This window comes from Rana temporaria, chromosome 1, assembly GCF_905171775.1.
Source record: "Rana temporaria chromosome 1, aRanTem1.1, whole genome shotgun sequence".
Lineage (NCBI taxonomy): Eukaryota > Metazoa > Chordata > Amphibia > Anura > Ranidae > Rana > Rana temporaria.
The window spans coordinates 18,406,874-18,695,231 of NC_053489.1; the positions used below are offsets into that span (position 1 = coordinate 18,406,874).

Consider the following 288,358-nt stretch of genomic DNA (forward strand, 5'->3'; position numbering starts at 1 on the left):
GCCATGCAGGCGATCCCCATCAAGCTCCCCCCGGCGTTCTTCTCATCCTTTAGGTCGGCTTGCACGTCCTTTGTGTGGCAAGGCACCCACCCCCACCTGAGCTATGCCCGGCTCACGGTCCCCAAACTACTAGGTGGCCTAGGCCTCCCAGACCTTCACAAATACCACCTAGCCTGCAACCTCACGAGAATAGTGGACTGGGCCACCAATGGGGCACACAAACAGTGGGTGGGACTGGAACAATCATTCTCGTCCCTCCCACTGACCCACCTGCCATGGGTCTCACGGGGCAACACCCCCCCGGCCTGCAGAGACCATCCCCTCATACTTCCATCGCTGCTTGCACCAAATTCAAACTGTCGGACCAAAGCGGTCCACTGACCCCCCTCAGACTGAACCCTGACTTCCCCCCAGGTATGCATCCTGCCTTTCTGGCAGACGGCTGGCCTCATGCGTCGGTGCGGGCGGGCCAATTCTTTACCTCAGGTAGACTCATGCTCCAAGCAGAACTGGCAGCTAAGACCGACAAAGACGAGTTCCCCTTCTGGATATACCTACAAATCAGACACTTCCTGGACAGAACGGCTGGACAGAACGGCCCCAAGCCCCCAATGGTCTAGACCCTGCTCCCCCTTCGAGAACCTTTGTGCTAGTAAGGGTCCACAAAGACACCTTATCTCTACAATCTACGGCTTATTGTTTTCCACGCACTTGTCCAAAATACACTGGGCCAACCAACAGTGGGAGAGGGATATCGACCTTGATCTCACGGAGGCGGAATGGGAAGCGGTATACAGACGGGCCCACAAGGGCTCGGCTAACGTCCAAACTCAGGGGAGATGCCACCGGGAGACGGGCTCTTTCCTCCACATATGGTGGACATGCCCAACACTCACCTCATACTGGACAGAGGTCCACAACCACATTACACGCATAACAACAGATACACTAGAGTTTACACCTGCGCAATACCTCCTCCACCACGCCCAGAAGCTCCCGAGGGGATACAACCGATCACTGGCTATGCACATGGTGAACGCGGCGAGGATGTGCATCACAACCAGGTGGCTATCCCCGCAACCACCCTCGATAGTCGACTGGTTTCAACGAATCCAAAGAACAATGGAGATGGAAGATCTTATCCATCAAGCCACTGACAACCCTACGAGGTTCAACGAGACATGGGCTTGTTGGAAACACTTCACGACGACAGCAGACTACAGGACAGCCTGACCCTGACGACTCTGACCTTGAAATCTACCCTCCTCCTCCCCCGCTGAGCTGTGGCGGGCTGTACTTCACCTCTAGTCCACACCCCCCCACCGTCTGCTCCCTCCCCCACTGACCCAATCCCCTCCCTCCTTACCCGGTTATCTTTTTATCTTTCTGGTTAAATATACTTACGCCATCTCCGGTTCACGGGGACGTCTCTACGCGGTAAGACCCTGCCACCAGAACTGAGAGAAGGTTAAGGCGATATGCCTAGACACGCACCATACATGCAGGTGTTCGCTTGTGGTTGGCTCTCCACCACTGCCATCGATAAGCCCTAAGGCTAGTTATAGGGATTATTACACGTTCTTTCCCTGGAAGCCCTGTCCAAGGCTTAGGTTACCCCACATGGTTTCCACATGTGGCGCATCACCGCCGCCAGCTGTAGCACACACTCACAAGCATATGGAACTGATGGTTGAGGCTCCACGTGATGGTTGCCATATCCGACTAATGGACTGCCGCTATGTGATGTGTACCTATGTTCCATAAGTGTAAGGGTTAGCGGCTGCGCCTGCAGGTACCCACCCTACGCATTTATGAATACTACTGTGCCATCTGTCTTGTAAATTGTTACTGCTGAAGACTTAATAAACAAATTTTGGAAAAAAAAAAAAAATAAGCTCATATAATGGTCTAAATGATCATTGGTGAATGATATCAAGTATAGAGCTCATTAAAAAAAACAACCAAAAAAATGTATATGTAAATCACAAATATGTAAAAATATAGGGCCAGATTCACGAACAATTACGGCGGCGTAACGTATCCCCTTTACGTTACTCCGCCGCAGGTTTTCGTCGTAAGTGCTTGATTCACAAAGCACTTGCGTGTAAACTTGCGGCAGCATAGCGTAAAGCTGCCCGGCGCAAGCCCGCCTAATTAAAACGGAGCATGTACCATTTAAATTAGGCGCGTTCCCGTGCGTAACGTCCTTTCGTATTCCCGGACGTCTTACGCCAAGAAAAAAAATTGAAATTCGAGGCGGGAACGACGGCCATACTTTAACATGAATTTGGTTGTGAGTGTCACCGGCGCAAAAGAAAATAAAATGAATATGAATATAAACCGTGATCTGCTGCAGTACTGTGTGCCCTTGGTAGGGGTTAATAGTGCATAGGAAAAAAAATGTTACTGCGCTGATCTAAATATCCAGAGGGTTTAATCTCTGGAAATGTGAGCTGTGACTTGATAGAATACACCCTCAACCATAAGTGGAATATGTATATCAGGGCCACAATGTGCCCAATCTTAAATGTGAGTAACCTAAATACAAACAATCTGTGAAAATATATAAATTTAATTTAAATCATGCATATGTGACACAGTTTTTGAATCACAAATATAAATTGGTGTATCAGCATACACATCAATCAATATGCCACAGTGCTCCTGTGAAAGAGTGGCTATCGTTGCTGCTACTAGCCGGCTAAATAATGAAAACAATACAGAAAAAAGTATACTATATAAAACACACAATGTGCAATGTGCATAGCTAAGATGGCGGCCGGAAGACTTCCTGTTTCCAGTGACAACTTTGCAGCTTTACAGGTAAAACACAGGGGTATAAATTCAGTTGAAACAGTAGTGTCCACAGCTCTCCTGACGACGCAAATAGCGAAACGCGTAGAGGCTGCCTGGACACACACATAGAGGGTGAAGCACATTAGCACGCAAGGACCCCTTGTAGCAACACATGCGGAGAAAAGCGGGGCATGCACACCTCCTAGGACGCCATTTAAATGCTGGTCAGCGGCTTTTAATGGTTGACACTGCCAAAGACAGTCAGTGCCGGTCAGAGGCACTTTATATTGTAAGTGTTATTTTTTACCTTTTTTAAATAAATATATTTTTAACATACTACACCATGATGAGCCCCTTGTCTTTGATAATTTAAGGATACCTTGTAAAAGGAAAAAGGAGGTAACACCCACTGACGGATAAAGGAAAGACACCACCTTGGAGCCTATTAATATCTGGGGTCTGGTGAGTGTTGATTTTAACCATTGGTGATGGTGGCACATTTTTATCGGGTGGAAGAGATAGCGGCACTTGTCTGTATACAGCACCACCAACATTGAACCTTTTGTTTGCTGGAACCTACTGTATAGGAGCAAGATTGCTTGTCATTGGACTATTTTCAGTGCAGCTAGCACATTGCACTTTTTATTGGTTGTTTGATAACTATATATATATATTTTTTTGCTATATATAATTTTTTGGGGATTACCTGTTTCCAATACCAGTTATTGGACAATTCACGGTGCAGTTGGCACATTGCATATTGTGTGTTTTATATAGTATACTTTTTTCTGTATTGTTTTCATTATTTAGCCGGCTAGTAGCAGCAACGATAGCCACTCTTTCACAGGAGCACTGTGGCATATTGATTGATGTGTATGCCGATACACCAATTTATATTTGTGATTCAAAAACTGTGTCACATATGCATGATTTAAATTTAATTTATATATTTTCACAGATTGTTTGTATTTAGGTTACTCACATTTAAGATTGGGCACATTGTGTCCCTGATATATACATATTCCACTTATGGTTGAGGGTGTATTCTATCAAGTCACAGCTCACATTTCCAGAGATTAAACCCTCTGGATAATTAGATCAGCGCAGTAACATTTTTGTCCTATACTTTAACATGGGCTGTCTATTGTTACACCACCTAAATAGCAGCCATAACTTTGCGACGTGAAAAGCCGACTAGCTTTTTTTTTTCTCTCCTCTTTTAGGGGAGTTTTGTTTTGTTGGTTATACGGATAGGGGGGGAGTAGGCAGGGTCTATAAAAGGACAAGGGATCAGAGTGGGACAAGAGGTCGGTGGAGAATATAGGAGCCCTAGGGAAGTGCCATAAGAGGTAAATGATAAGAAGTGGGAATAAACAAGACTAGGGTAAAATGATTATGGTGGCAATTCTTTATTTTAGGCTCTCTACTTGGATTTACTTAGATTTTAGATTCCCAGGGCTGACTTTTCTTTCATTGGGAATCTGAAGTGATAATATCCATGTAACCTTTTGCCCAATATATATACATGTTAAATGTGAAAAAAAAATTTGCATATGGTATATGTTTATGAAGATAGCTACTGCTTGTTAATTTTATCTGAACGATTCCAGATCACTCGCTATTAATATTGTGTGGGTCACTGGCACATTTGTCTTTTTTATCATCATTTATCCACTCTTACTACTCTCCACATTACTCAGTTAATGTTGGGTGGGTATATGATTTTATTCAGAGTGGAACACATTTTACACAGGAACCAGTGGAGCACATTTTTCTGACAACTTATTCACATTATGGAAATCGTTATTGATATTTAGTTTTAATTAGATCCTGTTGCAAGTGCCATTACACCCCCCTTGTCATTAATTGCTTTAAGTGTGTGAACACTATTAGTCGTGGCAGCTGCATTATTAGTTTGATTTTCTTATTTTAGCTTTGTTGTGCCCTTGTTGAGGTTGGTTTTGCGCATTAGTTCCCCCCCGTTTTTATTATATGCTATATCATGTTGTTCTGTTTTGGATGCCATTTTGAAGCATCGATATATCCTCATAATATTATGCAAAAACGTTCACTACGTTTTGATTGCATCACTTTGGTTGTTTTTTGGATTTTATTTGTACAATAAAGACATTGTTTTAAGGAGTGCGGCAGTCCAGGATCTTCTTCTATCCAATTCACCTGTGCATAGCCAGCACCCTTTTGGTTTATTGGGACGGAAACAAAGCAGCAGTTTTTAGAGCGGTATCATCTCTCACTTCTCCATTAACGCCCATAATTGGTCACCCAGACTTCATTCCAAGTATTTCTGAAAATTCCTGCCGGCTACAACCTGACCAGAACTTGGTTAGAGCCTCTTCTTTTCCTGGCCCCTCTGAATGGACCGACCCCTCAAGCCTTTATCTTATCCTTTACTCCTCCATCTTGGGTAGGTGGAAGATCTCTCAACTCTCACACTTCCTCCGATCCCTTCCTGACAACGTTTGTTTCCGCAGACAGCTTACGTCCTTTGAAGATTTGTGCCTGGGAGAGGAACCTATATGGAATTGTTTTTCTTACTCTTATAACATGCTACTTGCCCACTCATCTCAACATGGCACCCCGTATCTGAGGAAATGAGAGGGAGATCTTAACACCATGTTTACTGAGGATCAAAAGAATTGTATTCTCTTCTTTGCACAAACGTCATCCCTGTGCAGCAAATACCAGGAGATCACATACAAGATTCTGACACGCTGGTACAGGACCCCATCAGTATTGACATCCATTTTCCCAGGTCATAGTCCCCTGTGTTGGAGATGTGGCACCCAGACTGGCACATTACTTCATATTTTCTGGGAATGCTCAGAGCTGTCCCTTTTCTGGAGACAAGTCCTGCAGATCATCTACAAGATTACTGATGTCTCCCTCCAGGATAACCCTGCAGCAATACTCCTAAATCAGACTCCCATGTCCTGTAAGCGATATTGTAAATCCTTATTGAAACACCTCTTGAATGCAGCTAGGACGTGTGTTCCCAGTATGTGGAAGCAGCAATCCCCACCAGTGGTGTTACAGTGGTTTGTGAGGGTGTGCGATATATACAGCGGATGGAACATCTAAAGCCCTGTACACACGATCGGATAGACCGTTTTCATCGGACAAACCGATAGTGTATGGGCCCCACCGGTTTGCTTTCCATCGGTGAAAAAAATAAAACATGTTTTAGATTTTTCCTATGGATAGAAAAACAATAGAAAAAAAAACGATCGTCTGTGTGGAAGTCCATCGGTCAAAAATCCATGCATGCTCAGAATCAATTTGACGCATGCTCGGAAACATTGAACTTCATTTTTCTCAGCACGTCGTAGTGTTTTACGTCACCGCGTTTTGGCACGGTTGGATTTTTGACTGATGGTGTGTAGGCAAGACTGATGAAAGTCAGCTTCATCGGATATCCGACGAAAAATTAAATCGGATTAGATTCCATCAGATATCCGATTGTGTGTACGAGGCTTTACTGCTGCCTTAGGGGAAACGGAGGCGGAACACAACTCTCGTTGGCACATTGGGATCTTTTCTGATTCTTGAATGATTATATGTCCTACATCTGAGTAACTTGTCTCGGAAAATTTGATACCTAGGGCTGTCGACCTCGCCAGAGCTTCTCATCCCCCTCCCCTCTTATTTCCCCTCTACTGGTCCCCCTTTACCTCTTACTTTTCTATTCCCCACTGACACCTTTGTTGTCGCCCACCCTTTCCTTTTCCGCTTTATAGAAAAAAATTCTTTCAGTTTGCATAATACTGCATAATCCTTTGTTACCGCTCCTGGGAGACCAGGACCAAGAGCCACACCCTACAAGGGTGCCTATGCCTATGCCTATGCCTATGTTTAGGCATAGTCCACTGAATTACAATGGCTAGATACCTGCCGATAGGGATTGAGTTTTATTTCCCCATAAGGTGGTCTTACTTTTTCACTATCAAAAAAAAAAAGTATCGGTGTTCTCTACCTGTAAATGCAAAAAATTGCAAAAGAGCCCGACGTCTCAACACATCCCTAAATAAGCCAATTTCTATACCCCCAAAGGGGTGTGTTTCCTCGGTGGGACTTTAAGTGTGTGAGGCGGGCTGGAGTATAAGACTAAATTAGTCAACACGTAGGTATCAAAAGTATTCAAAATGTATTAAATTTAAATAATGTTGCTCATTAGAACAACGTATCAGAAAAAGTTTGTTAACAGCATAGGATACAAAAAAGGTTTTCCAAAATGACCATTTGAGAACAAGAGAGCACGGCCTGGGGAGGACAATTAACAACAGTACCCCACATTAAATATGGTAAGACAAGACAATCAAAATTGTATATACGTGTACACGCGACAAAGGAGCAGCAGAAGAAGCCCTCAGGACTGTCACATGGGTATAGACAGGGATGCCAACGTTTCGAGGCTTTTTTTTAAATAAAGTATCGCCTCTTCATCAGGGCGAGGGCGGTGCGTAAGATGTCGCTGTACCGTCTAAAAAATAAAAATAAAGATAAATATAAAAAAAAAAAAAACGCATGGATACAAAATTCAAAATGCATGTGTAGTTGAAACATTCATTTGCAAAGTTTTCCTACATACAGAGAGAGGTACATATAAATAACCACCATTTTGATCCTCATCATGACTCACGCCGTGTCTGGAATGGTACCGAGGCAGATCCTATATGTGAGGGATTGGGTTCAAAAGTAAAAAGTATATATATACATATGCTTGAATACTGATTGCCACAACATCCTTAGGCCCCTTTCACATTGAGGAGTTACAAAAACGCGGTAAAAACGATGTGCGTTATTAATGCGTTTTTACCGTGATTTTACCGCGTTTGCGGTAAAAATAGCGCTAACGCCCATGCATTATTACAGCGTTTTGAACACGTTTTTCAAGCGTCAGCTTTATAAAAGAAACACCACCCCCTGACATCATATCCTGTCTACTTCCTGTATTTTCGTAAAGGAAAGAGTACAAGGAGAAGATGGAGTATTATGAGCTGCTTTTGTTGTTTGTGTTACATGTTTGGCAACGTATTCTCCAACAGAGACCGCAACGTCGTTTTTGGGTTCATCCCATCCACCAAATGCATTCTGAGAGAGGACAATTTGTACTACTTTATCGTGAACTGAGAGAGCACCCTGATAAATTCCGAAATTATACTCGGATGAGCATCTCAACGTAAGTAAAAATATCCTACTTGTCAAAGCCAGACCCTGTAGTCCATCATCCCAGTTCTTGCCTTAAAAAACCCTAATCCCACCCCTCCTACTCCAAAACAAAACTCATGAAACATAATCCTACTGCCACTTGTTTCAAATCCTTATGCCTAAACCTTAAACTCTAATTAGCGGGATTAGGGTTAGGGTTATTGATTAGTCTATTTAATTAGCTGGATTAGGGTTAGGGTTATTGATTAGTCTATTTAATTAGCGGGATTAGGGTTAGGGTTATTGATTAGTCTATTTAATTAGCGGGATTAGGGTTAGGGTTATTGATTTGTCTATTTAATTAGCGGGATTAGGGTTAGGGTTATTGATTAGGATCATTAATTAGCGGGATTAGGGTTAGGGTTATTGATTAGGATCATAAATTAGCGGGATTAGGGTTAGGGTTATTGATTAGTCTATTTAATTAGCGGGATTAGGGTTAGGGTTATTGATTAGTCTATTTAATTAGCGGAATTAGGGTTAGGGTTATTGATTAGGATCATTAATTAGCGGGATTAGGGTTAGGGTTATTGATTAGGATCATAAATTAGCGGGATTAGGGTTAGGGTTATTGATTTGTCTATTTAATTAGCGGGATTAGGGTTAGGGTTATTGATTTGTCTATTTAATTAGCGGGATTAGGGTTAGGGTTATTGATTTGTCTATTTAATTAGCGGGATTAGGGTTAGGGTTATTGATTAGGATCATAAATTAGCGGGATTAGGGTTAGGGTTATTGATTATGATCGATAGCAAACATAATTCCGTTTCTAATACTCCTAATCTCATTTTTTTTAACAAAACACACTTTGAATACTCGTAAATCCCCTTCCTATAGTCCCAAACTCTGAAGCTTACCCTAATCACACTTCTCACACTCTCCAATTTTAACCACACTTTTTTTTTTTTAAGATTTGACTTTCTTCTTGATCTTCTGACACCATTCTTGTCAAGACAGGATACTAATTGCAGGGATGCAATCTCACCATGCGAACGCTTACTTATAACGTTACGGTAATTGGATATTTGCTTTTATTTTTTTTAGTAACATTGCAGAATACTATAACAAAATCAGTTTTTTGGAACACAAAGATTTATTTACGGTAATTGAACATTTGTCAATATTTTTATTCTTCAAAATACAAAATGTCAACATTTAGAAAAGAAATGCATCTATATCAAAACATTTGCGGGTTTAAATTCACCCAAATTAAATACCTTGTTGGCTATTTGTAACAACTTACAAATGTACCCAGATTTTTGGTACATAGTTATTCTCTTTTTTTGTCAAAAAGAAACATATGTAAAACACATTAATATATCTGTATTTTTTCAAAGAAAATATTGAAGGTAATCATTACATTACACCTCATTTTTACGAAAAGTGTCAAATGTCTAGAATGTAGACAAAAAAACATAAAAAATATCACTTTACGACAATTATCAACCCAATTTACGGCTCTTGGTAATAGAGTTGCTGCAGGAGGGATTCCTCTTGCGAAATAGATGGACGAGGAGGAGGAGGAGGAGGAGGAGGATGGTGCATCTGAGAATATTGTTGGGGGAATTCATAGTGTCCGGTTTGTGGCCTTAAATTATATTGTGGGGTGTTTTGCATAAAGTTGGGATTAAAGTGTGGCTGGTATGATATTGGCATACTATACGAAGTTTCTGGATTCTGGTGCCCATATCCTCCATGGTATGGTGGTTGACTTCCAAGGGTCGGGGGGCGAGCAGCTGTGGACAGGTCCGCGGTTTTATGTTGATAATTTTGCACAAGTCTAATTATGTCCACTCGTAGATCACAGAGTAGGGAAGGATCCACTTTGTCCACCTGTGGCATGAGGCTTTTAAAAAAGGTGAGCATTTCACTGCTTTCGCTCTTTTGGGCGGAAATTAGATGTTTTACTACTTCTATGAATTCTACATTTTGTTCTTTATTCGTTTTTTTTCTGTACGTTCCCCTCTTTTTGGGTGGCTGTACAGTGTCCTGTAGATCTTCATTCTCCAAATCCTGCGGTTCATTGGTCTCACTAGTCCCGGGTTCATGGTCTTGCTCCTCGTCCTCAGTGTTGTCTGAGCTAAAATTGCTTTCAGTTCTGCCCAAATGGAAAATAAAGAAGGTTATACTATGCTACATGGTAATTTAATTACTTTAGTTAATAATAACATTTTTGAGAAAGGTTTAAGTATACTTACGGTCTCTGCTGCATGACTGGCTTCAAGAATTGTAGCTCAGCATAATGGCAGTATGTCCGGGAAACTTTTGCTCCCGATCCACTACGCACATTTTCTTGACGGAGATGTTCACGTCTATAATTATCGCGTAATGTTTTCCATCGCGATTTGATGGTTTTCACTGTAAATAAATTTTATAATTTTATTTTTACAGATATCTTGCCACAGGGAATAGTTATTCATCACTGCAATATGAATTTCGAATTGGAATCTCAACTATAAGTGAAATTGTGAAGCAAACATGTGATGCAATATGGACCCTGAAATGTAGATTCATGCCAATTCCAAACAAAGAAAAATGGGAAGATATTGCCCAGCGTTTTTGGATGAAAACGAACTTTCCAAACTGTTTAGGAGCTATTGACGGAAAACATATTAGGTTAATAAAACCATGCCATAGTGGAAGTAAATTTTTTAATTATAAAAAGTTTTTTTCCATAGTTCTATTGGCTGTGGTCGATGCAGACTATAAATTTCTTTAAGTTGATATTGGAGCTTTCGGAAGCAGTGCAGACTCTGGTGTTTTCAAGCATAGTAAATTTGGAAAAAAACTGGCATCTAATGAACTAGATTTGCCTGACAACCAACCCCTGCCCGGAACAGAAGGACCAGATATGCCATTTGTTTTTGTAGCCGATGATGCATTTGCTATTCACGAACATCTAATGAAGCCCTTCTCAATGAGAAATCTTGATACACGAAAAAGGATATTTAATTATAGGCTGTGTCGGGCACGTAGAGTGGTAGAATGTGCTTTTGGTATACTATCGAACAAATGGCAAATCTTTCTAAAACCAATGAATCTCAAAATAGAGAATGCAGCAAAGGTAGTAAAGGCTGCATGTGTGCTACATAATTTAGTACGAGAGAGAGATGGAGTAAATTTTGAGGATACATTGGCAAACAATATGGAACCTGCAGATTTTATTCATGTTCGTGGTCCAAGAGTGGGTTTCTCAATTAGGGATGAATTTGCGGACTACTTTATGAGTCCTGCCGGGGCAGTGAGTTGGCAGGAAGATATGATTTAAAGTTTAAATTGACCAGCTTCACTATAGTTGACATTAATACTTTAATTAAAAGCTTAAGATATATGTGATATTCTAGTGTGTTATTAAATTTATCAATGCAATACTGGCGTCTTTATAAATTCACTCTCGAACATTTTGGTATATTATTTTTTATAATTAGTCCATTATATATGTATAAACATTAAACACTAGGTTTAGAAGTATGGGACTAATAGGGATGTGACTTGGACTATTATAAGTGGGATTAGGACTTCTAGAACTTCGTTTAAGAATACTATTAGTAAATATGACTATTCTTCATATAATTAGGAGTATTATATAGAGGATTTTGACTATTATAGTAGTCATAATCCCACCACCATAGTCATAATCCCACTTGAAATAGTCATAATCCCACCCCCAGAGTCATAATCCCACTTGAAATAGTCATAATCTCACTTGAAATAGTCATAATCCCACTTGAAATAGTCATAATCCCACTTGAAATAGTCATAATCCCACCCCCAGAGTCATAATCCCACTTGAAATAGTCATAATCTCACTTGAAATAGTCATAATCCCACTTGAAATAGTCATAATCCCACCCCAGAGTCATAATCCCACTTGAAATAGTCATAATCCCACTTGAAATAGTCATAATCCCACCCCCAGAGTCATAATCCCACTTGAAATAGTCATAATCTCACTTGAAATAGTCATAATCCCACTTGAAATAGTCATAATCCCACCCCCAGAGTCATAATCCCACTTGAAATAGTCATAATCCCACCCCCAGAGTCATAATCCCACTTGAAATAGTCATAATCCCACCCCCAGAGTCATAATCCCACTTGAAATAGTCATAATCCCACCCCCAGAGTCATAATCCCACTTGAAATAGTCATAATCTCACTTGAAATAGTCATAATCCCACTTGAAATAGTCATAATCTCACTTAGAATCGTCAGAGATCCACTTCTACGAGTAGTAAAATGACTAGAAAAAGTGGGATTAGGACTAGAAAAAGTGGGATTATGAAGAGAAAAAGTGGGATTAGGACTAGAAAAAGTGGGATTATGAAGAGAAAAAGTGGGATTAGGACTAGAAAAAGTGGGATTATGAAGAGAAAAAGTGGGATTAGGACTAGAAAAAGGGGGATTAGGACTAGAAAAAGTGGGATTAGGACTAGAAAAAGTGGGATTAGGAAGAGAAAAAGTGGGATTATGAAGAGAAAAAGTGGGATTAGGACTAGAAAAAGTGGGATTATGAAGAGAAAAAGTGGGATTAGGACTAGAAAAAGTGGGATTAGGACTAGAAAAAGTGGGATTATGATTACACTAGAGATTACATGAGGGTGTGTACTTACTTTTTGCCTGTTTATCTTTTTTGCCCAAGTTAGCCCAATTATGAATGTGGACTAGGGCCACAGCATTCCAAGCTGCCCTTTTTTTTAAACGGTTGGAATACCATTCATGCTTCTTATCCCATAGTTCAGGGTGATTTCTCATGGATTCTATAAATTCCTCTGGTTCAGAGCCTCTTTCTTCTCTCACTTCTGCAGATGTTGGCTGCATTTGTCTACTGCTGCTTTCCTGCATGATGACACTTTCTGTTTCTCCTCTCCTCTTCTCAATCGGATTTCCTGGTATCCCAGCATACTTCACTCTAGTGCGATCATGTGACCTCCACACAGGTTATGAGCGGTATTACAGCGATATTACTGTGGTTTTAAAGCGGTACCCATTCATTTCTATGGGGATAGGTGTTTTTACAGTGCTATCTTCTGCGCCCAAAAGAAGCTTCAAAAATGCTGTTTGTCAGACTTTTTTCAACGCCCAGCCAGCAAAACTCCTCAGTGTGAAAGGTTACACTGAGATACATGGGAGGCGTTTTTTTAGCGTTTTTATAGCGGGAAAATTAGCGCAAAAACGCCTCAATAACTCCTCAATGTGAAAGGGGCCTTATAGATCAGGCCCCAGAAAAATATATTAGTAGCTACTAACCGATGGATTCGAAGGTAGGTAGATCAGTCTCAGATGGAGACCATGAAGATTACTTGGTCGATTGTGCAAGAAGTATGTCCTTGGTCATTGACAGTACAGGTTATACACACAGTATTACCATACTATGTGACCTATAGTGTGAAGGATAAGAAGGGCAAAAAGAAAAGGAGCACAATGTATCAAAAATTATAATAACAAAAGAATGCCAGACAAGAAAACACATCTAATGCACTTTTGTCAAAGACAGCAAGAAAAAACAAAACAGACTTTTACTGGTTTGAAATAGACCAGATGATGTACATAAAATATAAAATATTAAGCAAAAATGCCTGGCTGGTCCGCATGGGAAAAAGTAATGGCAGCAGGGGATCCATAGGGTAAACGTCAAAAATGAATAAAGTAACTGAAAAAGTTGTTATAACATGCCCTCCGGTCATGTCCAAATAGTATTGAAGCCTGGATTTAGCAAAGCACCAATAGAGTGCAATGAGATGGCTGTCAGTTGTTTAAATAGGTGATGGTACTGCTCTATATAAACATAGGTGAATTAATCTAATAGGGTAGTTAGATCAAAGAAGCAGTATATATGAAGCCATCCATTACGTATAACACATGATGACTAAATAAAGGACTTACCAGAGTTACAAGAGACGTGTATAAAACAAAAAAAAAAAAGAAGGAAAGTAAGAAGACAAAAATCTCCTTCTTTCTGTGAGGTTCTCCCTGTCAGGGAGCAGTGTGGACAGCTGAGGATTTTGAAGATGCCAGGAGCAGCAGATTGCTCATTAGAAACAGGTTCTAAAAAAGAGAAATAAATAAATAGAAAAGTAACATGGCAGAGAAGGCAAAAGGTCGTAGGGAGATCCTGATTATCACAGGATAAAAAGTAAAAACAGCCAACCAAAAGTAGATGGTAATAGGCATAAAAGACTGCCAGGTCTGCTAGTAAAAAATAGGATGCACAATCCCAGCGGATAGATCCGGTCGTCTGTACGAGGCCTAAGTCTAAATATGAGATGTGAGGTCTTTTTGACCCCAGATATCATATTTAAGAGGTCATGCTTTTTTCTATTACAATGGGTGTTTACATTCCTTGTAATAGGAATAAAAGTGATATTTTTTTTTATTTCAGTGTAAAAAATTATATAAAAAAATAAAAATAAGAAAACAAAAAAAATAGTTTTTTAAAGCACCCCGTCCCGACGAGCTTGCGCGCAGAAGCGAATGCATACGCGAGTAGCGCCTGCATATGAAAACGGTGTTCAAACCACACAAGTGAGGTATCGCCGCGATTGTTAGAGTGAGAGCAATAATTCTAGACCTCCTCTGTATCTCAAAAAATGCAACATATAGAATTTTTTAAACGTCGCCTATCAAGATTTTTAAGGGTAAACGTTTGACGCCATGCCATGCGCAATTCTTAAGCGTGACATGTTGGGTATCATTTTACTCGGCTTAACATTGTCTTTCACAATATATAAAAAAATTGGGCCAAATTTATTGTTGTCTTATTTTTTCCAAAAAAAGTGCACTTGTAAGACCGCCATTTTATTCTCTAGGGTGTTAGAAAAAAAATATATAATGTTTGGGGGTTTTAAGTAATTTTCTAGCAAAAAAAACAGTTTTAGACTTGTAAACACCAAATCTGAAAAACACCTTCTGTCATTAAGTGGTTATATATATATATATATATAAAACAAAAAGGAATAGAATAAAATCTATAGCCAAATTCCAAAATTTGAATTTCAAATTCTGAATAGAATAGAATAAAATAGAAAGAATATAGCTGTCATCCAAAATCCAATTTCAAATATCAACATTTCAAGTTTGATTTTTCTTTACTAAAATAGAAAAGTTGAATAGATTAAAATAGAATGAAGTTGAATAAAGTAGAAAGAATATAGCCATCTTCCCAAATTTGAAATTTGAAAGGAATAGAATAAAATAGAAATAATATAGACATTTTCCAAAATGTGCATTTCAAATATAATAAAATAAAAAAATATATATGTGTGTTTGGAAATTCCAATTTTTAAATATGAATTGTGAATAGAAACAAATAGAATAGAGTAAAACAAAAGGAAAATGAACAACATCTTAATTTCAAATTTCAAACAAAATAAAATAGAAAAAATACATAGCTAACTTTTAAAATTTGAATTTTGAAGTTCAAATTTTAAATAGAAAATAATAAAGTAGAAACAATGTAGCCGGTTTCTAAAATTAGTATTTCAAATAGGATAATAAAAAAAAAATTGATCTGTCTTTCAACATTCAAATTTTACATTTCAGAATTAGAATTTTGGATAAAAAAGAATGGAATAGAATAAAATAGAAAGAATATCGTTTGAAATGTAATCTTCAAATTTTGAATATAATAAAACAAAATAAAATAGAATATAGCTGCCTTCTGAAATAAACAATTTGAAATTTGAATTTTGAAAGAATGCAGCCATCTTTCAAAATTCTAAATTTGAATAGAAAAAATTAATTTAATATAATCAAATAGAAAGAATATGGGGCTAGATTCACAAAGCACTTGCGCCGGCGTATCTAGAGATGCGCGGCGTAATTGAAAAATGCGCCGTGCGTATCTATGCGCCGTATCCTCAAAACGAGATACGCCTGAAAACCATTTTTTTCCGACCGACGTAAAACGATTACACCGGCGCATCTTGGTTTGCAAAAATACGCTAGACGCACCATTGTTTTGCTAGTCAAATATGCAAATGAGGTAGATACGGCGATCCACAAAAGTACGTTTGTGCGGCGCAAGCTACGCCATGTGCACATCAGCTGAATGTCCGGTGTAAAGTTACACCTTATAAAAGCAGCCTTAACTTTGCACCAGACGTGTGCAGGTCAGCTAAAGCAACACCATTAGGGACGAGCTGAGCACACACACTTGCAGGACAACAATCTGTATGCCAACATGCCAGGGGCATCAATGCTCATAGCTATACTAGTGACTTTAGAGGCGCGCAAAAGGCATCTTCGCACGTTAAACACACACATTAATCATGGCACAATGGGAATGCATGCATGCACACCACTGTGGTCCCTAGCACACACACCCCACATCCTCATCGAATTGGATTAGACCAAAGTACACCACACGGTACTAGGGAGCAGCAACGCCCCGCCAAGGCTCCAATTATGTCACTGTACATTCAAACACATTTCACACGGACCTGGGATCACTTCTCCCTGGTCCTGGGGAACCCTTCTCCACCACAAATGAGGGTGACACCCCTTTTCAGACAGGAATGTCACCCCCACATTCATACATCATTCACAAACATAAAACAAATCATAATCACAGTAAAAAAAAAAATTTAAAACAAAAGAACATCACCAATTAACGTTGGTGTGACCCACGCCTGGGCCGGCCACGGGCCCGGCCCCTCAGGGGAGACTCATGGGGGGGAATCAGGGGAAGGAGGAGCCTCCCCTGGTCTCTGCCCACCTGCTGGCCTGCCCTCCAAGGCCACGGCAATCCTGGTGAGGCCAACATTGAGGGCTGCTGTATTGGCCTGGACAGCCTGGGTCAGGGCACACACCTCCCGACCCACGCCTGCTGTGGCAGTCTGCAGGTCATTAAAACAGTTTATGACTTCCAGGGTGTTGCAGCTCACGTCGTTCACCGACTCCTTAATGGCGGACAGTCTCTCCTCCATCTGGGCCAAAGTCTGGGTGACCTGACCCAGATGGCGGGTCTGAAGGGCCTGGTCCCTCCTAAGATTTGCCGGCAGAAAGTCTGCCAACCCTCTGGTCTTCTTGGTGGCCTTCCTGCCTCCAGATGAGGCTTGTGGCCTGGGAGGATGGGAGGGGCGCCCTGTTGGGGGAGGAGTGGGAGGGGCTACCCCTGATGGAGGCCTGACTGCTGCCAGCCAGAGGGGGAGACTCCTCCAAAAGGAAAAGTATCTCACTGGCTATGTCAACCTCATCCCTCTCAACCTCCTCCCCCTCAACCTCCTCATGAGGTGAGTTGTGAGTTGTGTCTCCCCTGAGGACTCCGGCCTTGCCTGGGGAACTTCAGCAGCCTGGTGTCCGGGGGTTGGTGCAGACTGGCCTGATGGCCCTGCACCCTCCTTGCCATCTGTGGATGACACAAAACATACACAGGTTGGAGGATCCACACACTTGTCACATACTCCCTTCCTCCCCCCACACATGCTACTTGGATATGGATTGTAAGGGGTGTAAAGTTGGCCGAGAACAATGAATCAATAGTGGGAGTCAGTTTAATTCCTAAATATTTAAGAGTGTCGTGTTCCCATTTAAATGTATGGTTTACTTTAAGTACCGTATTTATCGGGGTATTGCGCACTCCGGCGTATATCGCTCACCCCTAATGTGGACCTGCATTCCTGTTAAAAAAAACATTTTAGTACTTACAGTTTTGGTGTCTTGCGCGGCGTCCATCGGCGGCCTCGTCGGGTCCGGCGTCCGTCTGCGGCTTTGGTGGTGTCCTCCTCGTCGGATCCGGCGTCTGTCTGCGGCTTCGGTGGTGTCCTCCCAGCTTCTCCCGCGCTGTCTCCCCGTCGAATCGCCGCTTCCTGCGCTCAGTTTGAATGCCTGCGCCGACATATACCGAGTGCAGTACACTCGGTTAAATTCGGCCAGGCTCGGCTTCGCTCGTGCTCACGCTCTGTGATGTTTATGCGTGAGCACGAGCGAAGCCGAGCCTGGCCGAATGTAGCCGAGTGTACTGCACTCGGTATATGTCGGCGCAGGCATTCAAACTGAGCGCGGGAAGCGGGTATCAGCGTACATCGCGCACCCACAATTTTCTCCTTATTTTAAGGTGAAAAAAGTGCGCGGTATACGCCGATAAATACGGTAGGTTGCATTTATCTGTGGGTAAATTAGGATTAAGGGCTTCTGATTTAGAGTTGGAAACAAAGCCAAATGTTCTAAATATCTTAGTGAGGTTGGGTATAGAAACATGGGGTTGGGTGATAAAAAAGAGAAGATCATCCGCATAAGCGGCTATTTTGTATTCCCTGTTGTGGATTTTGAAGCCTTTTATGTCTGGTGATAGGTTGATGGTCCTGATAAGGGGTTCCAAAGAGAGAATAAAGAGTAAGGGGAAAAGGGGGCAGCCTTGTCTTGTACCATTCTTTATCATGATGGGATCTTATAGGATGGAGTTGATTTTAATTTGCGCTTGTGGATTTTGGTAAAGAGCCCCGATCCAGTTCAACATATTGCTACCCATGCCTATGTGGGAGCAAATGGCTAACATGCAGTCCCAGGAGACCCTATCAAAGGCCTTCTCTGCGTCTTTGGACAGGATAAGGCCCTCAAGGTTCAAGCTCTGGGCATAGTGGATGAGGTTCAGTGATTTAGTTATGTTGTCTCTGGCTTCTCAGCCTGGCATGAAGCCTACCTGTTCTGGGCCAATGATTTTATTGAGGAGAGGCTTAATTTTATTGGACAAGATTTTCGCTAACAGTTTGATGTCTACATTCAAGAGAGAAATGGGCCTGAAATTCGCACATTCCGTATGGTCCTTGTCCGGTTTGGGGACTACTGCTATGTGTGCTGCTAGAAGGGAATTGGAATCATGTTTGTTTTCCGCTAAGTAAATAAAGGCTTTTAATAGGGGAGTGGAGAGTAATTGTGTGAAAGTTTTATAATATTGGGATGTGTAGCCATCTGGACCCAGGCTCTTCCCTGTTTTAATTCTGCAATCGCCAATTGTAATTCTGAGATAGTTATAAGACCTTCTAGATTGAGGGTCTCTTCCCTGTTGAAAGAGGGGATTTTGCTGTTTCCTCATCTCTGGAGGTTGTTATTGTAGTGAAGTCATGTCCAATACATGTAGTGATATAAATGTATAGTGTCCAGTAGATAATTGATATTTAGGTGTTAGTATGATGACTATAAATGATGTTGTTCCGCAGCAACACACCAGGCTCTCCAGAGAGTGCATTTATTTGGCTTCCAATACAGAATAAAGTCCAAATTCCACAGATGATACAAATCCGACAGAGTAATTCAAAGTCCATCTGACTAGATCAGCTCTAGACCTGTGCCATACCCAGAGAATACACTGAGAATATTCTGAGTAACAAGATTGATCTCCAGAATTATATTCCCTATCCACTGAATAGCTGAGCAATTTGATTGGCCGTCTTTGATCTACATCCTGTCATTCAGAGTGACATATAATGAACTTAACCAAATGTTTCTCATGAATGAATACCCCCTCAAGTCTAATTACCATCAATAAATACTTCCTAACGTATGTAAACAATATAACCTTTGAGTTAACGGGTCATACCTCACACACACCTAGGTAGTCTTGCATAAGATTAACACATCTAAGTGTCTTCTGTACCTTTGATATGTTAGAATTCAGCTGGCTTGGACAGTTCAACTGAATTCCTGGTCAATATGGTAATGTAATACAATATATTGTGCCATACATACCTACACATAAATATTAATATTACAACAGTTATGTGTTGGGGTTTGTGTTTGTCGGGTAGGTTATATAGTTTAGAATAAAAGGTATGGAAAATTTCTGCTATCTGTTCGGTTTTATGTTGAAGCACTCCCTTGTTGCCTCGGATGGAGTGAACATGGTTTGCTAGCATAACATCTTTCAGGGCCCTAGCAAGCTGTTTCCCACTCTTATCACCATGTTCATAGAAAATGCTTCTCTTAAAAAAAAATAGATTTTTGAGTTTGCAGGTTTAGAATTTGTCTCGGAGAGTTCCTGGTGCGAGTGAGTTCTTCCTCAACTTTGACCGCAAGGGAGCGCCTGTGTTGTATTTCTAATTTGGCTATAGTGTCAGTTAATGAGGCAATTTCTTTCTCCCTTTATTTCTTCCATATTGCACCCCATTTCATAGGCTCGCCTCTGATCACACTCTTATGAACCTCCCAGTTGTTCAAGGGATTCGTATCTGAGTCCACATTGTTACAAAAGTATGTTTTAATGGAATCATGTATGTCGTCATGAATAGGGTTGAGCGAACCCGAACTGTAAAGTTCGGGTTCGGTACGGACTTTGGGTTTTTCCCGAACCTGGACCCGAACCCGAATAGTTGGAAAAAGTCCGGGTTCGGGTTCGGAGTTCGGGTATGTTTTGGCGCGCTGCACGGCAGCCAATCGCCATTCGTTTTACTACTGTGACTGGGAACTGATCACAGCCATGCCTACTTATGGCATGGCTGTGATTGGCCAGTGCAGCATGTGACCGATCATGTCACCAGCCTCTATATTAGATCGAGGCACACAGCACAGATCGTCACTCTGCTTCAATTAGGATAGTGAGTGGCTGCTGTATCTGCTGCATAGGGACAGTATTAGGTGTATCCTGCTCACGAAATCTCTAGAAGCATACTTTATTTCTTTGATATCTGCATCATCTTATGGGATCTGGCTCGTTGTCACTGTGCTTTAATTAGGATAGGGAGAGGCTGCTGAATCTGCTGCATAGGGACAGTATTAGGTGTATCCTGCTCCAGAAATCTCAACAAGCACTCTTTGGGCCAAATCCTCAAAAGGGATACGCAGGCGGAACTGCTGTTCAGCCTGCGTATCCCTGTGCCTATCTTTGGAACTGATCCTCAGAAGCAGTTTTCCAAAGATAGGCAGAAGATCCGACATCTGTAAGAGACTTACACTGTCGGATCTTAGGATGCAGTACCGCATCCGCCGCTGGGGGGTTTTCTGCGTAAGTTTACGTTTGCATACGTAAAATTAGTTCTGCTTTTACAAAGTGTAAACTAGTAACACCTTGTAAAAACAGATCTTTTTTTCGATCGCCGCAATTTTTTTTAAATTTTGAATTTTTTTTCCCGGCGCGTAACTTTTTTTTTACCCGACGCAACTTTATTGTCCCGTCGCAATCCACAAAGCCCGACGTAACGTAATTTCGCGCGCTGCCCGTCGGGAAAATTACGTCACGAGCATGCGCAGTACGGCCGGCGCGGGAGCGCGCCTCATTTAAATTGTCATCGCCCCCTGCAGAAGAGGACCGCCTTGCGCCGGAGACATTTAAGTTACACGGCCTGAAATTTCTAGGTAAGTGCTTTGTGGATCGGGCACTTAGGTAGAAATTTTAAGTCAGTGTAACTTAAATGGGAAAAGTTAAGTTAGGCAGGATTTTTGAGGATTTGGCACTTTATTTCTTTGATATCTGCATGATCTTATGGGATCTGGCTCGTTGTCACTGTGCTTGACTTATGATAGGGACAGGCTGCTGTTGCTGCTTAGGGCCAGTGTTAGGTGTATCTTGCTCCAGAATTCTCAACAAGCACTCTTTATTCCTGTGACATCTGCTGTGCTTCATATAGTTTAGGAATTTTGTTCAGCTATAGGGGCAGTCAGCAATCTATAGGTGACTCAGAATATTTCAACAGCACTGCACCTGCCACCACCAGTTCACCTGTGATATACTGTGTTTTTCTGTCAAGTACATAGTTCAGGGACAGGTGCCAGATATTTTCCTATAGGGGCAGTCAGCATTCTATAGGTGACTCTGAATATTTCAACAGCACTGCACCTGTTCACCTGTGATATACTGTGTTTTTCTGTCAAGTACATAGTTCAGGGACAGGTGCCAGATATTTTCCTATAGGGGCAGTCAGCATTCTATAGGTGACTCTGAATATTTCAACAGCACTGCACCTGTTCACCTGTGATATACTGTGTTTTTCTGTCAAGTACATAGTTCAGGGACAGGTACCAGATATTTTTCTATAGGTGCAGTCAGCATTCTATAGGTGACTCTGAATATTTCAACAGCACTGTTTACCTGTGATATACTGTGTTTTTCTGTCAAGTACATAGTTCAGGGACAGGTTCCAGATATTTTTCTATAGGGGCAGTCAGCATTCTATAGGTGACTCTGAATATTTCAACAGCACTGCATCTACCACCACATGTTCACCTGTGATATACTGTGTTTTTCTGTCAATTACATAGTTCAGGGACAGGTACCAGATATTTTCCTATAGGGGCAGTCAGCATTCTATGGGTGACTCTGAATATTTCAACAGCACTGCACCTGTTCACCTGTGATATACTGTGTTTTTCTGTAAAGTACATAGTTCAGGGACAGGTACCATATATTTTTCTATAGGGGCAGTCAGCATTCTATAGGTGACTCTGAATATTTCAACAGCACTGCATCTACCACCACCTGTTCACCTGTGATATACTGTGTTTTTCTGTCAAGTACATAGTTCAGGGACAGGTACCAGATAGTTTCCTATAGGGGCAGTCAGCATTCTATAGGTGACTCAGAATATTTCAACACCACTGCACCTGCCACCACCTGTTCACCTGTGATATACTGTGTTTTTCTGTCAAGTATATAGTTCAGGGACAGGTTCCAGATATTTTCCTATAGGGGCAGTCAGCATTCTATAGGTGACTCTGAATATTTCAACAGCACTGCACCTGTGATATACTGTGTTTTTCTGTCGAATACATAGTTCAGGGACAGGTTCCAGAAATCTCTAGAAGCACACTTTATTTCTTTGATATCTGCATCATCTTATGGGATCTGGCTCGTTGTCACTGTGCTTTAATTAGGATAGGAAGAGGCTGCTGAATCTGCTGCATAGGGACAGTATTAGGTGTATCCTGCTCCAGAAATCTCTAGAAGCACACTTTATTTCTTTGATATCTGCATGATCTTATTGGATCTGGCTCGTTGTCACTGTGCTCTGTAGGTGACTCTGTATATTTCAACAGCACTCCACCTGACCCCTGTGATATACTGTATGTGCAGTAAATTGTTTAGGGCTGGCTTCCTGCTTATTGCTTATTGCTATAGGTACAGAAATATATAGGTGAATCTCTGCCTATTTCACCATATTACACTATTTTTCAAAATTAGGGCAAGACCCTAAATTTGAGAAATACATAGGTGAATCTCTGCCCATTTTACCAGCACTCCGCCAGTACGTTGTTTAGGGCTGGGTTCCTGCTTCTTGCTATCGGTAGAGAAATATATAGGTGAATCTCTGCCTTTTTCACCATATTACACTATTTTTGTATTTAAAATTTCTCAGAATTAGGGCAAGACCCTAAATTTGAGAAATATGAGGAAAACGTCAAATAAGTGGCCGCAGTCGTGGTGCTGCTGGTGGAGCTCCTGTTACAGGGAGAGGACGTGGTCGATCTGTGCCAGCTACAAGCACAAGTGAAACACCTTTCTCAGGTGCGAGTAGCCGACAGAGCCTGCAGCGGTATTTGGTTGGGCCTAATCCAGCTCTACGAATGTTAAGGCCAGGAGCAGAACAGGCGGTAGTAGATTGGGTTGCTGACAGTGCCTCCAGTTCCTTCACATTGTTTTCCAACCAGTCTTGTGCTGAAAGTTCAGAGTTGGCGCTTGCAGCCGATGTCCACCATCAGTCTTTCACCTCACCCCCTTGCAAATCAGCAAAGCAGTCTGAGCCCCAAAGCATGCAGCAGTCTCTTCTTCTTTTTGATGAGTCTGTTAGCATGTGTTCCCAGGGCCATCCACCTAGCCCAGCCCCAGAAGGGGAAGAGATTGAGTGCACCGATGCCCAACCACTTATATTTCAAGATGAGTACATGGGGGGACCATCACATCACGTATTGGATGATGATGAGACACAGTTGCCAACTGCTGGTGCTTTAGCAATTGTGCAGACCGACAAGGAGGGCAGTGGTGAAGACTGGGTGGAAGATGATGTGGAGGACGATGAGGTCCTATACCCGACATGGAATCAACCTCATGCAGGTGACCCATGTAGTTCGGAGGAAGAGGCGGTGGTCGCACAGAGCCACCAGCACAGCAGAAGAGGGAGCAGGGTGCCAAAGCAGAGAGTTCGTCCCTTAGACAGTATGCCTGCTACTGCCCAATGCAGCAAGGGACCTAGCACACCAAAGCCAGGTCCAAGGAGTTCCCTAGCGTGGCAGTTCTTCACACAATGTGCTGATACAGTGGAGTAGACACCTCAAAACCAAGAAAGGTCTCTGGCTCCTCCTGCTTCCTCTTCTGTATCAGTCTTGGGCCTCTCTGCCTCTTCATCCACCTCCGTAGTGACAGTGCCACCTGCCACCCCTCAATTAGAGGACCGGCAAGCAACACTACCACCAGGGTCACCAAACATCTCCACAATGTCCCATGGAAGCATTCAGCTCTCCATCTCCCAAACACTGGAGCGTAAGAGGAAGTACCCCTCTACCCACCCACGATCCCTGGCCCTGAATACCAGCATTTCAAAATTACTGGCCTTTAAAATGCTGTCATTCCGTCTGGTGGAGACTCAGAGTTTTAAAAGCCTGATGGCATTGGCTGTCCCACAGTACGTCGTGCCCAGCCGCCACTACTTTTCCAGACAAACCATCCCTTCCTTGCACAACCAAGTGGCGGACAAAATCAGGTGTGCACTGCGCAACGCCATCTGTGCCAAGGTCCACCTAACTATGGATACGTGGACCAGTAAGCACGGTCAGGGACGTTATATCTCCCTAACAGCGCACTGGGTAAATGCAGTGGCGGCTGGGCCTGAGGAGGATAGCAGTTTGGCGCATGTCCTTCCACCACCGAGGATTGCAGGGTGCTTCAGTTTGCCTCCTGTTCCTAACTCCTTCTACTCTGTTTCCTCATCCTCTACTGCCTCCTCATCCAGTCAGCGTAACAAATTCACCACCAACTTCAGCACAGCCATGGGTAAACGCCAGCAGGCAGTTTTAAAACTTTCCTGTTTGGGGGAAAAAACACACACTGCGCAGGAGTTGTGGAGGGACATGGAACAACAGACCGATGAGTGGTTGGCATCAGTGAGCCTCAAGTCGGGCCTGGTGGTGTGCGATAACGGGCGAAATCTCGTAGCAGCTCTGGGCCTAGCCGGTTTGACGCACATCCCTTGCCTGGCGCATGTGCTGAATTTGGTGGTGCAGAGTTTCCTAAAAACTTACCCCGATACGCCACAGCTGCTGCAGAAAGTGCGGGCCATCTGTGCACACTTTCGGCGTTCTCACCCTGCTGCTGCTCGCCTGGCAGCGCTGCAGCATAACTTCGGACTTCCTGCTCACCGCCTCATATGTGATGTGCCCACAAGGTGGAACTCCACCTTGCACATGCTGGCCAGACTGTGCGAGCAGCAGCAGGCGATAGTGGAGTTCCAGCTGCAGCACGCACGCGTGAGTCGCTCTGCGGAACAGAACCACTTTACCACCAATAACTGGGCCTCCATGCGAGACCTGTGTGCCTTGTTGCGCTGTTTTAAATACTCCACCAACATGGCCAGTGCCAATGATGTCGCTATCAGCGTGACTATCCCAGTTCTATGCCTCCTTGAAAAAACACTACGGGCGATGATGGAAGAGGATGTGGCACAGGAGAAGGAGGAGGAGGAGGAATCGGGATCATTTGCAAGGCTTTCAGGGCAGTCATTCACAAGTGGCTCCGAGGGTGGGTTCGTGCACCAACAAAGGCCAGGTACACAATTGTCCAGCAAGGGCACAGTTCTGGAGGATGACGCAGTGGAGGATGAGGAGCAGGAAGACATGGAGGAGGAGGAGGAGGAACCATGTTCACAGCAGGATGGCATCCAGATCAGCTCATGGCCATTACTGGTGCGTGGCTGGGGGGATACAGAGGACACAGATGATACACCTCCCACAGAGGACAGCTTTTCGTTGCCTCTGGGCAGCCTGGCACACATGAGCAACGACCAGCGTGTTTCGCACATTATGACAGGTGCTGATTACTGGGTGGCCACGCTGCTGGATCCCCGTTACAAGGACAATGTACCGTCCTTAATCCCCTCACTGGAGCGTGAACGCAAGATGCGCGAGTACAAGCGCACACTGGTAGACGCGCTGCTGGTGCAATTCCCACCTGGCAGCGGGGGCACAGTGGAAGCAGAAGGCGAAGGCAGAGGAGGAGGAAGAGGTCGCCAACGCAGCAGGGGCATCGCCATCACCTCAGAAGGCATGGTTAGCATGGCCGAAATGTGGAAAAGCTTTGTCAGCACGCCACAACAAACAGCACCACCAGCTGATATGGAACGTTTTAGCAGGAGGCAGCATTTCAGCAACATGGTGGAGCAGTATGTGTGCACACGCCTACACATACTCAATGACGGCTATGCCCCCTTAAACTTCTGGGTCTCCAAATTGGGCACATGGCCTGAGCTTGCCCTTTACGCCTTGGAGGTGCTGGCCTGCCCTGCGGCCAGTGTATTGTCTGAACGTGTATTTAGCACGGCAGGGGGCGTTATCAAGCGCAGCCGCCTGTCCAGAGCCAATGTGGACAAGCTCACGTTCATTAAAATTAACCAGGCATGGATCCCACAGGACTTGTCCGTACCTTGTGCAGAATAGACACCGGGCCGGCCTTACCCAGCCATTGTTTTTTTCGGAGCTTTCTAGGGCTGCCATCTCATCCCTTTCAAAGCAAAAACATATTAATTACACAGGTTCTCTGGCTGATTAAGGTGCTGCTAATTAAACTCACTTGGTGCCTTATCGACATTAAATTAGCCCCAGAACCTGTGTAACTCTGTGTTCAGGTTTAAAGGGATGAGGTAGCAACCCTAGATCTGTCTCACTATTTTGGGGTTTACCCTAATTTGAAAAAGAAATCAATTAAAAACCAAAACCTGCTGTGTTGGCTACCTCCTCCTCGACCTCCTCCACCACCGCTTCCACCTTCAGTCACATTCTTAGGCTTGCGCACTGTAACTGCTTTCTTTAAGTCCCACCAGAGGTTCTTAATCGGATTTAAGTCTGGTGACTGCGAAGGCCACTCCAAAATGTTCCAGCCTTTAATCTGCAACCATGCTCTAGTGGACTTGGAGGTATGCTTGGGATCATTGTCCTGTTGAAAGGTCCAACGTCTCCCAAGCCTCAGGTTTGTGACAGACTGCATCACATTGTCATCCACTATCTCCTGGTACTGAAGAGAATTCATGGTACATTGCACACGCTGAAGCTTCCCTGTACCTGCAGAAGCAAAACAGCCCCAAAGCATGATTGACCCCCCGCCATGCTTCACAGTAGGCAAGGTGTTCTTTTCATCATAGGCCTTGTTCTTCCTCCTCCAAACATAGCGTTGATCCATGGGCCCAAACAGTTCTAATTTTGTTTCATCAGTCCACAGAACACAATCCCAAAACTTGTGTGGTTTGCCCACATGACTTTTGGCATACTGCAGTCGACTCTTATTCTTTGGAGACAGCAAGGGGGTGCGCCTGGGAGTTCTGGCATGGAGGCCTTCATTACGCAGTGTGCGCCATATTGTCTGAGCAGAAACTTCAGTACCCACATCTGACAAATCTTTTCTCAGTTCCTCAGCAGTCACACAGGGACTTTTCTCCACTCTACGCTTCTGGTAGCGCACAGCAGTCAAAATCAGCATCTTCTTTCTGCCACGACCAGGTAGCGTTTCAACAGTGCCCTTTGCCTTGAATTTTGCATTTACTACATTATTACAAAACCAATTGATGTCATATTAGTTGCATATGGTTCTTTATGAAGTCCTTGTAGGATTTCATTCTGAATACAATTACAAATGTACACTAAATTCCCTAAAACCCTTTACAGCATTGGGGGGTTGAATAATTTTGAACAAAACTGTATGGACCTCGTCCTCCAGGGTCAAAATCATTATATTTTTTATTTTTATTTTTTTATGTTATTTTAAGTTATTTCCCTATCCACATTTATTTCCAGAGTACTTGCCATGCTCTTCCCGACATGTTGCTGCCATTTGCAGCCCTCCAGCCATTTCCCTTCGTTTTTTAGAGACATTTTTGTAGTCAAAAGTCTGGGTCCCCATTGACTTCAATGGGGTTTGGGTTTGGGTCAAAGTCCGGGTTCGGTCCTGAACCCAAACTTTTTTTTCAAAGTCCGGGTTCGGGTCCGAACCCGGACATCCAGGTGTCCGCTCAACTCTAGTCATGAATTAGTTGATCTGTTAAGAGTGCCGCTTTAAGTCCCTAGTTAAATGTTTTTTTTTGGGGGGCTCTAGAATTCAAGGTGATAGCCGTGGGGGCGTGGTCTGATAGGGCGATAATCCCAATTTCTGCCCTAGCAAGGTCGGCTAGAACATTTTAAGTCTTTTTTTATTTGTTTAACAACAAAAAAACATTGGTGATTAAATACCACCAAAAGAAAGCTCTGTCTGTCTCAAAAAATGCAAAAAATATATATTTGGGTACTCTACAGAAATTGTTTGAAGAGCACAAAGGAGCTCCTTCCATGTCACTAATGAGGGATTTATTGCACTTAATATTGTGGGGAATTGATCTTCACATGTTATACATAATTTAAGGGAATTTCATTATTGTGTACATTCTTTGTCACTGTTATTGAGGTTGAGTTTATGTATGTTAAATAATTGGAGATTTATGTATTCATCTTATGCTGTTTGGCACTTTGTTATTTGTACATTTTTTATATATGTTTTTAGCTTTGGAATTCTTCATTTTAGGATCTGGAAAGGTGTGGGGTAGGAGTGTTGTCTCGGCAGCATTGTATGGAGAAGGAGAATACTCCCTTGTGGCAGCAGCTTACAAAGAAACATATACAATGAGGAGGATTGTTTTTATTAGGTCCTATAAAGAAAATATAATTTAAAATGTACTCAACTTATCTCTTAAAATGTGAACTTACTGAAGACGTGTTCTCATCAACTTTAACCAATATTAAATATTAAATGATTTTTGAACACACCAACAAAATGAATTTATTCATATAGCAGGATATATCTACAAACAATATATTTACAATAACGTGACCCTGAAACTAAAAAATACATTATAATCAGTTTATTAAAGAATGTGTTTAACATTTATCTTCCGGAAAGTGGTGAGTGAAATCTTCCCTCTCTGGAAGAGTGATGGGTGTCTCTGGTATCTGACACTTTAGGAGGATTTGGATACTTTGTTCTCCTTTGGTCACTGTGGTTCCTCCTCACTAATTGACTACATTGTTCTATAGTGATGTAACGACTAGTGGGAGGAACCACTACACCCAAAAGGGGACAATGTTTTCAACCAACCCAAAGTCCGTGATCCCAGAGGTGTCCAGAGCAGAAATTAAACTCACCATCAAAAGGAGAGGTAGGTATTAAATGTTTACATTTAAGAGTGTTTATTCTCAATAACAGAATTCTAAAAATAACAGTGATAGAGATTATTCTATACCTACTGGTAACCCAGTGTTGCTCCATACATATTAATGGATACATGTTTTTGTATTCAGGTCGGATCTGAGCAGAATTATGTAACATTTTGGGAAAAATATACAGCCAAGAAGTCCAATACTTGATGCTATTATAGCAAAAACCTCCACAGCCACCATGTATTTCCCTCTGGTGCTCAGATAGGCCGGGATCATGGAAATCCAGACACTGCAGAACACCAGCATGCTGAAGGTGATGTACTTGGCCTCATTAAAACTGTCCGGTAATGTCCTGGCTAAAAAAGCGATAATGAAGCTCACAGCTGCCAGAAGCCCCATATATCCCAGGACAGAGTAGAAGCCGATAACTGAACCCTCATTACACTGAATGATGATCTTCTCCTGATAAGAGTGAGTGTCTCGCTCCTGGAAGGGGGGAGAACTAGACAACCAAGTAACACAGATTATGACTTGAACCAGTGAGAAGACACAAATGATAAAATTGGACAGTTTGGCTCCCATCCATTTCCTCCAGGGACTCCCAGGTTTGGTGGCTTTAAAAGCAATACACACCATGATACTTTTGGCAAGTAGAGAAGAGACGGCAACTGAGAAAATGACACCAAAAGAGGTGACACGCAGCATGCAGGTCACATCTACTGGATGGCCGAGGAACAAGAAGACACAGAGGAAGCTCAGCATGATGGAGACCAGGAGAAGATAGCTCAGGTTCCGGTTATTGGCTTTAACAATGGGGGTGTGCTGGTAATGTATAAATATCCCCAATATTAAACCAGTCAGAAGACAACAGATGATGGAGACAGCTGAAAATACTCCAACAATGGGATCATCAGTGTAGGAAAGAAATTCCGTCAATTTTGGCACACAACGATCCTTCTTCTCATTTGGCCATTCTTCATCAGGACATTTCATGCAGTTTTCACTGTCTGCAGGAAGAACAATACAAACATAATGAGTTGTCTCACAGATAGCACTCAGATTTCCATCAGTGCATTGTGGGAGAGGTAAATAAAATATACCAAATGGGGGAAGTGACTGGCAGCTGAGCATGATTGCCACTGATTGACTTGTCTCTGCACAGCAGTAACAGGGATTGTGTATCACTAGCGATCCTGATTTACTCATGTCACAGTAAGACATGGAGATGTCAAGGAAGAGAAAAGAGCGGTGGAAGCCTAGGAAAATTACACTGTTCTTCCTCCCTTATCACCACTTCTGCAGCCAAGATGGTGCCACTCTTTTTATAGAATTTATTTTCCTCTATCAGTTCAGCCAAGTGTAGAACAAGAATGGAACCTCCAGAGCCTGCACCTACAGAGGTGAGTCCATCTACTTGTATTTCTGGGTATTCTAGTGCCACTCATACTTCCATAACTGAATTTTCCACCCTTTATCAGCCCATTATGGATACCACATTTAAGGAAATGCTTATGTCTTTAGGCAGCTCTTCTTAAGCAAATCTCACTTCTTTGGTCCACCAATCTAAAGGCATCAGGGTTAGCCACATTACAAAAATGTACGGGGGACTTTCCTACCATGGTCAATGAGCTGGTTGATGCTCACAATAAAAGAGAGGAAGATGTCAAGGCTAAAATGAGGGATCTGGAGGACTGTTCCAAGTGTAACAGTGTTAAAATCCATGGCATTTCAGAAACCGACCAGCCAGCAGAATTGGGAAATTATTTTACTGAGCCACTTTTCTTCCCAATGCCTCTCCAGATACACAGTTTGTTGAAATTTGCACACCTGCCAGACAAGCTACTTAAAGATATGGTGGTGAGAATATATTTGTATTATATTAAAGACATTTGAGCCAGTAGAAATACAGAAACAGTTCCTCGGCAATATTCCCAACTGGCGTTTTTCCTGACCTAACTCAGTATACTCTGCTGCAGAGGAAAAAATCTAGGAATGATCACTAAATCCTGTGCAATCACAGGATAACCTGTACATGGGGTTATCCAATGAAATTGGTTATCACTAAAGATGGGAAGATGTTTACAGTGAAATCCCTGGAAGAGGGCCTAGCTCTGTTAAGGAAGTAGAAACTTATATAACTCATGGGGCACCCTTATGACCAGACCACATCTGCACCAGCACCTGAATCCCGAGTGATGAGTCATAAGGGGCACTGACAAAACCTGATATTGTGATACCCAGGGCTTCTGCAATGGCTTTGCCATATTGCCTTTGTTGACAGTTTTTGGTGGCCTGTTTTGCCCTTATATCTGTTCAGGTAACTGAATATACACTTGAGTGCCTAGATGTACCTATCTTGATCCCAGTGAGGACCTCTACAGTGCAACTCAGCATTAACAACCTCACACTGTCTAGTCTCCTGTCCCACTGACGGAGGAGAAATTGTAAATTATCTATCCTCAGGGTAAGAATATCCTTTGGGTGATATGCAATGTTTTTTTTTTTTGGAGTAGGCTTTGCAATCTCAACATGAACTCACAATTACAGCATGTCTTTTAATTTTTTTTCACACAATGGGGTCTGCCTGTTCATTTTTCAGGCTGACCCAAACAGATGTTCTATTGCTCTGTATGGAGCTGTGGGTGTAAACGGACATGTGTCTGTTTACACATGCCTCCATTTGATCCGATATTGCCTGCTAAAAACAGATGGATGGAAGTTCCATTTCCTATCATCTGACGCATGGGATCAGATGACAGTCAGATGGAAACAGTTGGTAATTTTTTCATCAAAACGCCCCATAGAGAGCAGTGGGCTGTGTCCATGTCTTCTCTGTTCAGTGGATATCAGTGGAAGGATAATCTGCTGAGTATTTGGATCCGCTCATTACTATGTTGCAAAGCCATCAAGAAAGAGCACCTGGTACCTGGAGCAACTATTTACCTGGTATTTGGTATTGCTCCAGTATACTCCAAAGGGATGGTAATAGGTGCATAAACTTTTATGCAGAGTCAGTATAATTGCAGTTTGATAATCCTCAAGGTCAGTATGTCCTACCCCCACTGACACCTCAAGATTTACAGTATTCATACCTCTTGAAATTGTCCACATGTTATCATATTACAACCAAAAATGTAAATGTATTTTATTGGGATTTTATGTGATAGACCAACACAAAGTGGCACATAACTGTGAAGTGGAAGGAAAATGATAAATGGTTTTCAATTTTTTTTACAAATAAATATGTGAAAAGTGTGGGGTGCATTTGTATTCAGCCCCCTTTACTCTGACACCCCTAACTAAAATCGAGTGGAACCAATTGCCTTCAGAAATCACCTAATTAGTAAATAGAGTCCACCTGTGTGTAATTTAATCTCAGTATAAATACAGCTGTTCTGTGAAGCCCTCAGAGGTGTGTTAGAGAACCTTAGTGAACAAACAGCATCATTAAGGTAAAGAAACACACCAGACAGGTTAGGGATAAAGTTGTGGAGAAGTTTAATGCAGGGTTAGCTTATAAAAAAAATATGTCCAAAGCTTTGAACATTTTACTGAGCACTGTTCAATCTATCATCCAAACATGGAAAGAGTATGGCACAACTGCAAACCTACCAAGACATGTCCGTCCACCTAAACTGACAGGCCGGGCAAGGAGAGCATTAATCAGAGAATCAGCCAAGAGGCCCATGGTAATTATGGAGGAGCTGCAGAGATCCGCAGCTCAGGTGGGAGAATCTGGCCTTTATGGAAGAGTGACAAGAAGAAAGACATTGTTGAAGGAAACCATGAGAAGTCCCATTTGCTGTTTGTGAGAAGCCATGTGGGGGACATAGCAAACATGTGGAAGAAGGTGCTCTGATCAGATGAGACCAAAATAGAATTTGTTGGCCTAAAAGCAAAATGCTATGTGTGGGGGAAACCTAACACTGCACATCGCCCTGAACACACCACCCCCACCGTGAAACATGGTGGTGGCAGCATCATGTTGTGGGGATGCTTTTCTTCAGCAGGGACAGGGAAGCTATTCAGAGTTGATGGGAAGATGGATGGAGCCAAATACAGGGCAATCCTAGAAGAAAACCTGCTAGAGTCTGCAAAAGACCTAGGTGGAGGTTCACCTTCCAGCAGGACAACAACCCTAAACATACAGCCTAAACATACAGCCAGAGCTACAATAAAATGGTTTAGATCAAAGCATAATCATGTGTTAGAATGGCCCAGTCACAGTCCAGACCTAAATCACATTGAGAATCTGTGGCAAGACTTGAAAATTGCTGATCACATACACTCTCCATCCAATCTGACAGAGCTTGAGCTATTTTGCTAAAAATAATGAGCAAAAATGTCCCTCTCTACATGTGCAAAGCTGTTAGAGACATTCCCAAAAAGACTTGCAGCTGTAATTGCAGTGAAAGGAGGTTCTACAAAGTATTGACTCCGGGGGGGGGGGGGCGCTATACAAATGCCCCCCACACTTTTCACATGTTTTTTTTTGTAAAAAATGTATGAAACCATTTATCATTTTCCTTCCACTTCACAATTATGTGCCCCTTTGTGTTGGTCTATCACATAAAATCCCAGGTTAAATACATTAAAAATTTTGGATGTAACATGACAACATTTTATATTTAAGGTTATACACCTGAATTTTTTCATGCCTAGCTTCAATTTTATACATCATGAGTTTTAGATAGTTATGAATGAAAGTGAAGTTTTAGGTCATAGTGGGTTTGGTGAGTGGGTATAGTGCACCCCTGTTATTGTTTCTCCAAAAACTGCTGTGTGTCAGCTCACAAGAGGAATTGTGAGCTGAGTACATTTCTGGCAGGATCAACAGGTATACTTCGGTACTTGCAGAGTCTTTAAAAGGATAAAACATGTGCACACATTGCAGAGATGTACTTCATGGCCCAGATTCATGTAGATCGGCGCAAAATTGTGCGGGCGTAACGTATCTCATTTACGTTACGCCGCCGCAAGTTTTTCAGGCAAGTGCTTTATTCACAAAGCACTTGCCTGTAAAGTTGCGGCGGCGTATCGTAAATCACCCGGCGGAATTCAAATTCCGCGGGTAGGGGGCATGTATCATTTAAATGAAGTGCGTCCCGCGCCAAACGAACTGCGCATGTGCCGTCCGTAAAATATCCCAGTGTGCATTGCTCTAAATGACGTTGCAAGTACGTCATTGGTTTCGACGTTAACGTAAATGACGTCCAGCCCCATTCACGGACGACTTACGCAAACAACATTTTTTTTTAAATTTTGACGCGGGAACGACGGCCATACTTAACATTGGCTGCGCCTCATAGACCCAGGGGCAACTTTTTTACGCCGGGAAAAGCCTAACGCAAACATCGTAACTTTACTGCGTCGGCCGCGCGTACATTTGGGAATTCGCGTATCTAGGTAATTTGCATACTCGACGTGGATTTCGACGGAAGCGCCACCTAGCGAGCCAAAAAAAAATTGCACTTAAGATCTGACGGCATAAGAGACTTACGCCTGTCAGATCTAATGGATATCTATGCGTAACTGATTCTAAGAATCAGTCGCATAGATACGACGGCTCAACGCAGAGATATGACGGCGTATATGGAGATACGCCGTCGTATCTCGGTTGAGAATCTGGGCCCATATGTCTTATTCCCTGACATACACTTTAACCACAGGGGTACCTTCTGTCCGGTCCAACAATAACTTACTAACAAATACAAACTCTACCAGAAATGTTGGCGATCTCTCCCTCTGGACACGAGACGCACTCATAGCAACATTTATGAATTGAAGATCCAAACTTTTTTCTGCTGCCAGGTAAACAGGGATCTGAACATCGAGATACTGGAATCTGAAATCACATATTATTTTTATTATGATGATTACTATTATTATTATTATTATTCTTTTTTCCACTATATCTCTTGAGGCTATATAAACTAGGTGCTATAAATACAAATGAGGTTCATATTTGCCTCTACTTAGGGCCAGGGCAAGAAGTGGATGGGGGGGTGGCTGACCTGGGCACAATGGTTTACAGTAGGGATGAGGTCACCTTTCTTCTGTCACAAGGCCAACAGAAGTAGAGACCATGGGCCAAATCCACAAAGACACGGCGTAACGGCGAATTTCTAATTTAAGTTACACTGCCTTAAAATTTCTACCTAAGTGCCCGATCCACAAAGCACTTACCTAGAAATTTCTGGCCGTGTAACTTAAATTCCGCCGGCGCAAGGCGTTCCTCATTTCATGGGGGCGATTCCCATTTAAATGAGGCGCGCTCCCGCGCCGGCCGTACTGCGCATGCTCGTGACGTCATTTTCCTGACGTGCATAGCGCGAAATTACGTTACGTCAGGCTTTGTGGATTGTGACGGGTCAATAAAGTTGCGTCGGGAAAAAAAAAAGATAGGGCGCGGAAAAAAAATTCAAATTCGAAAAAAAAACGCGTCGCTAGACAGAAGGGTCTGCTTTTACATGGTGTACTAACTTTACACCATGTAAAAGCAGCCCTAATTTTGCGTATGCAACTTAATACTTACGGAGAAAAAACGAAGCAGAAAAGCTTTGTGGATCTCCGTAAGTGCTAATTTGCATACCCGAGGCGGCATTTCGACACGAAATGCCCCCAGCGGCGGATGTGGTACTGCATCCTAAGATCCGGCAGTGTAATTCAATTACACATGCCGGATCTACTCCCTAACTATGGAAAACTGATTCTGTGGATCAGTTCCATAGTTAGGACCAGGGATACGACGGAGTAACAGCAGTTACTCCGTTGTATCTCTTTTGAGGATTTGGCCCAATGATATCACTACACCTGTCAGTCCAGTGCTGGGAGGGGGGAGAAGAGAGGAGGAAAATGTTGGGAGGTGGTGTGGGCTGTGTTCTCTCTCCCCTGCCCAGAACAGTCCTACTTCATCTGGTGTGCATCTACCCTCACAAATTGTTATTAATAGCAACCTTTTAAAATCTACAGCGACAACACATGAGCAATGCAGGAGCTCAGTATTAAAACTAAGCACTTTCAGGTCAATGAAAGACCTGACTGCCAGATCAGGAGCTGCACAGTGTTTCTGACAAACATGCTACTGCTAGGCATAGGATCATGTAAACTTGCACATTATGAATGAGGTGGGGTGCATTTTGGCATCTTTTTCCTGGGTGCCAACCTTGTCTCAGCATTGCCTCTACCATTAATTCACAGTGAATTTTTCAGGTTTGAGATCCATTTTGGGGGGCAGAATTTGGGGCTTTCATTCATTTGGGGTGTTTGTTGCTTTCTATTGCATGTTGATAGGGCCTCTATTTTAGGCCAATTTTCAGCGCTGTCACACTTTGAATGACAACTGTGGAGGTCACGCAATGCTGTACCCAGATGACATTTTTATCGTTTTTTCTAGATATGTGCATTCCCGTTCGTACAAATGTTATTTTCGTACGAAAATGTTCATTTTCGTACCCGCAGAATAATGTGTACATACGAAAAAATTTAAGCACCAAAATACGAAAACGACGGGATTACGAATGAGTCGCATAACGAACAATCGCAAATACGAACGATCTGACGAAAATACGACAAAACGAAAACGGCAAAAGAACGAATATGACATCTATAACAAAAGACTTGCATTCTGTATTTTGTTTGAATCCTTGTTCTGTTCGTATTTTGATTTTCAGTCGTATGTTCATATGACATCTATAACAAAAGATTTTCATTCTGTATTCTGAATTCCTTTTTTCTGTTCGTAATTTGGTTTCAAAATACAGAATGCAAATCTTTTGTTATAAGATGTAATTTTCGTTTTTTTGAATGGGCAGTGAGTGTAGTTAGTGAAGCAGCTTCTCTTTTGTGCTGAGTACAGTAGTACAGTAAAGCCAAATAAACTTTTCTGTGGATTTTCGTCTGAAGGGAGAGATCAGTTGGCCAGACTTTTGAACCTGGAACCCAAAAATGGTTTTCTGATGGAGTTTAAAAACGAACGAACGTTCGGTAAAACAATCGTTTTTATGTTTGTTGTTAAAAAAGTCTGACCAAGTGTATGGGGCTTAACAATAGTTAATATGGATGAGCCGTGTGTTAAAAGTGCCGCGAATCCTGCGATATATTTACAAAAGTACAAAATGACGAAAATTCACGAGAATTATTGTCTAACAAGTAACGAACATGAATTAAACAGAATAACGAACCATCCCGCATGTACGAAAATAAAACGGTAACCAAAATACGAAACGATCGGAATACGAAAAAATCGTGTCGTACGAAAAACGGACGGGAACGAACAGGAAAACGGGTGTCTTACGAAAAACGAACGGGAACGAACCTACGGAATGATACGAAACGGAACAAAAAAAACTAAAAAATTTTCTGTGCACATGTCTAGTTTTTTCACATAAATAGAGTTTTCTTTTGGTGATATTTAATCACTGCAATTTTTTTTAATTGTTTGCTAAATAATAATAAAACTATTTTTTTGTTGTTTTTCTTGTGAAAAAAGTCTTTCTTCAGAAATATAGGCCAAATTTCTTAAGAAAAAATAAGCCAAAAATTCCTTTAATGGACCGCCCTATAGTTATAACCAAGGCCAACCCAATTATCAATATGACAGAGAACAATCTGATTTTAATAGAAAGGATTTTCCCAGGGAACCAAAGGGATCCCGAGCAAAGAGAGGGACTAGAGGGGAAAGAAGTTATAAGGGAAAGAGAAGAAGGTCTTAGGAGGGACAGGCATCTTTAACCACTTAAGACCCGGACCAATATGCAGGTAAAAGACTAGGCCCCTTTTTGCGATTCGGCACTGCGTTGCTTTAAATAACAATTGCGCGGTCATGCGACGTGGCTCCCAAACAAAATTGGCATCCTTTTTTTCCCACAAATAGAGCTTTCTTTTGGTGGTATTTGATCACCTCTGCAGTTTTTATTTTTTGCGCTATAAACAAAAATAGAGCGACAATTTTGAATAAAATTCTATGGGCCAGATCCACAAAGGAATTTCAAAGTTCCTGCGTCGTATCTTTGTTTTGTATACACAAAACAAGATACGACTGAATGAGGGATCGATCCGACAGGCGTACGTCTTAGTACGCCGTCGGATCGTAGGTGCATATTTACGCTGGCCGCTAGGTGGCGTTTCCGCCGAATTCCGCATCGAGTATGCAAATTAGCTAGATACTGTGATCTACGAACGTACGTCCGGCCGGCGCATTTTTTTTACGTCGTTTGCATTCGGCTTTTTCCGGCGTATAGTTACCCCTGCTATATGAGGCGTATCCTATGTTAAGTATGGCCGTCGTTCCCGCGTTGAATTTTGAAAATGTTACGTCGTTTGCGTAAGTCGTTCGCGAATAGGGCTTTGCGTAGAATGACGTGACCGTCGTAAACATTGGCTTGTTCCGGTTTAATTTCGAGCATGCGCACTGGGATACCCCCACGGACGGCGCATGCGCAGTTGAAAAAAAAACATAATTTACGTCGGTTTAAAACGTATTTACATAAAACACGCCCCATCACATCCATTTTTGCTATAATAAATATCCCCCAAAAATATATAAAAAAACGTTTTTTTCCTCAGTTTAGGCCAATATGTATTCTTCTACCTATTTATGGTAAAATAAATCGCAATAAGCGTTTATCGATTGGTTTGCGCAAAATAGGGGATAGTTGGCGGACACATCGGACAATTTTGACACATTTTTGGGACCATTGTCATTTTCACAGCAAAAAGTGTTATAAAAATGCATTGTTTACTGTGAAAATGACAATTGCAGTTTAGGAGTTAACCACTAGGGGGCGCTGTAGGAGTTAAGTGTGACCTCATATGTGTTTCTAACTGTAGGAGGGCGGGGATGGACGTGTGACGTCATTGATCGTCTTTTCCTATATCAGGGAACAGACGATCGATGACATTGCCACAGCGAAGAACAGGGAAGGTGTGTTTACACACACCTCTCTCCATTTTTCAGCTCACAGAGCTTCTGACTGGGTCACAAGCATGCCGCCGCCGGCGCGCTCGCGACCCCACGGCTGGGCTTAAGGAATCACGTACGGGTATGTGATTGTGCCCAGCCGTGCCATTCTGCCGACGTATATCGGCGTGAAGTGGTCCTTAAGTGGTTAATCTGATTAAGTTAACACTCTCTAAAGAAGAAACCAGGATATTAGATAAGGGCCTCAATTTTGCACCACCAAAAAAGCTTGACAAGTTTCATACATTCATTGATTGCATAAATATATCTGTTAAATAAATTTACAGCAATATTTGTTATCAAATTCTAGAACCTGGAACAATGAAAAGGAATAATCTGGAAATAGTATGTTCTGGCCTATTAAATGCGTCTACTGTTCATTCCCAGGCCCAGTAGCACCCTCCATCAGTGTTTTCAAGGACTTAGTTCTAAGAGATTTAGATTAACTTAAAAAAAAAAAGTCTTTCCAAGATCCATAGTCAAGAGACTATGGGCCAGATCCTCAAAAGGGATACGCCAGAGTATCTACTGATACGCCGTCGTATACCTGTTTCTATCTTTGGAACTGATCCACAGAATCAGTTTCCAAGAGATAGACAGAAGATCCGGCAGGTGTAATAGTTTTACACTGCCGGATCTTAAGATGCAGTCGGGTATGCTAATGAGGAGTTACGTCGATCCTTAAAGCTTTTTCGCGTTCGCTACGTCGCCGCTACGTTAGTTTCCCGTCGCTTAGTTACGCTTTTGTAAACCAGCCCTACTTTTACACAGCAGGCGTACTGCTGTGCAAAGTATGGCCGTCTTTCCCGCGTCAAATTTTTAAATTTTACGCCGATTGCGTAAGCCGTACGGGAATACGGAAATATGCTACGCGCCGCGCTGATCAAAAAATGACGTCACATCGCGCAAAGCATGTCGGGAAATTTGCGTCACAAGCATGCGCAGTACGTCCGGCGCGGGAGCGCGCCTAATTTAAATGGGACTCGCCCCATTAGATTAGGAACGCCTTGCGCCGGACGGATTTGAGTTACACCGCCGCAAATTTCCAGGTAAGTGTGTTGTGGATCGATACCTAACTTAGGAAATTTGCGGCAGTGTAACTTAAATCTGTTAAGTTACGTTGCGCTGCGGGGCTGTGGATCTGGCCCTATGTGAACGGAAAGATTTAGTTGTCCGCTCTGCGGATAAAGGGAGGAGGGCATAGTGGTCCTCGGCAAACAGGACTACCTACAAGAAATGTATACGATTCTCAATGATCAGGATACTTATGAACCACTTACTAGGGACCCCACCTCTTCCTATAAAAAGGAGTTATTGAAATAAAACAATTATTGAGGGGTATTGTAAAAATATGATTGATAAGAAAGAAAAGTCGTATCTAGTGCCTTTAGCCAAATAATCTCCACTATTTGCTATTTACCTAAGGTCCACAATGACCCTGTTAACCCCCTAAGTCATCCCATTATTAGTAGGATAGACTCAGTGACAGCTAGAATTGGCAGGCACTATTTTCTGTTCTCCTACACACTTAACCCTCTACCTTCTACTCAACTCTACTTTTCTCCTTTTTCCTTGTCTGGCCTAACAGGCATCAAAGTTTGATATTCAAATTGTATAACTGTTGCCATTTGCCTTTGTGAAGAATAAACTCCATATAGGGCAGTGGTTCTCAACCTGGGGGTCGGGACCCCCTTGGGGGTCAAATGATGATTTGCCAGGGGTCACCAAATCATTTGCTGTTCCTGAAGCCGTGGCCACCCAGCTGGGCTGTTCCTGGACCCTGTGGCCACCCACTCAGCCTCTTTGCAGCCACTCATTCAGTTCACAGCATGGCTGGGAGGCAGAGACTAGGGGTCAGCTGACTGGTGAGGAATGTGAAGTGGAGGAGACCCTATCTCCTGATTTCGGAAAAGCTTTTACTGCTACGAGACACCACAAAGTCGGAGATACAGTGAGTAACGCCTACCTGTGATTATATAGTTGCCATTAAAAGTCACACTACAGTTCTCAGATCAGCAGATGACCTTGATCAAGAGCATCTAAGTTGGCTGATCAGAACTCCCCCCTAGCACTGCCACTGTTCCCACCCCCACCTCCCCACCAAGGAGTAAGAAAAGGAATAAAAATAGAGAATACAGTACATGCAATGGAGAGGAAAAGGGTGAGAGGAACAAAGAGAAAGGAGAGAAATAATAAGAAAGATGGCTAGAGAGAGGGTAGGTAGAAAAAAAAAATTAGGATAGAGAGAGATAAAAGGCAAAGAAAGAGAACAAAGAGAGAGTGCTACATCCTAAAATGTACCATAACAGGTTTTAATACCGTACGACTGGAAGTAACTTGTTGAGCGCTAAATGTCAATGGGTTAGGGGCACAAATGAATTGTCTTGTCTTGCCTTGGGTGCTGACAACCCACGCTACGAACATAATTTTAATGTTGGGGGTCCCCACAACTTGGGAAATGTTATCAAGGGGTCACGGCACTAGTAAGGTTGAGAACCACTGATATAGGGCTTATGGGCTCCCTCCCAGTAGGTCTAGGTTCTTGGACCACTTGGGACAGGACCCCTAAGATGGATTTCCAGTAATGAGAACTTTTGGACAGCTACCAGCCAACCCTGAACTCTATATAAATACTATTCTGTGGGTTTTTAAACACTTTGCTTATCCCCCAGGGGCGTTCCTCACACTTCATGTAGATGCTTGATTAGTGAAAAATCGCAATTCTGACGACCCTACATGCCTGTGTGAGAGCCACCCAATAGGGATACTCTATCATTGTTGATCACTTCCAGTCTGTTTGGGTTTTCAGTGACACAACTTTTAAGCATTTTTGTCTCTCTAAAACCTGAATGTCATAAAGCTATGTCTGCTATATCTCTATCCCACCGCTTTCTACAGAAGAGAATACACATGTTGGATTCTAGTATCACACTGTAGAAACTGCTATGTTCTTTGTTTTACATCTCTGCTGGAATAAAGTATCTATATTTTAGACATTGTTTTATCTATGCATTTTTGTATCTGAAATTTTCAATAAAAAACATTGACAGTAGAATTGACAGGTATGTGGACGTTTATCTACAACCAATGGTTAAGACTATGCCTTCACATTTAAAGGACACCAAGGATGTAATTAAACTCATCCTAGGAATCACTATCAACCAGGGTGTCCTATTAGCCACAGCCAATATAGCATCATTATATACATGTATTTACCATTAGTTGGGGGCAGTGGCGTTGCTAGGGGGGTGCGGGGGGTGCGGGCCGCACCGGGTGACACCCACTAGAGGGGTGACACCATCCTGATTTAAAAAAAAAAAAACATTTTTTTTTTTTTTTTTTTTTTTTTTTAGCTGACATGACCAGAGGTGCAGGTGGCTGTGTAATGTAAAAGGGGTGCAGTGATGCAGGGTGTTGTGTAACATAAAAGGGTCCAGAGGTGCAGGGGGCTATGAGATGTAAAGGGGGCCAGTGATGCAGGGTGCTGTGTAATGTAAAGGGGTCCAGAGGTGCAGGGTTCTGTGTAATGTAAAGGGGTGCAGAGGGCTGTGTAGTGTAAAAGGGTCCAGAGGTGCAGGGGGCTATGTGATGTAAAGGGCTGCAGAGGTGCAGGCGGCTGTGTAATGTAAAAGGGGTGCAGTGATGCAGGGTGCTGTGTAATGTAAAGGGTCCAGTGATGCAGGGTGCTGTGTAATGTAAAAGGGGTGCAGTGATGCAGGGTGCTGTGTAATGTAAAGGGGTCCAGAGGTGCAGGCGGCTGTGTAATGTAAAAGGGGTGCAGTGATGCAGGGTGCTGTGTAATGTAAAGGGGTCCAGTGATGCAGGGTGCTGTGTAATGTAAAAGGGGTGCAGTGATGCAGGGTGCTGTGTAATGTAAAAGGGTCCAGAGGTGCAGGTGGCTGTGTAATGTAAAAGGGTCCAGAGGTGCAGGGTGCTGTGTAATGTAAAGGGGTGCAGAGGGCTGTGTAGTGTAAAAGGGTCCAGAGGTGCAGAGGGCTATGTGATGTAAAGGGCTGCAGAGGTGCAGGCGGCTGTGTAATGTAAAAGGGGTGCAGTGATGCAGGGTGCGGTGTAATGTAAAGGGGTCCAGTGATGCAGGGTGCTGTGTAATGTAAAAGGGGTGCAGTGATGCAGGGTGCTGTGTAATGTAAAGGGGTCCACAGGTGCAGGTGGCTTTGTAATGTAAAAGGGTCCAGAGGTGCAGGGTGCTGTGTAATGTAAAGGGGTACAGAGGGCTGTGTAGTGTAAAAGGGTCCAGAGGTGCAGGGGGCTATGTGATGTAAAGGGGTGCAGAGGTGCAGGCGGCTGTGTAATGTAAAAGGGTCCAGAGGTGAAGGGGGCTGTGAGATGTAAAGGGGTCCAGTGATACAGGGTGCTGTGTAATTTTAAAGGGGTCCAGTGATGCAGGGTACTGTGTAATTTTAAAGGGATCCAGTGATGCAGGGGGCTGTGTAATGTAAAGGGGTCCAGTGATACAGGGGGCTGTGTAATATAAAGGGGTCCAGTGATGCAGGGGGCTGTGTAATGTAAAGGGGTCCAGTGATGCAGGGGGCTGTGTAATGTAAAGGGGTGCAGGGTACTGTGCAATGTAAAGTGGTCCAGAGGTGCAGTTGTGGAGAGGGGTACACAGTAGTAACAAAAAGATATTGAAGGATGCAGAGGTATGCAGGGGGCACAGTGGGGTGTTTTTGCCTTTTTAACGTGGGGGGGGGGGTGCCAGATATTGGATCCGCCCTGGGTGCCAAATGCTCTAGGTACGCCCCTGGCCTATAGGCTCCTGAGATGTGAATTCCGGTTCTGGAGAAAGAGAGGTGGGGGGAGGGGACAAAGAAAAATGGAGAGAAAGAAGAAGGGATAGAACGCACAAGAAAGATGGATAGGGAGAGAGAGAAAAGGGGAAGAAAGGAGAACAGAGAGCAAACAGTAGGGTAAAAAATATTTGAAATTTTTTATTGGGGGGGGGGGGGGGGACACCAAATTTTACCGCACCAGGTGACACCAACCCTAGTGACGCCACTGGTTGGGGGTCTGAGACTGTTGAGTATTAATTATCTAGAGAAGGGGGAATTCCACATATCCAGAAGGACTTAATCATGTGTTTGCTGCATTTTCTACCATTCACAATTTTTTTTTTTGGGGGGGGGGGGGCTGGCTGCCAAGCTTCTGCATGGACGTCTAGGCAGAGTGCTCCGTGCCAACTGTAGGGGAAACGACACATCGAGGCACCAACAACGACTCTAACCTACCTGGATCGCTCCGCCGGACCGCCTAGCCTCCTGGGATGGCCCGCAAACAGAAAACTTTGCCGCAGGTACAGAAGCTCTCCCACTTCTTCCCTCTGACTCCTCGTGGCCTAGTCCAAGATGGCGCCGACGGCGCCTCGCCATCCTCCTCCAGCGGCTCTAGCTCTGCCCCAGCAAGCCCTAATCCCCAGCCAGGAGAGGCGCACAGGTCTCCGGAGGCCTCCACACCGCTGGTGCGCAGCCCAGCCAAGTCCAAACTGCGGCTTTCCCCCGAGTGCTCCGGCGGGAAGGTAGTCATCACACAGGACTCCCTGAATGACACCAGGGAGCTCGCGGAGGCCATTAACTCCTTCCCCACCGCTGACAAGCCCTTATCAGACACCATGCTGAAGGACATGTTGGTGTCTCTCCGCAGCTCCCTCCACGCTGACATGATGGAGTGCATGAGAGGATTCAAAGCTGATGTCCAGGAGCTAGGAGGCAGGGTGGATCATGTGGAGCAGAAGATGGGGGAGTTTGCCTCCTCCTATAACTCACTGGTGGATGCCCACAATGACCAAGCTGATGAACTGACATGGCTCAAGGCAAAGGTTTCTGACCTGGAGGACAGATCCAGGAGAAATAACGTTAAGATCCATGGTGTCCCTGAGTCTGTCGTCCCTCACCAATTGCAGCAATATGCACAAGACCTCATGAGGTCGCTTGTCCCTGAACTCTCGGACGCAGATCTGGCTATTGACAGGATACACCGCCTGCCTAAGCCGTCGCATCTCCCTGATAGTATCCCCAGGGATGTCCTGATGCGGGTACATTTTTTTCAAATTAAGGAGCGCTTCATGATGTCCTTCAGGAAGAACAAGGGCCCACTTGCTCAGTACGCTTCTATTCAGCTATTCGCAGATCTCTCCCAATTTACGATGCAGAGACGTAGGTCCCTTCTGCCAGTTAGTAAGGCCTTATGCAACCATGACATTGTGTACAGATGGGGCTATCCAGCCAAACTTACTGTCACGAGAGACAACCACTCATCAGTGGTCAACAACCTCACAGAGGGCCTTGCTCTCCTTCGGTCCTGGAATATTCCATTATCGGAAGTCGTTAAGATTACTGCAATGCCTTGTACCTGGGTCTTCTTAATAACATCTTGCACAAACTACAGCTTATTCAGAATGCCGCTGCAAGACTACTTACGGGTGTGGGTCATCGTGACCACATCACCCCATCGTTGAGAGCCTTGCATTGGCTACCCGTGAAGGAACGGGTTCTGTTTAAGACTGGATGTATGGTGCACAAGGCCATTCATGGCAAGGGGCCAGTGTACCTGCAGGAAAAATTCACCAAGTATGTGCCTAACCGTACCTTAAGGTTGGCTAATTTGGAAACATTGGTGATTCCTAAATTTCTAAAGAAAAAATGTGGAGGGAGGACAAGTGCGGTTCAGGGAGCCCAGTTTTGGAACTCCCTGCCTTTAAAATTAAGGCTTGAGAATTATCTTTTTAAGTTCCGGAAGTTATTAAAAACTAAGCTTTTTATTCAAGACTATGGAATTACATAGGCTTTTATAGTTTTCTAGTCTGTTAACTTCTTTTAATTTTGAACTGTTCCACTGGCTGATGTGTTTTTTTTTGGTTGTGGCTGTATTGTTGTTCGCGGCGCATCGAGGCTTACGGGTAACTGACTGTGTTTTCTGTACTTTGTACTTTTAAGAATTTTAATAAATAAATAAATAAATAAATTGTCCCAGAGCGGGTGGAGGGCGACCCGCCCTCGACCTCCAAAGTCGCCACCCAGGACTTGTGGCACCTGGCGTCCCACAAGAAGAAGTGCAAAAAGCGGTCCTCCTAAGTGCCTTGGATATGAATACACCGTCATGCTACCTAATCCCTACTTACTTTGATGTTTCCTCCTCCGTGTTAAATGAGCAGTACTCCTGCTCTCAGATTCAACATTGAATCTCCCTTTTTACTACTCTTGTGTGCTCTGACCGAACTGTTGCCTGAATGCCACTGTTCCCTGTGGCTTTGTTTTTTGCTTCTCTCTTATTATTCTTTTTGCTTTTCTTTTCCCCTTGTCGAGAGATGGAGTTCACCCCACTGACCAGGATGTGGCGGGACCTCCGCCCCCGGAAACGACGCCTTGGATTTAATCTACGCTAAGTCAATTTCTTCAACCTGAGGTACTGTTTCTTCATTACCCCCCCTCACCATGGTGTTAACGTTCACGGGTTAAATCACCCTGTGAAGAGGTTGTCCTTGTGGAAGGAGGCCCAGAAGCTACAGGCGGACATCTTGTGTGTACAGGAATCCCATTTTCTTTCCTCCAAACCCCCTTGCTTCAAGCATAAGAACTACCCCCATATGTTTTTTGCCTCTGCACCTAATAGGAAGCATTGAGGGATCATCACGATCATTAGAGACTCAGTGACGTTCAAGCTGGGCGAAGTAATATCTGACCCGGCTGGTAGATTTGTGATCCTGGTGGGGGAATTTAATAATCGCACTTACACGATTGTGAATCTTTATGCCCCGAATGTCAATCAGGTCAGGTTTGTAAATAAGGTCTTTAAAAAACTTCTAGCGGTTAAAAAAGGTAATGTCATTATATGTGGTGATTACAACATGACAGTTGACTATAGTATTGACACAACATCCAGGTCCAAACGCCCTCTCCCTTCATTGCATCCTGCTCTAATTAGGGAGGATTACTATGATGTTTGGAGGTGTCAACACTCTAATGAACGGGATTACTCTTTTCACTCCTCCAGGCACAATTCTTACTCCCGTATTGACATGGTACTTGTTGATAGAACTCTGCTTCGGGCGGTCACCTCCTCCACCATTCACGACATCTCGTGGTCAGACCATGCACCTGTCTCTATCTCACTGGTGGAGGAGATGGCCCCCAGCCCTGCTTTCATATGGAGGGCCAATGCTGGAGTGTTTCAGACGCAGGCCCAGGTAAACAGTATTACCAAGCATCTGAAAGAATTTTTTGAGTTGAATGAAGGATCGGTATTTGATCCGTCGGTCATGTGGTGTGCCCATAAGGCCTTTATTAGGGGCATTTTACTCCAAATTAGCTCAAAATTAAAACGCCAGATAAATCTGAAGGTAGACCTTCTCCTGAAAGAGATCAGATCTCTGGAATTGCAGAATAAGGCCTCGCCTAGTCTGGATCTGTCAAACAAATTGGTTGCTCTCAGATGTGACCTAAGACGCCTACTTTTAGAATCCCATAGTAAATACGTTAATGCCCTGAAGCTGACGTACTACTCCTCTGGAAACAGGGCTGGCAAATTCTTGGCGCATCGCCTGACGGACCAGAGGACGCGTATGAAAATTCCTTTCATACGCAGCCCAACTAATAACAGCAAGTTGTACGATCCGAAAGACATTGCCAATTCTTTTGCTGACTACTACTCGTCCCTATACAATATAAAAGAAGATAGCAACACCCTGCAGCCCTCAGATCATGACATACAGAAATTTCTGACTGATCTGTCTCTCCCTACCCTGTCACCTACACAACTACAAGCTTTAAACGCACCCATTACTGAAGCGGAAATGGTCCCGATGGCCTACCGAACGATTATTACAGAACGTTTGGTGGGATCCGTGCCCCGCCTATATCATTACCATCCCCAAACCTGGTAAACCTCCTGATGCTCCCTCCAACTTTCGCCCCATTTCACTTTTAAATACTGATGTTAAGCTGTATGCCAAAATTCTCGCTCATAGGCTTCTAGCTGTTATACCATCTTTAATTAATCCGGACCAATCCGGCTTCCCTGCAGGTAGACAGGCGTCAGATGCCACTCACAGGATTATTGGGGTGGTTCAGCACGCATGGGCCTCTCGGAAGCCTTCTCTGCTCCTCTCTTTGGATGCGGAGAAGGCGTTTGACAGGGTCCACTGGACCTACATGTCCCACACCCTAGCTAAATTTGGGTTCCAGGGCCCTATTATGTCATCTATCCTAGCCCTCTACTCCCACCCCTCAGCCCAGGTCTATACTTCTAATTGCCTCTCCCGACCTTTCCATAACTCAAATGGGACGCGTCAGGGGTGCCCCCTGTCCCCTTCAATATTCAACCATTTGATTGAACCACTGGCCGAAAAAATTAGAGCCCATCCTCACATCACAGGTTTCTCTATTCACGGTACACCCCACAAAATCAATCTGTTTGCCGATGATATCATTCTGTCCATTACATCCCCAACTAAATCGCTTCCCCACGTCCAAGAAGTCCTACAGTCATTTAGCAATATCTCCTATGGGTGTTATGGGTTTCATGGACATACATGACTATTACCGCGCATCCCTCCTGAATCAACTTAAGTCATGGTTCACTGACCCCCCGGTAGTCCCCTGGTGCAGCATCGAACGGGCATTAAGCCCCTCTATGGACTTGGTCTCCCTGCTGTATCTGGACAGGATGCGACCTCTTCCCTTGCACCGGCTTCCCTTATGAATTCGGGCCTCCATGGAGGCCTGGAGGGATCTTGGTGACATCTCTGATCCCCGGGATGTAATGGTGGAGGTGCCAGTTCCCATTGAAACCCCGACGAGTGCCATTCCCAATATTAGCCTCACTAGCTGGAGGAACAAGGGTATTACCCATATCTCAAATTTATTCAGTGGTAGCAGCCTAGCCTCTTTCCAGTCTCTTCAATCTACATACAACCTCTCTCCGACAGAAGTATACAAATTCCGCCAAGTATCCCATTTCCTTAAGTCTGTCAATAACCACAGAGTACAACCTTCCGGAACCCGTTTGGAAGTTCGTTTCGTCCTCTACCCCTCCCACCAAAGGGATTCCCCTTTTTTATAACTTACTCCAGCACAGGCGTACCTTTGTCAAATCCCCTCCGTTCCTGAAATGGGAGGAGGACTTGGGCAGTACCTTTACAGATTTGCAGTGGCAATTGGCTCTTAATTCTGTATATAAGGCCTCTAAATGTACCAACCACTGGGAACTTGCCCAGAAGATTTCCCTAAGATGGTACCTTACGCCATATAGGATGTCCAAGTTCTCTCAAGATAATTCTCCTTCGTGCTGGAGAGGTTGCGGAGAGGTGGGAAACATTATGCATGTTTTCTGGAAGTGCAAACACTTAACAAGCTTCTGGAATAGTGTGTTCAGATGTGTCTCCTCAATTACAAGTGTCCTTACTCGACCAGGGCCTGCGTTGGCCCTGCTGAGTTTGAACATTGACTCTTTCCCCCCACAATTCCGAACTGTGGTGACACATCTGTTGCTAGCAGCAAGATCGCTTATCACTCGGAATTGGAAGTCCAATGTAGTCCCTAACCTCTCAGATGTAATCACTTCTACGCGCAACAATTACGTGTATGAATCCCTAATAGCTTCCAAAGCTGGTCAGAGGAGAAGCTTTGATAGAAGATGGCAGATTTGGAGTGAGTGGGACAAGGAGTGAGCTTACCTTTGGTTGACTGAATCCTTAATTATAACTTAGAGCTAGTAGAGGTTTCCAACACGCCCTGGTGCAACTATCACTACTATTATGCCTTATTTTGTTTAATACTTGAGGTCCATCTCGTCCTAGTTCCCTTCCCCTTCCCCTTTTACTTTAGTCCCTCCTACTTATTATTGTATTTCTAACTTCTCCTTGTTGTAAGTCAACATCTGCTTTACTATACCCCCAGCTATGACTGTCCGTGATGGAGACTGCAGGACGGGCTGTGAGAGGTGGTTACAGTACACCAGCCAGTACACTATGATTTATTATGCAATCTGTTTTTTTCCCTATAAGCTGAGGTGTATATGTTGACCTGTACCTTTATCATACATTCATGCAAAGTTTCTGTTTTCTTTGTGGATTTATGACTTCTATTTGTATGTTAATGAAAAATTTTCAATAAAAATGTTATTAACAAACAATTATTTTTGGTTTGACCCAAATATTTTTATTCAAAAGAAGGGGGTAGCCATGGGGGGCAAGTTTGCCCCCAGTCTGGCAAACCTCTTTATGGTCAAGTGGGAGAAGGATGTTGTCTATGCCTATGGCAGACCTGAGTTGCTACTGTGGGCAAGATATATAGACAACATCCTCCTCCTATGGAATGGCAGCTTTCAGTCACTAAAGTCCTTTATGGACGATCTTATTGAAAACCACAGAAGGATCTCTTTGTCTTTTGCAGCTCCTTATCACCCTATTCATTATTTTGATTTGGAAATTGAAGTGGTGGGTCAGAAATTATTGACCCATACACATTTTAAATCCAGAAATAGAAATGCATACATTCCCATGGACATTTGTCACCATTAAGCTTGGCTCTGTGCAGTTCCCTGTGGTCAATTTATGAGACAGCGTGGCAACTGCATGGATGTTAGGGACTTTGACAGCCAGTCTTTCATTCTAAATTATTGCTTTCTTCAAAAGGGTTATCCCTCATTGGATCAGTAAGGGATACCAATAGAGAGGATTTGTTGCAAAATATAGAGGGTGGAGTGAGCAAGTCTGACCAACATAGATGGTCGATGATCACATCATATTCTATGCAACACAATAAAATTGAGAACATAATAACTAAGCATCGGGCAGTCCTTAAAAATGTAAAAATCCACTTTTGCCCAAAAAAATAATGTTATTTGTAGAGGGGACCTATATTTACAACTCAGAGTTGCCCCAAATGTACTTGACCCCTCCAAGAAGCCATCCTTTTTCCATGTCCTTGAAGTGGTTGTATAGCCTTTTGTTTACCTGCTGTCTGATGTCCTTGTTCATCTGCTGTCCTTTTGGTAAGCAATATGTAGGGAGGACTATACGCTCTTTCTCAGTAAGGATTAATGAGCACATTAAAAATATAAGGAAGGTCATGAAGGAACATAGGGGTTGATTTACTAAAGGAAAATCCATTGTGCACTGCAAGATCCCCAAAGCATCCTCCCCATGTTGAGGGCATGTGGCCTGGTACAGTTCAGGGGGGGGGGGTGCTATCTCATTCCCCCTCTTTTCCTGTGGCCTGCCAGGTTGTGTGCTCGGATAAGGGTCTGGTATGGATTTTTTCGGGAACCCCGCGCCTTTTTTTCTTATTCTGGCACAGAGTTCCCCTTAAAATAGATTTTTTGGGGGAACCCCATACCATTTGTTGTTAATTACACAGGGTTCCCCTTAATATCCATACCAGACCTGAATGGCCTGATATGGAATTTGGGGGGACCCCCACCTTTTTTTTTTTAAATGTTGGTTCCCTGCACAAAATGTCATTTTTAAGGGGAAACAAGTAATTTAAAACTACTTGCACTATTAATGAATTGACGGGTCCTGGCAATAAGATAAAAAGTAATTGAAAAAAATGGCAGGGGTTCAGAACCCCTTAATATATATACCAGACCCAAAGGGCCTGGTAATGGATTGGGAGGGGACCCATGTCATTGTTTTCAATGACCTTTCTCTGTATTGCCGGGACCGGCAATTCATGAATAGCCGTGAGTAGTTTTAAATTACTTTATTTCCTTCAGAAATTACATTTTGTGCAGAGACAGTTCTAAACACGGGAAAATGTGCTACTTTACATGCATACTTTAGACACCGCACAGGTTTGAAATTTAAAGGAATATTTCACTTTTATTGTTTCACTTTAAGCATTATTAAAATCACTGCTTCTGATAAAACTTCAGTTTTTAAAACTTTATTTTGCATTGATAAATGTCCCCTGGGGCAGGACCCGGGCCCTCAAACATTTTTTAGGACAATAACTTGCATATTAACCTTTAAAATTAACACTTTTGATTTCTCCCAGAGACTTTTTAAAGGGTGTTCCGTGGCTTTTCGAATTTGCCGCAAACACCCAAAATTGTTCGCTGTTCGGCGAACGGGCGAACAGGCAATGCTCGAGTCGAACTCATGTTCGAGTCGAACATAAAGCTCATCCCTAAAAGATCCTAGAGGCACATTGGAGGGGTTTCTCGATGAGAAACCTGTTGGGCCTCGTACAGACGGACGGACTGTCCGCCCGGAGATTTTTGTCTGATGGTTGTACACACCATCAGACAGAAATCCAAAGTGATTTGACGCATGCGAGGAATGGCGGCCGATCGGACATGTACGGTGAGTCTGTACAGACGACCGAACATGTCCGACGGACAGGCTTCCAGCGGACATGTTTCTTAGCATGCTAAGAAACATTTGTCCACTGCAAAACGGTCGGCTGGACAAATGTCCGCTGGAAACCTGTCCGGTCGGCCATACACACGGCCGAACATGTCTGCTGAAACTGGTCCGCGGACCAGTTTCAGCAGACATGTTCGGTCATGTGTACGGGGCCTTAGATTTATGAACTGAAGTCCTATAGCCCATTTAATTTAAACATTGATAATAATGCATTCATTTCAAACGCATGAACCCACACATGCTCATTACCAGGTTTTTCTGTGACTTCTGACCATATTTAGGTTAATTACGTCTCTTCTCATATGAATATAAATTTGATGTCCTTGTTCTATGTATCATTATTCAGCAAGATGTTTTCCCTTCCTCATATATATATATATATATATATATATATATATATATATATATATATATATACACATACAATTTTTTACTTTTTTCATATATACTCATTATTGATTCCCTTTGTTTTTTAATCATTTTATAAGATATAATGGATCTTGTGGCCATATATGTAAATTTTTCTAAATTACAAAGACATAATTGATGGTTTCTTTTATTTAGCCCCATACACCTGTATGGTTGGCCGCTCATTCTGCAGGATAACTATGGTTCTTCTATGGGCCAGGCAGCGGCTCTCGGCCGAGAGCGAGGCTTGACTAGTGGTGGTTTAGCCTCCCTTTCTTGTGAAAAAGGTGGCCAATAGTAAGGCTTGATTAATGTTAAACTTGCCATCATGTGTTCAGAATGAGGCTATTTTTGGAGCAGGGCGCCGACCATATTGACTTGAAAGTGAAGCTTCCGATCGAGTGTCCATTTTTACATTAGAACGAGGCTTGGCCTGCAGTGTTGGCCATTTTTAAACATAGGAGTCTGACAAAATCACAGAGTTAAGTCCTACAAGGTTTGTCCATTTTCTAGTGGGGGAACTGTCCACTGATTAATATACCACAAATACTCCAACAACAGGGTGGATATGGGCTCAGCCACATGGTTCGGCACAAAGCCTTGACCACAGCATATCTTTACAAATGAAAGACATATGTAGACACTATACACCTCATTTGAGGGTGGGTACTACACTAAAAACAAATATTCAATTAAATAGAGTCAAGTCTATTCAGTGGACAGAGAAAAAAGCAGCACTTGATAGTAATCACATGGTATGTGACCCATTCTGGGGAAAAAAAGTATCAAAATATGTGAAATGTTGTCACCCATCTAGAAAACATTATATTATAGTATTATCTATCTAAACAACATTCCTCAGCGATTAAAAAGACGCCTTAAACTAAAACATATTCAGAAAACTATGGCCCAGATTCACAAAGCACTTACGCCAACGTATAACAAGTTATGCCGACGTAAGTGCAAATGTGCGCCGTTGTATCTGTGCGCCAGACCCACCAACAGATATGTGCCTAAAACCAGGCTACACCCCGCCGACGTAGCTTGCTTACGCCGGCGTAGGGTGGGTGCACATTTAGGCTGGGTGCATGTTGCCGCTCCCAATGATTAGCCATTCAAACATGCAAATGAGGGAAATACGACGATTCATGAACCTGCGTGTGCCCGACGCAGGCTACGCGAGGTGCGCATAAGTTGAACGTCCAGCATAAAGTTATTCCTCATAAAGGAGGTGCAACCCAGCAGAAGACATGCAAAGGTCTGCACCAAGGAACACAAACCGGCGTATTTTACATTGGACGTGTGTCTGGCAGGGCGTAGTTTACGTGCGTATCTGTCTGGCGCTCGGCCCATCATTTGCATGGGGTCACGCCTCATTTGCATGGTTCACGCCCACTTCCACCTACGCCGGCGTACGCCTTCGAATCCCACGCCACGATGGCGCAGCGTTGGGAGCACTGGCTTGCTGAATGCATTGCTTGCCTCTCTGTGTTGCGTTGGCGTAGCGTACATTGGTTACTCTACGGCGGCGTAATGTGCGCCTTGCTCTCTGTGAATCTGGGCCTATAGCTATAGAAGATTACTTCAAGAATAGATCTATATCCCATCTGGAAATCTAGTATTCAAGGAAAAAATCCACAAGACGTTAGGAACCATTAGTGTTGAGCAGAATATGCCATATTCGATTTCGCGATATATCTCGAATATATATTCGAATATTCGAGATATATTCGCTAAATTCGAATATTCGTGATATTTTATCGAAATGAAATGATTGCGATTTTTCGCTATTGCGAATGCGAAAATAATTGCGATTTTTTGATAACTGCGGTAGGAGCACTCTGATTGGCTCAGAATATTCGTGATATTTTATCGAAATATCGCAACATGCGAATGCGATATTTATTGCGCAATTTCGAGAAATGCTGGAGGAGCGCTCTGATTGGCTCAGAATATTTGTGATATTTTATCGAAATATCGCAACATGCGAATGCGATATTTATTGCGCAATTTCGAGAAATGCTGGAGGAGCGCTCTGATTGGCTCAGAATATTCGTGATATTTTATCGAAATATCGCAACATGCGAATGCGATATTTATTGCGCAATTTTGACAAATGCTGTAAGAGCACTCTGATTGGCTCAGAATATTCGTGATATTTTACAATACAAAATAATTGCGAATATTCGGCAAATGCGGAAGGAGCACTCTGATTGGCTCAGAATATTCGTGATATTTTACAATACAAAATAATTGTGAATATTCGGCAAATGCGGAAGGAGCACTCTGATTGGCTCAGAATATTCTTGATATTTTACAATAGAAAATAAAAAGTGTTTTGCATTGGTGGTGATTCTTTACTCTATCCATCTGTCACAGCCATTTGTCAAACACACACCTTGAAGATTGAACACGTTCATGCTGCATGCTTTGGACTTTTTTTCACTTCACATATCAAAGACATTTTTATGAAAGATTATTTTTCTATTATTGGGACTATATTTCTTTATATATTTGTTTCACTGTGTATTTCACAAGTTATTTGCGCTTGCTTATTTTATAATTTGCCCACATGTCTTGTCACTAGACATATTTTTTATTCTTATAGAGCGACTCCATTTTCTGTCTTGTATTAATTTATGTTGTATAACATTTTTGAGTTGCTGCTGTATTCTCCCCTTTTTTAAGGTATGCGCAATTTTTTCCTTCTTACAAAAAATAATAATATCAAACATACAAATATTCATAACAGAAACATACACAAAGCCCCCCCCTTTTGCATCAGAGACAATCAGAGTTCTCCTACCACAGTTATCGAAAATTCGCAATCATTTTCGAATTCGCAATAGCGAAAAATCGCAATTTTTTTTTTTTCAATTTGGCAACATAAAAGGATCGCCTCAGCTTAGCTACTCGGCCCAGGGTCTCTAATCATACCAGCAATGCTTTTAGACGTCGATAGGATGTGATCTGTTTTAAAAATCAAATTGAAAAAATGCGAATATTCGGAATTGCGAATATTCACCGCGAAATTCGAAATATAGCGCGATTTCTCGAATATGCTATATTCGAGTCGAATATTCGCAATGCGAATATTCGTGAGCAACACTAGGAACCATTAGACTTATGCTGATGTTTATTAGCAGCTGTTTTATTGCGGAGTGTATGTATGCTTCTTTTATAGGCTATAGAAATACTTCATTAATATGCCAATCCTGGTATCCTCTTTCTTTAGGTCTGTAAGCGATAATGTCTTATTCAATATTCCCTTATTGAAGCTGTCTGCAGTGGAGCAATTGTGCCGTGCTCTAATGAATTCACCCCACCGGAATCGATCGTATCATGTGTGTAGGGTGACAACCTGTAGCTGAATGAAGAGAGTTACCAGCACGCTCTTTCTAAAAAGTTGCAAGTTTGTGCGCTGCCCGTGATGTACCGTAATTACCCACCATTGTGACATTTAGATAGTTGATAGTGTTAACATGGCTTTCGTGGCTAAACTCCAGACTAAGATGGTTATACCGTATTTTTCGGACTATAAGATGCACCTGACCATAAGACGCACCTAGGTTTTAGAGGAGGAAAATTAGAAGAAAAATATCCTGACCCAAATGGTGCACTGAATGGTGCACACTTTGTATATATCATAAGCGTCTGATAAAATATGTGCATTGTATAGCATCTAATAAAACATGTGGATTGGTTTGTTTAATGTGCATTACTTGGTGTACCGAGCATTGCTTTGTATGCTTTGTTTTGATTTTTTTAGGTGACAGGAGCAGTGCAGCGGCGAGTGTTGTTAATGTACCTCTATTTACCAGTATTTACGGTAATGTATTCAGGGTATAGCGTGTTAAAGAAAGGCCATGCAGGCGCAGTGTGAAGTAAGACGACAATCTGAAAGAAGACGTGATTCAGATTGACGTTCTCGTGGACGCGCATGCGCAGTTGACAATGTGGGAAAATATGACAGAACACAGGCCGAGTGCTCGGAGCAACATGTAGTAACGTGTGTGGGTGTGCCTCTGCGCACTGGAGCTGCTGCAAAGCTTCCTGGGCTAATTCTACAAGGACCGCCCCTGTCCCTGCTGTGTGATATGTGCAGGAGTTCTGCTGGGAAAAAGATGGACCAGTCTGACCCCCCATGAGCTCCAGCTGATGGTGCCGGCTGCCTGCCCTCTGCGGACGTTCTCTTTGACCACCGGCCCGGTATGTTAAATGGCGGAGACGGGGGGTGGCCATTCAGTATTCGGACTATAAGATGCAGAGAGATTTCCCCCCATATTTTTGGGGGGGAAAAGTGTGTCTTATGGTCTGAAAAATATGGTAATTAACAAAAGATACAACAAATTATAAGTCCACAATGCTACCGTCCCATACGAAAATAGGATCTTCTATAAAACTTGATGGCTTCTGTATAAGTATTGTAATGGGAAAACAATAACAGTTCCTTCCACCAACCCATGTCTAATTGGCCAGGGAAGGCGGAAACTTGTCTCCCATAGAGGCTCCCCATCACTGCAAATATCACATTTGGTCAAACATAAAGTCATTATGTTGTAACAAAACCCAAACAGACAGAACCAACAATTCCTTTAGCTCTGCACTCTATGTGCTATAGCTGTGCAGATTAAAATGGAGAGCCCTTAAGTGCCAAGTCATGTGGAATATATGAGCACAAGGACTTGATATCCAAAGTAGCCCAGACAAAGGTCTCCTACCACTGGATGTCATTTGTATGTAATATAACAGTAGAAATATCCCTAATATACAGTAGCTTGGAAGCCTTTCAACTAAGAGATGCAGGTACCGATCCAGAATTGTATAAAGTCGGCAGAGTGGGTTAACAACCACTTTAAGGCACGGTATGTAGACGTGTCACTCAATTGTCGTTTGGTATCCATCCTGTATTCCACAGAAGAGAGGATTACCACCGCTCCACCCTTATCGGCTTCCTGTATTACTGTTGTCGTTGTTAACCACTTCCCTACCGGCCCATAGTAAAATGACGTCCACAAAGAACTTCTGCCGTTCAGAGTGGACGTCATGTGACGTCCTGGGCTTTCCGGGTGGATATCTGAATGATGCCTGCAGCTAGAGGCATCATTCAGATATCCTTCTAAACTGCCGGCGATTCTGCACAACGTAACAACGATCATAGCGGCGGTTCCGCCGCTAGATCGTTCTTACAGGCGGCGGGAGGGGACACCCCCCCCCTCCCGCCGCCATCCGGTGCTTCTCCGGGCTCTCCCGTGCCATCGGGGGCCCGGAGAACGAATCGTCCGGCGCTCGCAGGAAGCATAGAGATGACTGGTGACCACATGGTCACCAGTCATCTCTATGACCGTCGGAGGACCCGGGCGCGATGTGATGACGTCACGCCCGGGTCCCCGTAAGTAAACAAAGCCGCTATTGCGGCTGCTAAGCAACCACAAGCATGAGATCGGTGAATTTTTTTTCACCGATTTCATGCTTTCCAGCCTGGAGGAGAGATGTGGGGTCTTATTGACCCCGCATCTCTCCATAAAGAGTACCTGTCACACACATTCCTATTACAAGGGATGTTTACATTCCTTGTAATAGGAATAAAAGTGATAAAAAAAAAAAAAAAATTAAAAAAAAAAGTGTAAAAAAAGAAATAAATATATATAAAAAAAAAAGAAATAAAAATTAATTTTTTTAACGCCCCTGTCCCCGGTAGCTTGCGCGCAGAAGCGAACGCACACGCAAGTCCCGCCGACATATGTAAACACCGTTTAAACCACATATGTGAGGTATCGCCGCGTGCGTTAGAGTGCCAGCAACAATTCTAGCACTAGATCTCCTCTGTAAATCTAAACTGGTAACCTGTAAAAAATTTCAAATCGTTGCCTATGGAGATTTTTAAGTACCGAAGTTTGGCGCCATTCCATGAGTGTGCGCAATTTTAAAGCGTGACATGTTAGGTATCTATTTACTCGGTGTAACATCATATTTCATATTTTACAAAAAAATTGGGCTAACTTTACTGTTTTTAAATTTTTTTAATTCATGAAACAATTTTTTTCCCAAAAAAAGGCGTTTGAAAAATTATTGCGCAAATACCGTGCAAGATAAAAGGTTTCAATGACCGTCGTTTTATTCCCTAGGGTGTCTGCTAAAAAAACATATATAATGTTTGGGGGTTCTGCGTAATTTTCTAGCAAAAAAATTATGATTTGTACATGTAGGAGAGAAGTGCCAGAATAGGCCTGGTATGGAAGTGTGTATAACTGCCCGGTATGGAAGAGGTTAAGATAGATAATAACATAAAATAATGTTTTCTAGATGGGTGACAATGTCACATTTCCTGTGACTTAAGAGATGATCCTATGGCTCCTCACTGTGCGAGAATCATCCAGGATTTCTTAAGGCTCCTTCTAAGCCTTATGCCGCGTACACACGATCGGTTAAACCGATGAGAATTAAAATTGGGAAGAGGTGGGCGTGTTTTATGTTAATAAAGCATGACCCCACGTAATTGACGTTTTGAACGTACAGTGCATGCGCTGTCCGTGGACGTATCCCAGTGCGCATGCGTCGGATAGAATGCCTAAGATACGTCGAACACTGCCTACAACGTGAACGTAACTTACGCACAGCCCTATTCGTGTACGACTTACGCAAACGACATAAAAAGATACGCTTGTTCCGACGTCCATACTTGGCATGGGCTGAGCAGCTTTATCTTTACGCCGGCGCATGTCTTACGTAAATGGCATAACTAATTGCGACGGGCGTACGTACGTTCGTGAATCGGCGTATCTTGCTCATTTGCATAATCGACATGGAAAACTACGAAAGCGCCACCTATCGGCCAGCGTAAATATGCACCCTAAGATATGACGGCGTAGGAGACTAGCGCCGCTCTTAACTTATCCTAATTTAAGCGTATCTGGTTCCAAGAATACGCTTAAATTTACGACGGCGCAGATTCAGAGTTACGACGGCGTATCTACTGATACGCCAACGTAACTCTCTCTGAATCTGGCTATAAGTTTCCACTTCTAACAGCAGAGCCAAAAGCAGTGCCTCTCTTCTAAGCACCTGACATAGGAGGGTGCTACACACGAATATCAATTTTCTCAATCAAAAACCTTCAATGGCTCCAAAAATTACCCCATTTATGGAGCGAAACATTGGCTAGTATATCTTAATTATGAACGTCCTCAGCAAACAATATAAGCAGAAAATTAAGTGATTTCTTACTTTGCCTCTTTTCCAGTAGGATGGATCACTCATATTGGGAAATGGTCCCGACACATAATCTGGGCTTCGAATAGTGGAAATTGTTCTGTATGAACGATATGTATCGTTAAAATAAGACCAGCTTTGTAAAAGAAGATCGGTTGGAACTTCTCTTCTCTCATTAAAGTAGATCTCACCACCATCGGGTTCGGTGTAATGAACATTTCTCACATGTTTGTGCAGCTTTTCATAGAAGACAGAAGAACACACGTTACTATATACAGATATAAGTGTGCTGCAATTATAGTATGCTAAAAGAAAAATGTGATGGAGTTATTGATATTCCAGTTACTTGGCAATCTTCCTATAAATGTGAATTGGAATCAGACGAATCCCATCAATCCCAGAGAAACAGAAATGTCTGGTAACTGCACATCAAATACATCATTACCTATAGGTGATTGCATTGTCATATATTTCACATAATGAGCCTGTGGCAATTAATACTTGAATATTCTCACAGCTGTGTGCCTGTGGGTTGCCTTAACCACTTATACCCAGAAGATTTACCCCCTTCATGACCAGGCCATTTTTTGCGATACAGCACTGCGTTACTTAACTGACAATTTTGCGGCCATGCAACGCTGTACCCAGATAAAATGCACAGTGTATCATTTTTTTCCCCACAAATAGAACTTTCTTTTCCTGTTATTTAATCACCACTGTAATATATAAATATATAACTTCCTGCTATAAAACAAATAAAAAAAAAAAGTAAAAATAAATAAATTTCTTCAAAAATGTAGGCCAAAAAGTATTCTGCTACATGCTTTTGGTAAAAATCCCAATAAGTGCATATTTATTGTTTTTTTCGAAGATTATTGCGTCTACAAACTATGGTATATATTTGTGTTTTTTTTTTAAACTAGCAATGGTAAGCGATATTGTGGCGGTCAATCGGATACTAAATTACACGTTTGACACTTTTCGGGAACCAGTGACACTAATACAGTAAGCAGTTCTAAAAATATGCACTGTTACTGTGCTAATCACACTCGTTGAGAAGGGATTATTTCTTTCTTTATTTATTAAAATGCTTGTAAAACAACAGCGCAGTCTTACACACGTGCCTCGATGCGCTGGCGAGATAAAAACAGAACAGAAAGGGGCAGAAACGACATAGATCAAACAAGTAACAATAAAACAATAACAATCAGCGTACAAGAAGATATATAAAACATACAAAGTTAAAAATATAAAATTTAGAGCTATTAGAATGTTTAAACTTTAGGAGATCATTCTCAAGTCTTATGTGAAGGGGCAAGGAGTTCCAGAACTGAGCTTCTTGAACTTTCAGAACTTTCCTTTCACCGCATTTGTTTTTGTCAAATTTGGGGATGTTCAACAAAGCCAAATTCTCAGACCGCAGCGATCTGGTAGGCACATGTCTGATGAATTTTTCTCTGAGATAGCCCGGTCCAAAACCATGGATGGCCTTATGCACAAGACACACTGTCTTGAACTGAGCCCGTTGTGCCACGGGCAGCCAGTGCAAGGCCTGTAGGGATCAAGTGATGTGGTCGTACCGGCCCACGCCCGTGAGTAGCCTGGCAGCCGCATTCTGAACAAGCTTGTGCAAGATGTGCAAGATGTTCTTAGACACACTTGTGCAAGATGTTCTTAGACACACCCATGTACAGGGCATTGTAGTATTCGAGTCGACTACCAACCATTGCATTGACCATAGAGATTTTATCAGAGTCCTCGATAAAGCGAAACGTAGATCTCAGGAGTCTCAAGTGGAAGTGACATACACTTACCACTTGATTCACCTGGCTACGCAATGCCAACTTAGAATCAAGGATAACCCCCAGGTCCCTGACCTTAGAGACTGGTACCCGACTCGGTTTAAAAGAGTCAGGCCAGTCGAGCATCTTACTAGGGCAATTAAACATCTAGGGTGCTCAAAGGGTTAAATGTGTGCCTAGCCAGTGTTTTTGTGACATGCGTGTGCTGCTTTTGTTAAGGGAAGACATGGATCCTAGTCCCTGCTTTACAGGAACACAAAATCCATCCCCTCCCCCTCTGAGAACAAAGATCTGCCTTGTTTACATAGACAGGTCTCCATTCTGTGTGTTTTACGATGATTGGTGGGAGCCTTTTTCAGTTTATTTGTTTATCACTTTCTTGCTGTACAGACTATAAGGTGGGAGGGGGGGTGGGGTAAACAATGTCCCCATCCCTACACCTATAGGACCATGGTAGACTAGAGAAAAAAAGAGTAGGTCAACCTAACTGTCATATCTAAATGTTTTTGGTCAGTTTCAAAAGTCACATGTCTGTTAGTGTTTTTTGATTAAAGGTTGTTACATTTATACCATGGGATGTAATATTAGCTATCAGTCAGCAGCAGAAGACAGAAGAGGAAGGTGCTGTAAAGTTCTGCTACTGACAGAGATTTTCCTGGTGTCCCTGCTCTACAGAAGGAGCCTGTGAGGCCCATGGGGAGGAATGGATGTCGGGCTGACTATCCACACTGCTGCCATTCTCATACATATCTGCCACTATGCCTAAGCTTCCTGCAGCGTCCTGCCTAGCAGCCCAATAACTTGGCAGAGACCTGCTGGCTGAATCTCCAGTGGGGGATTTCTCACAGGATGTTGGTGCGGCTTCCTCAGCATGTCTGGTTCCTCCCCTTCCTCTTTGGGCTGTCAATCAAAGCACAGGTCCAGTGATTCCCTCTGTGTTCCCAGCTCCAGTGAATACAGTGGGCATATGTGCAATGTTGGCATAGACACAGCAAGTTAGATGAAAGAAGAGGCCTTGTAGGTTCGAATCACCACCACAACAAAAGGTTGCCTAGGTTACCAAAAATGGAAACACATCATCCAGAGGCTCACATAATCATAGAGCTAGTTCTACCGGAGAAGACACAGGCATTGTCGTATAGCAGTAGGTGAGCGGCGGCCACGGCCTGTGTTAGCCCTGTCCAGGCCGCGGTCACAGCTTACCTCCCGCTGTGTGGCCTGATCATCAACAGTCGCCCACGCACCTCTGGCCAAAAGTGAAACTGCAATCCTGCTTGTTTTGCGAAACAACACTCGCAAACCGAGACAGGATTTAAAAAAAATGCTTGTATTGCAAAATGCTCGTTAACCGTGTTACTCGCAATCAGAGGTTCCACTGTACTGTACACTGACTGCAATGTATTATACAGTATATTGTACACCGCCTCACTGTATTATCTACTGCACACTGCCTACACTGTATTATATACTGTACACTGACTGCAATGTATTATATATTGTACACAGCCTGCATTGTATTATATACTACACCCTGCCTGCACTGATATATATATATATATATATATATATATATATATATATATATATATATATATATATATATATATATATATATATATATATATATATATATTAACGGTCAGGGGTTAACACAGTTTACAATATTCCATTCCACCAACCCACGACAGCTCCTCGACACTCCACAATCCAGCAGACATGACCCATTCCATTCCCCAGAAGGACGAGACACACGCTCTGTTCTCTCTGGTTCAAACGAATAAATACTTTAATGGTACACTCAGCTTGTTATATACAGTTGAAACTAAGAGTGGACAATGACTCAACTCCACCCACCACTTTACACATTCTTTTAGATAATGACATTCAGGTGAGTTAATTACTACTCAATACCCAGACGGTCAGGCTCTGCGACAAGTTATCCTCAACTGTTACACAAAACACATTCCTTTACTAAACATAATTGACATGCTAATTCCCTACCCCTGAAAGGTCAGACTTTCTGGCACCAAATCTAGAGGAGTTAATTACTACAGATGACAAGTCACATTCCACATCTATTATCAATAGTATCTTTACACAAAACAGTGTCATTAGCATACACAATGAAAGATCTTAGGAGCAGACGTAATTAGCACAATGGACAATAGAATGCAGTCACAGCAAGCCCCATCACCACAGCCAGGTGGGCTTGATTAACATCTCAACAGTCTATGTTACACTTGAATGAAACAATCCTTTTGACCTGTTGGGGTCAGAATAAACCACCTGTAATATGTCAAGATATCCTGTAATACATGAATTATCATTTCTCAGTCATCCTATGCCCAAAAGGGACATAGGATGACCCTAGACCCAAGAGTCATTAGTGAAGCTGGCACAGGAGTCCCCCACATCCTTCAAAGGTCTCTGGGTATCACGGGCCATTCCGTTACATATATACACACTACACTGACTACACGCTCTATCAACTCACTATGGCCCCTTTCACACTGGGGCGGGATGACTCTGTGACCATGAACCGTTTTGTGCAGTCCCTGTCTCATCAGACAAAATAGGTGAGCAATAAAATTGCAATTAGATTCCCAGCAAATAAATCTATGATCGGAAAATGTTGTTATACCCTGTAATACAAACCTACACTAGTAATATGCTTTGTGCTTTACTTTGTATAGAACTAGATGAAGAAATAGATGGATGTGGCGCCCTGATGACGCTAAAACTGTGAAACATGTCGGCGACCAGCATTATCTCTATCTGAATCATCTTGTAATTTGTATCATATCAGGGAAAAACTGATTTTATTATCATTTTAATTATTTAATTAAATTTATACTTTTGTATTATAACGTTGTTGTTATCCTTGCTCACCTCTCATAAACACACCCCCCTCCGCAAAGTCCTAATTATTCTGAGCAGGCTCACACCTGCTCAGTCTAATTTCTTATCTCCAATTCTTTTATCACTCTACAAGACTCTGGTCCGGCCGCACCTGGAGTATGCTGTCCATTTCTGGGCACCAGTCCTCAGGAAGGATGTGCTGGAACTGGAGAAAGTCCAGAGGAGGGCAACAAATCTAATAAATGGACTGGGGGATCTCAGCTACGTAGAAAGACTGCAAGCACTGAACGTATTCTTTCTGGAGGAGAGATGCTTGATAGGGTATATGATTTCAATGTACAAATACCGTACCGGTGACCCCACAATGGGGATAAAACTTTTCCGCAAAAGGGAATTTAATAAGACATGCAGCCATTCACTAAAATTAGAAGAGAAGCAGTTTAACCTTAAACTGTGTAGATGGTTCTTTACTGTAAGAGCGGCAAGGATGTGGAATTCTCTTCCACAGGCAGTGGTTTCAACGGGGAACATTGATAGTTTCAAAAAACTATTAGATAGACACCTGAGCAACCATAGCATACAGGGATATACAATATAATACTGACATAAAAACACACACACAGGTTGGACTTGATGGTCTTTTTTCAACCTCACCAACTATATAACTTATAGGCGTGCGCAACCTGTTGCATTAGGGTGTACACCCCAGAGCTCAAACACATACTATCGATCACTCACGATGAAAGGGAAGAGGCCCCTTCCCCCCACTCATCCTACAACATCCCCGCCGCAACAGCCAGAGGGAGAGGAGAGTAGGGAAGTCAGAGGTACTTTAGGGGGAAGAGCCAGAGCAGTAGGGGGAATCTGTGCTGCACAGGGTGATTAGGGTGTGCCTGGGGACACCTGACACACCCTGTGTGCACGCCTATGATGTAACTATTATGGGGCGCTCAAATTTGCCACAAACGCCCCATGTATTTGTTTTTTCAGCAAACAAACGAACACCCGATGTTCGAGTTGAACATTGGGACCATCCCTACTGTAGGCTATGATTTATGGCCTAACACATGAGACATGTTACATTTTACATATCAAAAGGGCCAAAGGGGATTGCAAAATGTACATTTTTCTGATCAGACTTGTCAGGAATGGTGTTCATGGGAAATGGTGGGAAATGGTGGCTTGTTTACTTGGTAAACACTAATGTGACTTTAAAAGATTGTTGCCAACAATTACAAGTATAATATTTTCACTGATTCACTTGATTAACAATAGGATCAAAAAGTATTTTGGGTTCACCAAGGCCAAGCAGAATTTCAGAGGAATTGTTTATTTTTTTACATTCTTTCTTCATCAAGATAAGAGCACAGTTCTAGATTATAATACACAGTATTACATACATGGAAGCTATATACGTGTATATTATAGATGGGACATATGCTAGATTGTAGCATCCCTGTGCTTGATAATATATGCTAGGACCAATGGGACTCTGAAATACTAGTCTGCCCCTTGGGGGGGGGGGTTCTGCTTTGTCAACTCAACATACTTGTTGATCTTATTGTTAATGAAGGTGAAAATACTCTACTTGTAATTACTGGCAATAACCTTTTAAAGTCACATTAGTGTTTACCAAGTAAACAGGCCATTCCCCCTTTGTAGTAAAAAAAACTGATGTAGTCTTCAATAAAATGACATCTGTGTCCACTATTTTATTGACAACCACAGCTATGTTATCACTGAAGAACAGGGTGATGGGTGGAGCTATGATGATGTCACACATTTCTGAAGCTTTAGGCATAATGCTGGTATAATTTATTTCAGCCGGCGGTTGGCTTTCATTTAAAAGCAATTCTAGCACCTTATTAGCTACTAAATTGCTTTTTCAAGTAGCCGGAGGGGATGCCTCCCCAACACCTTTCACGGTTTTCTCAGGCTATCTCGTCCCACCAGAAACCAGAGAATGCAGCCATTGGTTCTGCCAACTGACCATAGAAGTAGGGCATCACCTGGTGCAATATTGTGGAACCGATGGTCGGCTCCCTTGTAGTAGCAATCGCACCGGCTCACCAGCCGCTCGATTGCTATTACAAGCAGCCAAGGGACATTCCCCCTTCTGCCGACTTCCACAGCTCTCTCAGGCTCTCCAGTCCCCCACCAGGAGGCCCAAGAGACCAGCCAGCGCATCCGGGATTGGCTTTGATTGGATGTTTGTAATAGTAACCCAGAAGCGATGACATGACATGACTTCTGGTTTACCTAGAAACCATTGGTTCCATTTTTTGGAAATTAAAAGCATTAAGAAACATGTATTTTTGAATGCTTTTAGGTGCAAAGGAGGGATTTGGGGTCTTACCCAGTGTACAGAACACCGGGAATGTGTCCTGGATGCCAGGTACATTCCCCCAATATTTGAGTTGTGGTCCCTTTAAGGGGGGCAGTTGCAGAGTCTTCAAACACCAATTACTAGGACTTTGGTACCGAAAGGGTTAACTCCCAGGGAAGGGGGGCTTGAAGGGCAGCAGAGGGAAATCAACACCTGCGTCAAGGAAGTAAGTGGGAGAGAGAGAGAAAGAGAGAGATAGAGAGTTCACAAGCTGTGCAGCAAGTGAGAGCTCTTTGACCTACAGAGACACAGACGGCTGACCCCCTCTGTCTGGCCTGCCTGACAGCCTTGCTCTGGAGAAGCCTAACCCCTGACATGTTTGGTATCTCTTTACTCAGCATAACTTCATATTTTAGATTTCACACATTTTTTTTATATTTTCGCAAAAAATTTAGCTTGAAAAAAATGCTGCGCAAATACCATGTGACAAAAAAAAAGTGCAAAACCCACCAATTTATTCTCTTTGGCCTCTGGTTTGGAAATATATCTCATGCTGGATATCTATAATGAAAGTTCTCTGCGGCTTCTCCAGACCCTTTCACATCTGTCACATATGCTCAGGGCAAACCAGCTTTCATCTTTAAAAAGCAAAGGGCACCAGTGGCGGACCTGCCAATTCTGGTGTTCAATGGAAAATGCCAATCGAGCTCCACAGTGCCCGGCAGTGATCACAGAGCACACTAGAGGACATTGGGCCATCAGGCCACCCCCATGAAGTCTGTTTCTGATTGTTTGGTCAGAGACATTCACACCAGTGGCCTGCTGGAGGTCATTTTGTATGGCTCTGGCAGTGCTCATCCTGTTCCTCCTTGCACAAAGGTGCAGATACCGGTCCTGCTGATTGGTTAAAGACCTTCTACGGCTCTGTCCAGCTCTCCTAGAGTAACTGCCTGTCTCCTGGAATCTCCTCCATGTTCTTGAGACTGCTGGGAGACACAGCAAACCTTCTGGCAATGACACGTATTGATGTGCCATCCTGGAGGAGTTGGACTGCCTGTGCAACCTTTATAGGGTCCAAGTATCGCCTCGTGCTACCAGTAGTGACACTGACCCTAGCCAAATGCAAAACTAGTGAAAAACATTCAGAAAAGATGAGTAGGGAAAAAAAATGTCAGACACCTCCACCTGAAAAAAACATTCCTGTTTTGGAGGTCGTCTCATTGTTGCCCATCTAGTACACCTGTTGTTAATTTTAATTAACAGCAAAGCAGCTGAAACTGATTAACAGCCCCCTCTGTATACACCCCTCCCCCTCTGTATACACCCCTCCCCCTCCGCTACTAAACTGACCAGATCAATATCCCAGGAGTTCTGACTCAAAATGGTTCCTTTAATATTTTTGAGCAGTGTATATAAATATATATATATATATATATATATATATATATATATATATATATATATATATATATATATATATATATATATATATATATATATATAGTCCTGATCAAAAGTTTAAGACCACTTGAAAAATGGCAAAAAATCACATTTTGCATTGTTGGATCTTAACAAGGTTCCAAGTAGAGCTTCAACATGCAACAAGAATAAATGAGAGTGAGACAAAACATTTATTTGAGCATTCAATTAATTGAAAATAATGAATAAACTGAAACGGCTGTTTTTCAGCTGATCAAAAGTTTAGGACCACACCTCCAAAAAAAACTAAACCCCCCAAAACAGAAATCCAACTTCCAAACATGAACTCAGTAATGAGTAGCTCCGCCGTTATTGCTGATCACTTCAAAAATTTGTTTCGGCATGCTTGATGCCTCGCGTTTCCATGAGGTGAGTGGGAACATTTCTCCAAGTGGTGAAGACAGCCGCACGAAGGCCATCTACTGTCTGGAACTGTTGTCCATTTTTGTAAACTTCCCTTGCCATCCATCCCCAAAGGTTCTCAATTGGATTTAGATCAGGAGAACACGCAGGATGGGCCAAAATAGTGATGCTATTCTCCTGGAAGAAGTCCCTTGTCCTGTGGGCATTGTGAACTGTAGCGTTGTCCTGTTGAAAAACCCAGTCGTTACCACACAGACGAGGGCCCTCAGTCATGGGGAATGCTCTCTGCAACATCTGGACATAGCCAGCGGCCGTTTGACGCCCCTGCACTTCCTGAAACTCCATTGTTCCACTGAAAGAAAAAGCACCCCAAACCATTATGGCGCCCCCTCCACTGTGGTGCGTAGAAAACATCTCAGGTGGGATCTGCTTGTCATGCCAGTAACGTTGGAAACAATCAGGACCATCAAGGTTAAATTTTTTCTCATCAGAGAATAAAACTTTCTTCCACCTTTGAATGTCCCATGTTTGGTGCTCTCTTGCAAAGTCCAAACAAGCAGTTCTGTGGCATTTAACCTCCCTGGCGGTATGATTCTGTCTGGAATTACGTACCAAAAGCGGTACCATTATTTGGCAAGGAAATTTGGCGTTTTATACGGTAGTCCTGCAATTCTTAGGCATCCCGGGTATGATTTAAAAAATATATATATATATATATAAATTATAATATAATAAATAACTATAAATAATTATAAAAAATAATAATATAATTATAATAAAAATTATTCAATAATGTAATCAACTCAAAATCACAGAAATTTGCTCAGTTGCAGAATTGTCGCTGTCATTATTTTTATTTTTTTATGACAAATTTCCCCACAAATCACTATCGCACAATTCTGCAAGTGATTATAATTTATTATCGCTGTTTTCTAGCTGCTCTAAAACCATATTTGACATAAAGGGACACTTTTGGTTACTATGGACAATCTACAGTTTGCAGGGAGAAAGAAAAGTTTTTATTATATAAAAGAACATGTAGGGCACTGGGCAGACCACTAGGGACAAGGGGGGTTGTGTATTTTACATACAGTACTGTAATCTATAAGATTACAGTATACTGTATGTAATGTGTTTGTTTACTTTTTTGAATTTGGCGCCATTCTCCGCCCCCGTGCGTCGTAACGTCGCAGGGAACGGAGATCGTCAGGACACGGGGACACTGTGAATCGAGCGAGGTCCCGCTCGCTCACACAGCGGGGATGCATCGCAGGATCCAGGGACAAGGTAAGTAACTTGTCTGTGGATGCTGCTAAAGGTAAGCCGCGCCGCTGGACGCTCTGCACAGCTACCCCGAGCGTGACTCGGGGATACCGATAATAGCATAGAAAAACAACCCCGAGTCACGCTCGGGGATACCGCTAAGGGGGGTTAAGGAGACAATGTTTTTGAAGACATTTTTTGTTTTTGAAGCCCTTCAGTCTCAGATGCCGTCTGATGGTTATGGGGCTGCAGTCAGCACCAGTAAGGGCCTTAATTTGGGTCAAGAATCGTCCAGTGTCTTGATGAGAGACCCTGCTTATGCAGTTCAGCAACCCGACCACGTTCAAAAAGGGAGAGTTTTTTTACCTTTGCCATCACAACATGTGATTACCTGACAGAAAATGACAATGAATCCACATCTTTGCACAGATTTCGCCTTTTAAAGGCATGTGGTCCTAAACTTTTGATCAGCTGAAAAACAGCCTGTTTCAGTTTATTCGTTATTTTCATTAAATTGAATGCTCAAAAAATGTTTTGTCTCACTCTCATTTCTTCTTGTTGCATGTTGAAGCTCTACTTGGAACCTTGTTAAGATCCAACAATGTAAAATATGATTTTTTGCCATTTTTCAAGTGGTCTTAAACTTTTGATCAGGACTGTATTTATATGAATTTAGCATATAGAAAGCAATTAATAAATGAATAAAAGACAAAAATAACATCATCCTTCCCCTAACCTATAACAAAATAACCATTTATGTAAGTATATTTAAACTTGTACAGAGAAACCAAAAATGTGAGGGATTGTGATTTTTCTGATTGGCCAGAGAGTGAGAGGGAGGAGATAGCTGTCTATTCACATAGTTATTATATAATAAAGGATGGGATCTTAGTAATATAAACAATTATTATACAACTTACTCTGTGTTGGAATCCGTGTTGTTCAGATGTATTTTTCTTCATGTGCATTCCATGTAGGGCGTTGGCCAGAATATTTACAGCCTTGTATACATAGGATGGCAGAGTTGTATAAAAAGACAAGAAGAATGAAATATCTATTACCTCTGTACAAGGTTTTTCAGTAATACCACAGAGTTCTATATGACAGCTATTTTTGAATGTGGTTGGGGGAATGCAGCCATAATAAGAAATCCAAATATCTTCCAGTATGGGGTCATTTAGGCAGCTGTTGAAGGTGAAACCATTTGTAAAAACATCAATGTTTGATTTTTTTTCCTGTGGCCACACAAATATGAAGCTGTTGTTAATTGATATATCTTGTATATTCAGTTCTTTAGTTAACATAATCCACGATGGTGGAAAAATAAATGTAATGTTTTCTATAGCAGAAGATAATTCTAAAGCAATAATAAAAAAGTTACTTTTTGAAGTTCCACACACTATGGCAACCTTAGCTGCTGATTCACTAATAATTCTCCATTTCTGAAAATCATAAGGGTTCTCTACAGTGAGTTTAATGATATAATCTGTACAGATCCCGTGTTCTCTCATCATATTACTCAGCTCTTGGGCCTCCTCATCTCCGCTGTCATCCAATGATGTTATTATTCCAACCCAATTCCATCCACAATGCTGCAAAAATGTAATAATAGCTGCAAAACGGACCCGATCTTCTGGCGTCACACGGAATAAAGTTGGATACATTTTTCCGTCACTGAGAGGGGTGTTTGTGACATGATAATTAATCTAGATGATATGTTGGGAAATATTTTATTTCAATATTCTTTATTAGAAGTTTTCACATACATCATTAATAATACATGTAGTAATTCGGCAGATGTTCCAACCGGAACATAAAGTTCAATTCAAATTGTGTAACATATTCATAACAAGTAGAAAATTAGTCAAGTTCAAACTAGGTTGTAGGGCTATAATTACACCTGGAGGTATTAACCACTTAACCCCCGGACCATATTGCTGGTCAAAGACCAGAGCACTTTTTGCGATTCGGCACTGCATCGCTTTAACTGACAATTGCGCAGTCGTGCGACGTGGCTCCCAAACAAAATTGACATCCCTTTTTCCCCACAAATAGAGCTTTCTTTTTAATGGTATTTGATCACCTCTGCGGTTTTTAGTTTTTGCGCTATAGACGAAAATAGAGCGACAATTTATGGCATTTTTATTAATATTTTTTTTTTACTAGTAATGGCGGCAATCAGCGTTTTTTTTTTTGGTACTGCGACATTATGGCGGACACTTCGGACACTTTTGACACATTGTTGGGACCATTGGCATTTTTATAGCGATCAGTGCTATAAAAATGCATTTGATTACTATAAAAATGCCACTGGCAGTGAAGGGGTTAACACTAGGGGGCGGGGAAGGGGTTAAGTATGTTCCCTGGGTGTGTTCTAACTGTAGGGGGGGAGGACTCACTAGGGGAAATGACCCATCTTCTGTTCATACATTGTATGAACAGAAGATCAGCATTTCTCTCTCTGACAGGACCGGGAGCTGTGTGTTTACACACACAGCTCCCGTTCCCGCTCTGTAATGAGCGATCGCGTGTGCCCGGCGGCGATCCCGGCCGCCGGGCACGGGATTCGGGGGCGCCACTAGCGGCCTGCGCGAGAGCCGACGTATAGCTACGGGCTCTCGCGCAGGTGAGCCGACCTGCCCGTCGTAAAACGACGGCGACTGGTCGGCAAGTTGTTAATGGTATTGGCTCCAGATGGGGGGATATAGGCAAGGCCGATCCTCCCTATAGGCTCACTATGCAAGCCGCTTAGGGCCCACGCAAAGCTACGGAGGGCCCCCCAAATTTCTAGAGGCCCCGCCTGGTGAGTCATTTTCGGCCCCTCGCCCCGCTTCTCAACTCGCTGTAGCTGCATGGGAGTAGAGGTAAGAAGTCAGCACCCTCCGCTTCTCACTTTTTCCGACAGCAGAACACCCCCTCCCCCTGCTTCTCAACTTTAATCTTTAATGTGATATGTCATTGTCGGCAGTGTGCCCCTCCCGCTTCTCAACATTAACGTGACATATCATTTTCGGCAGACCCCCCCCTTCTCAACTTTAATGTGACATGTCAATTTGCTTAGGGCCCCAGGGAGGTCAGGATCGGCACTGGGTATAGGACAAGTTTGAAGAGGAGGGGGGGGTACCAGCTTATCAATCAAAACACAAAAAAAACATTATACTTTAACCTGGCTAGCGGTATTCCAGAGTCTGGCTCGGGGTGGAATTCCAGTACCATTAGTGGTATCCCCGAGCAAGACTCGGGATCGCATTGCAGGATCCAGGCAAAGTTACTTACCTTGTCCCCTGGATCCTGCAATGTCTCCCTGCTGTGTGAGTGAGCTGTCTCCTCGCTCGATTCACACAGTGTCCGAGTGCCGCCGAGCTCCATTCTCTGCAACGTTACGACGCACGGGGCGGAGTTCGGCGCCAAATTCAAAAAAGTAAAAACACAGTGCACTGTAATCTTACAGATTACAGTACTGTATAAAATAATTACACATCCCCTTTGTCCCTAGTGGTCTGTCCAGTGACCTGCATGCACTTTTATATAATAAAGACAGTTTTTTCTGCCTGGAAACTAGAGATTGTCCATAGCAACCAAAAAGTGTCCATTTACGTCAAAAGTGCTTTTAGACCAGCTAGAAAACAGCAAAAATAAATTAGAATCACTTGCAGAATTGAGCGTCTTCAGACACTGAAAGTAATGACAATGACAATTCTGCAACTGAGCAAATTTCAGTGTTTTTATTATTATTATTATTATTATTATTATTATTATTATTATTATTATTATTATTATATTATTGTTTGTTATAATTATTTATTATATTATAATTTATGATTTTGTGTTTCAAACTTTATCATACCAGGGATGTCTACTAGACGTTTGGACAGATTTAAGTGAGTTATTCTTAAGAATTACAGGCCTGCAATATAAAACGCCAAATTTCCATGCAAAATAATGGTACCACTTTCAGGACCTAAAATCTGACATAATCATACCGCCAGGGAGGTTAACAGTGCATCCAGAATATGATAACCAAGAGGACCATTTGAAAAGAAACTTTTCTGTGGTCAAGTTATTTCTGACTTCTATTCTCTCCATCTCACATTGGAGATTGAGGTCTACAAGAGTGGCCCCCTGGGAATGGGGGTTTGCAGTTTTCTACTGTCTGGTGATATTTAGCTTTGCTGCAGTTGGGAAATATTTTAATGGGATGTTTTTATTCAAACAATGAATTATGAGAAATTAAATATATAAAAGGCACCCAAAGATCTCTTTATTATATGTATTGTTTCTGTTCTAATAAAAATAAGTTGTCTGAATTTATATTATGGAGATCTAAGTATATGACAGCACACAACACCTACTTACCTTCTCCACCATGACATCCAGACAATAGAGTGGTTGTAACCCCTTCCATATATCCAGTAAAAGTGATACACAGAGATGAAACAAATCCTCCTACCTGAATGGCTCCCTCATTCAAGCAATTAAAACTGTTCTGTAAAGTGGTGGGACTGAGTGGCCTGTGAGGATAGTAATCACTGAATAATTTCCCCACGTTACAATGTTATGTTTAAAGAACAACACACCCCTGCTGATTGTGTAGTGTCACAGTTGCCTGGTCAAATCGTGGATAATCTCATAGATGCCTTGCTGCCCTCTAGGACTGGGGTTGTCCTGACAGTGCCATGAGAATAGAAAAAGGCTCTGAAGAAGAAGGCCAGTCCTTCAAAACACATCAGCATGAGAGGTCTCATTCAGGACCCCCCAATCCCAGGTTACATAGTTACATAGTTAGTCAGGTTGAAAAAAGTCCATCCAGTTCAACCACAAAAAAATAAACAAACAAAATAAAAAACATAGTACAATCCCATACACCCAACTCCATACCCATAGTTGATCCAGAGGAAGGAAAAAAAAAACAGCAGAGCATGAGATCCAATTTGCTACAGCAGGGGAAAAAAATTCCTTCCTGATCCCCCGAGAGGCAATCGGATTTTCCCCGGATCAACTTTACCTATAAATCTTAGTACTCAGTTATATTCTGTACATTTAGGAAAGTATCCAGGCCTTTCTTAAAGCAATCTATTGAGCTGGCCAGAACCACCTCTGGAGGGAGTCTGTTCCACATTTTCACAGCTCTTACTGTGAAGAAACCTTTCCGTATTTGGAGAAGAAATCTCTTTTCCTCTAGACGTAAAGAGTGCCTCCCTTGTCCTCAGTGTTGACAATAAAATGAAAAACTCAACACCAAGTTCACTATATGGACCCCTTATATATTTGTACATGTTGATCATATCCCCCCTTATTCTCCTCTTCTCAAGAGAGAATAAATTCAGTTCCTCTAATCTTTCCTCATAGCTGAGCTCCTCCATGCCTCTTATCAGTTTGGTTGCCCTTCTCTGCACTTTCTCCAGTTCTCGGATATCCTTTTTGAGAACTGGGGCCCAAAACTGAACTGCATATTCCAGATGAGGTCTTACTAATGATTTGTACAGGGAGGCAACATGATATCTCTCTCTCTCTGGAGTCCATACCTCTCTTATACAAGAAAGGACTTTGCTCGCTTTGGAAACCGCAGCTTGGCATTGCATGTTTTTATTGAGCTTATGATCTACCGAATCCCCCAGATCTTTCTCCACTACAGATCCCCCCAGTTGTACTCCCCCTAGTATGTATGATGCATGCATATTATTAGCTCCCAAGTGCATAACTTTACATTTATCAACATTAAACCTCATCTGCCACATAGTCGCCCAATTAGACAGAGCATTGAGGTCGGCTTGTAAATTGGAGACATCCTGCAAGGACGTTATTCCACTGCATAGCTTGGTGTCATCTGCAAAGACAGAAATGTTACTTTTGATCTCAGACCCAATATCATTTATAAATATATTGAAAAGTAAGGGTCCCAGCACTGAACCTTGGGGTACACCACTGATAACCTTGGACCATTCAGAGTAAGAATCATTAACCACGACTCTCTGAATTCTGTCTTTCAGCCAGTTTTCTATCCATTTACAAACTGATTTATCCAATCCTGTAGACCTTTCCTTACACATGAGCCGTGTGTGCGGAACTGTATCGAACGCTTTTGCAAAATCCAAGTATACCACGTCCACCGCCACCCCTCTGTCTAGGGTTTTACTTACCTCTTCATAAAAATAAATCAGGTTTGTCTGACAACTTATGTCTTTCATGAATCCATGCTGTCTGCTGCTTAAATAGTTATTTTTTCCAACAAGAACTCATCTATGTGGTCTTTTGTTAATCTATCCAGTATCTTCCCAGCTATAGAAGTTAAACTAACAGGTCTATAGTTACTTGGTAAAGACTTTGTTCCCTTTTTAAATATGGGCACCACATTGGCCCTGTGCCAATCCAGTGGTACTATTCCTGTCATTAATGAGTCCCTAAAAAATAGATACAATGGATTTGAAATGACAGAGCTCAATTCTTTTAGGATCCGTGGGTGGATGCCATCTGGTCCAGGTGCTTTATCCACCTTTATTCTGTCTAAATATTTCTGGACCATATCACTTTTGAGCCATTGTGGATTTGAGGCTGTGTCACTCCCACCCCCATTATGGACATGAGCTCCCCCATGCTCCATTGTATACACAGAGCTGAAGAAAGCATTAAATACATTAGCCTTCTCTTTAGGTTAGGTGATTTGAGCAAACATGTGGCCGTACAAGTATGTTTTTAACTTATGTTTGCAAGTAGATATCTTTATGATTTTATTCCTATCTTTTAATAAATGTGTTGGTTAATGCACTAGACCTGTGCAATCTCTTTTCTTTTTCTATTTTTACAACAATGTTACGAGTACCTGAATTAATCAAAGTTCTGTAAATCCTGATCTGCACTCATTCTAGAAAAGTAAGGCTAAAAAAATCCACCTAGACTGTACTGAGCCATCTATTGTACACACCATATTACATATACAATATAATATATTGCAGTGATCACTTACCTGTGTATACCGATACAGACTAAGTAACTGAGCCAGCACATGATTTGAACGGTAATCACTGTCACCAATAAAACCGGCCACTTCTCCACGTCCCTTACAGTAATAGTTATAAGCTTCCTTTTCTCCAGACAATATCTTTGTGGCATATCCCAAAGTATTCTTTGGATCAGAACAAGTACTAAATATACGATAGCCAAGGGTAACGTTGGGCAGAAGATTGGGGTCCTTGTTAATCCTATTGACAGCTAAGATCATCACCAAGATGCTTTTGTACTCTTCAAAGTCCGCCCTGTAGGATATTGAGAGGGTTTAACTTTAAGTAAAATGGTTATTAATGAGATTACAGTTTGGCCACATCCCACAAAACTAACACAACAATGTTTCACAGAAAACAATAATTATAAACATTTTGAGTTAAATATATTTTTATTGTCAGTTTTTAGGACAGAATACAAAGTTTATGTGACATAATACAAGGTTCCAGGGCCATTGCAGTATTAGTGGCACAATAAGGTAAGTACATAGTAATGCAGTAAATAGGTAAGATAACACAAAACCTGGAAATTTGTTTGTTACAGGAATCAAGTGTTGTAAAGAAATATGCCTCTGAAGTAGAGACCTATACTCACTTATAATGTCAAACAAAAATGCGTAAGCAGGGGGGCGTGGTTAACCCCCGAGCTGAATGGCAGCCTGAATCCTCAGCTCCTGCACTGACCGGAGGATCGATCGTCAGCATCGCTAACCCACGCAGCAAACATGCACCACTCCGACCCTCACACACTGGGGAATAAGTCCGGGACCTCCCAGAAAAGAAAGGATTACCGGCCACCGAGAAAACTAACTGATTTCTTCACTCAGCCCTCGGGAGGAGATATCCAAAATGGCACCCGCGATCGCTCGCCGCGAGGAGACAGGGCCTATACTGACCTGTCAGATGCAGATATCCCATCCATCCTGCCTCAGGACATCACCTCAGACCCCTCTACACGATCTGGACCTTCTTCTTCCCCAAACAGCCTGGCGAAAGCACGGATGCGCTTGGATACAGGAGACAAGGCCTCAGAGGTAAGGCCTGTACTGGATGATCTCCTCACTCAGGCTCCTTCACCATCCTCTATTGCGGCTTCCCCTACTACCAATCAGCCAGTCATAGACACAGGGCTCAAGTCCTGCGGGAACGCGTGGGAACGGAGTTCCTGCACTTTTTTTACAGCAGGAACGCAGTTCCCTTTGCAGGACTAGAGCACCCGAGAGCAGCTGAGCCACCCGAGCCAATCCTTCACTAAGCGGCGATGCCCAGCTCGAGTCACTTACTTAAAGTTCTTTCTAAATCCCGCGATAACTCGCGGCAGGCCTCCGCAATGTCTCCTAAGAACATTTACAAAAGCTCCCAGGAGACATTGCGGCATCGAGGAAGTGACGGAATACCCGCACACTACCCGATGAATCCATATACAGGAAGCGGCCAGTAACATAAAGGATTACTAAGGTATAGTGGATTGAAAAAAAAAAAAAAAAACTTGCGGTTTAGTAATGCATATGAGCGTATCATTTTTTATTTTTTTTTGGTGGGGGAGTGGATCTTGGGTGGGAGTTCCCACACTTTTTTCCACAGGACTTGACCCCTGCATAGACACTATGCTAAAAGAAATGCTGATCTCCCTGCATAGCTTGCTACACAATTATATATCATCCATGTTCTCTGCATTCAGATCGGAGATGATAAATATGGGGACCAAATTAGGCCACGTTGAAAAGCAAATGGGTGCCATGACGGTTACAGTGAACGACCTGGTTGATGCCCACGAACAAACGAGAGATGAACAACAGTGGGTGCGGGCCAAGATGGTGGACCTCGAGGACCGCTCGAGACGCAATAATGTTAAAAATACGCGGTATACCGGAAACGGTCTTACTGATATCCGCGCTCCTACCTGACCTCTCTCCGATGGAGACTATCATTGACCGCATCCATTGCTTACCGAAACCTCTGCATCTCCCAGCTGAGGTCCCCCCATGATACGCTCATGAGGGTCCATTTCTTTCATGCCAAGGACATGCTCCTAGCACAAATAAGACGTCTTAACCAACTGCCGCTTCCGTATGCAAAGCTACAACTTTTTGCTGATATCTCCCAATACACCCGCCAACAGCGGCGACAACGCCAAACGCCATTACTAAACCATTACTAAACCATTGAATAACCACAAGATCTTGTACCAATGGGGATTCCCGACCAAGCTTCTGGTTACTAGAAATGGCGTAAAGCACAGTATTCATACTGTTGAGGAAGGCTTGCACCTACTCAGAAAGTGGAAAATCCTCTCGGAGAGTACCACCTCAAATTAGATGTCTCATGCTGCTGAGGGTCAAGCACCCAAAGCTGGACCCCAATCCAGCACCACCAGGTGATTGTGCGGTTAGTGACCTTTTTGTGCTAAGTTCAAGTATGCACTCCGGTCAGTGCCTGCTCGTTGCAGATAACCCACAAACTAATACCCTGAAACGCGATCAGTAGTTCGTTTATCACACTACTTCCCAGTTACCCCTGTTCTTGTTTTGCACTAACTGTTACCCTCTATTCTGTTCCCCTCCTGTCCATATCACAAAGATCATGAGACAACTAAGATACGACCTCCCCAGCACTTGAAAATCCAGAGGTACCACAAATTTGCCTACTGAGCTACAACCTACCACCCACGAACTGTAAGTACTACTGTTCTTTTATTCTACTACACCACAGGAACAACGATGCTGAAATTCTTATCTCTGAACATAAAGGGACTTAACCACCCTGCAAAAAGATCCTCTTTGTGGAAAACAGCGCAAAACTCCCTTTGCAACATTCTATGTGTACAAGAGACACACTTCAAAATTACTGCAGAGCCCTCTTGCACTAACAGGAACTTTCCCAATATCTTCAGAGCATCAGGTCCTGATAAGAAAAATGGGGTTCTGATAGCCGTCAAAAACACAACATTCTTCAAGCTTCACAATAGCCTGGTAGATGTTGATGGCCGATACCTGCCATTGGATTGTTCCCTAAACAATACCAGATACACCATTGTAACGATATACGCTCCCAACAAAAAACAAATTGGTTTCCTGTCCAAACGAATGAAAAAGATCAACCGCTTCAAACAAGGCCACCTTGTCATCTGCGGTCACTTCATTATAGTCCCTGACAATTCCATCAATACTTCTTCCAGATACAGTAGGACTCGATCGCCTATGAGCTCTTTTATACAGTCAAATGACCTATACGATGTGTGACGATGTCACCACCGAAAGGCACTACTCTTACTTCTCACCATTCCATAAGTCCTACGCCTGGATTGACTATTTCTTGGTCGAAAAATGGACCCTGTCCAGAGTGTCAGCTTCCGAGATCTCCACCATTACGTGGTCAGACCACGCCCCAGTCACATTGACTGTCAATGACTCGTTGTCTACTTCCAGTACACGGATTTTGCGGGCTAATGCCACAATCATCCACTCCCCAACCTACTCGGGATACATCAAAGATCACTTGGAAGGCGTTCATACGAGGGATTTTTGTTCAATTAGGAGCTAGAGAGAGGGGGAGGAAGTCACAGTGTCTAGACGCCCTTACGTCCGAGATCAAAACCCTTAAAGGGCAAAACCAATCTAACCCTGACCCTGATACCAAACACAAACTAGGCCTCCTTAGGCAGGAACTGAGAACCCATCTATTGGACTCTTTTGAAAAAGCCCATACTCACTTCAAAGCCAAACTGTACTCTACTGGTAACAAAGCAGGGAAAGCCATGGTCACTAGACTTAAAGCGGTAGTTCACCCACAATCCCATGATGTTACCATCGAGACAGGCATTGTAGCGCGAGCTACAGTATGCCTGTCCCGATTTTTTTAACCCCGTACTCACCTCGTAGTCGTCCATCGTAGATTCCGGCTCCCGCGGGGAATGGGCGTGCCTATGGAGAGGGAGGATGATTGACGGCCGGCCCTGGCACGTCACTCTCCCCGAAGACAGCCGGAGTAGGTCTCGGCTCTTCACGGCGCGTGCGCACAGGCTATGCGCACGCGTCGTGAAGACCAAGCCTATTTCGGCTATTTCCGGAGAAGCGTGACGCGCCAGAGCCGGCCGTCAATCATCCTCCGTCTCCAGAGGCACGCCCATTCCCCGGTATCTTCGATGGACGACTACAAGGTGAGTATGGGGGGAAAAAATTCGGGACAGGCATACTGTAGCTCGCGCTACAGTGCCTGATTTAAAGGTAAAAGAAAAATTTTTTTTTTTTTTTACTGTCGATAGGGTGAACCCCCGCTTTAAGGGACATCACTCTAACACTAAAATCTCCCACCTCTACCACCCCGCTTTAAATCAAAAACGTATTGATCCCTCAGCCATTGCAGATGCCTTTCGCCCTTACTATAATACACTCTACAACTTGAAAGAAGACACTTCGGTACCGCAGCCCTCCCTACATGATATAACATCGTTCCTTGAGGAGATTAATCTCCCCAAACTGTCTGCGGACCAACTTAAAACGTTGGATGCCCCATTAACCGCCCAAGAAATTATGCTTACTATCTCTAAACTGCCCTCCAATAAATCCCCGGGACCCGACAGGCTGAAATATACAATTTGGAACAATTCTTTCACCCTTCTTGTCTAGGGTATGCAATGATGCCGCCTCGTCCTCCTCTCTCCCTCCAGAGATTCTGTCTGCCCTGATTGTTATGTTGCCGAAGCCAGGCAAGGAACCCACATGTGCGCAAAACTTCCGACCCATCTCTCTCCTCAACCTAGATACCAAGATATATGCCAAACTTATAGCCAATCGGTTGATAGACTTGATACCCCTTCTCATACACAGGGACCAGTCTGGGTTCACAAAAGGGAGACAAACATTTGATGCTACTCGTAGGATTCTTAATATTATTCATAACAAATTTGACACAAACGCCTTCTCTGTTTCTTTCCTTGGATGCAGAGAAGGCGTTCGATAGAGTCCACTGGGATTACATGAGAGCAACCCTCATTAAATTTGGCTTCCAATGCAATATCCTGTCTGCCATACTGGCACTGTACTCCTCCCCGTCAGCGCAGGTATACACATCAGAGATGCTCTCTAGACCATTCTCTATCTCTAATGGCAGCCGACAAGGCTGCCCATTGTCTCCGCTCATATTCGATCTAGTAATGGAACCACTAGCAGAACATGTCAGGTCCAATATCAAAATTAAAGGCTTCAAAATAGGCACCGCAGAGCACAAAATTAATCTATTCGCGGATGATGTGATATTAATGATTACAGACCCCCTTTCCTCCCTGGCTTCGGTACAACTACTATTGCAAAGATTTAGTAACATATCTTATTACAAGGTGAATGAGCACAAGTCCCACATTCTGGACTTAGGCTTAGATGCAATCACGAGTACCCTCCTCAGAACTGCATACCCATATTCCTGGGCAGATACTGGGATACCTTACCTGGGTATCACACTTACCAAATCAATGAAAGGTCTCTTTACACATAACTACTCAAGCCTTAGGCAAATGCTGATCCAAGAAACTGCAAAAATCTCTGAACGCAAATTCTCTTGGGCGGGCCGTTTGGCGGCCTTTTAAATTATGATACTGCCCAGACTATTGTATTTCTTCCGAACACTGCCCATACCCCTCTCTCACTCCTACCTTAACTCATTGCAATCCATTATCACACGATTTGTATGGCAAGGCAAAAAATCCAGATGCAACCATGCTAGACTTGTCAAACACAGATTTGCAGGAGGGGTGGGTAAAGTTGATGTTAGAGACTACTATCTAGTGACTGTACTGTCACAGATGAAAGACTGGTTCAACACAAAACCTGTTACCCTATAAAGCGATATAGAAAATACTATGAAACCGGGACCAAACCTATCTAATTGGCTATTTAACATGACCACTAAGATTGCACTACTACACCTTTACTCCCCTACCATCCAAGCCACCGTCAAAGCATGGAAAACGATTCACCACTCCAAATGGTCTGATCTCCCAACCAAACCCATACCTGTCCCCCTTGGGACATTGCAACTGATGTCACTGGACTTACACATCCCGACCTGGATAACAGACCATATGTCCTTTACCTCTGACCTCCGCACCGTGGCGGCAAACAAATCATTCCTACACATCCAAGAGGAATTTCAAGCCCCAAGCCACTGATTTCTTTACTTACTATAGAATACAACAGTGCCTAGTAGCTAACCCTTCTCTGGAAGGCTCTTTACCCCTACGTCCCTGGAACTACTTTTTCTCTGACAAACATACCACTCAGGGTACTTCAGTAATATAATCTACTTTGCAGGACAAAAATCGAAACCCCTCACTGACTGGGAAACTGATATACAGAACACATTTTCTGACCTGCAATGGCAAACAGCCAACAGACAACAGTACAAGTACACATCCTGCACCTCCTTATGGGAGCTTGCTCAGAAGATATTGATGAGATGTTATTTGATGCCGCACAGGATAGCTAAATTCTATAGCCGCACATCGAGCGAATGCTGGAGACACTGCAGCCTGCCGGGTACCCTCATTCATATCTTTTGGTCCTGCACGCACATACGACGACTCTGGACTGATATTGAGTCACTGCTGCGGGAGGTTCTTCACCTCCCTGTGGCACTGACTCCCCAACTGGCAATCCTCAATCTGACTATTGATGACATACCGCCCAATCTCCAACTGGTGACTACTCACATCCTCTTGGCAACGAAATTGTTGATCCTATGCCTATGAAACTGTTCTATCTCGAGGGAAACCCACATACACTAACCTGTTGAACCTCTGGAATCCCTGGAACCTTTGGTACACAAATAAACACAACCATTGATAACTTCCTGTTACACACTACTGCCCTCTTACTGGTGCTCTCGCCCCCCCTCGTTTCTTTCTTTCTTTCTTTCTTTCTTTCTTTCTTTCTTTCTTTCTTTCTTTCTTTCTTTCTTTCTTTCTTTCTTTCTTTCTTTCATCTCCTCTATCCCACCCCATCCCCTTCTCCCATCCTACCCCCCCACCTCCTCTCCTTGTGTTGTATATGCATTTTGTTACAAACATGACTTACTGCCAGTATATTACCAGTATAGTCTATGTTCCAATGTTTATATTACTTTCATTGGGAACACGCATACGTGTCTCCTCCATGTTCGATTACAATGCCTTGTTATTTATGTATAGTTCACTACATTGCATTGCTTTACCTGCATAACTGTACGTTGAAAATTTCAATAAAACTATTTGAAAAAAAAAAAGCGTAAGCAAAAGAGGTCAGTTTAAAGCCTTCTTCTCAAAGCATCCGAAGAGTAAATAATCCACACCATCCATTGGGTGAAAAATGTGTCACATGTATCTGTGTCAGAAGCTAAAAGCTCCTCTATTCTCATAATATCATTTACCAAATGTACCCAGCTTGTCAGGAGGTTTTCCAGATAGATGTTATCAGTTGTCTACCTTTGGTCTCAGTTGTCTTCTTATCTTCTTGTCTATCTATAGTATCAGTTGTTTTCTTTTGTCTGGGTTGTTCTGAGAGAGATCGTAATTTTTGAAATTCAGAGAGCGTGTTGAGTTAGGCCAGCAGAATGAAGTTTTTGGCAGAAGACAATCAGTTGATGATGTGTAAACCTGTCTGGCAGGCTACGGGTAGGGAACACTTAAAGATAAAGTAAACCTGCATGACGGTGAATAAAATTACTTGCAATCAATGGAAGAGGATTGCCAGTCCCCAAATAGTTTGGGATTATTGAACAGAGGCATTAATGGGCTAGGTTTAGACAATAACCAGTGAAGAAGCTTATATTTATACCGCACATATAAAGTTGGTAAGGTAAGAAGAGAGAAGTCTTGAAGGGTATGGAAGGAGCAGGCAAATTCCCATTGTAGGACATGTAAATATATCAGAGACAGATCCTATTATAGTGAGATCAGAGACGTGGGACACAGACATGGAAACCATTCTACAAGGTGTGTGAGTAGTGCCAGGACATGAAACAACTGAAAATCGGGACGTCCAGCCCCACCTGATGCTTTAGATTTGCACAATATACTGAGTCTAAGTCTAGAGAATTTCTTTTGACAAATGAACTGAGTTCAATGATAGTTAATTATAGATTTATAGTTAATGAATGCAATGAATGGAAAAGGGTAGATAGAAGAATAATGGTGTAACGGCAATGAAGGATGAAAAGGGTTAACGCCATTTAGGATATTCCATTCCCGAACACAAGGCAGCTACCGACACTCCAGTCAGGCGAACGAGACCCATAAGAATAATTCTCCCTCAATAACGAGACAACACTGTCTTGAGGTTTAAGCAGGAATGGCAATCTTTATTGGAAAAACTACAAGTTTTATACACCAAAAGAGGAGGTTCTTACATTCTCCTCATTTTACTCTGAAAATACACCTTTGATCAGACCTAATTTACATGGGCTAATTAACTAATCCCCCTTACAGCAGCTGATGACTCAGAGACCTGACCATGGCGTCTGTGTCAGAAGACAAACTCAACATTATCACATTATCACAAATACACCTTCACACAATTGCAGGGTTAATTACCACAGGCCACAATGAAAAGATCTTTAGAAGTTAGTCTGGGTTCATTAACATTACACAGACAGGTGGTTGGAGTTGAACACATCAGCCTCTTTCCATTAACCTATTGAGTTCAGAATCAACAAACAGTAAATAGTTCTTTACAGATATCCTGGAATATATTGTGGATAAATATCACTGTCTCATTTTAAGGAGTCCAAGATATAATTTATCAGTCACCCTATGCCCCTATTAGAGACACAGGGTGATTTAAATATAAGAGGTGCATGGGGAGCTGAAGCAAGGGTATCTTCTACTTTCTAAGGGATTATGGGTTCCACGGGCCCTCCTGTTACAAAAGGGTATAGTTTAAAAGAGGTATAGAAGTTTGGAATATCAATTAACAAAAAAAAAATTGCCCAACCATGGGATATTCAAGAGGGGCCAAGTATCTAGTTCCCTATGTATGTTGGGTAATAATGGTCCATAGTTGAGAGGGTAAAGATTGAGAGGCAGGCTGGGACAGCAGTCCCTAAATACCTACTGTATGTTTCCATTGAAAAGATAAATACGATTGAAGGGGTAAAAGGGAAGCAGGTGGACGAGAAATGTTTAAAGCTTCTGTTTTAGCTAAATGTTAATTTAGAAATTGCTTAAAAAGCTAAAACATTTAAACTCAGAAATAATAGAACTAGTGTGTTTTTGTATTATATATTTGGCACAAGTGAACAATTCTTCAGTTGTCCCTAAAGTTGATGTGTTGAATATAGAAATAATGGTCAAGCGGAAGGATTTGAGTGATTTTGACATGGGCCAAATTGTAATAGTTAGACAACTGGGTCAGTGAAACTACAAAACTGCAGCTCTTGTGGGATATTCCCAGTCTGCAGTGGTCAGGACCTACCAAAAGTAGTCCAAGGAAGGAAAACCAGTGAACCAGCAACAGGGTCAAGGACGACCAAGGATCATTGGTGCACATGGGGGTGAAAAGCCTGACCCATGTAGTCTGGTTCATAGCTGAAATTGCTGCAAAAGTTAATGCTCATTCCAACAGAAAGGTGTCAGAACACACATTGCATCCCACTTTGTTGTGTATGGGGCTGTGTAGCTGCAGACCTGTCAGCCCATGCTGATCCGTGTCCACAGCCTGGTCTGATGAATTACACTTTCTTTTAAACAAAAATAGAGAGTATCTCCCCCTGGGTGGGACTTTAAAGGCCAAACAGAGTGTTGAAGTATAAAATAGTTTAATAGAAATGGGTACACATAATGGCACTTAATAATAGTACACTCAGCAAGCACCCAATGTGCATATAAAAAAAACAAATATACAGATACAAAACAGTAAAACAGCACATATGCCACAACAAATGGCAGATAGACAAAAACTCTCCTAGTTGATGATCCATAGATTCCCGACGCATTTCTGGAAATAGACCATCATAAGGGGCCACGGATGAAGAGTAGTACAATCGTGGTTCTTTTTTACACGTCATTTCATGGATATAGACCCTTCCTGGCTGCATGAATATATAGAGATAGGGTTACGTCTGAGCGTTCCTCAAGCCCAGAGGGATAGGGAATGAGTGGGCCCAGGGCCTTTCCGGTGTGTTAATGTCAGGTCGCGTCCTGCCCAAATCCAAATCCAAAATGCCCTAAATCCCTGTTGGAGTCTTAATAGACCCACTGGCTCTCTGGATCCAAAATCAGAGGATCAAAGAATGGCGTTTCGCCCAGTGTCCAGGCACCTGGACACTGGGGAAAACGCCATTCTTTGATCCTCTGATTTTGGATTCAGAGAGCCAGTGGGTCCAAAATCAGAGGATCAAAGAATGGCGTTTCGCCCAGTGTCCAGGCACCTGGACACTGGGGGAAACACCATTCGTTGATCCTCTGATTTTGGATTCAGAGAGCCAGTGGGTCTATTAAGACTCCAACAGGGATTTAGGGCATTTTGGATTTTCTTTTACATCATGTGGCTGGCCGGGTGCTTGTGCATCACTTACCTGGGGAAGAGATGGTACCAAGATGGACTATGGGAAGTCTGATCCATGGAGGCCCCACCTCACAACTTACAGGACATAAAGAATCTGCTACTCATAGATACCACAGCATACAGTACCTCCAGAGGTTGTCCTTGGCCACCTGGGGAGAGGCAGAGTTCTTTGTTATTTAGTATGTAAAAGGAAAAAACTGCACTTAGAAAACAGCTGCACTCAGAACACCAAATACAAATGTTGCAATAACTACCAGTCAAAACTGTTAAACCAGCACCGCTGAGACACAAGTGTATACATGCATAGTCTCTAGATATATCTGCATGCCGTGTCTGCAAATCTCTCAAGAGATATCCCAAGTGTCGACAATGACTCCCTTCACCTGCACACACAGCCTCTTACCATAAAGCCCTGTACACACGATCGGCCCATCCGATGAAAACGGTCTAATGGACCGTTTTCATCGGTTAACCGATGAAGCTGACTGATGGTCAGTCGTGCCTACACACCATCAGTTAAGAAACCGATCGTATCAGAACGCGGTGTCGTAAAACACAACGACGTACTGAAAAAAACAAAGTTCAATGCTTCCAAGCATGCGTCGACTTGATTCTGAGCATGTGTGGATTTTTAACCGATGGACGTGCCTACAAACGATCGTTTTTTTTTTCTATCGGTTAGGTATCCTTCAGTTAAATTTAAAACAAGATTGCTTTTTTTTTAACCTATGGATAAATAACCGATGGGGCCTACACACGATCAGTTTGGTCCGATGAAAAAGGTCCATCAGACCATTCTCATCGGTTTAACCGATCGTGTGTACGCGGCCTTAGGGATGAACCCTATTTTGAGTGGGTCTGTAATGACTGGATCATCAGTTACAGGGATGAGATAAAACACTGTGGCTACGGATTCCAGTGCTCTGTTCTCTTACTCGCTGAGGATAATGAACAGCAAAAGAACAAATTAAGCCTCCAATAGAGTAAATCCGCTCAGCTTATTGAAGGCTAAAATAAAAGATCTACTTACAAAATATCAAGTGGCAAAGTGCATGTCAGATCAAACATTCACTTTGCCACTTGATACTTTGTACCGTATTTTCCGGCGTATAAGATGACCTTTTGGGCTTAAAAACTTGCCTCAAAACCCGGGGGTCGTCTTATACGCCGATACCTGTCTAGGGGATCCATTATTCAAAAGCCCTGCCTCCTCCTTTTGCTGTTCCGTGATAGGCGGAACACTTGGTTTCACAGCAGAGCCTCTGTTCGGTGGTCCGCCTATCACGGATGTCTTCTCATCCTCGGCTTCGGACAAGAGGACCTCTGTGATAGGCGGAACACAGGCGCCTATCACGGAACAGCACAAGGAGGAGGCGCGGCTTTTAAATAACGGATGCCCGCAGTACAGGAATAAGGTATGGCACAGTGAGGCATGTTGATGGCACAGTGAAGCATGTTGATGACACAGTGAGGCATGGGATGGCACAGTAAGGCATGGGATGGCACAGTAAGGCATGGGATGGCACAGTAAGGCATGTTGATGGCACAGTGAGGCATGTAATGGCACAGTGAGGCATGTAATGGCACAGTGAGATTTGAAAAAAAGCTGAATAAAGCCTGTTCCTGTCAGCAGTTGTTCCTGTCAGCGGTTGTTCCGGCTACCCCTCAGCTTCCAGACAGACTAGTAGGAAGGGGGTCGTCTTATACGGCGAGTATATCCCAAAATCAAAATTTTAGCTGGAAATTTAGGAGGTTGTCTTATACGCCCAGTCGCCTTATACACCGGCAAATACGGTAAATAGTTTTACACAGTACTTCTCTGACCACCTATAATTTGTGACCATCCCTTATGGTAAGAGGCTGTGTGTGTAGGTAGATGGAGATATTGTTAGCACTTCACGGGCTATCTCTTGAGAGCTTTGCAGATACGTCTTGCAGATATATCTAGAGACTATACATTCATGCACTTGTGTCATAGCAGAGCTTGTTTATTTATTATGTTCACTCTATTAGTGAACTTTGCACAGCACTGTGTTTTTATATATTTCATTTTGGATATGTCAGTATGACAATGCAACAGTTTTGCTTTGTAGAGTTCTTTGTTAATTGGAACTAATACTGACCTAGTTTGAAGATTACTGTGACCTAGTTGCAGGATACTGTGACCAATACAGTACCCCCAAGTACACTAAGCTTTTCAGTGAGTTGTCAAAGAGCAGAAGGCTCCAGAAGAGGAAGTAGGGAGACTCTGGAATAGTGGACCTGAAGAGAAGGCACTTCAGCCTGGAGAAAATGTTTGTATGACAGCTAGAGTTAGGCTGACCTATTTTTTGCCCTTGTGTCAGATCCTTTCAAGGGCGAGAATGGGGTCGATATAGTAGCAGAAGTGATTCCTACCAAAGCCTTACAGTGCAACAATGGCACAGTACTGGTCAGAGTTTGCAACAATACAGATGCACCCATTAGGTTGGATGCTCCTATGGCAAGTGAATATGGATACCCTGTAAACACCGTCGACCTAATGAAGGAAGCATCCAATAGGGGTTTCCACCTCCAGGTTTCCCCTCTACCAAAAGGGTGGAAGCTGAGGGCTTGTGAACAACTGTTGAACCGACAAAAGATCTTCTCCAAGAATGATTATGATGTTGGATGGGCCAAAAGTGCACAGCGTCAGATCTGGTGAAGATAAACCCTTCAGAGGGCAGGCCCAGTGGATCCCTTTAGGAGATCTCTAGGAGGACTCAAAGTAGTTGACAGAGCTGAAGAAGTCAGGTACCATTAGAGAGTCCAGAATACCTTACGCATCCCCCATTGTTGCGGTGAGGAAGAAGAATGGGACCCTGTGGATGTGTATTGACTCTCAACAAAAGATCGAGGACGCACTGCAGTGTCTGTCAGGGGCCAAGTGGTTCAGTGTTTTGTATCTGAAAAGTGGATACTACCATATCCCAATGCATTCCAATGACAGGGAGAAGACTTCTCTCATTAGTCCACTCACTCCACTTAGTTAAGTTTGGCCGAAGGACTATCAGGAGCACCAGAAAATTTCCAAAATGAATGGAATATCACCATGGGGGGTATGAACCTGATCAAGGTATTGGTGTACCTAGATGACATAATTGTGTTTCTGGAAAACTCCAGAAGAACATGAAGAGCATTTGGAGACAAGGCTAAAGAGACTTTACAACATGGGTGCTCAATCTGTGGCCTTCCAGCTATTGCAGAACTACAAGTCCCATCATGCCTATGCCTTTGGGAGTCATGCTTGCAACTGACAGTGGCTTGCAATGCATCATGGGGCATGTATTTCTGCAACAGCTGAAGAGCCACAGGTTGAGCACCCATGCTTTACAACAAAGGTCTTAAAGCGGAGGTTCACCCTAAAAAAAATATCTACCATCCCATCCAGCATACTTGCGTCAGCTACAGTATGCTTTTTTTTTTTCTCTCGCTGTACTTACCGTTTAATCGTTGATTTTCTTTTCTTCTCCCCGCGGGGAATAGGCATTCCTATGAAGGGGCGTAGATGATTGACATGCGGCTACAGCGCGTCACGCTTTCCGAAAATAGCCGACCTAGGACTCGGCTATATACGGCGCCTGTGCAGTCAGCTCCTAGTCGTGAAGAGCCGAGTCCTAGTCCGGCTATTTTTGGAAAGCGTGATGCGCTGTAGCCGCACGTCAATCATCTACGCCCCTTCATAGGAACGCCAATTCCCCGCGGGGAGAAGAAAAAAAAGTCAACGATTAAACGGTAAGTACAGCGAGAGAAAAAAAAAAAAAGCATACTGTAGCTGACGCAAGTATGCTGGATGGGATGGTAGATATTTTTTTTAGGGTGAACCTCCGCTTTAAACTGTCTTTAGAAAAATGTCAGTTTTATCAGACTTTTGTCACCTACTTGGGGCATATCTTTTCAGCCGAGGGAGTCACCACCAATCCTAGCAACATAGAGGCTGTAATCATATGGCCCAGACCCAGACCCAAGAATGTCACAAAAATTTGAGCCCAAAAAAAAGTGGGCTATAAAACCACCCAAAGACTAGCCTATGATAACCTGGGTGAAATACAAGGGGGCATGTCAGACCGCTGGCTGAGGTTACTGCAGGGATAGCAGCCAGCGGTCTTACAAACAGGAAATCACCAGGCAATAACGTTTTTCAGCAAGTTCAGCAGGTTATTGCAGAGGAACTACAGAGCTCAGAAGAACATGGCTGACATAGTTGGTGAAGGTAAGAGATCAGCAACGAGAACATGGAAAAAAGTTTTTGCCTGGAGTTCTGCTTTAATGACCAGGCCATTTTTTGCGATATGGCACTGCGAAACTTTAGCTGACAAATCCACGGTCGTGCGACACTGTACCCAAACAAAATGGATGTCCTTTTTCCCACAAATAGAGCTTTATTTTGGTGGTAGTGGTTTCACTACGTTTTTTTTTTTTTTTGCGCTATAAACAAACAGAGACCGTCAATGTTGAAAAAAAAATACATATAAAAAAAATATATAAAAAAACACATTTATTCATTAGTTTAGGCTGATATATATTCTTCTACATATTTTTGGTAAAAAAATATCACAATAGGTGTATATATTGGTTGGTTTTCGCAAAAGTTATCGCATCTACAAACCATGGGATAGATTTAGGGACTTTTATTTTATTTTTTATTGTTTTTACTAGTAATGATGGCGGTGTAAAAGGAAAAAAAATCTGCGCTAAACCATTTAAAAAAATTAACAAGTGAACAAATGTGTTGAAAATTAATGATGATCAAGATGGTATAAAAAAAACATAAGTGAAGTGGTGCAGCAACTTAAAAACCTTTAAAATTCAGTCCATAAAAGTGTAAAACAAAAATAGTGCGCTACCACATAAATGAGGTGAAAATGTGTTAACTGGTTAACGCCCGCCACATGTACATATACGTCCACAGAATGGCACGTACAGGCATATGTGCGTACATGTACGTCCCCGCCTTTCCGCGGGTCGGGGGTCCGATCGGGACCCCCCCCCGGGACATGCGGCGGTCGGTAACCGGCGGGGAGCGATCCGGGACGACGGCGCGGCTATTCGTTTCTAGCCGCCCCCTCGCGATCGTTCCCCGGAGCTGAAGAACGGGGAGAGCCGTATGTAAACACGGCTTCCCCGTGCTTCACTGTGGCGGCGCATCAATCGAGTGATCCCTTTTATAGGGAGACTCGATCGATGACGTCGGTCCTACAGCCACACCCCCCTACAGTTGTAAACACACACTAGGTGAAGCCTAACTCCTACAGCGCCCCCCTGTGGTTAACTCCCAAACTGCAACTGTCATTTTCACAATAAACAATGCAATTTAAATGCATTTTTTGCTGTGAAAATGACAATGGTCCCAAAAATGTGTCAAAATTGTCCGAAGTGTCCGCCATAATGTCGCAGTCATGAAAAAAATCGCTGATCGCCGCCAATAGTAGTAAAAAAAAAAAACTATCCCCTATTTTGTAAACGCTATAAAGTTTGCGCAAACCAATCGATAAACGCCTATTGCGATTTTTTTTACCAAAAATATGTAGAAGAATACGTATCGGCCTAAACTGAGGACATTTTTTATTATAGCAAAAAGTTAAAAATATTGCATTTTTTTAAAATTGACGCTCTATTTTTGTTTATAGCGCAATAAATAAAAACCGTAGAGGTGATCAAATACCACCAAAAGAAAGCTCTATTTGCATGACCGCGCAATTGTCTGTTAAAGCAACACAGTGCCGAATCGCAAAACCTGGCCTGGGCATTTAGCTGCCTAAAGGTCCGGGGCTTAAGTGGTTAATGAGTGAAAAACCTTAAATGAGAGAATATCTAGAAAAATATCTAGTAATGATGGTGATCTGTGATTTTTTTTTTAAATCAAGAAAAAGGTTTATTGATGCAAAAAATAGTAAAACAATACTTTAGGATACATACACAGACAGTATCATTACATTCAGGGTGAACATATGCCAAATTAAGAGAGAGGCAGGTAAACTTCGTGCAAACATAATTACATGAGCTAAATCAAACATGAGAGGAGCTTACCCCCCCTAGACAGCGGCCAAGAAAAGCCAGATTCCATCTGTACTTTGGATATAACCTTATTCAATTTGCGTTCAGGCCGTCTATCCTATGTTACCCTACCCTCTAATTGCAATAATTATTTAACCTACCCCGCCATAATGCAAGCAATAACATTTACATTTGTAACAAACACATTGATTCTTAAACCACCTCCTGGTTCTGAATCCCTCGCCCCACACTCTGCTCCAAGGATCAAAAAAACTATTTGAACATTATTCATCCCACATTTTGCCAGCCCATCTCGACTCATATCCTATCTATTTATCCCTGCAATAGCCTTTCCATAATCAATTGCGTGGGTCCCAGGCCTGGTACATCCAGCCAGGGTTGCCATAATGAGTAGAATTTCTTAAGAGCATTTCTGTGTTGGTATGTGACTTTTTCCCTTATCAGTAGATTATTTACCAGCTTTACCCATTGACCCTCTGTAGGCACTCGGGGAGTGATCCAATATCTGGCGATGGCCTTGCGAGCCACATACAGTAGTCTAAGTACGGCTGTATGGCCACCGGGAGACAGCGAAGGTACCTCGAGGCCACCCAGCAGACACACCACCGGGTCATGAGGCAACGGAAAGCCATACGCCTGGGATATAGTATCAATAACATAGTTCCAGTATCGGAAGAGTTTTGGACACTTCCACATCATGTGTAATAAATCTCCCTCCTGCACATTACATTTTGGGCATATTGGGGAATCCCGTATACCCCATTTATGTAGTCGAGTGGGTGTTCTATATACTCTATGGAGGAGAAATAGATGAGAAAGTCTGTGTTGCGCCGATACCGAGACCAGAGGGGCGGAGGTCAAACACAGCTCCCATGTATCCCCATCAATGGGACCTAGGTCCGATACCCACCCTTTCCTACATGGTAATGCCGATGCATCATGTGTTACATTAAGCAGTCTGGAGTATACAAGGGAAATCATGCCCTTCTTGTCCACATTAAAAAGCACATCATTATGAAGGGGGTGCCTTATTAGCAAGATTGGAGAGAGCCTGACTTCCCTCTGGGCTGCATGTCTCAGCTGTAAGTATTTATAGAACTGAGTTCTGTGCAGACCATACTCTTCCTGCAGATTAACAAACGATTTGAGGGTTGGGCCACTAAACAATTGAGTGATATAGTGTATACCTGCATTTACCCAGGTCCTGAAGCCTTCTAATTTAAAAAGTTCCCTGTAGTAGGAATTTTTCCAAATGGGAGTAAAGGGGCATACCCCCCTGACATTGAGACTGGAACGAACGTATTTCCACAACGTATTAAGCAGCACCACCGTAGGTAAGGTCTGGTCCAGGTGTGTGAGTCCTGCTTCCAAGTAAGAAACCGCTGGTAGCATTGGCCCCGACGGGAGTAATATGGCTCGTATTGGGTCTCCGAGGTCTACCTCCCCCCAGTTTCCTAGATGCTGTATTTGCGATGCTATAAAGTAGTAGCGGGCATGAGGGACAGCTAAACCACCCTGATCCTTGGCTAGTTGTAATGTGGCAAGTTTTATACGTGCCACCTTACCACCCCAAACTAAATCTCTGAACTGGGCATCAATCTGAGCAAACCACCTGTGGGGAATCCAAATCGGGGTATTGTGGAAAACATACAGAAGCTGGGGGGCCCACACCATTTTAATGAGGTTCGCTCTGCCTGTAACTGATAGTGGAAGTTTTTTCCAGGACGCACATTTCTGTCTGAATTTTTGTAGCAATGGTGCCAGATTCAGAGAGAGATATTGGGAGGGGTCTGGCGTGACCAGAATTCCCAAGTACTTAAACTCATTCACTACCACAATATCCCTAGCGCAGTCAGGCAGGCTGTCTGCTAGGGGGTCTAGAGGCATAAGTACTGATTTATTCCAGTTAATGCTGAATCCTGATAGTTCGCCAAAGCCTGCGATCAAGGACATCGCATTCCCCAGCGACTTTTGAGTATCACCCAAATACAGCAGTGTATCGTCTGCAAATAAAGAAATGACATCCCGCCCTGCACCTCGGATGAAACCTGTAATGTCGGGTGAAGCTCTCATATGTATTGCCAAGGGCTCTAGGGCTAGGGCAAACAGCAGGGGTGACAGGGGGCACCCCTGCCGCGTGCCCCGGAAGAGCCTGAAAGAGTCAGAGACCTCCCCATTAATTCTCATTCTTGCAGTCGGGGCGCTATACAGTAGTTGAACCCATTTTAGGAAGGATGGTCCCACCCCAAATCTATGCAGAGTCTCCCAAAGATAAGGCCATTCAACACTATCAAATGCCTTGGCCGCATCTAGAGAGAATATAGCTCTATTACCTGGGTTGTCCACCGGCACCTGTATATTTAGGAATAGCCTACGCAGGTTTTGTGCTGTGGACCTCGTAGGGATGAAGCCCGACTGATCCCTATGTATTACTTGATGAATACATTTGGAGAGTCTGGTGGCCAGAACTCTAGCCAGCAACTTAATGTCAAATGTCAAGAGAGAGATCGGTCTATAGGAGTCTGGTGAGAGAGGATCCTTACCAGGCTTCAACAGAACCACAACCAGGGCCTCATTCATAGACGGGGGTAGAATTCCAGTTTCAAAAGCTGTATTATAAACTTTTAGTAAAATGGGGATGAGTTGCTCAGAGTATCTGCAATAAATCTCAGAGGGAAGACCGTCAGCCCCTGGCGCCCGCCCATTATGTGCCTGCGCCAGTGCCTCCAGAAGTTCCTCACTAGTAAGGGGAGCATTAAGCATGGCTACATCCGACCCAGGAAATTTTGGTAGCTGATATTTATCCAAGAAAGAGTGCAACTGTTCACTGGTGGGGCTGACCTTAGATGAGTATACGTTTTGGAAAAATTCTTGGAAGCAGGTTATAATGGTACGTGTGGAGTGGCATAGTGTCCCCCCCGCATCCGCTACCACTGCAATATGAGAAGGGGGTTGCTGTGATCTAGCCAGGATCGCCAGCATATGACCTGTATTTTCACCCTCCTCAAAATGTCTCTGTTGTAAGAAGAACCTTTTGTTTTCTGCAAGTTGAAACGATAGGTCTTTAAGCATGGTATGGGAGGCCATCCACTGTCTTTTTAAGCCATCATTAGATGGATCTGCTACGTAGGCTGCCTCTGAGCTGCGAGCTTCCTCTAACACACGTGTCTCCCATTCCTTTGTGCCCGATTTAATTTGGTTGATAGTTCTAATAAATTGGCCTCTCATAAAGGCTTTAGCCGCATCCCACACCACCTGAATGTCCGCCGTGCCTAAGTTATCCCTAAAGAACTCACTAAGTAATGCCGGGATTGGGTCTGGATCCGGAATAAGAGACAACCAGAACGGGTTGAGTTTCCACAGTGTTTTACCTCGTCTTTCACCCAGGCCCAGATCTACCGTAAACGGGGAATGATCGGAAGTGTGTCTCGGGTGGTATGCCGAGTTCCGTACCAATGGTAGTAATAGACCATTACCGAAACCCATGTCTATCCTTGACAATCCCCCTACAGAAGCTGACCTGCAGGAATAAATTCTAGAATCAGGGTTATGCAGTCTCCAGACATCAAACAGGCCTAATTCCTCAATTAAACGGGCAAAAGGTGTGGGACCCTTCCTATCATGTCCCCCCTGTCCCGCACCAGTCTTAAGTTTGTCCTTTTCGTGATCCATTAGGTTATTAAAGTCCCCTATTACTAGGACTGGAATACCAGGAAGACAGGACACAAATTCAGCCAGTATTTTCAAGACATTAGATGAGAATGGTGGGGGGATATACACTCCCGCTAATACACATTTGACCCCATAAAGGGAACAATATAAAAAGACATATCTGCCCTCGGGATCTATCTTAACATTTATAAGTGTGTACTGTGTACCACTACGGATCAGGACACTCACTCCCCTCGAGTAAACCGTATGGGTAGAATGATATTGGTGGCAAAATTGCCTAGTTGCCAGTTTTGGGGTAGAACCCGGGGGGAGGTGAGTCTCCTGTAGACAGATTACCTCCGCGCCCAATCTTTTAATAGTGCGCAGTACCTCAAGGCGCTTCACCGGACTATTCAGGCCTCGGACATTCCACGACAGACACCTAGTTATATTAGACATGCTACCGGAATCTTAATAGCAGTAGGAGAATACAATCTTATACCGTATAAGTAAAAATTATCTAAAGCATCATCTATGACCATCTTGGAGGTTAGAGGCATAACACAAGCAATAAGCATACTACCATTCTGGGACCCTTGTCTACTGCAGTAAGGGAACCCTATTTCAAGATCATGTGGGCTACAGGCTAGGGAGAGCATAGAAAAAAATAGTAAAAAAAACAGAAAAAACAACAAAGAAGTATATAGAGCAGTTTCCTGAGAGCAGAGCATGGCGGGATCATCGCTCTTTAGTATCATATGTAATGTAGCCAACATGGCTAACGAAAGTTTACCCAGGGGGCAAGTTAGGGCCTGAAACAACCCTATTGGGGGCAACAGTGGAAGCGCACCACAGTGTCTTAGAGCTTCTCAACAGCAAAACTCTGGGCCTTAGTGACCAAAGTGAACAAAAACCGCCTTACAAAGGCAACTAGGAAAGTGAGCACATAATATGCTGTGTCATCAGATTAGACTTTCTTTTCAGTCTGCCGGTCGTCTACCCCTCGCCTCTTTGATGGATTGCTCTTCCCGATCCAGCCAGTGTGCTGCAGTGGCCGGGGAATCAAAAAATTGGACAGCACCAAAAACCTCTACCCGAAGGCGGGCCGGGTACAACATGGCGTATTTCAAGTCGAGGTCCCTCAAACGGCGTTTCACATCCAGGAACTTGCTTCTCTTCTTCTGTAGCTCAGCAGAAAAGTCCGGGAATAGGGAGACTTTAGTATTGTCAACCTTCAGTGCTGCTGGATTAATTCTGGCATTGTATAAAGTGGCGTCCCTGTCCCGGTAATGTAGGAATTTAAACAGGAATGGTCTAGGCGGTGCTCCAGGCTGTGGGGGTCTAGATGGCACCCTGTGTGCCCGTTCAACAGAAAACATAGGGGAGAATGCTTCTCTTCCAAAAGCTGCAATCAGCCACTTCTCAATGAACTCCACAGGATTTTTTCCTTCCATTTTCTCAGGTAGGCCTATAGCCCTTACGTTATTTCTTCTCATCCTGTTCTCTAATTCCTCCAAACGAGAAGAGTGTTGGTCTATTAAATGGTTATTGTAGGTCAGGTCCCTCTGCATAGGCCCCATGTCATCTTCAATGGTGCTCACCCTTTCCTCTAATGCTGAGGTTCTTTCTCTCATTTTTTGGGCATCCTGTCTGAGAAATGAGATTTCTGACTTCATCCCTTTTACTTCCGTTGTCAGTACTGCCAGAGATACATTACATGAAGTGACTGCAGTGAATATATCTCTCAGCGTGGGTTCTCCCTCTATGGTAGGACTCCCCGGGCCCTGTGTCTTATCTGAGGCCTGCTCTGGAGTACTCACTGTGTCCCATAGTAGTCCGGCCTGTACCGAGTCCTCCAGGGGCACTGTGTCATCCGCCTCGGATCCTCCGCTCGGTGAGTCCTCCGGAGTGCTGGAGGAGGCCGTGGGTTCTTTCAGCAGTGGCTTGGAGAACAGTTTTTCAGCTGCCTCGCGGTGTTTCTCCCTCGCTGTGCGGCCTGCATACGCGCCATTTTGGACCATGAGCTCTGCTGGCTTGTTCACCAGCTGCCGTTTGCCGGACGACATCGCGGGACCAGGACACCGGGAAAGGTATGTACGTGCTCCCCGAGCAACAAGGAATCCTCCGGTATGACTGTGGGTGAGTATAAATTTCTTCCGCAGGATGAATAGAAGGATTTTCGGCGGAGCTCACTTCAGACACGTCCGGCTACATCCGCTGCCTGGCCACGCCCCCGTGATCTGTGATTTTTAGCAGGACTGCGACATTGCAATGGACAAATGTAGACCCAAATTACACTTTTTTGGGGCCAGTGACATTACTACATTGATCAGTGCTAGAAAAATGCATTGATTAATGTAAAAATGACAATGGCAGGGAAGGGGTTAACACTAGGGAGTGATAAAGTGGTTAAGTGTGTTCCCTGGGTGTGTTCTAACTGTAGAGGGGGTGGGCTTACTGGGACATGGCAGAGATCACTATTCCTGATCACTTGGAACAGTATATCTCTGTTATGTCATCTGGCAGAACAGGGAATCGCCGTGTTTACATAGGCAGTTCCCCGTTCTTCTCCTCACTGATCGCGGGTCGCCGGTGGACATCGAGCCTGCGGGACCTGTGGGCATTCTCCTATGGCGCGCACGTGTCCCCCACTTTACTTCTTGTAAGGACCGATGTACAGGTATGTCGATTTGCACAGGAGAGCCGACCTGCCGCAGTATATCTGATTGAGTGGTTGTGAAATCCTGATTGGACATCTATTGACGTCCTGCAGGATTTCATGCCGGCGTGTGCCCGTGGGGGCGCGTAGCGCGGCGATCGGTGATGCGGGCTGTCAGTCTGACACCCTGCATCTCCGATCTTGGTAAAGAGCCTCCGGCGGAGGCTCTTTACCATGTGATCAGCCATGTCCAATCACAGCTGATCACGATGTAATCAGGAAGAGCCGTTGATGGCTCTTCCTCACTCGCATCTGACAGACGCGAGAGAGCCAATCGGCGGCTCTCCTGACAGGGGGGGTTCGCGCTGATTGTTTATCGGCACAGCCCCCTCTCGGTTGCCCACACTTGACCACCAGGGAAGCCCACACTGGACCACCAGGGAGGGGGGCAGTAAAAAATAAAAATAAATGAGAAAGATGCCAATCAGTGCCCACAAATGGGCACTGACTGGCAACATGGGCACAAGTGATGCCCAGCAATGCCATCAGTGCCACCCCTCAGTGTCCATCAGTGCCACCCCTCAGTGTCCATCAGTGCCACCTCTTAGTGCCCATCCATGCCCAGTGCCCACCCATGCCCAGTGCCCACCTATCAGTGCCCATCTGTGCCACCCATAAGTACCCATCAGTGCCACCCTTTAGTGCCCATCAGTGTCGCCTATGAGTGCCCAGTGCCGCCTATGAGTGCCCATCAGTGCCGCCTGAGTGCCTATCAGTCTCGCCTATGAGTGTCCAGCAGTGCCGCCTATGAGTGCTCATCAGTGCCGCATACCAACGCTGCCTATCAGTGCCGCCAATCAGTGCCCATCAGTGCCGCCTCACCAGTGCCGCCATATCAGTGCCCGTAATCAAAGAAGAAAACTTACTTATTCACCAAAAAAATAACAGAAAAAAATTAAAACTTTATTTTTTTCAAAATTTTCGGTCTTTTTTTAGTTGTTGCGCAAAAAATAAAAATCGCAGAGGTGATCAAATACCACCAAAAGAAAGCTCTATTTGTGGGAACAAAATGATAAAAAAAAACATTTTGGGTACAGTGTAGCATGACCGCGCAATTGTCATTCAAATTGCGACAGCGCTGAAAGCTGAAAATTGGCTTGGGTAGGAAGGTGCGTACTGCCTTGTATGGAAGTGGTTAAACATCACTGATCCACTGTGACTGACTAATCAGCAAAGTAGGTACAGATACAAAGTACAGGTCCATCTCTGATTCAGCATGATCAGCCATTGCACTACTTTTAATAATTTTTATGGTCTTTGAAATAAAATTTGTAAACACAATGGGCTAGATTCAGGTACGAGATACGACGGCGTATCTCCAGATATGCCGCCGTATCTCTAAGTTGCGGCGTCGTATCTATGCGCCTGATTCTTAGAATCAGTTACGCATAGATTTGACTAAGATCCACTAGGTTCGCTTCCGTCGATTTACGTGAGGAATATGCTAATTAGGTAGATACGCCAATTCACAAACGTACGTACGCCCGGCGCATTTTTTTACGTCATTTACGTTAGGCTTTTTCCAGCGTAAGGTTACTCCTGCTATATGAGGCGTACGCAATGTTAAGTATGGACGTCGTTCCCGCGTCAAATTTTGAAATTTTTACGTTGTTTGCGTAAGTCGTTCGCGAATAGGGCTGTACGTAAGTTACGTTCACGTCTAAAGCATTGACGATTTGCGGCAGAATTTCGAGCATGCGCACTGGGATTCTTTCACGAACGGCGCATGCGCTGTTCGAAAAAAACGTCAAATACGTGGGGTCACACTAAATTTAAATAAAACACGCCCACATCATCCAAATTTGAATTAGGCGGGCTTACGCCGGAGCACATACATTACGCCGCCGTAACTTAGGGCGCAAGTTCTTTCTAAATACGGAACTTGCGCCCTAATTTACGGCGGCGTAACGTATCGGAGATACGTTACACCCGCACACAACATTACGCAGGGCTATCTGAATCTAGCCCAATATATTTTGTGATTATTTTTCTTATGTCCTCTATATTTACTCTAGAAAAAGTTACTGGGCCAGATTCAGAAAGAATTTACGTTGGCGTATCTATTGATATGCTGCGTAAATTCTAAGCTGCGCCGGCGTATCTTCTTTCTGTATTCAGAAAGCAAGATACGCCGAAATTTGGCTAAGATCCGACTGACGTAAGTCTCTTACGCTGTCGTATCTTAGTTGCATATTTACGCTGGCCGCTTGGTGGCGCTAACGTAGATTTACGCGTAGAATATGTAAATTAGGTAGATTTCCGGCGTAAAGTTACCCCTGCCATATGAGGCGTATCCTATGTTAAGTATGGACGTCGGGCCAGCGTCGAATTTCCCGTCGATTACGTCATTTGCGTAAGTCGTTCGCGAATAGGGCTGTACGTAAGTTATGTTCACGTCGAAAGCATTGACTATTTGCGGCGTAATTTCGAGCATGCACACTGGGATACGTTCACGGATGGTGCATGTGCCGTTAGTCAAAAACGCCATTTACGTGGGGTCAGCCTTCATTACCATACAACACGCCCACTGCATGGATAATTTGTATTCCGCGGGCTTACGCCGGACCACATACACTTCTTCAGCTGACCCCTCAGATGCTTGGACTAGTTATGTTTGTAGCGCCCTGCTCCCAAATGACTGGGTGCTATGTTAAATTTAGTGGGTGTCTGTGCTGATAATGTGGCTCAAACTGTAGGATTTATACTAAATTAGCCTGAGCCTGGCTGTGCCTGATAGCATTTTCCCACTGTTGCTTGTAGGTGGTGAAACCCCCACAGGCCAGTGTTGGAACACGGGCAAGCCATAGATCATTGAGTATCTTTCCTTGGGAACAGCCCAGTGGGAGTGGTTCCCCGCTGTGCATGCCGGGAAGGGATACTTAAGGGGCAGACACCATTTTTTTGGGTCCTTTGCCTCGTGGCCCTCCTGGAACGAGGTATGTGTTGCTTGATTTCCAGCCCGGGACCACGTTGGCCCGAGGCTGCATCTCTATCACTAGGCCCAGTTATGCTGACTGGGGCCTACAAGTCAAGAGGGATCCCAAGCTGTCCATCTAAGAGAAGGAAGCTACACTTAATGAAGGAAACCATGGGAGGACCTGCCCTGGAGGAGACCAAGCTGGAAGGCTTATGTCTCGGGATAGGCCTGGTGACCTTATTAAGGAGGAATCCACAACTCAAGTTGTCCTACAGTTCGCCGGGTCGGCTTAGGCTATGTACACACGATAAGTTAACCAGAGGACAACGGTCTGATGGACCGTTTTCATCAGTCAAAACCGATTGTGTGTGGGCCCCATAGGTTATTTAACCATTGGTTAAAAAAAAGGCAACTTGCTTTAAATTTAACCAATGGATTCCTAACCGATAGGTCAAAACCGATCGTTAGCAGGCACGACCATCGGTTAAAAATCCACGCATGCTCAGAATCAAGTCGACGCATGCTTGGAAGCATTGAACTTCATTTTTTTCAGCACGTCGTTGTGTTTTACGTCACCGCGTTCTGACACGATCGGTTATGAATACAGATAGCCAGATTCAGGTAGAGTTACGCCGGCGTATCAGTAGATATGCCGTCGTAACTCCGAATCTGCACCCTCGTATATTTAAGTGTATTCTCAAATTGAGATACACTTAAATGTAGCTAAGATACGACCGCCGGCGTATCTTAGCTGTCTATTTACGCCGGGCGCTAGGGGCCGTGTACGCTGATTTACGCCTACAATGCGTAAATCAGCGAGATACGCCTATTCACGAACGTACGCTTGCCCGTCGCAGTAAAGATACCCTGTTTACGCAAGGCGTTTTCAGGCGTAAAGATATTCCACCAAAAAGATGGCGCAGCCAATGTTAAGTATGGACGATGGTCCCGCGTCAAATTTTTTAATTTTTACATCGTTTGCGTAAGTCGTCCGTGAATGGGGATGGGCGTAATTTACGTTCATGTCGAAACCAATGAGTCTTTGCGGCGTAATTTGGAGCATGCGCACTGGGATACGTCCACGGACGACGCATGCGCCGTTCGTTAAAAACGTCATTTACGTGGGGTCATGCTTTATTTACATAAAACACGCCCACCTCTTCACAATTTGAATTAGGCGCGCTTACGCCGGCACATTTACGCTACACCGCCGTAACTTAGGACGCAAGTGCTTTGTGAATACAGCACTTGCCTCTCTAACTTACGGCGGCGTAGCGTATATGAGATATGCTACGCCTGCGTAACGTTAGGCACGGCTACCTGAATCCAGCTAAGAATGCTAAGAGTAATTGATAGGAGCCAGTGACTCTCATCCATCAGATTGGAATGACTCTGCTAATGAATTACACTCTACACAAAACCAAAGACCAGTTGAACTTTGTAAAGTAGTTTTTTTCACATTTAATCCCAAGGCTTCCTTGGGAGTGCAACCACCCCCCTCCCCTAGGCTAGCATGATTTATCAGGGTCATATTAATGTATATAGGCTCTGGGGTATTCAGTGTAATTGCCCTTTTAAATCTTTAAATTGGGGATCAGTATTGTGCCAGTCAGATCCCGCTTAATATTCAGGAAGGCCGCTGAGAAGCTATAAAAGGGCTCCCTCCCACCCGTTGCAAGCACTTTATGTGGTGCTGACACCCTGGAGTCAGGCAGGTATTTGATAAATGTTATAATGTGGGTTATGCCTCGAGTTCTGACAACTGGGCCAAAATCTTAAAGAAACCTGTGTATTGTATCCTGTTTAATGCATCAATGGTTAATAGTGATTTCTGTTTATATTATCACCAGTAAAGTCCCGCGGGCATTTCTTGCCACTTTTGCCTAATGGTTTTCTTTTTTTGCCAGTTGGTTGTATTTGCGGATTATTGTTGGGAGGGTTGAGGTGTGTCCTGCAATCTCATTTATTATTGTAGATAATTGTCCGGTTGAAAATATGACAATATAAAAAATTGTTAAGCTGAATCTCTGAATGTTCTTATGAGATATGTGTTGCAGAGTATGATGGATAAGTGGATCGGAGTCTAATTCAGATCAGACATATTGTAGTAGTAACAGGAACTGGCTTCTTTATTGGAACATCGTCACACAGACAAAGATGTCTCTCTGCATCATGGTAAGAAGAACATTGCTCTTGAAGATCCCTAAGAAAGTGAAACTTCACATCAATGTGCTTGGTTCTTGAATTAACTCCTTCCGTATGTGCAAGTCCAATGCATCCTTGATTGTCCTCATAGATTTCTGTTGGTCCCAACTGTGGTTGACCTAAATCTGTTAATAGCTGTCTCAGCCATATAACTTATTTGCTTGCTTCCGCTGCAGCAATGTATTCTGCTTCAGTAGATGACAGTGAAACAGTGAGTTGCTTCTTACTAGTCCAACTGATGGCGCCTCCTGACAGGAAAAATAAGTAACCACTGGTAGATTTTCTGTCATTGGTGTCTCCTGCCCAGTCAGCATCCACATATCCTGTTAAGGTGCTTTCATCGCTTGCTGGTAACTTGAGCTTGTAGTGCAAAGTCCCTTTAAGATAGCGAATGATTCGCTTTACAGCATTCCAGTCCTTTTGATTTGGCATTGAAACCTTTCTGCATATGATTCCAACTGTTGCTGCAATGTCAGGCCTTGTAGCTGTGGTAAGGTACAGCAATTTCCCTATTGCTTTCCTGTATTGAGTATTAGTAGGTAATGGGTTATCTTGACATTTCATCTCCTTTAGGTAGTTGGTTTCCATGGGAGATTTCACTGGTTTGGCGTCTTCCATTCCAAAAGTTTCAATTATTTCTTGTATTTTGTGTCTTTGATTCAGAAGGAAGCTGCCATCTTCCTCTCTCTCGATCTGGATGCCGAGGTAATTCTTTATGTTGCCGAGGTCTTTGGTGTCAAAGTGCTGGTTTAGCTTTTCAAGTATTTCTGCTTCATCCCCTTCTTGCTCAAAACAAATCAGAATATCATCCACATAAATAAGCAAATAGATCCATCTGTTTGCCAATTTCTTTGTGTATAAGCAGGGGTCTGCTTTGCTCCTTTGAAAGTTTTAATGTGTAAGCACTTCATTTATTTTTATATTCCACGCTCTGGCGGCTTGCTTTAGGCCATATATACTCCTGCGAAGTTTGCATACTAGGTCTGACCTTTGTTCTTCTTTGAATCCTGGCGGCTGTTCCATGTAGATTTCTTCTGTTAAATCGCCATGTAGAAACGCGGTTTTCACATCAAAATGTTTCACTTGCATTTTCCTTGTGACGGCTACTGTCAGTAAAGTCCGTATTGTAGTGTGCTTGACTACTGGTGCAAATGTCTCATCGTAGTCCTCTCCATATTTTTGAGAATAGCCTTTGGCTACTAGTCTTGCTTTGTACCGTTCTATTTATTGTGCCATCTGCATTGTATTTCACTTTAAAAGTCCATTTACAGCCTATGGCTTTCCTTCCGGGTGGTAGTTCTGTAAGTGTCCATGTTTTAGTGTCATGCATGGATTTTATCTCTTCCTCAGCAGCCTTTATCCATTTAGTTGCTTCTTGTTCTGAAAGTTGAGATATGTCTTCCCAGTTTACAGGTTCGTTGATACTGGCAGTACTTGCTTTGTATGAGAGACGTATAGGTGGTTTACCTTTGTTTTCTCTTGTTGACCGTCTCATTTTTTTGTCTGAGCCTTCTTGTGTCTGCTCTTCAGTACTGGTTGAGTCTACACTCACTTCAACTGTTTTTTCAGAAGTTACAGAGATGGGCTGGTCAATGTCAGTTTTCTCTTGTATTCTTGCTTCTACTGTTGTCATTACATTGTCTCTTAAATCTTCAACACAAGTTACGCTGTTGCTAATGGTAACCTTGGCTGTTTTGGGATCTAGGATTCTGTAACCTTTGACATTGTCACTGTATCCAACGTAGATACCTTCAAATGCTCTGTTTTGGAGCTTGGTGCGTTTTTCTTCAGGTATGTAGACAAATGCTTTGCATCCAAAAACTCTTAGATGTTTTACACTTGGTTTCTCATTGTGCCATAGTTCATATGGGGTTTTCTCCACTGTTCTGGAAATAAGTCTGTTCTGCAAATATGTAGCTGTCATGGCTGCCTCACCCCAGTATTTTTGTGGTAGTCCAGAATCTGTCAGCATACATCTGATCATTTCGGTCAGAGTTCTATTCTTTCTTTCAGCTACTCCATTTTGTTCTGGTGTATACGGAACTGTCTTTTGATGTTCTATTCCATGCCTTTTTAAGTACTCTTGTATCTTACCTTCTGTGAATTCACCTCCATTATCGCTCCGGAGTATGAGAGGCTTCCTCTGAAACTTGTTACTTGTCTTTGTTATATAGTCTTGTAATTTGTCGAAAACTTCACTCTTGTGTTGCATTAGGTAGGTGACTGTATATCTTGAATAGTCGTCTATGAAAGTCACTATGTACCTGTTGCCTCCAGATGTTGGTGGGTTTAGGGGACCACACACGTCACTGTGAACTAAGTCAAGTGGTCTTGAAGCTCTCTTTTGACTGACTTTGGGAAGTGTTGCTCTTGTAGCTTTGGATTTGATGCAACACTCAGGCCCCGTACACACGACCGAGTTTCTCGGCAGAATTCAGCCAGAAACTCGGTTCAGTGCTGAATTCTGCCGAGAAACCCGGCCGTGTGTACACTTTCGGCCGAGGAAGCCGACGAGGACCTTGGCGAGGAAATAGAGAACATGTTCTCTATTTCCTCGTTCTTCAATGGCAAAAGTCGGCCCGCCGAGTTCCTCGGCGGCTTCCACACTGAACTCGACGAGGAACTCGATGTGTTTGGCACGTCGAGTTCCTCGGTCGTGTGTACGGGGCCTCACATTTGATAGTGACTGGACAAGGGGATATTATCAGATCCCTTGTCAGATTCCTCCTCTGTAGTTCCTGTATGCATTCTGGGTGTCTGTGACCTAGACGTCTGTGCCATATATGTATACAGTCATTGTGCTTGTGTGTACATAGTCTCACCTTTTCCTTCACTGTGTCGAGGTGATATAGATGATCATCCAGCTTGGCACTTGCTATTGTCTGTTTGCCGTTTAGAATGGAACACTTGTCACCTTGGAATTTCAGAGTGAGTCCTCTGGCTGTTAGACGTTTCACAGATAAGAGTCCTCCTTCTAGATTAGGAACATAAAGCACATCTTTCACTGGTATAGTTAAATTGTGTCCCGCATCATCAGGGCATACAAGGATTCCGTGCCCACATCCTTCTGCATGTATTTTGCTTCCATCTGCAAGGTAAATAGTTTCTTTGTTGTTTAGATCAAGTTCTGTGAAGAAACTTCTATCACTCGTCATGTGACTGGTTGCTCCTGAATCGATGCACCAGTCTTGGCATTTATTGTTGCCTGTCGCTTTAAATGTGGCATTCCAGTTGCCTTCTCTTGGGTCATGGATTGTGGTTTTGACCTTTTTTTTTAGCATAAGAGGGACGTTGTCTCATTTGCTCTGCTCTCCATATAGTACAGTCTTTCTTTATGTGTCCCTGTTTGTGGCATCTGAAACACACTCTGGTTTCTTTTCTGTGTAATCTTGCGTCTGTAGCTTTAAGAGCGGTACTGGTGTCGGTTTCTGTGGAGTCATGCATTAATTCCTTTCTTCTCTGATACTCATCTATGAGCCTGGTTTTTACAAATGCTACCCGTCAAATCTGTTTTGTCTCGTGTCTCCAGTGCATTTATTAGTGCAGTATATGTATCAGGTAAACTGCATAACAACATGGCTGCAATGTGACTGTCTGTTATGTTCTCCCCGATTGATCTGAGTTTCGCAATCACTTCCAGCATTGTGTTTATATGCTCCTGCATGTCCTGTTCTTTGCCAAGTCTCATTTTGTAAAGTTTCCGCAGCATAAACAGCTTGTTGTTTAAACTGGATCTTTCATGCAGTCTTTTCAGTACATCCCACATGCCTTTCGCTGTGTCCTCATTGCGTATATGAATGAGCTGATCATCTTCTACTAGTAAACTTATTGTGGCACGTGCTTGTCTGTTTTTCTTGTCCCAGTCCTGATTATTATCCTGTGGCCTCTCTGTAGTGGTAACCTCCCACAAGTCATCTCTGGATAACAGCATTTCCACTTTAAACTTCCATAGCTGGTAATTGTCATTATTCAGCTTTGCTGAGGGCGTAGCTTACGTCACATCGTAGGCAGTGATTCGACGTATCTTATGGAGTATTTTAGAAGTGATTCTGAGCATGCGCCGTTCATTCGGACCATTATTTGCATGGGGTCACGGTTCATTTAAATGGATCACGCCCACCTACTTTGAATTTGGCGGGCTTACACCGATTAATTTACGTTGCGTTGGCGCAACGTACGGAGCGAGTGCTTTGTGAATACTGTTCTTGCCTCTCTATGTTACGTCGGCGTAGCGCATATGAGATGCGCTACGCCGGCAGTAAGATGCGCGGCTCTACGAGGATCCGGCCCATAGTGTGTCGGTTACTTGCATTACACTCCTTTTAATAAGTTTACATTCACAATAAACAGTTCTTTCCCTACATCCCTAATCCCTAAAATAGGCTATTTGCCACCCCAACATACCTGCAAAGTTAGAGTCCATGCTGGTGTCCTCAAGAGGACTTCAAGTCTCAGAAATCCCCCTAGATATGCCAGGTTCCAGGACACAGGATTGTAGTAGCTTTGCTGGGATCAGGACAGAAACTCTCTCCCACACTTTGCTGGCTGTCTGTATCTTTCTTTCCCATGCAGTTGGCTGTGTGTTGTTGGACTACAGGTCTCAACAGCTCCATAGATGTTGGCAGGCTCCTCGCAGTAGACATCTCCAGTAATGACAAATAGTAGACATGGTAGCTGAAGCCGAGCAGAGCCCCTCCGGACAGATAGGTCCGGATTCACAAAGCACTTACGCCGACGTATCTCGAGATACGCAGAGTGAGGCCCCGTACTCACGACCAAACATGTCTGCTGAAACTGGTCCGCAGGCCAGTTTCAGCAGACATGTTTGGTCGTGTGTGGGCGCGAGCGGGCCGAATTCCAGCAAACATTTGCCCGCCAGGCCTTTTCCCAGCGGACAAATATTCCTGGACTTGTTTTAAAACAGTCCGCTGGAATCCTGCCCGCTCGGACATGTACGGTCGTCAGTACAGACCTACCGTACATGTCCAGGCGCCCGCCGTCCCTCGCATGCGTCGAATGACTTCGACGCATGCGTGGAAGCATTTTAAAGGCGGCCCGCCCACGTCGCTGCGTCATTGTCGCGGCGACACCGCGGACACGCCCCGCGTATTGTTTACGCGCGGTCTTCTGTACGATGGTGTGTACAACCATCGTACAGAAGCCCTCTGGCAGACATGTATGGTGAAAACGGTCCGACGGACCGCTTTCACCATACATGTTTGGTCGTGAGTACCCGGCCTCAGTGTAAATATGCGCCGTCGTATCTCTGCGCCGTGCCCACAAAACTAGATACGCCTGAAAATAGGCTTCCTACGACCGACCTAACTTGCCTACGCCGTCGTATCGTGGGCGCATATTTACGCCGGGCGCATTTGCCGCTCCCATAGATTTTCTATGCACATATGCAAATGAGGGAGCTACGCCGATTCACAAACGTAGTTGCGCCCGGCGCATAATATACGCGTTTTGCATAAGTCGTACGTCTGGCGTAAAGTTAGGCGCAGGTTACATTCACGTCGTAGGCAGTGATTCAACGTATCTTAGGCAGTTGTTTCGACGTGATTCTGAGCATGCGCACTGGGATGCGGACACGGGACGGCGCATGCGCCATTCATTTTAGGTACTTCTATGGCGCTTAGCCCATCATTTGCATTGGGTCATGCCTCATTAGCATGGCTCACGCCCACTTCCACCTACACTGGCTTACCAGGGAGCCTGCAATGTCGGCACCCAAAGCCGATCTTCGGATCAACTCATGGGTGCTTCCGCTACCATTCCTGGTAAGGGAACCAGGCAGTGAAGACTTTCGGCTTCACTCCTGGTTCCCTACTGTGCATGCATGAGTCGCGCTGCACATTATGAATAGTCCCTGCTGCCTTCTGGGACCTGTGTGTCTCCCAGAAGACAGCAGGGGGAAGGAGGAGGGGCCATACATGGTGTAGTTCGACGCACACACAGTGTGCTGCCTTTTTTTTCAGAAGAGGAAGCAAATACCTTGATTTGACAGGTATCTGCCCCCCCCCCCCCTGAAAGGTGCCAAATGTGACACCGGAGAGGGGAGAGGAATCCAATCAGCAGAAGTTACATTTCTGTGTAGAACACTGCTTTAATTTAGGTTTTTAAACTAGGTGATGGGGGAGGTAGAGATAGTCAGAATGGAACATATTCCAGAGGGTAGTATTGGGGGCATTAGTGGTAAGTTGACTAAATCACATAAACCAGAGGTAAGTATAGTAACAAGTCCTAGTTGCAATCTTGGAACACCCAATAAGAGGACAGTATGTGACCGGTAAAAACTGTGGCATTTTCACCAATGCCAGGAGCCTAGCGGACAAGATGGGTGAACTAGAGATACTGTTGTACGAGAAGGATTTGAATTTTGTGCCCTTCTTTGTACTCTCTCGATTTCCAGTACATCCTTCCTGAGGACTGGTGCCCAGAACTGGACAGCATACTCCAGGTGCGGCCGGACCAGAGTCTTGTAGAGCGGGAGAATTACTGTTTTATCTCTGGAGTTGATCCCCTTTTTAATGCATGCCAATATTATGTTTTCTTTGTTAGCAGCGGCTTGGTGTTGCATGGCATTGCTGAGCCTATCATCTACTAGGACCCCCAGGTCCTTTTCCATACTAGATTCCCCCAGAAGTTCTCCCCCAGTGAGTAGTTTTAATTCATATTTTTGCTACCTAAATGCATCATTTTAAATTTGTCTACATTAAATCTCATTTGCCATGTAGTTGCCCACCCCATTAATTTGTTCAGATCTTCTTGCAAGGTTTCTACATCCTGAAGAGAGGTTATTGCCCTGCTTAAGCAGTGTTCCAGCTGATTTTTTTTTTTAAGTCAGCATCTTCAAACACTGTAGCTGCTGTCTTTTAATAAGCACACTTACCTGTCCAGGGTGCCCATGATGTCAACCCCCCCCCCCCCCGAGGCCGATCCGTCCATCGGATCAGGTGCTGGTGCCGCCATTCGAACTAAGAGAAACAAGCAGTGGAGCCTTGCGGCTTCACTGCCTGTTTCCTTCTGTGCATGTGCGAGTCACGCGGCGCTGTGCGAATGACCGGATGTCTTCTGGGACACACATAGGTCCCAGAAGACAGCTCACCCCATTCCCCAGAAGACAACACAAGGAGGATGAGAAAGAAGCTAGCCGCGGTATAGGAAGTGGCAGATTAGGAAGACAGCCTAGCAGCTTCTGAAGGCTTACAGACGCCCTCCAGCCCCCTTGCACTGGCTAGTTGCCTCAGCTCTCTCAGTCCTGCAGACTCACTCAGTTGTCACAGCTGAACGGACATGTGTGTAAGGAGCTCCTGCCACTCAGGACACATCCACGATTACACTCGTTCTCTCCCCCAGCAGGCCTGATGGGCTAGGGCTCCCCTAGACCCAGTTCTTTTCCAGCCCAGCTCCCCCAGCTTCCCCCATCTCACCAGCGTGCCGCCCACAGCCACCACCTTCCACCATCCGGGCATCTTCTCTAGAATTTTAGATCTGCAGGACAGACCGCAGCTGCAGCCTAGCTCCAGTCATCCGAGAATCTTCTCTCCTCCAATCCTCTCTCTAGCCTCATGAAGCCGCATCAGTAGCGGCCTGGTCCTTCAGGACAGACCGCTGCTCTGGCCTAGCTCTGGCAGCATCTTAGTCCACCCAGTCTCGGCCTAGTACCTTCTCCTGACCCCCCCAGTCACTCTGGTCAGTAAAAAAAACAAAGGACTCACCTGGTACTGGCAACTGCTCGTAACACCCACCGGGCCACTCACAATCGGCAGCCTGGAGGATGAATCAGGGATCCGGCCTGGTAAGAAGCGACCATCTTGGTACACCCGGGTGCCCTTACCACTAGTACCCGACATCCTTTTTCCACCTCCCCCCTCATCATCCTCACCGTCATCGTCGTCATCTCAGCATCATCATCGGCTGTGCATTTTGGACTTGCTGTCTTTTTTAACCTGACAAACTAGGTAAGTACACCGGGCACAACCAACCATAGCAAGTTGATCCAGGGTAAAGCCGATTGCCTCTCAGGGGATCAGAAAGGAATTTTTTCCCCTGCTGTAGCAAATTGGCACATGCTCGGCTGGGATTTTTCACCTTCCTCTGGATCAACTGGGGGGGGGTGTAGATTGGGTATCATCATCTTCATTATCATCATCATCATCATCATCATCATCATCATCATCATCATCACCATCACATCATCATCACCATCTTCCTATCCTTGGCATCATCTTCATCATCATCACCATCACATCATCATCACCATCTTCCTATCCTTGGCATCATCTTCATCATCATCATCATCATCATCTCATCATCTCCATCATCTTCATGGAGACACTTCAGCTTCATCAACATCAATACCAACTTCAATCAGCATCATCAGCACACATCTGCATCATCTTATCTCATTTCTCATCGTCATCATCATTGTCAGCGACATCACCATCTCATCTCATCTCATCATCATCTGCATAATCCCATCACCATCAGCATCCTAACCGAGCATAGAATCAGTCAAAGAGGAGGAGGCCTAGCAGTGATCTACAAATTCCACCTCTCTCTCATCAAACCAACTCTACAGAACTCATTGCCTTTCATGGAAACACTCACTCTGCTGCTCGGGGACTTCAACCTCTGGGCTAACTCCACCCAGGACCCAATCACCACAGCCTGCATCGACCAACTGGAAGACCTAGGGCTGCAACAACTGACAAATACTCCCACGCATATTTCGGGTCACACTCTCGACCTCATCTTCAAACAAAAAATGGACATCAACACACTGGACAACACGCCTTTACCATGGACGGACCACCACGCTATCAAATTTAAAATATCCACCAAAACCATCTTCCAAAAACCAACACACTCAATAACAACACACTTGACAAGATCTCAGAAGAAACTACACTCGGAACTCTTCAAAACTACACTATCAAACAAAATAGCAATGCTAAATCAAAACCACTCAACGAAAGAAACACTCAACTCCCTTAACAAAGCGTTACTACAGACAGCAGACACAGTCGCTCCGAGACGCAGAGCACTCATCCGCAAAAATAATTTGGGCTGGTTCAATGACGCTCTTATATTACTGAAGCAAGAATGCAGATGAGCTGAAGGAGCCTGGAGAAGAAACTCAACAAAGGAAAACCACACAAACTACAAATTACTAACCAGGAAATTCCACAAAGCAATCTTCAGAGAAAAAAAAGAACACTTCTCTAACACCATCTCAAAAGCCCTAAACCGGCCCCCGCAAACTTTTTAAACTAGTCACTCAGACTTTGAACCCCACCTGCCTAGAGCCTCCAGCAAGCGAAACACAAGAATTCTGCAACAAACTATCTGACTTTTTTATTGACAAAATCGAAAAACATTTGTGAAATAATTCAGCAGAAAAAAAACAACCAACCTCACTCAGACAAAGCAAGAAGAAAAAATCAATATAAATATCCTACAATCAATGAAATTTACTCTGGTCCCAATCATCATCGACAACACCAAAAGCACCATCAGAAGCCTCCGAGACAGCACATCACCAAATTACATTTTTTCTACAAAACTTCTGAAAGAATGTACTGACATCTTGGCTCCCACCATAACACACCTCATAAATCAATCGTTCAAAGAAGGTATTGTTCCGACTTCCCTCAAGCAAGGCATAATCAAACCCCTCTTAAAGAAACCCAACCTCGACCCCAAAGACCCAAACTACCACAGATCGGTAACAAGCCTTAACACCATCTCCAAGATTATTGAGAAAGCAGTAGTACAACAGCTACAGCTCCATTTGGAAACCCACAAACTCCTGGACCACTACAATTGGGTTTCTGCCCAGGCCACGGGACAGAAATGGCACTTCTCAAAATATGGGATGATGCCCCCGAATCGGCAGATGATGGAGAATCGTGTCTCCTGGTGCTTCTGAACCTCAGTGCAGCTTTCAACACAGTAGACCACAAAACTCTCACCCATCTCAAAGAAGTAGCTGGAGTCTCAGACTCTGATCTACCCTGGTTCGCATCCTTCCTAGAAAATCTATCCCAGACAGTAAAACTAGGAGCCTTCACTTCGGAAATGCGCACCATTAAATGCAGAGTCCCTCAAGGATTAACCCTGTCGCCCATGCTCTTCAACATCAACCTTCACCCACTCCTCAAAATCATCAGCAAACAGGACCTGCTCTATCACTCCTATGCTGATGACACTCAACTTTACTTCTGCATACCAACAAAAAAGACCAATATCACGGACTAGAAAAATGCCTCACATTGATCGATAATTGGATTACGGAGAGCTCCCTCAAACTTAATGGATCCAAAACATAACTTCTATTTCTCCACGCAAACCGAAAGACTAACTCTAGGACTACATGGACACCACCCACCATCCATGGACAAACCATCATCTAAAGTACCAAAGTCAAAATCTTCAGAGTCATCTTTGACTTAGACATGACTATGGACGTAGTAGTCAGCGGATCTCACTATCTTCTCCACCTGCTGCGTAGACTCATCCCCTTCATCCCGGAAGAGGACACAGCAGTAGTAGTTCCTGACTCCACTATGCAAACTCTGTCTACCTAGGACTACCCAAATACCAAAATTCTCGTCTACAAGTCGTCCAGAACACAACAGCCAGACTGGTAAAAAAACTGGCAATCAATCACGCCGTCCCTAAGGACCCTCCAATGGCTGACCGTAAAGGATCGGGTCACATTCAAGACCCTCTGCCTCACCCACAAATGCAAAAAACATGCCTTAATACTTATGCAGGAAAATAAAACACTACAATCCAAATGTCCGCCATAATGTCGCAGTACCGAAAAAAAATCGCTGATCACCGCCATTACTAGTAAAAAAAAAATATTAATAAAAAGGCCATAAAACTACCCCCTATTTTGTAAATGCTATAACTTTTGCGCAAACCAATCAATAAACGCTTACTGCGATTTTTTTTTTACAAAAAATATGTAGAAGAATACGTATCGGTCTAAACTGAGGAATTTTTTTTTCATATATATATTTTGGGGGGATATTTATTATAGCAAAAAGTAAAAAATATAATTTTTTTCAAAATTGTCGCTCTATTTTTGTTTATAGCGCAAAAACTAAAAACCGCAGAGGTGATTAAATACCACCAAAAGGAAAGCTCTATTTGTGGGGAAAAAAGGGCGCCAATTTTGTTTTGGAGCCACGTCGCACGACCGCGCAATTGTCAGTTAAAGCGACGCAGTGCCGAATCGCAAAAAAAGTGCTCTGGTCTTTGACCAGCAATATGGTCCGGGGGTTAAGTGGTTAATCAATATATGTCATTTAAAACACATTTAGCCACAGTGAATTGTCAGATTCACTGCTTTATATGAATCCCAAAGTTTTCCCCAGGCTGGCTTATTGCTATGCTGTGAATAGTCTTTACTGTGAGCTGCCCTGATAAGTAGAAGATCATACACACAATCTATTACATGACAGCCCCCCTCCCTCCCGTCTTCTCTCCTGACAATGATATAACAATCTAGATTTTAGAACTACATACATGACATGATTATTTATCAGACATCCCAGCATGACCTGAAGACAAAATATGATGGAAGAAAAATGTAATCATTGTATATTGGTGCAGCACAGACTGTAACCAAATCATGAGAAAATACATAAAACATCAGTAGAATCAGAAGTAAATGATCATAATATATTACAGTGACAATGAAGAATTCTATTTTCTCTTTGTTGAGTTCTACAGAGAGAGGAAAGATGAGAGAAAAGAGAGACTTACCTCGAACACCTGGAAAGGTGTGGTGAACTAGTAAAATGAAAATGGATTTTATTCAAATTTACGCCATATAGTCTCTCCATGTGAGCCGAGAACAATCCTCCGATAATGACGTCTCCCTCCTGGTAATATTCAAACTCGCACAATGGCATTGCCATATCAAGTCTACAACCGGGTGCTGAGCTCCGGGTCAATACGACTCCATAGTAGGTGATGAAAAGGACGAGTATCAGCAGGTAACAGACACAGAAGAGAGGAGAACATTTCATGGCACACAGCAGGTCCTCTCAGTCACCGGCAGATCTGCTCAGGAGGAGACACAATCACCAGAGCTTTATACACATCACCTGACACCAATTTACACTACAGAACAAAGAACAGAAGAATAGTAACACCAGTCTGAAAATATAACATCTATAACAGGCAGTGCAACTGATCTAATAAAGTTGGTTTATTCTTATATTTCTTCTTCTTCTTCTTATATTTCTTATTCAGTACACTTCCAGTAATTCATGTTCAAGATAGACTTCCCTTTACCACACAGTATTAGCCAGATTCAGGTATAGTTACGCCGGCGTATCAGTAGATACGCCGTCGTAACTCTGAATCCTCGCTGTCCTACATTTAAGCGTATGCTCAAACTGAGATACACTTAAATGTTGCTAAGATACGAGCGGCGTAAGTCTTCCTACGCCGTCGTATCTTAGCTGTCTATTTACGCTGGCAGCTAGGGGCATGTACGCTGATTTACGCCTAGAATATGTAAATCAGCGAGATACGCCTATACACGAACATAGGCTCGCCCGTCGCAGTAAAGATACACCGTTTACGTAAGGCATTTTCAGGCGTAAAGATAAACCACCAAAAAGATGGCGCAGCCAATGTTAAGTATGGACGTCAGAACCGCCGTCGAATTTCACGTCGTTTGCGTCATTTGCGTACGTCGATTCCGAATAGGGCTGGGCGTAGGTTACGTTCACGTCGAAAGCATTTACTATTTGCGACGTGATTTGGAGCATGCGCATTGGGATACGACCACGGACGGCGCATGTGCCGTTCGTTCAAAGCGTCATTTACGTGGGGTCATGCTTTATTTACATAAAACACGCCCACCTCTTCACAATTTGAATTAGGCGCGCTTACGCCTGCACATTTATGCTACGCCGCCGTAACTTAGGACGCAAGTGCTTTGTGAATACAGCACTTGCCTCTCTAACTTGCGGCGGCATAACGTAAATTACATACGCTACGCCCGCACAACTTTAAGACGCCGTACGTGAATCTGGCCATATATGTTTATTTCTGGTAAAACAATATTTTTACATTACAGAATAGAAAGTGAATGTTGAAAATGGATGAATAATGCCGTGTTCACACGACCGTTTTTCATGTCATGCAAAAAACAACAACGTTTTTCTTGACACGATTTGTCGTGATTCCTCTCAAGCCTGCCTTGCATACAGACGTTCGTGAAAAAAATTCTCTAGCAAAGCGCGGTGACGTACAAAACGTATGACAACACGTGCGACGGCACTATAAAGGGGAAGTTCCATTAGAATGGCGCCACCCTTTGGGCTGCTTTTGCTAATTTCGTGTTACCGCGTGTTAGTAAAAGTTTGGTGAGAGACGATTCGCGCTTTTCAGTTTTCATGCTTTTCAGTCTGTTACAGCGTGACAAATGTGCTATCTTCATTACGAACGCTAGTTTTACCAGAACAAGCGCTCTCGTCTCATAACTTGCTTCTGAGCATCCGCATTTTTTCCCCCTCGTAAAAGCGTACACACAACAGTTTTTCACGACGAAAAAAAAAAAGACGTGAAAAACGAGGAGAAAAAATAGAGCAGGTTGTAAAAAAAAAAAGGCAATTTTTCGAGAAAAATGCTCTGGAGCATACACACGAACGTTTTTCACGACCAATTTTGGAAGGGCATGCTGATGAAGCATCTGTATTTATTCAGAATTACTGAATCCCATAGCACTCTGTTGTACTGGATTGGTAGATCATTTCTGCAGTCTTTGAGCTGTTTAAAAATATCACAGCCTGTCAAAGCACCCAGCTTCCCCCTCCACTCCCTGCATGTCCCCCACCGACCACACTACATCTATGTGGGGAGACATGCAACCAACAGCTGGCACCTCACACACAGTTCTTGCTTTTCCACACCTATTCTGTATGAGGCACCAGCCTATCAGAACCACCACTGTGGCCGGTGTGTGAGTTCCCTAATACCAGCCACAGGCTTCCTTTCCCCAAATGCCAGGGTCTGGCAATACAGGAAGGTTCAAGTACTCACACTGAAGAAGCCTGACATTCCCTGGCAGCTGGTGAGATGGTCTGGGTGATGGAAGACTGGTCCAGGGTGATTAATGGAGGCTGGTTCCTGGGCAGGCATACACTGAGTCCAAAATAAGAGAGAGGAGCAGAAGGTGCAGGCATGGCTGTACAAGGAGAGACAAAGGGTGGCTCCTGGGAGCCCAACCTTAGTCTTGGTTTTTTTCAGGCACAGGTGGCCTTCAGGGAGAGTGGCAACAACAGTCTAACTACTGGCCCCCAACTAAGGTACATATGACCGTGCTCCTGCTTGGGAAGGAGGAAGAACCTGTTGAACAGTCAATGTGATGCTAAGCCCCTGAAGGCTACCTTTGTCTATAAGGGCTGAAGACTAAGGTCGGGCCTCCAGGAGCCACAACATGTCTTTCCTTATACAGCTGCCCCTCTGCCTGCACCTTCTGCTCCTCTCTCTTTATGGTCCCAGCATGCCTAGGACTGACTATGCCTGCTCAGGGACCTGCCTCTACAGACCATCATGGACCAGTCTTCCATTGCCATGACCACCTCATCAACTGCCCAGGACAGTCAGGCTTCCTCAACATGAGTACTTCAACCTTCCTGTATTGCCCTTTGCTGTGCCATAAAATGTGGAAGAGTTCTTTCAGAACTTTGGACACCAGTAAAAGCCACTGGAAATCCCAGCCACAGACTAAACTTGACAAATTGTAGAGTTATAGGCAAGGGCAATAGTGTTGGAGCTGATGCTGGGGTCGAGTATTGGCTGTTCAGCCCGATTGTCCAACATCCAAATTTACAGGTTGTTTGGCAGGTGTTCGCCCAATGCCCTGCACACTTCACAGGGCATTTTGTGCCCTGATTGGGCAAAGCTATGCCCAATCAGGGCCCAGTATAAGCTGGTTGTTAAGAAGCAGGGACGGGAATCCTTAACAACAGATGAGTCATCAGCTGACAATGGGTTAGCCTGTTGACAGCTGAAAAAAAATGCTGGCAAAAAAAAAGAAAAACATGTAATGGGGTCCCCCCAGGCCACATACCATCAACATGCACCCCAAAACTCCCTGTCCCTACATTGATGGGGACAAGGGCTTCATCCCTACAACCCCGACCAATGGTTGTGTGGGTATGTGTGCAAGGGGATTATCAGAATCCCCTTTAACAAGGGGGCCCCCAGATCCTGCCCCCCATGTTAATGAGTATGCGGTACATAGTACCCCTACCCATTCTCCTACCCGTTGAGCTACAAATGGGGCTTCCCAACAAAGCTGATAGTCACAAAAGACTAGTCCTGGCTAGGTAGATTGGTGGCTTTTAAGATGCTAATATTGCCTCAACTGCTGTACATCTTCAGGACCCTTCCAATCCCTCTACGCAATGTCTATGTTAATTCTTTACAGTCCACTCTCAACAGTTTCCTGTGACAGGGGAAAAAATCTAGCTGTGCTTTCAGCAAAATAATCAAAAGTAGGGCAGCGGGAGGGATAGGCCATTTGCATTTACAGGACTATTACTTTACATCTATCCTGACTCAGCTCAGTCATTGGGTAAGTCCCGATTCTAAAGCACTGTGGAAGGAACTAGAACAAACTCAAATACCGAAGGGGAGTCTCTAGGACATTTTAATGACAACACACCTCAACAAGTCACTAGACAAAAGATTGGCACCACCTATCCTGGCTTTACTGAGGGCTTGGGCTCATCTCTATACAGCACACAAGTGGAAGGGTCAGACAGCGCCATTTAATCTTCCTATAACAGCGGTCCAAGATATAATCCCAGATATAAATCGTATTCTTCCAACAAACACCCATTAAGTCCAAAGGTATATCAATTATATACAGGGGGCTTCAGGAAAAGGACAACTTGGTCAAAACTCAAAACATCTTGGCATGGGAACAAGATCTTGGGATAGAGTACACAGTTCAACACTGGGAGAAATCACTTAGACTGCAGCTCACTTCCACCAAAAGTACCAACTTGTGGGAAGTGCACCAGAAGAAACTCCTTCGCTGGTACCTCACCCCGCATTGTCTATCAAAGATATTTCCGACTGCCTCCTCAAGGTGTTGGAGACTTTGCAGGGGGAGGGGTACATTGATCCACATACTATGGGAATGCCAAAAAATTAAACCTCTGTGGTCTCTGGTGGAGAGTCTTTTGGCTGATGTCTCACCTATTAAAGGGGTGGTTCACCCTAAAAACTACTTTTTCTTATTACACTGGCCCCCCACATTACAATACGATTAAGCCTATTATCTTTTTTTTGATGCTGTACATACCTTCGTACAGCTATTCACCCGTGGCTTCCGGGTTGCGAGTCCCGCGGGAGTGGGCGTTCCGAACATGTCTGTGATTGACGTTTTGACCAAAAACGAGCTCCCCCCGTCGCGTAAGCCGCGTCACGGTTGGCGAAAAGAGGCCGAACGGCGATGCGCAGTATAGCGCTGACTCGCCGTTCGGCTCCTTTCACCAACTTACGTGACGGGGGGAGCTCGTTTTTGGTCAAAACGTCAATCACAGACATGTTAGGAACGCCCACTCCCGCGGGACTCGCAACCCGGAAGCCACGGGTGAATAGCTGTACGAAGGTATGTACAGCATAAAAAAAAAGATAATAGGCTTAATCGTATTGTAATGTGGGGGGCCAGTGTAATAAGAAAAAGTAGTTTTTAGGGTGAACCACCCCTTTAAGCAACCACTGCAACCTAGTATGGCTCTACTCTCCCTGAATCTCAGCTCAACTCCTGCACCATACATAACCATAGTCTCACATATTCTGATGGCCACCCGCCTCATCATACTTAGACACTGGAAAAACATTGTCCCTCCATCATTGTCAAAAGTTATAAACACGGTGCCAAACACATAGGGCCGGATTCATACAAGAGATACGACGGCGTATCTCCTGATACGCCGTCGTATCTCTGAGATACGATTGTCGTATCTATGCGCCTGATTCATAGAATCAGGTTACGCATAGATAGCCCTAAGATCCGACAGGTGTAAGGGACTTACACCGTCGGATCTTAGGCTGCAATTCTAGGCTGGCCGCTAGGTGGCGATTCCATTGCGGTCGGCGTAGAATATGCAAATGACTAGTTATGCCAAAACACGTACGTACGCTTTGCCCGTCGCTGTAAATTTACGTAGTTTCCGTAGAGATACGTGGTGTAAAACTAAACCTGCCCTCTAGGTGGTCTAGCCAATGTTTAGTATGGCCGTCGTTCCCGCGTCGAAATCTGAAATTTCACGTCGTTTGCGTAAGTCGTCTGTGAATGGCACTGGACGCCATTTACGTTAACGTTAAAAACAATGACGTCCTTGCGACGTCATTAAGCGCAATGCACGTCAGGAAATTTTAGGGACGGAGCATGCGCAGTACGTTCGGCGCGGGAACGCACCTAATTTAAATGGTCCCCGCCCCATTTGAATTAGGCGGGCTTGTGCCGGGCGGATTTACGCTACGCCGCCGCAAGTTTACAGGCAAGTGCTTTGTGAATCAAGCACTTACACTGAAAACTTGCGGCGGTGTAACGTAAATGTAATACGTTACGCCGCCGCAGCGTAGGGCGATTCTACCTGAATCTGGCCCAAGGTACATACGAGATACTTCATGCATCTGAGATGGGGAGATTTGAGAAGGTATCCAAACTATGGACGCCTTGGAAAAACTGGAGGTTAGGTAGAAGGGGTGTATGATCATTGATAACCAAGAGCAGATGTGCTGACTGATTAGGGCAAAGCTAATGCTAATCTACTGTTACTTCATTTTTTTTTATTTTATTTTACGTTATTTTCTATGTTTGTTCCTTGTCGCGCAATTAGGATTCTTCAGATATCTAAGATTATCTTATATAATGATAGCTGACTACAGGGATTCACATTTATTAATCTGGAGCTGATCACTGCGACCAATTAGAGAGATCATAGGTGGTTGGCTATAGCCAGTACCCTGGCTGGGGAGCTATCGGTATCCCGACTAATGTCTCGGTATGTGGTACTAGATATCCACAACAATGCTACTGGACAATCTTCTGTATTAAAGAAACATGTTCTTTTTTCTATTCTATTACATTTAAATATTTTTTTCTCTTCTCTGTGTTGTTTGTATAACGAAAAAACTCAATACAAAACAATTGAAATTAAAATCACTACTAAAATCACTACCGTAAAAAAGATATTGTTTCTAAAACAAATTTTGCATTGATACATATCCCCCAGGGCAGTTTACAGACCCCCATAGCCCTTTTATGGCCAATTACTTAAATATAAGACTTCAAAATGGGCACTTTGGGCCAGATCCACAAAAGGGATACGCCGGCGTATCTACTGATACGCCATCGTATCCCTGTTTCTATCTATGCGACTGATTCACAGAATCAGTTACGCATAGATATTCCTAAGATCCGGCAGGTGTAAGAGTTTTACACTGTCGGATCTTAGGATGCAGTACCGCGGCCGCCGCTGGGGGCATTTCTCGTTGAAATTCCGCTTCGGGTATGCAAATTAGCACTTACGGAGATCCACGAAGCGGTTTCCCTTCGTGAAGTCTCCGTAAATTGTTAGTTTGCAAACGCAAAGATAGGGTACCTTTTACAAAGTGTAAAGTTAGTACACCTTGTAAAAGTATACCCTTCTTTCCCGCGACGCTGTCAAATTTTTTTTTACATTTTTTTTTCCTGCCGCATCTCTTTTTTTTTCCGACGCAACTTTTTTTACCCGCACGATTCACATAACTTGGCGCAACGTAACTTCGCCAAAGCACATCGGGAAAATCGTGCCGGGAGCATGCGCAGTACGTCCGGCGCGTGAGCGCACCTAATTTAAATGGAACTCGCCCCATTAGATTGGGCACGCCTTGCGCCGGGCGGATTTAAGTTACACCGCTGAAAATTTCTAGGTAAGTGCTTTGTGGATCGGGCACTTAGGTAGAAATTTTGCGGTGGTAAAACTTAAATCCCAAAAATTAAGTTGCGCCCGCTGTACGTGAATCTGGCCCTTTGATCTTTCCTGCATGGCTCCCAAAGACTTCAATGGGGTTCGCCTTTTGGTTAGAACTTTCCCCCGTTTGGAAGTTCTGCTGCAAATCGAACAGTGTCACCAGAAACCTATTGCACCAAATTCTTTCAAAAGGTTTGCACACAAGCTATCCGTAGTGTGTCATTGACAGCTTGAAGGGGGAAAAAAAGCAACCTCCCCTGAGGAAATTATCCTTGCAGTATTACAGGAGCAGTTTTGTTTTCAAATTTCCCTCTTAACTATGTCAGTGGGTGCGAGATTGGAAACCAGCTACCCTGGAGGAGGCAGCCTTAGCAGATGAGGCACCCTGGGTTGCCAGCAGGGCTGCCATCAGAGGGGAATAGCCCATACACATGTAGGAGACCTGTGTAACCCAAGAGGCCTGGGTATCCCAAGCAGTGTTGCAGTGTAAATCTATGGAAGGTTTTTAGACATATGGCTGTCCTTGTTCTATTGACTCAGCTTGGAATTTTACCAGCAGCACATACACAGCCTTCTACAGTCCAACCCTCTCCCCCTCTATGCTCCTCACCTACTGCATTCCCTAAGATGCCTAGATCCCATGCACGGATGGCGATTGGCCAACACAGATAACAGTCATGAGAGAATGGCTGGAGCATGTGCAAAGGGAGGATGGGAGAGAGTCCCAGGTATTCACTATCAGGTTGGGGCAGAAGTTTCTGGGCATTCTGTCTGGAGTACAGCAAGGCTGCCCTAAGATATTGAACAAGGCAAACATATTTGTGGTGGATGATTAGTTGAGGTGACAGAAAATTATACATGTAAATGGAAGGAATGCAATGACAGGAAACTTCCTATCCTGATTTTCTGCCCTCTACCCTTAAAAGCAGATGCCACGCTGGACCTCCTGGAAGCAACGCACCTTCTGACCAATGTGAACCAAGTCCAGCTGAGGCTCCAGACTCCACATCATGCGGAGTCCCTCAGGGATCTCCCTTATCGCCCGTATTGCTTAATATCTATCTTCGCCCTCTCTTTGAAATCATCAGTAACCAGAAGTTACTTTATCACTCCTATGCAGACGACACACAACTGTATTTCCGCATCTGCAACGAAAAGGATCATTCTCTTGGACTAGAGAAATGCCTCACTCTAATAGATAACTGGATGACAAACAGCTATCTTAAACTCAATGGTTCGAAAACAGAACTTCTCCTGTTTCACGCTTACCGGAAAAATCACCCCGCGTCAACATGGACTCCCCCACCCATTCTGGGTAAAACTATCACCCCTAGCACCAAAGTCAAAAGTCTCGGAGTCATTTTCGATACCTACATGACAATGGATGCACAAATAGGGTCAGTAGTCAGCGGATCCCACCATCTGCTGCGCCTACTACGCAGACTCACGCCCTTTATCCCGAAAGAGGACATTGCAGTCGTGGTGGGAAAAATCATCAATTCCAGACTCGACTACGCAAATGCCCTCTATCTAGGACTCCCCAAATACCAAATCACTCGTCTGCAAGTCGTTCAAAATACGGCCGCTCGACTAGTGACTGGGAAAAAAACATGGGAATCAATCTCACCTTCACTGAGATCCCTTCATTGGTTGCCAGTAAAAGACAGAATCACTTTCAAGGCACTCTGCCTAATACATAAGTGTATTCAAGGCAACGCCCCCCAATATCTATGCGGAAAAATAAAAGCCCATAATGCGAGTTTCACAACTCGCATTTGGCGCTCTATAAGTATTTATTCCAATCCAACCCCATTCGCATTCTGCGATCCACCAATCAAAACCTCCTCCAGATACCCAAAGCCAGATACAAGTCCAAAGGAGATTGAAGATTTGCAGTCCAAGGACCCCGCCTGTGGAATGCACTACCAACCACCATCCGACTGGAGTCGGATCACTTGGCCTTCAGGAGAAAGATTAAAACCCATCTCTTCTGAGGTCAAGGGGTTCCTTACCCATGAAATGGATACAGAGCCCAGAGGCGATTCAGTTCGCATGTGTTGCGCTTTACAAGTCTCTCTCTCTCTCTCTCTCTCTCTCCACATGGGACCTCAGAGAGTCATGCAAACTGTCATCAGCAATGTTGCTTCATTTGTATCTCCTTGCCAGTGAGCACTATACTAACCATTCACCATCTGGGAAACTTTTTTTTTTACCAGGCCCATCCAACAGGCCCCCTATCGAGTATCCATCTGGAATATAATGAGTCAGGAGCTAAACTAAACTAAACTATATTCTGGAATTCAGCCCTCTCAGAGCCCATAGGCCTCACTTGTTGTAATAATTCATAAAAAAGATGGCAGTATTTGATTTAGTGTAGACTGACACCTCAATGATCACACTGTTGGCAATGCATACCCAATGACTGTATCAATGACCTGGGGAATTGTCTGGCTGGGCTCCATTATGTCACAACACTGGATCTAAGAAAAGGCTAATGGGAAATCTTCTTAATCACAGTTAGTAGGTAGCACTCAGCCTTCATCACTCCCTTCAGACTGTTTAAATTCCTCAACATGCCCTTCTGTGTACAGCTTGTATAACAGTGTAAATTTGCTGTCCCCTCATAATAACTCAACGCACAGCCATTAATGTCTAAACCGCTGGCAAAAAAAAGAGTACATTCCTAAGTGAAAATGTCCAAATTGGGAAATTGTCTGTGACTTGTTAGTGTTACAAGGGCTCAGGTGTGAATGGGGAGCAGGTGTGTTATATTTGGTGTTATCTCTCTTACTCTCTCATACTGGTCACTGGAAGTTCAACATGGCACCTCATGGCAAAGAACTAATAAATAATTGTTTCTCTACATAAAGATGGCCTAGGCCAGGGATGTCAAACTCAATTTCATCGTGGGCCGCATCAGCATTATGATTGCCCTTAAAAGGGCCAGTTGTATCTGTAAGATTAGATGTCCATCACATCCCCTCCCCTTACATTAGATGTCAAGAGCCACCCCACCATCAGAAGTTGAGTCCCCCCACTCTCCCTTACATCACAGTGCACCCCTTTCCTTATGCTGCTGCTGGGAAGAAGCTGGATGCATTGCTTGAAAGCAATAAGTAAGGGTATGGAGCAGGACCAGAGGAGAGGAGGAGAGGTGCGAGGGCCACATGAACTGACCTGGAGGGCCGGATTCGGCCGCGGACTTGTGTTTGACACCTGTGGCCTAGGCTATAAGAAGATTGTCAAGACCCTGAAACTGAGCTACACTAACCAGTGTATGATAAACATACATTTGCTGCTCTTATTCTATGACATCATAGTGTACAGGAATTTGTCTGACAGGTCATTTAGCTTAGTATACTGTACGTACAATTCACTGCACAGAGCACCACTCATATTCTTTTATTCATTTTAATGTTTTCTTTGAATTCATATGAAGTAATGTGTGGTGATCTGTAGTATGTATTGCACCTTATGGGGGTAAAAGGCATAAAATCAGCAAAACTGGATGTTCAACACCAATAGCAAACTAGGGCTGTAATGTACACATTGACCATCACTGTACAATCCTATCAGTTATTTGTATAATGCTAGTTATAAAAAATACTATGAATAACTAAATATTATTATTAGTAACAGGCTTTACTAGTCTTCTGCAATGTGTGAGATATTGTCATCATCTGGTAACCATCCTCCAGAATATCACCTATCAGGGGAATCCAACACAACACCGAGATAAAAGATGTTTTTCTGAATAAGACACAAGAAATACAACATTCTATATGTGACTTCAGTGATCAGGGGAAGAATAGTAAATTCAGATTCCATCTCCTGAGAGATTCTACAGAAACTTTCATCCAATAGAAGAAACTCTGGCTGTTCCCTGAAGAAGATGTCTAATAACACTTTACTAAAGAAACTGCTTTCCAGTATCAGCAATGCCGAGAAATAAAACATATATTGTTTAGTAATTTATTTTTTTGGATATTAAGGATATATAAAATTTAACATTCAGATGTAAATATATAAAATAATGTAATTGGTATTATCATGTCAAATATTAAGAAATGTATATGATAATTAAAGATAAAATATACAGTTCAATAAAAATACCAATACTACTACTACTAATAATTATAATATCTATAATCCTATAAATAATGGACTTAAGATTTGTGAAGAACGGTTATGTAATATATATGGAGGTTTTGTTCATGAAATACATCTACAGGGATAATAATTTTAACTCCTTCCTCTCTCTCACCTGTACCCAACCTATGGACCAGAGCAATGTTTACTCTCCTCTATGAACCTATTGATTCAGCAATAACTTTGTAATAACAAAGTAATACATATATTGTTTCTTTAGAGCCGGTTCACACTGGGGCGACTTGCGATCCGACTTCATGTCGCCTCAAGTCGTCCCAAGTCGTGCTGTAGAGAAAAACAATGGAAGTGAATGGGAGCGGTGTTAATACACACGACTCAAGGCGATCCGACTTCAGAAAAGGTTCCTGTACTACTTCAATCCGACTTGTAGGCGATTTGTACGCATTGATTTCAATGGAAGTCGCCTCAGAAGTCGGATCACTGTCTTATCTGAAGCTACTTTCTAGGAAGATAACATACATTTCTCAGGGAAACCTCTCCTGCCCCCCTCCCTCCCCCTCCCTCTCCCAGAGCTGATTGTTGTTTTATTGGCCACTGGAATGTCTCCTGTCCTGGAGACGACTTCAAGTCGTGTTGTAAATCTCCCCAGATCGCCCTGTGGTTCACATTCAAGTCGTGTTGGAATCGCCTCTGGAAGTCGCGCTGGAAGTCGGATCGCCCCAGTGTGAACCGGCTCTTAAAGTGGAGGTTCACCCAAAAAATAAATTTTTAACATTACACCCAGCCGAGTTGTCCTAATGACAATCGGCTGTTTTTTTTCCCGTACATACCGTATTTCACCGCCGCTTCCGGGTATGTCTTCTGCGGGACTGGGCATTCCTATCTGATTGACAGGCTTCCGACCGTTGCATACTACGCGTCACGAGTTGCCGAAAGAAGCCGAACGTCGGTGCGCAGGCGCCGTATAGAGCCACACCGACGTTCGGCTTCTTTCGGCAACTCGTGATGCGCTGTATGCGACGGTCGGAAGCCTGTCAATCAGATAGGAACGCCCAGTCCCGCAGAAGACATACCCGGAAGCGGCGGTGAAATACGGGAATGTACGGGAAAAAAAAAAAAAACAGCCGATTGTCATTAGGACAACTCGGCTGAATGTAATGTTAAAAAAATATTTTTGGGTGAACCCCCGCTTTAAGGACAAGGAAATACTTTTACTGCTGATATTGCCTTAAAAAATATTTTTATTTTTTATGCAATACATAGATAAAAAATAGTCAACCATAAAGCCCAACTCCAGGATAAGTGTGTAGAAGCAGTAGAAATACCAATTCTATCTATGCTGCTCGGATTCCACTGAACACAGGGCTTAATGGGCAAACATTTGGGCATTTGGATGATTACCAGAGCAACCAACGTTTTGTCCTAACCTTTGTTTGGACTGGAACATTGGCTCATTCTAATTCTTCAGCCATAAGCCCACCCAGTATGTGGAATGTAAGTCGCTTCACCATGTGGTCAGCAGGATGGTCAACTTGATCACAGACACATGGTTCAACAAGTAATGGCAGAAATGTTATATATTGTTCATCAACCACTGGCCTGGGTAACTAGGCTGGAGCCAGAAAAAATGCAGAATGGGCTCAGATGGCTACAAAATCTTCTATTCTTTTTCATAATATGTGTGTGTGTGTGTGTGTGTGAACCTTCCCTTGTAAACAGGTTGGTACTATTGTCATACATGACCTTTCCTTGCACAATATGGAGTGCCACCTCTGGGCCTCACCCTTCAGAGCTTAGAGAATCTCTGCCCCGGTGTGGATCCTGTCTCCCAAGACATACCAGTTACTACACTGCATGGCTTCATTGTACCTAAATCCATTGTAAAGTCTCTTCAACACGTTTGGGAGTGCTGCTTCAGAGGACAACTAACCTGATGCAATCTGTTTGTCCTATGGCCGGTATGTAGTATCCTGCCTAAACAGGCTTAAAAGCTATGGTGAAAATCTATTAACATTTACCATCTTGATTCATTCTTGTAAACAATAAATTATTTCTTATTTCCAAGTGCAGTATACATGCTCTCTATCTCCGAAAAAGTGGTCTGGCCAAAAATAATTACACACTTTGCAGCAAATCTGTCATATTTATCTTTATTTGCAGAAGCAATCTGTTTACTCTGTCCTCATACATTGTGGTATATCCAATGAAGGCTTGTAAAGTGCGGTGCAATTCTGTTCAATGTTAATGCTTTCAATTTAAAATAATAAGGACCATTTTTTTTTAGTTCCGGATGCAAGATGACCACTTAATCACTCAGAAATTGAAGCCTCCCCATACACTTTTAATATCGGTTGTGCAAATCTCAAACCTTTTCCCCATCTTCAGTCTCCAAAGAAAGACAGTGGCCCAAATTCACAAAGCACTTACGCCGGCGTATAACAAGTTACACCGACGTAAGTGCAAATGTGCGCCGTCGTATCTGTGCGCCACACCCAAGAACAGATATGCGCCTAAAAACAGGCTACACCCTGCCGACGTATCTTGCTTACGCCGACGTAGGGAGGGCACACATTTAGGCTGGGCGCATAGTGCAGCTCCCATTGATTAGCTATTCCAACATGCAAATGAGGGAAATACGACGATTCACGAACCTGCGTGTTCCCGGCGCATGCTACGTGAGATGCGCTTAAGTTGTACGTCCGGCGTAAAAGTTATTTCCCATAAAGGAGGTGCAACCCAGCAACAGACATGCTCAGGCCTGCAACAGGGAACACAAGCCGGCGTATTGTGTGTTGGACGTGTGTCTGGCTGGGCGTACGTTATGTTCACGGCGTACGCAGTGATCTGGCGTAGCTTAGGCAGTTGTGCCAGCGTGGTTGTGAGCAGGCACGGGGGGCAGGCGCGGGGGTATGTGCGCATGCGCAGTTCGTGATACGTACCTGTCTGACACTCGGCCCATCATTTGCATGGGGTCACACCTCATTTGCATGGGTCACGCCCACTTCCACCTACGCCGGCGTACGCCTTCGAAACCCACGCCACGCTGGCGCAGCGTTGGGAGCACTGGCTTGCTGAATTCAATGCTTGCCTCTCTGTGCTGCATTGGCGTAGCTACGGCGGTTACTCTACGGTGGCGTGATGTGCGCCTTGCTCTCTGTGAATCTGGGCCATTATTATTTTTTTTTCATGCTGCATATAATTTACTTATTCTCTCCTTCAGGAATTGTGGCCTATCCAATAAGCTTCAAAGCTGTGCTGCAAATCTTTTACAATGTTTTTCTTTAAAATTTGAAACAAATAAGTACTATTTATTTTCTTTCAAGATGCAATATGCCTGTTCAATCCCCAAAGAAATTGCAGCATGTCAAAAAAATGCTAAACAGCTGTGGTTAAAAATTGCACTTTATTAGCTAGATTCAGATACAGTTACGCCGGCGTATCAGTAGATACGCCTTTGTAACTCTGAATCTATGGCGTTGAAATTTAAGCGTATTCTGGAAACTAGATACGCTTAAATTAGGCTAAGATACGAGCGGCGTAAGTCTCCTACGCTGTCGTATCTTAGGGTGCATATTTACTCTGGCCGCTAGGTGGCACTTCCGTTGAGTTTGGCGTAGAATATGCAAATGAGCTAGATACGCTGATTCAGAAACGTACGTGTGCCCAGCGCATTTTTTTACGTCGTTTACGTAAGGCTTTTTCCAGGCGTAAATTAGTCGAACAAATAGCTGGCCTAGCCAATATTAAGTATGGCCGTCGTTCCCGCGTCGAAATTTGTAATTTTTACGTCATTTTCGTAATTCGTCCGTGAATGGGGCAGGACGTAATTTACGTCCACGTCGAAACCAATACGTCCTTGCGGCGTACTTTGGAGCAATGCACACTGGGATATGTACACGGATGGCGCATGCGGCATTCCTTAAAAATGTCAATCACATCCGGTCACCAGTTATTAACATAAAACACGCCCCCTGTTCCACATTTGAATTAGGCACGCTTAGGCCGGCCCATTTACGCTACACCGCCGTAACTTAGGAGGCAAGTGCTTTGTGAATACAGCACTTGCCTCTCTGACTTACGGCGGCGTAGCGTAAATACGATACGCTCTACGCCGACTCACTAATACGCCGCCGTACCTGAATCCAGCTATTTGTCTTTTCATTCTCTGAATTAAGACATTTATTTCCTTTTATTTTCAAATGTAATTTGCCCAATCAGTCATTCAAATATGTAATCTGTTCATTTGGACTTCATATCTTTTCTGTAAAACTGTAAAATTCATTGGCAGTGGTGTCACGTAAAACACAAGAATTTCGCTCAGATTTGGTCTGTTCTATTCCAACGTCGCCTCAATTTTACTCTGACCTATCCGACCATTCTCCACTTCACTATGACAGACAGAGAGCATTTAATGCTCCACACACCACTAGAAGCAGAGCAATACTTGAATTCCTCAGGTTCACAGCCAATGGTGGATGTCTCACCAACCAGAAAGGCGACTCTCTCTCACAAAGCATAATGCAGCCTCATAAAAGAAGCCTCTAAGAAAGTTACATTTGGCTCCTCATATGGCCAGGGGAGGATCTCTTACATTGGTCAGGGGACTGACCCTTGCCCTCTTTGTTCTTATCTTCGCCCACTTTGCCGGACACTGTAATATCTTTATCTCCTTGCAATTGTGTGTGGACAATTCCTATGTTCAGTATTCTGAGTGTTATGTTGATACGAATGGACGTATGTCATCAGTTTAAGGTTTTGTGTTTGACTAATGTGCCCAGTCTCCCTTGTCCAGAAAACTGGAGAAGCTGCCATCCTCGAGTGCATGGCCTTTGACGTTACCGCTCCTGAGGTGCAACTACTCCAGCTAACAAAGGATACAAGCTCTAGGTTCCTTTTTCCTAATGACTCTGTGTAGAAATATGTGAAGCCTATTGTTATTACGGTTTTACTGTTATATTGAGCTTTTATTCCCTAACTGGATAAGTTTCCTACTTTTTCCTTGATAGTTCCCTACCTCCCCACTTAGGAACTTGGTCCTTCTAACATTTTCACTGCCCAGTGTTTAACTCATTGCCATTTACAATAACCATTGTAAATGTAATTTCCTGGAATGTTAAGGGTCTCCGCTCCCCTATAAAGGTACTGCGCCACTGCAAAAACCTCAGAGCTGATATAGCTCTCCTTCAGGAGACCCACTTGCCTGAGGCTGACTTCCACCATTTGGAAAAGCTCTGGGGGGTGAGGTTTTGTGGTCCCCGGTGATAGTCAGTAAGATGGGTTTTCTTATCCTGCTACACAAAAATGTGTCTTGTACTGTGTAGTCGACAGCCAACAATGGGTTTGGCTGCAAAGTTTCTGTATCTGCAATTCCCTTCCCGATTTATACGCCCCTAATTCTCCTGACATGGCCTTTTTTTTCAGACACTCTTGATGGACTATGCATCATCCTTTGCCCTTTCATATAGTGGGTAGAGATTATATTACAGTACTGCACCCTGAAGAAGACTATAAATCCGCTCACTACACAAAATGAAGCCAGGCACTACACCTTCTCAGGCAGCTTCTTCCCTCTCCCATATGTTATCAGCAATGAACATGATTGACCCATGGTGTATCAACCATCCTACAGAGAGAGAATTCATCTTTTATACCCCCATGACTCATTAGCCAGACTTGACTACTTGTTTTGCTCCCTCCCCTTCTTCCCATGATTCGTGATTTTCATATCCATGACATGGCTAGCTCTGAACACTCCTCTATCTCCCTCTCAGTTGACACTCTTCTTTCTGGTACTTTTCCTAGACTGTGGAAATTCCCAGACAATTTAGCCTGCAATGAAGACTTTGTCCATACCCTACATACATCCTGGTCTGAATACACATTCTTTAAGAGTGAGCATGTAACGGACCCTGTCCTATTTAGGGAAGAAGGCAAGGCCTGTCTCCAAGGCAAAATCATTGCTTATACTTCATCCTTTAAAAAAGTCTTCCCTGCAACAGTACAGACAGGTAGTGAAGCTTTGTAAGGCTCAAAGGAATCTGACTCACTCTGTTTCCTCAGCCCACAAGAAAGTCTGGCATGAGGTCAAATGGCACTTTGTCCACTGGGCTGAACAGTAGGAACTGATCAACCGATCGTATCTTGATGTGCAGCTTCACAAATTTGGCAACAAATTTAGAAAACTACTTGCCAGACTCATGAAAGGCCCTTATAAACCAATATCATGGTCCTTGGGGACAGAACAAACCAACTTACTCATTCTCCACAGGAAAACACAAGCATCCTAGAGGCCTATTAGACTGCTTTGTACTCTAAGGCCCCGTACACACGGACGGACAATCCACTGAAAACGGTCCGCCGGACCGTTTTCAGCGGACATGTCCGCCCGGAGATTTCTGTCTGATGGTTGTACACACCATCAGACAGAAATCCGCGCGTAAACAATACGCGGGGCATGGCCGCGCCATCACCGCGACGATGACACGGCGACGTGGGCGGCCTTGAAGTTCAAAGCTTCCACGCATGCGTCAAATCAGTATGACGCATGCATGGGATGGCGGTCGGTCGGACGTGTCTGGTGAGTCTGTACAGACAACCGAACACGTCCGACGGACAGGTTTCCAGCGGATAGATTTCTTAGCATGCTAAGAAATTTTGATCCGCTGGAAACTGTCCGATCCGCCGGACGATTGTCCGGTCGGGCCTACACACGACCGGATCTATCCGCTGAAACTGGTCCGTCGGACCAGTTTCAGCGGATCGATCCGGTCGTGTGTACGGGGCCTAAGGATCCATTGGATCAGGCCACTGCTTAATGGGGTTGTAAAGGTACAATTGTTTTTCCTAAATAGCTTCCTTTACCTTAGTGCAGTCCTCCTTCACTTCCCTCATCCTTCCATTTTGCTTTTAAATGTCCTTATTTCTTCTGAGAAATCCTCACTTGTTGTTCTTCTGTCTGTAACTCCACACAGAAATGCAAGTCTTTCTCCCTGGTGTGGAGTGTCATGCTGGCCCCCTCCCTTGGACTACAGGAGAGTCAGAACGCCCACTAACACACAGCTCCTTTCTCTATCTGCAATGTAGAGAGCGTCCTGACTCTCCAGTAGTTCAAGGGAGGGGGAGAGCATGACACTCCACACCAGGGAGAAAGCCTTGCATTTCTGTGTTGAGTTACAGACAGAAGAACAGGAAGTGAGGATTTCTCAGAAGAAATAAAGACATTTAAAAGCAAAATGGAAGGATGAGGTAAGTGAAGGAGGACTGCACTGAGGTAAAGGAAGCTATTTAGGGAAAAAATGTTTTACAACCCCTTTAATCTTTTCTAGATGGACTAACACTTCAGAATCTCCCATCGTTCCAAATTGACAATATCAATGCCCCTATATCAAGTGAGGAAATATTATTCACAAACAAAATCTAGCAAGAAATAAAGCCCTGGGTCCCGACAGCTAGGATTTAATCCCCCTGGGAGGTATCTCAGGTATTACATGAGAAAAAAGAGGGGGGGGGAAACTTGGTGGGCTTTTATAGGAGATGTATGTGAATATGTCTTCATCCCTGATTCAGTAAAAACAAAAGAGAACAAAAATGGGACTTTATATGAGGTATGTGTGGCAGCAGAAATGCAGTCAATGTAAAAAACACAGGGGCAGATCCACAAAAGAATTACGCCGGCATATCTATTGATACGTCGCCGTAATTTTAAAATTCCCACGTCGTATCTTTGTTTTGTATCTACAAAACAAGATACAACGCCATCTGGGATCGATCCGACAGGCGTACGTCTTAGTAAGCCGTCGGATCTTAGATGCAATTTTTCGGCCGCCGATCGGTGGCATTTCCGTCGAATTCCACGTCGAGTTTGTAAATTAGCTAGTTACGGCGATCCATGAACGTACGTCCGGCCGCCGCATTTTTTTACGTCGTTTGCGTTCGGCTTTTCCGGACTATAGTTAAAGCTACTCTTATGAGGCGTACTCAATGTTAAGTATGGCCGTCGTTCCCGCCTTGCATTTTGCATTTTTTACGTCGTTTGTGTAAGTCGTTCGCGAATAGGGAATTGCGTAGAATGACGTCACCGTTGTGAGCATTGGCTTGTTCCGGGTTAATTTTGAGCATGCGCACTGGGATACCCCCACGGACGGCGCATGCGCAGTTAAAAAAAACGTTGTTTGCGTTGGGTCACGACATATTTCCATAAAACACGCCCCCATCACAGAGATTTGAATGCCGCGCCATTACGCCGCCAAAGATACACTACGCCGCCGTAAGTTACGGCGCGGATTCTTTGTGGATTTGAAAAAAAAAGTAAGTTACGGCGGCGTAGTGTATCTTGGATACGCTACGCCCGGCGGATTAATACACCCAAAATCTGTATATATAAAACAGGTTAAACCAGCCAATGTAGAGGAGATGCATCCAATAAGCCAACATAAAAGAAAGAATATTCTGGGGCATTCACCGCGACCCACCTCCATCCCTAAATATGGACATAAAAACAGGATAATGGTCATGGGACTTTGAGTGAGATAGGCCACAAAATAACATGAAAGAAATAATTTATAATTACCAAAAAATGCAAAAATATATTACAAACATTGATTCACAAAATTCAAATAGTCATCTGTAAAAATATTCTAAAGAAGTCCATATACAGTAAATCATGACATAATATAAGTATAAGATGGAACAAATAATGTAGCTTCCACAGAACTCAACGCGTTTCATGAATTGTGTTAATGTCCACTCATCAGGAGTTTGATACAATGAAGTATTAATGTATAAAATATTAATCTCATGTAGGTCTGTATAAAAAAAGGGTGGAAGGTTTTTTTTTGTAAGTAATTCTACACAATGAATGGGAGAAAATTATAATGAATGACTTTGCTACTCACAAGTCACCTCAGGTGGATCCAATAATCCCTACACATTTTGTGGATTTGATCCACTCTTCAGGGGAAATGCATTAAATATCTCTGAAAAAACACAAATATATAAAATTACTGTGTCTATGAAGTTTCAGGTGATTTGCATTGTCTGGGCTGCTTCTGTTGTCTGTTGTCCGGGAGCTGTGGTGCACATGGCTTGCCCTTCCCCCTCTCATCTGCCTTTGTTGTGGGGGATTGGGCTGGTGAGCCTTGATTTACCGTATTTATCGGCGTATACAGCGCACTTTTTTCCCCTTAAAATAAGGGGGAAATCGTGGGTGTGCGATCTATGCCGATACCCGCTTCCCGCACTGAGTTTGAACTGTGCCGCCGACATATACCGAGCGCAGTACACTCGGGTACATTCGGCCAGGCTCGGCTTTGCTCGCGGTCACGCTCTGTGACGCCTCCTAGCTTTTATGCATACGAAGCCGAGCGTGCCCGAGTGTACTGCACTCGGCATATGTCGGCGGCGGCGTTCAAACACAGCGTGGAAAGCGGGGATTTGACTCAGAGACAGCGCGGGAGGACACCACCGAGGCAGCAGATGGATGCCGGACCAGACAAGGCCGCGATGGACGCCGGACAAGACACCGACGAGGGGCATTCAAACTGTAAGTATTTTTTTTGTTTTCTGAAATTTCCCTTCTAGGTTGGGGGTGCGCGCTATACGCGGGTGCGCAAAATACCCCGATAAATACGGTACATCAGGGCGACACCCACATGCCGTGCACATCCACCTGAGAGGATTGTGGGCTTCCACTATCTATCAGGTAATCACATTTGGGTCACACTCTTCCATGTTTTATTTACCCATATATACTCGAGTATAAGCCGACCCAAATATAAGCCAAGGCATCTAATTTTACCACAACAAAATGGGAAAACTTATTGACTTGAGTATAAGCCTAGGACGTCCATCTGCATGCCTCGTTGTGCCTCACTTTGCCTCACTGTGTCCATGACTCACTGTGCCCATGCCTCACTGTGCCCATGCCTCACTGTGCCCATGCCTCATTGTGCCCATGCCTCACTGTGCCTATGCCTCACTGTGTCTATGCCTCACTGTGCCCATGCCTCACAGGGGAAGGGGTGCCTGCATTTGATAAATTGGTGCTCCCTGACGGTAGGTCCCCCGGACAACAAACTTTGCACAATTGTAGAGGAAGAGTTGAGCTATATGTGTGCCAAGATTGGGGTCCAGGGGACCTGCGGCCGGCCTGTACCGGGTCCCCAAATTCCGGGAGATCAGGCACAAAATGGTGACTCGAGTATAAGCCGAGGGGGGCATTTTCAGCACAAAAAAAATGTGCTGAAAAACTCGGCTTATACTCGAGTATATACGGTAGTTTTATTCACTGACTTGTTGTTTTGTTGCACGTGCTGCACAATGGTGCACAAAATACTATATAGTACACTTTAAGGTTTGTTTTTCATTTGGTCATGGTTTTTCACTTGTGTTATATATATATATATATATATATATATATATATATATATATATATATATATATATATATATATATATATATATATATATAATAATATTCCCTCTTTCTTTCTCCATACATATATATAGCATTTATCATTTTTTATGGGGTATTGTATATACTTACCCTTATGAGTGTAATAAACAACCTCTATATTTACATATTTTTATAGGTGTTCCTATGAAGAGGCGTAGATGATTGACGCGTTCCCGAAAATAGACGAACTAGGACTCGGTTCTATACGGCGCTATGCGGTGCCTGCCGTGTAGAGCTGACTGTGCAGGCGCCGTATAAAGCCGAGTCCTAGTTTGTCTATTTTCGGAACGCGTGACGCGCCTTACCCGCACGTCAATCATCTACGCATATTCATATGAACGCCTACTCCCGGGGCAGTGAGAACCCGTGTGAAAAGAACTATAAGACAGTAAGTACAGCAAAAAAAAAAATACCAGCATATTGTAGATGTCAGCAGTATGCTGGATGTAACGGTATATAATTGTTATAGGGTGAACCCCCGCTTTAAACCGATGAGAACGGTCTGATGGACCGGTTTCATCGGTCCAAACCGATCGTGTGTGGGCTCCATCGGTTATTTATCCACCGGTTAAAAAAAAGACATGGGGGCAGATTCTCGTAGAATGGCGTAACGTAGGGCGGGCGTAGCGTATCTCATTTACATTACGCCGCCGCAAGTTTTTCAGGCAAGTGCTTTATTCACAAAGAACTTGCCTGTAAAGTTGCGGCGGCGTAGCGTAAATCACCCGGCGCAAGCCCGCCTAATTCAAATTAGGCGGGTAGGGGGCATGTAGCATTTAAATTAAGCGCATGCACTGCGCATGCGTGGTCCGTAAAATATCCCAGGGTGCAAGGACGTCATTGGTTTCGACGTGAACGTAAATGGCGTCCAGCCCCATTCACGGACGACTCACGCAAACAACGTAAATGTATAAATTTTGACGCGGGAACGACGGCCATACTTAACATTGCTTGCGCCTCATATACCCAGGAACAACTTTACGCCGGGAAAAGCATAACGTAAACGTTGTAACTTTACTGCATTGGCCGCGCGTACGTTCAGGAATTCGCGTATCTAGCTAATTTGCATACTCGACGGGGAAAACGACAGAGGCGACACCTAGCGGACAAAAAAAAATTGCATTTAAGATACGACGGTGTAAGACACTTACGCCTGTTGGAGCTAATGGATATCTATGCGTAACTGATTCTAAGAATCAGTCGCATAGATACGACGGCCCAGATTAGGACTTACGACGGTGTACATGGCGTTGCGCCGTCGTAAGCCCTTTGAGAATCTGGGCAATCTTGTTTTAAATTTAACCGATGGATTCCTAACCGATAGAAACCAACCGATCGTTAGTAGGCACGTCCATCGGTTAAAAATCCACGCATGCTCAGAATCAAGTCTACGCATGCTTGGAAGCTTTGAACTTCGTTTTTTTCAGCACATCGTTGTGTTTTACGTCACCGCGTTCTGACAAGATCGTTTTTTTAACCGATGGTGTGTAGGCACAAATGACCATCAGTCAGCTTCACCGGTTAACCGATGAAAACGGTCCATCGGTCCATTTTCATCGGATGGACCGATCGTGTGTACAGGGCTTTAGTTCTTTTTGGGGACCTTGTACACTTATCTGACAGACACATGGTCCCACATACCTCAGCTCCGGGGACCATACATTTCCAGCGGCCTCCATCCTGCAGCACCACAGGCTCCTATATCCTAGTCCCAAGTAAGTATTTAGGACTGGGAACAAGATTTCCCCTTATGTATACCTGTTTGATAATACAGCTAGAGCATATTGTTATTATATTTTCTTACAGACCTTTGGACTCATCTGCCCCTGATGAAGTGGTTTTATCCATCAAACGTGTTGGGCACCAGGATGCTGCCATTCTATAGGCTAAGATAAATGTACTATTCTTTAGAACATATTATCAACTGTTTTAGTAATTTTATCAATCATTTTATGGAGCATTATTACCCTATCGATCATCCTCTTCAATGTGCTATTTATGTATTCATGTATATATGAATATACTATTATCATGTGCTGTAATCATCAATTTACTCAATATACTGTGGGGCAGATCCACAAAGAATTGCATGGGCGCAGCGTATGTGAGATACGCTACGCCGCTGTAACTTACTTTTTTTAGCTTTGAATCCACAAAGAATTTGCGCCGTAAGTTACGGTGGCGTAGTGTATCTCTTGCGGCGTAACGGTGCCTAATTCAAATCGGCGAGTAGGGGGGCGTGTTTCATTTAAATGAAGCGCGTCCCCGCGCCGAACGAACTGCGCATGCGCCGCCCCTGAATTTCCCGCCGTGCATTGCGCTAAATGACGTCGCAAGGACGTCATTGTTTTGACGTGGACGTAAATTACGTCCATCCCGATTCACGGACGACTTACGCAAATGAATTCAAATTAAACGTGGAAACGGCGGCCATACTTAACATAGCAGGTTTGACTATACGCCACGAAACAGCAGCTTTAACTATACGCCGGAAAAAGTCGACTAGAGACGACGTAAAAGAATGCGACGGCCGCTCGTACGTTCAGAAATAGCTAATTTGCATACTCGACGCGGATTACGACGGGAACGCCACCCAGCGGACGCCGAAGAATTGCATCTTAGATCCGAAGGCGTACGAAGATGTACGCCTGTCGGATCTAACCCAGAAGCCGTCGTATCTTGTTTTGAAGATTCAAAACAAAGATACGACGCGGGAAATTTGAAAGTACGCTGGCGTATCAGTAGATACGCCGGCGTACTCGCTTTGTGGATCTGCCCCTGTATGTATTAGAACATTTTATGTATTTATGTGATATATGTTGTTCACATATGCTCAACAACGCATTGTCACTATGAATAAAAGCGTTAACTTTATTTCAATTTTAGCTTTCAATATATGCCTCATATAAAGTCCCAAACTTATATTCTTTAACCACTTGCTTACTGGGTACTTAAACCCCCCTCCTGCCCAGACCAATTTTCAGCTATCAGTGCTGTCGCACTTTGAATGACAATTGCGCGGTCATACAACACTGTACCCAAATGAACCCAAATTAAATTTCTATCATTGTTTCCCACAAATAGAGCTTTTCTTTCGGTGGTGTTTGATCACCTCTGCGGTTTTTCTCTTTTGTTAAAAAAAACATTAAAAAGACAGATTTAAAAAAAAATAGGGCTGTTACTGATCAAAATTTTGGTCTTTGATTAATCGTTTTTTTTTTAATATAATTAATCGACTAATTTCGATTAATTATAACGCACATACAGATCCAACTACTTTTAGCTGATCTCCTTGCAGGCTGATTCCCAGTGCAGCTACCAACCACTGGAAAAATCGTCAGCAGGATACAAAAAACACACAAAGGCAGCGCTCGCTGGGAATAGCATTAAAACTTTTATAGGCTTCAAGTAGGTAACAAAATAAATATTGCACTGGAGATAAAATCGATGTAGCTACATAAACTGTAAAAATGGTGCGAGCAATACCGAATGGTACCAAAAACAGTCATAAAAACAGGTAGCCAAGTATGATACTGGTATAAAAATGTGTACAACGATACCACTGCTGAATCCAGGTGAGGTTAACATCACTCTGTCGGCATGTAGATGTCCGGTGAAGGAAACTATCACAACTCCCAGTGGATGGCTGTAGAATCCCAGGTTGATAGAGGGAAGTGATAGAGGGAAGTGTAACAGCCCTTGAGTGTGGCAGATAGTAAGGTCCCGCCGGCATGCAGATATGAAGGCACAGCAAAGGAGCCCTTCAGATGGACACGGCAAGCCCCGCCGGTGTCCGTGACGTTACCGAATCTCAGACGGAACTCCCTGAAGGCCCGGAAGCCGGCGGAGAGGTGAGTACCAATCAAAAAAATGTTGATCAATTAAAAAAATTAAAGATTAATCGATGAATTAATAGTTAATTTCCACAGCCCTAAAAATAAATTGTATATTTTTATATTTTGCATAATTTTTCTCCTTCATTGATGTACGCTGATGAGGCTGCACTGATGGACATCGATGGGCTGCATTGATGGGCACCGAAAGGCTGCCTTGATGGGCACCGATAAGGCGGCACTGGTGGGCATCAATAAAACGGCACTGGTGGGCACCGATAAGATGGCACTGGTGAGCACTTCTAGGCGGCACTGAGAGGTGGCACGGATGGGTGGAACTGAAGGGCATTGATGGGTGACACTGGTGGGCACTGAAAAGTGGCACTAATAGGTGGCATTGATAGATGGCACTGATAGCTGGCAAGGTTAGGCACTGATAGGTGGCAGTGATGGGCACTGGTGAGTGGCAGTGATGGGCACTGATGAGTGGCAATAATAGGCACTGATCGGTTAAGCCCTGTACATACGATCGGATATCCGATGAAGCTGACTTTCATCAGTCTTGCCTACACACCATCGTTAAAAATCCGATCGTGTCCAACGCGGTGACGTAAAACACAATGACGTGCAGAGAACAATGAAGTTCAATGCTTCTGAGAATGCGTCGACTTGATTCTGAGCATGCGTAGATTTTTGACCGATGGATTTCCCCACAGACAATCGTTTTTTTTTTTTCTATCATTTTTTTAACCATAAAAAAAAATTAAAACAGGTTCTATTTTTTTTCACCGATGGATAAAAAACCTATGGGGCCCACACACGATCGGTTTGTTCGATGAAAACGGTCCGTTTCCATCAGACGAACCGATCGTGTGTACAGGGCTTTACACTGATAGGCATCATTACTAGGTGGCACTGATTGGCATAACAGGTGGGCATTGATAGGTGGCACTGTGGGCATTGATAGGGGGCACTGTGGGCATTGATAGATGGCACTGTGGGCATTGATAGGTGGCACTGTGGGCACTGGCAGGTGGCAATGGCAGGTAACACTGGCAGGCGGTATTTTTGGGCACAGAGGAGGCAGATGAGCCTCCTTCCTCTTCGGACCGATGTCCCTTGTAAACAAGCCGGTGATCGGCTTTTTGTTCTCACGCTGTCAGCGCTGACATGTGATCAGCTGTCATTGGCTGACATGGTAAGAGGCCAGGACCGGCCCCTTACACGGATCTGTGATCCACCGAGTCCCAGTGACTCGGTGATCACAGCGTGCGCTGGATTTTCAGGCCCGCACTGTAGCCATCATTTGACTATAGCGCGGCCTCTAGTGGTTAATACAGATGTAAGGATGGAGATGCATGATTGTATATATCTCATATAAAGTCCCAATTGAATAACTAATGCCCCGTATACACACGATTGGACGTTTGTCTGACCAAATTCACATCGGAATTCCGACAGAATTCCATCGGAGTAAAAGAGAACGGGCCAGATCCACAGTGAGAGTATGCCGGCGTATCTACTGATACGCCAGCGTACTTTCAAATTTCCTGCGTCGTATCTTTAGTTTGAATCCTCAAACCAAGATACGACGGCATCTGGGTTTGATCCGACAGGCGTACGGCTTCGTACGCCTTCGGATCGTAGATGCAATACTCAGGCGTCCGCTGGGTGGAGTTTGCATCGTTTTCTGCGTCGGGTATGCAAATTAGCTATTTCCGACGATACACGAACGTACGCGCGGCCGTCGCATTCTCTTACGTCGTCTCTAGTCGGCTTTTTCCGGCGTATAGTTAAAGCTGGTATTTTGTGGCGTATAGTTAGATTTGCCATGTTAAGTATAGCCGTCGTTCCCGCGTCGAAATTAGATTTTTTTTTTTTTTGCGTAAGTCGTCCGTGAATCGGGATGGACGTAAGTCATGTCTAAGTTTAAAAAATGACGTTGTTGCAACGTCATTTCGCGCAATGCACGGCGGGAAATTTAGAAACGGAGCATGCGCAGTTCATTCGGCGCGGGGACGCGGTTCATTTAAATAAATTACTCCCCCTAATCGCCGATTTGAATTCCGCCGCCAGAGATACACTACGCCGCCGTAACTTACGGCGCAAATTTGTTGTGGAGTTGAAATAAAGCCAAGTAAGTTACGGAGGCGTAGCGTATCTTAGATACGCTGCGCCGATGCCGATCTATGTGGATCTGGCCCAACATCTTCTCTATGTAAACTCCAATGGAATTCATCAGAATTCTGTCTGACTTTTTCCATTGGAAATTCCGATCGTGTGTATGGGGCATAAAGAGAATAATCCTGCGCTACATAGATAATAATAAATAATGGAACACTAATTGCACCAGACACCGGATTGGTCAATCTATACCAACAATAAATATATATATATATAAAAATCAATATGTGGTGTTGTGCTCTAGTGAAAGATGGTTCATTACCATAAATTAAGTGCTAAATAAAATGTACATCGCATGTGCAAAATTTCATTAAAAATTGCATACTAAATGCTACAATCACATAGAATTCAACTTCCAAAGAAAATTGAAAAAAAAATGGCATAAAAAATAATGAGTTTAAAGTGCTAATGCTGACACAGTATAGAAATAGGCCCAGATTCTCAAAGGAGATACGACGGCGTATATCTCCAGAGCTGTCGTATCTATGCGCCTGATTCTTAGAATCAGTTACGCATAGATTTCTATTAGATCCGACCGGCGTAAGTCTCTTACGCCGTCGGATCTTAACTGCATATTTACGCTGGCCGATAGGGGCGTATACGCTGATTTACGCCTAGAAATATGTAAATCATCTAGATACGCGAATTAATGAACGTACGTCTGGCCGACGCAGTACAGATACGCCATTTACGTTAGGCTTTTCCCAGCGTAAAGTTACCCCTGCTATATGGTGGCGTACATGCAGCATACCAATGTTAAGTATGGCCGTCGTTCCCGCGTCGAATTTTGAAAAATTTACGTTGTTTGCGTAAGTCGTCCGTGAATGGGGCTGGACGTCATTTACGTTCACGTCGAAACCAATACGTCCTTGCGGCGTACTTTGGAGTAATGCACACTGGGATATTCCACGGACACCGTTCGTTAAAAACGTCAATCACGTTGGGTCATGGTTAATTTACATAACACACTCCCACCTCTTCACAATTTGAATTAGGCGGGCTTACGCCGGCCTAATAACGCTACGCCGCCGCAACACTGTAAGGTAAGAGCGTGATGTAAATAGTGATGATGAGGGAATCCGGGATCTTGCGGTGGCTATCGTCTAGTATTCTTCATGTACAGTGGTGTCCAGGGAAGCATGGATGGGGTCGGTGTCCTAATGTGCCTTGGTAACCTGATATATACGATCCTCATATACAGTGCTATATTGCCTCTGTGTACCTCGGTAGCAGTGGACATCGGCCACCTACCATGGAGGTGAAACTGTTGTGTTTCTTTTCTTTTTTTTTCTCGATATTGTCTCATCGTTCAGAGAATGGATTACATTGCTGGAATTTATTTTTATTTTTTTAAATAAAGGACTTGTCCCAAGCTGGCTCTTGTCTTTTTTTAACAGTTTTGACACTTGTTTTGGGTGAAATGGTAGGGGTACAGTGTACCCAATTACCAATTCATATAGGGGGTCCGGGATCTGGGGGGTTCCAGATTCCGATAAGCCCCCAGCCCACAGACCCCCACAACTACCGGGCAAGGGTTGTGGGGATGAGGCCCTTGTCCCCATCAACAAGGGGACAAGGTGCTTTAGGGGTGACTCCGAAGCACCCCCCGTGTTGAGAGCATGTGGCCTGGTACAGTTCAGGCCCTTTGGGTCTGGTATGCATTTTGAGGGGACCCCTATGCAATTTTAAAAAAAAATGGCGCATGGTTCCCCTTAATAACCATATTAGACCTGACAGGCCTGGTAAGGATTTTTATTTTATTTTTGGTTTGGGGTTCTCCTTAATATTCATTCCAGACCCAAAGGGCCTGGTAGAGGACTGAGGGTGGAACCCATGCCATTTTTTTCAATGACTTTTATCTGTATTGCTGGGACCCGACAATTCATTATAGCCTGGAGCAGTTTTAAATGACTTTCTTAATTTATAAATGTCATTTTATTGCAGGGACTGTTCTAAACACGGGAAAATGTGCCACTTTATAAGCATACTATAGACACCCCCCCCCAGTTATGAAATTTAAAGGAATATTTAATTTTTATTGTTTCACTTTAAGCATTATTAAAATCATTGCTTACGAAAAAACTGCAGTTTTTAAAACTTTTTTTTTGTATTGATACATGTCCCCTGCGGCAGGACACGGGTCCCCAAACACTTTTTATGACAATAACTTGCAAATAAGGCCTTGTACACACGACCGAACATGTCCGCTGAAACTGGTCCATCGGACCAGTTTCCGCGGACATGTCCGACCGTGTGTAGAGCCTACCGGACAGTTTTCCACCCTAGCGGACAGGTTTCCAGCGGACAAAAGTTTCTTAGCATGCTAAGAAACTTGTCCGCTGGAAGCCTGTCCGTCGGACATGTCCGATGGTTAGTGCGACTCATTGGACATGTCCGCTGGCCCAAAATCCCGCGCATGCGTCAAATTGATTTGACGCATGCGTGGAAGCATTGAACTCCCGTGTCAGAGAACATCGGTGTCTTCTACGTCACCGCTTTCTCTGTTCGCATGGATTTTGGTCTGATGGTGTGTACACACATCAGACCAAAAGATCCCAGCAGACATGTCCGATGAAAACGGTCCACGGACGGTTTTCATCGGACATGTCTGCTCGTGTGTACAAGGCCTAAGACTTAGCGTGTCCCATAGACTTTATGGGTGTTTGCGTGTTCAAATTCTTTTTTTTCCTGTTCGCAAGTTCTAGTGTGAACCGAATTGGGGGGGCCCTGTGTTCAGCTCATCCTTACTGGCTGGTGATCTTGAAGCTTTTTTTCCTCTAACACACTGATCAGTGTGTGAGAGAAAAGTGATAGCAAGCTGCTAACTGCAGGTGTTGGTTACATTGTGTGATGCTTTGATTGGTCACAGCATATTTTTGTGATTGGCACCGTCCAATGGACAGTGTAGTCACAATAGGGGGCATGTAAGAGCAAGAAAAAAAAATGAAGCTATAATATAGTTTCCCACCGTGTAACATCCACCTTCATTCCACTTATGTACAATATGCAGACAGGAGGTAGTTAATATACATAAAAAATACACAAAAGTCATTCATAATTATGAAGATGATTTAACAATATGGCTGAATTTGTTTAATCTGGTCTACAGCATTATACATTGAATCAATGTGTTACATTTAGGTATAAGTATCATAATAGACATTATCATAAAACCCAATAGCAAAGAACAAATTGAGGACATTGATTTATGCAGCAGTACCAATTCACAATGTGACATAGCAAGAAAAATAACAGAAATCAATATTATTGACACACAGATGGGCTTCTCGGGCGAGAGGCAGAGCCACAATGAGCAATATATATTATTAAAGAAGCAATATCACAATTAAGTGATATATTGGGGACAGCATACATGTTAATTAATACAATGGAGGGAGTAGGGCCCGGATTCACAAAGCACTTACGCCGCGTAAGTGCAAATATGCGCCGTCGTATCTGTGCGCCAGACCCACAAACTAAGATACGCCTAAAAATAGGCTTCATCCCACCGACATAACTTGCCTTACGCTGGACGCATTTGGAGCTCCCATTGATTTCCTATTCAAATATGAAAATGAGGGAGATATGCCGATTCACGAACATACGTGCGCCCGACGCAGTGCGTGTAAAGTCATACGTCCAGCGTAAAGTTATGCCCTATAAAGGAGATGTAAGTCAGCAGCAGACATGCAAAGGTCTGCACCAGGGAACCCAAACCGGCGTATTTTACGTAGTTTACGTTGGACGTGAATATGACTAGGCGTAGGTTACCTTCACGCCGTAGACAGTGATCCGGCGTATCTTAGGCAGTTGTTCCGACGTGATTGTGAGCATGCGCACTGGGATGCGTCAACGGGACAGCACATGCGCCGTTCATTTGCATGGGGTCACGCCTCATTTTCATGGCTCACACCCACTACCACTTACGCCGACTTACGCCTTGGAAACCCAGCGCATATTTGGGAGAATTGGCTTTGTGAATTCAATGCTTGCCTCTCTGCGCTGCGTCGGCGTAGCGTAAAGGAGATACGTTACGACGGCATAAATGTGCGCCGCTCTCTGTGAATCCGGGCCTAGGAGTCTAAGTTTCCACTATGAGGTACAAGTCAGTGGAGACTGTAGCCATCTGTCCAAGATTTTGTTATATTTGCCCGGACAGCCTCTCTAAATTGTTGTTTATTACATTAATCCAGGCTGTGAGAGTGGGGGGGGGTGTAGCCTGTATCTATCCCTGAGCCCCCACCTTTTTGCCACCAAAGTTTTATGCACAAACTTAAGAGTTTGTTTATCCATATCGGAGTCCAGGAATAGACCCAACAGGCATTGTCTCAGATCCATTGTTACCAGTGAACCCATCTGACCAAGAAGGAATTGAGCAGCTTACGTCCAAAATCCCTGAATACAAGAACGATGCCAAAATAAATACCCAAAGGTATCAGTGGAGATTAGACATTTGGGGCACATGGGGCTCGGGGAGGGACAAAATTCAGCCATACGTTCTGGAGCAAGAGATGATCTATGAATAATGTATATTTGAGCAAGTCTATCTGACATTTTAGGAGACACTAATTTACCAACCTCCAACACCTCACTCCAATCTTCATCATCCAGTTCACCTGCCTATACATAAAAGCCCTTCATAATGATAATGATGATTTAACAATATGGCTGAATGTGTTTAATCTGGTCTACAGCATTATACATTGAATCTTTGGCCTTGTACTCACGGCAGGACATGTCCGATGAAAACGGTCCGCAGACCGTTTCCATCGGACATGTCTGGCCGGGGACTGCCCGGGGACTTCTGTTCGATGGCTATACACACCATCGAACAGAAGTCCGCGCGTAAACAATACGCGGGGCGTGTCCGCGGTGTCGCCACGTCGATGACGCGGTGTCGCCGCGACAATGACGCGGCGACGTGGGCGGCCCGCCTTTAAAATGCTTCCACGCATGCGTCGAAGTCATTCAACGCATGCGAGGGATGGCGGGCAGCAGGACATGTACGGTAGGTCTGTACAGACGACCGTACATGTCTGGGCGGACAGGTTTCCAGCGGACTGTTTTAAAGCAATGCCAGGAAACAGTTGTCCGCTGGAAACCTGTCCGATCCGCCCGAAAATGGTCCGCTCGGGCCAACACACGGCCAAACATGTCTGCTGAAACTGGTCTGCGGACCAGTTTCAGCAGACATGTTTGGTCGTGAGTACGGGGCCTGAGTGTTACATTTACATCAGTCTCATCTCCAGAATTGTTTTCTTTGTATTCAGTTCAGGTTTGAAAAGTAAAATGTAGAGTTTTGGAGAAAACATACACAATAATATTCCAGCACTGGAGGTCAGTATGGCGAATATCTCCACAGCCACCATGTATTTCCCTCTGGTGCTCAGATAGGCTGGGATCATGGCAATCCAGACACTGCAGAACACCAGCATGCTGAAGGTGATGTACTTGGCCTCATTAAAACTGTCCGGTAATGTCCTCACCATGAAAGCCAGAAGAAAACTCACAGCTGCCAGAAACCCCATATAACCCAACATAGAGTAGAAGCCGATAACTGACCCTTCATTACACTGAATGATGATCTTCCCAGGATAGGAGTCCATGTCATACTCCTGAAATGGTGGCGAGATGGACAACCAGAGAATGCAATTCATAACCTGAATGGATGAGCAGAATAACATGACTGTATTGGGAAGTTTGACTCCCACCCATTTTCTACAAGAGCTTCCAGGTCTGGTGGCTTTAAAAGCAATGAAGACCATGATGGTTTTGGCGAGGATAGAAGATGCTGAGATGGTGAAGGGAATTCCAAAAGTGACTTGTTGCAGCATACAGGTAATATCCACAGGACGGCCAAGGAACAGGAATACAGAAAGGAAGCTCAGTATGAGGGAGAGGAGCAGAATGAAGCTGAGGTTCCGGTTATTGGCTCTGACTATGGGAGTGCTCCGAAACCAAACAAATAGTCCAAGTATAAGGAGAGATGTTGTAGCAAATATGACTGAAGTTATAGAAAAAAATAAAACTAGAATGTCCTCCTTGTATGATAAATACTCTATGACTTTGTCAATACAAATAGTTTTAGCTTTGTTAGGCCATTCATTTTCAGGACACTTCTTGCAGAGTTCACTGTCTGTAGAGTAAAAATAAGTGAAATAACATTAGGCACGGTATACTAAGAATGCAACTATTTGACAGTTTTGGCCTCTTCCGTGTAATCATTTTCCAGACCATTACTGTTTGATAAATACAAAACTGTTCTAAGGCAGACAGGAGGAGAAAGCTGATTTCCATTGCTTGCTTGAGAAAACCTCCAACACTCTCAGAAGGGTCAGAGGTAGAAGAAAAGTGCAGAAAGGCAAAATCAGTAATCATTAAATTTATACAATTTAGGGAGATGTTCAGCCTGCAAAGTGTAAAGTGGTTACAGAATCATTTTAAAGGACTTTGAAAGTTTTAATTTCATCAACATCATCAATATGAGATTCTTCTTAACCCCTTCCCGACCAGCCGCTGCAGTTTTACTGCGGAAGGTTGGCTGTCCTGGGCGAAACGACGCTACTTTGTGTCAGTTCGCCTTTTGACCACATAAATCGTGTGTTTACACTAAGCAAAAAATAAAAACCGCTGAGGCGATCAACTACAACCAAAAGAAAGCTCTATTTGTGGGGAAAAGGACGTAAATTTTGTTTGGGTACAACGTCACACGGCCGCACAATTGTCAGTTAAAGCGACGCAAGTCTGTATCGCAAAAAATGGCCTGGTCATTTAGCAGCCAAATCTTCTGGTGCTGAAGTGGTTAAAGAAACATAAAGCTTACCAGATTGGTTTGATATGTCACCTTCTGAACACGGAGCACAATTATAACAACATGGGTGATATCCCTCTCTTACAGATTTTCTGAACCCTGGTAGACATTCCTCGGAGCATCGACCTCTTGGGACCTGAGATAATATAGAAGGATATGGACTATTCAAGAACAAAACTACAGATATAATAGTGTAAGTAAGACAAGCTTCTGGTGTGTACAATGATGTAAAATGCAAACCTTGGTGGAAACATGTGAACTATTCCAGAAGGTGGCCCTCCATTAGTCTGGATACCACAGAATATGTTCTGAACCAGAAAACATAAATAGACATCTAGAAGTACTAGCAGAATCCTTTCATTAAAAAGGTTACAGAAACAAAACGATCAGTACAAACATAAACACTGCCTTAGAAACCCAAAGAGAAAATCTCCTACAATACAAAGAGAAGAAAACAAATATCCGTGTACCTCTAATAATCACATACAATCCGGCACTAGAAGGGATGAGAGAGATAATGAAATAGATGTAACTCATCAAAACAGAGGACAGAACTCTGAAAGGAATATTCCAACCACCCCCAGTGATGACCTTCAGGCAACCACCCAACCTCATACATCAATTAATCAGCGGGAAGCTTCATTCTGAGGACGGGGATTTAGAAAAGGAACACAACCTAAGAACAATACGTACTGCAAATGTTGCAAACTGTGTAGCAACGTAAAGTAAATGTATTGAACATTGTCACACAAATAAAAGGAACCTTCAGTCTTACAGGATCATACAGCTTGGCCTCCAGTAATGGGATGCACTTTATTCAGTGCAGCAAGTGCAAGCATGGGTCATACATTGGTGACACAGGACAGTGGTTACAAAAAAGACCATTCTATGGAAGACATTGAAGTTTTGGTTACTAAAAGTTTTTTTTTTGTTTTGTTTTTTAAATACCTTTAACTGTGAATAATAATTCTGTATGACAAAACAGGGAATGATCTGAATGTGGACCACAATATTTTGAATCACTACTGCTACTATTTTTTTTTTTTTTTTTTTACAAACTAAGCTTTATTGAGTTTTGTGCAAAATACAACATATAGGTGTAAGTAGTATACTAGACATTAACATAAAACCCAGTAGCAAAGAACAAATTGTGGACATTGATTTATACAGCTGCACCAACTCACAAATTGACACAGCAAGAAAAATAACAGAAATAAACAACATTGGCACGCAGGTGGGCCTCTCAGGCGAGAGGCAGAGCCACAACAAGCCGCATATATTATTAGCGTACATATTATTATTAAGAAGCAATATCACAATTAGCCTAAGTGATATATTGGCGACAACCTAAGTGTTATTTTATACAATGGGGGGAGAAGAAGTCTAAGTTACCACTATGAGGTACAAGTCAATGGAGACTGTAGCCATCTGTCCAAGATTGTGTTATATTTGCCCGGACAGCCCCTGTTGGTATAAATAACCTTTTTGTAGGGTAAAGTTTATTACATTAATCCAGGCTGTGAGAGTGGGAGGTGTAGCCTGTATCCATCCCTGAGCCACCACTTTTCTGCTACCAAAGTTTCATGCAAGTTTCATGTGCCCGACCAGTTTCATCTGCTAAGACTTCTGCTGGGGCATACGCGTATGCCCCAGCAGACGAAACTGGTTGGGCACATACACTGGCCCCAGCCATTCCTATACTGTGCTACCTTTTTTCTCATACAGGGATTTTTTAAGGCTTTCACGTTTTTTTCCTTTTGATGTGGATATGCATTTTTTATCGAGTGTGTTCATGTTTGATTGATCTCCTTTTGAACAATACATTTTGTATCATTTTTGTACACTATGGGGAGGCGTCCTCTTTTGCTTTTTTTCTTTTTTATGTGGTGAGTCCATCCCATGATACAGAGGAAACAGTGATTCATTATACCACGACCAGGGTTTGAGTCAGTTTGGATCTTACTACCGTGGAGAATCGTATTCCAGGGTCATCGAGAGGAGCTGCACCCCAGAGAATCGTGTTGATTATGTGCTTTTGACCCACCACCGTGTGGTGTTCCTGGGTCCATCACAGTCGGTAAGGGTATTCAACCTCTTCTTACTTTGATGATTGGTAATATCTCTGAATGGGATTCCAGACACGGTGACATTGGGAAGAAGCAGGCTCCATCTCTTGTACAGGCCCTGACAGCTTTACTGTATTTGGATGGACATTATTTATGCACATTGACTTGTGTTTTCACGGTCACTAGCACTAGTTATTACTGTGGACTTTACACCAATACTAGTTTTACAATCACACATGTTGGTTGTATGATCGGACAATCTGTATTTTGACTTTTATAGCATTTCCCAGTATATGGAAGGTGCTTCTTATTTCTGGCCGCTGCACTTTATTTTCATATGTAACATAGAACAGTTAATTTTAGACATGGCCAGGTACCAGATCCGTCTGTGCTGGAAAAGAAGGCCAGAGCATCTCAAAGAAACAAGGGAGCCACCCAGGCACCTCAGCAAATCACAGAAAGGATGCAGGAGATGTGACTCGGGGACTTGACAGACCAGAAAGAGGTATCTATGTTTATCATATTTATCAAAATGGTAAAAGTGGGAGAGTTGGGCCGCCAGGTAATATAAACCAAAGTCAGCGACTGCCAATCCACCTAGAGACATTGTTTTTTTGAGGACCAGGGTGGGACCTAAGTGACATAGTCTGGGGTTCAACTAGCATACAGTAATTAAAGCCATTATACTAAATCAAACGCTTTGGCAGCATCAAGTTTGACTACCACCATGGAGCCGATTTGATTGTGAGAGACCTGAAGATTCGTAAATAGGTGCTGGTGTTAAAGGCTGTGTTCTTGGCCTGCACAAAACCTGTCTGATATGGATGAATTAAAGACAAAACTACCTTGTTTAGACAAAGGGCTAGGATCTTGGCTAGTATTTTGATATCAGTTTGCAATAGGGAGATAGGCCTATATGACGGGGGTCCTTTCTGGACTTGGGTATTAGCACTATAAGAGTTTTACGTATGGAATCAGAAAGGGTAGAAGCCTCAAATATAGCATGATAAAGAGCCAATGATTTAGGAACTAATGTGTCAGAGAAGAGGGTATAGAACTCAACAGGTAAGCCATCTGATCCCAGAGCTTTTTAATGGCAAAGTGAGCCATAGTAAACTATATATCATCTACTGAAATAGGAGCCTCCAATAAAACTTCCTGTGCCTCTGTCAATTTAGAGAAGGTAAGAGCAACCAAAAAGTCATGTAGAGTTTGGGCAGGGTAATCGACCTTAGATGTACAAACATCTCGAAAAACATATGGCAAACTCTCTTGTAATCATTTCTGGGTTCCTAATGAAACCATGTGGAGGTGATCTTAATACAATAACCACTGGGGGTCTGAAATTCATATGAGCCAGATAAGCTGATGATTTCCCTGGGTGAGCTCCATGTTTAAAAATGCTGGGCCATATTCTCAGAGAAGTTACGATGGAGTATCTCAGGATACTCCATCGTAACTCCCTTTTTTGGCCAGTGTATCTATGCTCCTGATTCTCAGAATCATTTTTGCATAGATACACTTAAGATCCGCCATCTGTAAGTCACTTACACTGGCGGATCTTAAATGCAATGACGCCGGCCGCCGCTAGATGGCATTTACATGAAGGAGTCATTTGCATATGCAAATGATCCTTCTACGCCGATTCACGAACGAGTTCGCGTCGCGTAACCGTCGCTAACGTCGTTTGCGTAAGCGGAAACTTACCCCTGCTATATGAGGGGTAAGTTTCCGCAAGTCTTGCGTAGGCCATGTTACGGATGGCGTCGGGTCCCCGTCGTGTTTTTTCGTCGGATACGTCGTTTACGTAAGTCGTTCTTGAATACGACTTTACGTCAATGACGCACACGTCGGCGTCATTGACGTTTTCCGCCGAGAACTGGAGCATGCGCACTGGGCTTTTTGCAGCCCGGCGCATGCCCAGTTCATTTGCATCGGGGGCGCGCTTCATTTGAATAGAAGCCGCCCCCTTGGAGATCCGCCAGGCTACGCCGGGACACTTACACTCCGCTGTCCCAACTTATGGAGCAAGTGGTTGGGGAATACAACACCTGCTCCAGTAAGTTGGGACAGCGGAGTGTAAGTGCCCTAAGCGCAGCAGGCGGATATTTAGAGAGAATATGGCCCGCTTTGTTGATTGAAAAAAAGTTCATGCCTAGCCCTCTCCTAACACATCTGGTATAGAGCTCTAGTTAGGAGTTTTAGTAAGAGATTCTGCAGAGGGTGCAGTTACATATTGCTCCTCCAAGGAGGTTAACTGAGCTACTGCCTGAACATAGGAAAATTCAGAAGGCCACTTAAATCTAGAGATATGCTTAGTTAGTAGTAGACGGGCATGTTTTTTTAAATGCTTCCCATACCTCCAGCAGGGTTGCTGTTCCAGAATTAAAATTAAAGAAAAACTTCCATTCTGTATTTAATATATCTGTATCTTGTAATATAGATAACCAGAATGGATTCAGCCTCCAGCTTGGTGTAGAGGAACTAGTAAACAGTGTTAGGGTGACCCAATAAGGGGCATGATCTGATAAAAAAAAAACAGGAGCAGAATCCAGCCTTCTGTAGTCTTGAGATTAGCTGCTGGGAGAACAGTATAAAGTCAATTTGAAACAAAGTGGAATGAGGGGTAGAAAAACAGGGGTAAGCCTTTTCGACTGGGATAAATATGTTTCATGTATCTATAAGGACAAAGTCCACCAATAGGTGGAATCTGGTTTCATGATATACAGTAGCTGTGGTGCTTGTGGCTCTAAGCCCATTCTATCCAGGCCATTTTAAAATCACTCAATCACAAAGACGTGACAGATGGGTGTTGGGACAAAAAAAAAACCCTCACTTAAGATGGTTGATTATGCTGCATGGAGAGGATCTAGGAGACACGGCCCCCTCCACTACCTCCTTAATCCCTGGGGAACACCTCTTGGAGTGATCCGCGGCCTCGAGCGCCCCCTGCTCCCTGCATGGACATAGGGCACACAGCCCATGCCGCAACCAACATGGCACCCGCTCCTTGTCCTGAGCCCTCTGCTGCAGAAACTTCTGTGCTGCATCCAGCACCTTTTAAGCTCCATCAAATGGACCCTACCTCTTCAGCAAGCATTGCACAGGCAGTCATGTCTTTATTGACCCCCATGGTAGTTGAGGCCATAAATCGGTTCTTAAAGGGCTAGAGCACCTTCATATTGAGCTCTAGCTTCAGGCACAGAGAATCAACTAAACAGAGGAGCGGATCTCCTCTATAGAAGATGATACTGCTGCAGTGTCTGTGGCTCTTGCCAGGTTCTTCACAGTGCAAAAGGAGCTCCAGGATAAAGTGGACAACTTGGAAAATTGTTCCAGGCACAACAACCTGCGCATAACAGGACTCCCAGAGTTCTACTCTTCTTCCATGTTCACCACCATCTGCTCCATCAATAACAGCTAGGGCTATGCACCCCCTGCCTTGTGGAACAGGCCTATCATATTGGTCATCCATTTGAATCGCGATCCAAGCCCCAGCCTGTTATTGTCAGATATCTTAGTTACGCGGACAAGCATGCCATACTTCAAAAGTTCCACCAAGCCTGCACTTTGACCATTAATGATCACCCACTGCTCCTCTTCGCAGATAACTCCTTAAATGCCCCAGTGCAAGGCCTTCTCTGTGGTCTGCTCCTCACTCTACAACTACCACATCAAATTTACACTGGCGTACCCAGCTATTCTGCATATACCACCTGCCACGGGTGAGCGGGTCACATTCACTTCTGCATCTAAAGCAGAGCAACACCTTAACATCGCACAACCTTCAGCCATCGATTCTTCCTCCCCTAGAAGATCTGCTCCGTCAACAAGAAACCAGCAAAGTCCTAAGAAACCTTCCTACAAGAGAGTGCGCTTGGAATCCCAGATGCTCGTTTTGCGCAACGCTGATCACCCGTTCCTGATAATCTATGCGGTTTGCACCTGTTGTCTCTTCTTTATAGCTGCCTATTCTGTGCTATCTCATATTTCGTGAGAACTGATCATCTGAAACATAATTTCCAGGGGAGACCCTCTCTCTATGTTATGTCCTCGCCACCTGCTCTTAATTTACCTCATCTAGCAGACCTTATTAGCTTCCGCCCACAGCCTACTCTGATTTACTTAATGCACAAGCCTGTTATCCCCACTTGCTTATTGGCTTCCCCCTCTCCTTCCCTCACCAGCCCATCCCTTCCCTTAACCCCCTATCTCTGTCCCTTATCCCTAATCCTCCCACATCCTTTAGACCCCCCTCCTCAGAGATGTTTCATGTCTATGATTACAGAGGATGCACTCTTTGACAGGGGTATCTTGCGAGTGTGCACCATAGGTAAAAGAGTGAAGTCCCTGGTCTTTTTCTGGAGGCCTTTTTTGTTGTTCACAATTTGTGTTTTATTGTGCTATATTTTCTTGTTTTTTCTCTAGGATTCTACCAAAGCTCTAGTGATCCCGGATCCGATGGGACAATGTCTGTTCACCTAAAGGTAATATCATGGAATGTCAAGGGGTTACGCTTCCCTCATAGGCATATGCAAATTGTGAGACACCTCAAGCACTTGCGGGCAGATATGGCTCTCTTACAGGAGACTCATCTGACAGCAGATGATCTCTCTTGCTTCTGTAGTGGGTAGCGGGTAGTGTTGCTTCTGTGGGAAGGCAAGGTTTTTGGCTACCAAGCTGTGCGATGAAAAGCTGGGGTTGCTATTCTTCTTCATAAGAACCTCCACTAAACAATCCGCTCCATTGAAACAGACTCGGTCGCTCATGGACTTACCCTTCATCTAACTATTCCCTCTCGTGACATTGGTATTTCTAATGTCCATGCCCCTAACTCCCTGGCACAGTCCTTTTTTCAATACTTAACCTCTTGGGTCCTACATGTTACTGAACACCCCCTCTTTGTATATACTTCCTGTTGTGAACTCTGTACTCCTGGTCTGTGGAAATGCCATTTGCTGTCAAGGAGGAGGGGCTTGGGCATTCAGGTATACAGGAAAGCCTAAGGAGATGAGGGCATTACCCAAAGAAGAAGGCCGCGCCTCTGAAACATATAGTCATAGCAACCATTTTTGTATGTGTGTTAGAGGAGAAAGCAGACACACCTTGATTCCCCCTTTCGGCCACAAGTGACGTCATGCAACGCCAGCTGGTCCGTGCATGCGTTGAGCAGCAGACACAGCCTGAGATGAGGAAGTAGGTTCTTAGAATCAACATCCCATAAACAACATCATACATCCTTGGGAGCCAATGAATTAACACAGACCAGGAAAGGAGGATAACATCCAGCTGTACATGTGAACTTATGTTCCATGTTTGTGAGTGCAATCCTAGATTTTTTTTAATTTACATTTTATTTTTAAAAACGGCATTATGCAAGAGTAGTCGTGCGCTCTCTCTTCCATTGTACATTATCTAATCACCATGGAATGAGTCAGGACAGATGTTGGCCATCTATTAACAGGAAGGGGGGGGGGGTTAAGTTTTGTCTGGAGATGGCTTTAGGGTCAAAACTAGTATGTTTCTTGTTCTGGATCAGCTTCCCCAGTGTAACTCACCTTGTCTCCTTTCCATGATATTAGTTCTGGATCTAGTGTAAGTTGCTGACCCTCTGAAAGGGACCCATCAAAGTGACCCACAATCATCCAATCAGTGAAATTTCTACCTTTAATTCTTGTAATCCAATTTACAATGTACAATGGGCTGGGCAGTTCTCCTTTATCATTAAAAATCATGACCTTGCCACTCTGATCCTTGTACTGGACTTCTTTTATATAGCGGGACAGCTTAAAAAAAGACAGAAATTATTATAGGTAACAAGCATATAGAATGTTTAGTAATTTTTTGACTATAGGTTGTTTATCTTGTTATATCTCAATCAGGAAATGTCATCGGATCAGATGACCTGTTTTCTGAGCATTTATAATCAGATACATTTTAATGGGACTATTTAGACACAATTTGCTTTGGGAATGCAAACTTTCCAGAGATAAATCAATAATTCTTCCCCTTCACAATACACTGGCTCAGCCTCATCTTGGATATACAGTTCAGTTTTGGTCCCCAATCCTCAGGAAAGATGTAGATGAATTATAAAGAGTTGAAAATGAACAAGGAGGACAGAGGATCTCATGTATCATTGGAATTTGCATTTATTAATTGGTAAATAATTGAAATTAGTCCTCTGACATGTGGGTTGCTGATGCAAATCCGCTCAAATTAAGACAGTTCAGTAAGTGATGAGCCTGTATTGAGTAGTGGTTCATAAAAGTTTTTAATTTGTAGATATCTGAAAATGTCAGACTTAGGGAGCCCAAAGGATTCACATAGTACAGGAAATGAGTGAATGTTAGTATTAGATACTAGGTTGTGTAGGCGAGTCAAGTTAGTGGAGAACCATGCCGAAAAAGATTTTGGGTATTTCCAAGCAGGATAGAAGGCAGGGTTCCTAAGGAAGGAAAGCAGGGGATTATGTGAGGATTGGAGCATATGAGAACTTTTAAATGTATCCCAAATAGCTAGAGAATATTTTGTTATGGGATTGGATAAATGAGACCTATCAGCGAGTCTGAGCCATAGCAGGTTGGCTACCGACAACAGATCACTATCTACCGACTCTATAACAACCCATAAAGGTATTTCATCTGTAGCATGGTATTTGTATAGTGATGCTATTTGTGCAGCATTGAAATAAGAGGAGAAGTGGGGTAGTCCCATCCCTCCTCTCAATTTATGGAGGTATAACGTAGAATTAGGAATACAGGGTTTAGTTGTGCCCCAAATAAAGGACATAACTCTACGTTGAGTAAATCTTAGAAAGTAGGATGGTAATGGGATAGGAAAGTACTCTAAATAAATATAGAAATGTTGGTAATATTGACATCTTTACCGTGTTTATCTTACTGATCCATGACAATGGAAGTCCATAATTTCATTAAACCAGTTGTTTGCTTTAGTATAGGTAGATAATTAGCAGCAAACATATCGTTAAGGGAGATTGTGAGTTGAATTCCTAAATAAGGGAGTTGTTTCAAAACCCAATTAAAGGGTAAAGAATTTTGAGCAAGATGAAGATTAGATTGGGACAATGAGATATTTAGTGCATTTGATTTAGAGGGATTAAGATGAAGTCCTGAAATTTGAGCAAAATTATCTAAAGTTTTGAGCAAGTTTGGGGCTGTTACATGTGGATATGACATAAAAATAAGGATATTTTCCGCGAAAAGACATATCTTATGCTCATATCCACCGAACTCTATGCCTTTAATGTCAACGTTTGATCTAATTAATTGTGCTAGTGGTTCTACTAATAGGGCAAAGAGTAATGGGGAAAGGGGATATCCCTGTCTAGTTCCTCTTTCAATGTCGAATATTGGCGGCTTATAGCCAGCGTATTTTATATATGCTTTTGGACTATTGTATAGGGAGGAGACCCAGGTTAGGAAATGATTGCCAAAGCCCCATTTTTGGAGTGTGTATTGCATATAAGGCCAAGTGACAGAGTCAAATGCCTTTTTTATATCTAAAGATACAAGGCAGGACAGGATGTTCCTAGATTTGGCTGCATGGATAAGTAGAAGCGCACGTCTAATATTATCGCCTGCTTGGCGTTTAGGTATAAAGCCTGTTTGGTCTCTATAACAATCATGTTAACCCATTATATGAACAATGCATTACAAAGTTAAGGTAAAACCACAAGGTGTGGGGGCGTCTCAGAGGAGTGTACAGTGCTCCCTGAGAGGATCCAGATCCACCGACAGAGTCCCACACAAAAGCAAGACTGTGGGTGGAAAAAAGGGGCAACATGAAATTCCTATGGAGTGAACAGCAGACAACAGGAACCTTCTATAAACTGTCAATAAATCATGGTTCCGAAAAAAAAAAATGTATAGAGAGCTAGAAAGGTTATTGCTCTATATTTTGAGCTTTAAAATTACTAACATCAATTGATAATGAATATGATTAATGCTAGTAAACAACTAGAACAGTTTGAGAGGTCAAAACCTGTAAAGAAAAAAAAATATTAGGTCAGATGAATTAGTCAATCCATTCAGTCCTCTTGAGTGGGTGATGGGTTTTCAAAGCGACCACGCTTATGGAGGTTTCGATGCGCAGGGGAGTGTGAGGCATAGCTTGAATTAGATGATTGCTGATCAAGCCGAGAGGTTAAATTTCTGCAAAACTGACCAGTGGATATGGCTGTATCTGTAATACCCATTTCAGTTAAGGCTGCCTTTAAATCTTCTGAGGAACAACAGACATATTTGGTCTCCAGATGAGTGAATCTGAGACAGAAAGGGAATCCCCAGTGATAAATGATTTGATTCTTTTGGAGCACTTGTAATAATGGTTTGAGCGCATGTCTCTTCGCCATTGTAAGTGGGGACAGGTCAGTGAAAAGCTGATAGGTATAGCTCTGAAAGCTGAGGAGATCTTTACCTCTAGCAGCTGTTAGTAGCTGTTCTTTGGTTTTGTAGTAGAGTAGTCTCTGATCCGTATGTTAGATCTGCGGTCTCTGTTTTCTTGATCTTCTAAACCTGCCTGTAATGCTGCATTTTCCGATTTAAAGCGGTGGTTCCCCTAAAAATAAACTTTTAACATTGCTTTTCCCACATTAATTACGATTAGAATCGGCTGGTTTTATTAAAAAAAAAAACGTCCGTACATACCGTTTGCTATATTCGTTCCCACCGCCACTTCCGGGTACGATGCTGGCGGTGGGCGTTCCTAATTGATGGACAGGCATCCGACCGACGCATACATCGCGTCACGAGATGCCGAAAGAAGCCGAACGTCGGTGCGGCTCTATACGGAGCATGGTATCAATATTGTCCCAAAAAATCAGCAGCCTTCGATCGAACCAGCAAAGTTGAGAGAGGCACAGGGAGAAAGAAAGGGGGGAGGAGAAAAAAGGAAGAGGGGAAGTGAGTAGAGGTAGCAAGAAAAAGAGGGGCAAAAGAGAGCAGTAAAGATCAAAAGAACCCATAACACAGGAAGGTGAATTACTACATCTCGACCACCATACACCAAACCACAAATAGGAGGTAAAAACAATAAGCAGAGAGAATCTTGGTTCAGAGGATGAGGTGATCGACAAGCTATTCTTAGAAAAAAAAAGGTTCGAAAAAACAAAAACAAAAAAGGCCACTAGGTGGCACCAAAGAACCATAGGTAAGGAAAAAAAAAACCCTTACCACTTGACATACGACAGTATATCACTCAGTGTCCAATATGGCACCGAGAAAAATAAAAACCCTTAAGGGGGGGTGCGAGGGAAGACCCACAAAGCAGAGTAATCCCTAGGTCCCCCAGCTCCACGGAGTGTGAGAAAAAAAAAAAAACAATAATAATAATTATAGAATAGGTTAAAACTAGCAAGCATGCAGTACAACATGTAATGATGGCAAATAACAATGACACGTAACAAATTGCAGGGAACAATCAATCGCATGAATAATGCCACACATCTCGGGGTGAACAAAACACAACAGGCCCCCAACATCAAGCAGTCCAGCAGATCAAAAACTTGTCCCAAAAATATAGCGATGGTGATAAAAAAGAGAGGAAAGAGAGAAAAAAAAAAGGGGGGGGGAGTAAGAAATCAGGAATCCAGCTTATGCTTAGTCATCAGCAGTGCAGGGGGGTTCCCTGTAAGAGTGGGAAATCAGTGCGGAAAAGCAGGACATCTCAGTCATTGGGGCCCTGCCGGGGCATGGATCCGGAGCGTTGAGGCGTATGCTTGGGGTTGCGTTTGCGGCCCTGTTTCTGCCATTGAGGTGCAAAGGGTAGGCCCGGCGTAGTAGGAAGCTCCAGTGTGCTGAGGAAGGAAGGCAGATCTCCTAAGGTGCGGAATATGGCGGTTTTGCCCTTGTGGTGTACTCGGAGATGGAAGGGGAATCGCCATTGGTACTTTATCTGTTTAGCTTGCAGCAACTGTGTAAGCGGCTTCAGAGATTTCCTCATCGTCAGAGTCTGGCGAGATAGATCCGGAAGAAGCATCACAGGGGCATCGTTGAAGAGGATAGTGGTCTGTGAGCTTGCCGCTCTCATGATTTCCTCCTTGATCTTGTAGAAGTGAACTCGGCATAATGTGTCCCGTATAAAAGAGGGGTCAGGGGTCCGGGGCCCCGAGGTTCTGTGCACACGGTCTAGTTCAATGGGGTCATCTTTGGGGCGCTGCAGCAATTGGTTGAAAATCGCCGTCACAGCCGTGGGCAGATTTTTGGGGTCAACCGCTTCGGGGATCCCGCGAATGCGTATATTATTGCGACAATTTCTATTTTCGATGTCGTCTTGTTGGTAAGCGAGTTGCTGCAGCATGATAGTGTGGGTATTGAGTATTTGATCATGAGCCTGTACAGTGTTGCTGAGGCTATCAGTGGTGTTATCTATGTCCTCAAAGCGGGCACCCATATCTTTCTTAAGGTCAGAGATCTCCTTTTTGTGCGCTTTTTCTATTCTGTGGACACAATTTTCAAAGTCAGATTTAGTGGGCAGGGTTCTGATATAACTGTGAAGGGACCTCATCTGGGCCTCCATGTCCCAGCAATCACCTGAGCCCAGGGATACATTAGACCTGCTCCTGGTGAGCATGGAGGGAAACATATTGTCCTCAGGGAGCGGGAGATGGCTATGGGAGCTCACCTACGTGTGGATTGAGGACTCAGAGCGGGCTGGAGACGGCGGGGCCGGCGCCATCTTGGATTCCGGGCGGCGGAGTGCAGCGGCCCGAGATCTGGCGAATAACTCCTCGAGATCGCCGCTTTGCGTGTTTCCACGGGTGCCCCTCGGTGCCCGCTGCTTATCTTTCCCCATATGCGGCGGTGAAGGCGGGTTCCTGCGATGCTTGCGGTCCGTGGAGCCGAGGGACCGGGGAGCTGCGAGCAGACACGTCCTACAGCTCCATGCGTCAGGCCACGCCCCCTCAGAAGTCTGTTTTAAAGCTTTCTGCAGCATTTGCTTACATTTTAGAAATATGTCAGGCTGGATTCCAGTTGTTGTTTCAATGTCATCCACTATAGACTAACCAGCGCTGGGCTGTGTTTTTTTACTGGAGAGTTTCACAATAGGTGTAGAGCGGTGCTGTGAGGAGGAGGGAGAAGCCGCCATTTCACCTGCCAGCCTGTTCACTGCTCCCTTTAGGGCACTCGTTTTGAACTTGGATTTAGAGCCTCTCATCGCCATAGTAGGTGGTATTTAATACTCCGCTACAATTCCGCTGCTGTTCTGTTAACTTTCCGGTTCTGCTGGGACCCGTAGTCCGCCGGTATTTACATTCGAGGAGCGGAGCACTAAGGAGACATTGCCTTTTCCTCAGGCAGCCGCGCATGTGCCGTTTTTTGTTTTTTTTGAATAGCAAACACCCCCCAGCAGTACAGCATTACTATGGTGGCACTGCACTGCTCTGGTGACATGTTAAAAAAAAATAAAGAAAAATGTGTAGCGCCAAAAGTAAATGGACAGCAATGATATGTGAATACTGTGTTAAAAAATGAACAGCACATTGAAAAAAAAAAGTGAAAAAAAATCAAACAAATAAGAAGGCCAGTATGGTGGCCTGAGTTTATGGGAGGAACCCGGAGGGTATTTAAGCAGCCCACTCACACATGCTCTTTGTCGGTTCAGTGTGCGGTACTACACGTCACTGGGCCGACTCTTCCCAGCTCACCTCATGTCCGTGAGTTCAATCGCATTCGGCATCGCAAGCGTTTTGCGGCTTCTCCCTTCATGGTCTTCGCCGGCGGTTCCCGCTTACTGTCGCAGGTAGGATTCAAACCTTTTCGTATCTTGTGCAATCTTGCAATTCGTTATGCTTCCTATCCTGCATCCCTTTTGGGAAAAAAAACTGCCTCTGAGTTACTTTTGCTCATGTTCCAACATCATTCGGCTCAGGCCTAGTACATTTGTAACTTCCTTCTGCCAAACATACGATTCATTTGTAAGTCCATTTGGAGATTGACATGTGTTTGTATGGGTTCTTTGGCAGATTGAGGTGGTAATCGGACTTACATGGTGCCTTGTCTGCACTTGATTAGCCTGGGGGGATGGGTGGTTGGTAGGTGTTCGGTTTCAAAGCAAGGGGTAGCATACACTCTACAACCAATTCGTATCAGATTCGTTCAATACTCCTTACTATCAATTCGTATCGGATTCATTTCATGCATTTTACAACCGTTTTGTATCAGATACATTGCATACTTTCTACCGTTGCCATTCATTGTTTCCCCCATGTCATGTGTTTTAGTTCCCGCAGCGGAACTTACAAATTGCTTGTACACGGCTCTTCTCTCTCATTTATTTACCAAAGTTATTGCCTTTGTGTCATGCATGGCGCCACACCACACTCTTGTGATGTGTTGCACATCCACTCCAGTCCAAAGCAAACCCAGTCGCACGTTCACTGTCCCAGGTAGGATTTGTTAGCTTGTTTGTCATTTTTTTTTCTGTACTTTTATATTTCTTTTTTTTTCTTTTTTTGCTTTTTTTTTTTCTTTTTTTCACGTTTTTTTTTCATTTTGTAAGGGTCATGTGTTGCAAGGGTCTTAACAAGGGTGTCAGGCTGCTGAGACAATTTTGTGTGGTTGCAAGAGTCTCGATGAGTGTGGGGCTGCTGAGACGGTATTGCGTTTGCAAGGGTCTCAATAAGGGTGTCAGGCTGTGGAGACAAATTTTACGTCGTTGAAACGGTCTCAACAGGTGTCAGGTTGCTGGGCTGAGATTACGTGGTGGCAATTGTTATACACATGCGCCGTCCGGAGCATGTCAAATTCGTGGCCACTCATGGTTTCACCTGTACCATATGTTTGGTTCCCGCAGTGGAGCTTACAAAGCATTGATACGAACTTCTCGTGTTCTATTTTCTATGCACGGCATCACGCTACACGTTCCCGACATGTTTCACTCCAGCCACAGTCCGCCACAAACTCACTCGCATGGCCCACTGACACAAGTAAGATTTGTTATTACATTCTTTATGTCTTATCAATTTGCTACCATTCGTTGTCTCCCATATCGTTCATTAGTGGCCCCTGCGGAACCTACGATTCAAACAGGCGTTGTCCTTCTACATTATACTGCTTGCTTAAGGTACAAACAAACCAGGTGTTGATATCCTTTCTCAGTAACCCAATTCTAATTGATTGAGACCTTGCAACCATGCAAATCATCCCAGCAGTCTGATACCCTTGCTGAGACCCTTGCAACACATGACCCTTACAAAATGCAAAAAAAAAAAACGCAAAAAGGAAAAAAATATATAAAACGCAAAAAATAAAATAAAAATAACAATTGCCACCACGTAATCTCAGCCCAGCAACCTGACACCTGTTGAGACCGTTTCAACGACGTAAAATTCGTCTCCACAGCCTGACACCCTTATTGAGACCCTTGCAAACGCAATACCGTCTCAGCAGCCCCACACTCATCGAGACTCTTGCAACCACACAAAATCGTCTCAGCAGCCTGACACCCTTGTTTAGACCCTTGCAACACATGACCCTTACAAAACGAAAAAAAAAAAACGTAAAAAAAAGAAAAAAGAAAAAAAGAAAAAAAAACGCAAAAAAAGAAAAAAAAAAGAAATATAAAAGTACAGAAAAAAAACAAAATTGCCACCACAAAATCTCAGCCCCACAACCTGACACCTGTTGAGACCGTTGCAACGATGCAAAATTTGTCTCCGCGGCCTGACACCCTTGTTGAGACCCTTGCAAACGCAATACCGTCTCAGCAGCCCCACACTCATGGAGACTCTTGCAAGCACGCAAAATTGTCTCATCAGCCTGACACCCTTGTTAAGAACCTTGCAAACGCAATACCGTCTCAGCAGCCCCACACTCATGGAGACTCTTGCAAGCACGCAAAATTGTCTCAGCAGCCTAACACCCTTGTTAAGACCCTTGCAAACGCAATACCTTCTCAGCAGCCCCACACTCATGGAGACTCTTGCAAGCACACAAAATTGTCTCAGTAGCCTGACACCCTTGTTAAGACCCTTGCAACACATGACCCTTACAAAACGCAAAAAAAAAAAAAAAAATATGCAGAAAAAAAAACGCAAACATAAATATAAAAAGTGCAGAAAAAAAAAATTGTCAACACACAATCTCCGCCCAGCAACCTGACACCTGTTGAGACCATTGCAACCATGCAAAATCGTCTCAACAGCCTCACACCATTGTTGAGACCAATGCAAACGCAATACCATCTCAGCAGCCCTACACTCATCAAGACCCTTGCAACCACGCAATACCGTCTCAGCAGCCTCACACCATTGTTGAGACCCTCGCAAACGCAATACCGTCTCAGCAGCCCCACACTCATCGAGACCCTTGCAACCACGCAATACCATCTCGAGCAACCTCCCACTTGTCAAAGACCTTTTGTGACCATGCAGTCTTGCCCCAGCAGTCTGGCATTCATTGAGACCCTTGCAGCCAGACAAATCGTCTTAGGCCTCAGGTACACTGCTGTTGGTAAACGGACGTTTAGGAACAGTTGGGTGTTTTTCAGCCGCCCCTGATCTCTCCTCTATGTTATCTTATCAGTACATCTACACAGGATCCCTGATCTCTCCTCTATGTTATCTTATCAGTACATGTACACAGGATCATTTATAGTCGTTTCTAGGCAGTTGAGTTATAAACCTTCCCGGAAAAAAAAAATGGGTGCAGACAGATGTTCTGAGGCATTCGAAACACCAATGCCTGTAACAGCTTGTAAACACTGCCAGATGCAGTAACTCATGTTCACCAGCATTTCATTCAGTAGTTTTAATAAAATAAAAAAAGGGAATATTGTCTCAGCAACTTGGCACTTATTTGAGTCCCTTGCAAAATGTAATATTGTCTCAGCTACCTCACACTCGTCTAGACCTTTGCAACCACACAATCTCGTCTCCGCAACCTGACACCCGTTCAGACCTTTGCAGCCATACAAAGTCATCTTAGCAACCTGACACTCATTTGAGACCATTGCAAACGCAATGTCATCTCAGCAACCTGACACCCGTTCAGACCCTTGAAGTCATACAAAGTCGTCTCAGCGGCCTGACACTCATTTGAGACCATTGCAAAATGCAACATCGTCTCAGCAACCCCTCACTTGTTGAGACCCGTGCAACCACACAATGCCATCTCAACAATGCCATCTCAAAACAAACCTCATAATCATCGAGACCTTTGCAACCACGTAATATCGTCTCAGCAAACCAGACTGAGACCCTTGCAACCACGCAATGCCTTCTCAAAACAAACCTTCATACTCAAGGCCCCTACAACCACACAATATCGTCCCAGCAACCTGACACCCTTGCAACCACACAATATTGTCTGCAGTAGTATAAAACACTTTGCAGCACGCACCTACGTGCAAACCCGAATACAAACTAAACTTGCAAACACACCTCAGTGACAAACAATCAGCCAAACAAACACACAGTGGCACCCAGTTGGCCATTCATCCTCAGTGGCACGCGGGCCACATATCTTTTCTCTGTCTTTTTCCCTGCGGTTAGTTCAGGTTTTCATCCAGCGAGTGCACGTTGGCCTGCGAGTGCATGTATATCGTCTTGTTGAGCACCTGTGTATTGTCTTGATTTTCTCACACCAACGCAAGATCCAGTCCAAGTTCTCAAACTAGACCAGGCATCAGTAGCAGACTTGGCTATGTGGGACAACTTCCCCACCTGATAGAACAGCATTTCAATCTTCATCCCAGCAGTGTCACCCGAGCCACCAAAGGCTTTTGCGGCCATTTTTAGGCCGCCACTGGTTCTCCAAACCTTGGTCCCCAGAAATTCTCTTAAATTTTTGCTTCACCCAGTCTTCATCACGCCTTGTGCTGTACCCCATCGTGGCAGCTGCCCAGGTCTGGGACCACACTTGAACAGGACAAATGCTGTTCTTCACCACAGACAATCAGGCCACAGCCGACATCATCAATTAAGGTAGATCTAAGTCACTTCCCATCACTTCCTGCGCAGGTTCACGCAGCTGTCACTCCATCACCAGTTAATATCTTATGCAGACATATTCCAGGCAAATGCAAAAAGCAGCTGATGCGCTTTCCTATTCCAACCTTGGAATGGTTGTTTTTTCCAGCAAGAGCCTGGAGCCGACCCAACAACTGTCCTTGTCCCACCGTGGACATTGCTGACAATGGACTGAAGTCGCACCTCACCAACGCAACCCAGCTTATTAACCACTTCTTTGCACGCAACACACTGAAGGCCTATCGCTCTGCTTGGAACACTAACCGCTAATTTTTGGCCCCTTGCCCCGGAGCAGCAATAGGCAACGTTAGACATGTCCTAGCCTTCATATCGTATTGTCACACGCAGCTGACCCTTTCTCACAATACTATCACACCATATCTAGATGGCGTCCAGCATTTCCTGTCCCTGCAGGACCCCAGTAAACCCTCAGTATTCTCCAGCCCATGCAGTCAAGTCCCTCCTACAGGGCATACAGAAGCACCAACCTGTAGTCAGTGGCAAGCGCCTACCTTTCAAGAGTGCCCTCTTTAGGGACATGTCTAAAATCCTTACTGGTTCCCCGTTTAGGGCTTTGCCCAGACTAGTCATGCAATGAACCAGCCCCGGTGGTTGACATCAACCTGTTTCAGACTAACACCGCCTGACGCCCAGTAACGGTGCACAACCCACTACTGCTCCATCTACCCAGCCAATCTGATGGTAGCTCGTTGCTACCCTTTCTAAACCAGCTCTGAGTGGCAGCCAGTGTGTCAAGCATGTCAGAATCCTCCTAAGTAACTTGGGCTTCAAACCCCAGTCAGTTCTCTGGACATTCTTTCCGAATTAGAGCAGCCTCAGCTGCCTCCCAACAGGGAGTCCCAGACCACATAATCAAGATATCAGGCTGATGGAAGTTTTCTTGTTTTGTCACATACATCCCAAATCCTCAGGAAGAAATGGCACAAGCCTTTACCAAGCTGGCTCAATAAATACAAGAAATCAATAAAAACTATTTCCCTATCTGAGTCTTTCTTGGCATACTGACCAGACCACCAAGGCACACTTCAGGTCTATTTATGTTGTAAGTCTTGTCGCGTGTTTATGTGATCCACATCACTCTCAGTCAGAGGGTAACGACCATAAATAAGAAGGCCAGTATGGTGGCCTGAGTTTATGGGAGGAGCCCGGAGGGTATTTAAGCAGCCCACTCACACATGCTCTTTGTCAGTTCAGTGTGCGGTACTACACGTCACTGGGCCGACTCTTCCCAGCTCACCTCATGTCCGTGAGTCTGCTCATTCAATCACATTCGACACCCTCCCACCCTTCCCTTTTTCAGGGCACTTCTCAGCATAACCTTCTTCAATTAACTACCCATTACTTACCTTGGGTATGCCCCCTTTTCTTGGCATACTGACCAGACCACCAAGGCACACTTCAGGTCTATTTATGTTGTAAGTCTTGTCGCGTGTTTATGTGATCCACATCACTCTCGGTCAGAGGGTAACGACCATAAATATAATTAAGTGGTGGTATCCTGAAAAGTGAAGAGGTGATCCAGTACGGTGCTCCAGAATGATTCACTGCACCCCTCTGAAATGGACACTCACCGGAAAAGATGGCTGCCATTGCAGCAGCAAACACACACTCAGTGTAGATCTGCTATCTGTTGTGGGGAAGGCTGTTCAGCAACTCGCACCATCTAGATGTATTTATGGTAAATAAAGCTTCACTGGGAGCCAGATGAAGTCTCCTTAGTGCAGTATTTTTTGGATAAAAGCCAAAATAAAATAAATAATAAAAACATATGACAATGGGTGCCACTGCCGATCCGGTATCGGACAGTGACCTGACATCAGCACTAGTGTCTCCTCCCCAACACGTTTCATCTAATAGGACCAAGAGGACCCCTTGATAGCGTCAAACTGGATGAAACACATCAGAGAGTAGTTTCTGTTAATTTACTTTTGGCGCTACACATTTTTACTTAAGATTATGTATACGTTTGGTATATTACTTATCTGTGTCAGCTGCCATCTCACCACAGCGCAGAGATACACCTTTTTTATTTCTGATTTTTTTTCACATGCTGTCACCATAGCAAGCACAGGCTCATTATGGAAAATTACATTTTCAAAACACTCTCCATGCCTCTTAGAAAATACCCTGTAGTGGTGATTTTGTTGGTGTTCCTGTCCTGGCACTTCAGGGTCTCAAGAAATTGATAGGTAGTCAGGAAATTAGATGTGTAATTTATGCTCCCTGAAATGTAACAATAAATACAGCTGTCGTCTCCCAACTTCCAGGCTTGTGCCCCTGGAAGAAGTAATATCTGACGAAACGGACGTAGGGCGAGCAGCACGCTGTCGTCACCCAAGAAGTTCCTATCGTTCCCCCAGTAGACAGGTGCCTGAGAGTTTTGTGTACCAGCCGGCACATTAAATTCAAGGCGCATTTTAAACTGCATAACTGTAATGCAATTTTAACCTTTTAAAATAAATTTCTGCACATTTATTGCACTATGTGGAGCTGTCACTGTTTTTTACATGGTGGGCATTGATATTGCTGAAATTTCTTGGAAAACGAGATCCATCAGGACTGCATATCTGAAACTGCGAGATTGGGACCTATTATATGCTGGTTTTGATCCCCTGTCATAAGGGATAGTGGAAATTCCGTAAGAGGCCAATCTTTAAGTCTGGTGGAGGAGATGTCACTCTTTTTTTTGGACACGTTTACAACCAACCTTTAATGTGGCACAGATGCACGAGTGTTTGACATCTTATCTGCTGTTTATGGACTCTTTACTGTCAACATTTTGGACTGTTTATTAACCCATTCATAGCCACATTTACATTTAGTTGATGGTTTTTGATCCAAATGTCATTTGTTTCTGTTTTTGTTTGTGTTTTTTTCTTTTGGAATCACTATCGACCCTGGCACTGTTGGACGACTCTTCTGGCTGTTTCGATCATCTGCGTGGACTTTGACCTTGCTGTTTGGTTTCCAATAAAATCTTCTTATTCATTTATCTGTTTTGTACGTCTGATTCATGCTTCCATGACATTAGGCCCAAGCCATGAATCCTGACGGTACAGGGCCATCCTCACTACCCATGCTGGTCGCCAGACTTGATCAGCAGGATCACCTGCTGGGTCAGTTCGCTCAGGTGTTGCAAACCCTGCTTGCACGCACTGCTCATCTTGCTTCTGCTGCTGATAGGCCGGTTGTCGCTCCTGTTACCGCTCCTCCTGCCGCTCTGGTTGTTGTGCCTGAGTCTACCCCGGCACCCGTTGTTGCGCCTGCGGTGTCTCGGCGTATGACCGGTTCTGCCCCCCTCCCGCAGCGCTTTGGGGGCGAGCCAACTCAGTGCCGAGGCTTCCTTAACCAAGTGGGCATTTATTTCGAGTTGCTGCCGCATGCTTTTCCTACTGAGAGATCGAAGGTGGGCTTCCTGATCTCGCTGCTCTCGGACAAGGCCTTGGCCTGGGCGAGTCCTTTATGGGAGAACAACAATCCGGTGGTTGCCGAGTTTTCCGGTTTTGTTGCTTCTCTTCGGAGGGCTTTTGATGTGCCGGCTCGCTCTGCCTCTGCTGCGAAGCTCCTCATGTCCATCAGACAGGGTTCACGATCGGTAGCCGAATACGCCATTGAGTTTCGTACCCTGGCAGCAGAGGTGGGCTGGAATAATGAGGCCCTGGTGGCTGCCTTCTCCCATGGTCTCTCTGACACCTTGAAGGATGAGACTGTGACTAAAGACCTACCCGTGGAGCTCGAGGCTCTCATTTCTTTCCTGATATTGATTGACACCAGACTCAGGGAGAGACCTTCCTTTAAGGAAAGCCTGCGGAGGCCTTCCAACAGATTGGCGCCTATGTTTGCTGTCCCACCCGTGCCTCCCTCTCCTCCCACACCTCCTGGGGTTGACGTGCCTGGGGGTGAGCCCATGCAGCTGGGGTTTGCTCACCTGTCTGAGGGGGAGAGGGCACTTCGGAGACGTGAGGGTCGTTGCATGTACTGCGGCCTCAGTGGGCATTTTCGGTTGTCATGTCCGAACCGTCCGGGAAACGCTCGCACCTGAGATCCTGTCGGGGACAGATCTTGGGTGGAGTTTCTTCGTCCCCGGTTTTCCGTGCTGATAAACCACTGCTCACCGTTGTCCTCTCCTGGGCCGGGGGCTCGGTGGCAGCCCAGACGTTGGTGGATTCTGGTGCTGGTGGTCTTTTCATCGACAGTAAATTTGCTGCCGCAAACTCCATTCCTCTGCAGGCTCGAGTTTCTCCGCTGGTTCTTGAGGCGATTGTCGGCCGCCGCAGGTGACTCATGAGACCCTTCCAGTGGAGATAGCCATTGGGGCCGTTCACAGGCGCATAATCCGATTTTCGATTGGAGATCGGCTGAGATCTTCTCGTGGTCCCCACAGTGTGGGGCTAGTTGCATCCATGGGCCTGTCAAGGTGTTGTGTGCCTCCTCGGACTCCGTGTTGCCCTCTGAATACAGGGAGTACCTGGATGTATTTGATAAGGTGCGCGCTGGTGCCCTGCCTCCGCACCGCCCATATGATTGTGCCATAGATTTACAACCTGGTGCCATTCCTCCTCGTGGCAGGGTATATCCACTGTCGGTTGCTGAGAATGAAGCCATGGAGGAGTCTGTGAGGGAGGCGCTTTCCCGGGGGCACATTCGCAAATCCTCTTCCCCAGCGGGGGCTGGATTTTTTTTTGTAAAGAAGAAGGGCGGAGAATTGAGGCCTTGCATCGACTATAGGGGCCTAAATCGCATCACGATTAAGAAATGCATACCCGATTCCGTTGATTTCCGAGTTGTTCGACCGTCTCAAGGGGGCAACAGTCTTTACCAAACTCGACTTGAGGGCTGCGTATAACCTTGTAAGGATCAGGGAGGGTGATGAGTGGATGACCGCGTTCAACACCAGGACCGGTCATTACGAATCCCTGGTTATGCCCTTTGGGTTGTGCAATGCGCCCGCAGTCTTTCAGGAATTTATCAATGATGTTTTTCGTGACCTGTTGCAGCAGTGTGTAGTGGTCTACTTGGATGACATCTTGGTATACTCTGAATCCGTGGAGGTCCACATTCTGGACGTCAAGCGAGTGTTGCAACGGTTACGAGAGAACAAGCTTTTCTGCAAGCTTGAGAAGTGCAAATTCCACCGGTCCCAGGTAACCTTCTTAGGTTACATCTTTTCGGCGGAGGGGTTCTCCATGGACCCTGAGAAGGTTTCGGCAGTCCTACAGTGGCCACAGCCCACTGGTCTTCGTTCCCTGCAGCGCTTTTTGGGCTTCGCCAATTATTATCGGAAGTTCATCAGGGACTTCTCCATGCTGGCCAAGCCTCTCACGGATCTGACCAGGAAGGGCAGTAATTCCCATGATTGGCCGGCCGAGGCCATCCTGGCTTTTGAGGCTCTAAAATCAGCCTTTGATTCGGCTCCCATACTGTCTCATCCCAATACTGGGTTGCCCTTCGTCCTTGAGGTGGATGCGTCTGAGACGGGAGTAGGCACCCTTCTGTCTCAGCGTCGGACACCAGAGGCATCTCTGCTTCCCTGTGGGTTCTACTCCAGGAAACTGTCTCCCGTGGAATGCAACTACCAGATTGGTGACAGAGAGCTGTTAGCTATCATACAGGCTCTCAAGGAATGGAGGCACTTGCTTGAGGGTTCTGTGGTCCCGGTTGTTATCCTGACGGACCACAAGAATCTGACGTACCTTTCGGAGGCCAAGAGATTGACACCCCGTCAGGCCAGATAGGCTCTGTTCCTGTCACGCTTTAATTAAGTGGTCTCCCACTTACCCGGTTCCAAGAACTTCAGGGCGGATGCCTTATCACGTCAATACTCCGAGCTGTCCAAAGTGGATTATATACCGACTTCGGTCATACCTCCAAATCAGATCTTGGCCGCCATCCGTACCAGCTTGACCTCTCCCCTTGGAGAGCAGATTCTGGCAGCCCAATCTGGTGCTCCCTCTGGGAGACCCAATGGTAGGTGCTTCGTGCCTGAAGAGTTGCGTACCCGGCTGTTGCGAACCTACCATAACTCCAAGACCGTGGGGCATCCTGGAAAGAATCAGCTGTCCTGGGCTGTCTCACGCTTATTCTGGTGGCCTTCTCTACAGTCCGATATTGCCGCATATGTAGCGGCGTGCTCTGTTTGTGCCCAGAATAAATCCCCTCGGCATCTTCCGTTGGGACTTCTACAACCCATTCCCAATGGGGAGCACCCATGGTCACACCTGGGGATGGACTTCATTGTGGACCTTCCTGTGTCCAGAGGCCATACAGTCATTCTCATGATTGTGGATCGGTTCTCCAAAATGTGCCACTGTGTTCCATTCAAGAAGTTACCCACTGCACAGGAGTTGGCCACGGTTTTCGCCAAGGAGGTCTTCTGGTTGCACGGTTTGCCTAAAGAGATAGTTTCGGATCGAGGGAGTCAGTTTGTGTCCAGGTTCTGGTGTACTTTTTGCTCTCAATTGGGTATTCGACTCTCCTTCTCTTCGGCTTACCACCCTAAGTCCAATGGGGCCGCAGAGCGATCGAATCAAGCCCTGGAGCAATTTCTTCGTTGCCATGTCTCCGATCATCAGGACAATTGGGTTGACCTTCTGCCATGGGCTGAGTTTGCCAGGGACACGGCGGTTAACTCTTCCTCTGGGATGTCTCCCTTCATGGCCAATTATGGGTTCCAACATGCCGTATTAACGGAGTCATTCTCTCCCCAAGATGTTCCGGCTGTGGAGAACCACCTTTCTGCCCTACGTGCTTCATGGGTACAGATTCAGAGGTCCCTTAGGGTCTCTGCGCAGTGCCAGAAGCTCCAGGCTGATCGCAGACGGTTGCCTGCTCCTTCCTACCAGGTCGGAGATCGTGTATGGTTGTCCAATCGCAATCTCAACCTCCGAGTGCCCACACAACCTTTCGAGTGCCCACTCCCAAGCTGGCTCCTCGCTTTGTTGGTCCCTTCCGTGTGCTCCGCAGGGTGAACCCGGTTGCCTATGCTCTCGCGCTTCCACCTGGTATGCAGGTTTCCAATGTGTTTCACGTTTCCTTGTTGAAACCACTAATATGCAATCGTTTCACCTCCTCGGTTCCTCGGCCTCGTCCTGTCCAGGTGGGCGATCATGAAGAATACGAGGTGAGCGATATCCTGGACGCTTGGTCCGTGGCCGGTTGCAGTTCTTGGTTCACTGGCGTGGGTATGGTCTAGAGGAGCGTTCCTGGGTTCCCTCCACAGATGTCCATGCTCCTGTCCTTCTCCGAGCCTTCCACACGCGCTTTCCTCAGAAGCGGTATTTTGCGCCGCGGAGGAGGGGCCCTTGAGGGGGAGGTACTGTCATGGTCTTACCTCTTTGCTGGCTCCTCATCACTGACCTGTGCGAGCAGCCATCTTGCTTCATGGGGTTCTTGTAACCTGCCACACCCTGCGGCTCCTCCTTTCCACTGGGAGGAGCTGGCTGCTCAGCATATATATATGACGGCAGCTGCAGCATTTCCTCGCTTGGGCCTTTCGTCTGACACCTCTCCTGTGATTGTGCTGCCTGCTCCTGGTTTCCGACCCGGCTTCGGACGTTCCTTCTGGTTCCTGATTCCCGACTTCGTTTCACCCCATCTCTGGCTCAGACTCTGGCTTGGCTGACTCTCATCCCTGGCTATCGACCCTGGCACCGTTGGACGACTCTTCTGGCTGTTTCAATCATCTGTGTGGACTTTGACCTAGCTGTTTGGTTTCCAATAAAATCTTCTTATTCATTTATCTGTTTTGTACGTCTGATTCATGCTTCCATGACAGCAATCAGGGGGGTACAAGCATTACATATGTAGGGGGCCCAAAGGTTCCCAGGAGCCAGACCACACCCCCCCCCCCGATTTGCGGCAAGAGAGAGGATAGAGAAAGAAAATAGATTTAACTTCTAACATTTAGAAAAATACAAGAAAGTTGGAAATGTACCATCATCCTAATATTCATATACTCAAACCAGAGCTATCACATAAGTAAATTTAGCAAAATTTATTGGCATAGTATACATAAAAAAGAATTAAAATCATATGATTTTAATACTTTTTTACGTATACTATGCCAATAAATTTTGCTAAATTTACTTATGTGATATCTCTGGTTTGAGTAGATTCACTTTATCTAGTACCGCTATAGTCCTCCCAGCCCACCCGTCTATGTTGGTGTTTCAGGGTCTATGGGGGTTCCCTGAACCCTTAAATTATTCTAAGGATAGAGAAAGAGATGACACTTTCACTTTCTCAGATCGCTTTGTGGTTCTCAGCAGCACCACCCTCCCCCCCTGGTTCTCAGGTCGCGGCAGGAGAGAGGATAGGAGAAGAGATTAAACTTTCACTCACCTTGTGGTTCTCGACCCCCCCCCCCCCCCCCCGATTCTGTGTCCACGGCAGGCAGGAGATAGAAGAACAGGTGAGATGACACTTTCAAATTTTGGGCAACCCCCCTGGTTCTCTGCTCCAGGGGGCCCATGCATAAAGATGTGTAAGGGGCCCCAAAAAATTCTCATGGCTGCCCTGGTGCCATGTGACATGGTCCCAAAGGTGAACTTAGCCGTAAAAGCATTACCTATGGAAAAGTGAAGGCACTAAAGTTTGTCCCCATTTCAGATGTGCGGGTCATTTTCTGGCTTGACATACTGACTATCAATTTTTTCAGTGCAACCTCATCTTTTATATTTTACCAAATAATTGGATAATATATTACATTTGTATGCCCTAAAATGAACTTAGTGCATCTTTTACTGAAAACAAAAGATTACATTTGGTAAACCATTACACTAATATCATGTGACAGAAAAAGATGATACAGCAAGCATTGTTTCTCCAGTGTCTCTGCTTTCACAAAATATACTGTATACTGTTTGGGGGTTTTATACAATCTTCAGGCCTAAAATAGTTTTTTAACGTAGGTGCAAAAATAAAAAAAACAGCTCCAGAAGTGAAAGAGTTAAACACCTCTAATGTAAACATGAACCTAAACTGGGTGTAATTGTTGTCTGGGCACATTGGGCCAGATTCACAGAGGAGATATGACGGCGTATCTCCTGATACACCATCGTATCTCCTGTCGTATCTATGCGACTGATTCATAGAATCAGTTCCGCATTGATAGCCCTAAGATCCGTCAGGTGTAATTGACTTACACCGTCGGATCTTCGGATGCAATACTTCGGCCGCCGCTGGGGGGAGTTTGCGTCGTATTCCAGTGTCGGGTATGCAAATGAGGATTTACGGCGATCCACAACGTTTTTCCCGTCGTTACGTCGTCGCTAGTAATTTTTTCCCGTCGCAAATTTACACCTGCTTTAACATGGCTTAACTTTAGTCGAGCCATGTTAAAGTATGGCCGTCGTTCCCGGGTCGAATTTCAATTTTTTTTTGTTTTGGCGTAAGACGTCCGGGAATACGAATGGATGCTACGCACGTTGCCGTTCTAAAAAATGACGTCACATCGCGCAAAGCACGGCGGGAATTTCAAAACTGAGCATGCGCAGTACGTCCGGCGCGGGAGCGAGCCTAGTTTAAATGGTAGCCGCCAGACGTGTTTACGATACACCGCCGCAAGTTTACAGGTAAGTGCTTTGTGGATCAGGCACTTACACTGAAAACTTGCGGCGGTGTAACGTAAACGGATTATGTTACACGGCCGCAATTCTACGAGAATCTGGCCCATTGTGCTCCAGTACTGAACTGACTGAGTATAAAAAGATACAAGTAAACTTTCATTGGACGCTCTCACCTTATACTTTAGTGTGTGTGGATTTATTTCAGATGTTTTATTATTTATTTTAAAGGAGAAATCCATGTCATGTAATGCTTGAGCCAAAATGTAGACCGAGATAAACACTCTATAGGATGTTTTCTCATCAGGATAATATAAATCAAGTGCACGTGTCTCCAAACTGCAGTCCCTAAGAGGACGTCTAAATGTGAGTGGAATAAGGAAATTTTTCATTTGGTTTTTTGAAAAACATCCATATTCAGTTATGAGAATATCCTCTATCAGGGGGTCATTTGGGCGGCTGGATGGATAAATACTATAAAAATATTCCAGCAATCCCTTTATGTAGAGATGAGGGTACTTGAAAACCAAGCTGCAGTTACTGAGAATAAAAAACATTTCACTCATTGACCAAGAATCTGGTATAATAAATGTTTTCTCCGTGTAATAAGGGACATTATTATCCAAAAACTTGTAATAAGTCAGACTAACTGAGCCACAAATAATAAGAACTTCCGTAGTTGAGCTCCGCAGCTCTGAAGGAATTTTATTACAATTCTCTTTAGACACCAGAATCTTGAATTCAATACAAATTCCATGATTAGATAAATGTTTGCTGAGTTGTCGGATCTCCCTCTCTCCGTATTCATCATCAGATGTAAGGATCCCGACCCAGTTCCACTTCAACCTTTCCAGTAACTTTGCTATGGCCACATATTGCATCTCATCATCCGGAACTGTCCGGAAAAAGTTTGGATACATCTTTCTATCACTCAGCAAAGTATCTCTGGCTCCATAACTAATCTAGAAAGAAAGAAAAGTCTGTATAAATAATGTGGAACTCTTACTATCCAAATGGATGGATTTTAGAGAGCAACAAACATGCCGTCTGAGTTGTCTACAAGAGATCTATAAGCAGATTTTAGTGGTGCTTTTTTTTCACCGGATCAACTAGAAAATTTATTATTTCATAAATGATTACAGCCATCAGTAAAAGCTCATAATATGATATTAAGGGGGGAATTTATCAAAACTGGTTAAGCCAGAATCTGGAGCAACCGATCAGCCTCTATCTTCAGCTTGTTTAAATAATCTTTGAAGATGAAATATGGAAGCTGATTGGTTGTCATACACAACTGCCCAGATTCTGGCTGCTCCAGTTTTGATAAATTCCCCTCTAAGAGTTCTTCCTCCTGTAATCCCACCTAGGGGTCTCCTGATCATCAGTTTACTGGACAGACACTCCCACTGCAAGACTGATTTTGGCTTTAGCTGGAGGTGGATGACCGAGTATAAACACAATTACCAGCTCAGCTCCTGAACCTGTATATCCTTTATAGACCAGATAAATGTTTACATTTCCACTATTCGACCATAACTCTAATTTCTTTAGATAACAAATCTGCGATATACTGTTTATGTGTGTGTGTGTGTGTGTGTATATATATATATATATATATATATATATATATATATATATACAATGGGCTAGATTCAGGTAGCTGCGCCCATTCGTACGGCGGCGCAGCGTATCGTATTTACACTGGCAAGTGCTGTATTCACAAAGCACTTGCCTTCTAACTTACGGCGGCGTAGCATAAATGGGGCCGGCGTAAGCGTGCATAATTCAAATGATGACGAGGGGGCGTGTTTTATTCAAACAAATGGTTACCCCGCGTATTTTAAATTTTTTACGAAGAGCGCATGCGCCGTTCGTGAAAGAACCCCAGTGCGCATGCTCGGAATTTAGCCATAACTGGTCATTGCTTTAGACGTGAATGTAAATTACGCAAACGACGTAAAGAATTCAAATTTCGAAGCGGGAACGACGTCCATACTTAACATTGGCTGCGCCTCCTAATAGCAGGAGCAACCTTACGCAGAAAAAGCCTAACGTAAACGACGAAAATAAATTGCGCCGGCCGTACGTACGTTTGTGAATCGGCGTATCTAGGTAATTTTCATATTCTACGCCGAAAACAACTGAAGCACCCCTAGCGGCCAGCGTAATATTGCACACAATTATACGCCGCCGCATTCAAGTTACGTCGGCGGAGAAAGACTATTTTTTTTTTAATTACGGCGGCGTATCTGGAAATACGCCGCCGTAAATGCTACCTGAATCTAGCCCAGTATATATATATATATATATATATATATATATCGTTTTTGGGCTAAAAATGAAAAATTGTCTTGCAAAAAAAACAAAAATATTTTATTAAAGTTATAGACAAAACAAAAAACAAATAAAAAAACACACACTTCTATCTACTTTGATCGGTCTTTTCAACACCTTTCTTGCACTGTGTACAAACATTGTATCAATCCCCAAAAACTACTTTGATAGAAACTACAGTACATATAAGATTCAGAACTACAGGGATTGATACTCTCTATACTGTATACTGTATACATGATAGAATTATGCAGTGCTTCTACATCTACTATATATCCATCCCACATATCCATGTGTTCAGTAATCTCCATGACTGCTCAATGGAATATGAAATAATACAATAATTCAATAACAAGACAAACTTGTGTTAAAAGTCCTCTTTCAATTATATGTGAGATTCAAAATCCTCCGATAGATAGTCCTTCTCCTTACAACCCTGGCCCGGTGGTTGAGGGGGTCTGCAGGTGGGAGGCTTTTAAAAACAATGTGAATGTGTAAGAGGGACATAGTACTCCTACTCATTGACAAAAAAGTAACCTATAGATAAATACACACAAATGTTTGACAAGTCTTTTACTTAAAAAAAAAAGAAACAAGAAAAGCTCCTCATTGTAAATGCATCCTTATTTATAATGTCTGCCGCCTGAGAACTTGTCAACACTAAAAACCCAACAGGCCCGGTACACTTGACAGGAAAGGGATGGGGATAGCAATGACACCATTGACAAAGTATGACCATGGCCAGGGATTATAGGTCATGTAAGCCAATGATATTGGTGACTTTGGTGGTTTATATCTTCCTGAAATATCACTTCTATAAATGATCATCAGGGGGCTGAATGGGCAACAGTTCAGGCATTTGTCCAAATGTCATAACAGCCAAAGATTGGACTAAACCATTGACCCATCCCTACACAGCACTGCCTTCTTTTTTTAGAACAACCTTATACTTTACCACAAAGGTTATTTGTACCCATTTGACCCACCTCACTATAAGATGACTGAGGCCGCGTACACACGGTCAGTCCATCCGATAAGATCCATCTGAAGGAGCGTTCTCATCGGTTAACCGATGAAGCTGACTGATGGTCTGATGTGCCTACACACCATAGGTTAAATAACCAATCGGGTCAGAACATGGTGACGTAAAACACAACGACGTGCTGAAAAAAAATGAAGTTCAATGCTTCCAAGCATGCGTCGACTTGATTCTGAGCATGCATGGATTTTTAACCGATGCTTTTGCATACTAACTGTCAGTTTTGACCTATCGGTTAGGCGTCCATCGGTTCAATATTAAAGCAAGTGCTACATTTTTTGACCAAAGGATAACTGACCGATGGGGCCCACACATGGTCGGTTTGGTCTGATGAAAAGGTCCTTCAGTCCGTTTTCATTGGTTTTGACTGACCGTGTGCCTAACTGTCCTAAAGTTCTGTAATATAGGAAATTGTGCTTTTCTTACCTGGGTGTAACCATATAGATTCAGCAGCTGGGCCATTTGGAGAGTGGTGTCAGAATTGAGATCTCCAATGAAACCAGCCAGGGCACCCCGCACCATACAGGAATAATTTGGAGCTTCCTTTGTATGTCCAGACAATATCTGTAGAACGTCTTTTATAGCTTTATTCACATGTCCACAAGAATCATACACATGGTATCCCAGAGTTATGTTGGGCAGAATATCTGGACTGCGGTTTATCTCATCAATAGCAAATATAAAAGCCAGGAGATGTCTGTATTCTCTCTGGTAAACCCTGCAGGAAATGGAGAGTTGTTCATTGGTCTACAGGACAAGGATTCAAGCAGAAATTATCTATGGCAAAATGTATAACACATTTCAACTACAGATCGATGGTGGGATTGGTGGCCGTGTGCATTGCTGCATGAAACATATAATGAAATTCAATCGTTCCTGAATTTATATGAGTTATAGCCGTGGTTGGCAATTTACGAGGTTTGCATTTTAAGGTACCACAATAACATTATATAGTATTTCTGTAGCAGTAGAAACCTGACAGGGATTCTTTATCCTTCCCCACTCTATTCAAAAGTGAAAAAGATATGGAGTCATTAAGGGCCAAAGTCATTTAGGTCCCATTCACACTTTGTGGTAATATTGTACACCCTAACACATAACAATGTATGGCAAAGCTCCTTCTCAATGGGCAGTGCAATGCGGTGTCATTCATTGTGAATTGCACCCAATGCATTGTAACTCTAAGCTGTGCTGCCTTATTAAAAAAGGGTCATACATGTTGTTATTTTTTTCATCCATTGTGGTACATTGGCAGCTATTCATAATGAATGAATGTGACTATTAACACCCGGCAATGGAACACCTAAATGTGAATGGGCCATATGTGATTTTCATGAACACATTGAAGGATATACTTTGATTTTATATAAATGCCATGTAACAGACTGAGTCCTGCACATTATCACACATATCTCCTAAAGACACAGCTCTGTAGATCAGATTGGAAGCTTTACAATTCATATTTCTTTAAATTGTTTTTTTATTGAAAAGTTTTCAAAGTACAAGACAAAGTGTAAAGTACAAATAGTACCAAAGGTACACAAGGGGGAAAAGTACATTATAAACAACTACAGATATCCCAGACATACAATATGTGTAGCAGCAAGACAAGCCATACAGAGAGTGTAGAGGCACTAAAATCCCAGACATACAATATGTGTAGCAGCAAGACAAGCCATACAGAGAGTGTAGAGGCACTAACATTGGGGGAGCACTCAAACACTTCATATTTCACTTACGCTGAACACATGAGATTTTTAATAAGACTTCCTTTCTCACTCCACCGTGACACTACAGAATGTACAGAGAATATCCCTCCTATAATGATGTCTCCATCCTGAGAATACTTGTACTCAAATGTAAAATTCCTCATAGTCATATCACAGCGGTGAGCAGAGTTCTGGGTGTCAGATGTGCAGGGGGTCACACACAAAGACAACAACCACAATATTCTAAGTGGATATCTGAAGACAACATGGCCGAGTCTCTGATAGACTCCAATGACTTCTTCCTCTTCTCCCGACCTCATCATCACTGACAGCAGCCCAGGATCCTGACACTGACTTCATGGATGAGCTGAAGGCTGTGAGAGTGTCAGGTTTATAAAGAATAATTCTGTTATTTATTACTATAGACTGGAATATGAATCTGCTTATAGAGTAGGAATAAAAAGCCAAACATAAAATACACAGAATCCATCTTTGTCAGCACTGTAGAAAGTGAAGGTTATAAAATTACCATTATGACATATTGTACATGAAACAGTAAAAATTTGAAGTTTGATGGCCAAGAATGTCATGTATATTAGTATAATTATTATTATTAATATTCATAACATGAATTTGAATAAAATATAGATGTAGGGATGAGGTTCAGCAGTTACCATCGATTTTTGGTGAATCTCTGGGATTACAAAAGTTTGGGGAAATAGAGAACCACCTCTAATGAAGTGCGTGTAAGCTATGAATAAGCACTAAAGTTTGGTGTGAAACGCGTCTGCTTTTTACCCCGTCTGCTGTGGCATGCTTTGTGTGTGTTTTTTGATTTTACAATAAAAGCAATTTATTTTTGGAGTGCGGCTGTCCAGAAAGTTTTTCCTTCATTTTGCATCATTCCATGCATTGCCAGGACCCTTGGCTTTGGATCAGGTGAAGGGACTTTCTGATTAGTATCTTAGAGCGGTGATTCCTCTTTTTCATTTTGGTCTCTGGACTTTGCTTATATAAGAGGTCTGGGTTATACATTCCTTTACATTATTGGCTCTTGTGACTCAGATGACCAGGGGCAATAAGTATGCACTGCATTATAGGTTGCCCCTTATGCAAACTTTTCAGCTAAAAGTCTAAAATGTGCAAACTTTGTGATTGCCAGCAAATTTCTGCAAATTCATTGTAGTGAGGTAGCCAAACATTATACCTATTAACCTGTAATGTTAGGAAACCCTGAAGAAATACAGGTATATGGGCAAAAGTTAAATAAATATACTTAACCTTTTCGCTACCAGGCTCTGTGCTCCACTTTTAAAATCAGCTGGCCAGACCATTTTTGAAATTTTTCCATTGCTTTTTTATTTTTTTCTTATAGCTTTCAGAGTTTGTAAAAGAGCCCCCCACCAAATCATATATTTTCTGAGAGCACATAACCAGTGAAATACAAATAAGGTGCTACTGATTTTTACAGCACAATATTTGCGCAGATGTTTATCTAAACAATATTTTCAATACAAATACACAGAAATCATTATTAGCAGATAAAAACACAGCACATTTTACAAAATTCCTACTTAATAGGCTAACCTGTATTGAGTTATTAAATAACCAATATTTGTAAATTTTAGTTTGTGCCTTTTTGCAAAATGGTGAAATATTGAACATACGCAGAAATCTAACAATCCAAACTTCTCTATAAAAAGATCCCCCCAAACAATATATTATCTGAAAAGCACATGCACTGTAGAATAAAAAGAAGGTGCTACTGATTGTAACGCCCTGTGATATTTGTGTAAATGTTAATCAAAACAATATATTCGCCAAAAAATCTCTAAAATCATTATTAGCGGATATAAACACAGCAAATTTAACAAAAATTCCTGCTAAATTTTTTACTAAATATAAAAGCTAAACATGTATTGAGTTAATAACTAACTATGTTTTCTGAAAGCATAGGACCAGTAGAATGAAAGGAAGGTGCTACAGAATTTTTTAGGGCTCTGCGATATTTGCGCAAATATTTACCAAAACAATATTTTGGCAAAAAAATCTCTAAAATCATTATTAGCGGATATAAACACAGCAAATTTTTCAAAAAATTCTGCTAAATTCCTACTAAATATAAAAGCTAAACCTGTATTGAGTTAACAAATAACAAATATTTGTACATTTTAAATTGCGCAAAACTATGAATAACCAAATTTCTCAAAAAATCTGAAGGTTTTTATTATTCACTTACAGCTTTCAGAGTTTGTAAAAGACCCCTAGAAACTATATGTTTTCTGAAAACATAGGACCAGTAGAATGAAAGGTAGGTGCTACAGATATTTTTAGGGCTCTGCGATATTTGTGCAAATGTTTACCAAAATTATATTTTGGCAAAAAATGCACTAAAATCATTATTAGCAGGTACAAACACTGCACATTTGACAAAGTTCATTCTAAATATAAAAGCTAAACCTGTATTAAGTTAATAACAAATATTAGTAAATTAAAAAAATTGCCTGCGCGGTAGACCCACGAGAGCTGCAGATCTTTTGTGACTGATTCTCCTTTCACCATGAGACAAAGTGAAACCAAGATATTCAACTGTATCCTGACACCATTGTAACTTTTTTTAGACACTTTGTGACCTGTCTGAGCTAGATGTTCTATCAGCAAAACAGAATCTTTCTGACAGGCTTCCTGGGAGGGACTACACAACAGTAAGTCATCGACGTACTAAAGCAGGACGGAATCATGGCTGGGTGCCCAAGACTGTAAGGTGACCTGGAGAGCTATTGAATAGACTGCAAGTGAATATATATATCCTTGTGGAAGACAATTCCAGATTATCTGGTGCCCGCATAAGGAAAAGTGAGTAGTAGTTGTGTCACTCCGTCAATTGAGACAGAGAAAAAAGCATTACTTAAATCAATAACTGAAAAACACACTGCCAAAGCAGGTATGGAGGTGATGAGGGATGGCCCATCAGGTACAATAGGGGAAATCAGAATTACAAGGTTATCAATGGCTCTAAGGTCTTCTTTATTATAAATCTATATGACCCATCACTCCTTTTAACTGGATTTATAGGGGTGTTACAATGGGTCTCAAAATTCCTTGTTTTAGAAATTGTTCTATAATGGGTTTAATTTCTTCTTCTTTTTCTTTGCAGAGATGGTATTGTTTATGGAAAAACGGGACGCCCATTGCTTTAACCAAAATAGAAAAAGAAAAAGTGTCCCATGCACTGACCTATTGTATGAAGTAACCAATAATGCAGAGAAGACCACCCTAAAATTTAAAGGGTTTTTGCCATAGCCAAAAGACCAACTGAAAATATACAAAATGCCCAGACGGTGACCCTAAAGGGTAAGGTTACCTCTGGGCGAGAGGCTACTGTAGGCAAAATACGGACTATACTCAATTTATGCAAAAATATTAAATTTAATGAATTATTAATTAGTTACATAACATGATTAAAATCGATCAACTGTAAATACAAATTGAAAATGTGGCAGAGCTATTTGATGAAACAAGAAGCTCCCGCAATAGCGGTTGTGAAGTTATCAGACAAACAAACGTAAAACAATAACAGACATATAACAATAAGACTCAGACAGTCCGGACACAAAAAGTATCACTTCTGTGGTGACTCACCGGGGAAATTCCCTTATTAGTTAATTTAATGAAAAAGTTATAAACATATTTGTATTGGCATAGCCAGATAAATGGTGAGCAAACCACAGAGGTGACACTGCAGGGAGGGGGGAGCAGCTAACTACCCAAGAAAACCACCTTATGTGATTGATATTTTCTGTGATAGTATAAATTCCATTGGTGATGGTCTGTGCATACATCAAATGTCAGGGCCCGTAAATGGGGAGGAAAATATCCTATGATTGGAGAGCTATAGACCTATCGGCAATAAAAATGAGAGTGTCCTCAAAAGTAGCGAGTGAGACTAGAAACAAAACTGTTTATAGCATAATAAATAGTAGACCGCTAGGTCATATTTCTGGGTAGTCTCGCTCGTAGATCATAGATGTAACTGGACACAATATCGTTCCTGGAAAGAGGTACAACTCTGAAGTGTAGTTCAAGATGCAACCAGTTCAAATCAAGGCAGTTTAGTGTTGAAACAGTAATTAGTGGAACGATCTTACCACATCCACGTGTTTAGAGTTGATGGGCTGTGTTGGAGATTCTCCATATCTTTTGAGAGGATTTATCCTACATATATAGATCATATATATGGCTCCTTAATAAGGCTTTGAGTAGCACGATCAAACACTGTATACACCTTGTGAAAAGGTACCGTCTCGAGGGATAACCCTCATATAGATCAATATCTCCGTGACACTGGATCAGATTGTCTGGAGTGCTGGTATACTAGCGTGTGTACGTGCTGGTATGCAGCAGGCTGACGATGATATCATCGGTTTCTTGTCGGGTTTAGCGCTCCCTCCCACACCTGGTCCCAGCTGGTAAGGGGTGTGTGTGTGTCCGACGTCTGAGCGTGTGACGTCAACGCGTTTCGCAAATGACTTGCGTAGCTTTGTCTGGACGCTTGGTAAGGGGCCGTGCATCACTCCTTTTTAAGCATGATGCCATGCACGCCCACATTCCTGAACTGTACGTTCAAAGTTTCATCTCTGAGTGTTTGTTGATTTAGTCTCCTGTAGTTTGTAAAGACTGATAGGTTCCTTGATGGTATGCTGATAGGAAGCCGAGTTAGTGTCATTGTCTCACTTTAATCACTGGTATGTTATCAGAGTTCTTGGCAAACGAGATCCCATTAGAGGCAGCATTAATAGAGGGAGATTGATTTGTTCCCACAAACAATAATATAGTGCTAACTAAGATCTATTTGATGGGGGGCCATTGACATAAGACAACATTAAACAGTGATTCCATATTATGCGAAGAATACATTCTGATACCAAGGGTATGGACTATTAATAGCCCGCGTTATGCTGTAAGTTAAGAGCAATAATTTTTAAAGAGAAATATGTATACACATTCAATAGGTGGGAGATATAATTAATCTAGGACTGGCAGGATTGCGGACACATGAAATGGGCCCGGGCTGCTGTGATGCCTATTGATAGTGGTATAGTGTGTTGCGAAAGATTAGAAATATCAGGAAGGTCTAAAGAAAGGGATGAGGGGACTTATTAAAGGGGGGACAGTGCTGGAGACGTACATTTAGAGGAACGGTTGCATACTTAATTCGGTGTTGATACCGAGGGGCGCTAAAGCTTTCAAAGTGTATATCCACCATTTTTCTTTCTGGTGTAATACTTTGTCAAAATCACCTCGTCTTGCAGGTAGCCTTAGTGTGTATATGCCTTTAACCAGAAGACCGTCGGGTCTGCCTCCATGGTATTTCAAGAAATGCCTTGCTAGTGGGCTTTCACGGTATTTTTCAGTATATCCTACCTTTTTTCGTTTTTCTTCCTCCCTTTCCTCATTTTTAATGTCCCTTAAATGTTCGCCTATCCTTGTCCTGAGCTGTCTCTTAGTTTTGCCCACGTATATCTTGGGGCAGGGGCAGGTGAGCATATAGATAACCCTTTCCGTCGCACAATTTATGAGCCCTTTAATTTCAAAGGTCCTCTCACCCTTAGCATCGCAGAAATTTTTGGTTCTGTCCACATATGGGCAGACCTGGCACTTAGAGCACGGGAACATACCGGTACTACGTGGATATTCCGATAGCCAGGAGAACTGTGGTTGTTTGGTGAACTCAGAATGGACCAGGAGATCCCCCAGGTTTTTGGTCCTACGTGCTACCATTTTAGGACTTGTGCCTACAATTTTCGCGAGCACCCTATTTCCGGCAAGTACACCCCAGTGTTTTTCCAATAGTTGTCTCACATTTTCCCATTGTGGGCCGTATGTGGTAATAAGCCTCACGGGGTTAGAGTCCTTGTTGTCCGATACTAACATCTTGGGTTTCGTGGTGAGAAGACTGCTCCTATCTCGTTGGGCTGCTTTCTTCCTGGCATGTCTAATCTGTTTGTGTGAATATCCTCTTTCCCTAAATCTTTTATAGAGTTCCTTACTTTCAGACTCATAGTTAGATTTATCAGAGCAATTTCGTTTTATCCTGATAAATTCCCCTATGGGGATGCTGTTTTTTTGCCACGGTGGGTGGTGGCTGTCTGCCTGGAGCAAAGTATTTGCCGCTGTCTCTTTGCGGTAGGTACACGTGACGATTCTACCTTCCTTGAGGCCAATTTTGAGATCAAGGAAGGGAATTACATTCCTGTCTATCGTGTGGGTTAAATGAATGTTCCGCTCGTTGACATTTAGCCTACCGATGAAGCTGTGGAAGGAGTCGATGTCACCTGCCCATATGACAAAAATGTCATCTATGTACCTTAGCCAGGTCCGTACATGGTCATGATATTCTGGCAGTGTAAAAACATCTTCCTCCTCCCACAGCCCCAAATGCAGGCAGGCATAGGCGGGAGCCCAGGCAGCTCCCATAGAGGTTCCTTTGATCTGCTGGAAGTATTGTGAGGCGAACTGAAAGAAATTATTGGCTAATGCAAATTGGAGAAGGTCCACAAGGAACTCATTTTGGTGTGACATTGCGGAAAAGTGTTGGTCAAGGAAGGTTTTGACAGCTTTGATACCACAAGAGTGGGGGATAGATGTATAGAGAGACTCTATGTCGATGCCTACTAACCACACATCTTCCTCCACTGTTAGGGATTCTAACTTTGAAAGGACATGTCTTGTATCCTGTACATAGGATTTTAGTTGGTAAACCATGTCCTTAAATAGGAGGTCAAGATACCTCCCAATTCTTTCTAGTGGCCCTCCTACGGCGGACACAATGGGCCTGCCTGGCGGATTTTCCATTGACTTATGTATTTTAGGTATACAATAAAAAGTAGGGATGTTATATTCAATGACAAAGAGATAATCGTATTCTCGTTTAGTTAGAATCCCTGTCTCTTTCGCATTGTCAAGCATGTCGTTCAAGATTTGAACCATTTTGGGGAAAGGATTCCTCTCTATCCTTGAATAGGTATTGCTGTCGCCCAAAAGACGTCTCACCTCAGCTTCATAGCTGGTGTCGTCCATAAGGACGACATTCCCACCTTTGTCACTTTTCTTAATGACTAAATTCTTTGCTTCTCTGAGTTCCTTTAGAGCCTGACGTTCATGGATTGATAAATTGTCAGTGCTTTTAAGTTTCCAATCGACTTGTTCCAGGTCATTCTGAATGAGCTCGAGGAAAACATTTAGCCATTTATTTTTGTTAAGGGGTGGCATTTTATTAGATTTGAAAGCTATCTTTGCTTCCCTTCTAGTTGGATTACTAACCTCGACCCCTTCGTTTTCCTCAAGTAAGGAGTTCAGGATGGCGAGGACTTGTTGGTCTTCGGGGTCTAGGGGTGGGTTTCGTGTGTCGCCCTTCTCATATAAGGATCTAAAAAAGATTTTAAGTATGCAACCGTTCCTCTAAATGTACGTCTCCAGCACTGTCCCCCCTTTAATAAGTCCCCTCATCCCTTTCTTTAGACCTTCCTGATATTTCTAATCTTTCGCAACACACTATACCACTATCAATAGGCATCACAGCAGCCCGGGCCCATTTCATGTGTCCGCAATCCTGCCAGTCCTAGATTAATTATATCTCCCACCTATTGAATGTGTATACATATTTCTCTTTAAAAATTATTGCTCTTAACTTACAGCATAACGCGGGCTATTAATAGTCCATACCCTTGGTATCAGAATGTATTCTTCGCATAATATGGAATCACTGTTTAATGTTGTCTTATGTCAATGGCCCCCCATCAAATAGATCTTAGTTAGCACTATATTATTGTTTGTGGGAACAAATCAATCTCCCTCTATTAATGCTGCCTCTAATGGGATCTCGTTTGCCAAGAACTCTGATAACATACCAGTGATTAAAGTGAGACAATGACACTAACTCGGCTTCCTATCAGCATACCATCAAGGAACCTATCAGTCTTTACAAACTACAGGAGACTAAATCAACAAACACTCAGAGATGAAACTTTGAACGTACAGTTCAGGAATGTGGGCGTGCATGGCATCATGCTTAAAAAGGAGTGATGCACGGCCCCTTACCAAGCGTCCAGACGAAGCTACGCAAGTCATTTGCGAAACGCGTTGACGTCACACGCTCAGACGTCGGACACACACACACCCCTTACCAGCTGGGACCAGGTGTGGGAGGGAGCGCTAAACCCGACAAGAAACCGATGATATCATCGTCAGCCTGCTGCATACCAGCACGTACACACGCTAGTATACCAGCACTCCAGACAATCTGATCCAGTGTCACGGAGATATTGATCTATATGAGGGTTATCCCTCGAGACGGTACCTTTTCACAAGGTGTATACAGTGTTTGATCGTGCTACTCAAAGCCTTATTAAGGAGCCATATATATGATCTATATATGTAGGATAAATCCTCTCAAAAGATATGGAGAATCTCCAACACAGCCCATCAACTCTAAACACGTGGATGTGGTAAGATCGTTCCACTAATTACTGTTTCAACACTAAACTGCCTTGATTTGAACTGGTTGCATCTTGAACTACACTTCAGAGTTGTACCTCTTTCCAGGAACGATATTGTGTCCAGTTACATCTATGATCTACGAGCGAGACTACCCAGAAATATGACCTAGCGGTCTACTATTTATTATGCTATAAACAGTTTTGTTTCTAGTCTCACTCGCTACTTTTGAGGACACTCTCATTTTTATTGCCGATAGGTCTATAGCTCTCCAATCATAGGATATTTTCCTCCCCATTTACGGGCCCTGACATTTGATGTATGCACAGACCATCACCAATGGAATTTATACTATCACAGAAAATATCAATCACATAAGGTGGTTTTCTTGGGTAGTTAGCTGCTCCCCCCTCCCTGCAGTGTCACCTCTGTGGTTTGCTCACCATTTATCTGGCTATGCCAATACAAATATGTTTATAACTTTTTCATTAAATTAACTAATAAGGGAATTTCCCCGGTGAGTCACCACAGAAGTGATACTTTTTGTGTCCGGACTGTCTGAGTCTTATTGTTATATGTCTGTTATTGTTTTACGTTTGTTTGTCTGATAATTTCACAACCGCTATTGCGGGAGCTTCTTGTTTCATCAAATAGCTCTGCCACATTTTCAATTTGTATTTACAGTTGATCGATTTTAATCATGTTATGTAACTAATTAATAATTCATTAAATTTAATATTTTTGCATAAATTGAGTATAGTCCGTATTTTGCCTACAGTAGCCTCTCGCCCAGAGGTAACCTTACCCTTTAGGGTCACCGTCTGGGCATTTTGTATATTTTCCATTGCTTTAACCAAGCCTTGTGAGGGGTGCATCCTGCGGGAATGGGGAAGGAACTTCAGCTTGGAAAAACAGGGGTGACTCTATAGCTACCCCCCTCTTCCATTCAGGAAAATTTCAATTTCCAGAACTCCTATTAAATCTCTCCCCAAAAGATTTACGGGCATGAGGGTATTATTCTGAATGAGTAAAGCAAGAGCACTGTTTCTGTGACAGAATCTTCCGTATTTTCCGGCGTATAAGATGACTTTTTCCCCCGCCAGTTTATGGATGTCAGGCTTGTCAGCATTAATGTCCACTGAGCCAATCACGGCGAGCGATGTATTCTATTAATAAATACAAAGCCTGCTCTGATTGGCTTTGAGATTTAGAGAGGCGCAGGCTGATGATGCTGCAACCTCTGCCAATCACAGCAAGCGATGTTTTCTATAAATGAATACAAAGCCTGCTCGGAATGGCAGAGGTTGTAATATCATCAGCCCGCGCCTCTCTGAATCTCAAAGCCAATCTGAGCAGACTTTGTATTCATTAATAGAATACATTGCTTGCAGTGATTGGCTCAGCGCGGTATATTGTAATACTGTATATCGTACAGTAATATGTTACCAAATGCGGCTACCCCTCGGCTCCACTTCCTTCCATGGCCACCTCACCATCTACCACCGGACCCTGGTCTGAAGCACTGGTTTGAAGCACTGGACCCTCCATCTGGCACTGGACACTCCATCTGGCACTGGACCCCTTATGTGGCACCTGACCCTCCATCTGGCACCTGACCCTCCATCTGGCATCTGACCCTCCATCTGAAGCATCTGAAGCTGGTCTTCTTACATGACAAGTATATCTCAAATCCCAAATTTTAGCTGCAAAAATAGGGGGTCGTCTTATACGCCCAGTCGCCTTATATGCCGTCAAATACAGTAATTGGTAATGGAGGTGTTTTGAAAGTTTTAGTTGGTATCCCATTAATTCCCATTGAAGGCTCATCATCCATTCTCTCACCTCTATACATCTCCTCTGATATGGTCAATTTTGTGGCCCCTGTATCGAGAATATACCGTATGGGAGGATTCTACCATTAACCTCCAAAGGGATAATGGGAGATTTGTTGTAATTGTCTGTGAGAAAAAGTGGAAATGCTGGGACACCACCTTCTGCACCTCCCTATGTTTGCTAATGTTGTTGTTGATTCCAGTCTAGGGGATATCTGACCTGTGTTGTGGATTGTATGGTAAGAGCCCCTTGGCGGAAGTTTTTGCCATGGGTGGTTGTTCCCCATAAATGGGAGAGCAGGGATGACGACATTGATTCCTCCAATGCCTCTCCTGTCTACAATTGAAACAATGGGTACGTCTTCGGGGTCCAGAGTGGTTGTTAAAATTACCCCGCGCTCCTCAGCCTCTGCCTCTACCTCTCCCCCCATGGCCCCACTGTCTAAATTCACCTGTATCATCCCGGGGTCTAGCATCCAGGGGGTTACAGTGTTGTAATGCCTCTTGATAATGCATTGTAGTGACCCCTTTGAGATAAAAACATCCTGCTGTGTCCCTTTTCCATTAATCCAGGCCAGTCTGATATCAATTGTTTCACTACCAAACCTGTCTAATTTTTCAAACTAGAAATGAAGGTCTGGATTAACAAAGATCCCATTGTTTCCTATCTGCCTAAACCTGCTTCTTCTTTCCACACTTTCATGAACGTCTTGTAGAACTCTGCTATTTGTTCCTTCGGCTTTTGCTTAGAATGCTATGGCCACGGGAAGGAAGATTGTTCCTTAAAAACTTTCTTAATTTCTGCCTCTAATTCTGTCCCCATTTCAGTATGGCCATCTTCTGTTTTAAGCTTGTAAGCACTGACTGCAGTGTCCGCAGGCTGTATGTCGTGTATGCTACCAACATTTCTCCAGTCCCAGCTACTCTCTTGATCATAGCCCATAATGCCATCTATCATCAGCTTCATATCCTCCTGCATGTAATTTCTACCTTTGCATGCTCTATTTGAGAAAGAAATGCAAGAGGGTTAACTTGAAGTTTGGGGGCTCTTTTTATTATAGTGGTAAGTTTCTCAAAATCGAATGGTTTTAGGATCATCTCGTCCCCAATAATGAGGAATGGTAGAATCAGTTTCACTCCACCCGACTCGGGCTCATCCACATCAGGCGCTGATGTGCCTAGCATGAAAAAGTCTTCCTCCTCATCCTCTCTGCCAGGAACAATGTCTTCCTGTGATGGGGGTCCTTTGGATAATGTTGGAGGATGGATGGGGAGTCCCAGTTTTTGACATTTCCTTTGAAATTTGGTGGTGATGAGTATTTGGATCGCTGTAACTTTTGCGGCTCTGGGTTCTCGTTCTAGTTCTGGTGCCTTCCTCCGAGGTTTCACCAGAGTCGGTTTGTTTTTGTTGTAATTCAGTAACTTGATCTGAGATAGCTTCTACTTTTTTCATAAGGGTTTCTAATGTCTTCCTTTCAACAATTATTTCTGATCCTGCCTCGCTTTCATCAGAGTCTAAAGCTTTCTCGACTTGCACCACCACTGGTATCTGTTGTTTGAGTACCTGTGCTACCACCTAAGGAGGGGGGTTTACTGGGTTGCCTCTGGCCAAGGCGGCTATTTGGATCAACTCGTCATCCCCTGAAGCCTTGCACACAGGTATGCTGGGATACAGGGGTGTGTAGGCAGGTGGTGGTGGTGGCTGAGGGTGTGCATCAGGCAGTATGGTGAGAAATGGGTTAGTGGGAAAAAGGATGGGGTGGCTGGCTGTATGTGGGGTCACTTTACTTTTGCTTTCAATAAGTGCAATTGTTCTGCCGTAAAAGGCAGTCAGAGAGGTTTTTTCCCCACGTATTCTTTTTACTCCCTTCTGGCTGTGTATCGTGCCAATAAGGGGCTACATTTACCCAGTTTTTCCCTTGCCTCTCTCGTGTAATTTATGTCCCACTCGGGGTCCCCCAAATTCCATGAGAAAGCCTTTTTGTCCCTCAGGCAGAGTCCTCTGACCATGTCCATATAAAATTCATCGTTGGCACCCACTTGTGGTAAAGGGAAACTGCTATGCATACTTTCTGCCCATGCTGCCAGTTCATCTACACAAGGATTTATTAAATAATAATCCGTTCCACATACTCTGGCTACATAATCTTTGCATGTTTCCCCGAGATTGGGCGGGGGTAGTGTTTGCTACTCGTTTCTTCTATTCTGAATTAAGTCAAAAACAATCCGTGGGCAGTAGCCGTTGTCTTACAGTACAAGGCTTCACCAATCAATTAAATATCATGCAACTTATACTCTATTATTTATACTTATACTCTACTACTTATACTCTATTCAAACTTATACTCTACTACTTATACTCTATTCAAACTTATACTCTACTACTTATATTCTATTCAAACTTATACTCTATTATTTATACTGCATTGATTTAAACAAAAGAAGCAAAAGAAAGGTAGGGAATCACTGGTCGTCCACAAGTCCTTCCCAAAAGAACTTCTGCAATATAAGTCTACCAAAGACAATCAATATAAGTCTACCAAAGACAAACAATATGAGTCTACCAAAGACAGTCTACCAAAAACAATTTTACAGTGCTTACCAAAAGCACAATTTCCCCTATAAACACAGCATAAACATACAGTTTTGTCAGAGCTGGGGCAAGGAGAAAAGCGTCAGAAAATTGACACAATCCACTACTTACCTCAGATGAACACTGTATCCCACCGCTGCCACCATTAACTAAAATGGTTAATAATACCTGGATACTATAAAGGACCAGCGTATTCCTTATACAGAGCTCTGGGAGCATACAATGAAAACGACACAAAAAAGGTTCAAAGTATACGCCTTTAATTGTATTTATGGAGCCTGTTTTGCCTGCGGTTATGCTATGTGTGAAAGTACAAGTACATGAAAAGTACAGCAGAAGGACACTTGTTTCTCATGCATTTAATGTTACAGTGCATTAACTCTTTCTACTCCTTCAATACCCCTCTTAGATCACAACGTGATCTCACCATGGTTGCCTAAAAACTTTTGGGTGACCAGTATTCTGTTCACTGTATTTGCAAACACACTGGATACGTTTGAACAAAACGTATACGCAAAAACAATCAGCAGGCACATTAAAATTTGCATTCCAGCTTTTATAAACCATTAAAAAATGGAGCCAAAGAAATCACCAAAGCTTCCTAATTCTTTAAAGGGATTCCATCCATCCTTGGCAATGTCTCTGGCTTCAGCCTGGAGGAGTGACATCTCCAGTTGGTGCTTGCTGTCTGATTAATAATTATCAGGTACTTAAAGTGGAGTTCCACCCATAAATATAACATTACATCAGTAGTTTTAAAAAAATGTCATTAGTCCTTTAAGATGCCTTCAAAGTGTTGTTGCTAGGCAGAATAGTTAATCTTCCATCTTCCTGCACCTAGGTGCTTAAGCTTCACCGCACAGACTCCTGGGAATGTAGTGGGTGTAACTTTCCAGGAGTCTGTGCACTCCCCAGTCTCGAAGAATCATGTGACTTGGACAGTACAGGTGCTGAAACCTGATCTGAAAACTATTACATTGCTTGTGCAGCACTGAGCATGTTCGAGATCTGCAAGGCTGAAATCCAGGAAGTCATACAGTCTGGCTTCATGATGCCCACACTTAAGATGGCCCCAGTCAATTTCTATTTTATAAAGTGTCTAAATGCTGTAACAACCTAAAAAAACGGACCTTAGTTTACAGACTAACTTTACTAGAATACATTAAGCTTGTGTATTACAGGGGTATTTATATTTAAAAAGTGAAATTGTGGCCGGAACTCTGCTTTAAGAATCCAGGTACAGCACTCATAGTCCTCCTTGACTTCACAGAGTCCTGTCAGGGCATCACTCATGGACTCAATAGCTAAATCATGCAGTTCTAGTTCCTTATGTATAGCTCTTTGCTCAATACTTAACAGTTTGATATCTGCAAAGTTATTTTCCATAACCTCATCTATAACTTAGGAGTAGTTGTTTAGCCTTTTCATTAATTCTATACCCCACACATTTTCCTATGTGTTTAAGGAGGTACCTGGAATGTGTACTAGCCTTCAAAAGGTAATGGGACCAGTAAGGCCAGATTACACCATCTTTGCTCTTTAATGGGAATCAGAGGATAGCACTTCTTGATATATATATATATATATATATATATATATATATATATATATATATATATATATATATATATATATATATATATATATATATATTGTGACAGAGTACATGATTCCAGGTATGTCAGTGTGAGATTGGAAAGGTCAGCTTTCCCTGTCGTAGAAAGGGTTAAGCCTGGCCCAACAGGTAAACCTCCTATCTCTCCCTATTAATTAGCCTGCACCTGATGGAGTCTTGGGAGGGGAGAGCTCAGTGTGAGATCCAGGCTGTGCTGGATGGGCAGATTGAAGTCTGTCTGTCTGTGTATCTGAGGAATAAGGTCTGTCAGAACTTATTGTTTATACTGAACTATTATTTTTGTTTATTTATACTGGAGGCCGGAATAGCCGCTCCAGTAACCCGTAGTGAGGGACACTACTGTTTAGTTAGCCTCCTAAGCTGGAGTAGGCCTTTTTGTTTGTATTATTATTTTTGATGCAATAAAGCCATATTTATTGCTATTTTGGTGACTTTGCTGCGCTGCATGTTTTCACTATCTCTACTAACCCAAGCGACTTTGCCACAAGATATATATATATATATATATATATATATATATATATATATATATATATATATATTATCAACCAGAGAAAATGGTCGTCTACCTCTGGTATCCTGGACATATTCAGAAAAGGTGGCCAGTATTAATTGGCCTAGAACAAAACCCATGATGCTGTCTTGTGCTGTAAAGAGGGAATTTCGAGTAGAATTGATTTCTGGGTCATTGGTGTGAAACATGGAGGACAAATCTTTATGCAAGGATATGTTAAATAGTGATTTCTGGCATATTTTGTTTTGACCTTTATCTGATGAGTTTCCCAGCTTAAAACACCTATCTGGGAAATGACTCCTACCTATTATTGGGAAGAAAATTGTGTCATTCAAAAATACAGCTGATATATTAGTTATAGTTATAGGAGGGGGTACCATTCAGAAATTGGGTTATATTCAAGGAGACAGACATTATGGGTATTTGAGCCATGCTCGGGTGCAATTTTCTACACACCCAGCACTTCTTATATCATGAATTATGGGCATAAACATACTTAAACTGAAGCAACAACACTTTATCAGTAAAAGGGTCTGGGCTCTGTGCATTAGTCTCTCTCTAGTTCCAGGTCATGGTCTCATTACTAGGGCAGCCACATATAATACCAATGGCACCCAAGTTCTCAGGGTGGTAGATACAGTTAGTAATGATCCAAACAAAAACATTATCAGTGCCAGTTTAAAGTAGGAGCCTCTGGGTAAGATATGTGAATACAAGTATTGGAGGTACCATCATCCTGAGATCATATGAAATATTTTGGGTCTAAGGTCCCCAGACCAGAGAACCAAGGGGGAAGAAATGGGCCAATTAGGACTATCGCGGTACAGGTACATAAATGAACAAATGAGGATAAGTATTTAAAAACAAAAGATACATTTTTATTCAAAACATAAACAGACAAGGTCACACAATTAAAATAATGATAACCTATGACAACACCAAACTGAAGATCCCCCGATGAGGAGAAAAACACGATGGGTTGAGGGTTATGGCAGTCTCAACTAGTTTCGCGGAAAAATCCGCTTCCTCAGGAGAAAATCTAGACAGGTCCCGCCAAGGTGGAAAAAGCGGGCGTAACCCTGCAGGGTCCCATGCGGTAGCCGGGGGAGACACAAGGAAGGAATGTCCTGCTAGTCTTAATAACAATATAGGTGATAATATATAGGGGGGTCCCGGGAGTAGGAGCCCGATAGTGGCACCTATTGAAGTGCCTGTGATTTCAGCACAACATGTAGAAGTGGTAAAAGTATGTGGTATAGGGGGGGCCCATACAAGGACCCATCGTAGCATCAGGGTAGTGATGCCAGCATCTGATGCTGTGGACTGGGTAAAGTCACAGCAGTCCCGGGCAGTCCTTTCTTTTTAAAGGGTGAAAATCACTTGGATGCTCATAGAGCGTGGGTGGGTTAGTAATTTAAGGACATCCTTACCAGGTGTAAGCACTTACAAGCTCACCCAAACTAGAGACTGAAATTAATTAATTAGCACACATGTTATAAAAAGTGTGGATCGAGCAGTCCTCAGCTGCCCTCAGAGGGGCAAGCTGGCAGGAATGTTGTTGCTAAACAGAAATGTGGTTTGGAGCATGTTTATTTTTATTTTGACAATGTTTTTTGTTTATTTTTAAATGATGTTCACTTTGATGTATTTGTCTCTGCTGCCTTATTTTGAAAAAAAAATTCTGAAGATGTTGGGACGGTTAACCTATGTTTATTTTGATTTTTGAAATGTATTTTTGTGTGTGTGTGTGTGTGTGTGTGTGTGTGTGTGTGTGTTTGTTTGTCTTTTTTGCTTTCCTTGTTTTGTTGACCAATAAAAATTACTTTCAAATTTTAAAGTTTGTTTTTTGTTACTTTTTCATGCTACAAATTTTGACAGCTGCAGCTGAAATAGGTTTGGGCCTAACAAATTAGGTGTGATTTTTGTCTAAGCTTCTTTCCTGGTGTGTAATCATGAAAAGTTTGCCATGTTTATTCACCAGGAAATTAAAAAGACAACGTGGTAAGTATTTTCTTTTTACTGCAGTGGTCCTCAGCCCTCAAGTACCCCCGACAGGACATGTTTTGTGGATTTCTCTTATCAAGAATTTCTGTCCAGACTGTCTTTTAAAGCACATGTGCAATATGAAGGAAAACCTGCAAACATGGCCTGTTGGGGGGGGGGGGGGGGGTTATTGGCGGACAGGCTTGAAGTGCTGATTTACAGCACTGTGCTTAAATCTAGCGCAAGGCAATCCTATTCTAATTGTGGGTGTTTGAGGGAAGCCAAGTGAGTGTTAGAACCCCTGCTTGTGTTTTTTTTTGGGGTTGAGCTTTGTGTCCCTTTTCTTAAAATTGGCTTCACTTCCTGTCACACAGCTGAACAGAAAGTGAGGTTAAAACCCTACCAGTGTCTTTTCTTGGGGACACAGGTCAATCTAACTAGTGTCCCCATTAAGCAAATTGCACTCCAACACTGCTGTGTACACCCCAAATCATGGGTCTTCAAACTACGGCCCTCCAGTTGTTCAGGAACTACAATTCCCATCATGCCTAGTCATGTCTGTGAATGTCAGTGCATTACAAGGCCTCATGGGATGTGTAGTTCTACAACAGCTGGAGGGCCGTAGTTTGAGGATCCCTGCCCCAAATGATTATTTAGTTTGGGGTTTAGTAAAGGCAAAGCCACTCTGCAGTACAAGCGTAGTCGCTGAAAATCAGAGAGGAAGCACTGATGGTTTTATTTTTTTTTTATTTTTTTTTTATTTATTTTTTTAAAGTGTATTTTTGTGCGTGTACTCGAGAGAGGAGCCGGACTGCAGGAGTTGGGAGTAGGCAGGCCTCCCCCAGAGGCAATCTGCCACCTTTCTCCATGCCCCGGGTGGCAATGGCGGGTGTGTGAGGGGGTCCTCCCACACAGCCCGCCCTACCTGCTCCGCTTTGAAGCCCAACGGGGCAGAGGGACTCCCTATAAGGGAGTGAGAGGATTAGCCCGCTCAACCAGCCTCATTAGTCCTTCGCCTCTCTTTTAGAGACCGCGTGGTCAATGTGAGTGTGTTAACCCAATTTAGAGTGCCTGTGTAGGTGTGGTGGTTTTTGTGGGAGGGGGGTGGGCGTACTAAGCACAGGCTTACCTTGCATAGCACACCCACCGGGAGCCGGGCTGAGACCACCAAACTCAATTCACATGAAGCCGAGACCGGGATCCGAACCTTTAGCTGCAGAGGTGAATGGCTTGTCAGCGCAGTGCCAATCGCGTTGAGCCACCACAGCTCCCTAGCACTGATGGTTTTAACATCCAATCCTGTAGAAGCAAAGTTGTTTTGTTTTCTTCCTTGCTTGTCCACTTGTAGTGCAAAGTGGATTTGCCTTTATTTTTATTTTTATTTTTTGTAAAATCTTTATTTGTGGAAGGCATGGTAATACATCACAACTTGTGTTGTCAAAAGCATCTTACATCAAACAATAGGCCATCCGTTTTTGTTTTTAACCAACATAACAGAGAAAAGAAACAGGAGGAGCACATAATCACATTGGGGCCTAAGACCTATGATAATATCACAGGAAATTTAAGGGCCAGGTAGCAGGCCGAAAATGGGGGCCCCCTCCCCCGTACAATACACATAAATTGAGGCTAAAGATGTAGGGGTGGCACACCAACTTCTCATCAGGTAATAAAAGGGGTTTACCGGTACCATGAGGAGGGGCCGGGAACCGGAGGCCAACCCGACCAACCCAACGGACAACAAGCGGACCACATATGCCGCGCAAGTTATAAGGGAAAGCCGACCGGGCGCGCATGAAGGAAGGGGGGCCACCATGGACCTCCGTCTTACCTTCCTCCCTGCAGCAACCCCAACGACCTCCACAGCGGTCGACAGGCCTGCCCCGGGGTGTCAAAACAAGCGCCTAACCTCAGGAGGGGTCAGGCTGCCCCCCGGCAGCAGGCCGCCGAGTCCGTCTGACCAATCAGGGCCCCCAGCGCCCCCCCCGGATTTGCCTTTAGTAAATGGACCCCAAAGTCCAAGATCCCTAATAATTTGGGGTGTACACAGCAAAATGCTAGAGTGCAATTTACATAATGGGAAACTATTTAGATTGATCTCTGTGTCCCCAAGAAAAGATATTAGTAAGGATTTACCCTCACTTCCTGTTTGGCTATGTGACAGGAAGTGAATGAATTTGAATTAGAAAGGGTGAAGACACCTCACAAATGTTGTCACTATCAGGGGTGCAGACATCCCCAAAAAATGAGCAGATAATACTTATTTGCAAATGAATATTTTTTTATTTAACATTGGGTGGTGTTTGTGGGTGGCCCTATCACACACATTCCTACATATTAGCAACATTGTATCCTGGCCTATTGGCATGGTTATATTTTCTTAGGCCTCTCAATAAAACTCTCTGAAATTTGTACTTCAACTAGAACTATAATCAACACTTTTTATTTTCTTTAATTTTGGATGGATGGATGGAGGGAGGGCTATAGGCCCTGTCAGTTTATTTTGTATTATCTGTGTCCAATTGGGGAGATTGGGGAGATTTGCAATACCATGCTTTCCAGCCTTATTGACCCCGCCTCTCTCCATAAAGAGGACCTGTCACACACTAGTCCTATTACAAGGGATGTTTACTAGTCCTATTACAAGGGAAGAAAAGTGATCCAAAATAAAAAAAAGGGAGAGAAAAGTGCAAAAAGAAAAATATTAGGTAAAAAAAAAAAAAACCCTGTCCCTAGTAGCTTGCATTCAGAAGCGAACATGTGAGGTATTGACACGTGCGTTAGAGCGAGAGCAATAATTCTAGCCTAGACCTCCTCTGTAACTCTGAACTGGTAACCTGTAAAAAAAAATCAAGCATCGCCTATGGATATTTTTATGTCCCGAAGTTTGGCGCCATTCCATGAGTGTGTGTAATATTAAAGTGTGACAAGTTAGGTATCTATTTACTTGGTGTAACATCATCTTTCACATTATCCCTAAAAATTGGGCTAACTTTACTGTTTTGTTATTTTTTAATTCATAAACCGTTTTTTTTTTGGGCCAAAAAAAAAAGGCGTTAGAAAAATTATTGCGCAAATACTGTTGGAAATCAAATAAAAAATGACCGCCACTTTATTCACTAGGGTGTCTGCTAAAAAATTATATATATAATGTTTGGGGGTCCTGAGTAATTTCCCAGGAACAAAATATAATTTTTACATGGAGGAGAGAAGTGCCAGAATAGGCGCAGTATGGAAGTGATTAAAGTGAAATAATAAAAGTTAAATATTCCTTTTAATTTCATACAGGGGGGGAGGGGGGGGATACACGCATGTTTCCCGTGCTTAGAACTGTCCCTGTTCAAGATGTCATTTCTGAAGTGAAAAAAAAAGTAATTTTAAAGTACTCATGGCTATAAAGAATACAGTCATTGCTCATTAAAAAAAAAAATGTATGGGGGTCCCCCCAAATTAAATTACCAGGCCCTTCAGGTCTGGAATGGATATTAAGGGGAACCCCGCTGTAAAAACCAAAATAAAATGGCGTGGGGTCCCCCCAAATATCCATACAAGGCCCTTCAGGTCTGGTGTGGATTTTAAGGGGAACTCCACCCCAAATAAAAAAAAAATGGCGTGGAGTCCCCCTAAAAATCCACACCAGACCCTTATCCGAGCACGTTAACCTGGCCGGCCACAGAAAAGAGGGGGGGACAGAGTGCGGCCCCCCCCCTCTCCTGAACCGCACCAGGCCACATGCCCTCAACATGGGGAGGATGTCCCCATGTTGATGGGGACAAGGGCCTCATCCCCACAACCCTTGCCCGGTGGTTGTGGGGGTCTGCGGGCGGGGGGCTTATCAGAATCTGGAAGACCCCTTAAACACAGGGGACCCCCAGATCCTGGCCCCCCCTATGTGAAATGGTAATGGGGTACATTGTACCTCTACCATTTCACCCCAACAAAAATGTCAAAAGTGTTAAAAATGACAGTAGCAGGTTTTTGACAAATCTTTTATTCTCTTCTTTCTGCGTTTTTTCTTCTTCTTTCATTCGGGTTTCTTCCTCTGCTTCTTTCTTGGGTCTTCTCGTCCACATCTTGCCCAACGTCTTCTCCTATCTTCCTCTCCTTCCGTCGGCCTTCTTGTCCAACATCTTCTTGTTCTTCTGGGCGCTGCGCTTGAAATTGAAGATCCCGCCGTGTTCCGCTCTTGGGATCCGCCCCCCTCTGACGCCACAGGTTAACTCATATGAAAGTCCGCGTGTGGCATATGTGCGTCAGAGGGGGGCGGGGTCACATGAGTGTCACACGGCGGGAACTTCAATTGGAAGCTCGTCCGCATAGTGCGGCGGCTTCTTCTTCTCTGGACGGCACGCTTGAAATTGAATTCCCCCGCCGTGTGACGCTCTGTGACCCCGCCCCCCTCTGACGCACATGACTTTCAAATGAGTTAACTTGTGGCGTCAGAGGGGGGCGGGTCCCGGGAGTGGTCCCAGGAGCGGTTAATTCAATTTCAAGCGCTGCGTCCGGGGAAGAAAAAGATGTGGACGACAAGGCTGGCAGACAGAGAAGAAGGCAGGAGAAGACACCGGGCAAGATGCGGGACGAGAAGGCCGACAGAAGGAGAAGAAGATAGGAGAAGACACCGGGCAAGATGTGGACGAGAAGACCCAAGAAAGAAGCAGAGGAAGAAACCCGAATGAAAGAAGAACCGCGGAAAGAAGAGAATAAAAGATTTGTCAAAAACCGGCTACTGTCATTTTTAACACTTTTGACATTTTTTTGGGGTGAAATGGTAGAGGTACAATGTACCCCATTACCATTTCACATAGAGGGGGGCCAGGATCTGGGGGTCCCCTGTGTTAAAGGGGTCTTCCAGATTCTGATAAGCCCCCCGCCCGCAGACCCCCACAACCACCGGGCAAGGGTTGTGGGGATGAGGCCCTTGTCCCCATCAACATGGGGACATCCTCCCCATGTTGAGGGCATGTGGCCTGGTGCGGTTCAGGAGAGGGGGGCCGCACTCTGTCCCCCCCTCTTTTCTGCGGCCGGCCAGGTTAACATGCTCGGATAAGGGTCTGGTGTGGATTTTTAGGGGGACTCCACGCCATTTTATTTTATTTGGGGTGGAGTTCCCCTTAAAATCCACACCAGACCTGAAGGGCCTGGTATGGATATTTGCGGGGAACCGCACGTCTTTTTTTTGTTTGTTTTTACGGCAGGGTTCCCCTTAATATCCATTCCATACCTGAAGGGCCTGGTAATTTAATTTGGGGGACCCCTACACATTTTTTGTTTGTTTTATAAATGAATCCTCTTTGAATTGTCAGAGCCGACAATTCATTATAGCCGCGTGTGAATTTTAAATGACTTTTTTTCCTTCTGAATGTCATTTTGTGCAGGGACAGTTCTAAGTGCGGGAAAAATGCGCTATTTCACATGCTGACTTTACACCCCCCCTAGGTACGAAATTTAAAGGAATATTTCACTTTTATTGCTTCACTTTAAGCATTATTAATTTCACTGCTCCTGAAAAAACGGCCGTTTTAAAAAATAAAAAAAGTGTTGATACATGTCCCCTGGGGCAGGACTGAGGTCCCCAAACACTTTTTAGGACAAAACTTGCATATTATTGATTTCTCCCATAGACTTCTATAGGGAGTTCGGCGCGGCTTTACATATTACTTGCAATGTGCCGGCTGCTACGCTGGTTCATGTGCCTAATTAAGACTTCACCCGGAGTACTAATTAAGGCATGAACCAGCGCAGCGCACAGAGGATAGTAAATCAGCCCCAGTGTCTTTTCTACCAGATAGATAAATAGATAGATTGATAGATAGATAGATAGATAGATAGATAGATAGATAGATAGATAGATAGATAGAGCAGGAAGGCTAGTCAGTATAGTTAAATCTACAGTTTGTAGAGAATATATTCACATCCCTAGGAGTTGTCAATATATTTATAAACTGTATAGCTCAGCTAGATCTGCTATTAGTATCTGTCAGGCAGGGGATTGTTCTACATGCAGTGCTCTAACGTGTTGTATTGCCTGCATTAGGGATTAGCTTTAAAATATTAGTCTGTGTTATTCAACGTGTGCTAGTTAATTGCACATAGACGCATTACCTGTTACTGCATGTGTGCAATTTATTTGCACAGAAACGCAGTCGCTTTTAATGCAAGTGGGCTATTGAATTGCACAGAAACGCAGTCGTTCTTACTGCGTGTGTGCTGTTTAATAGCAACTAAACGCAGTTGGTGTCACTGCATGTGTGGTGTTACATAGCACCTGAATGCAGTCGCTCTTACTGCGCGGGTGCTGTTTAATACCACCTAAACGCAGTTGGTGTCACTGCGTGTGTGCTGTTACATAGCACTTGAACGCAGTCGCTCTTACTGCGTGTGTGCTGTTTAATAGAAACTAAACGAAGTTGGTGTCACTGCGTGTGTGCTGTTACATAGCACATGAACGCAGTCGCTTTTACTGCGCGGGTGCTGTTTAATACCACCTAAACGCAGTTGGTGTCACTGCGTGTGTGCTGTTACATAGCACTTGAACGCAGTCGCTCTTACTGCGTGTGTGCTGTTTAATACCACCTAAACGCAGTTGGTGTCACTTAGTGTGTGCTGTTACATAGCACTTGAACGCAGTCGCTCTTACTGTGCGGGTGCTGTTTAATACCACCTAAACGCAGTTGGTATCACTGCGTGTGTGATGTTACATAGCACTTGAACGCAGTCGCTCTTACTGCGCGGGTGCTGTTTAATACCACCTGAACGCAGTTGGTGTGACTGCGACTATTTTGTTACATAGCACCTGAACGCAGTCGCTCTTACTGCGCGTGTGCAGTTTACTAACACCTGAACGCAGTCGGTGTGACTGCGACTATTTTGTTACATAACACCTGAACGCAGTCCCTCTTACTGCGTGTGTGCAGTTGACTAACACCTAAACGCAGTCGGTGTGACTGCGACTATTTTGTTACATAACACCTGAACGCAGTCCCTCTTACTGCGTGTGTGCAGTTTACTAACACCTCAACGCAGTCGGTGTGACTGCGACTATTTTGTTACATAGCACCTGAACGCAGTCGCTCTTACTGCGTGTGTGCAGTTTACTAACACCTGAACGCAGTCGGTGTGACTGTAACTATTTTGTTACATAACAGTCCCTCTTAATGCGTGTGTGCAGTTTACTAACACCTGAACGCAGTCGGTGTGACTGCGACTATTTTGTTACATAACACCTGAACGCAGTCCCTCTTACTGCGTTTGTGCAGTTTACTAACTCCTGAACGCAGTCGGTGTGACTTCGACTATTTTGTTACATAACACCTGAACGCAGTCCCTCTTACTGCGTGTGTGCAGTTTACTAACACCTGAACGCAGTCGTGTGACTGCGACTATTTTGTTACATAACACCTGAACGCAGTCCCTCTTACTGCGTGTGTGCAGTTTACTAACACCTGAACGCAGTCGGTGTGACTGCGACTATTTTGTTACATAACACCTGAACGCAGTCCCTCTTACTGCGTGTGTGCAGTTTACTAACACCTGAACGTAGTCGGTGTGACTGCGACTATTTTGTTACATAACACCTGAACGCATAAATATGGCTGGAAGGACAAAGAGAGGCAGAGAGTCACGAGGGCAAGCAGGCTCTGCATCTAGAGGTAACGCTGGTGGTGGATGTGGTGCATCCTCTTCAGCATGTGGACGTGGCCGCTCGTCCTTCATTTCGGGAGCTGGCCGTGTTGAGCCTCAACATGCAGAGAAATTAGTGGAGTGGATGACCAAGCCTTCCTCATTCTCCTCATCCTCTCTCACACAGACTGATCATAGTTTGTCTGGCAAAGCTGCCAAGGCGTCCTCTTCCCTCTGCACAATGGCATCACACAATCCTTCCCTAGTCCCACCGTGTCCTCCTGAGGAGTCCCCCGAACTTGTGTTGGGTACAGTGTTGGGTACATGCTACATGAAGATGCGCAGCGTTTTGAAGACTCCGATGACGGAACACAGATAGAGGAAGGCATTGATGTGAGCCCAGGGAGAGGGGGTGGCCGAGAGGGACAACAATCTGGGAGTGATGTTCCCCCAGCTGAAGCATACTGCCATGTTTTCGACAGTGATGATGAGGAGGGAGGGGATGATGAGGTCATTGACTCTACCTGGGTGCCTGATAGGAGAGAGGAGAAGGAAGAGGAGGAGGAGGACAAGGCACAGGCACATCTCCAAAGAGGCAGGATGCCCTCCAGGGGTCAGCTTAAGGGCAGCACACCAACTGCATTACGTGGCGCTGCTGTGTCTCAACGGTACAGCAAAAGTTCTTTGGTGTGGGCCTTTTTTGAAACATGTCCATCAGATCGTACCTTTGCTGTTTGCAACATATGTCTCAAGCGTATCTCGAGTGGCCAAAACATCACCCGCTTGAGCACCACATGTTTGTCCAGACATATGTCAAGCTGCCATGCAGCTCGTTGGCAAGCATACCAGAAAGACCCACACCAAAGACCGAAGCGGACCTCCCCTTGCCCTTGTGTGACCTCCAACCCCACTAGACCCCCAGTCCTCTCTGAAGCCTGCACCGAAGGTGTAGAAATAGGTGTGTCACAACGTAGTAGTGGTAGTACATGCGGGCAATCTACTGATAGTACCAGACAAATTTCCCTGCCCCAGCTGCTGCAGCGCCAAAAGAAGTACACTCCCAGCCATCCACATGCCCAGCGGTTGAATGCTAGCTTAGCAAAATTGCTAGCACTTCAACTGCTACCTTTTCAGTTGGTAGATTCTGCCCCCTTCCGTGAGTTTGTGGAATGTGCAGTACCTCAGTGGCAAGTACCCAAACACCACTTTTTCTCACGGAAGGCGATTCCGGCTCTCTACCGGCATGTGGAAGGCAATGTCCATGCCTCGCTGGACAGGGCGGTCAGTGGTAAGGTGCATCTTACCGCTGACTCATGGTCCAGCAGGCATGGACAGGGACGTTACCTGTCTTTTACGGCCCATTGGGTGACTCTGCTGGCAGCTGGGAAGGACGCAGGGCAAGGTACAGTAGTTTTGGAGGTTGTTCCGCCACCACGCCTCCAAAACACTACTACTGCTTGTGACACACCTCTCTCCTCCACCCCCTCCTCTTCTTCTTCCTCTGTGGCCTCTTCCTGTGGTGATGTTTGCTCAGAACCAGCCGTGCTGCGTAGGCGTACGAGGGGCTACGCAGTAATGCAGGCCAAGAGATGCCATGCGGTGCTAGAGCTGGTGTGCTTGGGAGACAGGAGCCACACTGGGGAAGAGGTTCTTTCAGCTCTGCAGGGGCAGGCTCAGAGGTGGTTGACGCCACGCCAGCTGAAGCCTGGAATGGTGGTCAGCGATAATGGCACCAACCTCCTCTCTGCCCTGCGAGAGGGAAAACCCATGTGCCCTGTTTTGCGCATGTTCTCAATTTGGTGGTGCAGCGGTTCTTGGGCAGGTACCCAGGCTTACAGGATGTCCTGAAGCAGGCCAGGAAAGTCTGTGTGCATTTCCGAAGATCATATAATGCCACTGCTCGGCTGACAGACCTCCAGAGGGAATACAACCTGCTCAAGAACCGCCTAATCTGTGACATGCCCACCAGATGGAACTCTACGTTGGCCATGCTGCAGCGGCTGCACACGCAGCAGAGGGTCATCAATGAGTACCTGTGCCAATATGGCAGCAGAACTGGCTCAGGGGAGCTTGGGTTTTTTTCACCACGCCAGTGGGCCTTGATCAGGGATGCATGCACTGTCCTGTCACCATTTGAGGAGGCCACGAGGATGGTGAGCAGTGACAGTGCATGCATCAGTGAGACTGTCCCGCTTATTCACATGTTGGAGCACACCCTACGTGGAATAATGGACAGGGCCCTTGAGGCAGAACAGAGGGAGGAAGAGGAGGACTTCCTTACCTCTCAAGGCCCCCTTTATCCAGACACTGTTCCTGCTTGCCCACCTAGAACACAGGAAGAGGAGGAGGAGGATGAGGAGGAGGAGGAGGATGATTGTATCAGCAGCATGGAGGTGGAGCCTAGCACTCAGCATCAACAGCAGCAGTCTTCAAGGGATCATTTACAGTCCCAAGGAACATGTGGACTTTTACGTGGCTGGGATGAGATGGCTGCGGATCCTGTCGTCCTCAGTGACCCAGAGGACTGTGCCCCGAATGCCTCTGCAAACCTACGCTGCATGGCCTCCCTGATCCTGCAAAGCCTGCGTAAGGATCCTCGTGTACGTGCTATCAAGGAGAGGGATCATTACTGGCTGGCAACTCTCCTTGATCCACGTTACAAGAGTAAGGTAGTGGACCTTATGTTGCCATCGCAGAGGGAGCAGAAGATGAAACTTCTGCGGGAGGCCTTGCAGAAGGGTCTGTGCAATGCGTTCCCAGAGGATTGACAAAACCTGGCCCTGGACAACGTCTTGCTGAGGCTTCGGTGAGTCAGAGAAGGAGCGGTGGAGAAGGTGGCCATCTGACCGATGCATTCAAACAATTTTTTAGTCCGCAGCCCCAAGGTCTGACCGGTTCCAGCAACCATTGCCAGCGTCTGGTTTACATGGTCCGGGAATACCTAGCGGCAAGATCCGACTTGGACACCTTCCCCACCGGAAATCCTCTGGCTTACTGGGTCTTGAGGATGGATCACTGGCCAGAGCTTGCACAGTACGCAATTGAGCTACTGGCTTGCCCTGCATACAGTGTTCTTTCAGAACGCACATTCAGTGCTGCTGGAGGCTTTGTGACCGATCACAGGGTGTGCCTCTCCACCGACTCTGTTGATCAACTGACCTTCATCAAAATGAATCAGGCTTGGATCAACACCAGCTACCAAGCACCTGATGCTGATGTTATTGAATAATAATTTTTTGTTGAAATGTCAGATCCCTTTGAGACTGCTGATGCTGAGTGACTGTCCTGTTATGCTGCTAATGGAATATCCTTCTCCTCCTCACTTTTCTTGCTGATAGCTAGTAAGAAATTTTGGGCCAGATCCACAAAAGGGATACGCCGGCGTATCTACTGATACGCCGTTGTATCCCTGTTTCTATCTATGCGACTGATACACAGAATCAGTTACGCATAGATATTCCTAAGATCCGGCAGGTGTAATAGTTTTACACTGTCGGATCTTAGGATGCAGTACCTCGGCCGCCACTGAAATTCCACGTCGGGTATGCAAATTAGCACTTACGGAGATCCACGAAGCGGTTTCCCTTCGTGAAGTCTCCGTAAGTTGTTAGTTTGCAAACGCAAAATTAGGGCTACTTTTGCAAAGTGTAAAGTTAGTACACCATGTAAAAGTAGACCCTTCTTTCCCCGCGACGCTGTCAAATTTTTTTAACATTTTTTTTTTCCCGCCGCATCTCTTTTTTTTTAAATAGGAAGATTTAAGTTAAGCCCGCTGGCTGTGGATCTGGCCCTTTGTTTTTCTGTGCTCCGCCACCAGTGCCTAAGGCCTAATTTTTCTGCCCCTGTTTAACAGGGGCGCCTAATAAAAAATGTTGATGCAATACTTTGCACGTGGCTCCTTGTTGCGCTCCAATTACAGATATTGGGAGGGGTTGCAGTGTTGTGTTGTGCCTACGGACACATTTTTGTGCCCCTGTGTAACGGGGCATCTAATAACAATTTTTGATGCAATACTTTGCACGTGGCTCCTTGTTGCGCTCCAATTACAGATATTGGGAGGGGTTGCAGTGTTGTGTTGTGCCTACGGACACATTTTTGTGCCCCTGTGTAACAGGGGCACCTAATAACATTTGTTGATGCAATACTTTGCACGTGGCTCTTTGTTGCTCTCCAATTACAGTATGTTTGAGGGGTGCCCTTTTTTCTACAATTTTGCTTTCACAAAAAAATAATGCCCCCCCCACCACCCCTAAAATTATCAAGATATTGTTGCCACACAGCACGTGCGCAAGCAGTATTAAATTACTTTGTTCTTATAATAATTTCATGTTGTGCAGGGACATTTCTAAACACGTGCCACTACTATAGACACACAGCAGGTGTGATATTTGAAGGAATTTTTCATTTTCTTTTTTTTCACTTTAAGCATCATTAAAATCGCTGCTCCGGAAAAACTGACGTTTAAAAAAAAAAAATTCAATTGATACATGTTCCCTGGGGCAAGACCCGGGTTCTGAAAGACGTTTTCCAACATTAAATTGAATATTGGTCTTTAAAATTAGCGTTTTTTTTTATTCGAACGTTCGAGTCCCATAGACTTCAATGGGGTTCTAAATGTTCGCGCAAAACCCGTGGTCTGTTCGAACGTTCTGGCACGAACCAAACCCGGGTATGTTCGGCTCATCCCTAGTTGTGAGCTCTTTATTCTCAGTTATTCCTACGCTATCCCTATGGTTATATGCACCTATTTATTGATATATGGATATGCCTTTATATATATATAGCTCCCTCTCTGCTATAATTACCACAGTGCCTTGAAAAAGCATTCGAACCCCTTGAAATTTTCCACATTTCATGTTACAACCAAAAACGTAAAAGTATTTTATTGTTATTTTATATGATAGACCAACACAAAGTGGCACATAATTGTGAAGTGGAAGGAAATTTATAAATGTTTTAAAATTTTTCTTTACTAATAAATATGTGAAAAGTGTGTGGGGGTGGGGGGGCATTTGTATTCCGCCTCCTTTACTCTGATAACCCTAACTAAAATCTAGTGGAACCAATTGAATAACTAATGCCCCGTACACACGATTGGACCTTTGTCCGACCAAATTCACATCAGAATTCCGACAGAATTCCATTGGAGTAAAAGAGAACGGGGTAGATTCAGGTAGCTTTTACGGCGGCGTATCTCCAGATACGCCGCCGTAATTTCCAATCTGCACCCGTGTATCGTTACGCCGATTCTCAAAGGCAGATACGCAAACAAAATAGGCTTCCTATAGGCTTCCTCTGCCGACGTAACTTGAATGCGGCGGCGTAGAATTGTGTGCAATATTACGTTGGCCGCTAGGGACGCCGATTTACAAACGTACGTACGGCCGGCGCAATTTATTTATGTAGTTTACGTTAGGCTTTTCAGGCGTAAGGTTGCTCCTGCTATTAGGTGGCGCAGCCAATGTTAAGTATGGACGTCGTTCCCGCTTCAAAGATTGAATTTATTACGATGTTAGCGTAAGTCGTTCGTGAATAGGGCTGGACGTAATTTACGTTCACGTCGAAACCAATACGTTGTTGCCGCATACTTGGGAGCAATGCACACTGGGATATGTACATGGACGGCGCATGCGCCATTCGGAAAACACGTCAATCACGTCAGGTCATCACACATTAGCATAAAACATGCCCCCCCTTCCACATTTGAATTACGCGGGCTTACGCCGCCCCCATTTACGATACGCCGCCGTAAGTTAGGAGGCAAGTGCTTTGTGAATACAGCACTTGCCTCTCAAACTTACGGCGGCGCAGCGTAAATACGATACGCTGCACCGCCGTATGAATGGGCGCAGCTACGTGAATCTAGCCCAACATGTTCTCTATGTAAACTCCAATGGAATTCATCAGAATTTCTGATGGAATTACTCCGATGGGGCATACACACGGTCGAAATTTCCAATGGAAAAAGTCCGTCTGACTTTTTCCATTGGAAATTCCGATCGTGTGTACGGGGCATAAAGGGCCAGATTCACAAAAGGGATACAACGGCGTATCTGCTAATACGCCGTCGTATCCCTGTTTCTATCTATACGACTGATTCATAGAATCAGTTACGCATAGATATCCCTAAGATCCGACAGGTGTAATAGTTTTACACTGTCGGATCTTAGGATGCAATACTGCGGCCGCCGCTGGGGGGAGTTTGCGTCGTAAACCAGCGCAGGGTATGCAAATTAGCAGTTAGGGCGATCCACAAAACTTTTTCCCGTCGTTACGTCGCCGCAAGTGTTAGTTTGCCGTTGCAAAGATAGGGCACCTTTTACAAAGTGTAAAATTAGTACACCATGTAAAAGTATACCCGTCTTTCCCGCGTTGCTTTTGAATTTTTTAAAAAAAAAAAATTTTCCCGGCACAAGTCTTTTTTTCACGTCGCGATTCACAAAACGTCGGCGCGTTGTAATTTCGCTCAAAGCACGTCGGGAAATTTGCATCGGGAGCATGCGCAGTACGTCCGGCGCGGGAGCGCGCCTAATTTAAATGGTACCCGCCCCATTTGAATTGGCCCGCCTTGCGTCGGACGGATTTAGGATACAACAAATTTCCAGGTAAGTGCTTTGTGGATCGGGCACTTAGCCAGAAAATTTGCGGCGGTGTAACCTAAATCGGTTAAGTTACGCTGCGCCCGGGCTACGTGAATCTGGCCCAAAGAGAATAATCCTGCGCTACATAGATAATAATAAATAATGGAACACTAGTTGCACCAGACACCGGATTGGTCAATCTATACCAACAATAAATATATATATATAAATCAGAGGCCCGGATTCAAAGAGATTTGCACTTTTTTTGCGGAGGCGCAGGGCAACGATTTTGCCCTGCGCCCCCACAAATTTGCTCTGCTGCCCTTGATTCACGGAGCAGAAGCTCCATGAATTGCGCGGGCGCGCCGGCAAAATTGCCCGGCGCTAGAGCACGCAATTTAAATGATCCCGTAGGGGGCGGGAATCATTTAAATTAGGCGCGCTCCCACGCCGAGCGTAGAGCGCATGCTCCGTCGGGAAACTTTCCCGACGTGCATTGCGGCAAATGACGTCGTAAGGACGTCATTTGCTTCCAAGTGAACGTGAATGGCGTCCAGCGGCATTCACGAATCACTTACGCAAACAACGTGAAATTCAAATTTCGCGACGCAGGAACGACGGGTATACTTTAGCATTGGCTGCCCCTACTATTAGAAGGAGCAGCCTTACGCTAAACACGCCGTACGGAAACGACGTAACTTGCGTACGCAGGACTCGCGCAACATTGTGAATCGGTGTTAGTATGCAATTTGCATACTATACACTGAGCACAATGGGAGCGCCCCCTAGCGGTCATCGCAAGAATGCAGCCTAAAATATGCGTGGCATAAGATCCTTATGCCACGCAGATTTTAGGCTGCAGTCTGCGTTACGATGTTCCTGAATCAGGAGCATTCGTAACGCCGGAGCAAGTAAGCAATTGCGCTGTGTAACCTATGGTTACACAGGCGCAATTGCTTCTTGAATCTGGGCCAATATGTGGTGTTGTGCTCTAGTGAAAGATGGCTCATTACCATAAATTAAGTGCTAAAGACCAGCCACCAACCTAACCCTCACTGCCGATGAGATGATCATTGCCAGGTGCCTGGATAGGGAGCTGGTGGAGGGCCTGGAGGGCTTTGATTCTGTTGATCAGCCCTTGAGGACAGGTAAGTGTGTTTTATCTTCTCTCTGGTGTGTATCATGTGTGGGGGGGCAAGGGAACATGTGACAAGTGTGTGGGTCCACCAACATGTGAATGTTTTGTGTCATCCTCAGATGTCCAGGAGGTAGCTGGGCCGTCGTCGGCTGCTGGGTGACCGACCCCATCCCTGGCCCGAGAGTGACCCCTCCTCACCTGTTGAGGAAGTAGAAGAGGAGCAGGTCAATATTGAGGACAGGTTTTTTATAGTTGAGGAGACCCCCATACCTGTTCCCTCCCCAACCTCCTCCCCCATCAGGGATAGCCCTTCAAGGATCACTGTCCCCATCAAGGATAGCCCCTCAAGGGCCACCATCCCCATCAGGGATAGCCCCTCAAGGGCCACCTCCCCCATCAGGGATAGCCCCTCAAGGGCCACCCCATCCAGCCTGCAACAAGCCTCCTCTGCCCCAAGGAAGGCTACCCGGAAAACAAGAGGTGTCCCGGAGGCCTTGGAGGCGAATTTGGCCAGGGACCAGGCCCGCCAAAGCCACCACATGTCAGCATTAGTGGGGGACCTGCACAAGGTGGCAGAGAGCCTGGCCTCCTCGGCTCAGACCCAGGCTGCCTGTGCACTCTCTGTGCAGCAGGCCCTCACCCAGCAGGAGGGACATAATGTGGCATTTATTTCTAGCCTGCAGGACGTGAGTGCCAATTGCACTGGCATTCTAACATGTATGGGGGATCTTCAGGCCACCACATCATGCCTAGTAACGGAGGTGCGGAGCCTGGCAGAGGCAGTCCAGGCCAATAAGGCTGCCATGCAGGTGGAGGGGAGGAGCCTGGCAGCTGCTGTACGAGAGGAGGGGAGGCAGACACAGCGCCACCAGCGCAATAACACCACCCGCCAGCTGCGAATGCAGGCGGTGACTAGCACCTACCTCCGCCGCATCGCCCTGGCATTGGAGGGCAGCCAGGCAGCCAGGGAGAAACCGGGGGATGTCCCTCCACCAGATAACTCCCCCACCTAAGGCTCCCCCCGGGCGACTGCAGACCAAGAGCCTAGGCACTAGGCGCAGCCCACGCCAGGGCAGATGATTTATTTTTGTTGATTTTCTTTTTGGCTCAAATGTTGAGTTTTTTTTATGATTTTGTATACTCAGATCATGAGTTTTTTTATTATTTTCACTCAGGTTATGAGTTTTTTGTTTTCTAATCCCTGCACACGGTCAGGAGTGCAGGCTACAGTGTGACTGGTGTGTGAATGTGGGGGTGACACTCCTGCCAGTAAGGGGTGTCACCCTGGCTCGTTGGGGAGATTTTATCCCCACGGCCGTGTGAATGTGGTATGAATGGTCAGCAACATATTTGGAGCCTTGCCGTGGCGTTGCTGCTCCCAAGTCCTGCTTGGTGGACTTGGGCTAATCCAATGTGATGTGGATGTGGGGTGTGTGCTAGGGGCCACAGTGGTGTGCATGCGTGCATTCTCCTTGTGCCATGATGAATGTGTGTGTTTAATGTGCAAAGAAGCCTACCACGAGGCATCTCCTGACTGCTGATCCCTCAGCAGATGGGGTACCCTCGGGCAGGGGGGGACTGTGTGGTTGGGGGGTCAGGTCATCACGTCGGTCAATCTCCAGGCCCTTTCTCATGGTGTAGTTGTGCAGCACGCAACATGCACCAATGATCTGGCACACAAAGTTTGGGTAATACAACAGGGTCCCCCCGACTTATCCAGGCATCGGAAACGGGACTTCAGGAGGCCAAAGGTACGTTCCACCACTGCACGGGTATGTGTGTGTGCATAATTGTATCTTCTCTCTTCTGTGGTTTGGGGATTCCGGAATGGAGTCATGAGATGGGGTCCAAGTGCATATGCAGAGTCACCTGGAAGGGAAAAGACAGTAGGATGTTAGTCGTGCATGTGCCCCTCGTGATGTCTGCATCATGGGGGCAGACAGTCATGCCTGACTCCCATGTCACTCACCAACCAGCCAGCTGTTCCCATACACATTCTGTTCAAATTCCATTGGGATGGTGCTTTGACGGTATATGTAGCTGTCGTGGCTGGCCCTGGGGTGTTTGGCACGGACGTGCCATATGAGGCATTGGGCATCGGCTATCACCTGTACGTTGATGGAATGCCAATGCTTACGATTGCAGTATATGTGCTCTGTGTCACGGGGGGGCATAGTGCCACATGTGTGCAATCAATGGCCCCCACGGTGCGTGGGAATCCTGCAATTCTGAAGAAATCTGCCATTGCCTTCTGCCGCAGATGCTCCTGGGTGGGTCCGATGAAGTGGTGGGACATGCATCTGATGATTTCGGGGACAACCTGGTGCACACATCTGCTCATGGTGGATTGTGACATCCCAGCCACTAATCCACTTGTTCTTTGAAAAGATCCACTTGCAAGGAAATGCAGTGTTGCCAGGACCTTGTCCAGTGGCTGCACTGCATGTATGTGGTGTGTCTTGCTGGTGATATCATCATGCAGGGTTCTGGCTAATTCCAGGATGGCATCAGGGCTGAATCTGAAGATGCAATACACCTCCGATTCCCCCATGCCAAAGACGTCTATGCGCGTTCGGTATATCCTCTCCCGTGCCCTCCTACGTGCCCGTAGACGCAGTAGTGCTATGACCACGGCTGCCCCTGGCATGTTGGCATACAGATGTGTTGTCCTGCAAGTGTGGTGGCTCAGCTCATCTGAAATGGTGCTGCTGTAGCTGCTCTCCAGCTGACTTGAACAAGTCTGGTGCAGTTACCCCTGCTTTATGAGGGGTAACTTTAAGCCAGATATTCCACTTCCGCGCACCACACGTAGACTGCGCCGGCCAAACGTACGTTTCTGAATCGGCGTATCTCCCTCATTTGCATATTTGAATACGAAAACAATGGGAGCTGCAGATGCGCCCAGCGTAAATATGCGCCTACGATACGCCGGCGAAAAAAAAGTTACGTCGGTCGGAGGAAGGCTATTTTACGGCGTATCTAGTTTTCTGAGTACGGCGCATAGATACGACGGCGCAAATTTACACTTACGCCGCGCATCTCGAGATACGCCGGCGTAAGTGCTATCTGAATCCGGCCCACAGTCTTTCAGTGATGTGAATCCTCTTCAGTGTATAAACACCTCAATGTGCAATGGCTCCTTACCTTACCACTGTAAGGTAAGAGCGTGATGTAGAAAGTGATGATGAGGGAATCCGGGATCTTGCGGTGGCTATCGTCTAGTATTCTTCATGTACAGTGGTGTCCAGGGAAGCATGGATGGGGTTGGTGTCCTAATGTGCCTTGGTAACCTGATATACGATCCTCATATACAGTGCTATATTGCCTCTGTGTACCTCGGTAGCAGTGGACAGCGGCCACCTACCATGGAGGTGAAACTGTTGTGTTTCTCTTCTCTCATCGTTCAGAGAATGGATTACATTGCTGGAATTTTTATTTTATTTTTTTAACAAAGGACTTGTCCCAAGCTGGCTCTTGTCTTTTTTTAACAGTTTTGACACTTTTTTGGGTGAAATGGTAGGGGTACAATGTACCCCATAACCAATTCATATAGGGGGTCCGGGATCTGGGGGGTTCCAGATTCCGATAAGCCCCCAGCCCACAGACCCCCACAACTACCAGGCAAGGGTTGTGGGGATGAGGCCCTTGTCCCCATCAACAAGGGGACAAGGTGCTTTAGAGGTGACTCCGAAGCACCCCCCGTGTTGAGAGCATGTGGCCTGGTACGGTTTTGGCCCTTTGGGTCTGGTATGCATTTTGAGGGGACCCCTATGCCATTTAAAAAAAAAATGGCGCAGGGTTCCCTTTAATAACCATATTAGACCTGACGGGCCTGGTAAGGATTTGTATTTTATTTTTGGTTTGGGGTTCTCCTTAATATTCATACCAGACCCAAAAGGCCTGGTAGAGGACTGAGGGTGGAACCCATGCCATTTTTTTCAATGACTTTTATATGTATTGCTGGGAGCCGACAATTCATTATAGCTGGGAGCAGTTTTAAATGACTTTCTTCCTTTATAAATGTCATTTTATTGCAGGGACTGTTCTAAACACGGGAAAAATGTGCCACTTTATAAGCATACTATAGACACCCCCCAGTAATGAAATTTGAAGGAATATTAAATGTTTATTGTTTTACATTAAGCATTATTAAAATCACTGCTTCCAATAAAACTGCAGTTTTTAAAACTTTGTTTGTATTGATACATGCCCCCTGGGGCAGGACCCGGGTCCCCAAACACTTTTTATGACAATAACTTGCATATAAGACTTAGCACTTTTGATTTTTCACATTCGTGTCCCATAGACTTTATGGATGTTTGCGTGTTTTCCTGTTCGCAAGTTCTAGTGTGAACCGAATCAGGGGGGGGGGGCCTGTATTCAGCTCATCCTTACTGGCTGGTGATCTTGAAGCTTTTTTTCCTCTAACACACTGATCAGTGTGTGAGAGCAAAGTGATAGCAAGCTGCTAACTGCAGGTGTTGGTTACATTGTGCAATGCTTTTATTGGTCACAGCATATTTTTGTGATTGGCACCGTCCAATGGACAGTGTAGTCACAATAGGGGGCATGTAAGAGCAAGAAAAAAAATGAATCTGTAATATAGTTTCACACCGTGTAACATCCACCTTCATTCCACTTATGTACAATATGCAGACAGGAGGTATTTAATATACATAAAAAATACACAAAAGTCATTCATAATTATGAAGATGATTTAACAATATGGCTGAATTTGTTTAATCTGGTCTACAGCATTATACATTGAATCAATGTGTTACATTTAGGTATAAGTATCATAATAGACATTATCATAAAACCCAATAGCAAAGAACAAATTGAGGACATTGATTTATGCAGCAGTACCAATTCACAATGTGACATAGCAAGAAAAATAACAGAAATAAATATTATTGACACACAGATGGGCTTCTCGGGCGAGAGGCAGAGCCACAATGAGCAATATATATTATTAAAGAAGCAATATCACAATTAAGTGATATATTGGGGACAACCTACATGTTAATTAATACAATGGAGGGAGTAGGAGTCTAAGTTACCACTATGAGGTACAAGTCAGTGGAGACTGTAGCCATCTGTCCAAGAATTGTTGTTTATTACATAATCCAGGCTGTGAGAGTGGGGGGGGGGGGTGTAGCCTGTATCTATCCCTGAGCCCCCACCTTTCTGCCACCAAAGTTTTATGCACAAACTTAAGAGTTTGTTTATCCATATCGGAGTCCAGGAATAGACCCAACAGGCATTGTCTCAGATCCATTGTCACCAGTGAGCCCATCTGACCAAGAAGGAATTGGGCAGCTTACGTCCAAAATCCCTGAATACAAGGACAATGCCAGAGTAAATACCCAAAGATAACAGTGGAGATTAGACATTTGGGGCACATGGGGCTCGGGGAGGGACAAAATTCAGCCATACGTTCTGGAGCAAGAGATGATCTATGAATAATGTATATTTGAGCAAGTCTATCTGACATTTTAGGAGACACTAATTTACCAACCTCCAACACCTTACTCCAATCTTCATCATCCAGTTCACCTGCCTATACACAAAAGCCCTTCATAATGATGATGATGATTTAACAATATGGCTGAATGTGTTTAATCTGGTCTACAGCATTATACATTGAATCTTTGTGTTACATTTACATCATTCTCATCTCCAGAATTGTTTTCTTTGTATTCAGTTCAGGTTTGAAAAGTAAAATGTAGAGTTTTGGAGAAAACATACACAATAATATTCCAGCACTGGAGGTCAGTATGGCGAATATCTCCACAGCCACCATGTATTTCCCTCTGGTGCTCAGATAGGCCGGGATCAGGGCAATCCAGACACTGCAGAACACCAGCATGCTGAAGGTGATGTACTTGGCCTCATTAAAACTGTCCGGTAATGTCCTCACCATGAAAGCCAGAACAAAACTCACAGCTGCCAGAAACCCCATATAGCCCAACATAGAGTAGAACCCAATAACTGACCCTTCATTACACTGAATGAGGATCTTCCCAGGATAGGAGTCCATGTCATACTCCTGAAATGGTGGAGAGATGGACAACCAGAGAATGCAATTCATAACCTGAATGGATGAGCAGAATAACATGACTGTGTTGGGAAGTTTGACTCCCACCCATTTTCTACAAGAGCTTCTAGGTCTGGTGGCTTTAAAAGCAATGAAGACCATGATGGTTTTGGCGAGGATAGAAGATGCTGAGATGGTGAAGGGAATTCCAAAAGTGACTTGTTGCAGCATACAGGTAATATCCACAGGACGGCCAAGGAACAGGAATACAGAAAGGAAGCTCAGTATGAGGGAGAGGAGCAGAATGAAGCTGAGGTTCCGGTTATTGGCTCTGACTATGGGAGTGCTCCGAAACCAAACAAATAGTCCAAGTATAAGGAGAGATGTTGTAGCAAATATGACTGAAGTTATAGAAAAAAATACAACTAGAATGTCCTCCTCGTATGATAAATACTCATTGACCTTGTCAATACAAATCGTTTTAGCTTTGTTAGGCCATTCATTTTCAGGACACTTCTTGCAGAGTTCACTGTCTGTAGAGTAAAAAGAAGTGAAATAACATTAGGCACGGTATACAGAGAATGGAACTATTTGACAGTTTTGGCCTCTTCCGTGTAATCATTTTTCAGACCATTACTGTTTGATAAATACAAAACTGTTGGAGACTTTCTCAGGCAGACAGGAGGAGAAAGCTGATTTCCATTGCTTGCTTGAGAAAACCTTCAACACTTCCGGAAGGGTCAGAGGTAGAAGAAAAGTGCAGAAAGGCGAAATCAGTAATCATTAAATTTATACAATTTGGGGAGATGTTCAGCCTGCAAAGTGTAAAGTGGTTACAGAATCATTTTAAAGGACTTTGAAAGTTTTAATTTCATCAACATCATCAATATGAGATTCTTCTTAACCCCTTCCCGACCAGCCGCTGCAGTTTTACTGCGGAAGGTTGGCTGTCCTGGGCGAAACGACGCTACTTTGTGTCAGTTCGCCTTTTGACCACATAAATCATGTGTTTACACTAAGCAAAAAATAAAAACCGCAGAGGCGATCAAATACAACCAAAATAAAGCTAGATTTGTCGGGAAAAAGGACGTCAATTTTGTTTGGGTACAACTTCACATGGCCACACAATTGTCAGTTAAAGCGACGCAAGTCCGTATCGGAACAAATGCCCTGGTCATTTAGCAGCCAAATCTTCTGGTGCTGAAGTGGTTAAAGAAACATAAAGCTTACCAGATTGTTTTGATATTTCTCCTTCTGAACACGGAGCACAATTATAACAACATGGGTGATATCCTTCTCTTACAGATTTTCTGAAACCTGGAAGACATTCCTCAGAGCATCGACCTCTTGGGACCTGAGATAATATAGAAGGATATGAAGTATTCAAGAACAAAACTACAGATATAATAGTGTAAGTAAGACAAGCTTCTGGTGTTTAGAATGATGTAAAATGCAAACCTTGGTGGAAACATGTGAACTATTCCAGAAGGTGGCCCTTCATTAGTCTGGATACCACAGAAAATTTTCTGAGCCAGAATACAGAAATAAACATCTAGAAGTACTAGCAGAATCCTTTCATTAAAAAGGTTACAGAAACAAAACTTTCAGTACAAACATAAACGCTGCCTTAGAAACCCAAAGAGAAAATCTCCTACAATACAAAGAGAAGAAAACAAATATCCGTGTACCTCTAGTAATCACATACAATCCGGCACTAGAAGGATGAGAGAGATAATGAAATAGATGGAACCCATCATAACAGAGGACAGAACCCTGAAAGGAGAATTCCAACAACCCCCAGTGCTGACCTTCAGGCAACCACCCAACCTCATACATCAATTAATCAGCGGGAAGCTTCATTCTGAGGACGGGGATTTAGAAAAGGAACACAACCTAAGAACAATACGTACTGCAAATGTTGCAAACTGTGTAGCAACGTAAAGTAAATGTATTGAACATTGTCACACAAATAAAAGGAACCTTCAGTCTTACAGGATCATACAGCTTGGCCTCCAGTAATGGGATGCACTTTATTCAGTGCAGCAAGTGCAAGCATGGGTCATACATTGGTGACACAGGACAGTGGTTACAAAAAAGACCATTCTATGGAAGACATTGAAGTTATGGTTACTAAAAGTTTTTTTTTTGTTTTGTTTTTTAAGTACTTTTAACTGTGAATAATAATTCTGTATGACAAAACAGGGAATGATCTGAATGTGGACCACAATATTTTGAATCGCTACTGCTACTATTTTTTTTTTTTTTTTACAAACTAAGCTTTATTGAGTTTTGTGCAAAATACAACATATAGGTGCAAGTAGTATACTAGACATTAACATAAAACCCAATAGCAAAGAACAAATTGTGGACATTGATTTATACAGCTGCACCAACTCACAACTTGACACAGCAAGAAAAATAACAGAAATAAATAACATTGGCACACAGTTGGGCCTCTCAGGCGAGAGGCAGAGCCACAATAAGCCGTATATATTATTAGCGTACATATTATTATTAAGAAGCAATATCACAATTAGCCTAAGTGATATATTGGGGACAACCTAAGTGTTAATTTATACAATGGGGGGGAGTAGAAGTCTAAGTTACCACTATGAGGTACAAGTCAATGGAGACTGTAACCATCTGTCCAAGATTTTGTTATATTTGCCCGGACAGCCCCTGTTGGTATAAATAACCTTTTTGTAGGGTAAAGTTTATTACATTAATCCAGGCTGTGAGAGTGGGAGGTGTAGCCTGTATCCATCCCTGAGCCACCACTTTTCTGCTACCAAAGTTTCATGTAAGTTTCAAGTGCCCGACCAGTTTCGTCTGCTAAGACTTCAACTGGGGCATACGCGTATGCCCCAGCAGACGAAACCGGTCGGGCACATACACTGGCCCCAGCCATTCCTATACTGTGCTACCTTTTTTCTCATACAGGGATTTTTTAAGGCTTTCACGTTTTTTACCTTTTGATGTGGATATGCATTTTTTACCGAGTGTGTTCATGTTTGATTGATCTCCTTTTGAACAATACATTTTGTATCATTTTTTTACACTATGAGGAGGCGTCCTCTTTTCCTTTTTTCCTTTTTTATGTGGTGAGTCCATCCCATGATACAGAGGAAACAGTGATTCATTATACCACAACCAGGATTTGAGTCAGTTTGGATCTTACTACCGTGGAGAATCGAATTCCAGGGTCATCGAGAGGAGCTGCACCCCAGGAAATCGGGTTGATTATGCGCTTTTGACCCACCACCGTGTGGTGTTCCTGGGTCCATCACAGCCAGTAAGGGTATTCAACCTCTTCTTACTTTGATGATTGGTAATATCTCTGAATGGGATTCCAGACACGGTGACATTGGGAAGAAGCAGGCTCCATCTCTTGTACAGGTCCTGACAGCTTTACTGTATTTGGATGGACATTATTTATGCACATTGACTTGTGTTTTCACGGTCACTAGCACTAGTTATTACTGTAGACTTTACACCAATACTAGTTTTACAATCACACATGTTGCTTGTATGATTGGACAATCTGTATTTTGACTTTTATAGCATTTCCCAGTATATGGAAGGTGCTTCTTATTTCTGGCGCTGCACTTTATTTTCATATGTAACATAGAACAGTTAATTTTAGACATGGCCAGGTACCAGATCCGTCTGTGCTGGAAAAGAAGGCCAGAGCATCTCAAAGAAACAAGGGAGCCACCCAGGCACCTCAGCAAATCACAGAAAGGATGCATGAGATGTGACTCAGATGTGACTCAGGGACTTGACAGACCAGAAATTGGTATCTATGTTTATCATATTTATCAAAATGGTAAAAGTGGGAGAGTTGGGCCGCAAGGTAATGTAAACCAAAGTCAGCGACTGCCAATCCACCTAGAGACATTGTTTTTTTGAGGACCAGGGTGGGACCTAAGTGACATAGTCTGGGGTTCAACTAGCATACAGTAATTAAAGCCATTCTACTGAATCAAACATTTGGCAGCATCAAGTTTGACTACCACCATGGAGCCAATTTGATTGTGAGAGACCTGAAGATTCGTAAATAGGTGTTGGTGCTAAAGGCTGTGTTCTTGGCCTGCACAAAACCTGTCTAATATGGATGAATTAAAGACAAAACTACCTTGTTTAGACAAAGGGCTAGGATCTTGGCTAGTATTCTGATATCAGTTTGCAATAGGGAGATAGGCCTATATGACTCAGGTTGATAGGGGTCCTTTCTGGACTTGGGTATTAGCACTATAAGAGCTTCACATATGGAATCAGAAAGGGTAGAAACCTCAAATATAGCATGATAAAGAGCCAATGATTTAGGAACTAATGTGTCAGAGAAGAGGGTATAGAACTCAACAGGTGATCCCAGAGCCTTTTAATGGCAAAGTGAGCCATAGTGAGCTATGTATCATCTACTGAAATAGGAGCCTCCAATATAACTTCCTGTGCCTCTGTCAATTTAGAGAAGGTAAGAGCATCCAACAAGTCATGTAGAGTTTGGGCAGGGTAATCAACCTTAGATGTACAAACATCTCGAAAAACATATAGCAAACTCTCTTCTAATCATTTCTGGGTCTGTAATGAAACCATGTGGAGGTGATCTTAATAACCACTGGGGGTCTGAAATCTATATGAGCCAGATAAGCTGATGATTTCCCTGGGTGAGCTCCATGTTTAAAAATGCTTTGCTTATTGAAAAAAAAGTTTATGCCTAGCCCTCTCATAACACATCTGGTATAGAGCTCTAGTTAGGAGTTTTAGTAAGAGATTCTGCAGAGGGTGCAGTTACATATAGCTCCTCCAAGGAGGTTAACTGATCTACTGCCTGAACATAGGAAAATTTAGAAGGCCACTTACATTTAGAGATATGCTTAGTTAGTAGTAGACAGGCATGTTTTTTAAATGCTTCCCATACCTCCAGCAGGGTTGCTGTTCCGGAATTAAAGTTAAAGAAAAACTTCCATTCTGTATTTAATGTATCTGTATCTTGTAATATAGATAACCAGAATGGATTCAGCCTCCAGCTTGGTGTAGAGGAACTAGTAAACAGTGTTAGGGTGACCCAATAAGGGGCATGATCTGATAAAAAAAAAAAACAGGAGCAGAATCCAGCCTTCTGTAGTCTTGAGATTAGCTGCTGGGAGAACAGTATAAAGTCAATTTGAAACAAAGTGGAATGAGGGGTAGAAAGACAGGGGTAAGCCTTTTCGACTGGGACAAAGATGTTTCCATGTATCTATATGGGCAAAGTCCACCAATAGGTGGAATCTGGTTTCATGATATACAGTAGCTGTGGTGCTTGTGGCTCTAAGCCCATTTTATCCAGGCCATTTTAAAATCACTTAATCACAAAGACGTGACAGATGGGTGTTGGGACAAAAAAAAAACCCTCACTTAAGATGGTTGATTATGCTGCATGGAGAGGATCTAGGAGACACGGCCCTCTCCACTACCTTCTTCATCCCTGGGGAACACCTCTTGGAGTGATCCGTGGCCTCGAGCGCCCCCTGCTCCCTGCATGGACATAGGGCACACAGCTCATGCCGCAACCAACATGGCACCCGCTCCTTGTCCTGAGCCCTCTGCTGCAGAAACTTCTGTGCTGCATCCAGCACCTTTTAAGCTCCATCAAATGGACCCTACCTCTTCAGCAAGCATTGCACAGGCAGTGATGTCTTTATTGACCCCCATGGTAGTTGAGGCCATAAATCGGTTCTTAAAGGGCTAGAGCACCTTCATAATGAGCTCTAGCTTCAGGCACAGAGAATCAACTAAACAGAGGAGCGGATCTCCTCTATAGAAGATGATACTGCTGCAGTGTCTGTGGCTCTTGCCAGGTTCTTTACAGTGCAAAATGAGCTCCAGGATAAAGTGGACAACTTGGAAAATTGTTCCAGGCACAACAACCTGCGCATAACAGGACTCCCAGAGTTCTACTCTTCTTCCATGTTCACCACCATCTGCTCCACCAATAACAGCTAGGGCTATGCACCCCTTGCCTTGTGGAACAGGCCTATCATATTGGTCATCCATTTGAATCGCGATCCAATCCCCGGCCTGTGATTGTCAGATATCTTACGTGGACAAGCATGCCATACTTCAAAAGTTCCACCAAGCCCGCACTCTGACCATTAATGATCACCCACTGCTCCTCTTCGCAGATTACTCCTTGAAATGCCCCAGTGCAAGGCCTTCTCTGTGGTCTGCTCCTCACTCTACAACCGCCACATCAAATTTACACTGGCGTACCCAGCTATTCTGCATATACAACCTGCCAAGGGTGAGCGGGTCACATTCACTTCTGCATCTAAAGTCGAGCACTACCTTAACATCACACACCCTTCAGCCATCGATTCTTCCTCCCCTAGAAGATCTGCTCTGTCAACAAGAAACCAGCAAAGTCCTAAGAAACCTCCCTACAAGAGAGTGCGCTTGGAATCCCAGATGCTCGTTTTGCGCACCGCTGATCACCCGTTCCTGATAATCTATGCGGTTTGCACCTGTTGTCTCTTCTTTATAGCTGCCTATTCTGTGCTATCTCATATTTCTTGAGAACTGATCATCTGAAACATAATTTCCAGGGGAGACCCTCTCTCTATGTTAAGTCCTTGCCACGTGCTCTTACTTTACCTCATCTAGCAGACCTTATTAGCTGCCGCCTACAGCCTACTCTGATTTGCTTAATGCACAAGCCTGTTATCCCCACTTGCTTATTGGCTTCCCCCTCTCCTTCCCTCACCAGCCCATCCCTTCCCTTAACCCCCTATCTCTGTCCCTTATCCCTAATCCTCCCACATCCTTTAGACCCCCCTCCTCAGAGATGTTTCATGTCTATGATTACAGAGGATGCACTCTTTGACAGGGGTATCTTGCGAGTGTGCACCATAGGTAAAAGAGTGAAGCCCCTGGTCTTTTTCTGGAGGCCTTTTTTGTTGTTCACAATTTGTGTTTTATTGTGCTATCCTTTCTTGTTTTTTTCTCTAGGATTCTACCAAAGCTCTTTTTTTTTTCTCAAACAAATGTTTTTATTGAGCATATATAAAAATAAAACAGTTTACAATCTCCAGAGCATATTCACATTGAAAATCACATGGGAGAGTACACGTAAAACACAACTTTGTACTACAGTCAAATCTCCGCCTCATGGTAAAATTCCCTGCAACTAATCCCGTCTCCTCCCCCTGCGGGGCTTATAAGGTTGCTCCCAACCCAGCTAGAAGAGGTCCTAAAATAACCTGTCGTATACCAAATCTATTGGTGCAAGTCCAGGAACATCGAGCCACTGGGCCCATAACTTCTCATATTTGCCGCTTGTCCCTCGTTTCTGATACACCACCTTCTCCAACCTCAGTGTGACTCCCATTTGTTTAACCCATTCCTGCACTGTCGGTGGTTCAGTGTCTTTCCAGTGTCTCAGTATTAACAAGCGGGCCTGGTACAGGGCTCTACCTATAGCCTGTCTAGGGATATCCTCTACCAGGAGACCCTCCGTGATCCCCAGGAGACACACCTTGGGCTCCAAAGGAACCTGAGCCTGAAAGGCCCTGTTAACCGTATCCACCACCCCTGACCAATACAGATGGAGCTTCGGGCATCGCCACAGGAGGTGAATGAGATCTCCATGGTCTCTACAGTATCTAGTACAGCAGGGGTCCACCCCCAGTCCCATCCTCGCCAGCCTGGCCGGCGTGTAATGAACCCGTAGGAGTATGTACAGCTGTGAAAGTCTCTGTGCCACGTTTAGGGAGCAAGCGGGAACCGCCTGCAAGGCCTCTTCCCACTGCTCATCCTCAAACGCTCCTACATCCCGTTCCCATAGCGCCACTGCCCTGTGAGGGGCACCTGGTAAGAAGAGGTTGAGCAGCATAGCATAGCAGCTGAATATAAATCCCTTGTAGGAGGACACATCCGATAGGTAATTAAAGACCGGTGCCACATTCATGACCCATATGTCATCCTCCCTCTGGGCTTCATATGCATGTTTGAGTTGTAGGTAATAAAAGTGCATGGACATCGGGAGCTGAAAGTCAGCCCTGAGCTCAGCAAAAGGTCTCAGCCGTCCTGCCCTTACAATGTGTGTCATAAGGGATATGACATGTTGTTTCCACCTTGAACCATACAGTATTTTCGCTATCTCGCGGTAGTGGAAGTTGTCCCATATGGGGCTATATTTAGTGTACCCTGTCACACCCTGCATCATCCTGACCTTGTTCCAGACTTTCTGCATGAGTACATATGTGGGGAACCGTTTGTTGGATTTCGGATATCTCAAGGCCTCTAGTCCTTCTATCACTTCCCCCCCGGTCGTGAATCTGAGCAGCCGGACCGATGAGTCCCTCAGATTCAGCTGGAGGTCCTGTTGAGGGCCAACCACCCTCAAAATATGCTGCGCATGGGAGGCCAAATAGTAGAGCCAGGGATTGGGCAATGCCAATCCGCCGGCCTCTTTTGGACATTGCAGTTGTTCAAGTTTGACCCTGGGGGGCTTTGCTAGCCAAATTAAAGAGCGGAAAATAGAATTAATAATTCGGAACTTTTTCAGGGGGATGACCATCGGGGAGTTGTGCAATATGTATAGTAATTGTGGCATAAGAATCATCTTTATCAAAGTTCACCCTCCCCACCGGTGACAATTTAAGTTTGCTCCACACCTTGACCCGGTCCCTACAGCGATTAAGCAAGGGGGTGAGGTTAAGTCTGACATAGTCTAGCGGGCATGCCGTAACCTGGCAGGAGAGGTCGTCGATCAAGCAGCTGCAAAGAGGACTTAGTCCAATTAATGGTCAGGCCCGAATATACGCCAAACCGCCGGACCACCTCCATGGCCTCCGTCAATGACCCGGTCGTGTCTCCAAGAAGCAGCATGGTATCGTCGGCGTATAACATAATTTTCTCATGCAGGTCCCCAAAATGGAATCCCTGAATCAATGGATCCGTCCGTATCATGACCGCGAGAGGCTCAATGGCTAGGGCAAAGAGGAGGGGCGACAATGGGCACCCCTGTCTCGTGCCCCTGTGCAGGTCGAAAGTGCGCGACACCCTGCCACCCTCCCTTATCGCCGCCACCGGGCATGAGTATAGGAGCTGGACCCAAGAAATGAATCCCTCTCCAAACCCAAATTTTCGCATCACCGCCCAGAGATATTCCCATTCGATGCTATCAAACGCCTTGTGTGCGTCGAGAGACAGCAAAGCTCTGTCCCCCATATTATCCGCCTGGGATTGCATATTGAGAAAGAGTCTCCTCAAGTTTATAGCCGTCGATTTTGCGGCATAAACCCCGACTGGTCAGAGTGAATAATAGTGGATATGGCACCATTCAACCTGACCGCCAGGACCTTGGCGAGAATCTTTACATCAATCTGTAACAGGGAAATTGGTCTGTAGGATCCTGGGTCAAGCGGGTCTTTGTCAGGCTTTAGGATCAGGACAATGTTTGCTCTGGTCATGGACGTGGGAGAGTACCCACCTCCCTTGCGGCATTAAACACCTTCAAGAGGTCTGGAAGCATCAGTTCCCCATACTGTTTGTATACCTCCACAGGGAGACCGTCGTCTCCGGGTGCCTTCGAGTTAGGGAACAGGCTGGTCGCCATCTGCAATTCACCCAGGGTCAAGGGTGCCTCCAACATCTCCCTATTTGAGACCGATAGTTGTGGCAATTGGACTGGGTCCAAGTATTCCCTAAGCGAGTCCAAGGAGTACGTGCTCCTGGACCCATAGAGGGACAAGTAAAACCCGACCAGTTCAGCAAGAACCTGGTCAGGGGAGTTCGTCACCCCCCCCGGAGGCACGTAACGCACCTATGGAGGGAGACAACTGCTGGGCGTGGGCAATGGTGGCCAACATGCGGCCAGTGTGTTCACCCTCCTCATAAAAAGCCGCCTTTTGAAAAAATCGTTTCCTCTCTGCCCCCGAAGTCGTGACCCGGTACAGAGCATCCTGCGCCGAGAGCCACGCCTCCCTATTTGAGTCCGAACGATCTGCAATGAATGTGGCCTCTAGATTCTCCGCCATCCGTTCTATCCCCTCTCTATGTGCATTTGTCCTCCCCTTAATGGCCTGGATCTCCCTAATAAACAAACCCCTCAGGACAGCCTTGAAGGCCTCCCAAGTGACCGCTATGTTATCCGTGTCAGTATGCAGACGCCAGTATTCCTCAATGCTGGCCTCAATGTGGTCGTGTGATGGGAAAAGGCTCAACCAGAAGGCGTTCATCTTCCACGAGGCCTTGGCCACCGCAGAAGGGGGACGCACCTCCAAGGACACTATCAACGGGGAATGATCGGAAACACTTCGTAAACCATATGTCATCTCTGAGATGTACTTCTCTGCAGCATGTGAGCACAGGCATAAATCAATCCTAGACAGGGATGAGTAACTTTTCGAAAAACATGAGAATTGTTTGTCCCCCGGGTGTCTAGCCCTCCAAGGGTCTCTCCAGCCCACCTCCTCCGCCAACTTTCTAAGAGCCGTCCGTCCCGTCCCTCTCCCATCCCCTCCCGGTGGATGTTTATCCACCAGGGGGTCCATGTAGCAGTTGAAATCCCCGAAGGCAAACAGTGGCACCTCCGGGAACCTCACCTGGAACTGAACCAGAGCCCTCAGTACCTGGTTATTGTAAGGGGGGGGGCACATATACAAAAGCAAGAATACATTTGAAGGCAAACAACTTGCATAAAAGAAAAACATATCGCCCATCATCGTCTATATCAGCATGCAATTCCTCATAATCCAGTGAGCTATGTACCAGTACACTGACACCCCTGGAGTACGAGGTGTGAGTGGAGTGATACGCCTTACCCACCCACCGATATCCCATACAAGAAACAGAGTCAAGGGTCAAATGAGTCTCCTGAAGGGCACAAATAGCAGGCAGCTGTTTTCTCATCAGGGACGAGACCATGGTTCTCTTCAACGGGTCTTGCAGACCCCTAACATTCCACGATAATACAGTTACCGTTGCCATCAGGGGGGTTGTTGCATGTCACCAGACTGGGAAAAGACTCCTCCACTCCCTCCACCCGCCACCCCCTTAGTAGAAAAAGCCGTGGCGGACCTCTGGACTCATAATAGATACAGGCTGAAAAACCAAGTGTAGAGGGAAGAGCATGATCTCCCATGAGAAAAAATAGAAAAAAGCAGAAACAAATCAAAAAAAGCTCTGGAGTAAATTGAAACAATGTACTGGACATAGATACACAGCCGTGCATCTGGGCATTTCGCCAATTTCTTCCGTTGCAGGCCAACCGCCCGTGAGGGGTGTGTGCCCGTCTGCCCACAGGACCTTTGTAAACTCAAACTGCGGGGTGCCAACTGGCAACCCCGAAAACCTTGGGACAACAGGTCCCTGTGTTCTTCCAGGTAAGTAGCACCAGTGGCTGCAGCCACTGCTCCCCTCATTGCTGGGTGCAACAATAACAGCATTTCCGAACTCGCATTTCAGAGCAACAAAGAAAAAGGATATTGAGTGTTTCCGGCAGGGCCCTCATCCGAGGGACATCGTAGACAGTGCGTGTGCTAATGGTCCATAGTGTCAGTCATCTTCCGCAGGAGGCCTCCTCACCTGGCGTAGTGCCCCCTCATTAGCGTCCAGCCAGTCTGAGGCGTCAGCAGGGTGTTCAAAAAAGTGGGCCTGGCCATTCAAAATGACTCGAAGTCTTGCAGGGTACAGCATGGCATATGGGGCCTGCACCTTTTGCAGGTGTTTCTTAATTTCTGTAAAACGGGCACGGCTCTTCTGTACTGCAGCAGAGAAATCCGGATAGAATGAGACCCGGGTACCATTGAACTGGACATTTCTCTTTTCCCTGGCCAGCCGCAGTATTATTTCTCTGTCCCTATAATTCAGGAGTCGGGCCAGGATCGGGCGGGGGGGTTGCCCGGCGGGAGAGGCCTAGTTGGCACTCTGTGGGCCCTCTCGACCGCGTATAAGTGTGTAAAAGCATCCTTGCCGAACACCTCGGTCATCCACTGCTCCACAAACTGTGTGGGGTCACGGCCCTCCACCTTTTCTGGCAGTCCGACAATGCGGACATTATTGCGTCTAAGGCGGTTCTCAAAATCCTCTGCACGCATATCAACCGCTCTGGCAAGCCTTGAGGTGCTCTGGGTTTCTCTAATCAAGGGGGGCAACTTATCTTCCAGGTCACTAATCCTCCCCTCTGCTGCCGTGGTCCTCTACCTCATTTTCTGTATGTCATGTCTGATCAGGCCCACCTCCTCCTCCAAACTTCCAAATCTGAGCCGTAGGCCATTGACAGAAGCAGTACATTTATTCACAGCCTTCAATATAACAGCAAGCGTGGGCTGATACCCCTCCTCTGCTTCAGGCTCCTCAGTATCCCACTGCAGGCTGGAGCTGCTCTCAGCATGTTCCAAGATGGCCCCTGCTCCCTGGACATTCTCCCCCTCCTCCATCTCAGTGTCACTGTGGGGAGCACAATCGTCTATGGGCTGCGCATTCGTTCCCGGGGGTTTCCCTGCCAATTTCTGGGCATAGTATCTCATATCTTTGGGGGGGTCCCCGGAGCCCTCCTTGGCCCTTTTCGGGGGTTTACTCACTGTCTCCTTTGCTCTGTCCCCTCCGCGCGCCTTCTGAGCTGATGGCGGGGCGGCGCCATCTTGGATTTCCATCCTCGGGCCTTCTTGTCTCTGTCCCCGGGTCATCATGCCCTCCAGGAGTGAACCGATCAGCGCAGGGTGATGGGAGAACGTTCCCCTGCCCTCCAGGGCGAAAAAATCCGGGTGTAATAGGTGCCGGAAACCGGATAGTAGCAGGATCAGTGCGGAGCTCTGTGAACCTGCGTCTGTTCACATGCCGTGCTGGCCACGCCCCCTTCTACCAAAGCTCTAGTGATGCCGGATCCAATGGGACAATGTCTGTTCACCTAAAGGTAATATCATGGAATGTCAAGGGGTTACGCTTCCCTCATAAGCATATGCAAATTGTGAAACACCTCAAGCACTTGCAGGACACTCATCTGACAGCAGATGATCTCTCTTGCTTCTGTAGTGGGTAGCGGGTAGTGTTGCTTCTGTGGGAAGGCAAGGTTTTTGGCTCCCCAGCTGTGCGATGAAAAGCTGGGGTTGCTATTCTTCTTCATAAGAACCTCCACTACACAATCAGCTCCATTGAAACAGACTCGGTCTGTCGTGGACTTACCCTTCATCTAACTATTGCCTCTTGTGACATTTGTATTTCTAATGTCCATGCCCCTAACTCCCTAGCACAGTCCTTTTTTCAATACTTAACCTCTAGGGTCTTAAATGTTACTGAACACCCCCTCTTTGTATATACTTCCTGTTGTGAACTCTGTGCTCCTGGTCTGTGGAAATGCCATTTGCTGTCAGGGAGGAGGGGCTTGGGGGTTCAGGTATACAGGAAAGCCTAAGGAGATGAGGGCATTACCTGAAGAAGAAGGCCGCACCTCCGAAACATATAGTCATAGCAACCATTTTTGTTTGTGTGTTAGAGGAGAAAGCAGACACACCTTGATTCCACCCTTCGGCCACGAGTGACGTCATGCAACACCAGCTGGTCCGTGCGTGTGTTGAGCAGCAGACACAGCCTGAGATGAGGAAGTAGGTTCTTAGAATCAACATGTCATAAACAACATCATACATCCTTGGGAGCCAACGGATTAACACAGAACAGGAAAGCAGGATAACATCCAGCTGTATATGTGAACTTATGTTCCATGTTTGTGAGTGCAATCCTAGATTTTTTTTAATTTACATTTTATTATTAAAAACGGCATTATGCAAGAGTAGTCGTGCGCTCTCTCTTCCATTGTACATTATCTAATCACCATGGAATGAGTCAGGGCAGATGTTGGCCATCTATGAAAGGATGGGGGAGGGGGTTAAAGGGGTTGTAAAGGTTTGTCTTTTATTTTCTAAATAGGTTCCTTTAAGCTAGTGCATTGTTGGTTCACTTACCTTTTCCTTCCATTTCCCTTCTAAATGTTTTTTTTTCTTTGTTTGAATTTATCACTTGCTGTTTCTCCTCAGTAAGCTTTCCACCATCATCCGAGCGGTGGAAAGTCATTTAAAACAGCTTACTGAACACCTTATTGAGGAGGAACAGGAAGTGAGAAATTCAGACAAAGAAAACAAAGAAAAAAAAAACATTTAGAAGGAAAATTGAAGGAAAAGGAAAGTGAACCAACAATGCACTAGCTTAAACTAACCTATTTAGAAAATAAAAAGCAAACCTTTACAACCCCTTTAAGTTTTGTCTGGAGATGGCTTTAGGGTCAAAACTAGTATGTTTAATGTTCTGGATCAGCTTCCCCAGTGTAACTCACCTTGTCTCCTTTCCAGGACATTTGCTCTGGTTTTAGTGTAAGTTGCTGACCCTCTGAAAGGGACCCATCAAAGTGACCCACAATCATCCAATCAGTGATATTTCTACCTTTAATTCTTGTAATCCAATTTACAATGTCCAATGGGCTGGGAAGTTCTCCTTTATCATTAAAAATCATGACCTTGCCATTCGGATCCTTGTACTGGACTTCTTTTACATAGCGGGACAGCTTAACAAAAGACAGAAATTATTATAGGTAACAAGTATATAGAATGTTTAGTAATTTTTTGACTATAGGTTGTTTATCTTGTTATATCTCAATCAGGAAATGTCATCGGATCAGATGACCTGTTTTCTGAGCATTTATAATCAGATACATTTTAATGGGACTATTTATACACAATTTGCTTTGGGAATGCAAACTTTCCAGAGATAAATCAATAATTCTTCCCCTTTACAATACACTGGCTCAGCCTCATCTTGAATATACCGTTCAGTTTTGGTCACCAATACTCAGGAAAGATGTCGATGAATTATAAAGAGTTGAAAATGAACAAGGAGGACAGAGGATCTCAGCTATGAGGACTGATCGATTACAGGTATTTACTCTGGAAAAGAGTCACTTAAAGCGAAATTCCACAGGGTACAGGGCAAATCACAGTGACAATGTACTATGTGATAGCTGTAGCCAATCACAGCTATCACAGTAGTAAACAATGCCATTGTGAATGATGCCAAACACAGTTAGAAATTATTGCTCATACAGCGATCATGATTGTATAAGCAATCATAATGTTTTTTTTATTAGAATTTCATAAGGGAAACAGACAGGAAAAATAAAGGAAAATATATAGAAGTACATAGTTCAATATTCATGGGGTACATTCAAATTATGCTGTATCATGTGCTAGTACAATATTCATTACGATTAATAATTTACAGTAGTTGATATAAACAAACTGTAGTTCAAGAAAAAAAAGGAATATGAGTAAATAATAGTAATAAGGAAAAGAAAAAAAAAATAATAAAAATAATAAACACCCGGGGTGGTGGTCTGGCTCACAACAAACAAGTATATACATCCTGAATACTGTTTTATGTATCCTAGTTTGGAGACAGTAAAGACCGATCAAAGTCAGTGGGGAGGTAGTGTTTTACCCAAGGCTGCCAAATCTTATGGTATTTATTAATTTTATTATCTTCAATGGCTGACATCGTTGTGTGAATAAGTGCTCTATTCATTCTGTGTTTGGCTTCCGCTAAGATTAAGGTTTTGGTTTTCCATGCCTTAGCGATGGTTTGTTTGGCTGCAGTGCTAAGGTGTATTAACAGTTGAAATTCAGTATGTGTAAGCGTAGTAGGTTTTAGGTTTAGAAGTGCTATAGCCGGGTCTGGAGAAATAGTAATATCAAGAGCTTTAGATGCCATTCGAAAAATATTCATCCAGAATTCCTTGACAACCGTACATTGCCACCATATTTGGAAGTTAGTACCTGGTGTGTCACAGCCTCTAAAAGAATTTGGTGGGTATGCGGGAGCACATTTTGCTGTTCTAGCTGGTACTAATTACCAGCGTGTCAAAACCTTATAATTTGTTTCTACAGCAAAACAGTTAGGAGAGGAGTTTTTAGTGGCTAACCAGATGTTTGACCAGTCTTTAGCGTCAAATACTATATTCATGTCTTGTGCCCATTTAGTTGTGTACGAGGGTAATGTATCATTGGAATTTGCATTTATTAGTTGGTAAAGAATTGAAATTAGTCCTCTGACATGTGGGTTGCTGATGCAAATCCGCTCAAATTGAGACAGTTGAGTAAGTGATGAGCCTGTATTGAGTAGTGGTTCATAAAAGTTTTTAATTTGTAGATATCTGAAAATTTCAGACCTAGGGAGTAGAGTTGAGCGGACACCTGGATGTTCGGGTTTGGGTCCGATATTGGATGGATATTAAGGGGAACCCCGGCGTCAATTAAAAAAAAAATTACGTGCGGTTCCCCCTAAATATCCATAACCAGACCCGTTATCCGAGCACGTTGACCTGGCCAGCCGCAGAAAAGAGGGGGGAACAGAGTGCGCCCCCCCTCTCCTGAACCGCACTAGGCCACATGCCCTCAACATTGGGAGGGTGCTTTGGGGTGCCCCCCAAAGCACCTTGTCCCCATGTTGATGGGGACAAGGGTCTCATCCCCACAACCCTTGCCCGGTGGTTGTGGGGGTATGCGGGCGGGAGGCTTATCAGAATCTGGAAGACCCCTTTAACAAAGGGGACCCCCAGATCCTGACCCCCCCCCTGTGTGAAATGGTAATGGGGTACACTGTACCCCTACCATTTCACAAAGGAAGTGTAAATTCTTGTAAAAAAAAACACACACCGTAGAATAAAGTCCTTTATTAATAAAGAAAAAAAAAAGAAAAAAACTCCAGCGGTGATAATCCACTTGTTCCCGGCTTCCTGCTCCAACGTTGTCCTGATCCAGTGACGGGTGCGGGTGATCTCCTGTCCAGCGATGAGAAGATCCATCCATCCAGAGCGCAGCATCGCCGACCTCCACTCACCGCTGGACACAGCCCAGCGAATGACGCGCTGAAGCTGTGAAATTACTTATATAGGGGAGGCAGGGCCATCCGTCACGTGACCCCGCACCCTCTGACGTACCCTCTGCTACGTCACTGGGTAAGCCCAGTCTTCCCTCTTCCTGGGCTTCCCCAGTGACGTAGCAGAGGGTGCATCAGAGGGTGCGGGGTCACATGACGGGTGGCCCTGCCTCCCCTATATAAGTAATGTCACAGCTTCAGCACGTCATTCGCTGGGCTGTGTCCAGCGGTGAGTGGAGCTTGGCGATGCTGCGCTCCGGATGGATGGATCTTCTCATTGCTGGAGATCACCCGCACCCAATCGCTGGATCAGGACAACGTTGGAGCAGGAAGCCGGGAACGAGTGGATTATCACCGCTGGAGTTTTTTTTTTTTTTTTTTTATTAATAAAGGACTTTATTCTACGGTTTGTGTTTTTTTTTATTTTTACAATAATTTACCCTTCTTTTGTGAAATGGTAGGGGTACAGTGTACCCCATTACCATTTCACACAGGGGGGGGTCAGGATCTGGGGGTCCCCTTTGTTAAAGGGATCTTCCAGATTCTGATAAGCCTCCCGCCCGCATACCCCCACAACCACCGGGCAAGGGTTGTGGGGATGAGACCCTTGTCCCCATCAACATGGGGACAAGGTGCTTTGGGGGCACCCCAAAGCATCCTTCCAATGTTGAGGGCATGTGGCCTGGTGCGGTTCAGGAGAGGAGGGGGCACACTCTGTCCCCCCCCTTTTCTGCGGCCGGCCAGGTCAACGTGCTCGGATAACGGGTCTGGTTATGGATATTTAGGGGGAACCGCACGTTTTTTTTTTTTTTTAATTGACGGCGGGGTTACCCTTAAAATCCATACCGGACCTAAAGGGCCTGGTTATTGAATTTGCGGGGACCTCCGCGCTTTTTTTTCCCCCGAACTCCGGACCCGGACCCAAACTTTTTCCAATTATTCGGGTTCGGGTTTGGGAAAAACCCAAAGTCCGTACCGAACCCGAACTTTACAGTTCGGGTTCGCTCAACTCTACTAGGGAGCCCAAAGGATTCACATAGTACAGGAAAGGAGTGAATGTTAGTATTAGATACTAGGTTGTGTAGGCGAGTCAAGTTAGTGGAGAACCATGCCGAAAAGGATTTTGGGTATTTCCAAGCAGGATAGAAGGCAGGGTTCCTAAGGAAGGAAAGCAGGGGATTATGTGAGGATTGGAGCATATGAGAACTTTTAAATTTATCCCAAATAGCTAGAGAATATTTTGTTATGGGATTGGATAAATGAGACCTATCAGCGGGTGTGAGCCATAGCAGGTAGGCTACCGACAACAGATCACTATCTACCGACTCTATAACAACCCATAAAGGTATTTCATCTGTAGCATGGTATTTAGATAGTGATGCTATTTGTGCAGCATTGAAATAAGAGGAGAAGTTGGGTAGTCCCATTCCTCCTCTCAATTTATGGAGGTATAACGTAGAATTAGGAATACGGGGTTTAGTTGTGCCCCAAATAAAGGACATAACTCGACGTTGAGTAAGTCTTAGAAAGTAGGATGGTGATGGGATAGGAAATACTCTAAAGAAATATAAAAATGTTGGTAATATTGACATCTTTACCGTGTTTATCTTACCGATCCATGACAAAGGAAGGGAAGTCCATAATTTCATTAAACCAGTTGATTGCTTCAGTAGAGGTAGATAATTAGCAGCAAACATATCTTTAACCACTTAAGCCCCGGACCAATATGCAGCTAAAGGACCAAAGGTGTTTTTACAATTTGGCACTGCGCTGCTTTAACTGGTAATTGCGCAGTCATGCAATGTTGTACCGAAACAAAATTTGCGTTCTTTTCTTCCCACAAATATAGCTTTATTTTGATGGTATTTGATTGCCTCTGCGATTTGTATTTTTTGTGATATAAACGGAAAAAGACCAAAAATTTTGAAAAAAAAATATTTTTCTTATAACAAAAAGTAAAAAATATCGAATAAACAAAACTGTAGTCAAACATTTAGGCCAAAATGTATTCAGCCACATGTCTTTAGTAAAAAAAAATCACAATAAGCGTATATTTATTGGTTTTCGCAAAAGTTACAGCGTCTACAATCTAGGGTACATTTTCTGGAATTTACACAGCTTTTATTTTATGACTGCCTATCTCAATTCTTGAGGTGCTAAAATGGCAGGGTAGTACAAAACCCCCCCCCCAAATGACCCCATTTGGGAAAGTAGACACCCTAAGGAAACTGCTGAGAGGCATGTTGAGTCCATTGAATATTTTTTTTTGTCCCAAGTGATTGAATAATGACAAAAAAAAAGCATTTCTAAGGGCGCAAATTTTTGATTTCACTCCTCACTACCTATCACAGTTTCAAAGGCCATAAAATGCCAAAATAGCACAAACCCCCCCCCCCAAATGACCCCATTTTGGAAAGTAGACACCCCAAGCTATTTGCTGAGAGGCATGTCGAGTCCATGGAATATTTTATATTTTGACACAATTTGCGGGAATATGACAAACTGATTTTTTTTGCACAAAGTTGTCACTAAATGATATATTTCTCACACATGCCATGGTTATATGTGGAATTGCACCCCAAAATACATTCTTCTGCTTCTCCTGAGTACAGGGATACCACATGTGTGGGACTTTTTGGGAGCCTAGCGTGTACGGAACCCCGAAAACCAATCACCGCCTTCAAGATTTCTAAGGGCATACATTTTTGATGTGTGACATAAGCTTCTAAATGTTGTGCATAAAATGCCAGGACAATTGAAAACCCCCAAATGACCCAATTTTGGAAAGTAGACACCCCAAGCTATTTGCTGAGAGGCATCTTGAGTCCATGGAATATTTTATATTCTGACACAAGTTGCGGGAAAAATAAATATATATATATATATATATTTTTTTTTTTTTCCGCAAAGTTGTCACTAAATGATATATTGCTCAAACATACCATGGGCATATGCAGGATTACACCGCAAAATACATTCTGCTGCTTCTCCTGAGTACGGGGATACCACATGTGTGAGACTTTTTGGAAGCCTAGCCGCGTACGGGACCCCAAAAACCAATCACCGCCTTCAGGCTTTCTAAGGGTGTCAATTTTTTATTTCACTCCTCACTACTTATCACTACCTATCACAGTTTTGAAGGCTATAAAATGCCAAGATGGCATGGAACCCCCCAAATGACCCCATTTTGGAAAGAAGACACCCCAAGCTATTTGCTGAGAGGCATGTTGAGCCCATTGAATATTAATTTTTTTTGCCCCAAGTGATTGAATAATGACCAAAAAAAATAAAAAATAAAATTTACAAAACGTTGTCACTAAATGATAAATTTCTCACACATGCCATTGGCATATGTGGAATTACACCCCAAAATACATTCTGCTGCTTCTCCTAAGTATGGAGATACCACATGTGTCTGACTTTTTGGGAGCCTAACCACATACAGGACCCCGAAAACCAATCACCGCCTTCAAGGTTTGTGTGAGTGAAATCAAAAATGTATGTCCTTAGAAATCTTGAAGGTGGTGATTGGTTTTCGGTGTCCTGTACGTGGCTAGGCTCCCAAAAAGTCCCACACATGTGGTATCCCCGTACTCAGGAGAAGCAGCAGAATGTGTTTTGGGGTGTAATTCCACATATGTCCATGGCATGTGTGAAAAATATATCATTTAGTGACAATGTTTTGTAAATTTTATTTTTTTTGGTCATTATTCAATCACTTGGGGCAAAAAAATTTAATATTCAATGGGTTCAACATGCCTCTCAGCAAATAGCTTGGGGTGTCTTCTTTCCAAAATGGGGTCATTTGGGGGGGTTGTGTGCCATCTTGGCATTTTATGGCCTTCAAAACTGTGATAGGTAGTGATAGGTAGTGAGGAGTGAAATCAAAAATTAACACCCTTAGAAAGCCTGAAGGCAGTGATTGGTTTTTGGGGTCCCGTACGCGGCTAGGCTTCCAAAAAGTCTCACACATGTGGTATCCCCGTACTCAGGAGAAGCAGCAGAATGTATTTTGGGGTGTAATTACGCATATACCCACGGCATGTTTGAGCAATATATTATTATTTTTTTTTTAATCAATAGTTTTTATTGAAACGTTTTTGCACAAGGAGTACAGAAAAAAGAAGGTAAATATAAATTGTCAGCATTCCGATCAAATACATATACGAGGTAAGCAAAATACTCATGGCATCTCAGAAATAAAAGAATAAAAGTAATACTTTTCAGGAATAAGTATACTTAGTGTGATCATCATATCATCGCCTATGGTACAGGCGAGGATTCAGTTGACATACTGTGTAATATGGCCTATTCACAGATAATCCTCTGAACTGGTCCATTGCGACCAGGGTTCCCATATGTGTTGCATCTTTTGGAGGTGGCCCTCGCTGGATGCTAGCATTAATTTGTAATTTCAATGTACATTAACCTGGTCTAAGGTGCGTTCCATGGATGGTATTTGTGTAGTTTTCCATAGTCTTGTGATAGACAGTCTCGCTACGAGGAGAACGTTGGTCAATACCACTCTGTACTTGGGGTGTAAGAGGTCAATCGTCAAGTTCAGCAATGCCAAAGCAGGGGTAGGGTCTAACTGAGTTTGGGCGATATCCGTGAGAATACGGAATATCGCTGTCCAGTATGGTTGTATGAGAGGGCATGTCCAGAGGATATGCAGGAGGTCTCCCCTGCCTGAGTTGCATCTCCAGCAGTTCTCAGACGTGGAGGGGCTGAATTTCGCTACCCTCATGGGGGTAAGATACCACCGGAGAAATATTTTTTGTGCGAGTTCCCAGAAGGCAGAGTTCTTGGTGGACTTGTATATGGAGCGTAGTGCTATCTGCCACTGCGACTCGGAAAAGGTATGACCCAGATCCGCGTCCCAGTGGAAGTGTGGTTTTGATTTGGAGAAAATGCATTTTTGTTGAGAGAGATTGTAAAAAAGGGATATTCCCTTAGTGCGTGTTTTTTTATCTGTCAGGAACAACCATACCCCAGGAGGGATGGTGTAACTCGGAGTGGTGATGCGTTCAAAGCAGTGCTTTATTCTAAGGTAGTTGAAGAGTTCAGTATATTGGAGGCTAAACTTCTCTTGTAATTGTGCAAATGGTAGCAGTGACCCATCTTGAAGAATATCTCCAAGGAGAGCTATTCCCTGAGATTTCCATTTTGTGAGGCAGAGGTCTGACGTGAAGTGCTGTAGTAAGTCAATTGGGAGAGGTGGGGAGAAGGCGTGCTCAGAAGTGCTGCCCATGGTTACAATTTTACGCCACGCATTGGCGGCTACTTTCATAGTAGGTGGAAGTGAGCTGGAGACGGGGATTCCTAATGGGGTGCCCAGTACCCAGCTTTTTAAGTTATGGTGTTGGAGTAAAGCGGATTCCAAATGGCTCCAAGGGGTAATTGGAGGTGTCTGAAACCAGTCCCGAAGCTGAGTCATTACCGATGCCCAATAATAGTCTTCGAAATCTATAGATCCGGCCCCACCCGCTAGTTTATGTTTGGTTAGCATGTGTTTTGCACAACAGGGTTTTTTTCCCTGCCATAATAGCCTGTTGAGCATCGTTTGAAGGGATCTAAAATAAGATTTGGGAATGGGTATAGGAATAGTACGAAATAAGTAAAGTACCTGGGGCAGGTACATCATTTTGAAAGCTGCCAACCTTCCTGACCAGGACAGTTTGTGTTTAGCTAGGGTCTGTACGTCTACGTGGAGTTTGGCAAGGAAGTTGCATCTCCAGCAGTTCTCAGACGTGGAGGGGCTGAATTTCGCTACCCTCGTGGGGGTAAGATACCCCTGGAGAGATATTTTTGTGCGAGTTCCCAGAAGGCAGAGTTCTTGGTGGACTTGTATATGGAGCGTAGTGCTATCTGCCACTGCGACTCGGAAAAGGTATGACCCAGATCCGCGTCCCAGTGGAAGTGTGGTTTTGATTTGGAGAAAATGCATTTTTGTTGAGAGAGATTGTAAAAAAGGGATATTCCCTTAGTGCGTGGTTTTTTATCTGTCAGGAACAACCATACCCCAAGAGGGATGGTGTAACCTGGAGTGGTGATGCATTCAAAGCAGTGCTTTATTCTAAGGTAGTTGAAGAGTTCAGTATATTGGAGGCTAAACTTCTCTTGTAGTTGTGCAAATGGTAGCAGTGACCCATCTTGGAGAATATCTCCAAGGAGAGCTATTCCCTGAGATTTCCATTTTGAGAGGGAGAGGTCTGACGTGAAGTGCTGTAGTAAGTCAATTGGGAGAGGTGGGGAGAAGGCGTGCTCAGAAGTGCTGCCCATGGTTACAATTTTACGCCACGCATTGGCGGCTACTTTCATAGTAGGTGGAAGTGAGCTGGAGACGGGGATTCCTAATGGGGTGCCCAGTACCCAACTTTTTAAGTTATGGTGTTGGAGTAAAGCGGATTCCAAATGGCTCCAAGGGGTAATTGGAGGTGTCTGAAACCAGTCCCGAAGCTGAGTCATTACCGATGCCCAATAATAGTCTTCGAAATCTATAGATCCAGCCCCACCCGCTAATTTATGTTTGGTTAGCATGTGTTTTGCGCAACAGGGTTTTTTTCCCTGCCATAATAGCCTGTTGAGCATCGTTTGAAGTGATCTAAAATAAGATGTGGGAATGGGTATAGGAATAGTACGAAATAAGTAAAGTACCTGGGGCAGGTACATCATTTTGAAAGTTGCCAACCTTCCTGACCAGGACAGTTCGTGTTTAGCTAGGGTCTGTACATCTACGTGGAGTTTGGCAAGGAAGGGCTTAAAGTTAGTTGCGAAGAGATTTTTTGTTTTTCTCGTGAGTTTGATCCCCAGGTACGATACGTCGTTATCGGCCCATGCAAAGGGGCATTGATTTTGTAACAGATTTTTAGTGGTGGCATCTAAACCCAAGTCCAAAATGTAAGATTTAGTAGTATTTACTTTATAGTAAGAGACCTTACTAAACCATTGCAGAGTATTATGGGTCTCTACCAGAGAGGATGTGGGATTGGACAGCATGAGGATAACATCATCCGCAAATAAACTTATCTTGTGGTGATGGGGGCCGATCCTGAAGCCAGTTATTTTGGGGTTCTTTCGGATGTGCTCTGATAGGGGTTCGATCAGGAGGTTGAAAATTAATGGGGAGAGAGGGCATCCCTGTCTTGTACCGTTAGATATGTCAAATGGCCTGGAAAGCATGCCCTCTGAGAACACTCTGGCTGAGGGGGTGGAATACAGAGCCAACAAAGCATTTAGGATCTGGCCCTTGAATCCAAATTTTCCGAGGACTTGTTTAAGGTAGCCCCAATGTATCCTATCGAACGCCTTCTCTGCCTGCAGAGATAGGAGCAGAGAAGGCGTTCCAGTGGACTCTGCATAATGGATTATATCAATAAGTCGTCTAGTGGCGTCCGAAGTTTGCCTACCCGCTGTGAATCCGGATTGATCCCTATGTATTAACATGGGCATTATGTTGATCAGTCTTGTGGCCAGAGTTTTAGCATATATCTTTAGGTCAAGGTTTAAAAGCGAGATGGGGCGGAACTTTTGCGGGTGTGTGGGGTCCTTCCCCGGTTTGGGCAGAGTGACTATCACTGCTTGTAAGGACTCTTTCGGGAATTTAGAGGAGGAGGCTATAGTATTGAAAAGGGAAGTCAAATGGGGGGCTAGTAGATCCCCATATTGCTTATAGTATTCCCCTGAAACGCCATCTGGGCCCGGTGATTTACCCTTTGGGAGTGAAGCTATCGTAGCTAATATCTCCTTGACAGTGAAATGGTCATTTAAGCGAGATAGCTGTTCTACCGTCAGTTCAGGTAAAGCTACTTGGTCAAGAAATCTGTTGATTTTGTCGGAAGTAGGTTGGTGCGTGTCGGGGTCACGGCTCAAGTTATAAAGGTCGCTGTAGTAGTCGCTGAAATAATCTTTTTAGGGTCTCTAAGTTCCGCTTTTGTGTGAGGATGGAATAGATGGTCTATTTTACTTTTTATTCTGCGGCCCTTGATTCTCCGGGCAAGAGCCTTGCCCGCCTTATTGGACGTGGAGTACGAGACAGCTTTCAGCTTTCTCTGCATGTTTTCAAATGAATATAGGAGAAGAAGTCTCAGTTCCTGCCGCAGGGACAATATTTGCGCCGATCGTGATGGTAGGGTAGTTGACTTGTTTCGCGTTTCTAGGTCAGCTTATCTGAGAGGTAAGGGAGTCAATTTGCAGTAATCTTCTTTTCTTATGTTGGGAGCTGCTCTTTATCAACACCCCCCTGATAAATGCTTTGTGTGCATTCCACACCACACCCAGGTCCGATACAGAGCCGACATTGTCGTCAAAGTATTCCTGCAATCTATCTTTGATTTCTGGAGAGTAGGAGGGGTGTTGTAAGATATAATTGTTTGCCCTCCAGAGATAGGATTGAGTTTGTCTCGGAAGATCCGTCAGAGAGATCGTGATGGGGGCGTGATCGGACCAGGATGTGGTGTGGATTTCTGCCGCACTAATGTCTTGCAATAACCACTTGTCTGTCAAAAATAAGTCTATGCGCGAGTACGTACCATGTAAGGGAGAGAAGTAGGAGTAATCCCTCTCCGTCCCATGTAGGCACCTCCATACATCAAAAAGATCATGTTTGCTCATGAATGCCTTCAGAGGGGATTCTCTGCATTTTGTCGCTGAAGTGGAGTCCAGGTGGACCTCCGGTACAAGATTTAAGTCGCCACAAAGTAGTAGTCGACCCTGCTTTATGGGATGGATAATAGACATCAATTTTCCTTGTCAAGAATATCTTTATTAAATGCAAGAATAAATTGTACATGAAGCATACATTCGTTACAGTAATCAGGTGGTTATTATAACATAAGATTGACTAACAGTATCATCTTTCTTAAACAACAATAAACAGGAATATTTTAGCCATGTTCTGTGTACTATCGCAGGAAGAGTTTAAGTAGTTAACATAGCCAAATATGTAATCCTTACAACTTGTCCTAGTGGCTAGTGGATAATATATCAAAGACAATACGTCCTTATTTAATGTAACCTTACTACCTATCAACTTTAAATTTCTAAAATGTGCTACCTTTTCAAAGTTAACGGTAGATACACGAGGGTACTACCTTATGCAGTATCAGATCAGGAAAAGGAAGAAGGGAAGAAAAGGAAGGAAAATGGGGGGGGGTCAGGTAAGGAAGTCTGCAGGGATGGGCTAGGATCCGTCGTCAAAGCATGAAATGTACAACGGTTATTTTTGTATAGGAAAGCTACCATGGCATCATTACACCTTTATTAAAATTTTCTGGTATAGCATATTGTATCCAAGGGTTCCATATTTGTTCAAAGTTGGCGATCGTGTCCGTTTCTAACGCTTCCATTTTGGCGTGCGTCATAGCAATATTCAGACATCAATTTTCGAAAAAATCTCATCTGTTTGGCATTCGGAGCGTATACATTAACTAAGGTGACTACGACATTGTTAATGGTACAGATAAGGATTACAAAACGACCCTCCGGGTCAATGACTGACTGTTTCAAATGAAATGAGATTGAGTCTTTGATTGCAATCAACACACCCCTCTTCTTAGAGGTGAACAGTGCAGAGAAAATCTGGTTAAAGTGTCTATGCCTGCAAATAGGAGCCGCTGTAGACATAAAGTGAGTCTCCTGAACGCACAAGATATCACACTGTAGGTCTAGGGCCGTCTTCCATAAGGAATGTTTTTTGGCCGGGTGGTTGAGCCCGTTAGCATTAATGGACAGTATGTTGAGTGGCATTGTGAGGTGAGTGCGTCCAGGGGCTGGACCAGGCACTTACGGTTAGATACAGGCTCCGGATATACGTGGCTCGGAACTTGGCAGTTGGTGACTCACGATGAGTCCAGAGGATTCCGGGCAGTTGTAGGAATTCGTCACCAATAGGTTGTATCTGCAAAAAGGCAAAGTTAATCTGAGGAAATAGAACAAGGTGTAGTCCAATTGGAATGCGATTAGTAACTAAAGCAGGTGGTGTAGCCACCAACAGAGTCAAACGGTGGGATAGAGGGTGGATACACCCAGCTAAGCCACTATGAGGGGATCAAAGTCAAATCAGAGTAAAGCAGTAACACTAAAAAGAACAATGAAGAAAACAATTGAAGGAAAGGCTGGTAGCCGAGGGGGCAATAACTTGGTAGATGTAAAGGCCCAATGAACACAGAACAGTTTGTCAAGTGGACTGTGTGGCAGGAGAGTGCCGCGGCTGGCGTGGCCCCCTTTGAGTCAGGGGAGCCTCTGGAGGATGTGGCGGATCAGGGAGTATCCCCCAGGTATGCAGTAGTTGAAGCCCTTTCTCCTGGCTGTGAATCACATGCGTTGCTCCATTTTTGTTAATCAGCAGGGAGGCTGGGTAACGCCATTTGAATTGAATTTTGTGATTGTGCAACCCTTTGGTGACTGGATTGAGTTGCCTCCGCAGTTGCAGGGTGAATTTGGGTAGGTCAGCGTAAAGAGAGACCCCTTTGTATGGCCCTGGGAGTTGTGGATTATTCCTTGCTGTTATGAGGCTGAAGCATTATGGGTGGAACTGCATACAGATGTGCGTAGTTCAAAATTAATCATTGGAGTTTGTTATAAACCACCCAATGTTAATGAGGAGGTGGAGACTCAGCTCCTTGCACAGATGGAAAGGGCTGCAAGGTCTGGGACGGTGATAATAATGGGGGATTTTAACTACCCAGAAATTGACTGGATTAATGGCACTTCTGGGACAGTTAAAGGACAAAAATGTAAAAACCTATTGCAGGACAATTTTATGGTGCAGTTTATTGAGGCCCCAACTAGGAATGATGCCCTGTTGGACCTGATAATCTCAAACCATGCAGAGCTTATTACTAATGTTCAGATAAAGGAACACCTGGGTAGCAGTGATCATAACATGATTTCATTTAATGTTAACTATAAGCAAGAAATACATACAGGAAATATTAAAACACTACATTTTAAGAGAGCAAATTTTCCAAGGATGAGGGCTGCTCTCCAGGACTTGGACTGGGAAGGACTATTGGCACCGATGACCACAGAACAGAAATGGGAATTCTTCAAAAAGACTGTGTGGAACCTCACGGCAAAGTATGTTCCCATGGGCAATAAGTTTAAAAGGCTAAAAATAAAACCTATGTGGCTCACGGTCAAAGTTAAAAAAGCTATAAACAATAAGAAAGTAGCTTTTAAAAAATATAAAAATTAAGGAACACTAGTGTTGTTTAAATGTTACAAAGAATATAACAGGATATGCAAAAAGGAAATCAAGGATGCAAAAATTCAAAACGAACGACAGATTGCAAAAGATAGTAGGACAAACCCCAAAAAATTCTTTAAATATATTAAAAGTAAAAAGGTGAAGTCTGAGCATGTAGGCCCCTTACAAAATAATCTAGAGTGGGTGACTGGGGACAAAGAGAAGGCAAATTTATTAAATGTTTTCTTCAGCTCTGTGTATACAATGGAGCATGGGGGAGCTCATGTCCAAAATGGGGGTGGGAGTGACACAGCCTCAAATCCACAATGGCTCAAAAGTGATATGGTCCAGAAATATTTAGACAGAATAAAGGTGGATAAAGCACCTGGACCTGATGGCATCCATCCACGGATCCTAGGTGAGTTGAGCTCTGTCATTTCAAAGCCACTGTATCTAATATTTAGGGACTCATTAAAGACAGGAATAGTACCACTGGATTGGCGCAGGGCCAATGTGGTGCCCATATTTAAAAAGGGAACAAAGTCTTTACCAAGTAACTATAGACCTGTTAGTTTAACTTCTATAGTTGGGAAGATACTGGAACGTTTAATAAAAGACCACATGGATGAGTTCTTGCTGGAAAAAAACTATTTAAGCAGCAGACAACATGGATTCATGAAAGACAGAAGTTGTCAGACAACCCTGATTTCCTTTTATGAAGAGTTAAGTAAAACCCTGGACAGAGGCGTGGCTGTGGACGTGATATATTTGGATTTTGCAAAAGCGTTCGATACAGTTCCGCACACACGGCTCATGTGTAAGGTAAGGTCTACAGGATTGGATATATCAGTTTGTAAATGGATAGAAAACTGGCTGAAAGACAGAATTCAGAGAGTCGTGGTTAATGATTCTTACTCTGAATGGTCCAAGGTTATCAGTGGTGTACCCCAAGGTTCAGTGCTGGGACCCTTACTTTTCAATATATTTATAAATGATATTGGGTCTGAGATCAAAAGTAACATTTCTGTCTTTGCAGATGACACCAAGCTATGCAGTGGAATAACGTCCTTGCAGGATGTCTCCAATTTACAAGCCAACCTCAATGCTCTGTCTAATTGGGCGACTAAGTGGCAGATGAGGTTTAATGTAGATAAATGTAAAGTTATGCACTTGGGGGCTAAGAATATGCATGCATCATACATACTAGGGGGAGTACAACTTGGGGGATCTGTAGTGGAGAAGGATCTGGGGGTTTTAGTTGATCATAAGCTCAATAATGGCATGCAATGCCAAGCTGCGGTTTCCAAAGCGAGCAAAGTCCTTTCTTGTATTAAGAGAGGTATGGACTCCAGAGACAGAGATATAATTTTGCCCCTGTACAAATCATTAGTAAGACCTCATCTGGAATATGCAGTTCAGTTTTGGGCACCAGTTCTCAAAAAAGACATCGGAGAACTGGAGAAAGTGCAGAGAAGGGCAACCAAACTGATAAGAGGCATGGAGGAGCTCAGCTATGAGGAAAGATTAGAGGAACTGAATTTATTCACTCTTGAGAAGAGGAGAATAAGGGGGGATATGATCAACATGTACAAATATATAAGAGGTCCATACAGTGAACTTGGTGTTGAGTTATTCACTTTACGGTCAACACTGAGGACAGGGGGGCACTCTTTACGTCTAGAGGAAAAGAGATTTCACCTCTAAATACGGAAAGGTTTTTTCACAGTAAGAGCTGTGAAAATGTGGAACAGACTCCCTCCAGAGGTGGTTCTGGCCAGCTCAGTAGATTGCTTTAAGAAAGGCCTGGATTCTTTCCTAAATGTACAGAATATAACTGAGTACTAAGATTTGTAGGTAAAGTTGATCCAGGGTAAATCCGATTGCCTCTCGGGGGATCAGGAAGGAATTTTTTCCCCTGCTGTAGCAAATTGGATCATGCTCTGCTGGGGTTTTTTGCCTTCCTCTGGATCAACTGTGGGTATGGAGTTGGGTGTATAGAATTTTACTGTGTTTTTTATTTTGTTTTTTTATTTTTTGTGGTTGAACTGGATGGACTTGTGTCTTTTTTCAACCTGACTAACTATGTAACTATGTAACTATGAGGAGCCTTTCCTTTACATGAAAAAATTGAACTCTCATTAGTACATCTCTGGGCACTGAGGCAGCAAGATGTGATGGCTTTGCGATTCTGTGGATGCGATCCACAATCAGATCTCTAGGTGACGCATCAGGGAGGATTGCATGCATTAATTCTTTAGCATATCTAGGCAGGTTGATCGGAAGGATCGATTCAGGGATTCCTCTCAGCTTCACGTTGTTTCTCCTGGACCTGTCCTCTAAATCTGCTATTTTGCGTCTCATCCAGGACTGTTCATCTTTCACTTCATGCATTGAATCTATAAGCACATTTACAGTCGAGGTACATTCCTCTATACTATCTTCCAAGTGGGATACTAGTGGGATACTATTGTCCATAACATGCATGTCAGCCGACATTTTGGTGAACAAGGAGGACAGATCAGACATTAAAGATCCCTGCAGTGAGAGCAGCATGTCTTTTAAGGTAGTGTCCATGACTGGCTGGCCTGAGGTGGGGAAAAACGCCATTGAAGACTGCAAGGCCTGGTTAGATTTCAGGGGACTGAAGGCCTGGGACTCAATTAGTGCGGAGGCCACTGGCTGGCTGTCTAGCCACATTCGGGCTTTAGCCGGGCTGCCTGTGAGGGGATTATCACCCGCTCTAGTTGTGGGGGACAGCGGAGGGCTGTGTGTGGTGTTTTCCTCCGGAATCTCGTCAGGGAGATCCGTGTAGGCTGCTGGAGCCGCCGCCGCGCCGCCGCCATGTTTGGTCTGACTGACCTTGTGCTGTGGCGAGGAGATCTGTCATCCTCTTTCTGGACATCGTTTCTCAGGGTGTCCAGGCGCTGAGGAGCTGGCGTCAGTGTTAGGGCCTGTGTAGCGTCTCCTTCCCCCTCAGGCTGACGAGCTCTCTATCTAGGCAGCCATCTCCGGCGCTGGCAGACCACGCCCCTCAGCAATATATCATTTAGTGACAACTTTGCGCAAAAAAATATATATATATATTTATTTTTCCCGCAACTTGTGTCAGAATATTAAATATTCCATGGACTCAAGATGCCTCTCTGCAAATAGATTGGGGTGTCTACTTTCCAAAATGGGGTCATTTGGGTGGGTTTCGAATTGTCCTGGCATTTTATGCACAACATTTAGAAACTTATGTCACACATGTGAAAAAGGGAAAATACTGCGCTGATCTAAAAATATCAAGTGAGCAGCCACACAAGCAATATGACAAAAATTGAAAATAAAATTAGTGGAAAAATATGCAGCGCTGAAAATTCTTATAAAGAGCAAATTATGCATCAATGTAATGATAACACAGTGACCTGTGAATAAGTGTCCATTTGAAACAACCAACACAAAAAGAAAACACAAAGAAAAAGTCCATCAATAGGGGGTGTATGACCACATCCTCATCATTGGAAAAACTTTCTGCACGGTGGAATCAGAAATAGATGGAATACTCTTACCAGATGACGTGGATCTGCTTGTCAGCGACAACAGATCACAAAGGCATGTAAGGGCTCCGCTCGGCTCTGCTCGGCTGGATGATGGCACAGTAGTAGACTCACCACGGGGTATCCTGTTGGATGGCTGTAAGCCTGGACTGGAACCTCACCGTAGGTGTACTTGCTCAAACTCGAATCCGTGAACAGGAACAGAGGGTCCGCTTCTTTAAACGCCAACTGGTAATGCGAACAGTGGTGTCCACTGATGCAAGGTGCACACTGGTATGGAGTTTTGAAAAAACTTTGCATCCAAGCAAGTCATGCAGGGAAGAGAAAGAAAACAATGCTCCGGATGGTGCAGGTAAAAGAGGGTAGGTTTTATTGAAATAAAACCAACAACATGAAAGTGATCACTTCAGTATAAAATTGAATAAAAGCAATATGGGGTGCAGGTATAGCAAGCCCGACGCGTTTCGTCCAAGTGGACTTCAACTGGGGCATCTACCTTCACCCCCATATTGCCACATATATATAATAAAAATGCTTAGTCAAACCGAGTGGGCGGACCAATCAGGTAAGCTCGGTAATTAACCAATCGGATCGGGCAGTACTCCTGACCCAAATGGTTACCAATCATCAATCAGCTTTTTGAAAGACAGGAAATGAGTGAACAAAACCTTATCAGAAAAACATACAGTTACAGAAAAAGGAAAACAGATATTCCACTATTCCCATTATGCAACCTGTGTTAAACTCATGAATTCATTATGCAACCTGTATTAAACTCATGAACTCATATCAGTGGTTATTTAGAATAAACTAAAAGAAGGGGGAAGTGAAAAGTGGGGAGGGATGTTGGATCAACACATATTGGGTCTTCCCATAGATCCAGACTAGCCTGCAGCAAATGCAGGAAGTGTTCACTAATGTACTGTCCGGGGACACAGGTCAGTGCGCCGCTCTATCTTCCTTGCAGCGCTAGCCTGGCGTCCACAGACATCCTAGAACCACCCTGGAGCGCAAACGCCCATGTGCGGGTTCACGCCGCGCGTGACGTCATCACGTGACGTGAAGGCACATGGCGCTCAGTGGCCAATGGGAGCGCGGCGCCACTAAACACATGGCGTTCGATGGCCAATAGGAGCGCGGCTCTTCCAGCGTGTGGATCTGACTAAGAAGCGCCGCGCAACCATGTCCATCAGGGTTTTAGTTTAAATGTACTGGCAACGCTGCCAGTCACCTAACATATAAGCGAAAAAGTAAAAAATCTTCTACGCTCATACATGCGGCCAATGATATAATCATCCCTGCGTGCTCCTAAGTTAAAATAAAGCGTGCATGGGGAATGAAGTAAGAAAAGGGGGAAATGTCGCCCTCAAGGGGGGAAAAAAGGGCAGCACAACCCCAGGACATATTGCACAGAAAGCATGTGTCATAAAGTGCAGAAAATATATGTACATCTATAAGCTATAAATATACATCTCTCAAAATATAAAACATATAAAAATATAGAACAGAAAATAGTTGCTGGATCTATTAAGGATCGCAGTTGAACTAAAAATTTTTTTTATACATCTGTGGTTTACCAAACAGAAAAAGAGACAAAAGTGAAAAAAATTAACTCAAACACTAATAAGGTTAGGCCTTATTTATAAATGAATTTATATCCCATTCTACGTTCATACCAAATGGTTGGTATGTACGTAGTTCATGTATCCAGTATGTTTCTAACTGCGATATTTGTGGTTGAACTGGATGGACTTGTGTCTTTTTTCAACCTGACTAACTATGATACACCCCGTATGCGGGATTCACCTCTCCAGTGGGGTGCAAAACGATCAATTACCAAAAACTGAGTCCCATGGGGATTTTTATCATGATATTGTAAATAGTGTCGTGGAACACTATGGTTGGTTTTGCCCAGCAGGATGTTAGCTATGTGCTCATTCACTCGAACTGTAAAAGTTCTAATGGTCCTCCCGATATATTGTTTCTTGCAAGGGCAAGTTAGAAGGTAAACAACATATCGGGTGGCACATGTCGTGAAATGTTTCATCTGGTATATTTTAGAGGTGGTCGTAGACTGGAAAGTTTCACTTTTCCGTCTGCCGCTTGTGTTGTGCAAACACACATTACATCTGCGGCAGGGGAAGAAAGCCCTGCAGTCCTGAAAAAAGGTGACCTGTTTCGGGGGATCGATAACATTCGGGGCTATCTGTCCTTGAATGGATCTGGCACCCCTAAAAATAACGCCCGCCCTGTCTGGTATGACCGGACCCAAGACTCTGTCATTTCTTAGAACACCCCAGTGTTTTGCAAGTATCTCTTTGATTTGCCTGGACTGGACAGAATATGTAGTGAAGAAAGACCACCGGAATTTGTCATCCGTGGCTTTCTTTGGGCGAACCTCCAGAAGCGAACTGCGATCCAAATGTAAGGTTCGCTCAATTTCTGCTTCCAGTTCTCCTATTTCATATCCCTTCTCTACAAATCTGTCTTTCAGGACCATAGATTGGGCAATAAAGTCCTCAGTTTTAGTACAATTCCGCCTCAGTCGTAAAAACTGGCTCCGAGGGACGGATTTTAACCACTGGGGATGGTGGCAGCTATCCAGCGGTATATAACCGTTACGATCGGTCGGTTTGAAGTATGTACTAAATTCCAGATGTTGTTCGACTACTTTGATCTCCAAGTCGAGAAAATGCACAGAGGTAGAACTAGCCTCATGGCTCAGTCGAATGCCTCTGTCATTGTTGTTCAATGTCGACATGAAGTCATTAAGCGATTCTGGGTCGCCTTTCCATAAGAGGAGGATGTCGTCTATATATCTGGCCCAAAGGACCAGTTCTGGTCTCTTAAGGGCATAGACGACATCCTCCTCCCATTTAGCCATGTAGAGATTGGCCAGACTGGGGGCAAATTTGGCCCCCATGGCCACACCCCTGGTTTGCAAATAAAAATTGTTTTGAAACCAAAAATAATTATGTTGGGCTGCAAAAATGAGGAGCTGCATGATAAAATTACGTTGTATCACCGACAGGGTAGTGCTCAGAGACAAATAGTACTCCACTGCATCAAAACCCAATTGGTGAGGAATACACGTATATAATGCAGTCACATCCGCAGTGGCCAGAATCATGTCGTCACTAAAGGAAACTGATTCCAATAGCCTGATGGTGTCACCTGTATCTTTAAGATAGGACGGCATGAGTCTGACCAACGGTTGAAGATGGAAGTCCACATATTTGCCTATCCTGGATGTGACCGAATCAATCCCGCTGACTATCGGGTGGCCAGGGGGATTGATTGGGTCTTTATGAACCTTGGGGAGGTAATATATAGCTGGAATCCTAGGTACAACTGGTATCAGGAAATCACACTCTTTTTTATTCAGAATCCCCAAAGAGAAACCCTCATTGACCAGCTCAACGAGGCTCTTCTTATATTGGGAAGTGGGATTGGTATGGATCAGAGAATATGTTTCTGAGTCCCCCAATATTTTGTCCATTTCTTTGACATAGTCAGCCTTATCCAGCACGACTAAGGCTCCCCCCTTGTCGGCCGGACGGATGACTAAGTCTTTTTGTTCACAGAGTTTTTTTAGGCCTCTCTTAATTTTTGGGTCAGTATGTATTTTTTTATTTTGAAGTTTATCAAGGTCTTCCAACACCAAACTCCGGAAAACATTAATAGCCGGAGCAATGGCTCCCGGAGGGTTGAATAAGGAAGGGTTGGCTAGCCCCGTGTGGATATGGACATCCGGGGGTTTAGGGACAGTGGGAGCATTGATGAAAGGAGGGGATAAAAAATGTCTCTGATTACTCAGCTTGCGGGTAAATTTTTGTACGTCTATGAATGTAGAGAATTTATTAAGTGTCCGTGGAGGGACGTACTTCAAACCTTTATCAAGGATAAGTTTCTCCTCATCTGTTAGAACAACTGAGCTGAGATTAAAGACACCCGCCCCGCTCACACCTTTCTTTTTTTTGCTCTGGACCCTGTAACCCCCTCGGGTGCCTCTTCTCCTCCTGGGCTTCCCGGGTAATCTTGCATCACCCTGTGAAAACCCTCATTATAAGAGGGCCCTGAATGGCCCTGATTATAGCTATATGGGGACCGGGATGTCCAGTCGTCATCTCTATTATGATGACTATAGTACTCCCCGTTTCCATAGTCCTCTCTTATGGGGGGAAATCTATTATAAACCTGAGTAGGTGTTCTGTATTGATATTCACGATTATCTCGATTGTCATGGTGGTAATCCCCACGACCATCCCGGTGATCAAAAGATCTCCTAGGACTCTCGTGGTATTGAATATCACCTGGCTGTCCCCGAAAAGGACCTCCATCTCTTCCTCTGAAGTTCCCACCCTTATTGGGGGGGGGGCGTACAGGGTAGGGTTTGGGTTTGAAGGGTTTATTCTGTTGTCCAGAAGGTTTAGGGGGTCTATTTTTAGGTAGAAGGGAGCCATTGGATGCCCTATTGGGACCCTCTTTGGTCAAAGGGGCAAAAGTGAGGGTTCTCTCTATATTCTGACTTGCAGATGCCGTGACATCCATTTCAGATGTTTCAGCATCGGAAATCAGGGATTGGGAAATCTTTTTCTGCCAAGTAAACACTGAACTAGATCTATAGTCAGTCACATCCCTGTTATATTTTTTCTGTTTTTTTAATCTTTGATCTTTCTCCTCTTTCTCCAAGTGACTCTTAAGGCTTGTAGAAAGGGAGATATATTCCGCAGAATGTTTATATGGAGTCAATTTTTCTTTTAAGTCTTTGATCTCTTTATCAATGAGTGTTAATCTGGTACGCTTCTTATCGATTAAAAAACCTAGCAGCTTGATACCCACTTCATTAAAATATTGATACCATGACTCAATGTCAGAATCACCTTGTTGGGGGGACACATCCCAACGTAGGCCCCTTGGAACCATGTGTTCTTTCACATACTGCTCCTGTCTTTCAAAAAGCTGATTGATGATTGGTAACCATTTGGGTCAGGAGTACTGCCCGATCCGATTGGTTAATTACCGAGCTTACCTGATTGGTCCGCCCACTCGGTTTGACTAAGCATTTTTATTATATATATGTGGCAATATGGGGGTGAAGGTAGATGCCCCAGTTGAAGTCCACTTGGACGAAACGCGTCGGGCTTGCTATACCTGCACCCCATATTGCTTTTATTCAATTTTATACTGAAGTGATCACTTTCATGTTGTTGGTTTTATTTCAATAAAACCTACCCTCTTTTACCTGCACCATCCGGAGCATTGTTTTCTTTCTCTTCCCTGCATGACTTGCTTGGATGCAAAGTTTTTTCAAAACTCCATACCAGTGTGCACCTTGCATCAGTGGACACCACTGTTCGCATTACCAGTTGGCGTTTAAAGAAGCGGACCCTCTGTTCCTGTTCACGGATTCGAGTTTGAGCAAGTACACCTACGGTGAGGTTCCAGTCCAGGCTTACAGCCATCCAACAGGATACCCCGTGGTGAGTCTACTACTGTGCCATCATCCAGCCGAGCAGAGCCGAGCGGAGCCCTTACATGCCTTTGTGATCTTATGTCACACATCACCCACTCTTCTAACCACTTGAAGACAAAGCCCTTTCTGACACTGTTTGTTTACATAAAAACATATTTTTTTTACAAGAAAGTTAAGTTGAACCCTCTAACATTATATATTTTTTTAAAGCAAAGGCCCTACAGATTAAAATGGTGGGTGTTGCATTTTTTTTTCCACACAGTATTTGCGCAGCGATTTTTCAAACGCATTTTTTGGGGAAAATACACTTTTTTTATTTTAAAGCACTAAAACACACTATATTGCCCAAATTATTGATGAAATAAAAAAGATGATCTTAGGTCGAGTACATAGATACCAAACACGACATGCTTTAAAATTGCACACAAACGCGCAGTGGCGACAAACTACATACATTTTTAAAAGCCTTTAAAAGCCTTTACAGGTTACCACATTAGATTTACAGAGGAGGTCTACTGCTAAAATTACTGCCCTCGATCTGCCCTTCGTGGTGATACCTCACATGCATGGTGCAATTGCAGTTTACATATGACTCCAGACCGACGCTTGCGTTCGCCTTTGCGCAAGAGCAGGGGGGGACAGGGATGCTTTTTTTTGTTTTTATATTTATTTCGCTTTTTTTATTTTATTTGTAAACTGTTCCTTCCATTTTATTTATTTTTTACCATTTTTATTGTTATCTCAGGGAATGTAAATATCCATTATGATAGCAATAGTTAGTGACAGGTACTCTTTTTTTTTTTTTTTTAAATGGGGTCTATTAGACCCTAGATCTTTCCTCTGCCCTCAAAGCATCTGACCACACCAAGATCGGTGTGATAAAATGCTTTCCCAATTTCCCAACGGCGCTGCTTATATCCGGGGGGGGACATTCCCTCCCACTGATTGTAAAAGCAGTCTAGACTAGAGGCTAATTAGCCGCTAGGACTGTTTTTACATGAAAGCCGACCGCTGGCTGAAAATAATGATACCAAGATAATACCAAAACCTGCAGGCATCATTCTGGTATAACCATTCAAAATCCAGCAACATACCAGTACATTGATGGTTCTTGTTGGACATGTATTGTAATCTTTTTTTTCATGCAGCCTGTTGGCTGAACGAAAAAAAGATTGATCGGTGGGTATGCCCACCATTAGAATACCTCCCTGCAGCTGACACAGATAAGTAATATACCAGTGATATAAAAGGTAATACTGACATATAATCACACACATAGGTTGGACTTGATAGACTTGTGTCTTTTTTCAACCTCACCTACTATGTAACTATGTAGCTGGAGGACTTGTGAATGGAGTACAAATGAACTGATCAGCACAATCACAGTCCATTGATATTGCAATTTTGTCTGTCACGATGGAAGATAGGACTTGTAGTTTATTCATTCTCAGATTATTGAATGAATACCATGGCTGTGTGGTTGGAGCAGATTTTTAATGTGGAAAAATGGAACGAAACTGCGCTAAAATAACAGAAAGAAAAACAGGGAGAAAAAACTTGCAAGTGGTCACAGTCTAATCCCTCCAGGTGCTGTGATTATCGTGTAAAAAATAAATACAAGAAATGAACATAAAAAAAATATAAATCCCGCTACCTCAATCACCCTTCTTTACACACGCAAACCTATGCAAGAGGGTAATCTCTAGTGCTATATGTGAAAGGCTGGCTGCTATATCCGAAAAATGACCTATTATGGCCACTAGAGTGCAACATGCAGCCACCTCAAAATCCCTCAGTAATCATAGTGATAGTGATTCCAAAAGAAAAAAACACAAACAAAAACAGAAACAAATGACATTTGGATCAAAAACCATCAACTAAATGTAAATTCGGCTACGAATGGGTTAACCTCCCTGGCGGTATGATTCTGTCTGGAATTACGTACCAAAAGCGGTACAATTATTTGCAAGGAAATTTGGCGTTTTATACTGTAGGCCTGTGATTTTTAGGAATAACTCATTTAAATCTGACCAAACAAGAATCTAATAGGCATCCCGGGTATGACATTTTTTAAAAAACAAAATTATAAATTATAATATAATTAATAATTATAAATAATTATAACAAATAATAATATAATTCTAATAAAAATTATTCAATAATGTAATCAAATCAAAATCACTGAAATTTGCTCAGTTGCAGAATTGTCGCCGTCATTATTTTTTTATGACGAATTTCCCCACAAATCGCTATCGCACATTTCTGCAAGTGATTATAATTTATTATCGCTGTTTTTTAGCTGATCTAAAACCATTTTTGACATAAAGGGACACTTTTGGTTGCTATGGACAATCTACAGTTTGCAGGGAGAAAGAAAGGTTTTTATTATATAAAATGACATGTAGGGCACTGGGCAGACCACTAGGGACAAAGGGTGTGTGTATTTTTTACATACAGTACTGTAATCTATAAGATTATTGTTCTATAATCTATAAGATTGGCCTCTTACAGAATTCTATAAGATTACAGTATACTGTATGTATTGTGTTTATTTACGTTTTTGAATTTGGCGCCATTCTCCGCTCCCGTGCATCGTAACGTCGCAGGGAACGGAGATCGGCGGCACAGGAGGATGCTGTGTGAATCGAGCGAGGTCCCGCTCGCTCACACAGCGCGGTGACATTGCTGGATCCAGGACAAGGTAAGCCAGCGCACGCTGCAGGCTCTGCATAGCTACCCCGAGCGTGACTCGGGGATACCGATCGCAACATAAAAAACCCACCCCGAGTCACGCTCGGGAGATACCGCCAGGCAGGTTAATAAACAGTCCAAAATGTTGACAGCAAAGAGTCCATAAACAGCAGATAAGATGTCAAACACTCGTGCATCTGTGCCACATTAAAGGTTGGTTGTAAACGTGTCCAAAAGAAAAATGTGACATCTCCTCCACCAGACTTAAAGATTGGCCTCTTACAGAATTCCCATGATCCCTTATGACAGGGGATCAAAACCAGCATATAATAGGTCCCAATGTCGCAGTTTCAGATATGCAGTCCTGATGGATCTCGTTTTCCAAGAAATTTCAGCAATGTCAATGCCCACCATGAAAAAAACAGTGACAGCTCCACATAGTGCATTAAATGTGTAGAAATGTATTTTAAAAGGTTTAAATTGCACTTACAGTTATGCAGTTTAAAATGCGCCTTGAATTTAATGTGCCGGCCGGTACACAAAAATCTCAGGCACCCGTCCACTGGGGGAACGATAGGAACTTCTTGGATGACGACAGCGCACCGCTCGCCCTACATCCGTTTCGTAAGATATTACTTCTTCCAGGGGCACGAGCCTGGAAAAAGAAATATCTTACGAAATGGACGTAGGGCGAGCGGCGCGCTGTCGTCACCCAAGAAGTTCCTATTAGCACTAAGTGGAGCTGTCACTGTTTTTTACATGGTGGGCATTGATATTGCTGAAATTTCTTGGAAAACGAGATCCATCAGGACTGCAAATCTGAAACTGCGAGATTGGGACCTATTATATGCTGGTTTTGATCCCTGCTGTCATAAGGGATCGTGGGAATTCGGTAAGAGGCCAATCTTTAAGTCTGGTGGAGGAGATATCACTCTTTTTTTTGGACACGTTTACAACCAACCTTTAATGTGGCACAGATGCACGGGTGTTTGACATCTTATCTGCTGTTTATGGACTCATTACTGTCAACATTTTGGACTGTTTATTAACCCATTCATAGCCGAATTTACATTTAGTTGATGGTTTTTGATCCAAATGTCATTTGTTTTTGTTTGTGTTTTTTTTCTTTTGGAATCACTATCACTATGATTACTGAGGGATTTTGAGGTGGCTGCATGTTGCACTCTAGTGGCCATAATAGGTAATTTTTCTGATATAGCAGCCAGCCTTTCACATATAGCACTATAGATTACCCTCTTGCATACGTTTGCGTGTGCTAAGAAGGGTGATTGAGGTAGCGCGATTTATATTTTTCTTATGTTCAGATTTTTAATGTGGCTGCCATTTTGGTGGAGAGGAACCCCCTATCCACTGGCATGGGGGTTTGGGGTGAGGGAACATGTGCTGGAACATTTTACACCCTAAATACTGATGTGCCATGCAGGACAGCAATCAGGGGGGTACAAGCATTACATATGTAGGGGGCCCAAAGGTTCCCAGGGGCCAGACCTCCCCCCGATTCGTGGCAGGAGAGAGGATAGAGGAAGAGATGACACTTTCTCAATTTCTCAGATCGCTTTGTGGTTCTCAGCAGCGCACCACCCTCCCCCCTGGTTCTCAGGTAGCGGCAGGAGAGAGGATAGGAGAAGAGATGAAACTTTCACTCACCTTGTGGTTCTCGGCACCCCCCCCTTGGTTCTTTGTCCACGGCAGGCAGGAGATAGAAGAACAGGTGAGATGATACTTTCAAATTTTGGGAAACCCCCCTGGTTCTCTGCTCCAGGGGGCCAATGCATAAAGAGGTGTAAGGGGCCCCAAAAATTTCTGATCAAAAAGAAAGGACAAAGTGCGCCAATCTGAGTGCAGTAAGCCCAAATTTAATAACTGAAATAAAATAAATATACATATACAAAATGCCTACTCACAAACTAGAAGTAGATGGTAGGCAAAAAGACCAGAATGGGGAGATGTAGGCGATCAACAAGTGGATATGTGCCTGGAATCCTGCAGTGGTCTTGACTGGCGGGCATCTAGAGTGTAGACTGTAGCAGACCGTTGGAGATCGGTGTCAGGGGACAGGAACACCGGAGAGCCACAGAGGATGCGGCGTGCGCTTCACCGTGGAGCGCAGCGTGCCGTCGTCGCGCCGGAAGTGACGTGCAGGTCCGGGCCGGCCAATAGGATTACGCGTTTCACAGCGTCAGCTGTTTCATCAGATCCATGGATCAATGGATCTGATGAAACAGCTGACGCTGTGATCTCCAACGGTCTGCTACAGTCTACACTCTGGATGCCCGCCAGTCAAGACCACTGCAGGATTCCAGGCACATATCCACTTGTTGATCGCCTACATCTCCCCATTCTGGTCTTTTTGCCTACCATCTACTTCTAGTTTGTGAGTAGGCATTTTGTATATGTATATTTATTTTATTTCAGTTATTAAATTTGGGCTTACTGCACTCAGATTGGCGCACTTTGTCCTTTCTTTTTGATCTTTTCAGAGCAATGCTTCTGCTTTAAGGTGCTGCCGCTAAGTGTTCTCCACAGCCACTTGTACTACATTTTATTGATCCAGGACTTTCATGGACATTTTTATTATTGGACTTTAGTATTAGATTTTCATATACCTCAGTTTATTTTTTGGTTGCTCTGCTGGATCGTGCGCCACATATCCGTTTTCCTGCAAAAATTTCTGATGGCTGCCCTGGTGCCATGTAACATGTTCCCAAAGGTGAACTTAGCCGTAAAAGCATTACCTATGGAAAAGTGAAGGCACTAAAGTTTGTCCCCATTTCAGAGGTGCGGGTCATGTTATGGCTTGACATACTGACTATCTATTTATTCAGTGCAACCTCATATTTTATATTTTACCAAATAATTGGATAATATATTACATTTGTATGCCCTAAAATGAACTTAGTGCATCTTTTACTAAAAACAAAAGATTACATTTGGTAAACCATTACACTGATATTATGTGACAGAAAAAGATGATACAGCAAGCATTGTTTCTCCAGTGTCTCTGCTTTCACAAAATATACTGTATACTGTTTGGGGGTTTTATATAATCTTCAGGCCTAAAATCGTTTTTTAACATAGGTGCAAAAATAAAAAAAACAGCTCCAGAAGTGAAAGGGTTAAACACCTCTAATGTAAACATGAACCTAAACTGGGTGTAATTCTTGTCTGGGCACATTGTGTTCCAGTACTGAACTGACTGAGTATAAAAAGATACGAGTAAACTTTCATTGGACGTTCTCACCTTATACTTTAGTGTGTGTGGATTTATTTCAGATTTTTTATTATTTATTTTAAAGGAGAAATCCATGTCATGTAATGCTTTAGTCAAAATGAAGACTGAGATAAACACTCTATAGGATGTTTTCTCATCAGGATAAGATAAATCAAGTGCACGTGTCTCCAAACCGCAGTCCCTAAGAGGATGTCTAGTTGTGAGTGGAATAAGGAAATTTTTCATTTGGTTTTTTGAAAAACATCCAAATTCAGTAATGAGAATATCCTCTATCAGGGGGTCATTTGGGCGGCTGGATGGATAAATACTATAAAAATATTCCAGCAATCCCTTTATGTAGAGATGGGGGTACTTGAAAACCAAGCTGCAGTTACTGAGAATAAAAAACATTTCACTCATTGACCAAGAATCTGGTATAATAAATGTTTTCTCTGTGTAATAAGGGACATTATTATCCAAAAACTGGTAATAAATCAGACTAACTGAGCCACAAATAATAAGAACTTCCGTGGTTGAGCTCCGCAGCTCTGGAGGAATTTTATCACAATTATCTTTAGACACCAGAATCTTGAATTCAATACAAATTCCATGATCAGATAAATGTTTGCTGAGATGTCGGATCTCCCTCTCTCCATATTCATCATCAGATGTAAGGATCCCGACCCAGTTCCACTTAAACCTTTCCAGTAACTTTGCTATGGCCACATATTGCATCTCATCATCCGGAACTGTCCGGAAAAAGTTTGGATACATCTTTCTATCACTCAGCAAAGTATCTCTGGCTCCATAACTAATCTAGAAAGGAAGAAAACAGTCTGTATAAATAATGTGGAACTCTTAATATCCAAATGGATGGATTTTAGAGAGCAACAAACATGCCGTCTGAACTGTCTACAAGAGATCTATAAGCAGATTTTAGTGGTGCTTTTTTTTCACCGGACCAACTAGAAAATGTATTATTTCATAAATGATTACAGCCATCAGTAAAAGCTCATAATATGATATTAAGGGGGGAATTTATCAAAACTGGTTAAGCCAGAATCTGGAGCAACCGATCAGCCTCTATCTTCAGCTTGTTTAAATAATCTTTGAAGATGAAATATGGAAACTGATTGGTTGTCATACACAACTGCCCAGATTCTGGCTGCTCCAGTTTTGATAACTTCCCCTCTAAGAGTTCTTCCTCCTGTAATCCCACCTAGGGGTCTCCTGATCATCAGTTTACTGGACAGACACTCCCACTGCAAGACTGATTTTGGGTTTAGCTGGAGGTGGATGACTGAGTATAAACACAATTACCAGCTCAGTGCCTGAACCTGAATATCCTTTATAGACCAGATCAATGTTTACATTGCCATTATTCAACCATAACTCTAATTTCTTCAGATAACAAATCTGCGATATACTGTTTATGTGTGTGTGTGTATATATATATATATATATATATATATATATATATATATATACAATGGGCTAGATTCAGGTAGCTGCGCCCATTCGTACGGCGGCGCAGCGTATCGTATTTACGCTGCGCCGCCGTAAGTTTGAGAGGCAAGTGCTGTATTCACAAAGCACTTGCCTTCTAACTTACGGCGGCGTAGCGTAAATTGGGCCAGCATAAGCGCGCATAATTCAAATGATGACGAGGGGGCGTGTTTTATTTAAAATAATGGTTACCCCGCGTATTTTACATTTTTTTACGAAGAGCGCATGCATCGGAATTTAGCCATAACTGGTCATTGCTTTAGACGTGAACGTAAATTACGTCCAGCCCTATTCGCGAACGACTTACGCAAACGACGTAAACAATTCAAATTTCGAAGCGGGAACGACGTCCATACTTAACATTGGCTGCGCCTCCTAATAGCAGGAGCAACCTTACGCAGAAAAAGCCTGACGTAAACGACGTAAATAAATTGCGCCGGCCGTACGTACGTTTGTGAATCGGCGTATCTAGGTAATTTGCATATTCTACGCCGAAAACAACGGAAGCGCCCCTAGCGGCCAGCGTAATATTGCACACAATTATACGCCGCCGCATTCAAGTTACGTCGGCGGAGGAAGCCTATTTTTTTTAAAATTACGGCGGTGTATCTGGAAATACGCCGCCGTAAATGCTACCTGAATCTAGCCCAGTATATATATATATATATATATATATATATATATATATATATATACAGAGCTTTTTTTCTCAGAAAATAGGTGCAGGAACCCAACCACGACCCCGGTCAGATTTCACAAACAGTAGGAGGGTCTTAAAGGGTGCAGAGTTCAGGGGGTTACACACAGACAGGGATGGACTGGCCATTGGGACTACAGGGAGTTTCCCGGTGGGCTGATGGCTCAGTGGGCCGGCTTCAGTGACAGTGGACCGCCGCCCCCCTCCGCTTCTCTGTCTCTCCCTCCCCGCAATGCTCACCTCCTCCCCCCCGCAGCGCTCCCCTGGAGGGAACAGAGAAGCAGGGGGAGGACCAGAGGAGCAGGGGGGATGACAGAGGAACATGGGGGGAGGGGACAGACAGCCGACTCAACAGCTATGGCCTGGGTGGTTTCTCACTTCTGCCTAATCTTGTCCCATAAGGGGGGGCACCAAACTGATCCTTTCCCCCGGGTGAAATAATGTCTAGCTTCCCCACTGGTACTGCTTATAAGAGTACCAGTACCAGCCGTTCTACTCTAATAAAGTAGTGGCTATTGAAGGGGGAGAGGGGGCTTGGGTGGACGGGGGGGGGGGTGCGGGAGTTGTCCGGCCGCCATGGGAGAGACCTGTCAAAGAGGGCCAGTCTGGATGAAGTCCAGGGCCAAATTTTTGTCCCAGTCCAGCCCTGCACACAGAGTGCAGAGCTGTCACTTGTAAACACACAAAACAGACTTCTGTGTTTACAAGTGATTGTGGTGAGTAGGCACCAAAGGGTCTGAGCCAGAGGTGGTGGAATTGAGTTCCCCCAAGTTCCCCCTGAAAAAAAGCCCTGTGTATATATATATATATATATATATATATATATATATATATATATATATATATATATATATATATATATATAGTTTTTGGGCTAAAAATGAAAAATTGTCTTGCAAAAAAAACAAAAATATTTTATTAAAGTTATAGACAAAACAAAAAACAAATAAAAAAACACACACTTCTATCTACTTTGATCGGTCTTTTCAACGCCTTTCTTGCACTGTGTACAAACATTGTATCAATCCCCAAAAACTACTTCGATAGAAACTACAGTACATATAAGATTCAGAACTACAAGGCTTGATACTCTCTATACTGTATACTGTATACATGATAGAATTATGCAGTGCTTCTACATCTACTATATATCCATCCCACATATCCATGTGTTCAGTAATCTCCATGACTGCTCAATGGAATATGAAATAATACAATAATTCAATAACAAGACAAACTTGTGTTAAAAGTCCTCTTTCAATTATATGTGAGATTCAAAATCCTCCGATAGATAGTCCTTCTCCTTACAACCCTGGCCCGGTGGTTGTGGGGGTCTGCAGGCGGGAGGCTTTTAAAAACAAAGGGACCTCCTATGTGAATGTGTAAGAGGGACATAGTACTCCTACTCATTGACAAAAAAGTAACCTTTATATAAAGACACACAAATGTTTGACAAGTCTTTTACTTTAAAAAAAAAAGAAACAAGAAAAGCTCCTCATTGTAAATGCATCCTTATTTATGATGTCTGCCGCCTGAGAAATTGTCAACACTAAAAACCCAACAGACCCGGTACACTTGACAGGGAAGGAAGGGGTATAGCAATGACACCATTGACAAAGTATGACCATGGCTGAGGATTATAGGTCATGTAAGCCAATGATATTGATGACTTTGGTGGTTTCTATCTTCCTGAAATATCACTTCTATAAATGATCATCCGGGGGCTGAATGGGCAACAGTTCAGGCATTTGTCCAAATGTCATAACAGCCAAAGATTGGACTAAACCATTGACCCATCCCTACACAGCACTGCCTTCTTTTTTTAGAACAACCTTATACTTTACTACAAAGGTTATTTGTACCCATTTGACCCACCTCACTATAAGATGACTGAGGCCGCGTACACACGGTCAGTCCATCCGATAAGATCCATCTGAAGGAGCGTTCTCATCGGTTAACCGATGAAGCTGACTGATGGTCTGATGTGCCTACACACCATTGGTTAAATAACCGATCGGGTCAGAACGCGGTGACGTAAAACACAACGACGTGCTGAAAAAAAATGAAGTTCAATGCTTCCAAGCATGCGTCGATTTTTAACCGATGCTTTTGCATACTAACCGTCAGTTTTGACCTATCGGTTAGGCGTCCATCGGTTCAATTTTAAAGCTAGTTCTACATTTTTTGACCAAAGGATAACTGACCGATGGGGCCCACATATGGTCGGTTTGGTCCGATGAAAAGGTCCTTCAGTCCGTTTTCATTGGTTTTGACTGACCGTGTGCCTATCTGTCCTAAAGTTCTGTAATATAGGAAATTCAGCTTTTCTTACCTGGGTGTAACCGTATAGATTCAGCAGCTGGGCCATTTGGAGAGTGGTGTCAGAATTGAGATCTCCAATGAAACCAGCCAGGGCACCCCGCTCCATACAGGAATAATTTGGAGCTTCCTTTGTATGTCCAGACAATATCTGTAGAACGTCTTTTATAGCTTTATTCACATGTCCACAAGAATCATACACATGATATCCCAGAGTTATGTTGGGCAGAATATCTGGACTGCGGTTTATCTCATCAATAGCAAATATAAAAGCCAGGAGATGTCTGTATTCTCTCTGGTAAACCCTGAAGAAAATGGAGAGTTTTGCATTGGTCTACATGACAAGGATTCAAGCAGAAATTATTTATGGCAAAATGTATAACACATTTCAACTACAGATCTATGGTGGTATTGGTGGCCGTGTGCATTGCTGCATGAAACATATAATGAAATTCAATCGTTCCTGAATTTATATGAGTTATAGCCGTGGTTGGCAATTTATGAGACATGCATTTTAAGGTACCACAATAACATTATATAGTATTTCTGTAGCAGTAAAAACCTGACAGGGATTCTTTATCCTTCCCCACTCTATTCAAAAGTGAAAAAGATATGGAGTCATTAAGGGCCAAAGTCATTTAGGTCCCATTCACACTTTGTGGTAATAATGTACACCTTAACACATAACAATGCATGGCAAAGCTCCTTCTCTATGGGCAGTGCAATGCGGTGTCATTCATTGTGAATTGCCCCCAATGCATTGTAACTTTAAGCTGTGCTGCCTTATTAAAAAAGGGTCATACATGTTTTTATTTTTTTTATCCATTGTGGTACATTGGCAGCTATTCATAATGAATAAATGTGACTATTCACACCCGGCAATGGAATACCTAAATGTGAATGGGCCATATGTGGTATTCATGAACACATTGAAGGATATACTTTGATTTTATATAAATGCCGTGTAACAGACTGAATGAGTCCTGCACATTATCACACATCTCTCCTAAAGACACAGCTCTGTAGATCAGATTGGAAGATTTACAATTCATATTTCTTGAAATTGTTCCAAAAGTACACAAGGGGGGAAAATACATTATAAACAACTACAGATATCCCAGACATACAATATGTGTAGCAGCAAGACAAGCCATACAGAGAGTGTAGAGGCACTAACATTGGGGGAGCACTCAAACACTTCATATTTCACTTACGCTGAACACATGAGATTTTTAATAAGACTTCCTTTCTTACTCCACCGTGACACTACAGAATGTACAGAGAATATCCCTCCTATAATGATGTCTCCATCCTGAGAATACTTGTACTCAAATGTATAATTCCTCATAGTCATATCACAGCGGTGAGCAGAGTTCTGGGTGTCAGATGTGCAGGGGCTCACACACAAAGACAACAACCACAATATTCTAAGTGGATATCTGAAGACAACATGACCGAGTCTCTGATAGACTCCAATGAGCTCTTCCTCTTCTCCCGACCTCATCATCACTGACAGCAGCCCAGGATCCTGACACTGACTTCATAGCTCAGCTGAAGGCTGTGAGAGTGTCAGGTTTATAAAGAATAATTCTGTTATTTATTACTATAGACTGGAATATGAATATGCTTATAGAGCAGGAAAAAAAAGCCAAACATAAAATACACAGAATCCATCTTTGTCAGCACTGTAGAAAGTGAAGGTTATAAAATTACCATTATGACATATTGTACATGAAACAGTAAAAATTAGAAGTTTGATGGCCAAGAATGTCATGCATATTAGTATAATTATTATTATTAATATTCATAACATAAATTTGAATACAATATAGATGTAGGGATGAGGTTCAGCAGTTACCATAGATTTGTGGTGAATCCCTGGGATTACAAAAGTTTGGGAATCACAAACTTTTGGCTAAAATATTTCCAGGTTCACAACCAAAATAGAGAACAACCTCTAATGCAGTGCTTGTAAACTATGAATAAGTTTGGCGTGAAACGCGTCTGCTTTTTACCTCGTCTGCTGTGCCATGCTTTTTGTGTGTTTTTGATTTTACAATAAAAGCAATTTATTTTTGGAGTGTGGCTGTCCAGAAAGTTTTTGCTTCATTTTGCATCATTCCATGCATTGCCAGCACCATTGGCTTTGGATCAGGTGAGGGGACTTGCTGATTAGTATCTTAGAGCGGTGATTCCTCTTTTTCATTTTGGTCTCTGGACTTTGCTTATATAAGAAGAGGTCTGGGTTATCCATTCCTTTACATTATTGGTTCTTGTGACTCAGATGACCAGGGGCAATAAGTATGCACTGCATTATAGGTTGCCCCTTATGCAAACTTATCAGCTAAAAGTCTAAAATGTGCAAACTTTGTGATTGCCAGCAAATTTCTGCAAATTCATTGTAGTGAGGTAGCCAAACATTATACCTATTAACCTGTAATGTTAGGAAACCCTGAAGAAATACAGGTATATGGGCAAAAGTTAAATAAATATACTTAACCTTTTCGCTACCAGGCTCTGTGCTCCACTTTTAAAATCAGCTGGCCAGACCATTTTTGAAATTTTTCCATTGCTTTTTTATTTTTTTCTTATAGCTTTCAGAGTTTGTAAAAGAGCCCCCCACCAAATCATATATTTTCTGAGAGCACATAACCAGTGAAATACAAATAAGGTGCTACTGATTTTTACAGCACAATATTTGCGCAGATGTTTATCTAAACAATATTTTCAATACAAATACACAGAAATCATTATTAGCAGATAAAAACACAGCACATTTTACAAAATTCCTACTTAATAGGCTAACCTGTATTGAGTTATTAAATAACCAATATTTGTAAATTTTAGTTTGTGCCTTTTTGCAAAATGGTGAAATATTGAACATACGCAGAAATCTAACAATCCAAACTTCTCTATAAAAAGATCCCCCCAAACAATATATTATCTGAAAAGCACATGCACTGTAGAATAAAAAGAAGGTGCTACTGATTGTAACGCCCTGTGATATTTGTGTAAATGTTAATCAAAACAATATATTCGCCAAAAAATCTCTAAAATCATTATTAGCGGATATAAACACAGCAAATTTAACAAAAATTCCTGCTAAATTTTTTACTAAATATAAAAGCTAAACATGTATTGAGTTAATAAATAACTATGTTTTCTGAAAGCATAGGACCAGTAGAATGAAAGGAAGGTGCTACAGAATTTTTTAGGGCTCTGCGATATTTGCGCAAATATTTACCAAAACAATATTTTGGCAAAAAAATCTCTAAAATCATTATTAGCGGATATAAACACAGCAAAATTTTCAAAAAATTCTGCTAAATTCCTACTAAATATAAAAGCTAAACCTGTATTGAGTTAACAAATAACAAATATTTGTACATTTTAAATTGCGCAAAACTATGAATAACCAAATTTCTCAAAAAATCTGAAGGTTTTTATTATTCACTTACAGCTTTCAGAGTTTGTAAAAGACCCCTAGAAACTATATGTTTTCTGAAAACATAGGACCAGTAGAATGAAAGGTAGGTGCTACAGATATTTTTAGGGCTCTGCGATATTTGTGCAAATGTTTACCAAAATTATATTTTGGCAAAAAATGCACTAAAATCATTATTAGCAGGTACAAACACTGCAAATTTGACAAAGTTCCTTCTAAATATAAAAGCTAAACCTGTATTAAGTTAATAACAAATATTAGTAAATTAAAAAAATTGCCTGCGCGGTAGACCCACGAGAGCTGCAGATCTTTTGTGACTGATTCTCCTTTCACCATGAGACAAAGTGAAACCAAGATATTCAACTGTATCCTGACACCATTGTAACTTTTTTTAGACACTTTGTGACCTGTCTGAGCTAGATGTTCTATCAGCAAAACAGAATCTTTCTGACAGGCTTCCTGGGAGGGACTACACAACAGTAAGTCATCGACGTACTAAAGCAGGACGGAATCATGGCTGGGTGCCCAAGACTGTAAGGTGACCTGGAGAGCTATTGAATAGACTGCAAGTGAATCTATATATCCTTGTGGAAGACAATTCCAGATTATCTGGTGCCCGCATAAGGAAAAGTGAGTAGTAGTTCTGTCACTCCGTCAATTGAGACAGAGAAAAAAGCATTACTTAAATCAATAACTGAAAAACACACTGCCAAAGCAGGTATGGAGGTGATGAGGCATGGCCCATCAGGTACAATAGGGGAAATCAGAATTACAAGGTTATCAATGGCTCTAAGGTCTTCTTTATTATAAATCTATATGACCCATCACTCCTTTTAACTGGATTTATAGGGGTGTTACAATGGGTCTCAAAATTCCTTGTTTTAGAAATTGTTCTATAATGGGTTTAATTTCTTCTTCTTTTTCTTTGCAGAGATGGTATTGTTTATGGAAAAACTGGGGACGCCCATTGCTTTAACCAAGCCTTGTGAGGGGTGCATCCTGCGGGAATGGGGAAGGAACTTCAGCTTGGAAAAACAGGGGTGACTCTATAGCTACCCCCCTCTTCCATTCAGGAAAATTTCAATTTCCAGAACTCCAATTAAATCTCTCCCCAAAAGATTTACGGGCATGAGGGTATTATTCTGAATGAGTAAAGCAAGAGCACTGTTTCTGTGACAGAATCTTCCGTATTTTCCGGCGTATAAGATGACTTTTTACCCCGCCAGTTTATGGATGTCAGGCTTGTCAGCATTAATGTCCACTGAGCCAATCACGGCGAGCGATGTATTCTATTAATGAATACAAAGCCTGCTCTGATTGGCTTTGAGATTTAGAGAGGCGCAGGCTGATGATGCTGCAACCTCTGCCAATCACAGCAAGCAATGTTTTCTATAAATGAATACAAAGCCTGCTCGGAATGGCAGAGGTTGTAATATCATCAGCCCGCGCCTCTCTGAATCTCAAAGCCAATCTGAGCAGACTTTGTATTCATTAATAGAATACATTGCTTGCCGTGATTGGCTCAGCGCGGTATATTGTAATACTGTATATCGTACAGTAATATGTTACCAAATGCGGCTACCCCTCGGCTCCACTTCCTTCCATGGCCACCTCACCATCTACCACCGGACCCTGGTCTGAAGCACTGGTTTGAAGCACTGGACCCTCCATCTGGCACTGGACACTCCATCTGGCACTGGACCCCTTATGTGGCACCTGACCCTCCATCTGGCACTGGACCCTCCATCTGGCACCTGACCATCCATCTGGCACCTGACCCTCCATCTGGCATCTGACCCTCCATCTGAAGCACCTGAAGCTGGTCTTCTTACATGACAAGTATATCTCAAATCCCAAATTTTAGCTGCAAAAATAGGGGGTCGTCTTATACGCCCAGTCGCCTTATACGCCGTCAAATACAGTAATTGGTAATGGAGGTGTTTTGAAAGTTTTAGTTGGTATCCCATTAATTCCCATTGAAGGCTCATCATCCATTCTCTCACCTCTATACATCTCCTCTGATATGGTCAATTTTGTGGCCCCTGTATCGAGAATATACCATATGGGAGGATTCTACCATTAACCTCCAAAGGGATAATGGGAGATTTGTTGTAATTGTCTGTGAGAAAAAGTGGAAATGCTGGGACACCACCTTCTGCACCTCCCTATGTTTGCTAATGTTGTTGTTGATTCCAGTCTAGGGGATATCTGACCTGTGTTGTGGATTGTATGGTAAGAGCCCCTTGGCGGAAGTTTTTGCCATGGGTGGTTGTTCCCCATAAATGGGAGAGCAGGGATGACGACATTGATTCCTCCAATGCCTCTCCTGTCTACAATTGAAACAATGGGTACGTCTTCGGGGTCCAGAGTGGTTGTTAAAATTACCCCGCGCTCCTCAGCCTCTGCCTCTACCTCTCCCCCTATGGCCCCACTGTCTAAATTCACCTGTATCATCCCGGGGTCTAGCATCCAGGGGGTTACAGTGTTGTAATGCCTCTTGATAATGCATTGTAGTGACCCCTTTGAGATAAAAACATCCTGCTGTGTCCCTTTTCCATTAATCCAGGCCAGTCTGATATCAATTGTTTCACTACCAAACCTGTCTAATTTTTCAAACTAGAAATGAAGGTCTGGATTAACAAAGATCCCATTGTTTCCTATCTGCCTAAACCTGCTTCTTCTTTCCACACTTTCATGAACGTCTTGTAGAACTCTGCTATTTGTTCCTTCGGCTTTTGCTTAGAATGCTATGGCCACGGGAAGGAAGATTGTTCCTTAACCACTTACCCCCCGGACCATATTGCTGCCCAAAGACCAGAGTACTTTTTGCGATTCGGGACTGCGTCGCTTTAACAGACAATTGCGCGGTCGTGCGACGTGGCTCCCAAACAAAATTGGCGTCCTTTTTTTCCCACAAATAGAGCTTTCTTTTGGTGGTATTTGATCACCTCTGCGTTTTTTATTTTTTGCGCTATAAACAAAAATAGAACGACAATTTTGAAAAAAATGAATATTTTTTACTTTTTGCTGTAATAAATATCCCCCAAAAATATATAAAAAAACATTTTTTTTCCTCAGTTTAGGCCGATACGTATTCTTCTACATATTTTTCGTAAAAAAAATCGCAATAAGCGTTTATTGATTGGTTTGCGCAAAAGTTATAGCGTTTACAAAATAGGGGGTATTTTTATGGCATTTTTATTAATATTTTTTTTACTAGTAATGGCGGCGATCAGCGATTTTTTTTTTCGGTATTGCGACATTATGGCGGACACTTCGGACATTTTTGACACATTTTTGGGACCATTGGCATTTTTATAGCGATCAGTGCTATAAAAATGCATTAGATTACTATAAAAATGCCACTGGCAGTGAAGGGGTTAACACTAGGGGGCGGGGAAGGGGTTAAGTATGCCTGGGTGTGTTCTTACTGTGGGGGGGGGGGGGTGGCCTCACTAGGGGAAACACTGATTTTCTGTTCATACATTGTATGAACAGAAAATCAGCATTTCCCCTGCTGACAGGAACGAGAGCTGTGTGTTTACACACACAGCTCCCGTTCCCCGCTCTGTACCGAGCGATCGCGTGTGCCCGGCGGCGATCGCGCCCGCCGGGCACACGCACGGGAGTCGGGGGCGAGCGGGGGGCGCGCGCGCGCGCCTCCGGCGGCGCGCGTGCGCCCCTAGTGGCGGCTAAAAGGTAGGACGTCCATTTACGTGGTCTCGCCTAGGAGAGCCACCTTGTGGACGTATAATGACGGTGCGGCGATGGCAAGTGGTTAAAAACTTTCTTAATTTCTGCCTCTAATTCTGTCCCCATTTCAGTATGGCCATCTTCTGTTTTAAGCTTGTAAGCACTGACTGCAGTGTCCGCAGGCTGTATGTCGTGTATGCTACCAACATTTCTCCAGTCCCAGCTACTCTCTTGATCATAACCCATAATGCCATCTATCATCAGCTTCATATCCTCCTGCATGTAATTTCTACCTTTGCATGCTCTATTTGAGAAAGAAATGCAAGAGGGTTAACTTGAAGTTTGGGGGCTCTTTTTATTATAGTGGTAAGTTCCTCAAAATCGAATGGTTTTAGGATCATCTCGTCCCCAATAATGAGGAATGGTAGAATCAGTTTCACTCCACCCGACTCGGGCTCATCCACATCAGGCGCTGATGTGCCTAGCATGAAAAAGTCTTCCTCCTCATCCTCTCTGCCAGGAACAATGTCTTCCTGTGATGGGGGTCCTTTGGATAATGTTGGAGGATGGATGGGGAGTCCCAGTTTTTGACATTTCCTTTGAAATTTGGTGGTGATGAGTATTTGGATCGCTGTAACTTTTGCGGCTCTGGGTTCTCGTTCTAGTTCTGGTGCCTTCCTCCGAGGTTTCACCAGAGTCGGTTTGTTTTTGTTGTAATTCAGTAACTTGATCTAAGATAGCTTCTACTTTTTTCATAAGGGTTTCTAATGTCTTCCTTTCAACAATTATTTCTGATCCTGCCTCGCTTTCATCAGAGTCTAAAGCTTTCTCGACTTGCACCACCACTGGTATCTGTTGTTTGAGTACCTGTGCTACCACCTAAGGAGGGGGGTTTACTGGGTTGCCTCTGGCCAAGGCGGCTATTTGGATCAACTCGTCATCCCCTGAAGCCTTGCACACAGGTATGCTGGGATACAGGGGTGTGTAGGCAGGTGGTGGTGGTGGCTGAGGGTGTGCATCAGGCAGTATGGTGAGAAATGGGTTAGTGGGAAAAAGGATGGGGTGGCTGGCTGTATGTGGGGTCGCTTTACTTTTGCTTTCAATAAGTGCAATTGTTCTGCCGTAAAAGGCAGTCAGAGAGGTTTTTTCCCCACGTATTCTTTTTACTCCCTTCTGGCTGTGTATCGTGCCAATAAGGGGCTACATTTACCCAGTTTTTCCCTTGCCTCTCTCGTGTACTTTATGTCCCACTCGGGGTCCCCCAAATTCCATGAGAAAGCCTTTTTGTCCCTCAGGCAGAGTCCTCTGACCATGTCCATATAAAATTCATCGTTGGCACCCACTTGTGGTAAAGGGAAACTGCTATGCATACTTTCTGCCCATGCTGCCAGTTCATCTACACAAGGATTTATTAAATAATAATCCGTTCCACATACTCTGGCTACATAATCTTTGCATGTTTCCCCGAGATTGGGCGGGGCTAGTGTTTGCTACTCGTTTCTTCTATTCTGAATTAAGTCAAAAACAATCCGTGGGCAGTAGCCGTTGTCTTACAGTACAAGGCTTCACCAATCAATTAAATATCATGCAACTTATACTCTATTATTTATACTTATACTCTACTACTTATACTCTATTCAAACTTATACTCTACTACTTATACTCTATTCAAACTTATACTCTACTACTTATACTCTATTCAAACTTATACTCTACTACTTATACTCTATTCAAACTTATACTCTATTATTTATACTGCATTGATTTAAACAAAAGAAGCAAAAGAAAGGTAGGGAATCACTGGTCGTCCACAAGTCCTTCCCAAAAGAACTTCTGCAATATAAGTCTACCAAAGACAATCAATATAAGTCTACCAAAGACAAACAATATGAGTCTACCAAAGACAGTCTACCAAAAACAATTTTACAGTGCTTACCAAAAGCACAATTTCCCCTATAAACACAGCATAAACATACAGTTTTGTCAGAGCTGGGGCAAGGAGAAAAGCGTCAGAAAATTGACACAATCCACTACTTACCTCAGATGAACACTGTATCCCACCGCTGCCACCATTAACTAAAATGGTTAATAATACCTGGATACTATAAAGGACCAGCGTATTCCTTATACAGAGCTCTGGGAGCATACAATGAAAACGACACAAAAAAGGTTCAAAGTGTACGCCTTTAATTGTATTTATGGAGCCTGTTTTGCCTGCGGTTATGCTATGTGTGAAAGTACAAGTACATGAAAAGTACAGCAGAAGGACACTTGTTTCTCATGCATTTAATGTCACAGTGCATTAACTCTTTCTACTCCTTCAATACCCCTCTTAGATCACAACGTGATCTCACCATGGTTGCCTAAAAACTTTTGGGTGACCAGTATTCTGTTCACTGTATTTGCAAACACACTGGATACGTTTGAACAAAACGTATACACAAAAACAATCAGCAGGCACATTAAAATTTGCATTCCAGCTTTTATAAACCATTAAAAAATGGAGCCAAAGAAATCACCAAAGCTTCCTAATTCTTTAAAGGGATTCCATCCATCCTTGGCAATGTCTCTGGCTTCAGCCTGGAGGAGTGACATCTCCAGTTGGTGCTTGCTGTCTGATTAATAATTATCAGGTACTTAAAGTGGAGTTCCACCCATAAATATAACATTACATCAGTAGTTTTAAAAAAAATGTCATTAGTCCTTTAAGATGCATTCAAAGTGTTGTTGCTAGGCAGAATAGTTAATCTTCCATCTTCCTGCACCTAGGTGCTTAAGCTTCACCGCACAGACTCCTGGGAATGTAGTGGGTGTAACTTTCCAGGAGTCTGTGCACTCCCCAGTCTCGAAGAATCATGTGACTTGGACAGTACAGGTGCTGAAACCTGATCTGAAAACTATTACATTGCTTGTGCAGCACTGAGCATGTTCGAGATCTGCAAGGCTGAAATCCAGGAAGTCATACAGTCTGGCTTCATGATGCCCACACTTAAGATGGCCCCAGTCAATTTCTATTTTATAAAGTGTCTAAATGCTGTAACAACCTAAAAAAACGGACCTTAGTTTACAGACTAACTTTACTAGAATACATTAAGCTTGTGTATTACAGGGGTATTTATATTTAAAAAGTGAAATTGTGGCCGGAACTCCGCTTTAAGAATCCAGGTACAGCACTCATAGTCCTCCTTGACTTCACAGAGTCCTGTCAGGGCATCACTTATGGACTCAATAGCTAAATCATACAGTTCTAGTTCCTTACATATAGCTCTTTGCTCAATACTTAACAGTTTGATATCTGCAAAGTTATTTTCCATAACCTCATCTATAACTTAGGAGTAGTTGTTTAGCCTTTTCATTAATTCTATACCCCACCAAGTCCATGAGGGGAACCATGCCCAAGTCATGTCATGTTCAAAAACAGTTCCCTTTTTCCTATGTGTTTAAGGAGGTACCTGGAATGTGTACTAGCCTTCAAAAGGTACTGGGACCAGTAAGGCCAGATTACACCATCTTTGCTCTTTAATGGGAATCCAAGGATAGCACTTCTTGCAACATATATATATATATATATATATATATTATCAACCAGAGAAAATGGTCATCTACCTCTGGTATCCTGGACATATTCAGAAAAGGTGGCCAGTATTAATTGGCCTAGAACAAATCCCATGATGCTGTCCTGTGCTGTAAAGAGGTAATTTTCTAGTAGAATTGATTTCTGGGTCATTGGTGTGAAACGTGGAGGACAAATCTTTATGCAAGGATATGTTAAATAGTGATTTCTGGCATATTTTGTTTTGACCTTTATCTGATGAGTTTCCCAGCTTAAAACACCTATCTGGGAAATGACTCCTACCTATTATTGGGAAGAAAATTGTGTCATTCAAAAATACAGCTGATATATTAGTTATAGTTATAGGAGGGGGTACCATTCAGAAATTGGGTTATATTCAAGGAGACAGACATTATGGGTATTTGAGCCATGCTCGGGTGCAATTTTCTACACACCCAGCACTTCTTATATCATGAATTATGGGCATAAACATACTTAAACTGAAGCAACAACACTTTATCAGTAAAAGGGTCTGGGCTCTGTGCATTAGTCTCTCTCTAGTTCCAGGTCATGGTCTCATTACTAGGGCAGCCACATATAATACCAATGGCACCCAAGTTCTCAGGGTGGTAGATACAGTTAGTAATGATCCAAACAAAAACATTATCAGTGCCAGCATAAAGAGCAGACCTCGGTCTTCGAGGATTTGTTTCACCCCTTTATCTGTGTCTTGCTTCTGGGTCCTTTGTGGTATTTTCTTTAACCTCTCTGCATGGATCCACGCTCCAGACTGTTCTGTAAGGACAGCGGTTCTGGTCACTGCAATGACAGTAGTGGGAGTAACAAAGGGGTAGTCTTGCTACTTGGTCTGTTCAGCTGACGAATCACCACTGTGTCACCCGGCTGAAATTCATGCGTTGATTCCTGTGAGGGTAACAGAAGGAAAGATGACACTTTACCGTAGATGCCATTCAATTTCATAATCAATTTTCTGCAATACTCTTCTTGTATCATACCCAGGACACCCTGTTCTATCACCAGTGGTTTCTTGGCCCAGGGGGTGGGAAATGGTCGATTTATCAGAATTTCAAAGGGTGACAAATGATTAATCTTAGAAGGAGTCATTGTAATCTCTGCTAAAACTGCAGGGAATAGTTTTCCATTTGGCAAATGTGCCACTCATAGCTTTCCTTATCTTGTCCTCGATTGTCCTGTTCATTCTTTCCCCTATACCTGAGCTTTGTGGGTGATAGGGAATGTGGAATTTCCACTCCATTTGCAGGGTTCTGACTAAGTCCAAGTCGGATGCCTGTCGCTTCTATGTCACGCTCGCTGGAATGTGCTTATCCTATTCCAGCGAGTGCGAGATGTCGGCACCCTGTCACCGAGAATCAGCGCGATGCCGTCGTGCTGGAAACACATTCTCGCAGACAAGTACTGTACCTTGGAAACAATGGCTGAGCCCTTGGCTGAGTTAATTTGCAATGGGCCCCACCATTGTATTACTTCCTGTGTCAGGATTTTTACAACTGCCCTTGCATCCTCCCTAGTACAAACAGAAGATTCTACCCACCTGGAAAACATAACTACTATGATGAGTAAATATTCCCAACTTTGGCATGTGGGTAAAATCAGTTTGTAGATGTGTAAAAGGCGAGGTAGGATACAGTAGGTGTTCATGTTTGGGCTTGTTTGGTATGTTTGGGTTGTTTCTGATACATTCAATGCATCTAGACACAAAATACTTACATAATGACCAAAGGTGTAGGATGTGGAAATCTTGTTCTAACATGTCAGCTGTGGCCTTCCATCCTCTAATGCCCTAGGATGTGGTATTGTGAAATTAATATTTTCAGCACTCAGTGTTAGACCCTCTTTATGCCAGTAGGCCAGGTCTTCTGATGAAGCCATAGACTGTAGGTCCTGTAAAACCTGTCCCCAGGATATAGTTGGGGGCATAAGGGGGGGCATTTGGACAAAGGCTGGGACTGTGAGAACAGCTTGTTTGGCAGTGGAATCTGCCAGTGCATTTCCCCTGGAGACATCATCAGCATGGTGTGTATGTGCTGTGCAATGAATGATCACTATTCTGCTGGGTAAGGAAATGACTTCAAGAAGTTTGGTGAATAAGGAAGTATGAGAAATAGATTTCCCATCTGCAAATATGTAACCACATATACATAGTAAATAGTTAGACAGAGCCGCACTAAAAAAAAAAAAAGTGTGATGTGCTGACGTCATCACGTTGTCAATCCGAGCGGACACGTGTTCGTAAGCTGACCGTTTATTTAACCTTGATGTTTTTATCCCTTACCTTTGTAAGTGTAACCTTTTACTTTTATTAAATTTGCTTTATACGATTTACACTATGGTGAGCTCCTTTTCTTTTTTCGGTAACACCTGGTCTATATCCATGATCATTGAATGACCGAGTCTCCCTGGATGCCTGCCTCCCTGGATGTACCTTTACCTCATCATACCAAGTATCCTTGAGCTGCTACCTCCGATCCCCCTGGATAAAGGCCCTGGCTGGGAAATTAGCCGCAAAGCCTATATAGCTTGCCCTCTGGTAAGCGTGCATTTTATGTGGTGGAGGTGCACAAGTCCATGGTGGTATTGAAAGTACCATTTTCAAGATTGCACTTATTTGTGATTTATGGACAGAATATATATTGCACAATTTATGGTGTTCATACTAGCATTATATGGATTATTGGTTTAGCACATTTTTATTTATTTTTTTAGAGAAGTTCTGTCTAACTATTTACTATGTATATGTGTATCTCATCTTTGAGCTGCTGCTTTATTTTTTTTATTTATCTTTTTAGCGTGGTCGTTTTTTACTTATTAGTTATGTAACCACGCCTCTGCTATATCATTCCACAGTCGTGGGCAACTCCGAAATTGTACTTGGAGTCTGTGTAAATGTTTACTTCTTGTCCCTTAACAAAGCTAACATGCTCTTGTAAGAGCAATAGGCTCTGCTGCTTGAGCTGATTGATAAGGGATGGGTTGTGCCTCTATCACTATGTCATGCAATTTTACCACAGCATATCCGGCATAGTAGGTGTGATCATCGGGATGAGAGCAAGACCCATCCACAAACACAGTGGGGCTGATTTACCAAGCCTTTGCTCCATGACTCATGGAGCAAAAGCAGGAGTAGCAGCCGTTTTGACATTTACTAAAGAAATACACTGCTAGTGCAGTGTATTTCCTTAGTTACTAGTTACTAAAGTGCTCAGTGCACCCAGGAGAGGGCGCATTGTGCACTACTATAGACCTGGCGCACGGCACATTGAAATGTAAATATCGGGGATCCGGGCTGGAGTGATTAGGGGGGAGGTGGGGTGATGCGGGGGAAGTGAAGTGACATGTGTTTGAATGTGTTTGGCGGGCCGAATTGAAAGTAAAAGTGTTTTTTGGTCCCCCCCCAGATCCAAACCAAGCCCTCATACCAGGCACGCAGTCTGGCCGGACAGGAATGGGGGTGGGGACGAGCGAGCGCCCCCCCCCTCCTGAGCCGTACCAGACCGCATGCCCTCTACATGGGGGAGTGTGTGCTGTGGGGGAGGACACAGTGTGGATAGGGACAAGAGCCTCTTCCCGACAACCCTTGCCATTGGTTGTCTGGGTATGCGGGCGGGGGCTAATCGGAATCTGCGAGCCCCCTTTAATAAGGGGGCCCCCAGATGCCGGCCCCCCACCCTATGTAAATGAGTATGGGGTACATCGTACCTCTACCCATTCACCTGGGGGAAAATGTAAAGTAAAAAAAACACACCACACAGAATAAAATAATTTATTAATCAGCTCCAGGGCCCCCCTTTCTTCTTTAGCTTTTCAGAAGGGGGGGTTTCTTCTCTCCCGTTCTTCCGCCGGGACCCTGGGCTTCGGCGATTTCTGCCAGGGGAGGGCGCCATCCCTCGGTCCTCTCCGGAGCCTTCCGCCGGTGCCCCCCAACCCATTTAAGCTCTTTTTCATTAGGGGGGGGCATCCTGACTTCGGCGACTTCTGCTGGGGGATGGCGCCTATCCCTCGGTCTTTCCGGTGCCTTCCGCCAGGGCTCCGGTCTTGTTAGTCTTCTGCCGGGGGTGCGCCAACTCCCGGTCTTTTCTCTGCTGTCTTGGCGTTCCCTCTTCTGCCTGTCTCCCCCGCGGAGCCAGGGCTTCCTTTCTGCTGTCTTCTCTGTTCCCTCTTCTGCCTGTCTCCCCCGCGGAGCCAGGGCTTTCTTTCCGCTTTCTTCTCTGTTCCCTCTTTTGCCTGTCTCCTCCGGGAGCACAGGGCTTTCTTTCCACTGTCTTCTTCCTTCTCTTCCATTTGATGTTGACACGACGAGGTCCCGCAATGCCATGCCGTGTGAGCGGTGGGCATTGCCTCATATAGGGCAATGCCACCATGTGACCTCAACCCATGTGACATCACATTCCCGGGGCATGATGGGAATGTGACGTCACATGGGTTGAGGTCACATGGTGGCATTGCCCTATATAAGTCAATGCCCACCGCTCAGACGGCATTCCAGCGTGAGACCTCGTCGTGTCAACATCGAATGGAAGAGAAGGAAGAAGACAGCGGAGAAAAGCCCTGGGCTCCCGGAGGAGACAGGCAGAAGCGGAAGGCACCGCAGAAGCCTGGAGGGTGGCGCCCTCCGGCGGAAGACAGCGGAGACAAGCCCTGGCCCCCGCGGAGGTGCAAGGCAGAAAAGGCCATCGAGAGGCACCCCCCCGGGCAGAAAGCGACGAAGCCCGGGGCCCTCCCCCATAAGCAAGGAGCTTCATGGTGAAGGGGGTCCCGGCGGAAGATGGCGCAGAAGACCGGGTAGGTGCACCCGCCGGCAGAAAGCGACGAAGCCCAGCACCCTCCCCCATAAGCAAGGAGCTTCATGGTGAAGGGGGTCCCGGCGGAAGACGGCGCAGAAGACCGGGGGGTAGGTGCACCCCTCGGCAGAAAGCGACGAAGCCCAGGACCCTCCCCCATAAGCAAGGAGCTTCATGGTAAAGGGGGTCCCGGCGGAAGACGGCGAAGCCCGGGGCCTAATGGGGTGGTGGTGGGGGGCCCCCGGCAGAAGACCCCCAGCTGACTAATAAATGTATTTATAAATGTGTGTGGTGTATTATTTTTTTACATTTTTTTCCCCAGGTGAATGGGTAGGGGTACAATGTACCCCATACTCATTTACATAGGGTGGGGGGACGGAATCTGGGGGCCACCTTATTAAAGGGGCCTCTAAGATTCTGATAAGCCCCCCGCCCGCATACCCCGACAACCAACGGCCAGGGTTGTCAGGAAGAGGCTCTTGTCCCTATCGACATGGGTACAAGAGTGCTTTGGGGTGGGGGGGCAGTGCCCCCCTCCCCCACAGCACACACTCCCCCATGTTGAGGGCATGCGGTCTGGTACGGCTCAGGAGGGGGGGGGGCGCTCGCTCGTCCCCACCCCCATTGCTGTTCGGGCCAGTTTGCGTGCTTGGGATAAGGGCTTGGTCTGGATCTGGGGGGGACCCCACGCTGGTTTTCGGCGTGGGTTTAACCCCTCATGTTCCGGACCAAGCCGAAGAGCCTAATGTACCCCTGGAGGGGGACCCGCGCCGGTTTCTTGTTTGAAATTTGGCGCGGAGTTCCCCTTTATCCCGGTCCTGTCAGGGGGGAAATGCCTGATCGTCTGTTCATACAATGTATGAACAGCGATCTGTCATTTCCCCTAGTCAGTCCCACCCCCCCTTACAGTTAGAACACACCCCGGGAACATAATTAACCCCTCCCTCGCCCCTAGTGTTTACCCCTTTCCTTGCCAGTGACATTTTCATAGTAAGCAATGCATTTTTAGAACATTGGTCGCTAGAAAAATGCCAATGGTCCCAAAAATGTGTCTGCCATAATGTCGCAGTACCGATAAAAATTGTAGTTCGCCGCCATTACTAGTAAAAAAAAATATAATAAAAAAGCCATAAAACTAACCACTATTTTGTAGACGCTATAACTTTTGCGCAAACCAATCAAACGCTTATTGCGATTTATTGGAACCAAAAATATGTCGAAGAATACGTATCGGCCTAAACTGAGGGAAAAAAATATTATTTTTAGATAATTTTGGGGATATTTATTATAGCAAACAGTAAAAAATGATTTTTTTTGGTAAAAAAAAAAATGTCGCTCTATTTTTGTTTATAGCAAAAAAGAAAAAAAAAACGCAGAGGTGATCAAATACCACCAAAAAGAATAAACTATTTGTGGGAAAAAAAGGGACGCCAATTTTGATTGGGAACCACGTCGCACGACCGCGCAATTGTCAGTTAAAACGACGCAGTGCCGAATCACAAAAACTGACCCGGTCATTGACCAGTAATATGGTCTGGGGCTCAAGTGGTTAAAAATTAACAAAACACTAAAGTTAGGCCAATTTTTGGTGATAATATGAAAGATGATGTTACACCGAGTAAATAGATACCTTACATGTCACGCTTTACTATTGCAAACACTCATGGAATGGCGCCAAACTTCAGTACTTTAAAATCCCCATAGGCGACTTTTTTTTTTTTCAGGTTACCAGTTTATAGCTACACAAGTCCCGCCCACATATGTAAACATCGTTCAAACCACACATGTGAGGTATTGACGCGTGCGTTAGAGCGAGTGCAATACTTTTAGCACTAGACCTCCTCTGTAACTCTAAACTGTTAACCTGAAGAGAAAAAAATGTGCGTGTTCGCTTCTGACTGGGAGGACAGGGGCATTTTAATTATTATTATTTATTTTTGTTACATAATAATTCACTAAGACCTCCCCTTCAGGCTGGAAAGCATGAGTTCAGGGGAAAAAAAAAAAAAAAAGCTCTCATGCTTTCAGCAGCCATTGCAGCTTTGTTCCTGCATGTGAGATGAACTGAGCCTGCTCAGACACTTAGAAAATTTTTCCTTTCTTTTTAAAGGGTGAAAATCACTTGGATGCTCATAGAGCATGGGTGGGTTAGTAATTTAAGGACATCCTTACCAGGTGTAAGCACTTACAAGCTCACCCAAACTAGAGACTGAAATTAATTAATTAGCACACATGTTATAAAAAGTGTGGATCGAGCAGTTCTCAGCTGCCCTCAGAGG

General features: G+C 43.9%; 2 protein-coding genes across 2 annotated transcripts; both read right to left on the reverse strand.

The window, feature by feature from the left end:
* Positions 1-28,918: 28,918 nt before the first annotated feature.
* Positions 28,919-183,685, reverse strand: LOC120925013 (vomeronasal type-2 receptor 26-like). The gene is made up of 2 exons (XM_040335918.1): positions 183,297-183,685; positions 28,919-30,347 (listed from the first exon to the last, which is right to left on the reverse strand). The coding sequence occupies exon 2, from the start codon at positions 30,331-30,333 to the stop codon at positions 29,455-29,457; it is 879 nt and encodes a 292-aa protein (XP_040191852.1). The 5' UTR covers positions 30,334-30,347; positions 183,297-183,685; the 3' UTR covers positions 28,919-29,454.
* A 38,952-nt stretch (positions 183,686-222,637) lies between these two features.
* Positions 222,638-223,483, reverse strand: LOC120926440 (vomeronasal type-2 receptor 26-like; the record flags this gene model as incomplete). Its single annotated transcript, XM_040336392.1, has 1 exon — positions 222,638-223,483. A coding segment is annotated over one exon (846 nt), but the record flags the coding sequence as incomplete, so codon positions are not given.
* Positions 223,484-288,358: the final 64,875 nt, after the last annotated feature.

Excerpts from the sequence above, each read along its gene's own strand:
- LOC120925013 (XM_040335918.1), bottom strand. The coding sequence starts at position 30,333 with ATGAAATGTCCTGATGAAGAATGGCCAAATGAGAAGAAGGATCGTTGT.